Raw genomic sequence first — 238,978 nt, 5'->3', positions numbered from 1 at the left:
TATTTGACAATTGACCATAACAAATCTCCTGGCCAGATCGATGATAGTACCCCCCACCTTCACTGGCAAATTCTTCCCTATCAATACTGCCCCACTCCTCTGGCTATAGGATTAAAGGAGGACGCTATTACTTGACTAACCCATCGTCTCTTTAATTTGTTATGTTCTGTCACTGTAAAATCAGTTTCTTGAAGAAAAGTAATATCAATATGATTTTTTAAAGATATGCCAGGGCCTTTTTCCTTTTTTATCGGTCCATTTATCCCGTTAACATTAAGACTTAAAAATTTAATTGTCTATTCATAGTTATCAGATTTTATTGTGTGATAAAATCCCGCCCACAAAAAAAAGTATAAAGTAATCCCACTTCTTTCAGTGACTTTGAGATATTTGGTGCCATTCTCAATAGTGTATAAAAATAGAAAGGAAACCAAAGAGGAAAGAAAATAAAAGAAAAAAAAGAAAATAAGAAAAAAAAGAAAAAGTGAGAAAAACCCTCCCAACTGGCGATCCAAGTGCACGACGCCTTAACCCCTCTTACTGTGGGGTCCGATAAACATCGCACTAAAGATGGACATTCTTTAACATATAACACAATTAATCTTCTTCTCAAAAAAAAGATGAAAAAATTATCCACTCCTCCAATAACTCCTTAATTAAATATCTGTAAAAATAAATTATATTCCACACCTACAGTTATTACTAAATATCTAACTTCTATCTATAATATGTGAAAGTACAATATCAATTTAATATAGCACAATATATCCGAAATAAAGAGATCTAGAATTCAAAGAAACTTACTTAAATATAACCCTAAATATTGTAACTTAATACATATCCAGCATAGCCAAAATTTAAACATATCAAAAGATGACATCTATATAACCAAAAAATTTCATACTAGTTGTGACAAAATTACATGAACTATATAGTTCCTAACTAGTATAATTCAAAAAGACCATCCATAATCAATATTTTAAATCATAATAGTCTTCATCCATAATAATATAGATTTGAAGTTCAAGATTATAATGTTGTTAAAATTAATAAAGAAAATCAAATAATTTTCTTCATATATTTTGTCCAAGATACATCTTTTTATCCTCTTGTTCCAGAAGAATATTCTGAGTCACGAGGTCTCAGATATTTTTTGAATAAAGTTTATCGCCTCCTGGGGGTTAGTAAAATATTTCCTCCCACCATCCGACAGGGTAATTCTCAGCTTTGCTGGATATAATAAAGAATATTGAAGACCTTTATTCTTTAGTAACCTCCTTGTTAAGTCAAAGTCTTTCCTTTTTCCTTTCCCCCTTCAAACTCTAGTAGGCCATTTCTCTATCTGGCCTCTATTGCTGCAGTTCGTAATACTTTTTGTTTATCTTGATACTTCAAAAAGCGTAAAAGTATAGAGCGTGGCCTTTGCTCTGGAGGTGGTTGGGGGATTAAAGTCTTGTGGAGCTCTTTCTATAATTAATTCTTTGTCAAAATGATTTTTCCCCAGAACTTTGGGTGTCCATTCTTGAAAGAAAGTTACTGCGTCTCTTCCTTCCAATCCCTCTTTTTTAAACCCACTATTTTGATATTATTTCTTCTGCTATAGTTTTCAAGGGAGTGCAGTTTATTCATTATTTTTACTTTCTCAGTCCTCCAGGAATCTTTTTCTTTTTCGAGGCTTTGTAACCTATTCACATACATCCTTCGTATTATTTTCTAAATCCTGGGTTCGCAAATTTGGAAATATTTCCAAATTCTGCTTCATTTCCTTGGAAATCTTGCATGATAAAGTCTAAATGACTCTCGAAATTGTCCATCCTACCGGTTCGAGTCCGGACTGCATCGGCTAACTCATGAATTGCGGCCGCGTTGTCACTACCCGAGCTGCTACCGCGCCACGGCCACTGCCGTCCTCGGACCTTCCACAGGCTCAGAGGAACCATCCGACGAACAGGCCTTATCACCATTGCTCCCGCGTCCCTCAACTCCAGACGCTTCCCCGGAGTGCAAGGCCGGCAGCGATAGTGTCAGTAGGATTTTCACGATTGTTCCTTTTAACCGTTGTTTTTATTACATTTATATGAGATCCTTATAAACAGGCTGTAAAGAAGTTTTTGTAGGAGATATTCAGGGAAGCACACGATCAATGGCACGACATCACGTGACCTCTCCAGGATACCCCGACTTAAACACGTGTGTTGGTGTGCATTTGCGTTGTATGTATGTATGTCTGTGTGTATAGGTGTGTCTGTGCATGTTTGCTTGCGTGTGTGTGTGTGTGTGTGTGTGTGTGTGTGTTGGGGGGGGTGCGTGGTGTGACTGTAGCTTTGAAGGATTCAGCAATGGAGGGGTCCTTCAGTCTGACAAGTTGAATTTCATTCTGATGTTCTTGGGCTTCCTTCACCCTGATTCCAAAATTCATTATCATCAGGTCGTGGTCATTTCCAACATCAGCAGCTGGGAATGTCCTTGTTGTGGCTCTCTTGATCCCAGACTGAAACCGTTCTGCACCAGTATGTAATCAATCTGGATGTCATGTATTCCATTGGACACATGCCAGGTCCAGCGTTGTGATGCCTTGTGCTTTCCAAGAGTGTTCGCAATCACCGTGTTGTTGTAGCTGGCGAATGCAAGTTGGCGTAATTCTCACTCATTGGTTACAGCATTACAGGAGGGGCTACAGATTTCCTTCCAGCCTTTCAGTGTGTCTGCACCCACCTTGGTATTCCAGTCTCCCTGGATGATTACAATGTCCTTTTGTCAACCTTGTCAATAATGCCCTAGAGTTGGGTGTAGATTGCTCCATATACGGTCATCTCCATGGTCAGTTGTTGGTGTGTGGACCTGTATTACTGTGATGGTGAAAGATGCTGCTCTAAGGCGGATGGAAATAAGCTGACTGGATATTGGATGGCACCCGAGTACTGAGTTCCTGATTCTCTTGTTGACAAGAAATCCTATGCCATTGGCATGTTTGTCAAATTCTCCACTGTACTATAGTAGATGGCCTTCAGTAAGATGTTCACTGAGGTTTTTCCACCTGATTACGGAGACCCACGATGTGCCAGGTTTACCTCACTAGCTCATATACGAGCTTCTGCAGTTTCCCTGCTTGGGCAAGTGTTCTCACGTTCCGTGTGGCAAATGAGATGTAGTATCTCCCATGGATCTTCTGTGGTGAGCTTACACCAGTAGCAAACTTATCACCTTCACCCTGGTGTGCAGTGGATGGTGTGGTCCGTCGTAACCCAGGCAGCAACCGTTCCGGTATGGGGTCTGTTTCTGTGTCCATCATGTCACGTGTCTACGTGTCTTGGGTTCACGAGGCCCATCCCTCTCCAGGCCAGACCACAGCCAGTGTCCTCCAACACGGTGCCTCACACTCGTCTCGAACACGTGGCCATTGTATTTCTTCGGGGAACTTACCTGTCCTGGCTGGTGACTTCACCGACGAGGTCCTTTGCCTAGTGATGCCCTGTTAACACCACCCCCTCACATCACTTAGCCCGCCAGCTGACGTGGTGTACTGGGGTGTGCCACTTGGAGGCAGACGGGAGAGATTTAGGAGATGGATGGGGACTAGTGAGGCCCGTCCACCCTACGAGGTAGAGTGCAGCTGCCAGACATCGAAGATACTACCTCTGTTTCAAGCCCCCTACACCCATCATAAGCAGAATCAAAAAGGAAAGGGAGTCCACTTCATTGTATATAGCTGAATTGAAGAGATTGTCTGAGCATTGTCAGTTTGGGCTCATTATGGGTTTAATGAAACATTAAGAGATCATTTGGTTTGGGGAATCTTAAAAGAAAATATTGAAAAACAGCTCCTAACTGAAGCACTGTTCTACATTCAAATGAACAGTGGAAATCACTGTTTTGATGGAATATGCAGACAGAGGCACAATTGAGTTGCAGTCAGGAATGAAAGTGAGTGTGAACAAAATTGCAGCGAATAAACAGAAACTGTCCTGGCCATACCAATGGTTACAGTTGTGACAGGGGCTCAAATACACCAAACAAATGCAGGTTTAAAGCTGAAATTTACAGGAAATGCAGTAAACCATGAGACATACCACGAGCATGTCAGGCAGACAAAAGTAAATGGACTCCACAGAGAAGAGAACGAGATGAAAGTTCAAGTTGCAGTTTCAAATAGAACACTAATCTAAATGCTGTTGATGAAAAATCTGAAAATGATGAGAATGATACAGGATTTTGTAGCCTTCAGATTTAAATCGTGAAAACTACCAAGTAGACCAGCAAATTAATTAGTAAGGTATTGGACCCTGGTTCAGCTGTTTTAGTTATGACGTAAAATAAGTTTGAATGGCATTTCAAAGATACTAAACGGAAACCTGCAGATATCCAGATAACTGAGGGCTATTACCAGAGAAAAGATAACGAAATGAAATATCTTTATTGTCACTGAATAGTACAATTTGTCATGCACCAATACAGCAAAAATCAGTTTGCAACTCTCATACTCAATGATATAAAACAACAAATTAAATAAATATACAACAACAAATAAATCAAGTAACCAGCCAGTACAAGCAATGTCCAGCAGTACAAAAGCACAACTCAGATGCATGACAGCCATAAATCCAGTATTAAAGTAGCAAAATAACAAGTATATGAATGATTCTTGATCGATTGGTTCAGAGCAATTATAGCTCTGTGGAAAATGCTATTTTTCCGTCTGGAAGTGCGGGCATAGAAAATCTTATAACGTCTGCCAGATGGAAGAAGTTCAAATAGATGATTACATGGGTGTGTGTCGTCCTTACAGATGCTTGTAGCTTTCCTTAGGCAGCGAGAGCTGTAGGTGTCCTCCAGGGCTGGGAGCTGTGTCCCGATGATCTTCTGTGGGCTAGAGACGACCCACTGAAGTGCTTTCCTTATCAGCATCTGTACAACTGAGATACCACACAGAGATGCAGTATGTTAAGATGCTCTCTATGGTGCAGCGGTAAAAGGTCACCAGCATCTGTTCAGGTAGACCAGCTTTCTTCAGCGTCCTGAGGAAAAACAAGCGTTACTGTGCTTTCTTAACTATCGTAGTGGTATTAGTGGACCATATAAGGTAGCCTTCTGAGATATGTATTTCCCAGAAACCTGAAACTGGACACTCCCTCCACTATGTCCCAGTTAATGTAGACCAGAGTATACAGCTTTCCCCCGTTATCCGAAGGTAGAGTGTTCCTATGAAATGGTTCATAAGCCGGAATGTCGTAAAGTGAATAAGCAATTACCATTTATTAATATGGGAAAATTTGTTTAGCGTTCCCAAACCCAAAAAATAACCTACAAAATCATGCCAAATAACATATAAGACCTAACATAACAGTAACATATAGTAAAAGCAGGAAGGATATGATAAATACACAGCCTATATAAAGCAGAAATACTTTTCTGCAATCATTGAAGCATTTTCTAGCGCAGCGAAAATCTCACACAAGTGCTCTCAGCAGAAACACTCTCTCCAGTAACAGGAGCAGAGAGGTACTACTGCAGTTGTACAAGGCCTTGGTGAGACCACACCTGGAGTATTGTGTGCAGTTTTGGTCCCCTAATCTGAGGAAAGACATTCTTGCCATAGAGGGAGTACAAAGAAGGTTCACCAGATTGATTCCTGGGATGGCAGGACTTTCATATGATGAAAGATTGGATCGACTAGGCTTATACTCGCTGGAATTTAGAAGATTGAGGGAGGACCTTGATTGAAATGTATAAAATCCTAAAGGGATTGGACAGGTTAGATGCAGGAAGATTGTTCCCAGGATGTTGGGCAAGTTCAGAACGAGGGGTCACAGTTTAAGGATAAAGGGGAAGCATTTTAGGACCGAGATGAGGAAAAACTTCTTCACACAGAGAGTGGTGAATCTGTGGAATTCTCTGCCACAGGAAACAGTTGAGGCCAGTTCATTGGCTATATTTAAGAGGGAGTTAGATATGGCCCTTGTGGCTAAAGGGATCGGGGGTATGGAGAGAGGCAGGTACAGGGTTCTGAGTTGGATGATCAGCCATGATCATATTGAATGGCGGTGCAGCATCGAAGGGCCGAATGGCCTACTCCACCTATTTTCTATGTTTCTATGTTTCTAAGATCGATTCTTGACGTCATCATCTACCTGATTATCTGCTATCATTTACCTTCAGTGCAATTCCTCTGTAGCTGGTAACACTGTACTTTGCACTGTTATTGCTCAATGCTGCTAAAGCTGCCAAATCATACCAAATAACACATAAAAATACACAGCCAATATAAAGTAGAAATAATGTATGTACAATGTAGTATCACCTACCGGAAAAATCGGGAAGACAGCGAGCACACTGATGATGGTGTCCTAGACTGAGTTGTCGGAGGTTGGGGTGGTGGGACACTGGGGTGTCATCTCATCGTCATCTGTTTCCATCAGGGCAGGCAGATCATCTTCTTCTATGTCTGCCTGCCTCGATGTCGAAGGTTGAGGTTCATCGTCTGCTGTGGCTGATGTACCTCTACTCTGTACGCTGATTCGTCTCTGTTGGGGATCAACCCGATCACTGTTGAGTCGTCTGCGAATTTGACGATGGTATTGGTGTTAAATGCAGGTACACAGTCGTTAAGTGAAGATGGAGTAGACTATGGGACTCAATACACAACCTTGTGGTGTACCAGTGTTCAGGACAGTAGTGGAGGACAGGTGAGGGCCCAGTCTCACCGCCTGTGAACGCTCTGACAAGAAATTCAGGACCCAGTTGCAGAGTGATGAGCTGAGGCCTAGCTGGTGGAGTTTGGAGATGAGCTTGCTGGGGATGACAGTATTAAAAGCAGAGCTATAATCAACAAACAACATTCTCGTGTATGTGCCCTTTCCCTCCAGGTGTGTCAGGACAGTGTGAAGAGCTAATGAGATGGCATCCTCTCTCACGGACCTGTTTGCTTTATAGGCAAACTGGAGTTAGTCCAGTGTAGCAGGAATAGTGACTTTAATGTGGGAGAGGACCAATCCCTCAAAGCACTTCATTATTACTGGTGTGAGGGCAACCGGACGATAGTCATTCAAATTGTTGGAGTTTGTTTTCTTTCTGGACAGGCACTATGATGGCTGAATTCAGGCACTTGGGGACCGTTGCCTGAGATCGAGACAGATTGAAAATTCTGGTAAATCCATCAGCCAGTTATTCAGCACAGTCTTTAATTACCCGTCCTGGAACTCCATCTGGGCCTGCAGCTCCTGTGGGAATGAGATTAGTAACAGTAAAATACAACAACCAAAAGCCAGATTGAGCTTGTCTGTGGTAAAAACAGTGAGGACCAGCATTATGGGGACTTTAGATTAGATTATGAGGACACTCAGTCCTCGTTTATTGTCATTTAGAAATGCATGCATTAAAAAATGATACAATGTGCCTCTGGTATGATATCACAGAAACGCAAGACAGACCAAGACTAAAACTGACAAAACCACATAATTATAACATATAGTTACAACAGTGCAAAGCAATACTGTAATTTGGTAAGAGCAGACCATGGGCACGGTTAAAAAAAAAGTCTGCAAAGTCCCGATAGCCCCAACATCTCACGCAGACGGTTGAAGGGAGAAACTCTCCCTGCCATGAGCTTCCAGTGCCGCAAACTTGCTGATGCAGCATCCTGGAAGCACCCGACCACAGTCCGACTCTGAGTCCGTCCAAAAACTTTGAGCCTCCGACACTGAGCACCCAGCACCTTCTCTGCCGAGCACTTCGACCCCGGCCCCGGCTGCCAAGCAACAGGCAAATTCGAGGATTCGGGGCCTTCCCCTCCGGAGATTTCGGATCACACAGTAGCAGCGGCAGTGAAGCAGGCATTTCAGAAATTTTACCAGATGTTCCTCCGTGCTCTCATGTCTGTCTCCATCAAGTCAGAATTGTGCACAGCCTCCTACTTGACAGATTAACAGGAGTATTTCATCACCGAAGAGGCCGCAATGGCGCTGCGTCGCACCATCATCTTCTCCTCCTCCTGACATGAGTGCCTGATTGGCAACTACAACTTGGTTGGAGATCGATCTGCATGCCACATCCCCTGCAATGAAGCCATCTGAAAGCAAATGAATAAAGGTACTGGATGATGCCACAATAGTCACCGCACCAAATACCATGAACCATTGCCCAACAGAGGACAAACAGGTGTTGGTGCCAACATCTGTGCCTCTGGCAGGAAAGTATATTGGACCAAGGAGGACCATGCTGCTCGGAGGAAGCATGAAAGTGTGTTCCCTTGACTTCCCATTCCTCAAGTCCACAATCAATTCCCTGGTCTTACAGATGTTCAGTGCAAGATTGTTGTTGCAACATCACACAACCAGCTGATCCATCTCCTCTATACTTCCTTGTCACCATCTCAAATTCCGCCAATAATAGTTGTGTTGTCGGCAAATTTATAGATGCTATTTGAGCTGTTCCTAGCCGCACAGTCGTGTGTGTACACGAGTACAGCAGTAAGTCAAGCAGCCATCATTGAGGTGCACCAGTACTGATTGTCAGTGAGGAAGAGATGCTATTTCCAATCCAGACTGGCTGTGGTCTCCTGATGAGGAAGTCAAGGATCCAGTAGCAGAGGATGGTACAGAGGTCCAGGTTTTGGAGCTTAGAACTGAGTGTCTGATTGGGTTGACATTTAGCTGTAATCAATAAACAGCAACCTAACAGTGAGGTATTAGTATTCTCCCGATGATCCAAGGCCAAGTGGAGAACTGGTGAGATTACATTCATTGTAGACCTATGTGGCGATTGGCAAATTGTGTTGGGTCCAAGTCCTTGCTTAATCAGAGGAACTGATTCTATCGTGCATGCCCAACCTCTCAAAGCACTTCATCAGAGTGGATCTGAGTGCCATTGGCGACAGAGGTTGAAGGCAGCTCACCCTGGCATTCATGGCAATTGATATGATTGTCACTCTTCTGAAGCAGGTGGGAACATCTCAATGTGGCAGTGAGAGATTGAAGATGTCTTTCTGAACCCTCCCACCTGTTGGCTGACAGGTATTTCCAGAGCCCTACCTACTTCACCACCGAGATCAGAAGTCTTGCGAAAGTTCACCACCTTGAAGATATTCCAATATCGGCCTCCATGTTTGTGTTCACAAGTCACCGAGATGCTGTGGGGATTCACACAGGCGTAGTTATATTCTCCTTTTGTAAGCGTGCTTAAAATATGTTGAGTTCATCTGGGAGTGAAGCATATCTGCAGAATTCCTCGTGTCAGCCATTCATGATGTTAGGTTTTGCTTTATAGAAAGTAATGGCAAAGCAGACAAGCATCCCAGGTACCATCTCGAACTTCAACTGTAATTGTTCATTTGTCTCTTAAAATAATCTTCTCTTAGTTGTACCCAGATTTCTTGTGTAGTTCTGGATCACTGGTCTTGAATGCCACAGATCTAGCCTTCAGCAAACTACAAATTTCCTGGTTCATCCATGGCTTTTAGCTTGGGGATGTGCAGGACTGTATGTTCTCAAAGGCACACACTCATACACACAGGTCTTGATGAAGTTGGTGACACTGTGGTGTATTCATTCAGACTCAAAGATGAATTGCTGAATATTGTCCAGTACACTGACTGACAGCAGTCCTGTAAGCACTCCTCTACCTCCATTGATCATTATGTCTTGGTCCTCACCACTGGCTTAGATCTCAAATATATACTCATGTCCATCCTGTTTTTTATTTTGGACTCCTCTCCCTCTCCTTCTCCATCTCTTTCTCCTCCTTCACTTTATATTTGTTTCCTTTCATAATGACAGCTACAATTCTCAACGTGTACTGTTTGTTTTGGAATGTTTACATAGTATTTGTAACACCAGCACTGTTTCCCCAGCCAGTCACACATCATCCAGACTCAGAAATCAAACACTATTGGATATTCATGACTTTCTTCCGTGGTCTTCAATCCTCACCTACCAGATTCACCCTTCTCCAGCCCTTTATCTCTTTCACCAATTGACTTCCCAGCTCTCTACTTCACCCCTCCCTCTCTCCCAGTTTCACCTATCACTTACCACCTTGTGTTTTTTCCTCTCCCCTCCTTCACCTTCTCACTCTAAACTTCTCACCTTTTTTCTCCAGTCCTGCTGAAGGCTCTCACCCCAAAACATTGACTGTTTACTCTTTTCCACAGATGTTGCCTAGTCTGCTGAGTTCCTCCAGCATTTTCTGTGTTGCAGGGATGGGCATTATATGTTGGGCTGGTTATGACAGAATGAAGTGGGTGTGGTTGTGACCATCTATACCAGTGAAATTCAGTTGTCGAGTTTCACAAGTATCTCTCTTTCCTCAACTAACAGTGAGCTAAGTTGAAAATATTTACAGATTCATTTTCCTCAATCTGCTGCCAGTCCATAAGATTTCAGATAAATGCCTACAGGCATAAATACGTCTCTGCTGGCAGCATTTGACCACATGACAGGTGGGCGACCTGGGACCACGTTGAACCATGCTGAATAGCATCTGATGGGAGCAGGGCAGGTTGGAGAAAATGAGAAGCATATTCTTCTTGGTGGAGTTTCAAAGTTGACCAGGATGAGGTAAAGAGAGAAAGATACAATGCCTGAGAGATAATAAATTACAAAGCTCAATGTTGCCGTGGTTTTACAAAGGACAAGGAGACGCCGAAAATTCTCCAAGAAACGTTTAAACTTTAATTTGCAAACCAAACCTGAGACAGTCAGTGGGCGAGCCTCTGAATGCCTGTCTGCCTATTGCACACAGCATTCTTTATAGCCCCCCTTCTCGCTTAACTGCATTAGCATATCGCTGCAAGTTTTACTCTAGCTTATAAATCAATCGCCTTATGTCTCTTTACTTGGTTACATCTTTTTTTCTCGAGGGGAGAAAAGTATACAGGTTTCATTCTAGCTAATAAATCAATGGTTACATAGTGAAGTACCATAGGAATCCCCTGCACACTCAATAACAGACACTTAATGCATATGTTACGAGAATACACATAAAATTAAGATGTTTGCTGGCCTAGGTTAGCATCAGTGGCATCAGCAAGTGGTCTGCCACCTGCCCTCAGGGGAAGGAGAGATAAGGAACAATGGAGCAGCGTCTGGAGATGTGTAATGAAGGAACGGGGGAGAGAGAGCTGTCTGGAGCGGCTCCCCTCTTTGAACCTTGAACTGTTTGAAGTGATGGACAGGCGATACCCCAGCAGGGTAATAAAAAGGGACCGGTTTGCTAAGGAGACACACACACGCCACCCGAGGTAACGAGACCCTGGAAGCGGTGCGCCTCTCACGAGTGGGTGAGAAGTATCAGACAACGACCAGGGTGGAAAGGTACGATCAGCGGGAACCCGGTGTGTGTCCGCCCTTGCCTGGGTGCCGGGTTCACTGCAGAGGATCGACCGCATCTGGAGGAGGGGTCACAGTCGGTGACCTCAGGTGACATCACCAAGGACCCGCCCAAAAAGTTGCTCGTGAGCAATCTCGCCGGTCTGTGAGTGAAGCAGTGTTCTGAATGATCAGTTGTTCCTGTTCTATCTCTCTCTTCTCCCACGTTGTCCATCGCCATGGCAACGATTACTGCGAACTGAACTGGACTGAACTTTCAGTCATTTTGAAATTTGGTCATTTACCCCTAGACAACGATAGAGCTTGATTGATGCTGTTATCTTAATTCTGTGCACATGTGTGTTTATCATCGCTGAACAGTTGCATTTATTATCCTTTCGATTACTGTGTTGCTTGTTTCTTTAATAAAACTTTCTTAGTTCTAGTACTCCAGACTCCAACTGAGTGATCCATTTCTGCTGGTTTGGCAACCCAGTTACGGGGTACGTAACACATAGCAAAGGCATAGTAAACACCTGAATAAACACTTGATGCACAATAAAAGCACACTCAAGTAAACAGTTAAAAAATAGAGTGTTACAATGTTTTCCAATATAATCCACCATTGTATTTATGTACCTGTGCAAATATCAGAATCAGGTTTATTATCATTTGTGTATGTTGTGAAATATATGACAGTATGATGCAATACCTGATAATGTAGAAAGAAAAAATAAACAAGTAAATCAATTACAGTAAGTATATGTACATTTATATCGAATGGATTAAATATACTGCAAAAACAGAAATAATATGTATTAAAAAATGGAAAAGTAATGTTCATGGGTTCAATGTCCATTTTGGAATCGTATGGCAGAAGGGAAGAAGCTATTCCTCAATTGCTGAGTGTGAGCCTTCAGTACCTCCTTCCTGATGGTAACGATGATAAGAAGGCATACCCTGGGTGATGTGGGTCCATTTCTTTCTGGACACCAGCCCCAAACAGTTCCCCTCCACCACCACACACCTCTATCTGGCAGAACTTGTCCTCACTCTTAATAATTTCTCCTTTGGCTCCTCCCTCTTCCTACAAACAAAAGATGTAGCCATGGGCACTCACATCGGTCCCAGCTATACCTGCCTGACCATTGGCAACGTTGAACAGTCTACATTCCAAGCCTACACTGGTATCACTCCCCAATTTTCTACACCTATTCAGAGCTCAACGACTTCATCAACTTTGCCTCCAACTTCCACCCTGCCCTAAAATTTACCTGGTCCATTTCTGACACCTCCTTCACCTTTCTCGATCTCTCTGTCTCCATCTCTGGAAACAGCTTATCTACTGATGTCTATTATAAACCAACTGACACTCATTGCTACCTGGACTATACCTCTTCCAACCCTGTTACTTGTAAAATGCTATCTCCTTTACTCAATTCCTCTGTGTCCACCACATCTGCTCCCAGGATGAGGCTTTTCATTTCAGAACTAGATAGATGTCCTCCTTATTAAAAGAAAGGGGCTTCCTTCGTCCACCATCAATGTTGCCCTTAACCTTATCTCTTCCATTTCACATGTCTGCCCTCATCCCATCCTTCCGCCACAACTCACTAATTAACTTCCAAGCTCTTTACCTCACCCCTCCTCCTCCCTGGTTCACATCTCACCCTGTGGTTTTTGATCCTTTTCCCCCATTTCTTCCTCTGTCTCCTTACTTTTTTCCCAGTTCTGATAAAGGGTCTTGCTCTGAAATGGCAACTGTACTCTTTTCCATAGATGCTGCCTGGCCTGCTGAGTTCCTCCAGCATTTTCTGTGTGTGTGTGTGTGTCTGTGTGTGTGTGTGTGTGTGTGTGTGTGTGTGTGTGTTCAGATTTCCAGCATCTGCAAATTTTCTCTTTTCTGCAGCTAATGTCTTGACTATTTTGTAGCTACATATATATGTTCTGACCATATGTTTGAATATCACCTGTGTTCAGTGGAAGGAAGCCAGGGATCACATATTGCTCTTGATCGCCATTCCAAAATCTCCGGCATGAGCTGCCTTTTGCAACCAACCAGTCAGTGTCTCCACTGGCAGGAGGAATGTGAGCAACATGCAAGATGATAAGAGACATAGATCAAGAGGACAGCCAGAGACTTATTCCCATGGCAGAAACAGCTAATATAAGGGGACATAATTTTAAGGTGATTGGGAGAAGGTTTAGAGGAGATACAGAGGCAAGATTTTTACATAGAGTGGTGGGTGCGTGGAATGTGCTGTCAGGGGTGCTGTGATGGGGCAGAGACACTAAGAACATTTAAGAAACTGAGTTAGGCACATGGATGATAGATAAAACTAGTGGGCTATGTAGGTAGGAAGGGTTATTTCTGAGTTATAATCTATTGCACCTACCCTCTGGAGCCTCTTCCAGTCACAGCAAGGTGGTACACTGTTCAGAGTTCAAAGGAAGTGTATTATCAAAGTGCATATATGCTATCATATACAACCCTGAGATTTGTTTTCTTGTGGGCATACTCAATAAATCTACAATAGAACAATGACCAAAAGAGAATCAATGAAAGACCTCACCAATTTGGGCATTCAACCATTTAAGGCAATGTGTTGTCGTTCGTTTCAAAAGACAACAAATGGCAAATTGAAAGAGAAAGAAATAATAAGAATAAATAAATAAGCAAAGAAAATTGGGAACGTGAGTCCTTGAAAGGGAGTTCATAGATGTGGGAACATTTATAATGCAGCAAGTGAAGTTGAGTGAAGTTATCCCCATTGGTTCAAGAGCCTGATGGTTGAGGAGTAATGACTGTTCCTGAGCCTGGTGGTGTGAGTCCTGAGTGTCCCGTAACTTCTTCCTGATGGCATCAGTGATAAGAGAGCACATCCTGGATGGAGGGGGTCCTGATGATGGATGTTGCCTTTCCTGCAACAAGGCGTGGTGTAGACGTGCTCAATGGTGTGGAGGGCTTTACCCGTGATGGACTGTGCCGTATCCACTACTTTATGTAGGATTTTCAGTGCAAGGGCATTGGTGTTTCCGTACCAGGTGTGATGCAGCCGGTCATATGCTCTCCACTAGACATCTATAGAAGTCTGAGAAAGTTTTAGGTGTCACGCTGGATCTCTGCAGGCTGTCAAGGAAGTAGCGGCGCCCCCATGCTTTCTTCTGCATTGCACTTACATGCGGGGTCCAGCACAAGCCCAAAGAATTATTAACATGGTGGAATTTTAAAATTTGAGGGGACGATGGTATTGCATGCTGTACTGTGGGCAATAACGAGCATCCCGATGTATGCACCTTCGCTGTCCAGATGTTCCAGGGTGAAAAGTCAAATTATTTCGTAGATAAGGTCATGGACTTCAACAGCCTGGAAACTGGTCCTTCTGCACAGCTGATCCGGAGCCACCGAGACGTCCCATCAATCATTTCTAGTGGTGTGCTGGGTCCATTTACACCAGTGAATGTTACCTATCCGGTTTCACGGGTACGTGATGACGAGCCCACATCCTGTCAACTCATTCGTGAATCATCCAGTGAGGTGATGTCTAAAATATTTTCTGTTTCATTTCCTTCAGTCCCGCTCTTGCGCGTCTGCCTGTCTAGTTCCAGAGGAACACACACGAGTATATAGAAGTCTCTCTCAACAGCGTCGTACCACACGGCAGGTGGGCAAACAGAACCATGTTTAACCAAAGTGAATGGCACGAGACGGAATCAGGCAGGTTTGGAAAGGAATGGTTTTACCCCAGAGTTCATCTGCGCTGCGAGAATTGGGATACAAATTACCAAGCAATACCTGACTACACCTTACTGGACACCGATGAGACAGACCGACCGACCTTCCAGCCCACACAACTCTCCCATGTCACCACCTTCAACGCTGCCAAAGAAATCTTCTCCAGCGGGAGATTCAACAGCCGAAAGTGGAAGCAGATTGGAGAGAATGTGAAAGAACGTTTCTCCTGGTGGAGTTTTGAAATAGACCAGCTTGAGATAGAGAGAGAGCGAAACAAATACCAAAACACGGACATATTGCTCCATTGTTTCAGCTCTCCCGCTTTCCAGCGTGGATCCCGATATGGCAATTTCAAGTTCACCTACGATATTTCGAGTCTGATGGACATGTACCAGGGTTCCGTGTGCGCTGGGCAGCCGCCCGAGGTGCGGGTGTTGGGTACGTTCAAATACAAGCAAGAGGTGATGCATGCTGTGGTGGTCTTCCGTCCGGGAACCTCCCTGTTCGATGACTGCCCCGACATCCCCAGTGATCCCGAGGCGGTCATTTCGAAATCAGACAAGGGCTGGATGTGGAGACCCGATTCGACCGGAGTCGAATTGGATTTACCGCCGTTTTACCGCTCGTGGGATCATGTCGGGTTCGCTTTCCACCTGCCCGAAGGATGCCCGGGATTCCCGGTACCCTCTGGAGTCCCTCCCCTGACTTACTGTGAGATCATAAAACCAAATATCAGCGGGTCCTGCTCCATAGAAGAGGAAGAATTCGATCAGTGCTTGGAGGAATTGCGGGAGATCTGGGAAGCAAACTCCCCAGCTGACAATGCAGAAGGTGCCACTGGATAAACTGGGTTATTACAGCAACCAGTCTCTGCCCAGCTCTCGCCTCAGAGACTCGCACCCACTTCAAGCCTTAACTCTTTGTTCACGTCCTCTTGTCGAGTCCGGGTTGTAGCCGCCACTGGCGGGCCGTTCCTCAAGTCTCACCGAACGCGAAACCCCTCATCTACTGTTAGCAATTGTTGCAGCAACTGTGTACATTTGTAAGTATCCATAATGATTATTATTTAGACATGTTGCAACTATATCTTCATTTTAAATCACTGCTCAATTTTTCTGCCTCCTTTTGAATAATTTACGATCCATTTCTGGTGCTTCACGCAGCAATGGAGGCAGGATTTCCAATCAGCTCCCCATTCCTTTCCTATTCAACACTTTATTACTATTGGTTATTATTTCCTTAATATGTGTTGACTATGTGAGTCCTTTATTCCTCTTAAAGCTTCCATGTTATAAATTCACATTCCCACTCCCTTTCCATAACAATCCATCATCGCTCCACATTCCCACGCATTTTCCACATCAATCAATCATCCACAGGTAATGCTACTCTGATACTACTATATTAGAAAATATATGTGTAATGGCTTCTTTGTAATAATTCACTGCTAAGGCTAATGTAATGGCTTCTCTGTAACGTTCGCTGCTGAAGTAACGGTTTCTCTGTAGCAGCAATGTTTGGGTTATGGCTGGAGATAACAGGACTGTGGATTCATGTTAGCCAATCAGGATTTTGTTGCCCTGTCTTGTGATTCTGGAAGCAGTTGATTTCGCGGGCTTTTGCCAGAGAGAGAGAGAGATGAAGAGAGAAGACGTGAATGGAGAGATTTGGTAGACTGCCGGACGGGGTGGACTCGGAGCAGGGGTCCGAAGGTCGGCGACACTTGGAGGAGACTGATGGTGGAAGAAGGACTACTGACTGAGCGCCAACTTTGTGCACAGACTGTTTATTATTAAATCTTACGATTTGGGCCCTTTTTCTTTTCTATTCTGTTTCACTACTAACCATATAGCCAAAGTAAGAGTTATAAAGCTTAAACATTTAATCACATATTGTGTACTGTTTGTTATTTTCGGGTACTGATTTGTAACAGGGGATTTGTAACATTTGTAACATTGCGCAGCATCCAGCCAACCGAGATTTGTTGGGAAGGGGGTTATCACCCCCTATATTAAGCGGCCAGGCGAAGCGAGTGTTACATATGTCTATTCTTTTGAAATAATAAATTTCCAGAGGGGTTCAATTTTCCACAATTTGTTTACATGACACAGATTTCCCTTCTGGCACCATGATAGATCTACCAATTTGAATATCTTTTATCCAATTTGGCATTCAACCTCTAATTCCTAATGTATATAATTTGATAGTCAAACTTTCCTTCCGTATCATATCACATACTTTTTCCACATCAGACAAGACTGCTCCTGTGCTTTCTCTGTTCAGTTGTGCTCTCCTCACCTCATGCTCTAGATATAAAATTGGGTGATGGGTCCTCTTCCTTTTATATTTAAAAATACCGCATCTTGGTTCAATGTAATATGTCAATATCTTATTAAACATTTTACCATGATTTTACATGAATGTGAGTTTAATGCTATTACTCTATAACTTGCTGGACTGTTAGGATTTCTGCCTGGTTTATGTCTTGGAACTATAATTCCTTCTTTCCATTCCTTAGGAAGTTTTTCTTTTTTCCCATATATGGTTAAGTAACTTCCTTCCCATTCTCACTCAAATTAGATAACATAAGGTAACTTATCTGATGCTTCCCAGGGGATTGTTTGTCCTCTTTAACATTCTAAATGCTCAATTACAGCCGCAATAAGGGCTGATCAGGAGTTCGCTTTAACTAGTCACAGGATGAGGCAGCCCCGTGACAGTCAAAATAACTGTGACGAGATTATACAGAAAGCGCATGGGCTTAGCGACTCTAGTACGACAACAATTAACAAACACAGGCGCTCTGGAAACCTCAGAGCCCAAACCTTTACGGCTCACTACAGAGGCACGCAGGGTTCATGAGAGTCCTGTGGTCTGTCCGAATAGTGGTCGTAGAGCTCCAGTCACCGGGGGATCAAGTGAAGGCACAACAGTCTACAAACACTGGAATCTGCAGCAACAAGCAATGTTCCTGAGGAAGTCAGTGGGTCGAGCAACATCTGTGGGAGGAGAGGGATTGTCAACGTCCCGCACAAGGTTCATACTGAAAAAAGCGATAATTCCTTTCCCAAATGATATTGGTGTATTATTGTCACATGTACCAAGATAAAGTGAAAAGCATCTTTTGCTTACTGTTCATTCAGGTCAGATCATTACACAGTGCATTGAGCAATAACAGTGCAAAGTACAGTTTAAAAACTACAGAGGAATTGCACTGAAGGTAAATGATAACAGGTAATCAGGTAGACGATGAAGTCAAGAATCAATCTTAGAAACATAGAAACATAGAAAATAGGTGCAGGAGTAGGCCATTCGGCCCTTCGATCCTGCACCACCATTCAGTATGATCATGGCTGATCATCCAACTCAGAACCCTGTACCTGCCTTCTCTCCATACCCCCTGATCCCTTTAGCCACAAGGGCCATATCTAACTCCCTCTTAAATATAGCCAATGAACTGGCCTCAACTGTTTCCTGTGGCAGAGAATTCCACAGATTCACCACTCTCTGTGTGAAGAAGTTTTTCCTCACCTCGATCCTAAAAGGCCTCCCCTTTATCCTCAAACTGTGACCCCTGTTCTGGACTTCCCCAACATCGGGAATAATCTTCCTGCATCCAGCCTGTCCAATCACTTTAGAATTTTATACATTTCCATTGGATCCCCCCTCAATCTTCTAAATTCCAGAAAGTATAAGCCTAGTCGATCCAGTCTTTCATCATATGAAAGTCCTGCCATCCCAGGAATCAATCTAGTGAACCTTCTTTGTACTCCCTCTATGGCAAGGATGTCTTTCCTCAGACTAGGGGACCAAAACTGCACACAATACTCCGGGTGTGGTCTCACCAAGGCCTTGTACAACTGCAGTAGTACCTCCCTGCTCCTGTACTCAAATCCTCTTGCTTATCTTGCTTGTGAGAATCTTATCTCACAAGAGGTCCATTCAGGAGTCTAATGACAGTGGGATGGAAGCTGTCTGTGAGCCTGGGGGGATCTGCTTTCTGGCTTTTGTATTCTCTGCCTGATGGGAGAGGAGAGAAGAGTGGAAGAAGTGGAGGAAGGGGGTCTTTGATTATGCTGGCTGTTTACAGAGGCAATGGCAAGTATTATCAGACTCCATAGAGAGGAGGATGGTTCCTGATATATATGTTATAGACATAGAGCATTACAGCAATGAGATGGGTCCTTCGGCCCATCTAGTCCATGCTGAACTGTTATTCTACTGTGCCATTGACCCACACCTGCACCATAGCCCTCCAAAGAGACCATGGTAGCACAGTGGTTACCGTGGCACTATGACAGTTCGGGCGATCTGGACTCATATCCAGCCAAGTCTGTAAGGAGTTTCACAAACAAGAGAAAATCTGCAGATGCTGGAAATCAAAAGCAACACATACAAAATGCTGGAGGAACTCAGCAGGCCAGGCAGCATCTCTGGAAAAGAGTAAATGATTTGGGCTGAGACGCCTCATCAGGACTTGAAACGAAGAAGAGAAGTCAGAGTAAGAAGGTGGGAGGATTGGAGCTTCTAAGGAATTTTTACATTTTCTCTGTCAACTGTGTCTCTTTCCTCCGAGTGCTCTGGTGTCCTCCCACAGTCACAAGACATACTGCTGAGGAGATGAATTAGTCATTGTAGATTGTCTTGCGATTAGTTCAGTATAAGACCATCACACCGACTGGGACATGGGCCGACACAGCTCACCAGTGTTGGAGTGGAACTCCCTCTACACTTTCCCATCACACACTCCCAGGACAGGGACAGCACGGGTTAGATACAGAGTGAATCTCCCTCTACACTGTCCCATCACACACTCCCAGGGCAGGGACAGCACGGGTTAGATACAGAGTGATTGTCCCATCACACATTCCCAGGGCAGGGACAAATGATAAATAAAAGAAGAAGAGAGAAAGAGAAAAAAAGTTTACTTCTTGTTTAACCATTGGCTCTGCTATTCTGTGACCCTGTCAGCAGAGGGAGCTGAGAGACTGAGAAGAAATTTTTATCTACTCATCAGAGGTAAATTGAAGGGATTAAAGGCAGATAAATCCCCAGGGCCGGATGGTCTGCATCCCAGAGTGCTTAAGGAAGTAGCCCAAGAAATAGTGGATGCATTAGTGATAATTTTTCAAAACTCGTTAGATACTGGACTACTAGTTCCTGAGGATTGGAGGGTGGATAAAGTAACCCCACTTTTTAAAAAAGGAGGGAGAGAGAAACCGGGGAATTATAGGCCGGTTAGCCTAACGTCGGTGGTGGGGAAACTGCTGGAGTCAGTTGTCAAAGATGTGATAACAGCACATTTGGAAAGCGGTGAAATCATCGGACAAAGTCAGCATGGATTTGTGAAAGGAAAATCATGTCTGACGAATCTCATAGAATTTTTTGAGGATGTAACTAGTAGAGTGGATAGGGGAGAACCAGTGGATGTGGTATATTTGGATTTTCAAAAGGCTTTTGACAAGGTCCCACACAGGAGATTAGTGTGCAAACTTAAAGCACACGGTATTGGGGGTAAGGTATTGATGTGGATAGAGAATTGGTTAGCAGACAGGAAGCAAAGAGTGAGAATAAATGGGACCTTTTCAGAATGGCAGGCAGTGACTAGTGGGGTACCGCAAGGCTCAGTGCTGGGACCCCAGTTGTTTACAATATATATTAATGACTTGGTTGAGGGAATTAAATGCAGTATCTCCAAGTTTGCGGATGACACAAATCTGGGCGGCAGTGTTAGCTGTGAGGAGGATGCAGTGTGACTTGGATAGGTTGGGTGAGTGGGAAAATTCCTGGCAGATGCAATTTAATGTGGATAAATGTGAAGTTATCCACTTTGGTGGCAAAAATAGGAAAACAGAATATTATCTGAATGGTGGCCGATTAGGAAAAGGGGAGGTGTAACGAGACCTGGGTGTCATTATACACCAGTCATTGAAAGTGGGCATGCAGGTACAGCAGGCGGTGAAAAAGGCGAATGGTATGCTGGCATTTATAGCGAGAGGATTCGAGTACAGGAGCAGGGAGGTACTACTACAGTTGTACAAGGCCTTGGTGAGACCACACCTGGAGTATTGTGTGCAGTTTTGGTCACCTAATCTGAGGAAAGACATCCTTGCCATAGAGGGAGTACAAAGAAGGTTCACCAGATTGATTCTGGGATGACAGGACTTTCATATGAAGAAAGATTGGATGAACTAGGCTTGTACTCGTTGGAATTTAGAAGATTGAGGGGGGATCTGATTGAAACGTATAAAATCCTAAAGGGATTGGACAGGCTAGATGCAGGAAGATTGTTCCCGATGTTGGGGAAGTCCAGAACAAGGGGTCACAGATTGAGGATAAAGGCAAAGCCTTTTAGGACTGAGATTAGGAAAAATTTCTTCACACAGAGTGGTGAATCTGTGGAATTCTCTGCCACAGGAAACAGTTGAGGCCAGTTCATTGGCTATATTTAAGAGGGAGTTAGATATGGCCCTTGTGGCTAGGGGGATCAGAGGGTATGGAGGGAAGGCTGGTGCAGGGTTCTGAGTTGGATGATCAGCCATGATCATAATAAATGGCGGTGCAGGCTCGAAGACCCGAATGGCCTACTCCTGCACCTATTTTCTATGTTTCTATGTTTCTATCTACCTGATGAAACTCACTAAATCCACGGGTATCGTCATTTACAAACTTGCTGCTCTTTTCATCCAGGCATCAGGAGTCTGGGACTGTACTCGAACATTGCAAAGTCCCAATCTTTCATTGTCCTGTATCTGGCTTGTCCAGACTAGGGCAAAGGAGCAATGGGACAGACAGACAAAAGCAATGAAAGACTGACAACTATGGAGAGCCGGTAACACAGAAATATGAAGAGATGTGCAAATGCACAGGACCCGTCCTTAAACACGTACGTGTGTGTGTGTGTGTGTGTGTGTGTGTGTCTGTGAGAGAGATTGTGTGTTTATGTGTGTGTCTCTGTGTGTGTGCGTGTTGGTGTGTGTGTTGTGTGTATGTCTGTGTGTATACGTGTGCGACTCTGTCTATTTGTGTATGTCTGTCTTGTGTGTAGGTGTGTGTGTGTGTGTAGATGTGTGTGTGTGTGTATGTGTGTGTGTGTGTGTGTGTGTGTGTGTGTGTGTGTGTGTGTGTGTGTGTGTGTGTGTGTGTGTGTGCATGTGTGTGGAAGAGAGAGAGTGTCTGCTTGTGTCAATATGCATACACAGTGATACACAGTGATGAAATGTTTTGAGAGGTTGGTAATGAAACACATCAACTCCTGCTTCAGAACTGACTTGGAAACACTCCAATTTGCCTCCCCTCAAAGAAATTAAAATGCACTTAGGCCTTATCCTCAATACAGTTGGATCCTCGATTTCCTCAGTTGCAGACGTCAGTTCAGATTGGCAACAATATCTTCTCCGCACACTCCATCAGCACAGGGGCGCCCCAAGGCTTAACGCCCTGCTCTACTCACTCTACACTTATGGCTGTGTGGCTAAGCACAGCTCCAATGTCATATTCTAGTTCTAGGCTGAATCGAAGGTGGTGATGAATCATCACACGGGGGAGACTGAAAATCTGTCTGAGTGATGTCATAACAACAACCTCTTACACAACGTCAGCAAGACAAAGGAGCTGATTATTGACTTCCGGAGAGGGAAACTATGAGTCAGTCGTCATTGCAGGATCAGAGGTGGACAGGGTCAGCAACTTTAAATTCTTCGGTGTTATTATTTCACAGGACCTGTCCTGCGCCCAGTGCGTAACTGCAATTATGAAGAAAACACAGCAGCACCTGTACTTCCTGAGGAGTTTATGGAGATTTTCCATGACCTAAAACTTTGACAAACTTCTATAGATGTGTGAGAAGAAGAAGAACGCCCTTATTTCCAAGTGGAGTCATCGGGACGCCGTCATTGACGGCCCTTTTTTTAAGCAGGCAGGTTTACTTATTTTTACGCGGTCGAGTTGCTAGCTTGACGCTGAACCCAGCACGGATGGAAAGCGTGCAAGGGAGCCGACTGGATTCGAACTCGAGAGCCTTCACTCTGAAGTCTGGTGCTGATGCCACTACGAACACCCGCCAGCGACTATAGATGTGTATATGGACTGGTTGCATCATAGCGTGGTATGGAAACACCAATGCTCTGAATAGAAAATCCCACAAAAAGTAAAGAATATGGCCAAGTCCATCACAGGTAAAGCACTCTCCTCCACTGAGCACATATATATGAAACTCTGACACAGGAAAGTAGCATCCATCATCAGGGACCCCCGGCACTCAAGACATGATCTCTTCTTGCTGCTGCCATTAGAAAGAAGGTCCAGGAGCCTCAGGACTCACGCCTCCAGGTTCAGGAACAGTTATTATCCCTCAGCCATCAGGCTCTTGAGCCAAAGGAGTAACTTCACTCAATTTCACTTACCCCATCATTGAAGTGTTCCCACAACCAAGGAATTTATTTTCAAGGATTCTTCTTTTCATGTTCTCGATATCTACTAGTTATTTATTTATTATTATTATTTCTTTCTTTCTGTATTTGCACAGTTTGTTGTCTTCTGCACTCTGATTCAAAGTTCAAAAGTACACTTATTATCAAAGTATGTCTATGTTATACAATCTTGAGATTTGTCTGATAATAGGCAGCCACAAAACAAAGAAAGCCAAAAAGAACATAGAAAGTCCACCAAACACCGAATACGCTCTGGAACCTGGACTCTGCCACCTCAATTTGGCCTGAACCCAATCTTCCCAATTCGGCCCGGTCCTTAGATCAGTGGTAGGTCTTTCATTGATTCTGTTATGGTTAATATTCAATAGATTTATTAATAATGCCTGCACAAAAATGAATCACGATTGCATATGGTGGCATATATATACTTTGATAAATTTACTTTGAACTTTGGAGATGCTTTATTATTTTTTTATTTCCACATTGGTTATCTGAAAGCCTTAGTTTATGTATAGTTTTTAATATATTATTGTATAGTATTTCTTTACTTTCCTGTAAATGTCCACAAGACAATGAATCTCAGAGTAGTATATGGTAACATGTAGCTACTTTGATACGTTTACTTTGACTTTGATTTATTCTATACCTAACACTCTACAGTAGGTGGCAGTAGGGAGCAAGCTTACACATGGCTTCACCGTGTTTGATGGGATCATTTGGGACAATTTTTGGAAGCTTTACTAACTAACCCGTTTTTTTCTGTGTTTTGTTCTGTATCTAACCGAGGCTGGAACTCCTCCATCCTCTGGCAGTGTCTGATGGGGCAGTGCAGTGGACGTTTACACTACAGCTGTGCCCTGGGCAATCAAGAAGGAGTGTTACTCTGCATCTGGCCTGCCCTGTCTCTACCTGAAATGTTTCATGAGACAGTGTCGAAGGAGCTTTATTCAGCATCTAACGTTTGTTAAAAATATTTATTTACATATTTACATTATGCATATTTCCATTTGGTGCTTATTATAGCCAGGGTTTGGGTAAGCTCCCCACAGCCTATTAAATGCTCCCAATGACGTGCATGTCAATTAGACTCCGACAATCACGTCTAACTTCTAGCCTTCAGGTGTGGCTTCGGCAGAGAAGGTGCAAAGGTGGGTTACCGGCTACGGGCAGAGGGGCCTCATCAGCTGTGGTTGGCAGCTCATCCAGGAGAAGAAAAACTCTGCTGCCTTGCGCCTGTACCCACTGATGGGATTGAAATGCAATCTCTATCACCTTCCGTGCCTGATGGCTCAGTTATTCCCAGTGGCAATAAATGAAGGTAAACCACCATTCAGGAAACTCCAGAGGGAGCAGGTCATCCTTTGAGCCGGGGTTACAGCGAGGGGTGCTCTCCCAACATGGGTCTGAGACGCGGACCCAGTCACTAACTCAGTGCAGCAAACCACTCTGTCTTAAAAAGCAGGAAGAGATGAGACCCTGAGATACAGGCAGAGATTCAGGCCATCTGGCCCATTGAGTCTACTCCACCATTTCAACATGGTTGATTTATTTTCCCATTCTGCACAACCCACATAACCCCTAATGCCCTTACTAATCAAAAACCTATCAACGTCCATTTTAAATACACTGAATGACTCGGCAGTCTGTGGCAATGAATTCCACAGATTCACCACCCTTCTGGCTGAAGAAATGTCTCCTCATCTCTGTGCCCTCTGTTCCAAAACTCACCCACTGCTGGAAACATGGTCTCCACATGCACTCCGTCCTGGCCTTTGTTGTTGATGTGGTAATAAATGGGAATGATGCGGAAAAACCTCTGTGAGCTGCTGGTTATTGTACAGAACAAGCACTCGTTTTCCACACACATGTTGGGTTCAGTGAGGAATCGCCGGGAAAGTTCTTGGACAAATATCCAGCTGTTGGTGTTTCAGCCCACTCACAGACACCACAAGCAAAGGCATCGTGACTGTTAGAACCTTCCAGTGTGAATTTTGAGATCAATTAACTTCTGAATGGCTTCATTTATTGGAGCCAGCAATCAAAAGTTGTTTGGTCTTTTGGCGTTCAACCTATCACAGATATCTCCACCGCTCCCTCTTCCCTGCAATTTGGCACGTTTTCAAACTTCTCTTTGTTCTGAGGAAAGATGATTGACCTGAAACATTATCTGTTTTCTCTCCCCGCCTGATGTTCCCTGATTTGCTGAATTCTGCCACCATTTTCTGTGTATACTCCTTGGGTCACATACTCCCACCAGAGCTCGGTATACGACACGAGGGCAGACTATTGCTAGGTATTTCAGAATCAGGTTTAATATGGTCTTAAGATCCCTTGTTTTGTGGCAGGAGTAAATGAAAAAAAAACATAATAATAACTATAAAAATTAGTGAGGCAGTGTTCATGGTTGATTCATTATCCATTCAAAAATTTAATAGTGAGGGGAAGAAGCTGTTCCTGAATTGTTGAGTGTGTGTCTTCAGGCTCCTGTATCTCCTCCCTGATGGTAGCAATGAGAAGAGGGCACGTTCTCGCAGATGGGGGTCCTTAATGATGAATGTCACTTTTTGGAGGCATCGTCTTTCATAGGTGTCCCTGACGATGGGGAGGTTAGTACCCATGATGGAGCTGGCTGAGTTTACAACTTTCTGCAGATTTGCTCTCCCCCGTGCAGTGACCCCTCCATACCAGACGGTGATTTAGCTATCATTGGTACACGTGTAGAAATTTGTGTGTGTCCTTGCTGATATATCCATTCTCCTGAAACTCCTAATGAAAGATACCTTCTGTCATTCCTTCTTTGTATTTGCATCAATACGTTGGGCCCAGGATACATCCTCAGAGATGTTGACACCTAGGAACTTGAATCTGCTCACCCTTTCCATTACTGATCCCTCGATAAGAGCTGGTGTGTGTTTCCTCAACTTCCCCTTCCTGAAGTCCACAATCAGTTCCTTTGCTGTAAGTGACAGGTTGTTGTTGCAACACCACGCAACAGAATGATCTACCTCACTGAGGTACACGTCCTCGTCACTGTCTGAAACTCTGCCAACAATAGCTGTCTTGTCAGCAAATTTATAGATGCTGTTTGAGCTGTGCCTAGTCACAATCATGGTGTAGAGAGAGTAGACACACGTCCTTGAGGTGTGCCAGTGTTGATTGTCAGCGAGGAGGAGATGTTATTTCCAATTTGCAGAGACTGTGTTCTCCCAGTGAGGAAATCAAAGAGTGATTTGCAGAGGGAGGTACAGAGGCCTAGGTTTTGAGCTTGTTGATTAGAACTGAGGGTATGATTGTGTTGAATGCTGAGCTGTAGTCAATTAACAGTGACCTGACATAAATATTACTGACGTCCAGCTGATCCAAGGCCGAGTGGAAAGCCGGTGAGATTGCATCTGCTGTAGACCAATGGTGGAGATAGACAAATTGCAGTGGGGCCATGTCCTTGCTTTGGAGTTGATTCTAGCCATAACCAGGCTTGTCAAGCACTTCATCACAGTAGGTGTGAGTGCCACTGGTGAAAGTCATTAAGACAGCTCACCCTACTCTCCTTGGGCACTGGTATGATTGTTGCCCTTTTGAAGCAGGTGGGACTGCAGCAGTGAGAGACTGAAGACGTCCTTGAACACTCCCACAGGCTGGTTGGCACGGGTTTTCAGAGTCCTACCAGGTTCACCATCAAGGCCTGAAGTCTTGTGAGAGTTCACCCTCTTCGAACATGTTCTGACACCAGCCTCCGAGACAGAGACCACAGGGTCACCAGATGCTGCAGGGGTTCACACAAGTGTAGTTTTATTCTCCTTTTCGAAGCGTGCGTAAAAGATGTCGAGTTCATCTGGGAGTGAAGCATCTCAGCTATTCATGGTGTTAGGTTTCGCTTTGTAGGAAGTGATGGCCTGCAAACCCTGCCAGAGATGATGTGCATCTTAAGATAGCTTTCCATAAATCGTACCTAGATATTTTTCTGTATAATTCTGGATCACTGTCTTGAATGCCACAGATCTAGCCCTCAGCAGACTATGAATCTCCTGGTTCATGGCTTTTGGTTTGGGTATGTCTTGATGTATGTTTTGAAGGCACACACTCATCCACACAGGTCTTGATAAAGTTGATGACAACTTAAGTGTATTCATTGAAATTCAAAGATGAATCCCTGAATAATGTCCTATCCACTGACTGAAAGCAGTCCTGTAAGCACTCCTCTGCCTCCCTTGACCATACCTCCTTGATCCTCACCACTGGTTTATACCGCAGATATAAACTTGGGTCCTTCCTGTTTTTATCTTGTACTTCTGACATCTGCAGAATATTACTTTTGGAAGACCTGCAGAATGACTGGTACCTGGCCACAGTCAGCAATAGTTCCCTCTCACATTATCTTAACCCTGCTATAACTTTGCTGGGCATCATCGCCATCATTATATGCCGTGTCATATAACATAGGTGATTTTGGTTTCATGACCATGATTGTTCTTAGTAAATTTTAACAGGAGTGATTTGCCATTGCCTTCTTCTGGGCAATGTCTTTACAGGATGGGTGACATCCAGCCATTATCAATGCTCTTCAGAGATGGTCTGCCTGGTGTCAGTGGTCACATAACCAGGACTTGTGATATGCACCGATTGATTATAAGACCATCCACCACCTGCTCCCATGATTTCAAGTGACACTGATCAGGGGGCTAAGCAGGTGCTACACCTTGCCCAAGGGCGACCTGCATGCTAGCAGAAGGAAGGAGTGCCTTACACCTCCTTCGATAGATACATGTCTCCACCCTGCCGTCCAATTTGCTGTGCAGCACACACAAAATACTGGAGGAACTCAGCATTTAGGCGGCATCCGTGGAGGCAATAAACAGTCGAGGCCCTAATGTGTTCAACATATGTTCCTCCAGTATTTTGTCTGTGTTGCCCAACATTTCCAGCATCTGCAGAAGTTATTGTGTTTATAAGTAACCGTGCTGGGCAAGGCAGCCAGCCCGCCCTGTCAGATTGGCTGCGATCTCTCAACCTAAATCTGTTGATCAGGCTAAACCACTGTGCCAAAACACAATATCTGGGCAGGAATTACAAAAGGCAGGACGTAGAACATATAATAACCATGTGGCAGCAACTCAGTGTATCAAAGAATGCAGACGTGGTCAAGGGGTTGGTGCGATAAACAAAAAAACATCCAGTGAGCAGCTATTCTGTGGGTGAGAACAGCTTGTTAATGAGAGAGGTCAGAGGAGAATAGCCAGATAGGTTCAGGTTGATAGAAAGGAGACAGTAATTCAAATAACCACACATTACAACAGTGGTATGGAGAAGAACATCTCTGAATTTTGATCCTTGAAGTGGGTGGGTTACAGCAGCAGAAGACTACAGCGGGCTGTACTCCTGCAGGTAATTTATTAGGTACACTCCTTTACCTAATAAAGTGGCCACTGAGTGTACATGGTCAGCAAGAATAGTCTTGCTAGTCCCAAAGCGCGTGTAAAAGTTAAGTAATACATTCTTTCGAACTTTAAGACTTTTCCATGATTTGATCATCCTGTCATTAAGTCTCGGTTGCATTTCTGGAATTCCTGCTACATTCCCAGAGCCACAACAATGTTGAATTCTGTCGTCTTGTGAATATTTCTGGGATTGCAATCAGCTAAGCCCGACTTTTTATACATTCCTTCCCTTGTCTGGTTTCCCAGCTCTCTGTGACACTCTGTTTTTGCTACACTTGTCTCCTTTACCAGCTTCCCTTTCCTGGCTTACATTACCCTTGGCCAAGGACACTGCGGGCAAAACGGGTTACTGTCTTATTCTGATAAGTCCTAAGGAAGGGTCCTAGCCCAAAACGTCAACTCTTAACTTTCTTTCCATAGATGTTGCTGACTTTCAACACTGCTCCCTGCTCATCGACTGCTTGTCCCACTCCTATCAGGGAGGAGGCTATGTAGCATCCACACCAGGACCGCCAGACTCAAAAACAGTTACTTTCCCCAAGCAATGAGGCTGATTAACTCCTCCTTCCACTAACTCCACCGCTACTTTATTATTTCCTGTTAGTCACCTTCTGTACAGCCTGGCCTCACTCTATGGACATAGAAACAATCTATGTATGTAAGCTATCTTATGGATTTTATATTTATCGTGGTTTTTTTAATCCTGTGTTCTTTATCTTATTGTGTTTTTTTGTGCTGCATTGGACCCGGAGTAACAATTATTTTGTATTCCTTTACACTTGTGTACTGGAAATGACATTAGACGATCTTGAACTTGCTGAGTTCCTGCTGTATTTTGTGTGTGTGATTTCCACTTGCTGTATCCAAACTTATGTTGTATGAAATTACCAGCATTCTAAGTATACAGGTATATGTTCACAGATATCCAACCAGGAAGTAATACAGAGGGAACACAAGGAACTCATGGAACAGGGAGACTCAGGAGTTCAAGTACATAATTCATTGAAAGCAGTGGCAGAGGTAGACAGAGTGGTGAAAAAGGCATTTAACACACTGGCCTTCATCATTCGGGAATTGAATTTAGAAGACAGAACATTATCTTGCAGTCATTGGTAGGCAGCACCTGGAGTACTATATACAGTTTTAGAGATCCTTCTATAGGAAAGATGTATTTAAACCGGAAAGAGTGTTGAAAGTATTTGCAAAGATATTACCAGGACTAGAGGGCCTGAGTTATAGGGAGGGGATGGACAGGCTAGGTATTTATTCTGAGGAATATAGGAGGATGAGGGACAACCTTAGAGAAATCTTTAAAATTATGAGACGTACATGACAATGAGGAGCAGAATTAAGCCATTTGGCCCATTGAGTCTGCTCCACCATTCAATCATGGCTGACTTTTCCACTCCTCAACCCTATTCCCTGTAAACCTTGATGCCATGTCCCGTCAAGAACCTATCAAGCTCTGCCTTAAATAGACCTGGCCTCCAGAGCTGCATGTCGTAACAAATTCCACAAACTCACCACCCTCTGGCTAAAGCGGTTTCTCCACATCTCTGTTTTGAATGGGTGCTCCTCTATCCTGAGTTTCTACCCTCTTGTCCTAGACTCCCCCACCATGGGAAACATCCTTTCCACATTTACTCTGGCCTTTGCACAGATAAGATGGAGTCTTTTCTTCAAGGTAGGGTCATAGGTTTAGAGTGAAAGATAAAAGAATGAGCTACCAGGGAAGTAGTTGAGGTGGATACAATAGTACCATTTGAGAATCACTTCAATAGGTAAATGGATCGGTGGGACTTGGAGGGATATGGACCAAATGTAGGAAATCGGGACGAGCTGGACGTGGTCAGCGTGGACTGGTTGGGCTGATCAACCTGTATGCTTGCTCAATGAGTCTACGAATCTAAGTGGCAGCGAAAGGGTTAAAGAGTGCTGATGTTAAGAGAAAAAGCAGAGAGAGTCTCTGGTTTTCTTTTAAAAATATTCATGCAGTTATATCTCATGTAGATAGAAACACTAGTTGAAGCGGTGTTGGTGAGGGAAATGATCTACTAACTAGGAGGGGGAGGGAGGGAACGTCGACTCAGACCATGAGAGGCCTGCGTCAGGTATTTTCATGCCTTACAAGGCGCAGATTGGAAGTCTGTGTGGGGCGCCACTCCTCACATAGAGACTAGAGCAATGTGTGGTTAAGTGCCTTGCTCAGGGACACAAACACACTGCCACGGCTGAGGCTCGAACTAGCGACCTTCAGATCACTAGACGAATGCCTTAACCACTTGGCCACGTGCCCAACCCAACTAACTAACACACACAAAATGCAGAAGGACCTCAGCAGGTCAGGCGGTATCCATGGAAATGAACAAACAGTCGACATTTGAGGCCGAGGCGCTTCTTCAGAACTGGAAAGGAAGGGGGAAGATGCCAGAATAAAAAGACTGGGGGAAGGGAGGAAGGTGACGTGTGGAGCCAGGTGAGTGGGAGAGGTAAAGAGCTGGAGAAGAAGGAATTTGACAGGAGAGGAGAGTGGACCATAGGAGAAAAGGAAGGAGGAGGAGCACCGGGGGGAGATGGTAGGCAGGAGAGAAGAGGTGAGAGGCAAATTGGCAGGTGTACTACTTTGGCCACTTGCATGGATAAGTGCTAGGAGGGAGATAGAGCCTGCAAACAGCTGAAGTGCTACACCTGCCAATTCACCTCCACTCAGCGTCCCAAACAGTCTTTCCAGGTGAGGAAACACTTCACCCGCGAATCGGCAAGGGTCTACTAGTGTATCCAGTGCCCCCAAAACGGTCTCCTCTACATTGGTGAAACCCGTCGGAAAATGGGGGAGTGCTTTGTCGAGCACCTCCATTCCATCCGCCAAAAGCAGAACTAGCCGGAGGCCCAACACTTTAATTCCCATTCCCATTCTCACTCCGACATGTCAATCCCTGTCCTCCTCTTGTGCCACAAAGAGGCCAGCCTCAGGGTGGAGGAACAACACCTTATATTCTGTCTGGATAGCTTCCAACCTGATGGCATGTATATCGATTTCTTTTTACTATAAAATACTTCCCCCCCCCACCCCCACTTATTCTGTTTCCCACTGTGGCAGCTGACCTCTTCTCAGTTGCCTATCACCTCCCCCTGGTGCCCCTCCTCCTTCAAAGATAACACCAAAATCAGCCTGAAGAAATTCAATGTAACAGCTAAAAAGTGAGAAGACATTGCACTCGACAGATGCACCTGGAGGAAATCTGCTGAAGAGAGAACCGCTTTGTATAAGAGTGACCTCCGCAGGGCTGCAGGGAACAGGGAGTGACTACGAAAGGAGTCTGAACAGCCAGAAGATCCAAATGCTAACCACAGCCACCACTTACTCTCCCCCACACGGCACTAGAAAATGTGGATCCCAGCTCGGCCTCCACAGCCTCCTGAGGACCCACCACCAGACAACCCCTTAGGAGAACATCACCCTTGACTTGAGTGATTGCAGTGTATACACGAACAGCATTTAAAGGGTCCTTAGAAAGTACATGGATAGGAAAGGTTTAGAGGGATATGGGCCAGACAGAGGCACATACTTAGATGGGAATTGTGGTTGGAATGGAGCAGCTGGGTTGAAGGACTGGTTTCTGTGTTGTGTGACTCTTTGACCCCATGAGTCCCTCCTGTCAACCAAGGGCCTTCAAGCTGAAAACATTAGTTGTTTCTTTCCCCAGAGGTGCAGCTTGACCTGCAGAGTTTTTCCCACATTTTCTGTTTTTACACCAAAACATCCCTGAATTGTGATTGTCATTCGAATATTGACCTCAACTTAAATAAAAACATGTGAGGACGTGTGACCAAGACTGCAATGGTTACAAACTCTGGTAGGGCAGAACCTGGATGGGGAGAATTAGAATTAAAGACACAGATCAATAACTTTCAGAGGAGTTCATGGCAGGTTTCAAAGTTCAAAGTCAATTTTATTATCAAAGTACACATATGTCGCCATATACAACCCTGAGATTCTTTTCTCAGTTTTGTTGACAGTAATGATTAATCCAAAGATGGGGTGCTGTGTTGCTCTGTAGTGGAAGGGCATTGACTGGACATCAAGTGTCCCACACAGAAACAGCAAAGTTCAAAGTAAACTTAATATCAAAGTACATATGTGTCACCACTTACAGCTCTGAGATCCATTTCCTTGTGGGCATTCACAACAAGTACAAAGTACAATAGAATTAATGAAAGAGCACATCCAGCAGGACAAGCAACCAATGTGCAAAAAGACAACAATAATAAATAAATAAACAATAAATATTTGGAATATGAGATGAAGAGGCCTTGAAGGAGGTCCATAGGTTGTGGGGACAGTTCAAGTTATCCTCACTGGTTCAAGAGCCTGATTGTTGAGGGGTAATAACTGTTTCTGAACCTTGAAGTGTGGATCCTGAGGAACTTGTACTTCCTTCCTGGTGGCAGCAGCGAGAAGAGGTATTGTCCTGGATGGTGGGAACTCTTGGCGATGGATGCTGCTCTCCTGCGACAGCTCTCCGTGTAGACGTGCTCCATGGTGGGGGGGGGGGTGCGTTATATGCGATGGACTGAAGAACAACACAGATGGAGGCTGAGGCTGAGGAACTGAAACCACACGTGCCTTCAGGAATAGCTAAGGAAAGATTTGAGTGAACCTGAGGGAGCTGGGGAATTAGTGAGAAGGGATTTCAAAATGTACACCTGGAGGATAGAAAGGAACAGGCTGATTTTTAGGGAAAAGGGAAGATGCCAAGGATGAGGGCAAGATAAGGGAATGGGATTTGCTGCTGGATGAGGTGGTGAAATGAGGCAAGGAGACACCAAATCAAATTCCTTTGGTTCTTTGTGTCATGGAGTCATGTAGTTACTGTTTCCACATGACAAGGGCTTAGGAATGAATATTGGCTCAGGCTTAGTGTTATGTCAATGCACATCCATTCTTCAATTCCCCTTTACTACAATCACCCATTTTGTCTTCTCTCACTATCCACTCCTCAGAATGGAATTATTCTTACTCAGATTTATTTATTGAAATTTACAGTCAAATGCATCAACCAACAAACACACATGAGGATGTGCTGAGAGCAACCCAGAAGTGTCGCGACGCACTCCAGCACTAACGTGCCCACCATGCTCAGAACAACACAGAACACAGCAAGCAACAAAACAACAACAGCAAAACAAACTCCTTTCCTCCCTTCCACACGGTCAGTCCCCCAACCCCAGGACCGACTTCTGGGCCCCCAGTCCCCAGGCCATTGGGCTTCGACCTCTGCACTTCCCATTGACCTCCAGACCGGGCAATGACTGGATCCCAAACTCCAGGTGAGGCAACTCACCAGCTTTTCTGCCTTCCTGCTTGCTTGGACAGCTGGTCATGGGACCCACTGACCTGGGACATCCTGACATCCATGGATGTTCTTTGTCACCCATCCACGTCGCTGGTCTTTGAACACAGAGCAGAGGCCTAGAATCCAGATGTCCTTCAGCACCCGCCCATGTCACTGGCCTTCAAATGTGGAGTGAGAAGAGGAAGCTTGGACTTAAGGACCAACATCAGTAAAAAGTTCTAAAGCTCAAGGTCAAAGTACATATATGTCATGTCATGTGTGATGCCAAGCAGAGCTACCGGACGGATGATGCTAATGAGAGAGATAATGGAAGACAATGGAGAAACATTCAAAATGCTAATAAGAGAGAAGAGAGAGATTAACGAGAAAGAAACACAATTCAGATATTGACAGACCGTTTGCTTTGAACCTGAACTGTTTGAAGTTTGATGGACAGGTGATACCCCAGCAGGGGGATAAAAAGAGCAGGTTTGCTAAGGCACAAAATGCCACGAGACCCTGGAAAGAGCAGTGTGCCCCCACAAGTTGGTAGAGTTTGGAGGACCGGTTCGTGGGAATCGGTCAGAGGCTCACAGGGTGTAAAGGTACGATCAGTGGGAACCTGGGATGTGTGTCCGCCCTTGCCTGGGTGCCGGGTTCACCGTGGAAGAACGATCGTATCCGGAACGGAGGGGTGACCACAGCGGGATCAGAAGACATCAAAAGGTCTGCCCGAAACCAACTGCATCTCTTACTCTCTCTCTCTCTCTCTCTCACTCTCTCTCTCTCCCTCTCTCACTCTCTCTCTCTCCAACGGTACAACAACAGCGATTACTTCGAATTGTATTAAACTGAACTGAACTCTGCTTCACTTAAGACTGATCATTTTACCCCTACGCTGCGATAGAGCTTGGTTGATTCCTATTACCCTATTTCTGTGTGTATGTGTATACTATCATTGCTAACCTGTTACATTTATATCCTTGCGATTAGTGTACTGTATTACTTATTTCTTTAATATAACTTTATTAGTTCCTAGTAATCACAAACTCCAACGAGCGTTCCATTTCTGCTGGTTTGGCAACCCAGTTATGGGGTACATAACAGTCACCATATACAACCTTGACATTCATTTTCTTGTGGGTATACTCAATAAATCTATAGAATAATAACTATAACAAAATCAATGAAATACCACCCAGTAGCCTTGTGGTGCACCTGTGCTGATGGAGATTGTGGAGGAGATGTTGTTGCCAATCTGAACTGACTGGGGTCTGCCAGTGAGGAAATCCAGGACCAATTGCACATGGAGGTATTGAGGCCAAGGTCTTGGAGCTTATTGATTAGTCTTAAGGGGATGATGTATTGAATGCCGAGCTGTAGTTGATAAACAACATCCTGATGTATGCATCTTTGCTGTCCAGATGTTTCAGGGTTGAGTGAAGAGCCAACGAGATAGCATCTGCTGTGGACCTGTTGATCTGGTAGGCACATTGGAATGCATGTAAATTGCATCTCAGACAGGAGTTGATATGTTTCATCACCAGCCTCTTTAAAACACTTCTTTGGTGTGGATGTAGGGGCTACTGGGCAGTAATCATTGAGACAGGTCCACACACTCAGTAATGGTATCCATAAAATGACTTTAAAAATGCTAAGTGGCCCGCCATTGTCCTTCAGGGAAGGGAATTCACCCTCCTTCCTCAATCCAGTCGGGTGTGAATCTGGACCCTTCCATGCAGTGGTCTCTTAGCTGGGGATAGGGGGAAGGGTGTGGTTGAGGTGTGGAGAATAAACAGAGAACTTGCCAGTGACATTCACACCTTGTGAACAAAGAAATAAAAGTAGCATTCCTCACAGTCTGTCTGTCCTGTTCGTATGATCCCAGTCCACCTCACTTTCCTGTCTCTTTTGTACCCTGCTGATCTCTGATCTTCTGCTACATCACTGGACAACTGGAGTTCTTGCATTTAAACCCCACAGCCTCGAGAAGAGTTTCCACCTGTTGCAATTCCACAATGTTATGGAACTGCATGGTTAAGGCAACATATTTTGATTTTAAACAGTGGTATAACTGACTCCAACTGGCCAGCACCAGATAATGTAAAGCACAGACGAATCTCTGCAGTGCTGCTGTGGTGTGGCTTTAGTTCTGAGGCAAATAACAATGTTCATAAGCAGAGAGAATCTGCACAAAATTATTCATAATTCCACCCACTCGCATTTTCATTTGGGAAACATAGAACATTACAGCACAGTACAGGCCCTTCAGCCCACAATGTTGTACCGACCTCTTAACCTACCCCAAGTACAATCTAAAGCAGAGGTTCCCAACCTCAGTAAATATATTTAAGACAAGGTTGGATAGATTTTTACATCAGTAAATATATTTTTGCATAGTAGGAGGATTAAGGGTTATGGGGAAAACCCTACTCCTGCTCCTATTTCTTCTGTTCTGAACCTTCTTTATCATTAAGCCAGGGATCCATCGACCCCAAGTTGGAAGCCCCTGATCTAAAGGTTTCCATGCGCGTAGCCCCCTAGTTTTCTTTCATCCCTGTGCTTATCTAAGATTCTCTTAAATGTCCCTAAAGTATCCCCCTTTCCACCATCCCTGGCAGGGTGTTCCACACACCCACCACTCACTGTGTAAAAACCTACACCTGACATCCCCCCTCCCCCAATATTTTCCTCAATCACTTTAAAGTTAATGCCTCCTCATATTAGCCATTTCTGCCTAGAGAAAACATCTCTAGCTGTCCACTCTCACCATCTGGCACACTTCTTTTATTTCAATGTTGATCTGTTTTTTTTGCTTTAAGCAGACAGGAGACCTGCAGTGGGACGGGCTGCCAGGCAGTGGGATTACCAGAACGATCGAGCCTGCCCTGGCCAGACTCCTCTCTGCAACACAAACCCAGTACATTCCTGCCTGGTGCAGCCCAGACTTGGAGCTGAGCGTCCCAGCCTCTGCCTGCTTCTTCTCCGCGTTTGCTCTTGTGGTTCGGGTGAGCTGTAGGTTGTTCCGTGGGCGCTGTGGAGAAATGTACACAGTTCATGTACACAGAGTCGGGTCTGGGGCCTAGAACAAGTCCAGTAACCGTGGAGACTAAAGTGCTCAGAATCCAGCAAAAATTGTTTGTAAATACTGACGGTGCAGCATCTGGCTCACTCACCTATCTACCTGGCTACACCTCTCTAATTCCCTCCTTCATTCCCTTCCTGTCTCCATCTCTCCTCTTCCTCCTCCATCTCCTAGCTCCATCTGTCTGCTTTATGGTTCCACCTACCACCTATCAGCCTCTCTTTTAACAATCCTCTTCCCTCCTCTCCTACCTCACTCCCTCAGCTGATTTCCTGAAATGCCTGTTTGCACTATTTATTAACTTTTTATAATATATTCTTATTGCAACTTTTAGTAATTTTGATATATTTTATGCATTATTTTAACATTAGTTATTTTTATGACCTGAACTGTACTGTTGCAAAACAACAAATTTCATGACATATGTCAGTGATAATAAACCTGTTTCTGATTCATCCTCATCTCCCCTCTCCCCTCTCCCCCCTGGCTCCATCGCCTCTTTAGCTCCTATGCATCCAGTTCCACCTATCACCTCCCAGCCCTCGTCTCATCCCTCCTATCTATCTCCCCTTTCCATTGTCAGACCTGACACAGGCTCCCCAACTGAAACATTCACCATCCTTTTACTTCCACAGTTGCTTCCTGACTCGTTGAGTTATTCCAGTAGCTTGTCCTTTGGCTCATTTATTTATCTGGAAATGAAGGTGAGATCCACAGGGCACAGGGGCAGATCCAGAGGGCTAGGAGTGTGGCTGGGCGGCAGGGAACGCCAGGGGTCACGAATGTGGCTGGGTTTTTAACCAGAATCCGGATCCAGAGTGCACGTGCATACCTTGCTCCCTTTAAACTCACCAGGTTCACTGGAACATTTTCTTGTGTTGTTCTGGCCCCCTTATATTACAGGAGGGATGGGGACAGTTTGGAGAAAGTGCCAAAGTTCACCAGGATACTGCCTGGATTAGAGAGTATTAGCTGTTGTGTACTTAATATTTCAATAATATTTGAGTAATATTGTAAATACATTGTTGGATTAGGCACTCCAGTTCATTTAAATAATTCATTATGGGTTATGTGTAAAAGTACATAAATGTCATACAGTATGTCATCACGCCACCAAGTTATACACGTGTGCCTGGTTTAAAGTGAAAACGAATGTACATGAGTTATCCCCCGGCTCCCTCGTTTTCCTTTCAATTAGTTTTTATGTTTTGGAGATACAAAACATAACATTAGCCCCAGGGAGAGGTTAGACAAATGTAGGCTGTTTCCTCTGGAACGTCGGAAATTGAGGGGAGACCTGATAGGGGTTTTATAAGCAACACACATCAAAGTTGCTGGTGAACGCAGCAGGCCAGGCAGCATCTCTAGGAAGAGGCGCAGTCGACGTTTCGGGCCGAGACCCTTCGTCAGGACTAACTGAAGGAAGAGTGAGTAAGGGATTTGAAAGTGGAGGGGGAGGGGGAGATGCAAGATGATAGGAGAAGACAGGAGGGGGAGGGATGGAGCCAAGAGCTGGACAGGTGATAGGCAAAAGGGATACGAGAGGCTCATGGGACAGGAGGTCCGGGAAGAAACACGGGGGGGGGGGACCCAGAGGATGGGTAAGGGGTATATTCAGAGGGACAGAGGGAGAAAAAGGAGAGTGAGACAAAGAATGTGTGTATAAAAATAAATAACAGATGGGGTACAAGGGGGAGGTGGGGCATTAGCGGAAGTTAGAGAAGTCGATGTTCATGCCATCAGGTTGGAGGCTACCCAGACGGAATATAAGGAACACACATCAAAGTTGCTGGTGAACGCAGCAGGCCAAGCAGCATCTATAGGAAGAGGCGCAGTCGACGTTTCAGGCCGAGACCCTTCGTCAGGACTAACTGAAGGAAGAGTGAGTAAGGGATTTGAAAGCTGGAGGGGGAGGGGGAGATGCAAAATGACAGGAGAAGACAGGAGGGGGAGGGATAGAGCCGAGAGCTGGACAGGTGATAGGCAAAAGGGGATACGAGAGGATCATGGGATAGGAGGTCCGGGAAGAAAGACGGGGGTGGGGGGTTGACCCAGAGGATGGGCAAGAGGTATATTCAGAGGGACAGAGGGAGAAAAAGGAGAGTGAGAGAAAGAATGTGTGCATAAAAATGAGTAACAGATGGGGTACGAGGGAGAGGTGGGGCCTAGCGGAAGTTAGAGAAGTCAATGTTCATGCCATCAGGTTGGAGGCTACCCAGACAGAATATAAGGTGTTGTTCCTCCAACCTGAGTGTGGCTTCATCTTTACAGTAGAGGAGGCCGTGGATAGACATGTCAGAATGGGAATGGGATGTGGAATTAAAATGTGTGGCCACTGGGAGATCCTGCTTTCTCTGGCGGACAGAGCGTAGATGTTCAGCAAAGCGGTCTCCCAGTCTGCGTCGGGTCTCACCAATATATAAAAGGCCACATCGGGAGCACCGGACGCAGTACATCACCCCAGTCGACTCACAGGTGAAGTGATGCCTCATCTGGAAGGACTGTTTGGGGCCCTGAATGGTGGTAAGGGAGGAAGTGTAAGGGCATGTGTAGCACTTGTTCTGCTTACACGGATAAGTGCCAGGAGGGAGATCAGTGGGGAGGGATGGGGGGGACGAATGGACAAGGGAGTTGTGTAGGGAGCGATCCCTGCGGAATGCAGAGAGAGGGGGGGAGGGAAAGATGTGCTTAGTGGTGGGATCCCGTTGGAGGTGGCGGAAGTTACGGAGAATAATATGTTGGACCCAGAGGCTGGTGGGGTGGTAGGTGAGGACCAGGGGAACCCTATTCCTAGTGGGGTGGTGGGAGGATGGAGTGAGAGCAGATGTACGTGAAATGGGGGAGATGCATTTGAGAGCAGAGTTGATAGTGGAGGAAGGGAAGCCCCTTTCTTTAAAAAAGGAGGACATCTCCCTTGTCCCAGAATGAAAAGCCTCATCCTGAGAGCAGATGCGGCAGAGATGGAGGAATTGCGAGAAAGGGATGGCGTTTTCTCCGCCGCATCTGCAAAAAACGCCATCCCCTTCTTGCAATTCCTCCGTCTCCGCCGCATCTTCTCTCAGGATGAGGCTTTTCATTGTAGGACGAGGGAGATGTCCTCCTTTTTTAAAGAAAGGGGCTTCCCCTCCTCCACTATCAACTCTGCTCTCAAACGCATCTCCCCCATTTCACGTACATCTGCTCTCACTCCATCCTCCCGCCACCCCACTAGGAATAGGGTTCCCCTGGTCCTCACCTACCACCCCACCAGCCTCTGGGTCCAACATATTATTCTCCGTAACTTCCGCCACCTCCAACAGGATCCCACCACTAAGCACATCTTTCCCTCCCCCCCTCTCTCTGCATTCCGCAGGGATCGCTCCCTACGCAACTCCCTTGTCCATTTGTCCCCCCCATCCCTCCCCACTGATCTCCCTCCTGGCACTTATCCGTGTAAGCGGAACAAGTGCTACACATGCCCTTACACTTCCTCCCTTACCACCATTCAGGGCCCCAAACAGTCCTTCCAGGTGAGGCGACACTTCACCTGTGAGTCGGCTGGGGTGATATACTGCATCCGGTGCTCCCAATGTGGCCTTCTATATATTGGCGAGACCCGACGCAGACTGGAAGACCGCTTTGCTGAACACCTATGCACTGTCTGCCAGAGAAAGCAGGATCTCCCAGTGGCCACACATTTTAATTCCACATCCCATTCCCATTTTGACATGTCTATCCACGGCCTCCTCTACTGTAAAGATGAAGCCACACTCAGGTTGGAGGAACAACACCTTATATTCCGTCTGGGTAGCCTCCAACCTGATGGCATGAACATCGACTTCTCTAACTTCCGCTAATGCCCCACCTCTCCCTCGTACCCCATCTGTTATTTATTTTTATACACACGTTCTTTCTCTCACACTCCTTTTTGTCCCTCTGAATATACCCCTTGCCCATTCTCTGGGTTCCCCACCCCCCCATTGTCTTTCTTCCCGGACCTCCTGTCCCATGATCCTCTCGTATCCCTTTTGCCAATCACCTGTCCAGTTCTTGGCTCCATCCCTCCCCCTCCTGTCTTCTCCTATCATTTTGGATCTCCCCCTCCCCCTCCCACTTTCAAATCTCTTACTAGCTCTTCCTTCAGTTAGTCCTGACGAAGGGTCTCGGCCTGAAACGTCGACTGTACCTCTTCCTAGAGATGCTGCCTGGCCTGCTGCGTTCACCAGCAACTTTTATGTGTGTTGCTTGAATTTCCAGCATCTGCAGAGTTTCTGTTGTAGGGGTTTTATAAAATTAAGAGAGGCAGTGGGAGAATCCAGAGCAAGGAGAGGTACACAAAACTCTGATAATCCATTCCGCAATGGTTCAGAGCCAGCACAGATTGATACCTCGGTTGGCGTGGATGAGTGGGCCTAAAGAACCTATTTCTGTGACTATGAGAAATCCTGATACTTTGGCATCTGGCTCAGCTAACACACTGCCTTTAAACTCCTTATGGTTTTATAAGCCAGAGGATGGTGAACCTGTGGGATTAATTGCACAGATGGCTGAGAAGGCCGAGTCATTGGATATATTTAAAGCAGGGTTGATAGGTTCTTGGTTATTACAGGTTGAAAGGAATAATAAATCAGCCTTGATGGAATAGCGGAACAGACTTGACAGGCCAAATGACCTAATTATGCTCCTATATCTTATGGTTTAAACTTGCTAGTGCCCACTTTCCCACATACCCATTAACCTGACCAATGTTCTTTCATGTTGCCGACACCGTACTGGGTTTGACGCTTGGCAGATAATTCATATGTTTCACCAACACTTTAAGGTGAACTTTGTGGCTTTTGGTTAAACCATGTGAGGGAGCAACTTACCATTTTTAACTGTACTGTGGTTTATTACAATATGTGCTGAAACCCTTGAAAGAGAGTCTTTTTATAAGCTTGAGAAAGAGTGCAGAGAAGATGTAAAAGGATGTTTTCAGAACTTGAGCTGGTAAGTTAAAGGCAATTAGGACTTTATCCCCTAGAGCACTGGAGAACAAGGGAATAACAAAATTACAAGGGGGGTAAAGATAGACTGAATGATTACTGGCTTTTTCCCCTCACATGGGGAGAGATTAGAACTGGAGGTCATAGTTTTAGGTGAAAGGTGAAATATTTCGGGGGAATCTGAAGGGCAACTTCTTCACTGAGAAGGTGTTGCAAGTGTGGAATGAGCTGCCAGTGTGAGTGGTCGATACGAGTTCAGTTGTAACACTTAAGAAAAGTTTGGATAGGTACATGGAAGAGAGTTCCATGACGGTCTATAGTCTGTGTTTAGGTAGATAGGACTAGGTGGAGAAATGGGCCAGCATGGACTAGATGGGCTGAAGAGCCTGTTTCTATGCTGTAGTGCCCTCTCACTCTATGACCCATTATAAGCAACAAGGAGGTGGCTGCTAATTAATAGAGGACTCTAAGAAATATGTAATAAAACCGTTTGCTCAATATCAAAATACCCTTGTTGCTCTTGTCTGAAGAAGAAGAGCTTTAACCAGTTGTATTCCAGTAAGCTGCTTAAACCAGAGTACTCAAATTATAGAAATGTTTTTAAGACTCTGCAGATACAATAACTTAATCACTCGTTCTATCCACCCTGGTTTCCTAACCCTGCAAACTTTGACCAAGTTCAGGTTTATAATTTCTAACTGATGCCTCCCTCATCAGCTTTTTAGGAAAGGCTGTTCTGGATTTGTTCTCTTTGTATGGCATCATAATATTTCCCAAAAGACTTACCTCTAGTTTTAAGTCTGATAATCTGGCATGCCAGGGATTTTCATGTTGATGAACTGACAGCTTTTCTGGTTCATTGATTATTACCTCGACACACTTTTAATTCACTTTCCTTTAGATGTTATGCAATAGTTCATACATTTTCCAGTGGCCCTAGTGAACTGAAAGGGAACACAGGAAATGTAGCGCTGGTTAAGTTAATGGGAATGTGGGAACGTGGGCGCCAGTGAGTTTGATAGCAGTGTGTCTGGTGAGCTAGGACTTTTCATAGCCACGGAGGCTTACAACATGGAAATAAGTTCTTCAGGCCAACTCATCTATATTTATGTTGCACGTAGAATATTGCATGTGTCCAATGTGGTGACGTTTTGAAGTGATTTGTATGGATGGAATGCAAAGGGTAGTTTTCCGCTATCCCTCATTACATGTGACAATAATAAACCATTTAGCAATTAGTTTCCTTTTATCAAAACAATTCCTTTTCAATGTCTCAAAGTCAAACTCGAAGTTACCATACACTTGCAGGCATTTACAGGAAAGTAAAAACATACCATAGAATTTATGAAAAACTATATAAACGAAGTTGAACATTGTGCAAAATATTGTGCAAATTTAAAAAAAACAGAGAGCATGAGTTGTAAAGAGTTCTTGAATGTGATTCTCCAGGTCGTAGAATCAGTTCAGAGTAATGGTGATTGGAGCCTGACAGTTGAAGCGTTGTTCTTGAACCTGGTGGTGTGGGACCTAAGGCTTTTATATATCCTGCCCAATGGCAGTAGCAAGAAGAGTGTATGGTCTGACTGGTGGGTGTCCTTGATGATGGACGTTCCTTTCTTTTGGCAGTGCTCCATGTCAGTGTGCTTAATGTGGGGGACTGTGATGGACTGTGATGGACTGTGCTGTGTCCACCACTTTCTTTACAGTTCCTGGCCATCGGTGTTTCCATTCCAGGTCATGATAGCATCAGTTAGGATACTCCCCACTGTGCATCTATAGAAGTTCGTCAAAGTTTCAGAAGACATACAAACTGAGATCACACTTTATGTATTCGCTTTCATTGTGTGAGCTTGATTGTGAGACTGACATCAGTGAAGAGCATTAACGAAGGCATGTGAAACAAGAGGTGGGAACTTGTGTACTCAGTTCTCCACACATTAAAGGTTGATGAGACCAAATTTGGAGTATTCTATGCAGTTCTCATCACCTATCTACAGTAAAGATATCAATAAGGTTGAAAGAGTGCAGAGAAAATTTACAAGGTTGTTGCTGGGGCTTGAAGACCTGAGAAACAGGGAAAGGTTGAATAGGTTAGGATTTATTTCCCGGAGCGAGGAGAATGAAGGGAGGTGTACAAAATTATGAGGGGTATAGACAGAGTAAATGCAAGCAGTTTTTTTTCCCACTGAGGTTGGGTAAAATTAGAAACAGAGGGCATAAGTTTAGGGTGAAAGGTGAAATATTTAAGTGGAGCCTGAGGGGAAACTTCTTCACTCAGAGGGTGGTGAGATCATGGAACGAGCTGCCAGAGAAAGTGGTGTATGTGAGAAGTTTGCATAAGTACATCGATGTGAGCGGCGTAGAAGACTATGTGTCTAGGCAGAATAACATTTCGGCATGTACTAGGTAGGCTATAGTTCTCCATGACTCGGTGACTCTATGACCTTTGTGGTCAGGGACCTGCACTGGGTTTCACTTTAACAGCCCAATGTACATGAATATCTCACCCCCTTGGTTTGAACCACTTTGCCGTTTCACAGCCTTCCTCCCTCACCTCCCCTGTCCTGCATGCCTCCAGCACCAGCATCTTGGTTCATCCCTCATCTTCGCTCTAACTCTAACTAGGCCTTTAACCACGTGCTAGTTAAAAACAAAATCAACCAACTTGTTGATTGGTTACCTTTTAACCTGCTCCTAAAATCTACTTCTCTGACCAAACGTCTTCTTTGGTTCAGCATAAAATTACATTTGATTACACTTCTCTAAAATGCCTTGCGATGTTTTACTGATGCTTGAGGAATTAAATCTATTTTCTTTGTACTGAATTGATCTGCATTTGCATTGAGTTGCAGAAGGAGCTATTGAGATCTGGGCACTGTTCAAGTAGGAACATCACTGATAAGAAAACATACCCTCTTCTTGTTACTGCCAACAGGGAGGAAGTACAGGAGGGTGAAGATGCACTCTCAACAGTTCCAGCTTCTTCCTCTCCACTATCATATTTCTGTATAGTCCATGAACCTGTGTATGTTACCTCACCATTCCTCTTTTGACTATACATTTTTTGTAACTTCTTGTCCCTATACTGGGGCCACAAAATGACAAATTTCACAATAAACCTGATTCTGAACACAAGCGATCCTGCAGGTGCTTTGCCATTTTGGGTCAAGACTGTCTATTCCACGCTGCCTGACTGCTGAGTTCCTCCAGCATTCTGGGTGTTAAACTTAATTTTGATTCTGATTCATATCCTTTATCTTACCTTCTTGTTATCTTCCAATTGTTATTCAGTAGATTAAAATAATGAATATACTGTTTGTCTATGACCTTAGCAATGGACTGAAATAAAGTCTTTATTTGACATGGTGATGAATAGGGAGCAAAGGCTTCTGTTTAGATTCCGCTGGCTGTTGACTCTGCATTGCTGTATAAAATACTATTTAATAGATCACTTATTAGACTACATACCTTCTTCCACATAGTTTATTGGAATTTCCATAGAGCCCAAGTCCATCCCAGGTTTGTACATTGCTCTTGCACCAGTTGGGCCCTTGCTCACAAGATACAGTGAGAAAAGTTGTTGTCCGACAGGGACATTGAATATACTTAGAAAACCTTGGATGATGTCTGTCCGAAGCAAGTGATGGTTACTCCAAGTGGGGTTACTGACCACCACACATTCCAGCGGCAGCATAGCAAGCCCATTGTCTTCAGCAGAACAGCACAAGTAACAAGAAGAAGACAAAACAGCAGGAAAACAAGCCCCTTTCCCAAGCTACTCGACACACAGACAGGCCTCCAACGCCAGGACTGGCCACCTACCCTCCAGTCCCTGGCCCAGACATGCAGAGTCATAGACATCGGGCCTCCAACCTCCAGAAATGCCAATCCGGGGGCATCAACCTTTGAGCCTCAACCGCCAGACTTGCCAACTTCAGTCTTGAACTTTTAGGCTTTGACCTTGGGACTCGCTGACCTCTGAACTTCAAATGGCCTAATTCTACTGCTATATATTATGGTCTTGAGGTCTTTGGAAACATACAGGCTAAAAATTAATGGGAGATCATGGGGAGGTCTCTGGCTGAAGAAATTCCTCATCATCTCAGTTTTAATGTCCCTTTATTCTGAAGCTGTGCTCTCAGATCCTGGACTCTCTTACTAATGGAAACCTCCTCTCCACGTACATTCTATCTAGGCCTTTCCATATCTGGTAGGTTTCAATAAGTTTCTAACTTGTTATGGAGCCATTCATCTGAACCGATCTCTGCTAGCTAATCTGACCCCAGAGACACTTTAGCAGTTTGTATTTTTTTCAGATCTTTCCATGGTTTTCCATCCTCCCTACGTCCAGAATCACCTGAAAGACCAGAAATATATGACACAGAATAAGATCTTTTGCCCTATCTCGTGCAAACCTTTGAGGACTGTGGAATGGTCTAACTCAGGTCCATGTTCCAGGTCTTACTTCTTTTGTGCTTCTGATTCCCAGGCACTGAAATTCTTTTTCTCAATCTCAGCACCACTCCCTCCTCTCACTTAAACTGTAACCATAAAATCAACCTCTTTTCACAGGCTTTTGGGTAGCTAAGTCGTGTCTCCTTCCTTGACTGGCTGTGTTCCTGTGAGTTCATTCTGCCAGTCAACATATGTAGGTCCTGAAATAGTCATAGTCATAGTCATACTTTATTGATCCCAAGGGAAATTGGTTTTCGTTACAGTTGCACCATAAATAATAAATAGTAATAGAACCATAAATAGTTAAATAGTAATATGTAAATTATGCTAGTAAATTATGAAATAAGTCCAGGACCAGCCTATTGGCTCGGGGTGTCTGACCCTCCAAGGGAGGAGTTGTAAAGTTTGATGGCCACAGGTGGGAATGACTTCTTATGATGCTCTGTGTTGCATCTTGGTGGAATGAGTCTCTGGCTGAATGTACTCCTGTGCCCACCCAGTACATTATGTAGTGGATGGGAGACATTCAGACACCGCCATCAGAGAGTCCAGTTCCATCCCCACAACATCACTGGCCTTACGAATGAGTTTGTTGATTCTGTTGGTGTCTGCCACCCTCAGCCTGCTGCCCCAGCACACAACAGCAAACATGATAGCACTGGCCACCACAGACTCGTAGAACATCCTCAGCATCGTCCGGCAGATGTTAAAGGACCTCAGTCTCCTCAGGAAATAGAGATGGCTCTGTCCCTTCTTGTAGACAGCCTCAGTGTTCTTTGACCAGTCCAGTTTATTGTCAATTCATATCCCCAGGTATTTGTAATCCTCCACCATGTCCACAATGACCCCCTGGATGGAAACAGGGGTCACCGGTACCTTAGCACTCCTCAGGTCTACCACCAGCTCCTTAGTCTTTTTCACATTAAGCTGCGGATAATTCTGCTCACACCATGTGACAAAGTTTCCTACCGTAGCCCTGTACTCAGCCTCATCTCCCTTGCTGATGCATCCAACTAAGGCAGAGTCAGCCGAAAACTTCTGAAGATGACAAGACTCTGTGCAGTAGTTGAAGTCCGATGTGTAAATGGTGAAGAGAAAGGGAGACAAGACAGTCCCCTGTGGAGCCCCAGTGCTGCTGATCACTCTGTCGGACACACAGTGTTGCAAGCACACGTACTGTGGTCTGCCAGTCAGGTAATCAAGAATCCATGATACCAGGGAAGCATCCACCTGCATCGCTGTCAGCTTCTCCCCCAGCAGAGCAGGGGAGAACCTTTTGAAATAAAAAAAGAAAAGCTTTGCTTTATTTGTCACATGTCCATTGAAACATCAAAACATACAGTGAAATGCATTGTTTGCATCAAATCAAGTCAGCAAGGATTGTGATAGGGGGCCTGGAAATGTCACCATGCTTCTGGTGCCAATATAGCATGCCCACAACTAACCCTAACCTGCGTGTCTTGGGAAACCGGAGCACCTGGAGAAAACACCCACAGGCACAGAGAGAACATACAAGCTCCGTAACAGACAGCGGTGGAATTTAACTTGAGTTGTTAGTGTTTTGCTAACTGCTATGGTGTACTCACATATTCTCCGAGTAGTCAAAAGCCTGTTTATGCATGCCATATGAGTGAAAATTTGAAGTGCTAGAGACATTGCTCAGGCTGAAAGCATTTGGAAAACAAAACGGAAAGAGAGTCTATAATCCATATAAACAGTAGCTATTTTGGAAAAAAACAACACTGTTTATGTTTTGTCAGAACCTCCTGTGTTGTGGTGTCTGCATGCCATAATGTGGCAGCTGCATTCTGCATGTGTTTTCCTGAAAACAAAACATGTTCTATAGCACAGTGACCTAAAACCAAATAAAGAAAAAGTTTAAGAGTAGGATTAATAAAATAAATACCTGAAAACCTTCAACATCCATGGCTTTGACCAGCTCTTGCAATGGTCAGTCTCGTCTGAGGTGCCAGTTGTCTGAGTACTCAAAGACTACTTTCGACCTTGAAGTGATTAAGAGCATCTCTATGCCCCTGTTTTTAAAAGAGGAATATTCTCTTTAGACACAATAAAAAAAATAACAAGTTCACATCAATGCCTGGAATAAACAACAGCTTTATGAAGAATACAGAGTTCAAATTCCCATTTTGCTTTCAAAGATTTATGGGAGATTTTCCAAGGATGCACCAAAGTCTTGCCTGATGGCTCTGCGCACGGGTCAACTATAGGTAATGGACTGTGTTCAAACCTCACAATTTGTAAAATCGTCCCTATGGGTTTGACACGACAGTTTTGAAACCTTAGGAGGGGTCTATCTGTAAAAGATATCTCATGCATGGGTGCATCAGACTACAAATGTCTCCTCCTCTGAAGGATAAAGTTATAATGGTTCATCTCAGTAGCAGAGATGGTTGCTGCATCTACAGCAGATATTCAAGATAAATTTATAACACTTTAAAAGGCATTTATATAGAACCTAACACCCTTCCTTAGGTATTTCATCCGCAATGCAAGGATTTACAAGGATGTTCCTGGGACTTGAGGAGTTGAATTATAGGGTAAGGTCGAATAGATAGGACTTTGTACCCTGGCGTGCAGGAGAATGAGGGAAGAGTTGATAAAAGGATACAAAATTATGAGGGGTCTAGATGAGGTAAATGCTCGCAGGCATTTTCCTCAGAGGTTGATCCCAAGAACTAGAGGTCATAGGTTAAGGGTGAAAGGTGATATATGTGAGGGGAACCTGAGAGGGGATTTGTTCACTCAGAGGGTGGAGCGCGTGTGGAACAACCTGCTAGTGAAAGTGGTGGAAGCAGGGTCGATTGCAACATTTAAGAGAAATTTCGAGGGGGGAGGGGGGGGATTGTTGCTTGCTGCCGCTTATGAGCAGGAGGGGGGACCTGAGGGGGGACTTTGGGGTTAACTGTCGTTCATTCTTTGGGGCACTTCTCTGTTTTCATGGATGTTTGTGAAGAAAAAGCATTTCAGGATGTATATTGTATAAATTTCTCTGACCTTTGAACTTTTGATAAATACATGGGCGGGAGGGTTATAGAAGGGCAGGTCAATGGGACTACGTAGAAGAATGGCTGGTATGGACTAGATGGGCCAAGTATCTACCTTTGAAATATCATGAATTTTGTAAAATAGGCTGTCAATGTTTGTACAACATACTCCCACAAACAACAACGTGATATGTTGTTCCTCTCTGTGCCTTGTGGATCATTGGGTGGCAGCCTTTAGCGTTTGTCTCTTTTTCTTTTACAAGGCTGAGTTGCAGGACCTAGCACGGATGGATTCAAACCTGGGACCACTTGCCTCGAAGTCCGACGCGGGCGCCACTACACCGGCGGTCGGCAGCAATGCGGTAAGGATCGGGTAAACAAACAGAGTTGATTGAGGGATGAATGTTTGCCAAGATTCTGGGAAGAATTCGTCTGTCCTGTTACAAAGTGGCATCTTTGATGACCAGATGAGGGGCAGTCAGTACCTGGGTTAGGGAGTAGTGTTTCCAACACTGCAGCATCCCCTCTGTACTTGTCGGAATAGGGTGTGTATTTTGAAAATGAAATGGACCTTATACATTGCACCGAACATAGAACATGGAGTAGCACTCACAAAATGCTGGAGGAACTCAGCAGGTCGGGCAGCATCCGTGGAAACGATCAGTCAACGTTTCGGGCCGGAACCCTTCATCAGGACTGTAGAGGGAAGGGGCAGAGGCCCTATAAAGAAGGTGGGGGGAGGGTGGGGAGAAGAAGGCTGGTAGGTTCCAGGTGAAAAACCAGTAAGGGGAAAGATAAAGGGGTGGGGGAGGGAAAGCAGGGAGGGGATAGGCAGGAAAGGTGAAGAAGGAATAGGGGAAAGCACAATAGGTAGTAGAAGGAGGCGGAACCATGAGGGAGGTGATAGGCAGCTGGGGGAGGGGGCAAAGTGACATAGGGATAGGGGAAGGGAGGGGGAGGGAATTACCAGAAGTTGGAGAATTCTATGTTCATCCCAAGGGGCTGGAGACTACCTAAACGGTATATGAGGTGTTGCTCCTCCAACCTGAGTTTAGCCTCATCATGGCAGTAGAGGAGGCCATGTATGGACATATGTGAATGGGAATGTGAAGCAGAGTTGAAGTGGGTGGCAACCGGGAGATCCTGTCTGTTGTGGCAGACGGAGCAGAGGTGCTCGACGAAGCAATCCCCCAATCTGCGTCGGGTTTCAGCAGTATAGGTCTTTTGGCCCACCATGTTGCGCTAACCAATATAAACCCACTCCACGACTGAAGTATCTGGAGCTCCCAGTGCACGTTCCTCTACATCAGGAGACCCGAAGCAAATTGTGGGACTGTTATGTTGAGCACCTTCACTCTGTCCACCGCAAAAGGTAGGGTCTCCCAGCGGCCACCCACTTCAAAGTTCAAAGTAAAATTTATGTACATACATGTCACCACATAATAACCTTGTGATTCTTTTTCTGTGGGTATACGTAACAAATCTATAGAACAGTAACCATAAACAGGATCAATGGACAATAATCTGCAAATGCAAATATAAATAAATAACAATAAATTTCGAGCATGAAATAACAAGATAAAAAGTCTTTAAAGTGAGACCATTGGTTGTGCGAACACCAAAAATAGAATGAGTGTAGTTATCACCTTCTGTTCAACAGCCTGATGGTTGATGGGTAGTAACTGTACTTGAATCTGGTGGTGTGAGTCCTGAAGCTCCTGTACCTTCTACCTGATGGCAGCAGTGAGAAAAGAGCATTCCCTGGGTGGTGAGGATCTCTGATGATTTCAATTCAACTTCCTATTCCCAATCCAACATGTCAATCAATGGCCTCCTCTACTGCCACAATGAGGCCATACTCTGGCTGGAGGAGTAATACTTCATATTCCATCTTGGTAGCCTCCAACATAATGGGATGAACATCAACTTCTCAAACTTTCATAATTTCTTGCCCTTCCCCTTCTCTCTGTTTCCATTTCCCATTCTGGTTGTTCTCTCTTGCTTTCTCCTCTCCTGCCCATCACCTCCCTCTTGCCCTCCTCCTTCCCTTGTCTCTCCTTTGCTATCAGATTCCTTCCTCTTCAGTCCTTTACCTCTTCCACCTATCACAGCTAAGCTTCTTACTCATTCCCCCTACCCCATCTAGCCACCTTAACCCTCACCTGGTCTCATTATCACCTGCCTGCTTGTACTCCTCCCCGTCCTCTCACCTTCTCATTCTAGCCCTGATGAAGGGTCTCGGTCCAAAAGGTCAACTGTTTATTCCCCTCCCATGGATGTTGCCTGACCTGCTGAGTTCCTCCAGCATTTTGTGTGTGTTGCCTATGATCAATCTAATGCTTCTCACCTGCACAGACACAGTACATTGGAGTTTCTACCCCAATTTTGCAGATGGACAAAGTTTTATATGGTGGCAATTTAAAATTAGTTACCCCCCCCCGCTGCTTATGCGTGGGAGGGGGGATCTGGGGTGTGCTTTGGGGTTCTAACATTTAACTGTCATCCATTCTTTGGGGCACTCCTCTGTTTTCGTGGATGTTTGTGACGAAAAAGAATTTCAGGATATATATTGTATACATTTCCCTCACATTAAATGCACCTTTGAAACCTTTGATGGTTTCACAGATCTATTCTCTCTACTCAGTCCTTCCCTTTCTTTGATCAATACAATATGCCACTGATTTACATAACACATAAAATTGTGTTTTAAAATTTTTCTGTTCTGTTGCGCACCACTAGAATCTGGAGAAGATGATGGATTGCTATTGTTCTTGAGTAATGGTGAGAAACTCTTTGCAAAGAAGAAAGAAAGCTGGGAGTGATGGAGATGGAGATAAAGTCGGGAAGAAAATGAAATGGAAATCAAAATAACCCTGGTGAGTGGCTGTGATGCATCCTGCAAATCATCATTGTGCAGACACAATGCACAGGTAACGGATGGGTGAACACTGAGAATGGTGTCAGGAATGTCAACCATGTGAACCCATTTAACCTGGATGATGTTCAGCTTCTTGAACCTTGTTGTGGCTGCAACCATCCAGGTAAACAGTAAGTACTCCAACCCTGAGGAATCGTGGCAGAGGACCCCACCATGGTAGCCAAAGTCCAGTTAAGCTAAACAAGGAACATAGAACACGACAGCATATACAGGTCCTTCAGCCCACAATGTTGTGTTGCCATTTTATCCTACTCTAAGATCAATCTAGCCCTTCCCTCCTACATAGTTCCCCATTTTTCTCTATTGCTTATGCTTATAAAAGAGTTTCTTGAATGTCCCTAATGTTTCCGCCTCTACCATCACCCCTGGCAGTGTGCTCCATGTGTAAAGTAGAGCTACTAGGACTTGATGTTTCAATCCCTATGGTGAGTTGGCACTCTCGATGTTGGCAGAGGGTTTGGAGTGGTGACAAGGAAGGAGGGTAGGTACATCATTGGGGTCATCAAGTGGGCACCCTCCTTCTTTGACATTTCGTTGATAAGCCCATGATGTCTCCAGAGGGCTCCACGGTGCTACCTGGCATCCCAGATACACCCCCTCAGTTCCATATCCTCCTGTCTTCATCTTGCAGCCCAGTTGTTGTCTTTCCTTTTAATCCAGATACAATTGCTGCTTTCTTCTGCTGCATTTGACAAGGGCTTGATTGCTTGTTGGAGGGAGTGACCCCTCACCCCCATCTTTTTCAATTGACTGGCCGTAGATGTAGCAACGAATCCCCTGCATCCCACTTCTACAGGGAAAATCTTGGTCTTCCAGCCATTTTGGGCAGCTTCAGTTGCCAGTTCAGAGTACTTGGTCTTTTTCCTCTCATAAGCTTCTTCAACACCGTCTTCCCATGGTATATGCCAGCTTGGCTGTTGTGGACCACAGGACCATGTCTGGCCAGAGTGTTGTAGCCGCAGTGTCTGGGGGAAACACAAGCTTTTTTTCCAAGACCACGTCCATTTTCCAATCCTGAGCAACCTGCAGAATGCTTACATCTTTCGATGTTATATGGTGCTCTGGAGGTTGGCCTGCTGGTACAAATCGTGTAATGTGGACATTTCCTGCCAATGTTTGTGGGAGAGCATTTGTGGTGATTTGCCTCTGTTCCAAGATTGATGCCAGCTGTCTGAAAACTTGGTTATGCCGCCAAGTGTACTGCCCCGGGTGAGGCTCGTGGTGCATCCTGTTAAAATGTGCCTTAGTGATCCAGGTGCTTGACAAAGAGAGCAAATGGGGTCTTCTCCCCACCACTGGCTCAGGTTCTGGGGTGTGGGTAGGAGGTCATAAGTGGCTCTGATGACAAAACTTAGCCGAGATCCCTCCATCTCCCAGATGTCACGCCAGCTAAGTTTCCTCTTTTCCAGGCCCTTCCAATTAGTCCAGTGGCCCTGCTTGGCCATTGAGACGGCCCTAGCGTGTCGCTTTGTCTCCTCCTGTCCTCTCACCTCCTCCACCACGAGCCGTCTCTTCTGCACTGACGTTGCCTTGTGTCATTGAGGAGCCTTTGGGACAAGCCCCGAGCCCGGCTCTCCCATGTTGGACTTGGCCAACCACATCCCTGAAGCGAAGAGCAGACTTAGCACTCTGAACAGCTTCAGATGGACTCCACTTCCTCCCCGTTGCCACACGGGGAAGCCGCTGTTCGAATAACAGCATTCTCAGATTCAGTGAGGGTCATGACCAACCTTGCTTTGGTGCATTTGAATTCTTCCACAAGACTTGCAATTGGTAATTCCAATTTGCCGTTCCCGTACAGTCCAACAGGACTTAAGCATCGTGGAAACCCAAGCCACTGTTTTACATATGTGCTGATCATTCTTTCGAGCTTTTCAACATTGCTGATGGGGATTTCACACACTGTTAAAGGGCACATGAGTCTTGGGAATATGCCGAACTGGAAGCACCACAGCTTGAGTTTTCCTGGCAGAATTTACCCCTGACATCCCTCTTGCCTCCAATCACCTTAAAATTATGCCTCCCCGTATCCTTTCCGGTTGTGACCTGCTGTAAACCAGATTTTAAGATTAAAGATTAGGTTTAATTATCACATTAAAACATACAGTGAAAATGTGCTGTTTTATGTCAATGACCGACAAGATCTAAGGATTGTGTTAAGGGCAGCCCGCAAGTGTTGTCATGTTCCCATTGCCAGCATAGTATGCCCACAACTCACTAACTCTAACCAGGACATCTTTGGAATGTGGGAGGATATCCACACAGACACGGGGAGAAGATCCAAACTCTCTTACAGACAGCAGTGGGAATCGAAGCCCAATCGGTAATTGCTGATCCTGGAAGGTAATTGTGCTAACCCTTTCACCACTGTGCCACCTGATCCCAGACTGGATTTTCCATGGATGCCACTGATGTCACAAGTTTGTCCGCGGACTTGGTGCGCTCGATAACCACAGGCAGTGGACTCGTGAGGAAGGCTCACCAGCTCATCTGGAAAACTATTCCAATCAGTTCGACTTCCACAGTTCTGGAACTAAAATGAGAACCAGTGATAAAGGGGTCTGATAATTAGTCATTGCTTTATTATTGTCATGTCTACTGAGACACTGTGAAAAAAAATACTTGTTGTATTCCATCTGTACAGATCATTTCAAAACATCGGTACATGGAAGTAGTACAAAGTATGCAGAGTATAGTGTTACAGTTGCAGAAAAGGAGATGTGCAGGCAGGTAATAAGCTGCAAGAGTCAGAAAAGTGAGGTCAAATGTTCATCTTTATTGTGCAAGATATCTGAGCGTGAGTCTCATGACAGTGGGATAGAAACTTTCCGAAAGTCTGTGAATGCACACTTCCAAGCTTTTTTTTATCTCCTCCTCAATGGAAGAACAGAGAATGTCTGGGGTTGGAGGGATTTTAGACCATAAGACGTAACAGCAGAATCGAGTCGGCACCGCCACTTCATCATGACTGATTTATTCCCACTCCCAACCCCATTCTCCTGCCTTCTCTCCATAACCACTGATGTCCTTACTAATCAAGAACCTGTCAAACTCTGCTTTAAATATACCTAATAACTTGGCCTCCACAGCCATCTGTGGCAACAAATTTCACAGATTCAACACCCTCCAGATGAAGAAATTCCTCCTCATTTCTGTTCTAAGGGGACGTTTTTGTATTTGGAGGCTGTGCTCTCTGGTTCTTGATCCTCCCCACTATAGGAAAGATTCTCTCCACATCCACTCTATCTTGGCGTTTCAATATTCAATAGGTTTCAATGAGATTATACCCCCATCCTCTATATAACCTCCAGCAAATTCAGGCCAAGACCATAAAACGCTCCTCATATGTTAACCCTTTCACTCCTCTAGACCCTCTCCAATGCCAGCACATCCTCTCCTAAGAGGCCCAAAACAGCTCACAATACTCCAAGTGCAGTCTGACCAATACCTAATTAAGCCCCAGTATTACATCCTTGTTTTTATATTCTACTCCTCTCAAAATGAACGCTAGCATTTCATTTGCCTTCCTTACTACTGACTCAACCTGAAAGTTAACTTTTAAGGAATCCAGCACAAGGACTTCCAAGTCCCCTTTCTGAATTTGCTCTTAACGAGAAAATAGTTATGCCTTTATTTCTTCTACCAATGTGCATAACCATACATGGTATTCCATTTGCCTCTTCTTTGTCCAGTCTCCTAATCCGTCTAAGTCTTTGCTTCCTCAACACTACCTGCCCCTCCAACTATTTTTGAATCATCTGGAAATGGCCACAAAGCCATCAACTCCGTCATCCAAAGCACTGACATATAGCATGAAAAAGAGTGGTCCCAACACTGACCTCTGCAGAACACCACTAGTCTCCAGCAGGCAACCAAAAAAGGCCCCTTTACTCCCGCTCTTTTCCTCCTGCAAATCTTCTATCAACCCTAATATATTTCCTGTAATACCATTGATTCTTACCTTAGGCAGCCTCACGCGCAGCACTTTGACAAAGACCTTCTGACAATCCAAGTAAACAACATCCACTGACTCTTTTTTGTCTATCCTGCTTGGTATTTCCTTAAAGAATTTCAACAGATTTGTCATACAAGAATTCCCCTTAAGGAAATCATGTTAACTTTGGCCGATTTTATCATGTGCCTTCAAGTACCCCAAAACCTCCTCCTTTATAATGGACTCCATCCAAAATCTTGCCAGTCACTGAAGTCAGGCTAACTGGCCTATAATTTCCTGATCTTGCCTCCTTTCCTTCTTAAAGAGCAGAGTGATACTTGTGATTTTCCAGGTCCCCAAAACCATTCCAGAATCTAGTGATTGTTGAAGTCTGAGTCTGGCTTTGCGGCTCAGAGGGAAAGTGGGAGAAATGGTGAGCTGTAATGATAGGGGATTGGTTAGGGGAACAGAAATAGGTTATGTGGATGAGAATGAGATTCCAAGATGGTATATTAACTCCCGGGTGTCAGGGTCCAGGATATCTCAGAATCAAGTACACAGAGAGAGTGAGCAGCCAGAGGTAGTGATCCCGCTGGTACCAATGACATGGGTAGGACAGGTGACAAGGTCCTGCAAAATGAGTTCAGGGAGCTAAGCTAGGTCAAAGGACAGGGCGTTCAGCGCCGTGATCTCAGGATTGCTACCTATGCCACATGCTAGTGAGGCCAGAAAAAGGAAGGGCATACAGTTTAGCCAGTGGCTAAGAAGTCAGTGCAGGAGGGATTTTGGGATCATTGAGCTCTCTTTCAGGGAAGGTGCACCCTCTACAGAAACAACGGGCTGCACCTGAAGTGGAGGAAGACTGATATCCCAGTGGGAAGGTTTGCCAGTGCTGCTTGAGAATGGGGGGCGGGGGGTGCGGGGAATGGGAATCAGAGCACCAGAAAGGATAGTGGAGTGGTTATGGAGAAAGGTGCTGCTAAGCCTACGAACAAAGTCAGCAATCAAAAGATTGAGCAAGGTGGGACTAAGGTTCTGAGCTACATATATTTCATTCCAGGAGCATTGTATGAAAAGTGAAAGAACTCAGGGCATGGACCAGCTTTGGAATTACAATATTGTAGCCAATAGTGAGACTTGGTTGCAGGCAGGGCAGGACTGGCAGCAAATGTTCCAGGGTTCCATTGTTTTAGATGTGACACAGCGGGAGAGATTAAAGGGCATGGCATTGCTAGTCAGGGAAATGTCACAACAACGCTCAGTCAGAACAGGATGGAGAACTCAACTAGTGAGCCTTTATGGGTAGAAACGAGAAATAAAAAAGCTATGACCACTTTAATATAATTATATTATAGACCACCCAACTGTCCATGAGATTTAGAGGAGCAAATTTATAGAGAGATCTTAGACTGTTGCAGGAAACATAAGGTTGTGATAGTAGGTGATTTTAACTTTCCACATATTGATTGGGACTCCCATACTGTAAAAGGGCTGGATGGGAAAGAGTTTGTCAAATATATTCAGGAAAGTTTCTTTAATAAGTAATAGAAGCGCCAACTAGAATGGGTACGATACTTCACCTCCTATTAGGGAATGAGACACGGCAGGTGACCAAATTTGTGTAGGGAGCCATTGTGTATTTAATTTGTCAGTAATACTGGAGTGATATTGTAAATATATTGTTTGATTAAGAATTCTATGCTTACATAATTCATTACAGGTTACATGTAAAAGTATGTGAATGGCACACATCATTATAGCGCCACATTATACGTGCGTGCCTCACTAAAAGTAGGAACGAAACACACATGTTTATTCCTGGGTTCCTCTTGTTTTTCTTCCAATTAGTTTTATGTTTTTGAATTACAAAACATAACAGGAACACTTTGCATCGAGTGATCATAATGTTGTTAGTTTCAAGGTAATTATAGAAAAGGATAGGTCTGGTTCTTGAGTTAAGACTAAAGTTGGAGAAAGGTCAATTTTGATCGTATCAGAAAGAATCTGGCAAGTGTGGATTGGGATAAGTTGTTTCCTGGCAAACGTGTACTCGGGAAGCTGGAGGCCTTACAAAGTAAAATTTTAAGAATGCAGAGTTTGTATTTTCCTGTCAGAATGAAAGGCAAGGAGAGTGGTTTAGGGAGCCATGGTTTTCGAGAGATATTGAGGCCCTGGCTAAGAACAAGAAGGAAGTAAACAGCAGCTATAGGAAGGTAGAAAAAAATGAGGTACTTGAGGATTTAAGAAGTGCAAAAGAACACTTAAGAAGGAAATCAGGAGGGCTTAAAGAAGGCACAGGCTTGTTCTAACATACAAAGTGAAGGAGAATACTAAGAAATTCTACAGATATATAAAGAAGAGAAGAACATCAAGGGTCAAAATTGGTCATCTGGAAGGTGAGAGTAGAAATCTGTGCATGGAGCAGAAAGAGATGGAAAAGATCCTAAATGGATTTTTTGTATCCCTATTTACTCGGGAGCCGGACACAGTCTGTAGAAGTGAGGCAAAGCAGCAGTGGATATGGACCGTGTACCAATTACAGAGGAGGAGGTGTTTGCTGCCTTGAGGCAGACTAGGGTGGATAAATTCCCAGCACTTGACAAAAGTGTTCCCTCGGACACTTTGGGAGGCTATGCAGAAACTGCAGGGGGCTTGGAAGAGATATTTAAAACATCTTTAACCACGAGTGGAGTGCCAGAGTAGTGGAGGATAGCTGATGTTCTGTTGTTTAAGAAAGCTCTTAGAATAAGCCAGGTGAGCCTGACATCAGCAGTGGGTAAGTTATTGGAAGATATTCTAAGGAATAATATAGATAAATATTTGAATAGACAGAGACTGGTTAGGGATAGTCAGTATGGTTTTATGTTTGATAAGATCACATCTACCCAATCTTATAGAGACCTTTTCGAGGAAGTTACCAGAAAAACTAATGAAGCCAAGGCAGTGAATGTTGTCTACGTGGACTTTAGCAAGGCTTTGACAGGGTCCTGCAAGGGAGGTTGGTCAAGAATGTTCAGTCACTCAGCATTCAAGATGAGGTAGTAAATGGGATTAGACATTGGTTTCACGAGAAAAGCCAAAGAGTGGTAGTAGATAGTTGCCTCTCTAACTGGAGGCCTGTAACTAATGGTGTGCCACAGGGATTGGTGTTGGGTCTGTTGTTGTTTGTCATCTATATCAATGATCTGGATGATAATTTGGTAAACTGGATCAGTAAATTTGCAGATGATGATTGGGGGTGATAGGCAGTGTAGTGGACAGTGAGGTAGTCCATCGAAGTTTGCAGCAAGATCTGGACCAACCTGAAAAATGGGCTGAAAAATGGCCAATAGTGCAGACTAATGCAGACAATAATGCAGACAAGTGTGAGGTGTTGCACATTGGGAGGACTAACCAGGGTAGATCTTACACAGGGTACTGAGGTGTGCAGTAGAACAGAGGAATCTGGGAATACAGATCCATAATTCCTTGAAAGTGGTAGCACAGGTAGATAGAGTCATAAAGAAAGCTTTTTGAACATTGGCCTTCGTAGATCAACGCATTGATGTACAGGAGATGGGATGTTATGTTGAAATTGTGTAAAAAATTGGTGAGACCTAATGTGGAGTATTGTGTCCAGTTTTGGTCACCCACCTACAGGAAAGACATAAATAAGTTTGAAAAAGCCCAGAGAAATTTTACAAGGATGTTGCCAGCACACGATGACTGAGTTACAGGTAAAGGTTGAATGGGTTATGTCTTTATTCCCTGGAACGTAGAAGTTTGAGAGGAGATTTGATAGAGGTATACAAAATCATGAGGGTATAGATAGGGTAAATGCAAGCAAGCTTTTTCCAACGAGGTTGGATAAGACTACAACTGGAGGTCAGAGGGGTCATAAGTTAAGGGTGAAAGGTTAAATGTTTAAGGGGAACTTTTTCAATCAGAGCGAGGTGAGAGTGTGGATTGAGCTGCCAGCGCCAGTGGTGGATGCACGGTTGATTACAACCTTTAAGAGAAATTTAAGTGAGAGGGTTATGGAGGGCTATGGTCCAGGTGCAGGTCGACAAGACCAGGCAGATTAATGGTTTGGCACAGACCAGATAGGCCAAAAGGCTTGTTTCTTTGCTCTAGTGCCCTATGACTCTATGACTACTAATGCCTCCACATTATCTTGAGCTATCTCTTTCATAACTCTATGGTGTAGACCATCCGGTCCAGGTGACCTACTACTTTCAGACCTTTCAACGTTCCAAGCACCTTCTCCGTAGTAATAGCAACTACATTCACTTCTGCTCCTTGACATTCTCGAATTTCTGGCATTCCGTTTGTGTCTTCCACAGTGAAGACTGATGGTTTATGATTGTGCTGGCTTCTTTTCCAAGGCAGCAGGAAGTGTAGATAGAGTCTGTGGAGGGGAGGCTGATTCCTGTGCTGAGTTGAGTCCACAACTTTCTGCAATGATTAATGGTCTTGGTCAGACCACTTGCCCCACCAAGCCGTGATGGGTCCAGATAGGATGCTTCCTGTAGAGCTTTTATAGAAGGGATGTCTGAGGAACAGCCTTGAGCTTTCTCTTTTTTCAGATGGTCATAAATAACAATCAGAATCACATATATAATAAGAAACAGAATTATACATAAAATAGTTGAATAAAATAAAATAAAATAAATTAGATAAGTAAAGCAAAAATAGGAATTTTTAAAAATTAGTGAGGTCGTGCTCATGGGTTCAATGTCCATTCAGAAATCATATGACAGACAGGAAGAAGCTATTCCTGAATCATTGACTGTGTGCTTCAGGCATCTGTACCTCCTTCCTGATGGTAACAATGAGAACAAAGTATGACCTGGGTGATGGGGGTCCTTAATGATGGACACTGACTTTTTGAGGCATCACTCCTTGAAGGTGCCCTGGCTACTACGGAGGCCAGTGCCCATGATGGAGTTTACAACCCTCTGCAGCTTATTTCGATCCTGTGCAGTAGCACCCATCCACCGCCTACCAGATAGTGATGCATCCAGTTAGAATGCTCTCCACAGTGCTCCTGTAGAAATTTGCAAGTGTCTTTGATGACATACCAAATCATCTCCTCAACCTCCTAATGAAATATAGCCACTGTCATGCCTTCTTTGTAGGTGCATTAATATGTTGGGTCCAGGATAGATCTTCAGAGATGTTGAACCCAGGAACTTAAAGTTGCTCACTCTTTCCACTTCTGATCCCTCTCTGAGGACAGGTGTGTGTTCCCTTGTCTTACCCTTTCTGAAGTCCACAGTCAGCTCTTTGGTCTTACTGACATTGAGTGCAAGGCTGTTACTGTGACACCACTCAAATAGCTGATATATCTCATTCCTGTATGCCCTCCCATCACCATCTGAAATTCCGCCAAGAATAGTCGTACCATCAGCAAATTTATAGCCAGCCACACAGTCATGGGTGTAGATAGAGTAGAGCAGCGGGTTAAGCACACACTACTGAGGTGCGGCATTGTTGATCGTTAGCAAGGTGGAGACATTATTTCCGATCCCCACATACTGTGGTCTTCTGGTTAGGAAGTCAAGGATCCATTTTCAGGGGGAAGTACAGAGGCCCAGGTTCTGGAGAACAAATATAGCCTACTGGTTTTCCACTCTGTTCTCCAGGACTGTATGACTCTATGACTGGGTCTTAGCCATCAACCCCCCATCTAGATCCAGAGTCTAACACCTCACAGCCTATGTCTCTCAGCCAAGATGACTCAGGGGCAAGCACTGGAAAATCTGGACTTAACAAATTAAGTTTGGCTTTGAAGAGGGATCTCCAAGAAAAAAAAACAGAATAACAGTGACCACAGAAAAATGGAGGTCAGGTGGCCAGTTCCGGCTGTATAGTAGGATTAGAATTGGATGGCATGGTAACAAGCCATTTGTCCTACTGGGCCCATGCTGATTATGCAGACCCATATCTATTAGCTGCATTTTATCCGCCCCAGCTTCAACCATCCATCAACTCACTAAAGTTTAGCTTTATTTACCACATATACAACAGAGCATTGAAACATACAGTGAAATGCATCGTGTTGCGTCAACAACCAACAAACGTAGTCTTAGGATGGGCTGGAGCAGCCTGCAAGTGTCGCCATGTTCCTGGTGCCAACGTGGCATGCCGACAACTTTCCAACCCTAATCCTAACCCGTACGTCTCTTGTCACTGGGGGCAACTTGCAGTGGCCAATTAACTAACCAATCTACTTGTCTTTGGGATGCTGGAGGAAATTGGAGCAGAAAACTGCACATTAAGAGAATACACAAACTGTGCTGAAGACCAGAATCAAACGCAGGTCGCCAGGGGCTCATCTGACTGTGCCATGAGAGTCTGTGTAGGAAAGTCTGCTGCCTTTTGTTCTCAAAGTCAAAATTAAAGTAAAAATTATTATCAAAGTACATATTTGTTATCATACCATGAGATTCATTTCTTGCAGGCATTTATGGAAAATAAAGAAATATTATAGATATTTTGAAAGAAAAATGTTGGTGCATTGTTCTATGAAGGTGTAGATGCTTGCTAGGTTTTCCGTGATACACCAGTTTCTTTGGCACTGCCAACCCATGCAGTACTAAGTAACCAAGCTCCTTTTCAGAGATTAGATAGTGGATGACGCAGTCTTGATCTGAAATGTGTTTTTGCCTCCACAGATGCTGTTTGTCCTGCCCAGTTCCTCCAGTAGATTGTTCCTCGCTCCAGATCCCATCTTCAATCTGTTGTGTGTCCATTAGTTGGCGGATATTGGTCTTGGCATCACCCACTGTGGAATTCCTCTGCATTATCTTCACCAGAGCGACCACAGCAGTTTAGGAAGACAGAATAATAGCAACTGCTGAACAGGGATAGACATAATTGCACATCGTAACACTGTAACCACTTTGCACTAAAATGGATTTTCTTTTATTTTGTTCTAATTGTGTGCTTTTGTGAAAAAATGTGAATAATTTATATTTTTCCTATGATGCTGCTTATATAATGCAATATACCTATGACGCTGCTGCAAGACAGATTTTCATTGCACCTGTGCACACATGTACTTGTGCATAGGACAACAGACTTGACTTTGACAATAAATGCTGTTGGGTTTTCAGTTAGATAGTGTACACTTCCCTGTTTATTCCTTCGTTTCCCCGATTCCCCTAAAGTCCAAATATCTAACATTGTCTCAAATAAACTCAATGGATGAACATTCAGAACTCACCCAGCAAGAAGATTTCAGAGATATGCAAACCTCTGAATGAATGAAATTTTCACCTCAGTCCAAAATAAATTTGTTTATTGTCATGTATACAGCTAAACGAAACAATATTCCACAGGCACAAAACAGAGTGCATACTGTCTATCACATACAGACCATAAAATATTAATATTGTAATACTGAAAGATAAAAAAGTATTCTTTAGATTTACAAATCAACATAAAGTACATATATGAGATATAGTTAAATATACTTGGGTATTACTGCTGCTGGCATTGTTGTAAATAATGTGTACTGGGTGATAGCAGGGTGTTCAGAAGTCTCTTAGACGAGGGGAAGAAGCTGTTGTCCAGCCTAGCAGTCCTTGTTCTTATATTGCAGTCCTTCTGCCAGATGGTAGGAGATCAGAAAGATTGTGGGATAGATGGGAGGGGTACGTGGCAATAACTGGTCCCCTACTCTAACGCTACACCTGCTAGATCTGAACTCTTCTGCTGGAAAAACACATTCTCGGTGTCTCTACTTTCCCAGACCCCCTCTCACATGTCTAAATTCCGGGACAATTTCTCCTCATAAAGTAGCTCAATCATTGTGAATCCACATTGCACAGCTTCTAATGCTAATTTGGTATGAAGACTCACAGAGTATAGCTCTTTAAAAGTATTTTGTAGTTGTGAGGTTGATGGAGAGACATCCCTTGTACCACTGATCACAATTAATAGCCAAGTCAGCAACAAAGTTTTAATGCTGTTACAGGTCTATACACTCTGGTTACACCACACTGAACTCTATTCATTTCTGCTCACCTCATTATAGGAAGGATGTGGAAGCTTTAGGGAGGGTGCCGAGGAGATTTGCCGGGATACTGCCTGGATAAGACAGCATGACTTATGCAGATAAGTTGAATGAGTTATGGGTTTTTTCTTAGGAGTGAAGGAGGATGAGAGACGACTTGGTAGAGGCGTACAAGAGGATAAGAGGCACAGATAGAATGGACAGCCAGAGACTTTTCTCCCCAGGGTGAAACTGGCTAGTAAAAGGGGGCATAACTTTAAGGTGTTTGGAGGAAAATATAGAGGCAAAGTTTCTGAGGTTGATTTTTCTTACACAGAGAATGGTAAATGCGTAAAACTCTGCCGGGATGTTGGTAGAAGCAGATTCATTAGGGACATTTAAGTGACTCTTAGATAAGCACGTGGATGAAAGAAAAATGGAGGGCCAAATGTGAGGGAAGGGTTAGATTGATTTAGGAGTAGGTTAAAAGGTCAGCACAACATTGTGGCCCAAAGGAACTGTACTGTGCTGTGATGTTCGATGTGCTACAATCTGAACTGCAGGCAATATTCCAGTTTCAATTATCTGCTCCACCATGATGTCAGCAGTAACCTTTGAGATAAAAAGATAAAATACAAATCTGAAATCTTAAAGAAAAGCATAACATTTTGGAAATAGATAACCCATGAATCAGAAAGAGAAAAGACAAGTTAAGAATTTAAGTGAAATATTAACTCATCTTTCTCTTTCAGACATTGAATGACCTACCAGATCTTGCAAATATGTTCTATTTTCAACAAACGTGTGTTCAACATTACAAGCCATTTCAACAATAGAATTACTGTGTTAACACATGTTTAAGAACTTGCAGATTTGGAAAAGAAGCTCATCAAAAACTCAAATTTCCAGTATCATACTGGTGATAGTAATGCAGGCAGGCTTTTTCCAATGAGCGTGGGTGAGACTAAAACTAGAGGTCATCGGTTTAAGGTAAAAGGTGAAATGTTTCAGGGAACTTCTTCACCCAGGGGATGGTGGGAGTGTGGAATGAGTTGCCAGTGGAAGCGGCGGATGTGGGTTCGATTTCAACATTTGAGAGGAATTTGGACAGGTACATGGATGAGAGGGGTATGGAGGGCTATGGTCTGGGTGCAGGCCGATGGGACTAGGCAGAATAATTGTTTGGCACAGACTAGATGGGCTGAAGGGTCTGATTCTGTTCTGTAGTGTTCCATAACTATATGACCGTATAACACAGGCTTTTAGGAGTCTGAAATACTTTGCACAACAAACTGAAATATCTTTTGTTTGGCCTACAATGTAATTTAAAGCTTTGAGTACTTTGGTGCTTGAACTTGGGTGTTTGCTTTTCATTTATCTGTATATTAATTTCTACTGCCTTCCTCAAGGTGTTGCCTCTGTGGCATGTGACAAATCCTCAATCACTTCTGTTATCCCACTCTGGTAAGCGTATTCAGGTACAAGTCTGGGCAGACTTTTCCATCAGGAAGAGGATCAGAGAAGGGCTAGATCCTGTCGCTAACTAATTAGCTAGATACAAACACCGAGGGGGGAGCGTTCGTTGCAATAAACATGAAAGAGAACATTGTTTTGTTTTCCCTTCCTATAAACAAGAGTATGAGACAATTAGAACATAGAACAGTACAGTTCAAACCCTTCGGCCCAGGATGTTGTACTGACCTTTTAACCTAGTCCAAGATTAATCTAACACTTCCCTTCCACATAGACCTCCATGTTTCTTTCATCCACGTGCCTATGTAAGATTCTCTTGAATATCCTATGTATCTGTCTCTACCACCACACCCGGCAGAATGTTCCACACACTTGCCACTCCCTGTGTAAAAAAACTTACTTCTGACATCCCCCTCCACTATGATTTCCTCTCAACACTTTAAAGTTATGCCCCCTTGTATTAATCATTTAAGCAGAGTTAGAAACACAGAAAACCTACAGTACAATACAGGCCCTTCAGCCGACAAAGCTGTGCCGAACACGTCCCGACCTTAGAACTACCTAGGCTTACCCTTAGCCCTCTATTTTTCTAAGCTCCGGGTACCCATCCAGGAGTCTCTTAAAAGACCCTATCGTATCTGCCTTCATCACCGCCGCCGGCAGCCCTTTCCACGCACTCACCACTCTCTGCATAAAAACACTTACGCCTGACATCTCCTCTGTACCTACTTCCAAGTTTTAAGCAGAGTTGTGAGATGACAAATCAACAGAGAGGGGGGTAGGTAAAAAGAGCTACCTTTTCAATTAAGTCCCCGATCAAGGTTTAAGAGGCAGAGCTTCACGGCAGTTTCTCTGAGTTGTACGGCGACCAATCAACAGAGAGGGATTCACTAGAAAGGGCGAATAATAGTAACGCAGATGCAAGTGGAGCGGGTATTCTTTTGAGTGTGCCAGTCTTTAGAGTGGCTTTGGCTCATCAGAATTAGGTGAGATCAGGGTTGGGCAAGGTAAAGTATATGGCAACTTTCTCTTTTTGTTCTTACTTCTTTATTCTTCATCTATTAGGGCATAGTAGTTTAGTGAGAATGGCTCCAGGGCAGTGTTCTGTACTCTGTGTGTGTGATGCGGACATGTTGGGAGACCTCCAGTCTCCCAGATAAACACATCTGCACCAGGTGCACCGAGCTGCAGCTTCTGAGAGAACGTATTAAGGAACTGGAGCTGCAGCTTGATGACCTTCGACTTAGACAGGAATATCAGGAGGTGATAGACAGGAGCTACAGGGAGGTAGTCAGCCCTAGACTGCAGGAGACAGGTAACTGGGTGACTGTCAGGAGAAGGAGGGGAAATACACAGCCTGTGCAGAGTACACCCGGTGCCGTTTCCCTCAATAATAAGTATAAAACTTCAGATACTATTGACAGAGGCGACCTACCAAGGGGGAGTCACAGTGACCGGGTCTCTGGCACTGGGTCTGGTGCTGTGGCTCAGAAGAGCAGAGCGGTGAAGAGGACGGCAGTGTTGATAGGAGATTCCACGGTCAGGGGAACAAATATGAGATTGTGTGGGCGCAATAGAGACACCTGGATGGTACGTTGCCTCCCTGGTGCCAGGGTCAGGGATGTCTCGGATTGTGCCCATGGCATTCTCAAGGGTGAGGGTGAGCAGCTGGAAGTTTTGATGCACATTAGCACCAGTGACATAGGTAGAAAGCTGAAAATCAGGATCTCCAGGGTAGTAATCTCTGAATTGCTGAATGTGCCACGTGCTAGTGAGGGTAAGAATAGGATCAGTTGGCAGGTGAATGTGTAGTGAGGAACTGGTGCAGCAGGCAATGCTTCAGATTTATGGATCATTGGGATCTCTTTTGGGGAAGGTACGACCTGTACAAAAGGGACAGGTTACGCTTGAACCCAAGGGGGTCCAATATCCTTGTGGGCAGGTTTGATATAGATGTTCAGGAGGGTTTAAACTAATTTGGCAGAGGGATGGGAACTGGAGTGATAGAGCTGAGGATGAGGTAGTCAGTTTACAAACAGAGGCAATATGTAATGTGACTCCTAGCAAGGAGAGGTTAATGATAGGGCAGAATTGCAGTCAGCAGGATATGTTGCAATATAAAAGGCAGACAAAATCATAAAGGTTGTATACAGGAATGAAGGTGTTATATTTGAATGTGCGCAGAAATTGAATAAGGTAGATAAACTTGTAGCACAGTTACAGATTGGCATGTATGATGTTGTAGGCATCACTAAGTCATGCCTGAAAGAACTGTAACGTGCTGTAAGGTTTCACTGCTAATGTAATGGCCTCTCTGTAATGTTCCACTGCTAAGGTAGTGGTTTCTCTGTAGCAGCAATGTTTGGGTTACGACTAGAGATAACATGTTAGCCAATGAGTGGGATGTTGTTCTTTCTTGTGAGTCTGGGAGAGAGATTTCGTGCTGGGGAGAGATGAGGAAAGAAGACGTGAATGGAAAGAGTTGGTAAACCACCAGACGGAGAGGACTTGAGTGAGGATCCGAAGGTCAGTGACGATCGGAGGAGGTCGATGGTGGACGAACAGCTCATCTGTGAGCTCCAACGTTGCACATTAGACTGTTTCATTAGAACGGGCCCTTTTCTTTGTTTTTGTTTCTTTACTAACCATATAGTCAAATTAAGAATTATAAAGCTCAATTATTTAATTGCATATTGTGTACTGTTTGTTATTTCATGGTACTGATTTGTAACAGGGGACACATCGTGCAGCATCTACCCAAACGAAATTTCTTAAGTTTGGCCGGGCCAGGGGCTAACATCCCCTATATTAAGCCACCAGCCAAACCGAGAGTTAAAGAAGGTTGTAGCTGAGTGCTTAATGTCAGATGATACACATTGTATTGAAACGACAGGCAGGTAGGCAGAGGGAGTGGCATGGCTGTTTAGTAAAAATTGAAATCAAATCATTACAAAGAGGTGACATAGGGTCAGAAGGTGTTGAATTGCTGAGGGTAGAGCTAAGGAACTGCAAGGGCAAAAAGACACTATATACAGAACCCCAAACAGTGAGGATGTAGTCTACGAATTACAACGGGAAATGGAAATGCATGCCAAAAGGATGCAGGATTTCAATATGCAGGTAGATTGGAAAAATAAGGTTGGTGCTCGATCCCACAAGGGGGAATTTCTAGAATACCTACGAGATGGCTTTTTAGAGAGCTCATGGTTGAACCCCTAGGGGACCAGCTATTCTGGATTGGGTGTTGTGGAATGAACCAGAATTGATTAAGGTAAAAGAACTGGAAGAGCTTAAGGTAAAAGAACCCTTAGGTGAAAGAGATCATAATATGATTGATTTCACCCTGAAATTTGAGGAGAAGCTTAAGTCAGATGTATCAGTATTACAGTGGAGTAAAGGGAATTACACGGGCATGAGAAAAGGGTTGGCTCAAATTGACACTGGCAGGGATGAAGGCAGAGCAGCAATGGCTGAAATTTCTGGAAGCAATTCAGAAGGCACAGGATATATACTGCATATGTCAAATACTTGGATGATGGAATTGATGGCTTTGTTGCTAAGTTTGCGGATGATGCCAAGATAGGTGGAGGGGCAAGTAGTTTTGACGAGGTAAAGGGGCCACGGAAGGACTTAGACAGATTAGAAGAATGGGCAAAGAAGTGAAAGATGGAATAGTGTCAGGAAGTGTATGGCCGTGCATCTTGGTAGAAGAAATTAAAGGGTAGCCTACATCCTAAATGGGAAGAAAATTCAAAAATCTGAGGTGCAAAGGAACTTAGGAGTCCTTGTGCAGGGTTCCCTAAAGGTTAATTTGCAGGTTGATTCTGTAGTGAGGAAGGCAAAGGTGATGTTAGTATTAATTTCAAGAGGACTATAAAAGCAAGGATATAATGTTGAGGCATTAGGCTGATAAACCACTGGTGAGGATTGGAGTATTGTGAACAGTTTTGAGCCCCGTATCTTAGAAAGGATGTACTGACACTGGAGAGGGTTTAAACGAGGTTCTGAAAAATGATGCCAGAATTGAACAGCTTGCCATTTGAAGAGCATTTGATGGCTCTGGACCTGTATTCACAAGAATTCAGAAGAATGAATTCGAATTGAAACGTTTTGAATGGTGAAAGGCCTTGATAGAGTGGATGTAGAGAGGATGTTTCCTATGGTGTGAGAGTCTAGGACCAGAGGACACAGCCTCAGAATAGAAGGGCGTCCTTTTAGAATGGAGATGAGGAGGAATTTCTTTAGCCAGAGAGTGGTGAATCTGTGGGATTCATTGCCACAGGCAGCTGTGGAGGCCAAGTCTTTATGTATATTTAAAGCCTAGGTTGATAGATTCTTGATTGGTCAGGGCATGGGCAGGGGGGTGGGTGTAAGGGTGTAAGACAGGATATTGGGGCTGAAAGGGAAATTGGATCAGCCATGGTGAAATGCCAGAACAGACTTGATGGGCCCAATCTACTCCTATACCTTCTGGACTTATAGGAGACCTGCAGTGGGAGGGGGGGGGGGAGGAATGCTGCCGGGCAGACAGATTTCCAGAAGGATGGAGACTGCCCTGGCAACATCAACCTATCCTTATAAAACATGCGCTCTCATCCAGGCAGTGTCCTAAATCTCCTCTGCACTCTCTCTAAAGCTTCTACATCCTTCAGATAAATAGGCGACCAGAAATGAGGCCACCCTTGAGCACATCTACAAGGAGTGATGCCACATGAAAGCAGCAGCCATCATCAAAGACCCCTACCACCCAGGCGTTGCTCTCTTCTCGCTGCTGCCATTGGGGAGGAGGTACAGAAGCCTTAGGTCCCACACCACCAGGTTCAGGAATCCTTCAACCATCAGGCTCCTGAACCAGTGTGGAGAACCTTGCTTGTTCAATACTGAACTGATTCCACAACCTATGGACTCACTTTCAAGGAGTTTACAACTGATGTTCTCAGTATTATTTATTTTTCATATTTATTGATTATTATTTGAGTTTTTTGTATGGATATTTTCAGTTTGTCTTCTTTTTGCACATTGATTGTCAGATTTTGTGTGTAGTTTTTCACTGATCTGTTGTACTTCTTTGTTTTGATGTGAATGCCTGCAAGAAAATGAATCTCTAGGTAGCATATGGTGGCATATATGTACTTCAAAAATAAATTGCCTTTGAACTTCCGAACTTTGAACTTGAACACAATACTCCAAGTGTGGTCGAACCAGAGTTTTATAGAGCTGCAACATTACCTCACGGCTCTCGAGCTCAGTCCCCTAACTAATGAAGGCCAGCGCACGAAGTGCTTTCTGAACCAGCCAAGGTACTTTGACTGACTTCAACCCTCATAGCACAACAGGGCAGTAAAAGAGAAAGAAACAGAGAGCAAGGGATATAATGCTACAGGGAACGTGTGGAACAAGTGGGCAAATGAGGTGCAAGGGTCATGACAAGGGCTCTCAGAGATTAAGAATTTATCTCTATTGTATAAGAAGTGTGTTCAAGAGTCTGACAGAAGAGTGGATATAAGCGTACTTGAGTCTGCTGGTACTTGCTTTCAATTATTCTTATCTTTTGTCCATTGGGAGAGGGAAGAAGAGTGAATGACCAAGGCAGGAGGGGTGCTTGATTACGTTGGTTACTTTCTCAAGACAGCAGTAAGTGTTGATGGAGTCAATGGAGGGGAGACTGGCTTGTAGGATGGACTGGGCTGTGAGCACAACTCTGCAATTTCTTGCAGTCTTGGGCTCAGCAGTTGCTGTATTAACCTGCGATGCATCCAGAAAGCTTTGCAAAGACTTATCGGGGACACGCAGAAATATAGTCAGTGAGGAAAATCTTATGGGGCTATGGAGAAGGGTTGCAGATGAGGGAGTCTGATAGAAAATATGTGCAGACACCATGTGCCAGATGGCCTCCTGTTGTGCAATTATTGCATGATTCTAAAGCAAATTAAAACAAGAATTTGAATCTAAAATCCCACATATGCTATAAACTGAAATAAACTGAAACTGCTGCATTAGCGGTTCCAAGATATTCTGCAGTAATTAATTTAAAGGGAATATTTTTTACAACCTGGTAATTTTGTTAAAATAATGTGGTATTCTCCGTTGTTTAATTTTCAGTCATTTAAAGCATTAGGAACAGATTGGTGCTAATACCTCCTCCTTGCTGACAATCAATACAGGTACATCTCATGGAAAGGTGCTTAGTCCACTGCTCTGCTGCCTTAACACTCATGACTGTGTGGTGAGTCTTAGCTCAAACAACCACTATATACTTGCTGATGACACCACTGTTGTTGGCAGAATCTCAGATGGTGTCAGGGAGGCAAATAGGAGCAAGATCGGCTGCCCGGTTGAGTGGAATCGCAACACCAACCTCGCACTTAACATCAGCAAGGCCAAAGAATTGATTGTGGACTTCAGGAAGAGAAAACTAAGAGAATGCCACTCACAACATGCTGGAGGAACTCAGCAGGTCGGGCAGCATCCGTGGAAACGATCAGTCAATGTTTTGGGCCGAGACCCTTCGTCAGGACTGTAGAGGGAAGGGGCAGAGGCCTATAAAGAAGGTGGGGGGAGGGTGGGAAGGAGAAGGCTGGTAGGTTCCAGGTGAAAAACCAGTAAGGGGAAAGATAAAGGGGTGCAGGAGGGGAAGCAGGGAGGGGATAGGCAGGAAAGGTGAAGAAGGAATAGGGGAAAGCACAATGGGTAGTAGAAGGAGGCGGAACCATGAGGGAGGTGATAGGCAGCTGGAGGAGGGGGCAGAGTGAAACTGGGATGGGGGAAGGGAGGGGGGAAGGAATTACCGGAAGTTGGAGAATTCAATGTTCATACCAAGGGGCTGGAGACTACCTAGACGGTATATGAGGTGTTGTTCCTCCAACCTGAGTTTAGCCTCATCATGGCAGTAGAGGAGGCCATGTATGGACATATCCGAATGGGAATGTGAAGCAGAGTTGAAGTGGGTGGCTACCGGGAGATCCTGTCTGTTGTGGCGGATGGAGTGGAGGTGCTCGACGAAGCGGTCCCCCAATCTGCGTCGGGTTTCACCGATGTAGAGGAGGTCGCACCGGGAGCACTGGATGCGAACGCCAACTGTTCTATTTCAGTAAAAGTTTGAGGAGATATGGTATGTCAGCACAGACTATTGCAGAGGTGTACAGAGGAGTGCATTCTGCCTAGTTGCATCACTGCCTGCTACGGAGGCTCCAGTGCATAGGGGGGCTATAGACTCAGCTAGCTCCTTCATGGCACAACCTTCCCTACCACTGAGAGCACCGTCTTGAGGTAGTGCCTCAAGAGAAAGAACCAGCCACTAAGCACCGTTACCATTTAGGACATACCCTCTTCTCCATACCACCATATGGAGGAGGTCCAGGAGCCTGAAGCCCCACACACAACAATTCAAGAACAACTTCTTCCACTCTGCCATCAGATTTCTGAATGGTCAGTGAACTCTATCTCAATATTCACCTTTTACACTATTTTTATATTTCTGTAACTTAGATTAAGTTTTACGTTTTGCACTGAACTGCTGCCACAAGACACCAAATTACGTGACCTGAATGTTACTGAGGGGGGATCTGATTGAAACATATAAGATCCTAAAGGGATTGGACAGGCTAGATGCAGGAAGATTGTTCCCGATGTTGGGGAAGTCCAGAACGAGGGGTCACAGTTTGAGGATAGAGGGGAAGCCTTTTAGGACCGAGATTAGGAAAAACTTCTTCACACAGAGAGTGGTGAATCTGTGGAATTCTCTGCCACAGGAAACTGTTGAGGCCAGTTCATTGGCTATATTTAAGAGGGAGTTAGATATGGCCCTTGTGGCTACGGGGGACAGGGGGTATGGAGGGAAGGCTGGGGCGGGGTTCTGAGTTGGATGATCAGCCATGATCATAACAAATGGTGGTGCAGGCTCGAAGGGCCGAATGGCCTACTCCTGCACCTATTTTCTATGTTTCTATGTTTCTATGAATGTTGAGTCCGTCTATGTAGAGATCGGAAATAATCAAGGGAATAAATTACTGGTAGGATTTGTCTCTAGGTCACCGAATAATAACCTTATTATTATTCCCACCCTCCCCCCACCTTCTTTACAGGACCTCTGCCCCTTCCCTTTACAGTCCTGACGAAGGGTTCCGGCCAGAAACGTCGACCGATCGTTTCCACGGATGCTGCCCGACCTGCTGAGTTCCTCTAGCGTGTTGTGAGTGTTGCTTTGACCCCAGCATCTGCAGATTATTGTGTGCTGAGTTCACAGGCTATATGGTGAGAAAGTTAAGGAACAGTGGAAGGCTTTCAAAGAGATATTTCAAGGTGCTCAACAAAACTATATCCCAGATAACAGCAAGGACAGTAAGGATGGAAAGAGCAAGGAAAGCAACTGAAATAAAGGAAGGCATCAAATTAAAAGCTCATGCGTATAAAGTCACCAAGAATAGTGGGAAACTGGAAGACGTGGAAAACCTTAAAAAGCAACAAAGAAGCACAAAGCAAGCAATAAGGAAAGGGAGGATGGATTCTGAAAGTAAATTAGCCCAAAATATAAAAATGTAGAAGTTCCCGTAAAATGTAGAAATGTAAGTGGATAAGGGTGGCTGAAGTGAATGTAGGTCCCTTGGAAAATGAGGAAGAGGAATTAATAACGGGTAATGAGGAAATCGCTGAGGTGTTGAACAATTGTTTTGTGTTGGTCTTCATGGTGGGGGACAGATCTAACATACCAAAGAGAGATGTTATGGATATGATGGGAAGTAAGGACCTTAAGACAATCACTGTCACTGAAGAGGTTGTGATGAGCAAAATCATGGGCCTAAAGGTAGACAAGTTCCCTGGTCCAGATGGGATGTATCCCAAAATACTGAAAGAAATGGAGAAGTTATAATCGATGTGTCTGTGATCATTTACTGTATGTTTTTGGGACCAGTCCAGAGTCCAATAGGTTGTCATACCACAGAAGTCCTGGTGGCCATCCATTTTAATTCCAACCCCACCATCCCCATTCTGACAGGTTGGTTAAGGGCCTACTCTATGGCCACGATGAGGCCACTACTCCTTTACCTGTGATCCTACCAAGAGTTGAAGCACAAGGCTCTGACTCCAGCCAACAAAGTTCTCCGGGTCATTGTGGCACGTAATCCTCCAAACCCAATGACACAGTTTTGGTGCTCCTGGAGAATTTGTCTCCACTATTATGAGCAAGATTGGCTGTCGGAGGGCTCTGCACTAGGTAATTGATCGATTGATCTCTCTCTCTCTCGATGGTGAGAGAGTGCCTGTGGGATGTTGAAAATGTTGGAGTAAACAGTTAGTTTTTGATGTACTATAGATCATGGTCTCTGTTTGGAGGCTTTGCTGTTGCTGGATGGTGGCAGGTGGGAATAGAACATGGAACATAAAACACAGAAAATCCACAGCACATTACAGGCCCTTCGGCCCACAATGTTGTGCCAACCATGTAACCCACTCTAAAAGCTGCCTAGAATTTCCCTACCGCATAGCCCTCTATTTTTCTAAGCTCCTATCAAGAAAACATTTTTCTAAGCTCCTATCTATACCTAACTAAGAGTCTACATGTACCTATCTAAAGACCCTATTGTGTCAGCCTCTACCACATTCGCTGGCAGTGCATTCCATGCACCCACCACTCTCTGTGTGAAAAACTTAGCTCTGCTATCCCCCTTGTACCTATTTCCAAGCACCTTAAAACTATTCCCCCCCCATCCCCGTGTTAGCCATTTTGGCCCTGGTAAAAAGCCTCTGGCTATCCACACAATCAATGCCTCTCAACATCTTATGCATCTCTATCAGGTCACCTCTCATCCTCCGTCGCTCCAAGGAGAAAAGCCAAGTTCACTCAACCTATTCTTATAAGATACGCTCTCCAATCCAGGCAACATCCTTGTAAATCTCTTCTGCACTCTCTCTATAGCGTCCACATCCTTCCTGTAATGAGGTGACCAGAGGTGAACACAGTACTCCAAGTAGGGTCTACCCAAGGTCTTATATAGCTGTAACATTACCTCATTGCTCTTGAACTCAATCTTATGGTTGATGAAGGCCAACACAGCATACACCTTCTTAACAATACTCAGCCTGTGCAGCAGCTTTGAGTGTCCTATGGACATGGATCCCCAGATCTTTCTGACCCTCCACACTGCCAAGAGTCTTACGATTAATATTACATTCTGTCATCAAATTTGACTTACCGAAATGAACCACTTCACACTTATCCGGGTTGAACTCCATCTGCCACTTCTCAGCCCTGTTCTGTATCCTATCGATGCCCCACTGTAACCTCTGACAACCTTCCAGACTATCTTCAACACCCCCAACTTCTGTATCATCAGCAAATTTACTAATCCACCCTTCTACTTCCTCATCCAGGTCATTTATAAGAATCACAAAGAGGAGGGGTTCCAGAACAGATCCCTGTGGAACACCATCCTTCGTGCAGAATACAAATCTCCACAACCACTCTTTGCCTTCTGTGGTCAAGCCATTTCTGGATCCACAAAGCAAGGTCTCCTTGGATCCCATGCCTCATTACTTTCTCAATAAGCCTTGTATTGGGTATGTTATTAAATGCCCTGCTGAAATCCATATACGCTATCCACATCCACTGCTCTGCCTTCATCAATTCTGATACTATCTGCGAGAATGAGGGGGAGAGGGAGGGTTGATGCTGCTTGCTGACTGGCGGTGGGGGCAGGGGACTTATGCTTTTTTCTGCCATTCATTCTGTTTTTTTCAGTCATAAGAATGCCTGCGGACAGTGAGGCTTTCAGGTTGTATATTGTATACATTCACTGATATTAAATGGAACTATTGAACTAAAGGGTGCTCTAGTTTTGATAAGATGGACTCTTGACCTCACAATCTCGTTATGATCTTGCTTCTTATTGTTTACCTGCAGTGCACATTCTCTGCAGCCGTTTACTCTGCATTGTTATTAGTTTACCTTATTCCACTTCAATGCACTCTGTAATGATTTGCTCTGCATTTTAAAAAAAATGGTATGCGAAACAAGCTTTTCACAGTATCTCGGTGCATGAGACATTAATAAACCCATTCCAATTCCCGCTGACTTGACAGGTACGTACCCACGTGTTTCCTGACGTTCATGGATACAAACACCAGACCTGTGTAAGCGGACTGCGCGTCGAGAAGGAAAACACGCGCCGATTGGGTCCAGTCTCCTGAAATCCGAATTTCGGATTGGCTGCCCCGTATTTGGGTGGGATGGACTCTACATCACGTGCCTGGAAAAATAGGCCAATCAGAACAAGAGGGGCGGCGGGAGGCGGTAGGTGGTTAATAGAATCAAACCTAGCCTTTTGATGGGCGGGGACTCCACGTGCGGCACACCTTCTGATTGACCGCTATCCAGGAATCGCCCACCTTTCGCCTTCCTTCCCATTGGCCGAGCCTGCCGCCGTCTCTCCAACCGCGCGCCCCGCCAGACCGTCCATCAAAGCAGGAGGTGGGCGGGGCAATGACGGTTGGCTGGAGGCTCGCGGCAGAGCTGGGTCCGAATTTCCAGTCAAAGCGCGAGGTGGCTGGCGGCGGCGGACCGATGGTCCGGCCAAGAAAATAGCCATTCACACCAGAAAAGGCGTGTTATGCCGACGCAAAGAGAAGGAGAAATGTTAAAAGAGGAATGAAAGACACTGATTATTAGATGCGATCCCCCCTACCCTCCCCACAACTATCATTTAACACTCGCTGAGGGGGGGCAGCGCCTCCATTTCCATGCCAAACATGGCGGCTGGCAGCCGCGGCGGCCGAGTCGGCTTCTTCCTGGGCGCCTGCTGCTGCTGCCTGCTGCTGCGGGGCTGCGAGGCGACGGCGGAGGGGGAGGAGGCGGGCACGGTCATCATCGGTCTGCGGCTGGAGGACACGGACGACGTGACGAGCATGGGGGGAGGCGTGGTGCGGGTGAGCGAGCGCACCCGGGTCCGGCTGCGGCTCTACGGCCGCCACATCGACAACAGCACCTGGAGCCGCATCGGCTTCACAGAGCACCGGCGCACGGCGGCCGACCGCGCCTTCGACCCGTGCGGCGTGCGCACCTCCGACATCGTAGTGCTGCCCGGCGTGGCGGTGAGCCGCCGCAGCACCGGGGTCATCGAGATGGAGATCAAGCCGCTGCGCAAGACGGAGAAGACCAAAGCCTATTACCTGTGCACGGCGGCGGGCCGGGCGCCCGAGCCGGCCGACTGGCTCTACCACGACGCTGAAGACACCATGGTAGTGGTGGTGGAGGAGAGGAAGTTTCTGCTGCCCTTCTGGCTGCAGGTCATCTTCATCTCGGTGCTACTCTGCCTGTCGGGCATGTTCAGCGGCCTCAACCTGGGCTTGATGGCTCTCGACCCCATGGAGCTGCGCATCGTGCAGAACTGCGGCACCGACAAGGAGAAGAACTACGCCAAGCGTATCGAGCCGGTGCGGCGCCAGGGCAACTACCTGCTGTGCTCGCTCCTGCTGGGCAACGTGCTGGTCAACACGACCCTCACCATCCTGCTGGACGACATCGCCGGCTCGGGCGTGGTGGCCGTGGCCGTCTCCACCGTAGGCATCGTTATCTTCGGCGAGATCGTGCCCCAGGCGATCTGCTCCCGGCACGGCTTGGCCGTGGGCGCCAACACCATCGCTCTCACCAAGTTCTTCATGCTGCTCACCTTCCCTGCCTCGTACCCGGTTAGCCGGCTGCTCGACGTAATCCTGGGTCAGGAGATCGGCACCGTGTACAACCGCGAGAAGCTGCTGGAGATGCTGCGGGTCACCGACCCTTATAACGACCTGGTCAAGGAGGAACTCAACATCATCCAGGGCGCTTTGGAGCTCAGGACTAAGACGGTGGAGGACGTGATGACCCCGCTGCGAGACTGCTTCATGATCGCCTGCGAGGCGATCTTGGATTTCAACACTATGTCCGAGATCATGGAAAGCGGTTACACCAGGATCCCCGTCTACGAGGGCGAGCGGTCAAACATCGTCGACTTGCTCTTTGTCAAGGACCTGGCCTTCGTGGACCCCGATGACTGCACACCTTTGAAGACCATCACCAAATTTTACAACCACCCCTTGCATTTCGTTTTTAACGACACTAAGTTGGATGCGATGCTGGAAGAATTTAAAAAAGGTGGGATAATACCGACCATGGTTTATTTTCGATCAAATCGTAACTCTTGTACACTTTTCTTTCAGGTCTATTGTCAGCCCTGCGCGACATATGCGCTGTTCTTCAAGTCGATGAAATATTTAGGTTATCTCGGTGGTTTTGTCAGCTGCATATGGCAACGCAGGATGTTACCTGCAATGTTTTGTGCACACACTTTCTTTTTCCCAGGTGCGCAGCGAAATGGTGCCAAAAGATGTATAAAGGTGCTGAGATTGTTTTGAAGATCTGGAAAGGATTGAGTCTGAAGCTTCCAGAATGTTTTTCCATTTTCAAATTTCTGTAGTTTTAAAGTCAGGTTTCCAGAATGTGCACCACTACAATCCATTAAAATGTGTAACCTGCTTTTAAAATCTGAAGTCATTATAGAAATGTATAGCTGTATTTTAATTTAATAATCCTATAGCTGTCAGTGTGCACATGGAATTATAAGGACATGACTGAAATCTATCACTGGCAGCTGGCCACTGTCAACATTTTATGAACCAAGACTATTTTATCATTCATTCTGTAGAAGTAGTGAGAATATGTGGCTCAGTTTGTTGGATTGGTTAGGTTTGTTCAAAACCGGAGTTGCATTTACCAAGTAGTCTTTACAAGATTTCAAAATATTAGTGATCTGTAACAAAATATTATGAATGATGGATGTGTCAGCAGATCTTTTTTGCTGATTGCAGATCATGTATTGTAGAAAAGACCAGGCTGTAGTTAAATTCCATTTCCAGATGCAGACAATTGACTTTAGGGTGGGAGAAACGAAGCTTACAGATGTAATTTAATTGCTGAGTGTCATTGCATTGAAATGTTTATCTATCACCTCTCTGGTAATCAAAATTGGAAGTATGTTAGGGCTAGCATTTTGGTGACTTGAGCTGGTGTAGCAGTGAAAGGGAAGTGAATTGAAATGTAAGTCTCTCCCTTGCTGAAATGCATGGGAGAAAATTTTTTAAAAAGCACTTTGATTGCCAGCTTGTCTTTGTGAGGGGCTTATTACTGATTTCTTTTAATTGCTTGTAAGTAGTGTCCTAAATATACTCTGGATACAACTTGAGACTTTACAGCAAGAATCAGCGACCAGTTTTAATCAATGGCTAACGCCAAAAATGCAGTTTTGCAGCATTCTTTAGAAGAAGGTGCATGAATATCTCCTTGTAATTTTGTGACATTTAACCCATTTCTTTGCAATCTTTTTTCTATTTCTGCGTGGTATAGAGGCTTTCCAGCTTTCCACCTATATTTTAAGGCTTCTTATATAAACCTTTGAGTGATATTATTGATCCCCACCTCCACAGCTCGGAGGTCCTCAAATAATCCATATTATTAAAGATCACTATGCATATTCAGGGTCAGGGATTTTTCTTGCTTAGGTCAACTGTAGGGCAGTGGGTGGAATTTGGTTTCTAGTAATGTTTTGGGTTTGAACTGTTGGGACCTCCTTGCCTATTGGCTCCTGACCGGCAAGGGGTGGGGAAATTTAGTGGAGGGAGAAATGCCAGCAGTTCTAACCTCGGAAGGATGCCCAGTGCCTCTCCAACTGTGGGCAGAGGTCAAATTTCGCTAGCTTTGACTGGTATTTGACCCATACTGTAAGTACTGTATGTTATGGGGTTGGACTGATGGTGACACAGCAGATGATCATCTTGCTGCTAGCATACTTGTGAGTTGAGCTAGATTGTACTATCTGTTAACTGCGCCAGTATTTGATGTGACTGCATCAGCCCAATGTTCTTTGCAAGTATGTAGTGAGATGTAGGAAATGTTCCCAGTCTTTGACCAAAGGAATAAACTACTGTAGCATAGTGGTTAGCATGATGCTTTTACAGCTTGGGTGCGGAGGTCAGATCCATCGTCCTCTGTAAGAAAGTTCATACGTTCTTCCTGTGTGCATGTGGGTTTCCTGCAGGTGCTCCAGTCTCCTCCCACAGTCCAAAGATGTACTGGTTAGTAGGTTAACTGGTACATTGTACATTGTCCTGTGATTAGGCTAGTGTTAAATAGGTCGCTTGCTTATTGGTGTGGCTTGTTGGGCTGGAAGGGCCTGTTGCATGATGTATCTCTAAAAATAAATTATGATTTGGGATTTGAGGAGTGAACAAACATACATCAGTTTTGTCAAGCTCATTGCAAAACATGCTATGTCAATTTTTGAATTAGTAACACTTCACTGCTGGAGCAAGGGACACACCATATTCCATTGCTTAACTATCTAAATGTCTAAATCCAACCCTTATAGGAACATATGTGGTCTACTGACTCAGAATGTCAGTAGTAAGTTTGTTCCTGCTGCATAAAATAACTATTCCTCTGGGTTGCTCTGTATGCACATAGATACAGGAATTTAGAATTTGAGTTGAGGGATAAAATATTAATATTGGACTGATTGGAAGGCGGCTTTTGTAAAAGCATTACCATTGATAATGGGTCTCGGCCCGAAACGTCGACTGTATCTCTTCCTAGACTTGATGCCTGGCTTGTTGTGTTCACCAGCAACTTTGATGTGTGTTGCTTGAATGACCAAAAATCTTGTTTTTCCTTATTTTATTTGAGGAGTAACATATTAAAAAGCATTTTGGTAGGAACTCTTGCTACATTCAACTGAAAGAGTAGTTTGTGCCGTGCTTTGACATTAAAGGTTGTCACCTCAGAGCAGTTCAACATCCCTTCCATTCTGTTCTGAAGTGTCAGCCAAGACTGTGTCCAAGTCCCCAGACTAGCTTGATTTCGAGGCATGAGTCCACCATGTACCAACATCCTTTTAAGAATGAGGCATACATTTTAATTAGGTAGATTTCTTCAGTGTCCAGGGATTAGTATGTCATTAAGTATGTTTGCTGTAGCAAATCATCCATTCTTAAGTAGTTGTCTAATACTTATTGACATATTTCCCGACTTCTAGAAACTAAATTGGTGAGTTTTTTTTGGATTTTCTCTGTACGATACTTGTTAATTTTGTGGTTACAGGTCTTTGAGACTATTTTAATTGTACTTTTAATTTATTTTTTTCTGTTAATTTGTCTGCCAGATCATTCCGGAAATTCAAGATTCATATTGCCTCTAAACAGGCTTGTACTCTAAGTACAAAGCTTGCATATGTCTGTCAGAATAAAAAGTAAAGATAAGAGCTATAGGGAACCTTGATTTTCGAGAGATATTGAGGCCCTGGTTAAAAGAAGAGGTGCATAGGAGGTAGGAACAAATGAAGTGCTTATGGAGTATAAGAAATGCAAGACTTCATTCCTTGGAACATAGAAAATTGAGAGATTTGATGGAGGTATACAAAATTATGAGGGTATAGATAGGGTAAAGATAGCTTTTTACACTGTAGTTGGGTGGGACTACAATGAGAGGTTATGGGTTAAGGGTGAAAGGTGTGAAGTTTAAGGAGCCACGAGGGGAGCTACTTCACTCAGTCGTAAAAGTGAAATGAGCTGCTGACACAAATGGTGCATGCGAGCTTGATTTCAGTGAAGTTTGGATAGATATATGGATGGCAGAGATATGGAGGGCTATGGTCCCAGTGAGTAAGTTCAACATGGATAAGATGGGCTAAAAAGCCTGTTTCTGTGCTGTGCATATAGAAATTCTATGAAAGTTTTAGAAATGCAGTACTCTATGACTTTTTTAGAGAGGCATTTTTTCCTCAGGTGATTCTGTTGAATTCGAGGCTAAGTCATGAATGTGGTAATGTGGACCAGAGTTTAATCCACCATTTTTAAACATGCAGTAGTTGCCACGTGACCCATGTATCATCAGAGATCCTGTTTAAAACTGTCCATGTTCATTAATGCTTTGAAACCCTGAAGAAGATGCCTTTATGTCAGTCAGTGTTGTCAAATCCAGGCGTTATTCCTTTCAGTTGTGCTGTTGAAATTCTGAGGCGCAGGTACTTCCTTAAATTTCTGGAAGAAGATGGAGCCAGCGAACATCACAACCTCCAGACGGTTCATGAAACTACTTCTTTCATTCTTTTATGTGTTCTTTTTTCTATCAACCATGGTTTGCTACTGTTGGAGCCTGTGATCTACATTTTGGTAGTGTGTTTTCGGGCTGATTCAACCGATCTGGTGCTTTGCAGTCTCCGAGAGGGTTTCGTGAGGTTTCGAGCGAAGCGTGCGTCTTTGAGGCAAAGAAGCCTGGAGACACATGAGCCCATGATTGACTCCATTTCTCACTGATCTCGCTAATTGAAGCATCAGGGAAGATTGAAACCATTGAACCAAGTGCGGAAGGCGGGTGGATGTTCAGCACCATCTACCAGCCTTTCGCTTGCAGGTACTGGAAGAAGGTACCTGCACTCAGCTGGTCTGTCTGTCCCTCAATGCTGTCAGAAGATGGTGCTGGAGTCCTGGGTCCTGGGCAAGTTTTAATTGGTCCATTTTGTGGATTGGATTCTGTGGTTCACGTTATGATATGTTTCTGATTTCTGGTTGCTCCTTTTTTAGTTGCTATTTTGCTTGGGGCAGTATACAGATAAGGAATGACACAGCGCTAGCTTTAACTGAAATACATATACTTGGACTCTTTCGATATTTGTGTTTTATATTCTGCTTTATCACTCTTTTTGCCATTTACATAGTTTGTTTTTTTTGCATGTTGGAGGAAGGGGGGATTTTATGTTTTTCTTTGAATAAGTTCCATAATTTTGTTTTGTGGCTGCCTACGGAAAGACAAATTTCAGGGTTGTATATTGCATACATACTTTGATAGCAAATGTACTTTGAACTTTGAGTAGCAACTAATGGGTAAAGAACTGGCTGATATCACAGAGAAGACAAAAAGAATATAAATAGAAGCTGGAACAAAACCAGAACACTGGAATAACAAAGCAGGTCAGGCAGCATTTTCAGAGTCAAAAAGTGTAAATTTGACTTTTTGTGATGAGACCCTATATCAGGAATCAGAGGAGCAGGAATGATTGGTGGTATGGAGGACAATGAGATAGAGGCTGGTGGGTGATAGGTAGAGCTAGAGGAGGAGTGGATGAAGGCAGTAGAAAGCAAATGGTGGGACAATATTGGAGAGATGAAGCAAATGAGACAAGTGGGTGTATACGGGAGGAGACCAATAGGGTCGTGGGTTACCTGAAATTAGAAAATTGAATAATCATGGAATGGCTTTGAAAGCTGTTCAAGCAGAATGAGATGTTATTCTTATAATTTTTATTTGGTCTCTATAGCAATGATCCGTGTGCACCACTTTCAACTTGGTCATCCATATTTGGTGCTCACAGTGTGGCCTTTTCTGTGTTGGTGAAACCAATTGTAAAACTTTTTACAAGTTTTATTACTGTCATTTTAACTTTCCTTCCCACTCCCACATTGACCTCTCTGTCCTCTGCCTTCTCCATTGCTATGAGGCCAAACACAAAATGTGAGACATCTCATGTTTTGAGTGGTTAGTTTACAACACAATGGTAGAAATATTTCACACTCAGGTAATCCACAATCTGTTCTGCTCCCACACCCACTAATTTGTGAGTCTAGTATTCCTCTCCCTTTGTTCATACATTTCCCTGCAAACATCCCCCCCCTTACACTACTCCACACAGCCTCTCCTCCCCTTGCCCCCCCCACTGAAAATCAGATTCCATTTTCCCATTCCCTCCTGATCTGGTTCCATTTACCATACTCTACCCTTTTATACTGCATATATTGGTAATCTTTTCTGTTTTCTTTTTCTCTCAGTTCTGCAATAGGGTTTTGACATGATATGTTGACCTATTGCCTCCCTAGTTTCTGATTTGACTTACTGATTTCTTCGTATTTCGTTTTTTAGTTTGGTGTGAGATGATCTCAATAAGTAGATTATAGATGGTTTATGCAGTTTGTCTCAGCACCTTGACATTTATATCATTCAAAATTAAGTTCTTATTGCCATTTTAAATTGGCCTTTGATTAAAATTCTTTATTTTCCAGTACTTTTTGCAGTTAACTTATTTTACCATAACTGTAGTAGGCTGGTCTGATTGCATGTTCCCTGTCATTGTTTCAGTATTCTGTATTTAACCTGTGCTTCTCTTGTATCATTTTACAATGTCACAAGAATCAATCATAGTATTCTGATAGTGGCCTGATTGGTACATAATGATTCCATCAAACACTCTTTGGTTGCGGAAAACACTTATTTCAGTACGAAAAAATGCACATAACTTCAATTAATTTTCATTTGTTTTCCCTTTTTGGACTGGTGTTTACATGTGTACCTCTGGAAAATAAGAGTTTCCATTCATTAGTGTTATATATAAATTGTTTTTCTTTCATGATTGCTACACAAGAAGTTTGTTAATGATAACAAAATTAGTGATGTAGTTCATTGGAAGAAAGTTCCTAAATTGTGGAATGATAATGATCTCAGGCGACTTGCTAGATGGGTATAAAAAAGGCAAATGGAATTCAGTTCCAAGGAATGTGATGTAATGTATTTGGAGGGCAGACTACTCAAGGGAATGGTGGGAATCTGAGAAATGTCGAAGAACAAAGGGATCTTGGAATGCATGTTAATAGATCCTTGGGGGAAAAATAGCAAGTCAGGTAGATAAGGTAATGAGGAAAATGTCTGGATACTTTTATTAACCATGACTAAAGTACTGAAGCAGGTAGGTCACATTTGTACTTCATAAAGTGGCTCATAGCTGGAGCATTGCTTACGGATTATGTACATCAGGGCATTTAATGGCACTGGAAAGGGTTTAGAGTAGACTAAAAGATTAAGAATAGATTGACAGGAGATTTTAATTGCCATCTGTTAAATATTGACAGATCCAGGAAGGCTAACAGGACCTATTTTACTTAGTACAAAAGTGAGCAAAAATTTAAGTTATTATGTAGTGCCAATTAAAAAAAACACTGAGTGACGTATTAAATTTGAAAGATAAAATTAAGTGTCATGTAATTTTTTTTTGTCTGTTCCAGTTGATTTGGCTATCTTATCTTTGTTAATGATGTGAACCTTGTTTACAAATCTAGCCAGAAATGTTAGGAAAGGTTCATACTTATTGCTGGGTACTGTAATCTGTTTCTTTTCAATTTTTAATGTCTTAACACTGGAAAGAAAGCCATTACTTCTGGTATTTGCATTTTAAGGTGAAACATTTAAATGAAAAGATGTTAGGAATTTGTTACTGTAAGTACCATAGTATATTAAAGGATTACTTGCCTGCCACTCTAAAGATGATCATATTTATTAATTGACTCTGCCAACATCTCCAGTTAAACTGGTTTTAGTTCAGTGTTTCTCATCGATAATTATAGTTTAAATTATTCAGTAAATACAAGTTGGAATGAGGAGATCTGGTAGTCCAAGTAAGGTCTTTATCTATTTTTCAGGTGGTGACTTGTTTTTTAAAAAATATGTAGGTTTATAATGTTCATTGCAAAACCACAGTAAAGGAAGACATCAGGAAATATTTCAGCCCAATAACTGAATTGTTCTTTAAGTGGTGTCAAACATGCTTGGGGATGTTCAAAAATTGTAAATAAAAGATAGATACAAAGCAGTCATATGAATAACTGGGTCACTTGAAATAGTGATACTTATAACTGGTACAATTCCTGCATCTAATGAAGATGAATTGAAGCTGTGTCCCAGTTATGTCATTTATGAGGATACATGTACAAAAAAGTACTTTAAGGGGTGAGGTGCAGGGAGAGAGGAGGAAGTGTTTAGAGAGATGGAAATAATGCTAATTAGGGATTTTAAACATAAGGGCAAGAAGTTTTGGTGGCTTTGGGTTTGGCACTTTGCAAGAAAGTGAAGATTGAAGTTAAGGATAAAAGGCAATGGTACAGGATAGAACAAGCAACATTATTACCTTTGGGTTGGTTTTTTTTTGTAAAAGGTGCAGACTGGAAGCTGTAGAAGGTAAATATTAGCATATTGATTGTGTAAGTGGCAATGTATTTCAGGGGTTCAAAGCAAGGAGGTGGAAAGTTGCGTCATATTACAAGGGTAGATATGGGTAATCAATGTAATGGAGAAGATATGAAATTTGGAGTCTTCTCTCCAAATGAAATAGAATTAAGAGGTTGTAAAATAAAAAATTGGGTTTATCCTGAGGCTGCAGCTACAGGAAGTGTTCTCGGCAAGCAAACAACAGGGTCTTCAAGATGATGGTTTAAGTCTTTCCTCATGTTTAGAAGCCGTTGGCTTATCAGAAGTTAGTTGAAAGTTTACCATATTTACCACATTTCCTTGTGACACAAAAGGAGGCCATTTTGGTCCATTGTGAATATGTCAGCACAGACCAATTTCATTTCCCACTAATTGTCCCTACATTCCCATCAACTCCCCCAATTCTCCATTCTTCATTTTAGTGGTAAATGGAGGTTCTTGTGGATTAGATCTATTTCATTGCTTTGGGAGTGACATAGGCCTAACTGAAGCTTTTCAAAAACAGGAGAAAGATAGGGACATACTGAAAACTGGCAATACATTGAGATGTCAAGGCAATTGATATGAGGTGGTTGGTGTTGGTTTTAGAGGGATGAGTGTTCTGAGGAGTGATGGTTTTGAAAGAAATTATCTTGAGCAACTTCAGACGGCATGAGCAATGGTTTAAAAATACTAGTTTTACTCTAGTAATTGATATATTTGTCAGTTAATAGTAACAAATATATTTGTGTGCATGTAGGAAATGATAACTAACTAGAAACAATAAACTTACATTGGCTAATTTATGTGATGTTTACTTTTGATATGTATACCAATTTCTTCTGTTGTAGATTAAAGTCTGATCCATATAATAGCATGATTGTTTCAGTCTACTTTTCTCTTACGTATTTCTAATCAATAATTAATTTTACATTGGTTTTTGAAGTAGTTGACTGCTATGCAAAATTGAATTACCCCCTCATGTCAATGTAAAGCATAGACCTTGATTTTATATGCAACATAGCAGGTCAGGCAGCATCTATGTAAATGAGTAAACAGTGGACATTTTGGGCCGAGACTCTTTAGGACTTGATTTTATACTTCTGAGGTGCCATTTCACTCCAATCTGCATTATTTTCAAGTTGTGTGCAAGTTGGGGAAGTCCTTGCTATTATTTGAATTGTGCATGTGGTTGGCCTTTTCCAGCTAAACAAACAAATAGACTTAATGTGAATTGTCTAATCCAACAGCAGTTAATTGTAAGGCCAGTAATGGGTTAAAGTATGAGCTTAATGGTACTCATGTATTTGGAGTGGCTCGTGCATGTAGACAATTTTGCTTGGAAGTGAGTGTGGTACTGATTAAGCGTGGCTAGGAAGCGAAATGCTGTATTGGATTAAGGCAAAATAAGAACTGAAATTCTCACCCTGTCTCTTGCAAAAACGCCATCCCCTTCTCGCAATTCCTCCGTCTCCGCCGCATCTGCTCTCAGGATGAGGCTTTTCATTCTAGGACGAGGGAGATGTCTTCATTTTTTAAAGAAAGGGGCTTCCCTTCCTCCACTATCAACTCTGCTCTTAAACGCATCTCCCCCATTTCACGTACATCTGCTCTCACTCCATCCTCCCACCACCCCACTAGGAATAGGGTTCCCCTGGTCCTCACCTACCACCCCACCAGCCTCCGGGTCCAACATATTATTCTCCGTAACTTCCGCCACCTCCAACGGGATCCCACCACTAAGCACATCTTTCCCTCCCCCCCCCTGCATTCCGCAGGGATCGCTCCCTACACAACTCCCTTGTCCATTCGTCACCCCCATCCCTCCCCACTGATCTCCCTCCTGGCACTTATCCGTGTAAGCGGAACAAGTGCTACACATGCCCTTACACTTCCTCCCTTACCACCATTCAGGGCCCCAAACAGTCCTTCCAGGTGAGGCATCACTTCACCTGTGAGTCGACTGGGGTGATATACTGCGTCCGGTGCTCCCGATGTGGCCTTTTATATATTGGTGAGACCCAACGCAGACTGGGAGACCGCTTTGCTGAACATCTACGCTCTGTCCGCCAGAGAAAGCAGGATCTCCCAGTGGCCACACATTTTAATTCCACATCCCATTCCCATTCTGACATGTCTATCCACGGCCTCCTCTACTGTAAAGATGAAGCCACACTCAGGTTGGAGGAACAACACCTTATATTCCGTCTGGGTAGCCTCCAACCTGATGGCATGAACATTGACTTCTCTAACTTCCGCTAGGCCCCACCTCCCCCTCGTACCCCATCTGTTACTCATTTTTATGCACACATTCTTTCTCTCACTCTCCTTTTTCTCCCTCTGTCCCTCTGAATATACCTCTTGCCCATCCTCTGGGTCACCCCCCCCCCCGTCTTTCTTCCCGGACCTCCTGTCCCATGATCCTCTCGTATCCCCTTTTGCCTATCACCTGTCCAGCTCTCGGCTCCATCCCTCGCCCTCCTGTCTTCTCCTATCATTTTGCATCTCCCCCTCCCCCTCCAGCTTTCAAATCCCTTACTCACTCTTCCTTCAGTTAGTCCTGACGAAGGGTCTCGGCCTGAAACGTCGACTGCGCCTCTTCCTATAGATGCTGCTTGGCCTGCTGCGTTCACCAGCAACTTTGATGTGTGTTGCTTGGATTTATATACTATTGCAAGCTCAGGACATTCCATTGAAAGACTTTGCAATGTGAACATTTGTAATGTGAAAAATTCATCAAACTAAATTGATAAATCAAATTGACTTGTTATTGTCACACACACTGAGGTAATATTTTTTTAAAAACTTGTTTTACATGGCATCCATGCAGGTCATTTCATTACAACAGTGCATTGAGGGGAAAAGCAATAACACAATGCAGAATATAGTTTTACAGTTAAAGAGGAAGTGCAGTCAGGAATAAGTGTGCAAGGCCATAAGGAGGATGACTATGAGTCCATCTTATTGTACTAGGAGATTGTTCAATGGTCTTATTACAGTAGAACAGAAGCTGTCTTTGAGCCTGGTGTTCATGGTTTCCAGGCTTTTACATCTGCCTGATGGGAGAGGGGAGAAGAAATGTCCAGGGTGGGTGGAGTCTTTGATCATGTTGGCTTCTTTACCAAAACAGCAAGAAATGTAGACAGATTCCATGGAGGGGAGGCTCTTTTCTGTGATATACTGAGCTATGTCCATAGCTCAGTGTAATTTCTTGTGGTCACGGGTCGAGCAGTTGCTATACCAATCTGTGGAACATCTGGATAGGATGATTTATATGGTGCATGGATTAAAAAGTGGTGAGGGTAAAAGGAGGCATGCTAGATTTATTTAGCCTCCTGAGGGTGTAGAGACACCAGTGAGTTTTCTTGGCTGTAGCTTCTTTTTGGTTGTACCAGGACAGGTCCTTGGTAATTTTGCCCCCTAACATCTTGAAACTTTCAACCCTCTCAACCTCAGCACTATTGATGTAAACAGGAGCATGTGCACCACCCCTTCATCTAGAGGTTAATGATAGCCTTCTCCCATTGGTGAGACACATTATAAATTGGGGACCACTTTGTTGAGTACCACTGTTCCATCTACCAAAAGTGGAACTTCCCAGTCGCCCAGAATTTTAATTCTGATTCTCGTTCCTGTGGGTGTGTGGTCTTTTGTGCCATGATGAGGCTGCCCTTGGGATGGAAGAGCAGCACCTTATGTTCTGTCTGGATGGCCTCCAACCTGATGGCATGAATATCAATTTCTCCTCCAGTTTAAAAAAATCCTTCCCTCTCCCCGCTTCTTCTGTTCTCCTCTGGCCTCTTGCCTATTCTCACCTGTTCATCACCTTCCCCTGTTGCCCCCCTTCCCTTTCTCCAGTGGTTCACTCTCCTCTTCTATCAGATTCTTTCATCTCCAGTCCTTTACCTTTTCCACCCACCTGGCTTCACCTTATCACCTTCTAGCTATTCTTGTTCCCTCTTCCTCCCCCCACCCCCACCTTTTTTCTATTGTCTTTCCCCTTCCTTTTAAGTCCTGAAGAAAGATCTTACCCTGAAACACAACGGTTTGTTCATTTCTTGGATGCAGTCTGACCCGCTGAGTTCTCCAGGGTTTTGTGTGTGTTGCTTTGGATTCCCAGTGTTTGCAGAATTTCTCGTGTTAATAACCAGTTTCTTTTTGTTTTGCTGATATTGAGGGAAAGGTTATTGTCTAGCTTCCTTGTTACCTTCCTGTACTCCAACTCATCATTATTTGAGAATTGGCTCACTATGGTGATGCCATCTGCAAACCTCTTGGAGTTAGTGCAGAATCTGACCATGCAGTCATGAGTAGAGCAGCAAGCTGACATGGTCCCTTATGGGGCATCAAGTAATCTACAGTTGCAAGTACCATAGCAAGTACAATTGTATTTGGGATTGGTGTCATCTCAGATACAATGGTTTAATTATGAAGTTGACAGCAATACAAACAGGCACAACTTCCACTAATGCTACGGTTGAAATGGATTAATCTGTTACACGAAATGTTTTGATTTTGTAGATTGGCAAGGTTGTGCAAAGAGTTCAATGAGCAGTACAGAGTGCAACAGCTGGGTTGTCTATTCACAAACAGAAATTTAAATTACACTCTGACCTACATAAAGATAAGTATACCGTATGCATAATTGCAGTTTGCTTCTCCACTTTAATCTGATCATTTTTCAAATTCTATTATAAGCCACGGGATTCAAGTAAAATCTCGAGTGTTTTTCCTACTTGTAGGATTTCTAATATCTTGGGGCTATCTGGGTATACAGTTTAGCATCTGAAGTTACTCATGAAGAGCATGATAATTTGAAGTACAAAGAAACATTAGAAATGGGAATTTTAAAAAGTGTTTTAGCATAATGCTCAATCCAGCTATATGATCGACTTGATAAATTTGATGTTTCATTCGTCCTTTTGTGTTTCTGCAGTTGTGCATTTGTGTGTACATTAGATCTTCTGGTTTAGCACGTCAAGAAGAAGCACATCTGAAAAGTGTTGAACATATAAAGTTTCCAACTTATAACTTTCTGTGAGTTTCATTAATCAGATTTCCACCTTCTGATTCGCTCAGGAAATTTGTTATCTTAATTCCTAGTTTTATTGTGTTGATTATCTTAGTGGACAGAGATAAGGGAATCAGATAGTTCCAATTGTAAATTTGCTGCTACATAAGGTATTGATGGTGGTTTTTAATTCCTTTGTTTTCTTTTAATCTTTTTTATCTACCTTGTGCTGCAGGAATGATTCTAGTGATCTACAATAGAATTTGCTCCATAAAAGCCTTTTACAATTCCTTTATATTCAACATCTTCCTTTATCCTTCAGTGTTTTCCCAGCTTCACATTAAATGTACTTAACAGCTTGTCATATCCTTTCTGTGGAGCTTGAGTCCCATTGAGTCACTGATTTAAATAGTTCTCCATGAATTTATAGTCGAGTACGTGTTTTGTATTGGTCTTTAATGAAGAAAGAATGTGTCACTAGAAACTTAGCAAAGGAGGAAGTAGTTGAGTTCATGGTGAATTTAAAAATTCACTTACTAAAAATTTTCTTACTAGAAAGCCAAGCTATCTTTAAAAAAAGATAAATTACCTGATCTGCATTCTTGGTTGTTGAGGGAATTGAGAGTGGAAATTACAGTCGTTGGTCATAATCTTCCAAACATCTGTTACTTCCTTTGTTTTTCAACAAGAAGCATAAAATTTAGCAACAACTGGGGATAAAATATATTGCTTGGCTAAGTGTGTACAGTATAGACTATTGAAAGCTGACATGGATTGTTAAAGATTTTATTTAACTCGGAGCTTTGTGATGAAGTAAGAGCATCAGTGGGACTTCTTTAAAAACTGCAGATCTGAATATCTGAAATAAAAACAAAATGTAGGTATTGCTGGTTAGTTCAGTAGAAGCAATGTAATGAGAAATGGAATTGATGTTTCAGGCAAACAACTTTCTGATGAAGGATTCTTGTAACTCTTCCCCCTTCATAAGTGTTGTTTGACCAGTTGAGCATTTTCACAACTTCCTGTTTGTCATTCAAAGAAATGTATTTGATGTGAACTTTATGAATGGCCTGTTGGCCAGGTTAAAGCCAATGACATTGAAACGACTGTAGAATGTTGGTTAAATGGTAGGACACTGGGATTGACAGTGTGGAGTTAGTGGGAAGTCTACAGCGGTATTCTCCACATATCATTTTCATAACTACTTTTCCTGATGTATACTAAGTACACTTATTATCAAAGTATGTAGACAGTATACAGCCTTGAGACGTGACTTCATGCAGGCAGCCGTAAAACAAAGAGTCTGAATCAGGTTTAATATCATCGGCATATATTATGAAATTTGTTAACTTTGTGGCAGCAGAACAATGCAATACCTGATAATAGAAAAAAGAAAACTGAATTGCAGTTAATAGTTTAATAAGTAGTTTAAAAATGGAAATTTAAAGAAAGTGAGGTAGTGTTCATGGGTTCAATGTCCAGTCAGAAATTGGATGGCAGAGAAGAAAAAGCTGTTCATGAATTGTTGACTGTGTGCCTTCAGACTTCTGTACCTCCTTCCTGATGGTAGCAATGAGAAGAGGGCATGTCCTGGGTGGTGGACGTCCTTACTGATTGACCCCGCTTTTCTGAGGCACTGCTCCATCAGGATACTGTGGAGCCTAGTGCCCATGGTAGAGTTGGCTACTTTTACTAGTTTCTGCAGCTTACTTCGATCATGTGCAACCCCCCCGCCCCGCCCAATACCAGACAGTGATGCAGCCAGTTAGAATGCTCTCCATGGTAAATCTGTAGAAACTTAAGTGTTTTTGGTGACGGTACCAAATCTCCTCAAACTCCTAATGAAATATAGCTACTGTTCAATGGTTCTTTTTAACATCAGAGAACGTGTACAGTATACATCTGAAATGCACACTCTTTGCAGACATCCACAAAACTGAAGAAAAACCAAATGAATAACAGAAAAATGTTAAAATCCCAAAAACCATCCCGCCCCTCAAGCAGTAGCTCCCACCCTCCTCCCACACTTGTTCCAGTCTCGGCGGACTCTTTCCTCCCCACTCCAATCGAGAAAGAGAGAGAAAGAGTGATTGCCTGAGTGCAGGGGCCTCCAATAGCCACACCCCATGTCCCAATCTCTGCAACGTTCCAGTTGGCAACACTGGCAAGGAATCAAATCATCCACAGTGGCTGCCTGAGGCCGCACCCTGAAGGTGACGTCTTCCAGGCTGCTCCTGGAGATGTTGAAAAATGCTAGGCCACTCAGCAAGCTCCAGAAGCAGGAACCCCACTGCAGTGTGGACTGCAGTTTGAGTGCAGTTGTAGATCACGGACTCCGACAAGACCCTAACCACCTTGAAAAGTGAAAAAGAAACATTAAAGAGAAGAATTTCGGATAAGCTTGAAGAAGACGCCCACTGCCTTTGCTTTCTTTTTAGCTGTGTTGATATGTTGGGTCCAGGTTACGTCTCAGAGATATTAGCACTCATGAACTTGAAATTGCTCACTCCTGATCCCTCTTTGAGGATTGGTTTGTGTTTCCTTGTTTTACCCTTTCTGAAATCCACAGTCAGTTCTTTGTTCTTATTGACATTGAGTGTAAGGTTGTTGCTATGTCAACACTCAACTAGCTGGTATCCTGTATGCCCTCTCGTCACCATCAGAGATTCAGCTAATAAAGGTTGTATTGTCAGCAAATTTATAGATGGCATTTGGGCTGTTCCTTGCTACGCAGTCATGGGTGTAGAGGGAGTAGAGCAGTGCGCTAAGCACACATCCCTGAAGTGCACCAGTGTTGATTATCAGCGAGGTGGAGATATTATTTCCAATCCACATCGATTGTGGTCTTCCAGTTAGGAAGTTGAAGGTCCAGTTGCAGAGGTAGGTACAGAGGCCCAGGTTCTGGAGCTTTTTTGGTCAAAATTGTAGGAATGATGGTATTAAATGCTGAGCTGCAGTCAGTAAACAGCATCCTGACATAAGTATTTGTGCTGTTCAGGTGATCCAAGGCCGCATGGAGAGTCAGTGAGATCGCATCCGTCATAGACGTATTATAGTAGTAGGTCCAGGTCCTTGCTGAGGCACAAGTTGATTCTAGCCATAACCAACCTCTCAAAGCATGTTGTCACCGTAGATGTGTGTGCTACTGGATTGAAGTCATTAAGGCAGCCTACCCTGCTATTGGTGACGTACCAAATCTCCTCAGACCCCTAATGAAATATAGCCACTGTCAATGGTTCTTTTTAATATCAGAGAAAGTATACACCTGAAATTTTTTACTCTTTGCAGACATCCACAAAACAGAATTGTTACACTTTTGAAGCAGGTGAGAACTTCTGACTGTAGCAAAGAGAGATTGAAAATGTCTTTGAACACCCACACCAGTTGGTTGGCAGAGGTTTTCAGAGCTCTTCTGGGAGTGAACCATCACTGCTATTCATGCTGTTGGGTTTTGCTTTGTAGGAAGTAATGCCTGCATTCCCTGCCAGGGTTGGCCATACATTCTGTGTCACCTCCAGCCTTGCTCAGAATTGTTCCTTACTCTTGAAATACCAGATTTCGACTTGAAACACCATAGATACTGTTTAAAGAAAAACCCTACACAGCAAATCATCAAACGTGCGAAATAAAAGAACAATTCATGTAAACAACAAAAAACAAACAAATAATACACTGAACATTAAACATCAAACACCAATCTGCAGAATCCCCAAAAGTGAGTCTACAGCTACAAACTGCCAGGACAGGTGAAGCTGGTTTGGGAGCCAATGGTTGTGGCCACAACCGCTGTGTCATTCAGTGTAGCACCGTGTTGATGGCTGCAGACCACATCGCAGGTCCATTTTCACGCCAAAGTGCCTTGATCAAGTTGCATCAATAGTAAAGTGAGTTCAACACTGAGGATATTAAACACTAAACTGCAGCTGAGGCACTCGAACCTTGCAGCATGGGACCCAAGACTCCTGCACCTTCTGCTGGCAGCAGTGAGAGGGAGATAGAAGAAACACAGGGAGATAGATGAAACACAGACAGATGGCACTGAACATTCATTGGTTTTCCGCTCTCTCCCTCGTTGATTTTAATTTTACTCAACGCTTAATCAGTGTGGAGTAATGGAGCTGACCATGGGTTCACGTTCTGCCATTAGGAATTGATGCAGCCACCCCAGGGACAGCCGTAGTTTCACTCTATGCCAAATCCTCCAGGAAATCGCAGATGTATGAGATTAGTCAGCCAAAAATACATTCTTAAAAGGGAAATTAAAGGCTGCAGTTGATTGCAGTTCAGAAGTATATCTTGAAGGAGAGTATCCAGTAGTTTTGTAAGCTGTCTTCAAGATGCCGCAGTTGATCACTGGTGCCATCTTGCTGGAAGACATGATGACTGGACTTGGAATTTGGAAATTATGCTCTGTACATCCAAGTAACTTGAACCGTTTGCTAGTCGGAATGCAGTTGTGAACCAAGTTTGTAAACAGCAGAAGATCAGTAGTTCAGTAGTTCCATTTACTATCAGAGAATATATACAATATACAACCTGAAATTTAAGACAGAAAAAAATCCCCAAAGAATGAGTGACAGGAAAAACATAAGAACCCCCAGCTTCCTGACGCCCCCCCCGCGCGCACAAGCAGCATCACTCCTCCCTCTCCCCCCACTTAATTCTAGCATAAAGTATCAGTATTCCCACCACCCACCATGCAAGCAACAGCAAAGCTCCCAAAGAGAAACCATGATCTACAGTACATCACAAACTAACTGTTCACTCCAACATTTTGACATCCCACAGGCAGAGCGCCTTCTCACTAACAAGGAAGAGGCAGATATCGCAACTTCCACAAATAGTCACTATATAGATGCTACAGTCAGTATGAAGCTTTTTATTTTGAGTTCCCTATCTCGAGAATTAGCAGCAAACGCTCCCTCACCATCGAGAGAGAGAGAGAGCGGTTGATCCCGAGTTCAGAGTCCTCTGACAGCTGCTGTCACTGTCTTTGATGCTGCAGCTCCCACTATGCTTCAGTTTGCAACACCAGAGAAAATTCGTGCCCACAAAAGGGCCACTCAAGGCCCTGAAGTCAACTGACTTCAGGCCCCCACCAGACATACCAAAACACAACTGACTGGCGAGTTCCAAGAATGGGAACACGCTGTCCTTATAGAACCACAGTTTTCGGGTGCTGCTGTAGAGCAAAGATCCCGATAGGACGCTAGGCACCCTGAAAAGGAAAGTAAAGACTTTAGAATGGGAAGAATTTAACTGTTTTGCTGATGAGCTGGGAGAAGTCTCCCTCTGCTACCATCTTTAGCTCGGCCTCCCAATATGAATAAAAAGATGCCTGCAACTCCACAGCAGCCAGTAAATCCACCCAAATGCTTGGTTATATGTACAGGCAGTACGCAAGTCAGATGTTTATAAGTTGAGGATGACCCAAATTATTAAACTGTCTTGTTTTAGGTATTGAAATTCATCTGCAAAGACTTGGAGATTTTTAAGATTATTTTAAGAATGTACCATGCATTTCCATGATGGAAGTTAAATATACTTTCATAGAACAGTTTTTCATGACCATATGGATATTTACTGGTGACAGCTAGAACTACTAGTTACTGAACCAAACAATGTCTAAGAATGGTGATCTGCTGTTCAAGACCAATTTAATGTTGTGCAAAGTGGCAGTTTGTGTATTCTGTTAAGAACATAAAATTAATAAGTTGAAGCAATAAATGTTCCTGACCAAAGGGAAGTGACGGTTTAATTATTTTTGAATCTAGGTCACATTTGGATCTTTGCCTGTAAGGTAGAGTTTTGCATACTTTAAAACTGCATTCATTTCTCGGGACAAATGTACTTAGAATAGTCTTCATAATATAGCGGAATGTGTTGGTTGTCCGTCGTTTTTAACAATGACTTTTGTCTGTGCAGCTCATCAATTTGGGTAAAGAGCTTTATAGTAAAAGCCATTGTACTGGTGAAGTTCTACTCTCTCGACCTCAAGGTCCAGGGTATGAAAAATCATCATTACTGGTTGCAGTTGATAGCCATCATAGCTTCTTTGTCTTGTTGTGCCTTTCACTCTCCACAAAGTGTTGTAGCACCACCTTCTTGGCCATTGGATCTTGTAGTTGATCTCATCCACCTATTCTGCTGGAACTGGCTTTGCATGCTGGGGTAGGCATATCCCTGTCTCACCAGGATTGGAGGATCCTGGCTACCCTCAACTGGTTTAGCCAGCCTATTGGAGCGGTATACTGGGGTGTGGTCACTGTCGCATGCAAACAGTTACTTGGAGCCACAGGTGAGAGCTGGATGGCAGGTGGGGACCAAAGGTGGACAAAATGTCCCTGGGCAGAGAATGACAAGCCTGCCACCAGAGGTGCTACCCCTCCATGGACATCTCATACACTCCACATAGCAGAATAGTTTAACTCATAGGAATACAGGTCCAAGGAAGTTTTGACCTTGGCAGGATGTCTTTCAGTTGATTTGTTTTCATCCAGTGTGGTAAGTGGATTTTCTGAACATTCAAGCAGTGTCCACGTTTTCTCTGGGAGCTGGGAGAATTAAGATTAGTAAAAAAAAAAATGCTTTTTAGGAATCAAGATGCAATGGCTTAGCTATTCAAGGTCTCCAAGTCTCTGATGTGGGTGAATGCAGCTTTTTGTAAGATACTTGCATTGGTCTGGTGGTCATTCCATCTGATCCCCAGCATTTGAGTGAAGCACGATTGGTGAAACCCTCCAGAATTAATTTGCCGTGCATTGTTGGTTCAGGTTTTACTGTAGTAGGTAAATGATCAGGGATTTCATTAATTTATTTAAGTCTGTTGCCACTTGAAGAAAGCACTGATGCTGTGCTGGATTTCACTGTTGATACTGCGAGAGATGACAACCAAGGTACAGAAAGTGTTCAGTATTTTCCAGAGTGCAAGGAAATTTTAACCTGAGGGAAGTTGATGGAGGGCCTTATCATTGGCAATCAAGAAGAACCGATCAAGTTCTTCCTAAAGCAACAGTAGAGCTACTAGGACTTGATGTTTCAATCCCTATGGTAAGTCGGCACTCTCGATGTTGGCAGTGGGCTTGGAGTGGTGACAAGGAGGGAGGGTAGCTACATCATCGGGGTCATCAGGTAGGCACCCTCCTTCTTTGACGTTTCGTTGATAAGCCCACGATGTCTCCAGAGGGCTCAACGGTGCTACCTGGCATCCCAGATATACCCCCTCAGTTCCATATCCTCCTGTCTTCATCTTGCAGTCCAGTTGTTGCCTTTCCTTTTAATCCAAATCCAATTGCTGCTTTCTTCTGCTGCAAAGAGATCTAGCATCATTTACAGGCCCTGAGCAGAGGGAGTTACAATGCAGCTTTAGCTGGCAAACTGCAAGGCGCAGACATCCTTGGTGATGAATTTTGGTTCAGCACTGTAGTAACCAACAGTGAAAAGGTTCCTGCCATATTGGAGGTTGATGCCTAAGTTATTGTCTCAAATGAAGTAGGTGATAATAATCTGGTAGAATGTAAACAAGAAGGGAAAATCACTCAACTTTGTACCTGGTTGATGTGTGCATAAATCATGGTGCAGTGATAGCAGGTAAGCAAGGGACTGGAGACAGAGCAACACTCACAACACGCTGGAGGAATTTAGCAGGTCGGGCAGCATCCGTGGTAACAATCAGTCGACGTTTCGGGCCAGAACCCTTCGTCAGGTCTGTAGAGGGAAGGGGCAGAGGCCCTATAAAGAAGGTCGGGGGAGGGTGGGAAGGAGAAAGCTGGTAGGTTCCAGGTGAAAAACCAGTAAGGGGAAAGATAAAGGGATGGGGGAGGGGAAGCAGGGAGGGGATAGGCAGGAAAGGTGAAGAAGGAATAGGGGAAAGCACAATGGGTAGTAGAAGGAGGCGGCTCATGCATCTGCAGATTATTTTGTGTTTAGGACTGGAGACAGTCTCATGTTGCTATTGTATTTTTCATGGGCTTGCAAAGGTGGTTCAGGATGTAGTCTGGAAGGAAATTGCCCTCTAGTTCTCTCAGTCACATTTGTCCGCCTGATGCTTTTTAAATCACTGGATGAATTGGTGGAGCAGTGGATGAATTGTTGGATCATTGAATTAACTTTATTTCTTACATCCTTCACATACATGAGTAAAAAATCTGTATGTTACATCTCCATCTAAATGTGCAATCTGCAATTTATAGTAATTTGTAATAATTAGTATGCACAACAGGACCGTCAATATGGCATAGAAATACAGTTGTATCAGTGTGAATTAATCAGTCTGATGGCCTGGTGGAAGAAGCTGTCCCGGAGCCTGTTGGTCCTGGCTTTTATGATGCGGTACCATTTCCCAGGCAGATGGGGCTCGTTAACCATGGATTGTAGCTCATCTAGGAGAGGGAAAACTCTGATTTCAAACCTCCACTGCCTTGCGGCTATACCTGCTCACGGGAAAGGCTTTGGGAGTAAACCCCAAGGAAAAATCCGGAGTCAGGGTCCCGAAGGTGGCTGACTGCTGTACCCAGCACCGGCATGGCAACTCTGGCACCAAACTGTATTGACTTAAGTCATTCCTTTGGACCTGTGATCAGCATGGAGAGGGGGTGTCCCACTGCATGGGCATCTCCATATCGACTCTGCCCTGGCTTGCACCCTGGAGAGGCCACGCTCGGTGACTACCAGAGGTGCAGTACCCATGGTCAACTATGACCGACAGAGGCCACACACCATTTCCCTGATGGTAGCAGCTAGAACAATTTGTGGTTGGAGTGACTCAGGTCCCCAGTGATCATTCGGGCACTTTTTACAGACCTGTCTCTGTAAATATCCTGTATAGTTCACATCTATAGATGCACTGGGCTATCCACACCACACTCTGCAGTCATGACGTGAGTCAGAAGCTGCAGGCATGATTGACATGGTTCACCATCTGGCTTACTGACTTTTAGATTTGATCTCTGGGATCACCAAATAAATCTCAGAATCATGGAACCATCATTCACAGAAATGGGGCTCTTTCAGTCTATCTCATCAGTGCTGACTGTGGTGTCTATCCATTCTAATCCCATTAATTTGCGAAGGCCCATTTCCCTGTATTGCTTTTCCAAGTGCTGTCTAAATGTTCAAAGTAAATTTACAGTCAAGGTACATATGTCACCTCAAGATTCATTTTCTTGCAGTTTTTTTACAGCAAAGTAAAAAAGTGCAATAGAATTTATGAAAAAAACACATAAACAAGGACTGACAAATAACTAATGTGTGAAAAAAGACATCATGCCAATAATAAAAAAGTACATAAATAGAAACGAACGAGTTTTGGAGTTCTTGATAGTGAGTCAATAGGTTGTGGAGTCAGTTCTGTGTTGAGATGAGTGAGTTACCTATACTGGTTCAGGAGCTGTTGGTTGTGCCTGACAGTATAGAACATAAGGCTTCCTTTAGCCTTCAGAACTGTTCAACATCGTTTTCAGTATGCAAGTGTAAAGGAGGATGGAATGATTGTTACTTCAGTTCTGATGCAGCACAAGAATACAATATTATTTAAAAACACAACAAATATAAATATGTAGGATAGCTTATATACATTGATGACTTATGAAAACCGGTTGAGTGAACTCTTGACAAAATGCTGGTCGAATGCAGCAGGCCAGACAGCATCCATAGGAAGAAGCACAGTCGACTTTTCGTGCTGAGACCCTTCGTCAGGACTAACTAAAAGAAGAGATAGTAAGAGATTTGAAAGTGGGAGGAGGAGGGGGAGATCTGAAATGGTAGCAGAAGACAGGAGGGGGAGGGATAGAGCTAAGAGCTGGACAGTTGATTGGCAAAAGGGATACAAGGCTGGAGAAGGGAGTGGATCATGGGACGGGAGGGCTAGGGAGAAAGAAAGGGGGAGGGGAGCACCAGAGGAAGATGGAGAGCAGACAAGGAGTTATTGTGAGAGGGACAGAGGGAAAAAAAGAGAGAGAGAGAGATAAAGGAAAAAATTAAAAAAATTTAAAAAAAGGATAGGGTAAGAACAGGAGGAGGGGCATTAACGAAGTTAGAGAAGCCAATGTTCATGCCATCAGGTTGGATGCTACGCAGATGGAATATAAGATGTTGTTCCTCCAACCTGAATGGGGCTTCATCTTGACAGTAGAGGGGGCCATGGATAGACATATCAGAATGGGAATGGGACATGGAATTAAACTGGGAGATCCTGCTTTCTCTGTCGGACAGATTGTAGATGTTCAGCGAAATGTTCTCCCAGTCTGTGGGAGATTGTTTCGCTGAACACCTACTCTCTTTCCGCCAGAGATGACATGTGAATCTGCATAATCCTCTAAGAAAGTAGAGGCGCTGTTGTGCCTTCTATGTGATAGCACTTAACCTACTGGTCACAGGTCAGATCCTCTAATATGGTAATAGGAAGAAATTTTAAGAAACTGACCTCCATTTCCAATCCCCTAATGAGGACTGGCTCATGGACCTCAGGTTTTTAAAAAACATTTACAAATATATTTAACATTTAAATGTATGTATTTATGTGTGTGTGTGTGTGTAGATTAAGTAGTGTAAAAAGTAGTGAGGTAGTGTTCATGGGTTCAATATCCATTAAGAAATCTGATGGCAGAGAAGAGGCTATTCCTGAGTTGTTAAGTGCAAGCCTTCAGGCTCCTATACCTCCTCCCTAATGATAGCAATGAGAAGAGGACATGTCCTAGGTGATGGGGTCCTTAATGATGAATGCCACCCTCAATGAGGAAAAACTGTACCCTCCAGATTTCCTTTAGATTTCAACCCCACCACTTTAAACGTGCCCTTTAGCTCTAGACTCCTCTGTCCTTGGATGATCTATCTATCCTATTTATGTTCATATTTTATAAACCTCTAATGTCATCCTCAGCTTCCATGTTCAGTAAAAATAACCTCTGCCTATCCAATCTCTTCTAAGAAAGGCCCTTTTTTCTTGTCAGCATCCTGTACTGTTTAATCTGCCTTTATGAATTGGCTTAAGGATCTCTTCAATATGGTTGACATGCTTGATAAGGAGTTCAGAATGTTGCTTCCAGGGCAGGTGAATGGTGTTGTTTTCCCTGAAGAACAGGGAGCTATCCTGTTGTTGCCAATTCAACGTTGGTTGTCCATCAATTTTGACGATAGAACTGCACAAAGGAACCTGTGCGGGAAAGCTTTTAAAGTGGAAAAGGCATTGCAGTGGGGCATTTCCATTCTCTCGGCCTCAAACTCTATTCTGGTGACACAAATGGAGACCTACTTGGTTGCACTGGATAGCCACGATGTCTTTTGTACCTTACCATGCTCTTCTCTGTCCGCAGGGTACTGCAGAGCTGCTTTCATGGCCGTTTGATCTCACTGGTGATGTCATCCACTCAGTCAACCGGACATGACTTTGCATGCTAGGATAAGCATAACCCTAAATCACTGCATTTGAGGCAAATCAACTACCCTCACCTGCTGCCGGTCATCTCGTGAGGCAACTTTTATACATTTCTCCATATATTTCCCAAACATTGCTTGGTTCTTCATTGCCTTTACACGGCCTTAATTCCAATCCTATCCATACATTCATGAGTTTTCTTTTGTTCGTTGGTTGTGTGCCATGGGCAATCATGGTCTCTCCATGATCTGATTGTTCTTGGCTGATTTTACTATAGAAGTGGTTTGCCATTGCCTCCTTCTGGGCAGTGTCTTTGCACGACAAGTGACCCTCACCATTGTTAATACTTTTTCAGAGATTGTTTGCCTGGCATCAGTGGTCACATAACCAGGACTTGTGATGCGTTCTGATATGCTCCAGCTGCTCATGTGACCATCCACCACCTGCTTCCATGGCTTCCTTTGACCCTGATTTTGGGGGGGGGGTGGTGGGCTAAGTAGGTACTACACCTTACAGAAGGGTGATCTGAAGACTAGCAGAGGGAAGGAATGCCTTTCACCTTTTTTGGTGGAGACATATCTCCACCTTCCACTCGTGTGTTTCCTTAACTATTTCAAATTACTTCTAGTGTCATCGTACAATTAATGTAATCATTTGGTTCATATGTTATGAGTGTTTATTTGAAGTTTGTAATCCATTAAATAGTACTTATCCACAAGGCATTATGTCCCAGACACCTCCAATTTTCCAGATGGTGCACAGGGGGAAGTTTGCAATGACATGGTTCACAAGGTTGTAATACTTGACATCTGGCTGCTACACTGAACATCCAAGATGCAGAAAAGAAAGTGTGCATTATTTTTTGGGGTGTGCAAGGAGTATTTAACAGCGCTGAGAGAGGTTGATGGATGAACTTGGCAATGTTCAAGCATAGGTCAAATAATTTATTAATTTTTTTTAGTAATAGTATTTTTTTTTGTTAGGTCTGCAGGCCGTATTGGTGGCTGAAAAGAGTTATGCTTGTCTTCATAACCCGTGATCTGTATGCACCAGTTATTCATATTGACAGTCTTCAGTTTCAGCTGCAAGATCAGATTTGTTATTGACATATGTTGTGAAATTTATTTTGTGGCAGCAATACAGTGGAAGACATTATTGGTTACAAAATAATGCAAAAGACAAATAATTAGGTAGTGTTCATGGACTTTTTAGAAATTTGATGGCAGAGGGAAGAAGTTAAAATGTTGAATGTGGTCTTGAGGCTCCTGTAGCTACACCCTGATGATGAGGCATGAATGGGATGGTGAGGGTCTTTAAGCTACCTCCTGAAGATGTCCTTGACAGCAGGAGGTTTGTGCTCCTATGGATTGATCTGGCTGCAGTGTCTTGGACTTAATTTGCTTTCAGTGTTCCTATATGGAGTTGTCATTAGTAAAACAAAGTCACTCTAATCAGCTATGGATCTGATTTCAAGCTTTTCCTGGTGTTATAAATCCTTTAGTGCTGAACTGACACTGGGCAGTGTCCTGGATCTTCTGGCAAATTGGAACAAGCATACAAGTGTACAAGGTGATCTGTTCAGCATTCTTTGGACTTTATTACTGTTATATTAAGTATGTCACACATTTATGCCATTGATCATAATGTAGTCTACGAGGTTCAAGCACCTGACCTCCCTTGTCTCCACATAGTCTTAAGACAGTCTTTGTGGCCGCCATTAGAAGATATTTCCTGTTGACATTCTTATCAATAGCTCCATTTTGGAAATGATGGCCATATCCAGTCCAGGTACTCTTGTCGTCCTTTGGAATGAAGTTGAGGGTATTTGAGATGTAGAATTTATCCCTTGCCTCTGTTAGAACTTGGTGATAGGTTGTATGCACAGTGAGATAGTGGCTTCATTTGAATTGATTTTGGAGAATGATCAGCCTTTTATTGACATCAGAAGAAGATTCAGGGACTACAACAGTGATTTTGCAGCTGATTTTGTATCTGACTGCATGAGAAGCTCAGCACTAATTTATCCTGCATGACCTCTAAATGCTGCCTGTCACAGGCATATTTGATTTTGCAGCGAGTTGTGGTCAGTACATTAGCTTACCAGCCCTTGTGCCACAATGACAGTTGATCTTTCTTGCAATATATTTTGGGTTAATGAGTATCTTCACGTTCCAGTTTCTGATGTTTTACTAATGATGAACCTCCTGACGAGATTTACTTTCTTTCCTTGTGCCCCCCTCCCCTTTCCACAGCTAGGAAAGTTGGCATCTTTTTGCATTGAGACTAATGACATAACTCTTATTAAAGAGACAGTGCAGGAATGGACCTGTATTGTGCTGCAAGTTTTCTGTGTTTCTATGTTTCTAACTGAATTCACAAAATTGTCATTTATTTCTTCATATGCTTTTGGTTCAGAAAATGCTTGAATATACTTCAGTTAATTAAAGGTGTATCCATTGATTGGAAAATTATTTCTATGCACTATGTAGAGCTAATCTGCTGAAATCCATGAACTGTTTTCTGAGGCCAGTTAATGCCAGTTGAGCTGGGTTTCAGTTAAATTGTATAAATGAACCATTAGAGTGACTTATGCTTATTTCTGAAACTATAGTGTGGAGGGTTTGAAGTTCACTAAATGTACTACATTACTGGATCTTCATTAGCCTCATTCTTCATTACCATGCATTTTAATATTGTGTTCTTTGCCAATTATAAAAGAGAACTATGTTTAGTGAGAATTAAATTGATTAATCCATCCTTTTAACAATTGTTACTAAGCTTTTTGTTTGTTTCGTTTCACTATTTTGTGGTCATGTATTTTGATTTGGTAGTCTCAAACTGGCAAATGAATTGATAATGTAGATGAACAAAATCTAAGGTTTAGTTTTGTATAGACAATCATATGAGTCCAGATTGAACTTACACCATACAGTGAATCAAAATAACTAAAAGGAGTTAATATAAATTGGTGAATGTTGTGTTACATAGCATCTACGTATTTTATTTGTTATTTCTTGGCTTTTCTTTCAAATAGCAGGAAAGTAGAATGTGCTTTATATGGTCACCTAAGAATATAAAGTCATAGCAGATGGATAATTCGGAAGAGCTGTCTTACTAGACACTTTTTACATGGATCTGAAATTCCTCAATTTGTAGTACTTGTATCGCCAGTCTGTACATACCAGCTGTGTGGTGAAAAAGCACAGCATTGCCTCTTTCAAATTACAGATGGTTGAAGAGGTTTGGCATGAGTCCCCAGATCCTAAGGACTTTATACAGGGGCGCAATTGAGAACATCCTGACTGGCTGTGTCACTGCCTGCTATGGTAACTGTACCTCCCTTAATCGCAGGACTCTGCAGAGAATGGTGTGGACAACCCAGCACATCTGTAGATGTGAACTTCCGACTATTCAGGACATTTACAGAGATAGGCGTGTAAAAAGGGCCCAAAGGTCACCCAACCACAAACTGTTCCAGCTGCTACCATCCAGGAAATGGTACCGCAGCATAAAAGCCAAGACCACAGGCTCCCGGACAGCTACTTTCACCAAACCATTGGACTGATTAATTCACGCTGATACTATTGTGTTTTCTATGATATATTGACTGTCCTGTTGTACATACTATTTATTACAAATTACTATAAATTGCAGATTGCACATTTAGACAGAGATGTAATACAAAGATTTTTACTCCTCATGTATGTGAAGGATGTAAGAAATAAAGTCAATTCAATTCAAATTACTATATTATACCTTTTAATACTTGGGATGCCTGCTTCTGTTATTCATCAAATGGTCAGATACTTATTTGTGTAACTGGGTTTATGTCTGAATTGCAATTGGTCTAATATCACATAAAAGCAAAGTAATGGTAACAACTGAGACCAATGTAAGTGAAGAATGGTAATTACAAGCTTATGAAATATAATTTGGATATTCTAAACATGATAGTGTAACTTTATTTTACTAAAGGTGTTGTCCTTCCCATGTAAATTTTGGATTAAAGCAGTGGTTTCTTGTGGCCCCTTTAAGGCAAGGATGATTTGATTTTTTTTTTCCTTTAGTATTCCATTTTATCATATTGTGATAGAGGAAGAGGTGAAATTCCAACTTGTTAAGACCAGGTAAATTCAGACCGCGTGTCAAAGTATGGCAACTCATGAGTTCCAATACTATTGTTATCTGCCACCTCCTAACGCGGGAGGAGAAGATGGCGGCGCAGCTCTCCAGTGAAAATGATATCGTATCTGTTAAACAGGGGCCGTGGACAATTCTGATTTGATGGAGATAGACCTGAAAGCACAGAGGAACATCTGGAGAAATTTCTGAAATGCCCGTTCGCTGCTGTCATTACTGTGTGGTCGTGAATCTTTTGGAGGGTAGGCCTCAAAATCCCCGGCCTTGCCTGCTTTTGGCAACCGAGAAGGAGGTCGAATCATTTGGACAGAGATGGCGCTCAGTACTCGGTGTCAGAGAGCTGATCAGAGCTCGAAGTTTTTGGATGACTCAAGAGTCGGATTGTGGTTGGCATGGCAGGGAGAGTTTTTCTTCCTTCTCCCGTCTGCGTGAGATGTGGGACATTTAAGAAACTTTGAACTTTACTGTGTTCACGGACTTCTTCGTCAAGTTATGGTATTGTTACACTGTTTGTAACTATATGTTATAATTATGTGGTTTTGTCAGTTTTTTCAGTCTTGGTTTGTCCTGTGTTTTGTGATATCACACCGGAGGAAATAATGTATCATTTCTTAATGCATGCATTACTAAATGACAATAAAAGAGGACTACGTGTCTTCATAATCATATCATAACCAACATTCTCCTGGGTGGGTGCAGTTCACACTGGATCTCTAGTGAGTCATTCTTTGGATGACTGGATGCCTCCAGTACTACCATTGACTCCTTTATGAATTTTATCACAAAGATGAGCAGGTTTGTTCATTATGCTGCAACTATTTGACCATCAACAGGATAATAAAATTCAACATTATTTCCTTCCAGGCTGAAGCAGAAGATGATATCTCACAAATGATGTGAGCACTTGGAATATCTGAATTTGTGCACTCTGTGTTAACTGCAGGCAATGGAAACATAGCTTAACACTGTCATGTGACATGAAGATTCCGATTAAATGGCTACTGATGTACAGTATGTGAAGGTCCAGCCTGTTTGCTATACAAGCAGATCTTGCCATTTGGTAATGCAGGATGCTTCATAGGGTAGATTCTGGGTGATGTCTTAATTGATAAATAACCTCAATAGCAGCATGGCACCCCAGACTATTTTTGAAGGCCAGGTCATGAATCTAAGGCATCTTTGACTTGCATATCAAAAATTTTCTTCATTATAGAGAAGTCCTAATCTTCCAAGGTCTTTGACTCTAACTGTTCCAGGTGCTCTGATTTCCTACCACAGTCCAATGACCTACCATTAATAGGTCAATTGGTCTTTGTAAATTATCCTGTGATTAGGCTAGGGTTAAGCAGGTTGGTAGCCATCCATTTCAAAGGTTAACATGTTATGCGTTCAGAGATGCTCTTCTGCAGACCACTGTTGTAGTTACTGTTAGCTTGCACCAGTCACCCATTCTCATTTGAACTCTCATTAACAAGGTGGTTCACCCACAGAACTGAATGTTTTTTTTTTGTTTTTCTGCACCATTTTCTTAAACTCTAGAGCAGGGGTTCCCAACCTGGGGTTCACAGACCCTTTGCTTCATAGCATTGGTCCATGGCATAAGGGTTGGGAACCCCTGCTCTAGAGACTTCTGCATGGAAAATCTCAGGAGATCAGCAGTTTGAGATACTCAAACCACTCTGTCTGGCGCCAGCACTCATTCCATAGTCAAAGTCACTTAAATTACATTTCTTCCTTATTCTGTTGCTTGGTCTAAACTATAACTGAACCTGCTGACCATGTTTGCATGCTTTTATGGATTGACTTGCTGCATATGATTGGCTGAGGGGGGTGGAATTGACTGTATTGAATTCACTGCCTTGGCAGATGGCCGAAATTGGAGCACAGAAATATTTAAAGTGGAGATGGATAAATATTTAATCAAGGAATAAAGAGATATGGAGCAATGGTACAGAAGAGGAGTTGAGTCGATCATAGATTATCCTTGATCGTTGAAAAGTGGAGCAAGCTTGAAGAGCCTGATGATTGATTGCTTTTTTAATATGTTCTTATGAATTTTTAGTCATGGGCTTGTTACAATCGCTGGTTCAGGGCTAGCAACTTTACATTCAAGTTACTGTAAAGTTGCACTGAAATAAGCTGATCGGAACTTTGTTAATCCCGTATACAGTGAATAGTGTATCTTTGACACAATTATGGCTTAAGTGCAGTTAACTGATTTAAGTGGAAATTTTGAGATTTTTTTTTAAAGATGCGAATTAGTGCAATTTTATTGGGAAATAAATTCTTTAGACTTATTTCAAAATTGTTGGATTTTTATGAAAACTATGAACTAGTAGGGTTGCTTTTGAGGAGTATCATTGGGTGTTCATAGTGTACTCTATTTTGGAATACATTTTGTGATTATCCATAAATTTATAAAATTCTGACTTAGTATTGTGAACATAGGTTTACAAGCTACACTGAACAGTACTGATTTTTAATATAAGGTAAATAAATACTTTATAGAAAATTACATGCAAAATCTAACACTGAATTGTTTACCTTTTAAAACAAAAATATCTATTGGAAAATTGATTTCTCCTTGGAAACTCTTGCTAGGTAAGATTGTTTTAAATAGAACGCTCCATATTTTTTCAGTGTGTCAAGTTTTGTGAAACAATGTAAGTAATTTTGCTTATTTAAACGTGCATAATGTAGAATAATTAATGTAACATTTAATGCAGTGGCTTTTGAAAATGCACGTTTTTTTGTTGAATGCAGTTTCAGCCTTAAAACCGTATTTACGAATATTCTCTGGTTCAAGAGCTTTCACTTCTGTAGCTCATTGTGGCATTAAAGCTTTTTGAGGATTTGTTTATGAAGTGGAATTATGATTAGCAGGCTAAAAGCAGAGCCAAGTATGCACATACTCACAGATATTAGTGTGTGTTATTTCTGAGTGCCATATGTACAGTGAAGTTATTGCAGTGCACAGTTTGATATTAATCACATAATCACCCAGTTGATTATTTTGGTCATGACTGTACTTGTGTGGAAAAGAGGCAAACTACAGTCTGAAATTCTGATATTAATAAAAAATGAAGGGGAGTTGCTGCACAGATCTGTGCATCTGAGTTTCTCTGTATATGGTGTAAATAAATAGTCTGTAAAAAAACTTCTGTTTTGTGCATTTAAAATGTAGCCCTTGGATATCATTGCTTTAAAGAAAGAAGTCCTGTAACACTATTAGAGCAGTATTTCACTCTTTCTCTGCATGGTCTCTTGATTCATTCACGAAACTCCATTTACGGCGGCTGCCAGTAATTTATTCATGCTTTCAATAAATAGTGAATTGATATTTATCCACATTTCTAGGCAATGCTATCAGAAGTATTCAGATAGTATAATGACTGTAAGCTACCTGATAATACAAGACAGTACAATTTAAATTCTGCTCTTACCATCCCTTACCAACAGTTGTCTGAGCATGCAGATCTGGCACTGGTAGAGTCCTGTTGGATTAAAAAATTAATCATACTTGTATGCTTATGTAGAGGCACCAAAATGTATTGGTTTATTATTGTCACATGTACTAAGATATGTGGAAAGCTTGTCTTGCAGATTGTTCATACAGATCAAATGATTACACAGTGCATTGAGATAGAACAAAATAGAACAATAACAATGAAGAATAAAGTATAAAAGCTACAGAAAAGGCACCGTTTAGGTAAACAATAAAGTACACGATCGCAACATCTTAGATCATGTAGCCAATAGTCCATCTTATTGTACATGAAGCTTATTCACGTGTCTGATAACAATGGGATAGTAGCTATCTTTTAAGCGCGGTGGTGTGCTTTTAGGCTTTTGTATCTTCTGTCCAATGGGAAAAGGGAGAATAGAGAATGTACAGTTGAATGAATTTCAAAGTTTAGGGAAGTGGTTTAGAGGTTAAGCATGTCTGTATGTTTAAAGGTTGATTGATTTTTACAAAAACTATTTCATCAACTGTTAGCTTTGTCTTATTTGATAGTTCATGTTAATAGCTAGTTTTTTCTTAAAGTGTCCTGATAGGAACTGTTGGCTTTGGTTTAATTGTAATACAAGATGTCGATTCTGTTTTGTGGAGATAAATAGTACTAATTGTAATTAGCCCCTCCAAAAGCCATTTCTAAAAGCAATATCATTAACCACTAATTACTAGGTGTTTTTTTTCCCACAAGCACATGTTGAAATATTCTTTTTAAGTCCATCATCCCTACTGGGAGATAGAATATTTACCAGAGTCCTGTGTCCAGGCCAGTTTTGACACTTTCAAGGTGTAGCCCATTGAAGATCCCTCCTTTCTCAGGAATGAAGTCTTTGGAGCTTCATTGGAGTTTCTGTTGCACTGGGTTTTTACGGGATAGAGTGGAAGGAGTGGATGAAGAATCAGTAGTTGTACCAAACAACATTGGTAGTAGGAGGAATAAGGTCGAGAGGTTAGAACACTGCGAAGGAGAATAAGTGGCATGTCTTTTGATTATTCTCAGTAGTATGTGCTAACCAAGTATAGAAATAGGATGGAGAAAATACATGCACCATCCACAATGATATGGATGAATTAAAGCATGAGACATTAATGGGGGTAATTGAATTGACTTCATTTCTTACATACTTCATATACATGAGTAAAAATCTTTGTTACATCTCCATCTAAATGTGCCATGTGCAATCATAGTAATTTATAATAAATAGAGCAGTCAATGTAATATAGAGTACAGTCAACTCAGTGCAAGTTCATCATTCTGATGGCCTGGTGGAAGAAGCTGTCTGGGAGCCTGTTGGTCCTGGCTTTTATGCTGCGGTACTGCTTCCCAGATGGTAACAGCTGGAATAGATTGTTGTTGGGATGACTTGGGTCCCCAATGATCCTACATGCCCTTTTTATACACCTGTCCTTGTAAATGTCCTGAATCATGGGAAGTTCACAACTACAGGTACGTTGAGCTGTCGGCACCACTCTCTGCAGAGTCCTGTGATTAAGGGAGGTACAGCTCCCATACCGGGCAGTAATGCAGATGTCAGGATGCTCTCAATTGTGCCCCTGTAGAAAGTTCTTAGGAATTTGGGGCCCATACCAAACTTCCTCAACCATCTGAGGTGAAGGAGGTGCTGTTCTGCCTTTTTCACCACACAGCTGGTGTGTACAGACCACGTGAGGTCCTCGGTGATGTGGGTGCCGAGGAACTTGAAGCTGTTTACCCTCTCAACCCCAGATCCATTGATGTCAATAGGGCTTAGCCCGTCTCCATTCCTCCTGTAATCCACAACCAGTCCCTTTGTTTTTGCGACATTGAAGGAGAGGTTGTTTTCTTGACACCACTGTGTCAGAGAGATGACTACTTCCCTGTAGGCCACCTCATTATTGTTTGAGATAAGGCCAATCAATGTAGTGTCGTTGGCAAATTTAATTAGCAGATTGGAGCTGTGCGTGGCAATACAGTCATGGATATATAGGGAGTAAAGGAGGAGACTCTGTATGTAGCCCTAAGGGGCTCCTGTATTGAGTGTCAGAGGGTTGGAGGTGAGGGAGCCCACTCCTACAACCTGCTGGCGATTTGACAGGAAGTCCATGATCCAGCTGCACGAGGCAGGGTCAAAGCCAAGGTCTTTGAGCTTCTTGTTGAGCCTGGATGGAACTATGGTGTCATTACACAGCCATGGCTGCTAGATGATTGGAGCTAGGAAATAATAATAATCTACAATCTCTGACCCCATACCATCAGACAGGAGGTACTGTAACATTAGGAGAAGGACTGTTAGGATAGCAAACAGTTTCTTCCTCCAGGCTGTGAGACTGCTGAAGTTCTTGCCACCACCCAAGGTCTCATCATGTATGAAGCATCAATTGAGTATGTTACTTTTTAATGTGTTGTAAATGCAACTTATTTGTTAATTTATTTGTGGTAATATTATTTTGTGTTGTGTGAGTTATATGTACTGTGTTGTGCATTAATGTCCAGAGGAACATTGTTTCATTTGGCACGAAAACTGTAATTTCATACGGTTGAAATTACAATAAACTTGAACTTGAAACTTGATTATGCCAGAGTGTTTAACGTACAGGGCATCTGTTAGTCTTGTGAGACCATGGATCTGTGCCTGGAAAGTCTTCACTCTCTAGGGCGCAGGCCTGGGCAAGGTTGTATGGAAGACCAGCAGTTGCCCATGCTGCAAGTCTCTCCTCTCCACAACACCAATGTTGTCCAAGGGAAGGGCATTAGGACCCATACAGCTTGGCACCAGTGTCATCACAGAGTTAAGTGTGGTTAAGTGCCTTGTTCAAGGACACACACACTGCCTCAGCCAAGGCTCGAACTAGCGACCTTCAAATCACTAGACGAGTGCCTTAACCACTTGGCCACGTGCCCACACAGGTACAGTAAGGAGATGAAATAAGGAAAAGGAGATGAAGTTGTGCTTTATTTAAAGACTGGTATTGGTCCATTGGAGAAAAGAGATTTTGGCTCAGCAGACCAACATAAAGAAATAGATTTGATTTGAATGGATCTAAGAATCAACAGGGGGCAGAAAACAATGGTGGAAGGGTTTAGTGATAGTGATGTAGGGCATGATATAAGCGAGCAGTAATCTTGGGGAATGTGAATGTACATAGTGTGGAAAAAAATCAAGTTACTTTCAATAATATAGGGGTGAACATTTGGAGTGAATGTGATATGGACTATTTAATTCAAATTGTTGAGGAACAGATTAGGAAACTAGATGGAATTTGAGACATTATGCTGCTTAATTGGGTAGGAGATTGTTGACAAACATTTTCCAAGTACTGTCAGTCGTGTGCACATGCATTCCCATTAGACACTACACCTTGCTTAGAGCGAACAGTTTTTAAATATCATCAGTTCCATGTGATTATGTTCAAAAAACACTGATAGATGGTGAAAAATAAGTGGTAAGACAATTTAGAACTGTTTTGCTCACTGAGGTTTCAAGCATTTAGGCTTGAAGATGCCAGGAACGGCCAGGAGTGAAAATGAAACTATTTCACTACTTCAAGTTAAAAACTATGCAGAGTTTGAAGGTATTGATAATCATATGGAATGTTACAATGAAAATGAAGATTTGGAGTCATAAAGTCATAGGAAAATACAGCACAGAAACTGATCCTTCGGACTATCTGATCCGAGCCTACTCCCATTGACCTGCACCTGGACTATAGCTCTCCATACTGCTGCCGTCCAACTACCTATCCAAACTTCCTATTCACATGGATGCAGTAGATGCAGTGTATATGGATTTTAGCAAGGCATTTGAAAAGGTACCCCATGCAAGGCTTATTGAGAAAGTAAGGAGGCATGGGATCCAAGGGGACATTGCTTTGTGGATCCAGAACTGGCTTGCCCACTGAAGGCAAAGAGTGGTTGTAGACGGATCATATTCTGCATGGAGGCTGGTGACCAGTGATATGCCTCAGGGATCTGTTCTGGGACCCCTACTCTTTGTGAATTTTATAAATGACCTGGATGAGGAAGTGGAGGGATGGGTTAGTAAATTTGCTGCTGACACAAAGGTTGGGCGTGTTGTGGATAGTGTGGAGGGCTGTCAGAGACATTGAAAGGATGGAAAACTGGGCTGAGAAGTGGCAGATGGAGTTCAACCCAGCTAAGTGTGAGGTGGTTCATTTTGGTAGGTCAAATATAATGGTAGGATATAGCATTAATGGTAAGACTCTTGGCAGTGTGGAGGATCAGAAGGATTTTGGGGTCTAAGTCCATAGGACACTCAAAGCTGCTGTGCATGTTGACTCTGTGGTTAAGAAGGCATACGGCGCATTGGCCTTCATCAGTCGTGGGATTGAGTTTAAGAGCCGAGAGGTAATGTTGCAGCTATATAAGACCCTGGTCAGACTCCATTTGGAGCACTGTGCTCAATTCTGGTTGCCTCACTACAGGAAGGGTGTGGAAACCATAGAAAGGGTGCAGAGGAGATTTACAAGGATGTTGCCTGGATTGGGGAGCATACCTTATGAGAAATAGGTTGAGTGAACTCGGCCTTTTTTCCTTGGAGCGAGGGAGGATGAGAGGTGACCTGATAGAGGTGTACAATATAATGAGAGACATTGATCGTGTGGATAGTCAGAGGCTTTTCCCCAGGGCTGAAATGGCTAGCACGAGAGGGTATATTTTTAAGGTGCTTGGAAGTAGGTACAGAGGAGATGTCAGGGGTAAGTTTTTTACGCAGAGAGTGGTGAGTGCGTGGAATGGGCTGCCGGTGGTGGAGGTGGAAATGATAGGGTCTTTTAAGAGACTCCTGGATGGCTACATGGAGCTTAGAAAAACAGAGGGCTATGGGTAAAGCCTAGGTAGTTCTAAGGTAAGGACATGTTCGGCACAGCTCTGTGAGCCAAAGGGCCTGTATTGTGCTGTAGGTTTTCTATGTTTTTTTTTCCTATTTTTTTTTCTCTTAAGCATTGAAATTGAACTTGCACCACTTGCACTGGCAGCTCTTTTCACACTCTTACAACCCTCTGAGTGAAGAAGCTTCCCCTCATGTTCCCCTTCAACTTTTACCATTCACCTTAACCCATTACCTCTAGTTACAGTTTCTCCCAACCTCAGTGGAAAAAGTCTGCTTGCATTTACTTATCTATACCCCTCATAATTTTGTATACCTCTATCATATCTTACTTCAATTTTCTCCATTCTAAGGAAAAAAGTCCTACCTATTTGATCTTTCCTTATTACACAGGTCCTCCAGTCCCGGCATCATCCTTGTAAATTTCTGTCTACTCTTTCAACCTTATTTACAGCTATCTTTTAGGTAGGTGACCAAAACTGCACACAATCCTCCAAATTAAGCCTCACCAATGTCTTGTACAACTTCAATAAAGCACCCCATCTTCTGTACTCAGTACTTTGGCCTTCATAAATGAATGTACCAAAAGCTTTATTTACGACTCTATCTACCTGTACTGCCACTTTCAATGGATTATGGACCTGAATGCCCAGATCCCTTTGCTCTACCATTCATTGTGTAAGATATACCCTAGTTGGTCCTACTGAAGGGCAACAGCTCACACATGTCTGCATTAAATTCCATATGCCATTTTCAGCCCATTTTTCCAGCTGGTCCACTAGTCACAGGTCTTCAGCTAGAGAGGCAAACATCTACTACTCTCTAATTTCTTCCAGAAAGCCAGTGTCTAATCCAATTTACTACTTCATCTTGAATGCTGAGTGACTGAGCCTTCTTAACTAACCTTCCATGCGGGACCTTGTCAATGCCTTGTTAAGTCCATGTTGTCAACATCCACTGGCTTACCTTCATCAAGTTTCCTGGTAACTTCCTCGAAGAACTATAAGATTGTTTAGATATGACCTACCACGCACAGAGCTATGCTGACTGTCCCTAATCAGTCCATGTCTATCCAAATACTCATATGGCTGCTTCCTTAGAATATCTTCCAAAAACTTAGAATACCTTTCAGTAATCTTCCCACTGCTGATGTTAGGTTCACCAGCCTATAATTTCCTGGTTTATTTTAGAGCCTTTCTTAAGCAGCAGAAAAATATTAGCAATCCTCCAATCCTTTCATGCCTCACCTGTCGCTAAGGATGATTTAAATATCTCTGCTAGGAGACCTGCAATTTCTGCATTTGCCTCCCATAGGGTCTGAGGGAACAACTTTGTCAGGCCCTGAGGAGTTAAATCACTCTAAATTGTCTCAAGACAGCAAACACCACATCCTCTAATTTGTAAAGTGTACATGACCTCGCTGCTGCTTTGCCTCACTTCTATAGACTCTGTGTCCATCTTCCGAGTACATATAGATACAAAAAAATCCATTTAAGATCTCCCCCGTCTCTTTTAGCTCCACACACAGATTACAGTTCTGATCTTCCAGAGGACCAATTTTGCTCCTTGAAATCCTTTTGTTCTTAACAAATCTATAGAATTTCTTAGGATTTTCCTTCACCTTGTCTGCTAGGGCAACATCATGCCTTCTTTTAACTCTCCTAGTTTCTTTCGTAAGTGCTCTCTTGAACAACTTATACTCCTCAAGTACCTTATTTGTTTCCTCCTGCTGTACACCCCCTTTTTTTTCTTAACCAAGGCCTCAATATCTCTTGAAAGCCAAGGTTCCCTAAACCCTGACAGACACATACAAGCTTTGTACTCTCAAAATTTCACCTTTGAAGACCTCCCACTTACCAAGTACACCTTTGCCGAAAACAGCCTGCCCCAATCTACACTTCCCAGATCCTTTCTGATACCATCAAAACTGGCCTTTCTCCAATTTATAATCTCAACCTGCGGACCAGAGCTATCTTTTTTCTCATTAACTTTGAAACTAATAGCATTATGATTACTAGATGCAAAGTGTTCCCCTACACAAACTTCTGTCACTTGCCCTGTCTGATAACCTATTAGCAGATCAAGTATCGCACACTCTCTCATTGGGACTTTATGTACTGATTAAGAAAACTTCCCTGAATAGGTTTGTCATACTTTATTCCCTCTAATCCTTTACAGTATGGGAGTCCCAGTCAATAATATGGAAAATTAAAATCTCCTACTATAGCAAACTTGTGTTTCCTGCAACAGCCTGTGATCTTTCAACAAGTTTGTTCCTCTAAATCCCTTAAACTGTTGGGTGGTCTTTAATGTAGCCCTATTAGCATGGTCATACATTTTGTATTCTTTATTTCCCCCCCCCCCATAAGCCCTCACTAGACTAGGACTTTTCTGTCCTAACTGAGCACTGCCGTGACATTTTCTTTGACTAGCAATGCCACCCCTCCCCCTCTAATCCCTCCTGTTCTTTCATGTTTTAACCAGCAGAACCCCGGAATATTGAGCTGCCAGACCTGCCCTTCCTGCAACCAAATCTACCTAATGGCTACAATATCATAATTGCATTGTGTTATTGCATGCCCTGAGCTCATCTACCTTTCTTACAATACTTAACATATACAGTACAGTATACACTTCAGGGCATTGGTCGCACCAGTTCAACCTGTTGATTTCTGAGTTTGTCTGCGGTCTTAACAACATCTGTCTCCACAAGCTCTCCACTATCTCTTCTAGCACTCTGCTTCCCATCTTAACCCCCCACCCCTCGTGTAGTACTAGGATATTAGTCCCCCTCCAGTTCAGGTGGAGGATGCAATTGTTGAAAGCAGTCCATTATCTGCACTCAATGTCTGCACTGATTTTGTTTACAGTCAATCAAAAGAACATAGCCATGTACACTGGACAAATTCCTCCATTGTTATCTATTGGGAATTAATACACTTTTATAGGACTGTAGTAGTATTCATAGTGTTCTGATTTGTTCTGTATTTCATTTAAATACATAATACATAACTTGTTTCTCAGTTAAACAGTAGTTGGTCTTTTTTATACCAGAAGACCAAAAGACACAGGAGCAGAATGCCAAATCATCCTGTTTCTACCCTCACTGGCACGTTGCACAGGCAGCAATCCAGAAATTACTGCCTGGGAGGTCCTGCTTCTCAGGTATAAAAGGTATAAAAATATACCTTTTTAACAAATTCAAAAGTGCTAGTTAGTCAAATGGATATCTTTTCATATTTCTGTGTTATTGGATTAAGGATCACATCCTCAAGAAACTTAGACTAATTGGGGTAGCTGCTTAATTGGGCCAAAATGTATTGGTCCTGATGTTCTCCAATTAACCAGGATCCACTGAAGTTATCATAATTAACTTACTTCAGTTTGTGTACTGCAATTATTTATTTTCATTTTCTCTCCTATGTTTTAAGTTTCTTCATATCTCCTTGGAAAAATTATTATGTCCTGTTCCAGGGAGGATTTGAATTGTGTGTGTGTGTGTGTGTGTGTGTGTGTGTGTGTGTGATGTGTATATATGAACAGTGGCATGCAAAAGTTTGGGCACCCCGGTCAAAATTTTTGTTACTGTAAATAGCTAAGTGAGTAAAAGATGAACTGATTTCCAAAAAGCATAAAGTTAAAGATGACACATTTCTTAAATATTTTAAGCAAGAAAACTTTTTTATTTCCATCTTTTACAGTTTCAAAATAACAAAAAAGGAGAAGGGCCCGAAGCAAAAGTTTCGGCACCCTGCATGGTCAGTACTTAGTAACGCCCCCTTTGGCAAGTATCACAGCTTGTAATTGCTTTCTGTAGCCAGCTAAGAGTCTTTCAATTCTTGTTTGGGGGATTTTTGCCCATTCTTTCTTGCAAAAGGCTTCTAGTTCTGTGAGATTCTTGGGCTGTCTTGCATGCACTGCTCTTTTGAGGTCTATCCACAGATTCTCGATGATGTTTAGGTCAGGGGACTGTGAGGGCCATGGCAAAACCTTCAGCTTGCACCTCTTGAGGTAGTCCATTGTGGATTTTGAGGTGTGTTTAGGATTGTTGTCCTATTGTAGAAGCCATCCGCTTTTCACCTTCGGCTTTTTTACAGACTGTGTGATGTTTGCTTCCAGAACTTGCCGGTATTTAATTGAACTCATTCTTCCCTCTACCAGTAAATGTTCCCCGTGCCACTGGCTGCAACACAAGCCCAAAGCATGATTGATCCACCCCCCGTGCTTAACAGTAAGAGAGGTGTTCTTTTCATGAAATTCTGCACCCTTTTTTCTCCAAACATACCTTTGCTCATTGCGGCCAAAAAGTTCTATTCAAAAAGTTCAAAGGAACATCTAAACAAGCCTGATGCATTTTGGAAACAAGTCCTGTGGACTGATGAAGTCAAAATAGAACTTCTTGGCTCTACTTTATATAGGCTGTGTATTTATCATATAATTCCTGCTTTTACTATATGTTAGTGTTATTTTAGGTTTTATGTGTTATTTGGTATGATTTGTTATGTTATTTTTTGGGTCTGGGAACGCTCAAAAGTTTTTCCCATATAAATTAATGGTAATTGCTTCTTCGCTTCACACCATTTCGGCACGGAAGGTTTCACAGGAACGCTGTACCTTAGCGGGGGAAATACGGGACAAGGGCAGTCCCGTATGGGACAAACCAATTTAGCCCAATATACAGGATGTCCTGGCAAATACTGGACAGTTGGCAGCCCTATGTTCAAGTTCAACAGTGCGTGTCAGGGAATGAGGAAAGGTGCAGCTGACTCATATCGTTTCCTCATGGCCCGGTAGCGCATGCTTTGCATGGTTGGGGACCGCTGATGTATGAAACGTATGTGAACAATGTGCTCCAATAAATAGTTACCTGTGTTTATTTAGTAATGTTGCCTGAAGAGTAAATATTGGTTTGGATACTACGCTTGATTTGAAAGGGAGAATAAAATCACAGCTTTGAGGATCTCTGCAGCACCTGGTGACCCTGTGATTTCTGTCTTGGAGGCTGACATCAGGCTGTCTTTCAGGAGGGTGAATCCTCGCAAGACAGCCGGCTGTGATGGGGTACCTGGTAAGGCTCTGAAAACTTGTGCCAACCAACTGGCAGTAATCTTCAAAGACAGTTTCAATCTTTCTCTGTGACAGTCGGAAGTCCCCACCTGCTTCAAAAGGGCAACAATTATACCAGTGCCCAAGAAGAGCAGTGTGAACTGCCTTAACAGCTATCCAATAGCACTCACATATAGGGTGATAAAGTCCTTTGAGAGGTTGGTCGTGGCTAAAATCAACTTCTGCCTCAGCAAGAACCTGGACCTGCTGCAGACACAATCTCATTGGTTCTCTGCATGACCGTGGATCACCTGGACAATACAAAACTGATGCCAGGATGCTGTTTATGGACTACAGCACAGCATTTAACACCATCATTCCTAGTCCTGATCGAAAAGCTACATAACCTGAGACTTTGTACCTCCCCCTACAATTCGACTTCCTGTGTGGATTGGAAATAACATCTCCACCTCACTGGCAATCAACACTGGTGCATCTGTGACTGTGTGGCTAGACACAGCTCAAATAGCATCTATAAATTTGCTGACAATACAAATTGTTGGCAGAATTTCAGATGGTGACAAGAGGGCATATAGGAGTGAGGTGTGCCAGCAAGTTCAGTTGGTGTCACAGCAACAACCTTGCACTCAACATCAATAAGACCAAAGAGCTGATTATGGACTTCAGAAAGGGTAAGACAATGGAACCCAAACCAATCCTCATAGAAGAATCAGAAATGTCGAGATCTCAGAGGATCTAACCTGGACCCAACATATCGATCCAGCCATAAAGAAGGCAAGACAGTGACTGCATTTCATTAGGAATTTGGGGAGATTTGGTATGTCACCTAAAACACTCGCAAATTTCTACAGACATACCATGGAGAACATTCTGACTGGCTGCATCACTGTCTGGTGTGGGGGTGGGGTGGGGCTGCAGCAAACACAATCAATGTAAGCTGCAGAGAGTTGTAAAATGAGTCAGCTCCATCATGGGCACCAGCCTCTGCAGTATCCAAGACATCTTCAAGAACTGATGCCTCAGAAAGGACCCCAAACACCCAGGAAGTGCCCTCTTCTCATTGTTACGATCAGGAAGGAGGTACAGAAGCTTGAAGGCACACACACCAATGATTCTTTCCCTCTGCCATCTGATTTCTGAATGGGCATTGAATCCATGAGTACTACCTCATTACTTTATTTCTGTTTTTGCACTACTTATTTAACAATTTTAGATATCTATTTACTGTAATTCAGTTTTTCCATATTATCATGTATTGCAGTTACTGCTGCCACAAAATTAACAAATTTCACAACATGTGTCAGTGATATTAAATCAGATTCTGATAACTTGTTTTATTATAACTACTACTGAAACAACCTTCTGATGTAAATCTTGAGCTTAGCTTTTACTGATTTGTATTGCAGTCTTCCTTCCCTACAGGCATCATAATTTAGCTGTAACATTAGTTTTGTTCTTTCTGAATCCTGAAATTGTATTGATAATGCAGATGATGAAAATTGGATAGTAAGAGTTATAGAATTGTGACTTTAGCACCAGTGTATAGAAAGTTAACACCACTAAACTTTGAAGACTCCAAATTGCAGATGACTTCTGATTACAATCATATGTATAGTGGATTCCGGTTGTTTGGGAGACATTGGGACAGGTACATTTTGACCCAATTAAGTGGCTGCCCCTATTAGCCAAAGTTTCATGGAAATGGTGAAAAAGGTATTAAAAAAAGTGAGTAACAAATTATGTATTTAAATACAGAACAAATTGGAACACTACCAATAGTACTACAGTATGAAAAACTGTATTAGTTCCTAATACTAAACCAGATGAATTCCTAAGTCGATGTGTTCTTTTGACTGTAAATAAAATCAGCATAGACATCTAGTACAGATATTGGACTGTCTTCATACAATGCTATTAACAATTACATCCCTCAAATTCTCTGTAGTTTCTAATTTTTTGAAGTAGTGAAATTGTTTCATTTTCACTCATAGCTGTTTCTGGCATCTCCAAGCCTGAATGCTTGAAACCACAGTGAGGAAAACAGTTCTGAAGTATCTTACTACTTATTTCTCGCCAACTATCAAAGAATCAAGTACATTTATTATGTAAGTATGTATATAGTATACAACAGTGTCAAAAATCGCTGCTCACAAACACACACAACTGATACTATTTTAAAAACTGTTTGCTCAAAACCTGGTGTACTATCTAACTGCCACACAAGCAGATGCATCTGATGCTAGTTGGAAACTGTTCGGTAACAGTCTCCTGCCCCAATTAAGGGGCATATAGTTGCAAGAAAAAGTTTGTGAACCCTTTGCAATTACCTGTTTTTTTTTGCATTAATTACTCCTAAAATATGGTGTGATCTTCATCTAAGTTAAAATAATAAACGAACACAACCTGCCTAAACAAACAACACGCAACCCATGGAGTACATACACCATTTAAACAGTCAGTCTAGGTTCAGAAAAGTATGTGAACCTCTGGGGTAATGCCTTCCACAGAAGTTATTTGGAGTCAGGTGTTCCAATCAATGAGATGAGATGAGGGTTGTAGAGGTGCCCTGCTCTATATAAAAAAAAGACGAAGTCACATTACTGACAGAGCCTGTTCTTCTCAAGAAAGATCTGTTGGTGTGCACCATGCCTTGATCAAATCAACTTTCAGAGGACCTTAGAAGAATAGTAGAGATATATGAAGCTGGAAAAGGCTACAAAAACATTTCTAAAGAACTGAGTGTTCATCAGTCCACAGTAAGAAAAATTGACTACAAGTGGAGGAAATTCAGTACTATTGCTGCTCTCCCTAGGAATAGGTGTCCTGCAAAGATCATACCAAGAGCATAAAATACAATGCTGAAGGAGGTGAAAAAGGATCTAAGGGTAATAGCAAAAGACTTGCAGAAATCTCTGGAACTTGCTAAAGTCTTGTTCATCTGTCGACAATGAGAAAAACACTGAACAAGAATGTTGTTCCTGGAATTCACCACGGAGGAAACCACTGCTCTTCAAAAAAAAAACAGATTAGTCCACATTTTATGAGTAATTAATGCAGAAAACCGGGTAATTGCAAAGAGTTCTCAAACATTTTTCCACTGATGGCCCACTTAACGAGAACCCACTGTATTTAGAAGTTTTCAAGTTTGTAGATCTTTCAAAAGCTTCTCAACAAATAAATCTGCTGTCAGTAGACGTGACAATTAGTTTGTATCTTGCTGGTAAATATGTAGCAAGGTGACATTCTGAAGGAGACGAATATTGGAGCATTGAATGTTTGAAAGTAAGTGACTGTTGAGCTAGTGCGATAACATGGAAAATAATATAGAAAGATGACTTGGACAGATTAATTGAAAAATATTCACTAGAGCGAGGTGGTTAGATTTTTTGTAAATTTTAATATTGTGATCACAAGGGTTTAACTCTCAGTTTGTTTCACTAGTGAATGAAAAAACTTTCATTTTAGGAATGTTTAAAATTAGATAAGCCATTTTTGAATTGTCTCAAGATAAATTACTGCACTGGGCCTTTAGTACATTCTCTTGCATTGTAAAATCTGTTGCATTATCTTCCATTTAGAAGATTTCCTTTTGTAGCATGGTACTATTCTAGTGTAATTATTTGTTCACTATCTGTTGATACAAGATCTCTGCTGATAAAATTAAAACCTGCACAAACATTTGCCTGCAGTTGGCTCTGCTTCAGTGTTCAGCAGAGAAAAAAACTTATCTTAACAGCTAGTTTGTAGATTTTGTTCAACTGTTTATGGTTTGGAAAGAGTACTCAATTTCTGAGCAAATTACCAAAGTTTGGATTTTGGTTTGCTGTTTATTTCCTATGTCAGCCATGATTCTACTCTTGCTGAAAACTGTTATCATCTATGTCATCACAGTTCAGTATTGAAGCATATGGCAGCAGGTGAATTGGGTTAGAGCTAAAGCGATAAAGCTCCATATTTTGACAGAATTTTAAGTGATACATAATAGTTTTGTTTTCCCTTACATGGGTCACTATCAATTTATAAAATTTTATTCTATAATACAGAATTCAGGTGACAATAACTTGTGACAATTGGAACTAGTGTCCAGAGCGAACTTCTATTTTCCTAACAAATATCATTGAAATATTCTGATCTGGCCCAAAATGCCGACTGTTCATAGTTATACCTCTCCATAGTTGCTTGACCTGTTGAGTTCCTCCAGTATTTTGTATGTGCTGTTACTGAGATGATGTTACAACAAATGAAGGTTATCAACCTTTTGGATTAGTTATAGATGTTGCGTACTTTCAAATACAGTCAATTTTAAAATATGGAGGTAAAAGCTCTTGATAAAACTAGAGACTAAAGTGATTTTTGTTTGAAACAAGTGCACCAAATTATTGCAAAGAAATATGTAAATAGAATAACAGTTTACGACAGATATTTTGGGCTCTAATTAGTTCAATTGGATTCAAAACTTTTAGGGTTAGATTTGCCTTCCTTTTTTATTCCTACAAATCCATGTGAGTTTCATTAACCGTTTAGAGCTGAGGATTTGTTTGCTGAGTTTGTAGTTTGTTAGTTGTACAGTATAATAAGTGCAATAGCAGGTGTATTTTTCAGCTTATGAAGTTTTCAGTGTGACCCATCTTGGCACCTACCAATTGCTGAAAGTGCCAGATGTTTGAAAGGTACTTTTTAATATTTTAGTTCAAAATTATTACAAGTACACACTTGAAGAAAAAAATAGGAGCAGTTGGATGAGATCAACTTATGCAATATAACAAAAGGGTAGGGTAGGTCAAGAAATCCCGTGTTGAATCGTGGAATTGCAAATAAAAATGTCTGACATTTTGACCTGGAGTTATCTCTTTATTCTCCAATGGATATGCATACAATTTGGGTGCAGATCCCCTTGAAGCATGGGGATTTTTTTGACTAAAAGTACAGTTATCATATTTTTTGGCTTTTTCACATTGAATCATCAAACTTTCATCTGAATGAATCTTCGCGTTATTCCTCCCCTCCCTGGTTCAAAGATAAGAATTTTCAAGTTCTGTTTGTTCACTCAAATTTATTAGCTGTTGCAAAGCTCTGTGGCCTTCAGTTCCAATTTTTTCGGTGATCTTGCTAAAATACTCTGAGACATATTCTGTAAAGTAAACAACAGGAATTCTGCAGATGCTGGAAATTCAAGCAACATACATCAAAGTTGCCACCAACTTTGATGTATGTTTCTGTAAAGTAAGTTTATTTTAAAGCAGTTATGTGAAAAAGTATATGTCATATTAAAGCTAATCCTGTCTGCAGCATGATATAAGCATGGATAAAGGCCAAATGAGTTTCTGATTCAAGTAATAAGCATCGGTTTAGCATTTGCTTGGGATCAGATTGTTTTGTTGAATTATGACAAATTGCACATAATTTATGTATTTTATTCATTTTTATTGATGTATTATATTCATAATTTATTCATTTTTAATGAAATTATGTGGATGCCTCTGAGTGTGTGCAAATTTTAGAAAAAGTAGATTTCTTTGAATTAATGTTATGTGCAACTTATCCTATATTCCGAGTTAATTGGAAACTGTCATGTTTTAAAGCAGTTACAACATTGTGACTTGTTTTACCTATTAAACCAGTAAATGAGTAGTCCAGTACATTGGGGCTTCATATTATTTCTTAAATGATGTGAGTTGAAAAGATTTATAACACTAAATAGATCTTTTACATAGCATAGTAAGAATTAACAGGTAATATTGTATATATTCATTTGTTATTAACCTGAATTGACTTTGCTGTTTAGTCCAAGCTCTCAGGCAGCCATTCATATTTAAAACTGCCTAATGGAGTTTTAACATGATTAAGATATCAAAATAAATCTCGGTATGAAGCAGAGGAAGAAGCAGACATTTAAAGGTGCACAAAGGCATGTCATACACCAGAGAGGATGTGGGGCCAAAAGCTGGTGTTGAGTTCTGTCTGCAAAAGGTGACAATATAATCCTGGTGGAGCAGGTGTATCTAGGATGGCACTGAACACTTGGAATTGAAGGTGGAGGAAATGGGATAGGCTTGTTGCTTTAGTCACCATTCATCAATTTAATTAGTTGCTGTTTGCTTCAGGCTTTGATGCTTCCGTGGAAGGGACAGGAGGATTTGAGGAATACCATAAGAAATGAGTAACATTATGTCTCTTACTTCAGTTGCTGCTGATGTCACCAGAATACAGTCCTCCAACCTGATTGGAGCCCTGTATCCGTTGTTTGAATTGACTGATAAAAATTGCAAGTCCTTTTTGTGGCAGATCCAGCTATCTTGGCCATAACAACTAAACATGCTAATGCTCTGGACTACTTTAAAATAAATTCACTACCATCAACTAAATACATCATCATATTGGTGGGAGTTGTACTCTGTACTTTGAGCTGCAGTGGTTGTTAAGCAATTGTTAGGTATCAGCACAGAAGTATATACACCAGCTTTGATATATTGTGTTATGATAAACAAGATTCTTTGAGCATAAGGCATGTAATGCTATTGCTAAGCAGTAGAAGTAGTTTAGAATATACCATGTTATTTACCTATTACAAGGTATCAGTTAAGATTAAAGCACTTTCACAATTCTGTAATTAATATGTTTATATATTTTAAAACTTATAACTTACAGTACAAGAATATGTGTAAACAGAACAGTGTTTTCTTTAATACATTATCAAATTTGTTACCACAGATGTCTCAATAGTTTGTTGATATTGTACATAGGGAAACTATACTATATGCACTAACAACAGGCAAAATAGTTAAATATGATTACATTTTTTAATGCTTATGTAGGGACTTGGAGACTTAGAGTACTTCTGAGCATAAATTAGTATAATTTTGGAATGTTTATGATGACTGCTATAATATTATTGTGGTTAAGTAATAGAAATGTGTTACCCAAGAACTTATGGCTCTTTGGATGTATCAGCCATGGTGCTTTTTTAAGCTAAGGTGCCAATTTGTTAATTAAGCATAGTGACAATCAATCTACTAATACAGTGTTAGGATGAACACGAAGTAAAAAATAACAAGTATATGTAGTGCAATAGAATGTGGGTAGTTATAGAAAACCTGTAAAAATCAGATTGTGGACAACTCTTTCAAATGGATCCTGTATAATACAGGCACTACCTGCGGCTCCAGAGACTCTAGACATAGTATAGGTTATAAATGGTTTCTAAGGGAATTTATAGCAGATACTAATATGAACATTCTCTTTGTCATATGTGCTCAATTATGAAAGTAGTCTAAGACTTAGAACTGAGCTGTTCTCTATGGAGCACAGGAGGTTGAGATAACTTGATTGACGTATGATTAGTTTAGATAGAGTAGCTACAGGGAACTTGTTCTTATGAATGAATGATTTAAGGACCAAGAGAGACACTTAAAAAAGATGGTCTTCCGTTTGAGTCAGTTGTTCTGCATTCATACCCAGGTGGTGACTCTACACCATTAAAATATGCAGAGGTATCTCAGGTGGATCAACTCCCAGATGCCATCCACAGGAGACGAAGTTCATCCCCCAGAGATACTGGCCCAAGGATGATTCAAAGCTCCCAGTGTCAAACATCAGCTGCACTGCTCTGCATGTGATTCCTGTCTTTTACTGCAATATTTTGAGAGTTTGAGACACTGTTGCCTCTGCTGCTAGGGAGAACCACCAAACAAAATATAGGAGGAACCAACTGTTTAGCACTGAGCCACACTGCAAAAGCCTCTGGCATTCCTGTCACAGTGGTTCCGGAATATGTGAACATCGAGCTAACCACTGCTAAACTGGATTGTTCATTGGATCCACACCCTAAAACCTTCCTTGGGATCCAGTTCCACACAACATAAGCCATGTCTTGTAGATACTCTCCGTGCCTTACATAGGCATTTCTTATATGAATTACTCCCGCACACTTTTAATTTCATCACCCTTATCTGTATCTGGACACAACATGCTGATCCATTCCGAAATCTGGCAGTGAGAGAAGTCTTTAATTTTTTTAAAACATAGAGATGCATTGTGGAACAGGCCCTTCTAGCCTAACGAACCACACCACCCAGCAATCCAGCTATTTAACCCTAGCCTAATCACAGGACAACTTCCAATGACCAATTAACTTACTAACTAGTATGAATTTGGACTGTGGGAGGAAATCAGAGCTCCTGGAAGATACTATACTACCATAGGCCCCAAATGGTGCTCTTGGATGTGAGGCTCATGTCCCTTTTACACCAGAGAATTAAGGTGCAGGATACTGCACAGAACATTTTCATGCAACAGATTTTAACTTGGTTGACTGATTTTCTAACCACTTGCCACTTCTATAACCTAGAAGAATCTGTGTTTCATGTTTATATGGAAGATGAAAGGCTTCAGTACCCTTTTTTATATTTGAAGGAGCTGCACTTTGACTTGTGACCTGTTTGCACCTGATGTAGGAAGAAAGAAGGATCATTCAGGTGTCTCTTTGATCTGTTCCTTGACCAGATGAGGATGATCCCTGAGGGATCAGTTCAGATCAACTGCTTGTACCTCTTCCAGTAAGATATCAGTGCCTGGATGCCTGTAGAGAGGGAGCACGCAGTACCCTTTGGCTTACTTGAGATTTTCTGGACCCATTGACACCACAGGAGCTGGAATGTGTCCTGGATAGTGGGGACCATAACAAAAATTACCTCTGGAAGAATTATTGACCATGTTAAACTATGCACTTGCAGAAATCCCAAAGTTGTCCTCAGTTTGACAGGTAAAAGTAATGAAATGTGAAAGTTTCACTGACAGGTGTGAGAATTCAGGATACCTGACGGTTTTCCTGATGACTACATCTGTGGGAAGTGCATCCAACTTCAGCTCTTAGTCGACTGGTCAGATCATCTAGGAGGCTAAATGACTTATAAATGAACCTGATAAGGTGGTCACACCCAGAGTACAGGCTTTCAAGACAGTAGATGTGTGACCACCAAGAGAGATGAGGGGATAAGTCAGTCAGTGTAGTGTTTCCCTGTGGCCATTCCCTTCAGCAAAAATTACACCTCTTTGGATTCTGCTTTTGGGGGGGGGCGGGGGGGGGGAGAAGTGAGCAGCAGCCAGGCTAGTGGCCCTGTGGCCTGCTCTGAGGCTCAGAAGGGAAGGGTAAAGCCAGGCAGTGCACTAGTGATAGGGCACTCAATAGTTAGAAGATTCTGTGTCTGCAAAAGCCACATCGGGATGATCTGATTCCCATTCTGATATGTCTATCCATAGCCTCCTCTACTGTCGAGATGAAGCCACACTGAGGTTGGAGGAACAACACCTTATATTCCGTCTGGGTAGCCTCCAACCTGATGGCATGAATATTGACTTCTCAAACTTCCACTAATGTCCCACCTCCCCCTTGTACCCCATCCGTTATTTATTTATATACACACATTCTTTTCCTCTCTCTCCTTTTTCTCCCTCTGTCTCCCTCACTATTCCCCTTGCCCATCCTCTGGTTCCCCCCCCTCCCCCTTTCTCCCTAGGCCTCGTGTCTCATGATCTTCTCATATCCCTGTTGCCAATCACCTGTCCAGCTCTTGGCTCCATCCCTCCCCTTCTCACTTTCAAATCTCTGACTAGCTCTTCTTTCAGTTAGGCCTGGCGAAGGGTCTTGGCCCAAAACGTCGACTGTACCTCTTCCTAGAGATGCCGCCTGGTCTGCTGCATTCACCAGCAACTTTTGTGTGTGTGTTCCATCGGGATGATCTGTTGCCTCGCGGGTGCTAGGATCTGGGATGTATTGGAGCAACTGCAGAATATTCTCAAGGGGGAGGATGACCACCTAGAGGTCATGGTGCATACTGGCACAAATGACATAAGCAGGAAAGGGGAAGAGGTCCTACGCAATAAGTATAGGGAGTTAGGAAAGAAGCTGAAGAGAGGACCTCCAAGAGAGTAATTTCTGGATTACTCATGGTGCCATGGGCTAGTACAGGTAGGAATGGGATAATTGCACAGATGACTGAGGGGCTGAGGAAATGGTGCAGGGGGGAGTGTTTCAAGTTCTCGGATCATTAGTACTTTTTCTGGGGAAGGGTGGTCTGTACCAGAGAGACGGGTTGCATCTGAATTGGAGGGGAACCAATATCCTGGCCAGAAGGTTTGCTAATGTTTCTCAAGAGGTTTTAAACTAGTCTTGCAGGGTGTTGGTAACCGGAGCACCAGGTCAGTAAGTAAAGGATCGGACAAAAAGGTAGTTGTCAGGGAAGGTATTGATAGGGCAAAATTGAAATATGATGGGATGGATAGTTTGAAGTGTGTGTACTTTAATGATGAACTTGGAGCATGGATCAGTTCATAGAGCTATGATGTGGCCATTACAGAGACTTGGTTGAGAGAGGGACAGGAATGGGTGTTTGAAATGCCAGGTCTTGAAGTTTTAGAAAAGATAGAGGGGGAGGTAAAAGGGGGGGGGGGTGGAGTTGCACTACTAATCAGGGACAATATAACAGCTGCACTCGGGGAGACATAATGGAGGGTTCAGACACTGAGTCCATTTGGGTAGAACTCAGGAATAGGAAAAGTGCAATCACACTGATGAGATGGTACTATAGACCCCACAACAATCACTGGGACATTGAGGAACAGATGTGTAAACAGATTTAGGAAAAATATTAAGGTTGTGGTCATTGGGGAATTTCAACTCCCCTAATATAAACTGGGATCTTTGTGCAAGTGGTTTAGATGGAGCAGAATTTGTTATGTGTATCCAGGAGGGGTTCTTAAATTAATATGTAGACAGTACAAGAGAGGAGGGGCTGTACTGGACTTGGTGTTGGGTAATGAGCCTGGCCAGGTGACTGACCTTTCAGTAGGTGAAAGTTAGGAACAGTCACCACAACTCCTTAACTTCCAGAATAGCTATAGATAAGGATAGGTACGGTCCTAACGAGAGAGTCTTAAGTTGGAGTAGGGCAAATTATGAGGGCATTAGGCAGGAACTGAGGAGAGTTAATTGGCAGCACCTTTTTTATGGCAAGTCCACATCAGACACAGAGGATGTTTAAAGATCAATTGCACAGAGTGTAGGGAAAGGTATCTTCCTCATAGAGGGAAGGATGTGGATGGAAAGATAAGAGAAGAAAAATTAAAAGCATTTAAAGCTTTGGAAGTTAGGATCAAATGGAGCACATAAGGATGTTAAAGCAATCTATACATCAAGAGCAAGAGAATATCTAGGAAGAGGGTAGGACCACTCAAGGATAAAAAGTGGAATATTTGCTTGGATGCAGAGAATATGACTGAAGCCCTTAAAGAGTATTTTACTTAAATATTTACCAAGGAAAAGGACACGGAGAATCAGGAAATCAGTGCTGTATACTTAGGGCATTTAGATGTCAGGGTGGAGGAAGTGTTGGGTCTCCTAATGAGTATTAAGGTGGACAAGTCTCTAGTAGCTGATGGAGAAAATACTTAGGGATAGGATATGAGCATTTGGAGACCCATGGCCTAATTAGGGAGAGCCAGCATGTGGGGCAAGCTGTGGCTTACCAATTTGAATAAGTCTTTTGACAAGGTGTTGAGATAGATTGATGAGGGTAGGGCAGTGGATGTTGTCTACATAGATTTTAGAAGGCTTTTGTCAAAGTCCCTCTTGGGATTCTAATCCAGAAGATTAGGATGGATAGGGTCTGCAGCAAATTGGTTGTTTGGATTCAAAACTGGCTTGTGCATGGAAGTCAGAGGGTAGTGGTTGAAGGGGCTTATTCAAGCTGGAGAAATGTAATTAGTAGTGTACTGCAGGGATTTGTGCTGGGACCTTTGCTGTTTGTGATGTACATAAATGACCTGGATGAAAATGTAGATGGATGGCTTAATAAGTTTGTGGATGATACCAAGTTTGGTGGAATTGTGGATAGTGTAGAAGACTGGCAAAGAATACAGCATGACATAGATCAGTTGCAGATACTGTATGTGCAGAAAAAAACATTATATACAAAATTAATTTTAATCCAGATAAAAGTGAGGTGTTGCATCTTGGTAGGGCAAATGCAAGGAGACAATACATTGTTATGGGAAATACCCTTAACAGTGTGCCAAGCAGAGAGGTCTCGGGGTCCAAGTTCATAGCTGCTTGAAATTGGCTACACAGGTTGATAGGATGGTTCAGAAGGCTTATTGAATGCTTATTTTTATTAGTCAAGGCATTGAGTTCAAAACTCAAGAGGATATGTTGCAACTTTATAGAACTGTAATCAGGCCACATCTGGAGTATTGCCTACAGTTCTAGTTGCCCCACTATAAGAATGATGAGGGTGCAGAAGAGGTTAATCAGGATGCTGCCTGGTTTAAACAGCATGTGCTATCATGAGAGGTTAGACAAACTTGGGTTGTTGTCTTTGGAGTGGCAGAGGCTGAGGAGAGATCTGATAGAGATTTACAAAATTATAATAGGCATAGATAGGGTAGACAGGGAGTATCTTTTGCCCAGTATAGGAATACCTAATACCAGAGGTCATACGTTGAAGGTTCAAGGGGGTAGGTGCAAAGGGGATGTGAGGTGTAAGTTTTTTACTCAGAGCGGTGGATGGCCTGGAATGTGCTGCGTGGTATGGTGGTAGAGGCAAATGCATAAGAGGCTTTTAACAGATACTTAGATAGGCACATGAATATGAGGAAGATGGAGAAATATGGACATTGTTTAGGTAGGAGGGATTAGTTTTTGGGGGTTTTGATTTACTTTTTAACTGGTTTGGCACAACATTGTGGGCCAAGGGATGCTTTCCTATGCTGTACTGTTCTGTGCTCCATTATAGCAGCTAGATTTGTGTAAATGTGTGATTGATTGTTTTTGAGATGGAATAAAAACAACATTCATAAATATGTAACGAATAGAAAGCTTGGGATGGACAACCTTGCTGTTGAATTACCAAAATTATGTTTGACTCTAAATGCTTGTCTCTTGTAAAAGGCAATATCTGCATCAATAAGAAATTGCTCCAAGACTTGTTTGTATGACAACCCTTCTAATGACTAACCCAGTTAATCTTTCATTAAGCTGGACCTTCCTTGCTCACTATCATATCTGTCCTGAATTGCAAATCATCTTCATGGTTTGCCATACTAAATGATTTTAATCATTTAAGGTAAGGTGTTGGGGGTTGTGAAATGTTCAAAGATGGATGTGTAAGGCAGGTTTTTTACAGTGGTAGGTGCCTGTAAAGCACTGCCAGGAACAGTAGTGGAGGTAAATACAATAGAAGTATTTAAAAATCTCTTAGGTAGCCATATTAATATGAAGAGAATGGAAGAATATAGATATTGCATAGGCAGAAAGGACTAGTTTAATAGGCTTTAATTACTAGTTTAATCAGTTCAGCACAACATCGTGAGCTGAAGGACCTGACCTTGTGCGTATTGTTCTACATTCTTGGTTAACCCTGATCACAGGAAAAAAAGTACTGCTTATTGTCAAACTATAAGTTACATTTTGTTCACTTTCATGCATGTGTTGTCCATCAGGATTTTGGCAGTGTGAAGTTCAAATACTTCAATGGGCTTGTCATGTAATTGGGCAACAACAGAAAGAGCACCAGTTTTATTTCAAATAGTTTAAATTTTGAAGCATACGCAGATCAGTGAATAGCTGTTTGACATTTTAGAATTGCTGATGGTAGACATGACCATCACCTTTAGACCAAGAACTGTAAATAATGTTAAATTAATCTATTGTAAAGTTGCTTGAATCACTTGACATTCTTAACTGCAAGTATCTGGAATTGTTCAGAATCTTTCTCTTGCACTTCAAAAATACTATAACATTGCCATACTGGAGAAGGAATTGATGTAGTTTAGGAATAAAATATGTGCCTTGATCGATGACCATTTACATGTATTTGACAACTTGCACCACTGTTTTATTGTTATAGAAGTGAAAATTAGTTTGAGTGAGTACAGTATTATTGTTCATGCAATAACCTTAAATTTAGAATTGTCCCTTAATTTAAAAGAGCACCAACTTTACCTTTATAGACAAACTTATTGGCAGCTGTGTGTCTTTGCATTCATAATCATACCTTTTCAACCACTGCCACTCGGGAAGATTAGGCTATAACTGCGTTGTTAACACATCAGTCATGGATAGACAATGCCAACCTTATGCATAAATTCAATATGGAAATTATTTTCAATTACATAAGCAAATGGCTATGAAAGAGGAGTTTTAAAAAAAAGCAGCTTGTGCATGATGCATTAATGCTTTGTATGATGTAATGTAATGCAGTGTGCATTCTGCAAGATTCTAGTTCACGATTGACTGCTATTGTATGGGAATCTTGATGAAAATGTATTTGCATATGAGTCCACGTGTGGCATTGCTTGTGTATCACACTGCATCTTGCATTACGTATAGAAAGTTTCAGATTAATAGGATGTATCATATTGACAGCGAAGTCCATAGGTGCATGTAATGCCTTAATTTTTGATAGAGGAAATTTTTGCATTTTTCATTTTTGTTGAGTGGGCCAGTGTAGGAGTAGCTTTGGTTTATCAGGCTTAGGTGAGGCAAATATCTGGTCATTTTGTATTCTTTATTCTTTATTACTCATCTGTTAGGGCACAGTTAGTGCAGTGAGATTGGCTCAGAGGGGCAGTGTTTTCTGTGTTTTCTCCAGCCTCCCAGATAACCACATCTGCAGCAGGTGCTCCAAGTGGCAGTTCGATGACCTTGGGCTCATATGAGAGACTGAAAAAGTGATAGATAAGAGCAGCAGGGAGCTAGTCCCTGTGGAAGGCATGTAATTAAGTTACTGTCAGGAGAAGAGAGGAAAATAGGTATCCAGTGCAGAGTACCTCTGTAGCTGTTCTCCTCAATAATAAGTATACCGCTTAGGATACTGTTGAAGGGGCAGAGCTGCAGCAACAGAGTGCCTGCCACTGTGGCTCAGAAGAGAAGAGAGGTGAAGAGGACTGCAGTAGTTATAGGAGATTCCACAGTTAGAGGAATGAAGACAAGATTCTGTGGACACAATAGAGACACCCGAGTGGTATGTTGCCTCCCAGGTGCCAGGGTCAGGGATGTCTTGGATTGGGTCCACAACATTCTAAAAGGGGAGGGTGAGCAGCCAGAAGTCTTGGTATATATCCACACCAATAACATGGGTAGAAAAGTTAAGGAGGTCCTGAAGAGAGACTTTAGGGAGCTAAGTAGAAGCTGAAAAGCAGGTTAGTAATCCTGGATTACTGTCTGTGCCACGAGGGTAAGAATAACATGATTTGGTAGGTAAACGCGTGGCTGAGGAACTGATGAAGGGGACCAGAGTTCAGGTTTCTGGATCATTGGGATCTCTCTGGGTAAGGTACGACCTGTACAAAAGGGATGGGTTACACCTGAACCTGGTGGGGACTAATATCCCTGTGGAAAGGTTTGCTAGACCTGTATAGGAAGGCTGAAAATATTTTGGCAGAGGGATGGGAATTGGAGTGACAGGGCTGAGGGTGAGGTAGTTGGTTTACAAACAGGCATTAGTGGCGGACCAATCAATTTGCAGAGAGAGAGAGAGAGAGAGAGAGCTTCGTACAGGTTGGGGAGAAGAGCTTAAAAAAGGAACGTTTTACGGGGCTTGGCACATTAGCAGCGGACCATTCGATTCACAGAGAGGGAGAGAGCTTTGCACAGGTCGGGGAGAAGAGTTTAAAAAAGGAATGTTTTGTGGGGCTTGGCACATTAACGGTGGACGAATTGATTTGCAATTCATTCGCAGCAGCAAATAAAAGTAAAGCAGGGTCAAAGTGGAGTGGCCATTGTATGAGTGGATCAGTATAGGACTGGGAACTTGAGGCTTTGGCTCAAGAGGCTTCGGTGAGAAGTGACAGGTAGGTAGTGGGTAGGGCTTTTATAGAGGTTGAATAAAAAGTCACTAAATTACAGCTAATTAAATAAAGTAGGGATGATCAGGTGATGTGCTGTAGCTGCATGATGTGGGAGCTGGTGGACCTCATTCTGGTGTTCCCGGTAACCACATCTGTAGCAAGTGTTGGCCGCTCGAGGAACTCGGGCTCAAAGTTGATGGCCTGGAATCTGAGCTTCAAACACTGCAGCACATCAGGGAGGGGAAGAGTTACCTGGGTTCTCTGTTTCAGAAGGTAGTCACATCCATTAGATTAGCTGCCTCAAATTCGGACTGTGGTCGGCGACAAGAGGATGTGACTGCGAGTGAGGCAAGTAGTGGGATCCAAGAGACAGTACTGGAGGAGTCTCAGAACTTGATCCTGTCCAACAGGTCTGAGATTCTTGCTCCCTGTATGGATGAGAGTGGGGGCTGTAGGAAGAATGAGCAACCTAACTGTTACACCGTAGTTCAGGGAGCCATTAAAAAGAGAGGAAAGAAGAGAAATGTAGTGGCAATTGGGGATAGTATAGTCGGGGCAATAGACAATTCTCTGTCGCAAGGATAGAGCATCCCGAAGGCTTTGTTGTCTGCCTGGTGCCCAGGTTCGGGACATCTTATCTGACCTGTAGAGGAATTTGCAATGGGAGGGGAAAGATCCAGTTGTCATGGTCCATGTGGGTACCAACGACATGGGCAGAGCGAGGAAAGAGGTCCTGCTGAGGGAATTTGAGCAGCTAGGGACTAAACTAAAATGCGGAACCAAAAAGGTGGTAATCTCTAGATTACTATCTGAGCCATCTGCAAATTGGCATAGGGTCAAGAAGATTAGAGAGTTAAATGCGTGACTCAAGGATTGGTGTGGGAGAAGTGAGTTTGAATTCATGGGAAATTGCGACCAGTATTGGGGAATGAGGGAGCTGTACCATTGGGATGGGCTACACCTGAACTGTGATGGGACCTGGATCCCAGCAAATTATATAACTCGGGCTGTGGATGGGGCTTTAAACTAAATAGTAGAGGGGTGGGTTCAACAGATTGGAGAAGTATGGATAAAGTGAAAGAGAGAAGTGTGGATAAAGATAAAGAAAAAGCAAAAAATAAAAAAGAGAAAAGTAAGAGTGGAGTGAAGAGAAGTCAAGTGCAAAAGAAAGAAGATTACAATATTTTAAAAGCACAATGAGTGTAAGGGCATTTTGTCTGAATGCCTGTAGTATTCGAAATAAGGTCAGTGAACTTGTGGCACAAATCAGTATAAAAGGGTATAAGTTAGTGGCCATTATAGAAACATGGTTGCAAGGTGGAGTGGATTCAGAATTAAATATCCAAGGATATCAGGTAATATGAAAGGATAGGCAGGAAGGTAGGGAGATGGGGTAGCGCTCTTAATTAAGGATAAGATCTATGTGATAGAGACGATATAAGATCTAAGGAGCAGAATATTGAATCCATCTGGGTAGAGATTCACTGGTGGGAGTTGTCTATCGGTCGTTGAATAATAACATTACAGTGGCACAGGCAATAAACAGAAATATCTAAGGCATTAAGAATGGAACAGCAGTTATTGTGGGGGACTTTAACTTGCACGTATATTGGGTGAATCAAGTTGGTGGAGGTAGTCTTGAGGATGATTTCATGGAATGCATCCATGATGGCTTTCTTGAATAGCATGTTAATGAACCTACAAGGGAAGGTGCTAGCTGAGATCTGGTCCTGTTGAAGAAGACAGGTAAAAATAGTGATCTGGTAGTTAGGGATCCTCTTGGAACGAGTGATCACATTATGTTTGAGTGCAGTAGTTCGATCTAAAACCAGTGTATTATGCCTAAACAATGGAGACTACAATGGGATGAGGAAAGATTTGGATGGCGTAGACTGGGAACACAGGCTATATGGTGGGACAGTTGAGGAAGAGTGAAAGACTTCCAAAGAGATTTTTCACAGTGCTCAGCAAAACTATATTCCAGTTAAAAGCAAGGGTGTGGAGAGCCAGTCTTGGATAACCAAGGAAATAAAAGAAGGCATCAAACTAAAAACTCATGCATACTAGGTCACCAAGAGTAGTGGGAACTGGAAGATTGGGAAAACTTTAAAAAGCAACAAAGAACCACTAAGCGAGCAATAAATAAAGAAGATAGATTATGAAAATAAACTAGCGCATAATTTAAAAATGGATAGTAGAAGTTTTTCTAATTATAGGAAGTAGAAAAGGATGGCCAAAGTGACCATAGATCCCTTGGAGGACGAGAAGAGGGAATTGATACTGAGTAATGAGGAAGTGACAGGGACTTCGAATGACTATTTTGTGTCGGTCTTCAAGGTGGAGGACATGTTTAACATGCCAAAGAAAGATGTTATGGATGTGATGGGAGGTGAGGACCTCGATATAATTTTTTTGTGTGCCATACTCTGCCAGAGCCTCGGCAACCACTTTTGTTTCAAGTGGTTGTCTTGGAGGAAAGATTCTGTGAGGTCCCCCACGTCCTTCTCACAACGCAGTCTTTTTTTTTACGAGGCCGAGTTGCTCGACACTCAACCCGGCACGGACTGGGTTCGAACTTGGGAGCCTTCACTCTGGAGTCCGGCACTGATGTCACTGCGCCACCAGCAGGCCTCTCGATATAATAACTATTACTAAAGAGGTGGTGCTGAACAAAATTGTGAGCCTGAAGACAGACAAGTCCCCTGGTCCTGATTGTATGCATCCCAGGATATTGAAAGAAATGGCAGAAGTTATAGTAGAGGCTTTGGTGATAATTTACCAAAATTCTCTGAATTCTGGACAGGTCCTGGCAGATTAGAATAAGGCCACTGTCACGACACTGTTCAAAAAAGGAAGTAGGCAAAAGGCAGTTAACTACAGGCGAGTTAGTTTAACATTTGTAGTTGGGGAAAATGCTTGAAGCTATCATTAAAGAAGAAATAGTGAGGCATCTGGAAAGAAGTGGATCCATCAGGCAGTCCCAGCATGGATTCAGCAAAGGCGGGTCCTGTTTGATGAACTTACTGGAGTTCTTTGAGGATATAACAAGCACAGTGGATGGGGGGGAACAGATGGACGTTATTTACTTGGATTTCCAGAAGGCGTTTGATAAGGTGCCACAAAAAAGACATCCATAAGATAAGGATGCATAGAGTTGGGGGTGATGTATTAGTATGGAAAGAGGATTGGTTAACTAATAGAAAGCAGAGAGTTGGGCTACATGGGTGTTATCTGTTTGGTCATCAGTGGTGAGCGTTGTGCTACAGGGGTTCGTACTGGACCCGCAACTGTTTACGATATACATTAACGATCTGGAAGAGGGGACCAAACGTAGTGTTCCTAAGTTTGTTGATGATACTAAATTGAGTGGAAAAGCAAATTGTGCAGAAGATACGGAGAGTGTGCAGAGAGATATAGATAGGTTAAGTGAGTGGTCAAGGGTCTGGCAGATGGATTACAATGTTGGTAAATGCGAGGTCACCCACTTTGGGAGGAAAAATGGAAGAGCAGATTATTATTTAAATAATAAAAAATTGCAACATTCTGCTGTGTAGAGGGACTTGGGCGTGCTTGTGCATGAATTACAAAAGGTTGTTTGCAGGTGCAGCAGGGTATCAAGAAGGCAAATGGGAATGTTGGCCCTCATTGCTGGAGGGATTGAATTTAAGAGCAGGGGGTTATGCTGCAACTGTACAGGGTATTAGTGGGACTGCACCTGGAGTACTGCATGTAGTTCTGGTCTCCTTACTTGATGAAAGATACTTTGTACTGGCTTTGTAGGCAGTGCAGAGGAGGTGACCAGATTGATTCCAGAGATGAGGGGGTTAGACAATGAGCAGAGATAGAGTCGCCTGGACTGTACACACTGGAGTTCAGAAGAATGAGAGGAGATCTTACAGAAACATAGAATTATGAAAGGGATAAACAAGATAGAGGCAGCAAAGTTGTTTCCACTGATAGGTGAGACTGGAACTAGGGGATATAGCCTCAAGATTTAGGACAGATGAGGAGGGACTGCTTTTCCCAGAAGGTGGTGAATCTCTGGAATTCTCTGCCCAATGAAGCAATAGAGGCTACCATATAACAATTACAGCACGGAAACAGGCCATCTTGGCCCTTCTAGTCCGTGCCGAATGCTTACTCTCACCTAGTCCCACCGGCCTGCACTCAGCCCATAACCCTCCATTCCTTTCCTGTCCATATAGCTATCCAATTTTACTTTAAATGACAGTATCGAGCCTGCCTCTACCACTTCTACTGGAAGCTCGTTCCACACAGCTACCACTCTCTGAGTAAAGAAGTTCCCCCTCATGTTACCGCTAAGCTTTTGCCCCCTAACTCTCAACTCATGTCCTCTTGTTTGAATCTCCCGTGTTCTCAATGGAAAAAGCCTATCCACATCAACTCTGTCTATCCCCCTCATAATTTTAAATACCTCTATTCAGTCCCCCCCTCAACCTTCTACGCTCCAAAGAATAAAGACCCAACTTGTTCAACCTTTCTCTGTAACTTAGGTGCTGAAACCAAGGTAACATTCTAGTAAACCTTCTCTGTACTCTCTCTATTTTGTTGACATCTTTCCTATAATTCGGTGACCAGAACTGTACATAATACTCCAAATTTGGCCTCACCATTGCCTTGTACAATTTTAACATTACATCCCAACTCCTATACTCTATGCTCTGATTTATAAAGGCCAGCATACCAAAAGCTTTCTTCACCACCCTATCCACATGAGATTCCACCTTCAGGGAACTATGCACCATTATTCCTAGATCCCTCTGTTCTACTGCATTCTTCAATGCCCTACCATTTACCATGTATGTCCTATTTTGATTAGTCCTACCAAAATGTAGCACCTCACACTTACCAGCATTAAACTCCATCTGCCATCTTTCAGCCCACTCTTCTAACTGGCCTAAATCTCTCTGCAAGCTTTGAAAGCCTACTTCATTATCCACAACGCCACCTACCTTAGTATCATCTACATACTTACTAATCCAATTTACCACCCCATCATCCAGATCATTAATGTGTATGACAAACAACATTGGACCCAGTACAGATCCCTGAGGCACACCACTGGTCACCGGCCTCCAACCTGACAAACAGTTATCCACCACTACTCCCTGGCATCTCCCATTCAGCCACTGCTGAATCCATTTTACTACTTCCATATTAATACCTAACGATTGAACCTTCCTAACTAACCTGCCATACCACCTTAGTAAATATATTTAAGACAAGATTTTTGCATAGTACTGTAGGGGAAATAACTGTTATGGGAAAAAGGCAGGTAGGTGGAGATGAATACAGGACTAAATGTATTATATTTTGAATGCATGCAGTAAACAAAATAAAGTAGATGAACATGCAGCACAGTTACAGATCAGCATGTATGACATGGTGGGCATCACTGAATTGTGGCTGATGGATTGTAGTTGGGAGTTTGACGTCCAAGGATACACATTGTATCAAAAGGACGAGGTTGAGGGAGCTGTTGGTAAAAATGAAATCAGATGATTAGAAAGGTGTAATTGGATTGTAAGGTGCAAAATCGTTGTGGGTAGACCTAAGATACTGCAAGGGTAAAAGACGCTGATGGGAGTTGTATACAGACTCCCAAACAGCAGTAAAGACGTGGTCCACAAACTACCAAGAGAGATAGAAAATGCATATCAAAAGAGCAATGTTATGATAGTCATGGAGGCTTTCAGTATGCTGGTTGATTGGGAAATCAGGTTGGTGCTGGATTCCAAGGGGGAAATTTGTAGAATGCCTACAAGATTTCTTTTTAGAGCAGCTTATGGAATGGGAGTTGTGTAGTGAACCGTAATTGATTAGTGAGCTTAAGGTAAAGAAACCCTGATTGGTCAGGGCATCAAAGGTTATAGCGAAAAGGCAAGTGTATGTGGTTGAGTGGGATCCAGGATCAGCCATGATGGAGTGGCAGAGCAGACTCAATAGGCTGGATGGGTCTAATTCTGCTTATGGAACCCTTGGAGGTCAGTGATCTTAATATGATAAAAATCGCCCTGTAATTTGAGGAGGGGAAGCTAAAGTTAAATGTATCATTATTGTTGTGAAGTAAAGGAAATTACAGAGATATGAGAGGAGCTGGCCAAACTTGATTGGAAGGAAGCTCTAGCAGGGATGATGTTAGATCTGCAGTATTTTTATGAGTGCACAAGTGAGCGCAGAAACTGGAATCTGGACCATCAAATAGTTCACCAATGGAACTCAGCAGACTGTGCAGCATTGAGCGACTGGTCCTAATATGGGGATTTGACTTGAAACATCAACAATTTTTTGTTCACCACTGATATTTTCTATGAATGTTTCTTGTAGAAATTTTGAAACGTTTTAAAGAATTTTTATTCTCTTGGATGGAAAGATCTATAACATATAAGATGTATTTAGATTATAAACCATTATTGTAATACATGGAAACATAAGAGTATGAAGGCTTTATGATAATAAGCAGATAATCTTGAAAATCTAGATTATTTTGTATATTGCCCTGGGAATTCCAGACATGCACTTGTGTAGTACATAAAGATAAAACTCTGGTATTCCTTAATCATACTATTAGGTTCAATTTCAAGAAGTTGGGTAATTTCTGACCTGAACAGAAATGTCAAATTCTTCAAGTATTGAATTGCAGCCTCTGACTCCTGACTGAGTATTTGGTCAATGAGCACACTTGATACTGAGGGGATACAATTTCTATATCGTTTATTGTTTTAATTTTGGCAATTAACTACAATGCTGAAGTAACAAATACAGGTTTCTGTACTTCAATTTTGAACGTGTTCTTTTTGATCTCCTTCATAATCGTTAATGCATTAGCCCATTTTTTAAAAAATCTAGCACCTTTATGAATGTTTTGAGAATCCAAATATACCGTGTCTTCTAGTTCGTCTTTTATCCACCATGCTCTTTATTTTTTTAAATATCTTCCATTACTTTACTTTCCTAAAGCCATGTTGACCTAGAAAATCATAAAGATATCCAGTTTTGTCTCCTTAATTATGAATGCAAGCGTTTTTCTACTGATGATTGTTCAGCAACTGGCCAATAGTTCTTGCATTCTGCCACAATCCCTTGAATAGTGGTGTTATATTTACCACTTTTACAGTCTTCTGTGACTTCAAAATGAAAGGAAGTTCTTTCGGCTGCAAACAGTGCATTCACTGTCAGCCTGTAATCTCTTGATTTACTCATCATCATTCAATGAGGATTGATAGCAACACTGACCAACTTCCTACACTGCCTACCAAAACAGGGGCACCTCAAAGCTGTGTGCTTAGCTCTTTGTTATACTCCCTATACATATGTGACTGACAAAGTATAGCTCCAATGCCATGTACAAATTTACTGATTTGTTGGATGAACCACAGGTGGTGATGAGTCAGTGCACAGGAGTGCTGAGTGCCTCAAAAACAAACTCACTCTCAACAATAGTGAAACTAAAGAACCAATTATTGACTTCAGGAAGGGGAAGGAGAGTGAACGTGAACAGTCTGCATTGATGGATCTACTATGGAAAGAGTAAGTAGCTTTAAATTCCTGTGTGTTATCTGATGACCTATCTTGGGCTCAGCGCATGATGTAATGACATGGAAGACTCACTAGTGTCTTTACTTCCTTAGAAAGTTAGGGATGTACTTCTTGCCACCAAACACACTTAACAAATTTCTACAGTTGTACTGTTGGAAGTGTCCTAATTGGTTGCATCATGGTCCAGTACAGTAATCGGAAGCTCAGGGATGGAAGACACTAGTTGCAGAGAGTAGTGGTCTTAGCTTGATACATCATGGGTACCTCCCTTGCCAGCATTGATGGTATCTACAGTACATGAGATGCTGCCTCAGGAAGGTAGTATCTATGATCAAAGATCCCCATCGTCTGGGCCATGTCATTTTCTTGCAGCAACCTTTGGGCAAAAGGTACAGGAAGCTGAAGTTCCACTCCACCAGGTTCAAGTACAGTTACTTCCCTCTTAAAAATTTGGTTCTTGAACCAGCAAGCACAAGCTACAACAACACTATGGCCACTGCACTACAATGAACTTTGTTCCCTTGTTTTATTTTGTTGATGTAAAAGCCTGTATACCATTTGTTTCTCTTTTGAATGTTGACTGTCTGATACCGTGTCTTATAATGCTGTTGTTTGTATGTATTTCGTTGTACTTATACAATGAATTTCGGGTACTAATGTGTATATCAAAGTCGTCAATCTGAGAAACTACATGAAAACTAGCAAAATCTTCAATGAATATTCAACAATCTACAAAATGATTATCATCTAATTTTTTTTTACAATAGTTGAACCAAATTACATTTCAGTTATCAGACTCTTGAGACATGTCCTTGTATGGTGATGCCATATGCTCTCTGCCAAATTTTGTTGGTGTCAGTAAAAGAGTAAGACACATTCTCCACTAAACATAGTTTCACAGCCTAAACAGGACAGCTTATTTATCACGGTGCATTCTAGAGAATATCAGGGATTGTTGGCAAAACAGTATTACATGTACAGTGGAACATATGTACCAGTAATGTTCTTGATAAGTGCTGAGCTGAAATTGATTTAAAATTGGTAGCAATTTCCAATCCTGAGACTGCATATGGACACTAGCATGCTCACACACATCCTGACTTGCAAACATCTTGGAGTTTCCTACATCCAAAAGTGCAATGGGAGGTTTATTACCATTATATTTGCAGTGGTGTAAGGTAACTTGTTACTGTCTTCTCAAGAGCAATGAAGAAGAACAGTAAATACTGGCTTTGCCAACAATGGCATCATCCCGTTAAAAAAGACCCAGGCAAAATTTCTTAAATTACATGAAGATCTGGTCAAAGCTCTAAACATCAGGCCTACCATTGATGGGAGAGACTGAATGCAGATTAGTCTTGTCAACAGAAATGAAAAAAAGCTGCAGTGAGCCAAGTTGACCTATATTCCAAGAAATCATGTCAAATGAAAAATATTGGTGTTAATCAAGAACAGCAAGCTGCATTGTTTCCAATAATGAAAGCAGCTTTCAACATCCAGAGGGATTTTAACTATTTAGCTACTTTGAAGCTAATCTCAGATTATAGGACTATAGCTGAATATGATCACCCATGTTATTACAGCTGATTTAATATAAGGTTAGAGGAGTTGTAAATGCTAAACCTATCCCAAGTATTCGATAGCCTTTGTTAAGAAATCTCAAAAATCCACAGAATATTAAAGCACATAACAATATCAAAACGTACCACCCTTAGTGGAAAAAATGGTGTTCCTGCCTTGACATTACTTTAGATTTTAGTTTACGTCCAGAACAAAATCCTCATATAGTTTTCATTTTCTTGTTGGCAAACAGCACAGAAACGGGCCCTTTAACCCTCTGTCTGTGCTGACCATCAAACGCCCACTTACTCCAACATTTACTGTTCCCACTTTCTGATCAGTTCCTCCTCCAGACGTGATTGGTCACAAGGGGTAATATACAGAGGACAAGTAACCTACCAGTCTGTCCGTCTTTGGAATATGAGAGGAAGCTCAGAGAGAGAACATACAAAGTCCAGGCAGGTCGCTGGAACAGAGGTAGCAGCTCTGGTAGCTGCGCCATTGTGTTGCCCCCATGGTGCTGTAAACAATTTGGTAAAGGAGAAAATACATCACTGATGAAGTATCCTGCTTCATTAATGATTATTCTGCATGCATAATTCATACTTAAATAATTTACACACACGCTCTCGCTCTCCCTATCGCACTCTCCCTTTCACTCACACTCATTGCTCCGATATCTGCGAGATATCTCCAATATCTGACCAGAGGTCAGAGACCTGATAGTGACCTGTCCTGAGTAGAATCTATCTGTGTGTATGGGAGAGGGACTTGTTTTGCTGTTTTTGTTTCAGTGGTGTTATTACTTGTGTTTTGCTGAACATTGTGGGCATGCTGTGTTGGTGCCAGAATGTGTGGTGACACTTGCAGGCTGTCCCCAGCATACCCCTAAGTTGTGCTGGTTATTAACACAAATGGCACATTTTATTGTTTTGTCATAGTCATACTTTATTGATACCAGGGGAAATTGTTTTTTGTTACAGTTGCACCATAAATAATAAATAGTAATAGAACCATAAATAGTTAAATAGTAATATGTAAATTATGCCAGTAAATTATGAAGTAAGTCCAGGACCAGCCTATCGACTCAGGGTGTCTGACCCTCCAAGGGAGGAGTTGTAAAGTTTGATGGCCACTAGCAGGAATGACTTCCTATGACGCTCTGTGCTGTATCTCGGAGGAATGAGTCTTTGGCTGAATGTACTCCTGTGCCCACCCAGTACATTATGTAGTGGATGGGAGACATTGACCAAGATGGTATACAACTTAGACAGCATCCTCTTTTCAGACACCACCGTGAGAGAGTCCAGTTCCATCCCCACAACATCACTGGCCTTACGAATAGTTTGTTGATTCTGTTGGTGTCTGCTACCCTCAGCCTGCTGCCCCAGTACACAACAGCAAACATGATAGCACTGGCCACCACAGACTCGTAGAACATCCTCAGCATCGTCCGGCAGAGGTTAAAGGACCTCAGTCTCCTCAGGAAATAGAGACAGCTCTGATCCTTCTTGTAGACAGCCTCAGTGTTCTTTGACCAGTACAGTTTATTGTCAATTCATATCCCCAGGTATTTGTAATCCTCCACCATGTCCACACTGACCCCCTCGATGGAAACAGGGGTCACCGGTACCTTAGCTCTCCTCCGGTCTACCACCAGCTTCTTAGTCTTTTTCACATTAAGCTGCAGATAATTCTGCTCACACCATGTGACAAAGTTTCCTACTGCAGCTCCGTACTCAGCCTCATCTTCCTTGCTGATGCATCCAACTATGGCAGAGCCATCCAAAAACTTCTGAAGATGGCAAGACTCTGTGCAGTAGTTGAAGTCCGAGGTGTAGATGGTGAAGAGAAACGGAGACAAGACAGTCCCCTGTGGAGCCCCAGTGCTGCTGATCACTCTGTCCGACACAGTGTTGCAAGCACACGTACTGTGGTCTGCCATACATACATACATGTGACATACGTATGATATCTGAATCTGAGATTTGGAGGACTGAGGCTCACCTTTGACTATTGCATAGTTGATGCACATGGTATTTCCATATGCTCATGGATTTGTCGAATTTGAAGCAAGTTTACATTGTCATACTCCAATCTGAGGCATCTGAATTCCTTTTTCTTCTCCCTTTCGTGCTCCATCATTCTTTCTAACATAATCCAAGCTTATCATAACAGTAAATTTATGAAATACTCTTCTGTGCTTCTTTGACATGGCCATTTTATGCCAATGTGGTACCAAGATATTTGGAGTTAAACTCATTAATAATTTATTTAACAATTTTATGCAGGGCTGATTAAAGCTAGACAATAAATCTTCTACACATTTCCAATATGAAAGTCAGTGTGCTATATACTGGGTAGCCATTAATGTTTTTATCCCCTGTTCTCCCCCATTGTTTGAATGAATTTCTCCCTCTCATTCAGGTTTGTGCAGAATATACAGGTGGGCACAGTGAATTTAACAAGGAGAGAGTATACATTGACCAGAGAGAATGAAAGCTGGATGGCCAGACACGGGGGCAGATGATGCTAACTCCTATGCTTCTCTTTATTTTAACACTCCTGTAACACGGTACTACATAGTTAGTATGGATATCCCCCATTGTTTCTTTAAGGTGTAAATTCATTCTAGTCAGCCAGGAGATTAATCTGACATGTGGCAGCACCCCTGCTCCATCTGCAAAAAGCAGAGTTTCCCAGTGACCAACCATTTAAATTCCTATCCCCATTCCTGTTCTGACATGTTGATCTATGGCCTCCTCTTTCACCATGACGAGGCCGCTGTCATGCTGGAGGAGCAACACTTCATATTCCTTCTAGGTAGCCTCCAACCTAATGGCATGACCATGAATTCTCCTTCCAGTAATTTTTTACCCTCCTCTTCTATTCCTCACACTAGCCTCTTGCCTCTTCTCACCTACCTGTTACCTCCCCCTGGTGCCCCTCCTGCCCTTTCTCCCATGGTCCTCTCTCACCTATCAGATGTCTTATTCTCCAGCCCTTTACCTTTACACTCACTTGGCTTTGCCTACCACCTTCCAGCTTGCATTCCTTCCCCCCCCCCCACCCCCACGAACATTTTAATTCTTCCGACTTCCTTTCCAGTCCTGAAGAAGGATCTCGGTCTAAAACATTGACTCTTTATTCATTTCCATAGATGCTGCCTGACCTACTGAGTTCCTCCAGTGTTTTGTGTGTGTTCCTCTGGATTTCCAGCATCTGTAAAGTCTCATGTCCATTTTGAGAGAAGTGTTAAGAAAGCCTGGCAAGCCAGTAAGCTCAAAGTTGAACTGTCATCAATCTCCAGATATTTCTTTTTTTCTGCAGCTCCTTTAATATCTCTTTTTAGTTTTTAGTAATATTTTAGTGATATTGTTGATTAAGCATTCCGTACGACCATAAGATATCATTTACACTATCTGTACATAAAGGCATCACCATTTCTATACAATTCTGGTAATCCTAAACTTCATCATCAAGACTGGAAATTCAGACAAACACAACCTGCCTAAACTAATAACACACAAACAATTGTACTTCTTGTCAATATTGAGTGCACTATTTAAACAGTCACAGTCTAGGTTCAAAAAAAGTATGTAAAGTGTTCACAAACTTTTTCTTGCAACTGTGTATATGTGAGTGTGTCTGTATGTAAACTTGCGATGCAATTTGTATTGAGTTGGAGTTTATAGCTAAACAGGGAGGAGTGTGTATTTAATATTTAGTAATATTTGAGTAATATTGTAAATATATTGTTTGGTTAGGCATTCTTTATTTATGTAATGTGCTGCAGATTATATGTAAAAGCAAGTAAATGGCATGCAGCATTTTGCCACCCCATTATATGTGTATACTTTGCTTAAAGTAAAAAACAAAGTTAGACATGCATCATGGACTCTCAACTTTCCTTTCAATTAGTTTTATGTTTTGGCATTATAAAACCTAACTATCTATAATAAATTAAACTCCAATTTAAGACTAACGTGAACTGGCTGCTAATGTTGCTTGAATCCGATAGAAAATTTGTGGGCAGAACTGAAGAAGCTTGTGTGAGTAAGGAGGCCTACAAACCTGACTCAGTTACACCAGTTCTGTCTGGAGAAATGAAACAAAATTGCAACAACTTACTGGGAGAAGCTTGTGGAAGGCTGCCCAAAACGTTTGACCCAAGATAAACAATTTAAAGGCAATGCTACCAAATACTAACAAACTGTATGTAAACTTCTGACCCAATGGGAAAGTGATGAAAGAAATAAAAGCTGAAATAAATCATTCTCTACTATTATTCTGACATTTCACATTCTTAAAATAGTGATCCTAACTGACCTAAGACAGTGAATATTTTCTAGGATTAAATGTCAAGAATTATGAAAAACCAAGTTTAAATGTATTTTGCTAAGGTGTATGTAAATTTCTGACTTCAACTGTATAGCACAAAAAAATAGTTCAAGACCCTGAGTTCATAAATGTTGAAGCAGTTTGCAGTTGAGCACAATATGACTTGTCTCCTGCCGGGCAAGCATTGGGAGGGGGGTAGGGGGCAGCACCGACTCCAGCTTGGATGCTGTACCACACAGACCTAAGCTCTGGTGGAGTGCACTGACTCCAGTACTCTCCTGGATGGCTGTAATCAGGCAAAACCATGGCTTGAAGCTCTGTCTTCACTATGCCTGAAGCCATGCAGCTCCCCCACTGCCTGTCCCTGCCGTCCGCCAGTAAATCTGTGGATCAAACTTGTTGCATCCTACATTAACAACAGGGTCTTGTGATCACAAGAAAAGCGACTAAGAGGAACACTCGCTGTTAGAATACTCACTGACTTCTCTGACACAGGCAGCAGCACAATCATATAGTACAGGATACTGAGTCCATGAATATTGCAGCAGTCTGCAGTCAAACACAATATTGTTTGTGTTTTGCTGAGTGGACAATGGGGGCAGCATTGACTCCAACTAGGATGCTGCACTACACTGCCCCAGCATAAAGACTCCCAACACCAAGCGTGGTGATTTTGTGTGAGACACTCGTGTTTGTATCGTATATAGCCCCACACTGATCCATGCCACCAGTAATGTTATCATTGTCACTTTGTCAAGTGGCTGAAGATTTGAGTAAGTTTATAGAGGGTGGAAAAGAGCACAGCCTATACACCCCAAAAAGCAACAATGATCGCAAAGGTCATTCTAGCACGTGGCTGCATCGGGGGGGGGGGGCGGGGTGCGGGGTAGAACACAAGAATGAAGACAGAGCAAGTATTACTGTTGTTCTATCTACTCCCATACAGTAAAGGTTGTGCATGGCTACAGTGGATGATTAGACAAAAGATGTTTCAGATGGATGAATTCAGGTTGATAAAACCAGCTGACCACAAAGCCTGCAACGTGCCTGGATCCTGATTGAACTGTGGAGTTGTGATCATTTTGGTTACTCACCCTGCCTTCACCACTAATCAGTCAGCATCGTTTGGGGAAACATCATTGCTCCAAATCAGTAACAGGCATCAATATGTAGCTTGGATCTTGGTAGGTTGATGTGTTTCAATGTGTTCAGAACATCAATGATATGGCAGGATAAGCTAGGCATCTAACTCTTAATTAAATGCCCCCTTTTTTTTTTACAAAGGACATGAAGGAGATGCATCTCCCTTGGTTAATTTCTAACTGCCTGATACTGCACGATTCTGCCTCCTATCATTTGTCCCATAGAACACTCTACAAAACAGATATAATCTCCAACTGGTAAACCAATTATTCAAAAAAAACTGTCCAAAAACTTATCTTCTAATTAAAGGAACTGTTTACAACTGGTTATTATAAGTGAGGGCTCTCCAAAGCCAAGGAGTACATGCAGCAGGATGCTCCTAAGTGTAACTGACAAAATGTATCAATATTAAAAGGCTGTCATGTAAATTCACATTCATTTTTTAAAAAACTAGAACATCTAGTCAATCTTTTTTGTGTATTTAGAGAACTTTTGTACCGTTTGACTAGAAATGTATATAATGATTGAAGCTTACCGTATCTTCACACACTTCTGTATCCCTCTGTAATATACAGTTCAACCTTGATATAACCCAGTTATCAGAGGACAGCTTTATAAGTCACTTGCGTTATAAATAAAACCAACATTTATCTAAGTTTGAAAACACTGTTTTCCTCTAAAAGAAGGATACAGTACATAAATAGTTTGAACAAATTTTTTCCAGCGTACATTCGGTTCTCCCCCCCCCATTAATTTCCAGAACAGATCCCCAGCATCTCATTACAGATCCTCCCTAGTTTACAAACTCCTGATTTATATACAACCCATACATATGAACAAGTATTTGGGAGACTGGTGGGGTGGATTTGACAGCTGCTGTTCTGCAGTGTTGGTTGGGAGCCATATTTCTGATTATGAACAGCTTTCTGGAATGAAACGCTGCAGTAACCTGAGGAGGACCTATTGTCATACACCACAGAAATGGCCCTTTAACCCATCGCAATCTATTTTGCCCATTTACCTCAACCTATTTGCCTACACTGGATCTGTGTCCTTCAATGCCTTGCCTATTTAAGTGTCAGTGTAAATGTCTCTCAGATATATTGGTTGTATCTGATTTCATCTTATAACTTTATATATCTTTACAAGTTAACCCTATCCTTCACTCCAAAGAAAACAAGCCAGTTTATCCAATCTCACTTGATAACTGAAGTCCTCCATCTATCTCCTCTGCGTTCTCCCAGCACAACCACATCCTTCTTGCACTGCGGTGGCCATAATGGCAGTTCTCTATGTGTGGTCTAACCAGCATTTTATATAACTACAAAATATTCGAAATTTTTTGTATTCTATCACCTGACCAAGGATAACGAGCATGCCATGCGCTCTTTTACTCTGATTAACTATAGCGTTTTACATCAGATCAAATCAGCAAGGATAAGCTAGGGACAGCTCACACTGTCACCCATAACTTACTAACCCTAACCATATGTCTTTGGAATGTGGAAGGAAACCGCAGCACCTAGAGGAAACCCTTGCAGTTGTGTGGAGAACCTACAAACTCTTTACAGATAGTGGCAGCACTTTGTGTGTCTCCTCTGCACCACCTCTTATGCTAACACATTTTTCCTGCTGTAGGGTGACAAAGTTACACATGAAACTCCAGATTTGTATTTTATATACTGACCTCTGAACAAGCAGTTCTTTTAACATTTTGTGGATTTCGGTTGTTGGTACAATTCATGCATTTTTATAGACACACAAAATAGCACCTGTAGTGTCTACAACTAAGGATGAATTCACTGATATTTTGGTTGGGATGATTAGACTATAGTTTTCAAGGTATTTGCAGAACTAATAAGGTCAAAGAACATAGCACATGGAATAGTTTATCAAAGAAACAGATCCTTCAGCCTATGTCTACAGTAACCATAACAACATTCTGAACTAATCCCTCCTGCCTGCATATGGTACATATCCCATTATTCCCTTCCTGTGTGTGTCCAAATGCCCCTTAAAAGTTACCATCATACCTGCTTCTACCAGTTCTCCTAATAACATGCTCCGGGCACTTAAACAACATTCTGTGAGGGAAGAAAAAACAGTTAAATTTTTGTTTCATCAGACCGGAGGACATTTCTCCAAAAAGTGAGATCTTTGTCCCCATGTGCACTTGCAAACAGTAGTCTGGATTTCTTATGGTGGTTTTGGAGCAGTGGCTTCTTCCTTGCTGAGCAGCCTTTCAGGTTATGTCAATACAGGACTCGTTTTACTGTGGATATAGATACTTGTCTACCTGTTTCCTCCAGCATCTTCACAAGGTCCTTTGCTGTTGTTCTGAGATTGATTTGCACTTTTCGCGCCAAAATACGTTCATCTCTAGGAGACAGAATGCGTCTCCTTCCTGAGCGGTATGACGGCTGCGTAGTCTCATGGTGTTTATACTTGCGTACTATTGTTTGTACAGATGAACGTGGTACCTTCAGCTGTTTGGAAATTGCTCCCAAGGATGAACCAGATTTGACATCATTTTCTGACCTCAATCCAATAGAAAATTTCTGGGCAAAACTGAAAAAGCGTGTGTGAGCATGGAGGCCTACAAACCTGAGTCAGTTACACCAGTTCTGTCCAGAGAAATGGAACAAAATTCCAGCAACGTACTGTGAGAAGCTTGTGGAAGGCAATCCAAAATGTTTGACCCAAGTTAAACAATTTAAAGGCAATGCTACCAAATACTAATAAAGTGTATGTAAACTTCTGACCCACTGGGAAAGTGATGAAAGAAATAAAAGCTGAAATAAATCATTCTCTCTACTATTATTCTGACATTTCACATTCTTAAAATAGTGATCCTAACTGACCTAAGACAGTGAATGTTTTCTAGGATTAAATGTCAGGAATTGTGAAAAACTGAGTTTAAGTGTATTTGGCTAAGGTGTATGTAAACTTCTGACTTCAGTTGTATGTGGCTTGTGCTGTGTATGACTGTTGGTATGATGTTTTGTACCAGAGTAACACTGTTCTTTTTTTGCTGTATTCATGGATGGTTGAATGACAATGAGGCTCGAACATTTTTCAGATTTTGTTTTTGTAACTTGAACAGCATATAATCTTTGAAGGGAAATTAAAAGCAAACAATAAATATTTGCATTGAAAGGATCACTTTATTAACGGGTGAAATGCCATATTAATGCATCCAATTTAATTATTATTAAGAAATTCTCAATTCTGAATGTGTTCAGAATCAGATGCTTACACATTTATTCATGACTTATGTAACAAAGTGCCGATGAATGAAATTAGCACCTACTGTTGTGAAATATGTTGTCCATTATTACCATGTGTTTGTGAAGAAATGCCATCAATTATGTTGTTGGAGGCCTGGTACTCTAAAAGTACACTTGTGGATAATTTTCCCACAACAAGGGCTGGAAAACCTGGGAAAAGACGGGGGGAGGGTCACTTTTGTTATTCCTTGTAGCATTTGGTTGAGACAGAGAGGCTAATGAAGGGGCTATTTGTAGAACTATAATCCAAAAAAAACTAGAAAAATTGCAAACATGCATGTTTTAGATGTATTTAGTGCATGTGTTGATTCTTTTTGAATGTGGAAAAGAATTCTTAATGGAAAAATGCTGCTTTAGCCAGGGAAGACCCACAGGCATTAGCTCAATATGACCAATAGTTGAAATAATTTCAAATTCCATTTTGGGAAACATTTCAACAATCATGTTTTACACTTCCCTTAATCAAAAAAAAACATGTATTAGCTTCCTGCCATGATGTTTACTTCTTGCTATTTGTATCAGTTAAATAATTTGAAGTTTGCTTTGTTGTGATTAGAAATGGCTTACTTTATGCTTTGCACTTTAAGTTTTTATTACTTACAGTAGATGCACCTGAGGAGAGAAATAGATGTCTTTTTCTGTGTAATGAAAAAAATTGACTGGATTATTTGGTCTGCAAGGAGAACTGATTTTGCAGACAGCTGCTTGAAGACCTTTAGTGAGCATATCACCACAGATTTCCTTCCTTCCAGGGTCTGATTAAATTTGATACCATATTGAAGGGAAAGCTGTTTAGCCGATTACACTGACTCCTTCGAATGCAAAGCAGAAAGTTTAAGAAAGGAAAATGAATTACATCAGAATTAACGTGCAAGTATATGATGGTCATAAGTGAGTGTGCACAAAACTATGTTAATTATTAAAAATAAATCTACAACCTATATTTCTTGGTAAAGACTCACTGCAGCAGTAAAACTTTCAGAGCTGGACAGTGTTCAGCAGTAATTATGACTTATTAAGAAATCAAAAATTTCCTGGTAGATCAAGATTATCTTTTAAAGTCTTCTGAATTACAAAAGCAGGAAGTTAATATTGCAAAACAATGATGTTTAGATTTTAAATATTTGATTTATGTAGATTTCATCAAGGAAACATACAGCAGGTTACCATGTGTAAGAAGTACAGTTACAACAAATTGCTTATCAATGTATCTGTAAATGTGAGAAAGTGAACATTAATGTTCTATTTATTACATTTATTGAACTTATTTAAATCTTACATCCGTTCCACTACATGAGGGAGTAAAATCTTTGTTATGACTCCGTCACAATGTAGACATGTGAATTTAATGGCTTCTGAAAGAAGCTGTCCTGGCTTTAATGCTGCGGTACCGTTTGCCAGACGGAAGAGGCTGAAACAGTTTATGGTTGAGGTGACTGGTGTCCCTGATGATCTACCAGGACCTCTGCTGCTGTTAATGTCCTCAACAGAGGGAAGTTCACATCCACAGATGCACTGGGCTGTCCGTACCACTCTCTGCAGGTCCCAGCGATCAAAGTTAGTGCAATTCCTGTATCAGGCAGTAATACAGCTGGTCAGTATACTCTCAATGGTGCCCCTGTGGAAGGTATTGCAGATTTGGGTCTTATGTCGAACTTTTTCAGTTGCCTGAGGTGGATAAGGTGCTGTTGTCCTTTTTTTGCTACACAGCTGGTGTGTACAGTCCAGGTGAGATCTTCGGTGATGTGTACACCGAGGAACTTGAAATTACTCACTCTCTCAACTGCAGTCTCATTGATGTTGATTGGGGTGAGCCCGTTTCCATTCCTCCTGTAATACATGATCAGCTCTTTAGTTTTTTGGACATTGAGGGAGTGGTTGTTATCTGGGCACCACTGTATCAGGGTGTTAACCTCTCCTCTGTAGGCCGTCTCATCACAGCTAGAAATAAGGTCGATCTAATGTCGTATCATCTGCAAATCTGATCAGCAGATTGGAACTGTGTGTGGCAGCACAGTCGTGGCTGTAAAGGGAGTAGAGGAGGGGACTCAGGACACAACTCTGGTGGGCACCTGTGTTGAGGGTCAGAGGGACAGGTGAGGGAACCCATCCTTACCACCTGTTGGCGATCCGATAGGAAGTCTAGGATCCAGATGCACAAGGTTGGGTGCAGGTCGAGGTCTCTGAGCTTCCTGTCAAGTCTGGAGGGAATTATGGGGTTGAATGCTGAACTGTAGTCCAGGAACAGCATTCTATTGTATACATCCCTCTTCTCCAAGTGAGTGAGGATGGTGTGTAGTGCTGTGGCTGTGACGTCATTGGCAGACCGGTTCTGGCAGTAGGCGAATGTAGAGGGTCCAGTGTGGTTGGTTGTATTCTGCAGATATGGTATTTAACCAGCATCTCAAAGCATCTGCTTATAATTGAGGTGAGTGCAACAGGGCACAAATCATTCAGGCATGCTACATTAGTTTTCTTAGGTATAGGGATAATGATGGAGAATTTGAATCAGGAGGGCACTACAAACAAGGAGAGGGAGAGATTAAAAGTGCACCTTATAATCTGTTTTTTTAAGGGCTTGGATGGATGAACATGCTTGATGTATTCAAAATAACATGTGAGGAATCCAGCTAAGCTCATTGTAGGCTAAATTGTCATCATTGCCAGCTTTTGTTGTGTTCAGTCTTCTGTTCATTGGTTCTAGAAAAATGACCCATGACTGAAAAGTTGCTTTCATTGTGTCCTTTTACCTGTAATGATTAGTGCTTTTTCTTTAAGGTAAATGAATAAGTAGTAGTGTTGGCACGTGGCCAAGTGGTTAAGGCAATCGTCTAGTGATTTGAAGGTCGCTAGTTCGAGCCGTGGCTGAGGCAGTGTGTGTGTCCTTGAGCAAGGCACTTAACCACACATTGCTTTGCGACGACACTGGTACCAAGCTGTATGGGTCCTAATTCCCTTTCCTTCGACAACATCGGTGGCATGGAGAGGGGAGACTTGCAGCATGGGCAACTGCTGGTCTTCCATACAACCTTGCCTAGGCCTGCGCCCTGGAAACCTTCCAAGGTGCAAATCCATGTTCTCATGAGACTATGGATGCCTATTATTAAATAGATAGATAGATAGATAAATAAATAAATAAATAACAGTCTTGTTTGTTTTATGGTGTGTAGATTTTATTTTTGGATTTACCTTATCCCTGTTACAGATTAACTACCTTGATTTAGAGTGGTAGAGGGAGGATTATTTTGCGGAGTTATAGTGTGGGTCTTGATGTCTCATGTAGGTCTTGATGTCTTGTGTAGGTTTAGGTGTTATATGACAGATTTTTTTGAAAAAGCCTTTTCTTTGCATATTTAGTAGGGGTTACCAAAATGTTTTTTGTTTGGCTGTTTTATTAAGGTGATTTATTTAGAATATGAACATACAATTCATAGTAAAGGAGGAGGAGAAGATGGCGCAATGCAGCTTCCGCGGCCACTCCCATGAATGATATCTGTTATCTGTCAAGTAGGGTGCCGTACACAATCCTGATTTGATGGAGACAGATGTGAGAGAACAGAGGAACATCTGGAGATACTTCTGGAATGCCTTTTTCGCTGCCGCTGTTACTGTGTGATCCAGAATCTCCGGAGGGGAAGGCCCCGAATCCTCGGCTTTGCTTGTTGCTCAGCAGCCGGGATGGGGTCAAAACACTCAGCAGAGATGGTGCTCGGTATCAAAGGGCTGGTCAGAGGCTCGAAGTTTTCAGACAGACTCAGAGTCGGCTGTGGTCAGGTGCTTCCAATGCATCGACAGTTGTCGGTGCCTGGAGGTTTATGGCAGAGAGAGTTTCTCCCTTTTGCCGTCTGCTATCGGGGACTATCGGGAGTCGATCGGAACTTTGAGACTTTTTTTTACCGTTCCGATGGTCTGCTCTTTATCAAATTATGGTATTGCTTCGCACTGCTGTACCTATATGTTATAATTATGTGGTCTTGTCAGTGTTAGTCTTTGGTTTGTCTTGTTTTTTTTGTGATCTCTCTCTGGAGGGACAATGTATCATTTCTTAATGCATGCATGCATTTCTAAATGACAAACGAGGACTGAGTGTCCTCATAATCTAAAAAAGAAACATTATTTTATTTGCTGGGATATATTGAGTAACTGGTGTCAGAAGGATTTATGGAATTTGCCAGTAAGATTGTAAAAATAAGCGAAGCGGTATTTTGCATTCTTTTAATGATATTGTAATAGTGCAAAAAGCAATCATCTTTTTCCATTTGCAGAGCACATTTAAAAACACTTTTTTCAACATTAGTGTTGAAAGAATTCAGCTGTCATTAAGATACTGTTGTGTAACAATGTCCCATTTCATTCAATATTTTGACTGGTAAAGTTAACAAATCATGCAGCTGTGGCATTTCCAAAATTGTAACTCAAGCATTTACAGGATTTTTGCAGTTTCAGTGTATGTCCAGCTCTCTCATAGCAAGGGTTCCTTAATGTTGTTGGTTCCCTACAGTTGTTATAGCCGGGTGTGGTTGTGGGGATAAGCTCCCGCTGCCTATTAAATGCTTCCAATAGTGTGCGTCTCAAACAGCCTCTGACAAACAAGTCCAGCTCCTGGCCTTCATGTGTACCTTAGCTGCCAAACCTGGCAGAACAGTTTCTACTGACAAGAGAAGGGGTAAAGGTGGGTTACTGGTACCTTAAAACCTGTCGCATTGGGCAGATGGGTCTTGTCAGCTCATCTAGAAGGAAAACTCTGATCTCAAACCTCCACTACCTGCTGCTATACCCACTCATGGGGAAGGCTTTGGGAGTAAGCCCTGAAGAAAATCCCGAGCTCGAGTCCTTAAGGCAGTCCTACGTTGAGTTCAACACTGAGTTCAACTCTTGCAATGCCCCTAGTGTCAAACTGTATCTGTCTCTGCTGTTCTTTTGGATTCATCAGCTGCGTAGAGAGGGAGAGCCCACTACATGGGCAACAGTTTGCTCTTCATATCGTACCGCCTTGGTTTGCATATCATGTGGACAGATGGGACGCAACATCCATGGTTGACCCCAACCAAAGGAGGGCTTCACCTTCGTGACAAGATTCTGAATGTTAATGCATTAATTTTCTTTAAATAATTTGTAATTTAATTGGGTATGTGTAAGATGATGCCAGTGAACCATGGCAGCGTTCTGCGGGCTGCAGACAATAGTTCTAAATATACTTTTAAATATACCTCTTTCAAATTACTGTCGCTGCAATCTGCAGCATGTAATTTTCCTCAAAGCAATGTACTTTTAAATCAACTCAATGATCTTCAGATTTCACAGTCGTCTTAAGAACTCAGCAGACCAGGCCAGTATGATACCCATAAGTGGACAAAGATTCATCACCATTGCCAGAAACGAGGCGAGGTGAGGTGGAGGACTTCCAAGCTCAGTTGATAGGCATCTTGTTGTCAAATTTGCAAGTCACTGGAGAACAAACTGAAGACCTGAGGGCAAGGTTGATGTATTGGAGGGAAATCAGAGGTTGTTGTATTTTATGTTTGATCAAGGTGTACCTTTCTCCCAGTATGCCAGATACAGCTATCAAACAAGAAGGCTTCTTGATTTATTGAATGGACCAAACTGATGATTCAAACAAGGCAACAGGTGGAGCTTTGTTTCACGATAAACTCTCGGTGGTGCTCCAATGTGGCAGTTTTGTCGAATTTGTGTTGCCCCAACCTGGAACACCTAATGGTCAAATGCCATCCAGTCTCATCCATGATCCCGGCCATAGTTTACACACCAACAGCAGCCAAATAAAGTCAAGTGCTCACAATATTGCATGATGCTGTCTCTAAACAAGAAACAGTCCCATCCTGATGCACTTCAAATCATAGTCGGGGATTTCATCTAGGCTTGTTTGGAAAAAAAACCCTGTCCAATTATCATCAGCATATAACCTGTAGCACCAGAGGTCCCAACACACTAGCCCGCTGCTACACTAATATAAGGAATGCCTACTGTTCCACGCCCAGACCACATTTCGGAGCGGCTATGGGATTGCTTTAAGTCGGTGGACTGGGCCTTGTTCAAAGACTCATCTTTGAATCTGAATTATTACAGCATGGTTGTAACACACCTTATTGAAACAGCTGTAGGCTAGTTTGTCCCAACAAAATCATTTTCTTCCCCAGTCAAAAACCCTGTATGAACCATAAGATTTGCAATCTTCTGAGACCCAGATTGGAAGCATTCAAGTCTGGTGACCAAGAAAGTTATAAAAGGTCTAGGTATGATCTTCAGAAAGCCACCTCATGGGTGAAGTGGTAATTCCAGACCAAACTGTAATCAACAAAGGATGCTCAACAGTTGTGGTAGGGCTTAAATGTTATCACAACATCTGGACAACAAGGATGCATACATCAAGATGCTCCTTATCAACTACAGTTCATCATTCAATACCATGACCCCATCAGAACTGATCAATAATCTCCAAGACCTTGGCCTTAATACACCTCGTATAATTGGATGCTGGATTTCTTCACTTGCAGACCCCAGTCAGTTTGGATTGATGTTATCATCTCCATAATTTCCATCAGCACAGGTGCACCACAAGGATCTGTGCTTAGTCCCCTGTTCTACTCGCTTTACACTTGTGACTGTGGCTAAACATAGCTTCAGTGCCATATTCAAATTTGCTGATGATTCCACTGTCGGAGGCCAAATCAAATGTGGTGAATCAGCATATAGGAAATTGAAACAGCAGCCTCTTATTCAATGTCAGCAAGACCAAGGAGCTGATTATAGACTTCAGGAGAAGGAAACCAGAGTCTTAGTCTTCCAAAAGTCCACCACCCTCTCCTTTGTCTTATTAATGTTGTGCTGCGGATAATTTAGCTTGCACCATTTAGCAAAGTTTTCCACCAAGGTCCTGTATTCATTCTCCCATCCTCCCTTTATACACCCAACTATCACTGAGTCATCAGAGAACTTCTGCAGATGATATGACTATGTTGTATCCAAACTCCGAGGTGTACAGGGTAATCAAGATGGGGGCCAATATAGTCCTCTGTGAGGTCCCAGTGCTGCTTATAGCCATGCCTGACACACATTTCTGAAGCCACACAGACTGTGGTCTGCCAATCAGGTGGTCCATTATCCAGGATACAATGGAAGTGCCAACATGCATTGAATGGAGCTTCTCCCCCAGCAATGAGGGCTGTATGGTTGAAAGCACTTGAGAAATCAAAAAAACATGTTCCTCTGAATGTTGCTCTGCTTATCCAAATGGGAGAAGGCTCTGTTCAGCAGGTAGATGACAGCATCATTGACTCCAATGTGCAGCTGGTAGGTAAACTGCAAGGGGTCGAACGCTGATCTGACCAGGGTTCAGAGGTTTTGATAAGTGTACCGTATAGCCTACATTATAATAAGGGACTACTTTATGTTTTAGTAATACGTTGTTGCATGTGCTATTAGGTGCGTATTGATCTGTACATGTGTGCCGAGTTCGGATTCTGCCAGTAAAGAACCATGAAATTTAGCTCCCGTCTCCAGCGTTTTTATTAATAACATTGTTGTGTAAACAGGCCACATACACAACAAATTGGTGACAAGGTTAATGAAACCTACATCTTATCGGAACACCGGGTTTTAGTTGATAGCGACACTTGGAGGAAGAGCACTAGGAGTGGGAGAAGGAGGCAGAGCGAGTCCGAAAGGAAGCGGGAGCACAGCCGGGATCGAAAATGTTGGGAGACGAAGAGACACAGTCAGAGCTGCAGCACATCCAGGCGAGACCACAGCTGGCGCTGACCCCCAGTGGCTGAGGGTCTGCCTGCCCCAGAAGGGAAACAAAAAGGAGTGACACACGCATCTAGACGGAGTGCAGTCATGGCGCTAGCAAAAAGGACACAAGTCAAAAAGAAAACAAGGGGAAAATGGGGCTAAATTAACATATCAAAGATGGCGATGATTGGAACCATTAGAGCATTTGATAGTGGCATTGAAGACTGGGCAACTTACATTGAGAGAGTGGGGTTATAATGTAGGCTATACGGTACACTGGAAAGAAATGTTACCGTTGTGGGAACATGTCACATGACCCTGAGGACTGTTGGTTTAAAGACAAAGAATGCAGAAACTGTGGCAAACAGGGCCACATTGGCAGAGTATGCAAAGCTAGTAAACAGCAGAAAAATATAGAGAAACAAGAAACCCCAGAAAGGAAAACACAACAATTTACACAAAATGGAATAAAGTAGTTCCGATGAAAACGACTCAGACGAAAGTGAATTGTCTTGTCTGCAACTTCACAGCGTGAAAGAGTCAGATGATCGAAGAGTAATATGGATCACCCCACAACTGGCAGGCGTGAGACTGAAAATGGAGTCAGATACAGGCTCAGCTATAACAGTGATCTCTGTACATGACTGTAAACGACTGTTTTCCCACATACCTCTGAAACTAACTAAACTACTGCTAAAGACTTACACAGGACAGAACGTGCATCCCAAAGGCAAAATTAAAGTGACAATGACCTACGGAGACAAAACACAGCAGCTGAACCTCTATGAACTGAAAAATGGAGGACCACCGTTGCTGGGACAGGAATGGCTCAGGAAAATCCAGTTGTATTGGCACACCATCAAGGCACTAGGTGTGTCAACAAAGGAGGGCAACTCGGCAGGGAAGATGTCCGCAGCTGTCCTCTCACCCATTGTCGACTATTACAACAACGAGGAGGAGCTAGACAGCGTCGACAATGAGGACAAACGCAGTATCCATGGCCGCAACTCGGATGAAGATACAGAGGATGCAAGTGAGACAGATATTGCCAATAAGCAGGATGATGAAGACTACCTGGAAGTAAAAGAGCAGATGTACCAGGAGAAATTGACTTCTCTCAAAAGACAGCTACAGCAGTTACAGGAAGGCACTTTGCAGGAGAATCAGAAAAAGGATGAGGAAACTAGATCAACAATACAAGGAAAGAATACAAAATGCAGAACTTTTTCTGCAACTGGAGACAGAACAAGTGGAAAGGAATTATATTAAAGAGAAGAAAGCAGCAGTGAAAGAATTTGAAGATAAAAAGATTGCGTTAGAAGAAAAGAAGAAGATGATTGAGAATGAGAGGCTAACAATGGAACTCACAGGAGGTAAAGTCAATAATGATTAGGAAACTAAGAAGGAGATCTAATGACCCTGCTCCAATTACAGACAAAAGATGAAAGCCTGCACCTGTGCAGTTAAATTACTTGTTAACAGATGAACAGATAATGGAAGATCTGTGAACTCTCAATAAGCTTAAATCTCCGAAAAGACCATCATCTCCGTCTTCTCCTGAGCATCTTCCCAGCACTCCTGCTGAATCACCAGCACAAAGATAAGAAGCATGAATAGAAGATGGAAAGTTATATTACGATAAGAGGTGGTATCATAAAGGTCAGGCTATCTATTTGGAATCTAAGGAGAATACGAAGATTGGCTGTGTAATTAGCTCAGTTGGAACAAATGAGATATGGGTAAGGAAGACAAGTGATAGCGCAAAGATGCGTATATACCTAGGACAGCTGCACAGAGGAATCTTCATTATACGGAGGTGATCTGCTGCCTAGAACTCTTAGCAAGTTGGAGGCGCACTTCTTAACTCCCTATGCTCAGAGGTCAACTGTTCATGACTTTTATATGAAATCTGTATTAAAACAAATAGTTTATTGACAGACTGAAGAACACACTATTTGAAGACACTGTCCAATGACATCTCAGTTTTGATGATTGTACATATTTTTAAGAATAACATTCACCTTTTCACAGATTCCACTTGCTTTCGTCATCTTTGCAAGATGGAGGTGACTACTCTTTATGGCTGGAACCTGCCAATTTGTGGATTGTTCAATTTATTCCAGATAATAGAGTGAAGACCTATTTGCTTCAGTGCTGGACAATCTAGAGAAGACCCCCCCCCCCCCCCCAGAGACTTGAGTTATAAATGGATCTTAGACCAAAAGTAAAAAACAGGTCTTGTTATAATCTGATATTATTACATTACTTTATTATAATTTGATATTAGTAAGTTGCTAAGTAAGCAAATGGTAGGTATTTGTATGTTAAGGGTCAACATTTTTGTTTAGCATAATGCCCCAGTAAAAAAAAAGTTGATACACTATTAAGTAAAAGGGGAGAAGTGTACCGTATAGCCTGCATTATAATAAGGGACTACTTTATGTTTTAGTAACACATCATTGCATGCGCTATTAGGCACGTATTGATTTGTACGTGTGTGCTGAGTTCGGATTCTGTCAATAAAGAACCATGAAACTCAGCTCCCGTCTCCGGCGTTTTTATTAATAATATTGTTATGTAAACAGGCCACATACACAACAATAAGTTTTCTAGTTTTAAATGTTTAAATATTTTTATTTTATGTTAATAACTTTTGAATGCTTTTAAAGAATTGAATGTCAGATATTCACTAACATTCAAACTGATAGTTTTGACAGTGCCAAGTCAGGAGTTGCAGCTTAGCCAAATAGCAATGTGGTTCTGTGAATGGGTCTTGCTATTTGCATTTGGAAGGTTGGAAAACTCTGTCTGTGGCCTCATTTATCAGATCAGAGCTGGCTTTCTGAAGGAAGTTTGTGCCAGGAAACGCTCTCACTACAGGCAGAAGTCATATGGGGTAAGCAATCAGGTTGGAGCAGATTCCTGAAGGAAGCTTGTGGTAGACCTGCTCCAGGTAAGAGTGGATTCAGTGGAACTGCAAGCTCCCTGAGCAGCTACGTGCTTGACAAAAATTTCATTCCCTCAAATTTGTTTTGCCAGTGCCTTATTATTTAGTGAAAATGGTGATTGACTACCTTCAATCTTTGGTCTTTCTTATCTCCAATAGCACTCTATACATTCCTTGTATTTTACATGATTCTGCAAGAGAATAATTTCTTCCTTTTATAAATTGTGTTTAGAAACAATTAAAGTAGAGGGAATCGTCTATGGTTTTCTAAAAATGAAATGTCGTATTTGCAATCTTTTTGTCTGGAAGAAAATACTGTTAATGCCTATAGAATTTTGTGGTTTTGGTTTTCTAAATTTTTCGTAGCTTTCTCCATAATCTTCATACAAAAGCCAAATAATCCTCATATTTTGTCTTATTTTTACTACCGTTTTTCTAGAATGAAATGGATATAGTTGTGGGTATGATTTGCATGCGTGATCATCTTAAATATTAATACAGTAGATAATGGTGCTTAACTGCTTTAAATGGAAATGTATGTTTTGAGATGGAACATGGAAATTAAGTGATGCTTTATTTGGTAAAGCATAGAATAATATACAGGTGTCCCCCGCTTTTCGAATGTTCGCTTTACGAAACCTCGCTGTTACGAAAGACCTACATTAGTTACCTGTTTTCTCTAACAGAAGGTGTTTTCACTGTTACGAAAAAAGGCAGCGCGTGCCCCGAGCAGCCAAGCTCCTCTCCCGGAACTGCATTCTAACTGGCATTGCTTAAACACATGCCTGTGAGCATCTGTGCTTTATGTCGATTTATTTTGAGCGTCCGTTTGCAAGATGAGTTCTAAGGTATCGGAAAAGCCTAAGAGAGCTCGTAAGGGTGTTACACTTAGTGTAAAGCTAGACATAATTAAGCGTTTCAATCGTGGTAAACGAAGTAAGGACAAAGTGAGCTTGGCTTGTGGAAATTGACGAAGATGATGTTGAAGAGGTTTTGGCATCCCATGACCAAGAACTGATAAATGAAGAGCTGATGCAATTGGAAGAGGAAAGGATAACAATCGAAACCGAATGCAGTAGCGAATAGACCGAAAGTGAAGTCGTCCAGCAACTGCATGAGATGATAGAAAAATGCGCGAGGCTAAGCAGTCAAGCATACTGTCATTTTTCAAGCCTTCCACATCAGCCACAGCAGATGACGAATCTCAACCTTCGACATCGAGGTAGGCAGACATAGAAGAAGATGACCTGCCTGCCCTGATCGACGATGAGATGACACTCCAGTGTCCCACCACCCCAACCCCCGGGCTGTGGACTGATACATTGCCGCTGAGAATACAGTGGTAGCCGGGACACACTCAACACATTTTTCAGAAAAAAGCCGAAATAAGCAAGCTAATTAATTAGGTGCCGCCCAGCACGTAAATGTTGGCCTAGGTCAGAGGCGATTGCCGATTGCGTCGCCTCTGATCTGGGCCGACATTTACGTGCCGGGTGGCATTTAATTAATTAGCTTGTTTATTTCGGCTTTTTTCTTAATGATGTGCTGGGTACGTCTCAGCTACCGCTGCACCACTACATGCTTCGCGGATCGGTATCGGTCGTCGGCCTGGAGGTTGGGGACTGCTGCACCACCCCAACCTCCGACGACTCAGCCTAACACACCATCATCAGTGTGCTCGGCGCTGATTTCCCAATTCCGGTAAGTGATACTACACTGTACATACATTATTTCTACTTTATATAGGCTGTGTATTTTTAAGTGTTATTTGGTATGATTTGGCAGCTTCATAGCTTAAAGGTTCCTGGAGAGAGTTTCTGCCGAGAACGCTTGCATGAGATTTTCCCTACGGAGAACAGTGCTGGCAATGATTGTGGAAAAGTACTTCTACTTTATATAGGCTGTGTATTTATCATATCATTCCTGCTTTTACTATATGTTACTGTTATTTTAGGTTTTATATGTTATTTGGCATAATTTGGTAAGTTGTTTTTTGGGTCTGCGAACGCTCACAAATTTTTCCCATATAAATAAATGGTAATTGCTTCTTCACTTTACGACATTCCGGCTAATGAACCATTTCATTGGAACGCTGTACCTTCGGATGGCGGGGGAATCCTGTATGTAGTCAAGAACAAAATTAAAGAAGACAGAAAAAGAAAGGAATTGGAGTGCTATAGAAATTATGTCTCTAAATGTGTACTATGAAGCAACATTCAAAGGGTGCTTAATACTAAGACAAGGCATGCTATTTTGTTCTTCTATTTGACCCTGGGCTGGTGTCATTTGGATTAACTGTATCCGGTTTTGGTCTCCTCAAAGGGACGAATGATGAAGGTTTCAAAAGGATGAGAAGGAACTCTTTGTGGTTAAATCCCAATTTGAACCGTCGTAATTATCCAAATAATCGCAAAGAGCACACATAAATTTGAGGGTAATCAATGAAGAAATGGATCATGTACCAATTAGGTTTTATCAATTAAAATGATAGAAAGAACCAGGATATACAATTTCAATTTGTGTAGAGTGTAAATTGGAAGTTGGATGATAGAGGGCAGTGTATCTTTATTCCACCACTATCTTATGGTGAAAACTGATTTACTGAACTTGAAACTAAAGTTGATCTTGATCTCTTAAAAGTTGGTGTTTGAATAAATTAAGTTGATCTCCTGGACTTAGTTTGATATCAGAAAGTTCTCAGTATTTTTTCCCAAATTGTTTTGCTCCTTAATTGAATGTTAGCTTTCCAATCACATCAAACCCGCCAGGCTGGGATGGGTGTATGTGGTTTGGTGCATGGTGTTTGCTAATTTTTTGGTACAGACTATATAGTCCAGGAAATCGTTATCTCATTTGAGTTCCAAAATAGTATCTATTTGTAATGCCGTGATTCATATTTAGATTAGATTAGATTATGAGGACACGCAGTCCTCTTTTATTGTCATTTAGTAATGCATGCATTCAGAAATGATACAATGTTCCTCCAGTGTGATATCACAGAAACACAAGACAAACCAAGACTGAAAAACTGACAAAAGCCACATAATTATAACATCTAGTTACAATAGTGCAAAGCAATACCGTAATTTGATAAAGAACAGACCATGGGCACGGTAAAAAAAAAGACTCAAGGTCTCTTGAAAGTCCCATCATCTCACGCAGACGGTAGAAGGAAGAAAACTCTCCCTGCCATGAACCTCCAGCACCGCAAAGTTGCCGATGCAGCACCCTGGAAGCACCCAACCACAGCCAACTCTTGAGTCCGTCCAAAAACTTCAAGCCTCCGACCATCCCTCTGACACCGAGCACCATCTCTGCCAACCCCGGTCCCGACTGCCAAGCAATAGGCAAAGCTGAGGATTTGGGGCCTTCCCCTCCAGAGATTCTCGATCGCACAGTAGCAGCAGCAGCAAAGTAGGCATTTCAGAAGTTTCTCCAGATGTTCCTCCGTGCTTCTCACGCTTGTCTCCATCAAATCAGGATTGTGCACGGCCCCTACTTAACAAATACCGATATCATTTCGGAGTGGCTGCACGTGCTGCGTCGCGCCGCCATCTTCTCCTCCCCTCCTGAGTATTTTTACTGTTATGCTGTATGTATTTCACTTAGCAGTTCTGTAAGAGCAGTCTGTTCCATTTTCAGCTTGTTTGGGTTATTGTTGAAGATGAGAGATGAGGAGAAATCTGTGCCATCCAATTAGGATGGTCGAATTAAGGGGAGTTTCCTCTGGTGAGGGACACTAAGGTTGGTCTTGGGCTTGTGTTCGGCGGGAGATGGAGAGACGATGCTGGAGGGAATTGGTCATAGTATACAATCCAGTAGGGGACCCATTTGTTTGAGATGGATTGCGAGCGACGTTTAGAAGGTGGTGTGTGCTTTCACGTTGACCGAGGGTCTAGTGTGTGAATGACAAAGAAGTTCAAGATGAGCTCCAACTTGTGCACATTTGGCTGTTGAATTAGAATGGACCCTTTTCTTTTTGCTATTCTTTACTAACCTTTTAGTTAAGTTCAGATTCACAAATATAATTCATTGAGTCATATGCAGTGTACTGTCTGTTATTTCGTGGCACTAATTTGTAACAGGGAAGCAAATTACACAGCATCCGCACAAACCGGCGTTTGGGATGGGGTGAGCTGTCTCAGTCTCACGAGATTGGCGGGACTTAAGATTGTCTTCCCTCGATTTGCGCAGCCTGGGAAATCAGGGTGTTGCATTGTGGGGGAATTGTCAGGGATCAATTTCGTTGGATGCTGTGTGATTGTCCTGAGCATTGATCCAGTGGGTTGTGTGTTTAACTCTGTGTTAAACTATTGTCTGGTGAAGTGGTTACGGATGCTGCAGGGGTTGAGTGGAAGTTTGATAAAGTGGCAGGCAAAGACTTTGTTCTAGTTCAGACTAGTGCTGACATAATGGCAGTGGACCTCCCTGGTACTATTGGGGCCCCGGGAGAGGGGGGAGGCCATGGGCTGTCCATACTTTCCGAAGGAGAGGAATGTAGGTGATTGTGCCGAATTGCGAGCAGAGTCTCCAGTAGCTGGGGACGGAGTCTTCAAAAACAGGTTGTTCTCGTTTCTGTGGAGCGAGGGAAAGGAGTGGTCTGATTTGAAATGTCTAATGAGTCCCCCAGTAAGGAGTGAGAATTTTGAGTTAGAATCAGCCCTTACCTCTCCAGCGAATTAATGGCCCAGTGCACAGGCTGAGGGTCCTAGCTGTCGAAAGTTAAGACTGATTTCAGGGGTGAAGCCCACCCCCGAGGGGGAAGAGGAGTATGAGACTTGGGCAGAGCAGACTTCTCAGATGCTGAATGAGCGGCAGTGCTTTGAATCCATAAAATGATAGCGATTGGTTGAAAGTTTGAGGGGCTGGCTGCTGATGTAGTGAGATCCGTAGAGACAGAACCCCTCTGCTACCTCCTGCGGGCTACATGCAAGTGCTAGAAAATGTGTTTGGCGCAATGGGAAGTCACTGTATTTCATTTAGCAGTCTGTTCTATTTTCAACTTGTTTGGGTTATTGTTGAAGATGAGAGATGAGAAATCTGTGCCATCCAATTAGGATTGTTGAATTAAGGGGAGGTTTCTCTGATGGAGGACATTAAAGTTGGTCTTGGGCTTACGTTCGGCAGAAGATGGAGAGAGAAGACACTGGGGAGAACCAGTCATAGTATGTGATCCCGTGGGAGACCTGTTTGTTTGAGATGGATTGCGAGCAACCTCTGGAAGGTGGTGTGTGCTTTCACGTTGACCAAGGGCCCAGCGCGTGAATGACAGAGAAGTTCAAGATGAGCTCCAACTTGTTCACATTTGACTGTTTAATTAGAATGGGCCCTTTTCTTCTTGTTATTCTTTACTAACCCTTCAGTTAAGATTCATAAATATAATTCCTGTAATCATATGCAGTGTACTGTCTGTTATTTCGGGGCATTAATTTGTAACAGGGAAGCAAATTACACAGCATCCGCACAAACCGGGGTTTGTAATGGGGTGAGCTGTCTCAATCTCATGAGTTTGGCGAGACTTGAGATTGTCTTCCCTCGACTTACGCAGCCAAGGAAACCAGGATGTTTCATATTCCTAATTGTTCCTCAATCTTCCTAAAGCTTAATACCTACACTTGAGGTTTATTTAGTGCTTCTATCATTTCTTTACTCAGTACTTTTAATTTTCTTTTGGCTCTGTCTTTGTTGCTAATATAATGTTTTATATGAATATGAGTTATACTAACTATGAATTATAAACTTTATAGATGTCCAAAATATTTTGTTCCTTTTGGGTTTCATTTTTATCCTTTTTTATTTCAAGTGTCCTATCTGATAGCAACACACACAAAATGCTGGAGGAGCTCAACAAATCAAGCAGTATCTACAGAAAAGAGTGAATGGTCAACGTTTTGGGCCTCGGCCCTTCTTAAAGACTGAGGGAGGGGGCAAAATGTCTGAATTAGAAGTTGGGGGAGGGGAAGGAGGCTAGCTGGAATGTGATGGGTAAAGCCAGGTGGGTTGGAAGGTCAAGGGCTGGAGAAAAAACAATCTAATGCAAGTGGAGAGTGTAAATCAGGAGAAAAGGAAGGTGGAGGGAGAGACCTAGGGGGATGTAATATGCAGATAAGAAGAAGCAAAAGGTCAGTGGAGAATAAAAGAAGGTGGGGGAATTTTTGTTCACCAGAAGGAGAAATCATTATGCATGCCGTCAACTTGAAGGGTACCCAGATGGAAGCTGTTGTTGTTCTATCCTGAGGGTGGCCTCATCTTGGCCCAAGGGAATGACATGGGTTGACACATCAGAAGGGGAATGGGAATCGGAATTAAAATGATCGGCCTCTGGGAAGTCCCACTTCTGGCAGGTGGTGCGGAGGTGCTCACCAAAACAGATCCCCAGTTTATGATGGGTCTCACCAGTGTAGAGGAGGCCCCATTGGAGCACTGGACACAATAGACGACCCAGCAGATTCGCAGGTGAAGTGTTGCCACACATGGAAGGACTCTTTGAGGAGGTCTGTGGGCAAGGAGTAGCACTTAGGCTGCTTGCATGGATATGTGCCTGGAGGGAGATTAGTGGGGAGAGACAAATGCTCAAGGGAATTGCAGAGGGAATGATCCCAGTGGAAGGGGGTGGAGGTAAAGATGCATTTAGTGGTGGGCTGTTTTGGAGACAGCAGTAGGTAAGGACAAGAGGGACATAATCACTTATGATAGTGGGAAGATGGGGTGAGCACAGATATATGGGAAATGGAGGAGGTGCAAATGAGGGCAGCATCAACAGCAGAGGGAAGGAAACCCTGTCCTTTAACGGATGAAGGCATCTCGGATGTCCTGGAATGAAAAGAAGCATCCTGAGAACAAATGCAGTGGAGGCGAAGAAACAGAGAGAAGAGAATAGCATTTTTACAGGGTGGGAAGAGGTATAGTCGAGATAACTATGGGAATCAGTAGGTTTATAAAAGATGTTGGTTAACAAATTCTTTCTAGAGATGGAGACAAAGAAATCAAGAAAGGGGGTGGAGGTTTCAGAGATGGCCCAAGTGAACTTAAGGGCAGGGTGGGTTTGGGGCCAAAATTGATGAAGTTGTTGAGCTCAGCATGGGTGCATGACACAGCGCCAATGTAGTCGTCGATCTAGTGGAGAAAGAGTTAAGGAGTATGACTGGGGAAGGCTTTGAACATATTAGGCTTCTGCCAAAGAGGCAGGCATAGCTTGGGCCCATTTGAATGCCCATGGTTACCCAAAGCTTTCTATCTGTTAGATGCATCCTTTGTGATGCATTTTTTTCCACCTGAGTAAATTTCCTATCCCAATATATCCAGTCATTTGGTTTTGTTTGACAATCCTTTCTTCCTTTCTAGTATAAGTATTTTTGCTTTAATCATATAAAAATTTATTTCTTCAATCAAGGTTACTCAATCTTAACTTGGTTTCTTTCCCCGTAGAGCCTAATTGTGCTGTCATTTTCAAAGAAGTATCTCCAAAGAAAGCAATGAGAGAATGTACACAGTATTGCCCTTATTTTGATGCACACCTTTGTGTGTGTGTCAAGCTCCGACTCAGTCTTGGGTATCCATACATCCATATTTCATCATCACTGTGCTGAAGTCTGTCTGTCCTGGTGTTGCAAAGGATGGTTCTAGTAATGTTGAAATTGGATGCTCCATTCTGTCAGGCCATTCCATAACACTTGTCACTTGAAGAAAACATTGTGCAGAAGAATGCCTTTGACTACAAGTCAATCAGATAGTGATCTGCATAGAATAATTTCAAGTCAGTTCCAGGCAAACAGACATGCAGTATGTCGGCTGGTTCTTAATACGTTTGTTAGAATGCATAATCAGTATAACTTTCAGGGAAGCTTCAAAACCTTGTTTGGCTGATGGTGAGAATGGCCTTCACTGTCAGATCCTTCATTCTCAGTAAGATTCTTAATACCAGCATGAATTGCTAAGAAGGTTTGGAATGAGATACACTTGTCTTTGTTAAGGTGCGAGGAGTATATCTGTGCACTTGCTTTTCTGGTAACAGTTGATCAGCTGTAAAAGACACATTTTGATATGCTCAAGGCTTGTTTTTCTTCTGGTATAGGGAGCTACTCACAAGCAAATGTGCAGATTGGTTCTAGTTCTGTGTGTTGAGGAAGATGTTGAAACTTGATGAACAACTGTAAATAGGGAACGTCACAGTTTAACAAACTGGTATGGAAACCTTTGAGCCATTGCTCATAGAACATCCATGAAAAAACTGGAAGTCAACTGAATAAAATGTAAATCTTGTTAGTAAATAGAATATGCTTTGTATTGTGTATGATAACATATTGACATTCTATGCCATATATTTGCATATCTTACAAGTGGTTAATTTTTTGGTGTGTGAGTGGGGGTGAGAAATAGATCAAATCCAACCATCCTTTAGCCTCTTAGATTGCTTTTTGTACAAACTTTCAGTGACTATTCACATGGAATACTGAAGTCATCTTGTTTTTCCATGGCTCGTAGTCTCTCGCCATTAGCAATTTATTGAAGTTTCTCTCTGTCTCCCACACTAATCCTACATTAATCACATTCTTCCTACGTTCTCATTAACTCGCCAACATATTGTGTCAATTTATCCATCAATCTGCAAATCTTTGTTGGACGAAACCCAGCCAAGTGCAGAGAGAGAATGTAAACCCACAAAAATATCGTCCAATGTCAAGATTGAAACTAAGTTTCTGGTGCTGTGGAGCAATGGATTACTAACCACACTACTGTGTGACCCATTGATCTGATTTGAGAAACCTAACGCTTGGAACTCTTGCCATTATGACAAAGGGTCTCCACTGAAAAATTAGTAATATCAAATGCTGACAGCAGCAACTCACTTCAGCACCAGCAAGAATAGATCATTTATATTCTTGTGCTTTATTTTTAGTAATGATTTATCAACTGCAGTTTTGTATGTAGTAATATAAGTATAAATCTAGTGTGAGATGTATTCTGAAGTGCTCAAAAGTTGATCTTGTATTTAGTTCAGTCAGAATAAAGGTGCAGCTTTATTTCCTTTGGTCAAGCAGTATTTCCTAAACTTACCTTCACAGAATTGAGTAGATGTAATTAATTTTGATCAGATTTTTAAACAGTAGGTGGAATATATAGAATTGCTTGTTGTGGTTCATACTGTGTTCAGAGGTCATAAAATTGGAAATGAATAGATAATACTGAAATTAACCTTGGTTCAGGCACTTCAGTGTAACATACTTGCAATCATGAAAAATTCTCTAATAATTTCTATAAATAATAAAAATTCATGAACTGAAAATCATTTCAAACGTTCAAGACATGTTTGTCTGATTATCTCATTACTCTGAATCAGTGTCAAAATGATAGAATAAGAGTATTTAAATAGTGACCATGTAAAATAGGTCTCTCTCTGGCTATCCATCCCATAGGATGATGATGGGTTCTTTCAGTCAGTTAGTGGGGTTTATACCCCACTCCTCAGAAAGGAACAGCGTGTGCGTGAATGGATTTTAGGTGAGTAGGGGGTTGCACAGGTCCAGACCCACCCTCTCAACATCCCCTCCCGGATCCAGCGGCATGGTGGAGTCCAAGACGGCTAGGGGAAGTTCTGTTGCAGTGAATGTCCAGACCAAGCTTCGATGCAAGAGATGCCCTTTCCGCGCTTCATGGCACGTGTTTGCTAGATGGTCATTGACCCTACGAGAGGGTTCATCCGCCCTTTGACAGGTCTTGTTTTTTGTCCTGCAGGGTGTCTAGCCACCCTCCTCACCAGATAAGCCTGGTGGAGAAGCCGGTTTAGTCACCAACCACCCGACCACGCGACAGGTAGTACTGGGTTACATGGTACCAGTAGCACTCAGACGAGTGACCTGACCTAATGTAAAATATTTAAGTTGTGGACAAATTGAATGTCTCCTTTATATCACATGCTTTCATGTAGTCCGTAATCTGGATGAGCATTGCTGAGACAGTTAAGCAGTTGTCAATAGTTAGTACCCTGAAGTGCTAAGCTATACCAATCAAATAAGAATGGAAAAATCTTAATACATCTGAAAGAAAGATAAATATAAATAACTTGAAATTTCAAATACTTCAGTTTTGCTTAGGATGTCATAGGCCTGTATTAAAATTGCAATATTGTTCCATCCAAAGAGATTTAGCTAGACAAAATTATTATAGAATATTATATCTATATACTACTAAAACTCTCATGCTCTGTTTGTCTGTTTGTGACCTGCAATTAGCGCAAACGGTGCATTACAGCGGCATTTTTTTGGCTAAATCGAACTAAAATGCGCTAACTTACAGAATGCAGGCAAAGTTCAGGGTTATATATTCATATAAAATTGCTCATTTGCAAAAATCAACGGGCTCTCTTTTAACCCAAGAGCCGATCCGCCATCATGGAAATCGGGACGCATGCACACAAGCCAGCCTCAGCAGCGACACCAACTGGAGCAAAAGGGCAGGGCAGCTCTATTTCGAGGGGTCACATTCTGCTAATCACCATCAGCATGTGCAGGATTGGGACAGATCTAACTGCCACCCATCAATAAGAGATAATTAAATCTTATTGTAATGACGTACTTCGAGACTCCCATAAAACCCTTTGCTGTAGTCAAAGGACAGCGGTGACGATATCACATCCATTTAGGAGAGCGCCAACCACATCATCAAGAATAATCAACGCAAACACGAGAAAATTTGCAGATGCTGGAAATTCAAGCAACACACGTAAAAGTTGCTGGTGAACGCAGCAGGTCAGGCAGCATCTCTAGGAAGAGGTACAGTCGACGTTTCGGGCCGAGACCCTCCGTCAGGACTAACTGAAGGAAGAGCTAGTCAGAGATTTGAAATTGGGAGGGGGAGGGGGAGATCCAAAATGATAGGAGAAGACAGGAGGGGGACCTGCAACTTTTATATAAAGAATAATCAGCATCCTTTGGTGTTAGTGCTTCGTATCTTCTACCCAGCATTAGGGTAAAAAAAAATGGTCAGCGTAATTATGCGGCGTGGAGAGGGATGGGGGACATTATGGTCAAGAGATGACACTAAACGTTGTCGAGAAGTGGCAAGGAGCGGGAGAGAACAAGAATCGGATGAGGCCAGGGCCGCACGACTCCAGGATCAAAGAGTCAGGATAAAAAAATGATGAGAGAAGGAGAAGCATGCTTGTCTCCAGGATGACAACAAACAGCAGAAGTGATGAAGAGACGAGGGATGAAAGGACTGCACATCTCCAGAATGACGAGAGGCACAAGGATGGCACATAAACCAGAAATGATGCCATCAAAAGTGTCCTTCGTTAAACGAGGAGGAACTATATTTGCTTTGCTATGTGTCGTTCTTCTTTAATAAACTGAGGTTTTCTACTTCAGTTTCCAAAGCAAAGCGATACCAATAGCATTTAGGAAAATTTAATGTTCACTCTGGTCACATCAGACTGCACTACCCTTCTCTCAAAGGGTGCACCCAACGGGTCACCCCGTTGTCTAGTCTTGTTATATCTCTTCATTCTTATCTTTGTTCCTATTTGAATAAATTTGCTTGAAAATTAAAAATTGAAATCTATGTGGTTACCTTACTATCTCGTGAAAATGAGCTGCGAATGTATTTTTACCTACATCATGTGTACAGGCGACATCCCCCCCCCCGAACTCCCAATGGGGGAAAAGGCATGCATGTCTAGAAAATGGTCTATATCACTACATCATTAGTACGTGTATCAAGAAATGTGGAAAAATATTTCTGTACTGTTTACATATTCTGTAAGAAATTTTATTCCATAGCTCAAGTTTTCAGGTAGTGATTTGTGAATTCTATAAGGACAAATTTCTGTTTACCATGACAACAGGAATATGGGGGTGGTTGCCTCCTGATATAAAAGTTTAAATCTCTGTCATTATTAACTATAACAACATTTTCATTAGTTTCTTTAAGAAACTCTTCAATTCCAGAATTCTTAAATCACTGACCTGCCAGTTGAGACTGTTAATGTTTACCCACCTCTCTCACACTAGCTTGATTCTGGTAAACCTGATGTACATCTTCAAAGCGGGCTTGACTATTTGAGGCATTCTAGACTATACTTGGTGACGTTTTACTTGTGGGTTTTGATGGAGTTAAATTCCTTGCCATTTTCATTTTTTTTGTTTCTTCCCCAACAAACAAAATCATTTGATTCTATTTGTAGCGATAAATCAAGATGCCTCTTGAAGATTTCAAAATTTACAGTTTATTTTTAAAAATTTGAAATATTGACCTTCTTGGCTTTCTCCTTCATATTCCTCACTTTTATGTACAAGTGATGTATATTCTGATTGTGTTTGTTTCTTAACCTACTTTTTGCCAAATTAGCTGCATTTATAGTGACAAATTGACATGTTTCCCAAATTATAAAGCGGTGAGAAGAATAAAAGGGGATTGTTGTGGATTGATATCAATATCTACTCGACCTTGTTAAGTTCTGTTTCTGTACTTTGAGTTCTGTATTAATTGGAAGTTGCTGAAACTGTTGTCTCCTAGTGTCCAACATTGGCAAATATATAACTATCACATTAGTTGTTTTTAAGAAGTATGTTATTTTTATTGTATTATTAAGAAATGAACAATTTTTTTTTCATTCTGTATTTCTCTGTGCATTCACCTGACCCATCTATTGGAGTAATGATTCCTTAAGTTTTGTATACTGAGCACAGTATTGACACCAAATGTGTTAAAGTGACTAAGATTTAGGAGGTAATTTGGTACCAATTTCACATCATTATTCCATTAAAAATACTTTATTGTTTTATATTATGAGTTATACCTTTTTGTACCTTCTCAAAGCAATTCAAAGACCTTTGTTGTAAAGGAATATTGTGTCTACAGTGTATAATTTGAAAATTACAGCATGCAAAAATCTTAGGCACATGTATATAGCTAGGTGTGTAAGACTTTTGCACAATACTGTATTAATTGCAAGTATTTCACTGTGCTGCTGCAGAGAAAAAAGCATGACATATGTGAGTGATGATGAACCTGACTCTGATATGGATCTCTATTGTGGACTGAGAGTGGGAAGGAAGCAGGGAGAGAGTAATCAAGGTTGGGGAAAAGAGTAGTTGAAAGGGGAGATATTCTGTAATGACCAATAAACCAATTGTTTGGAATTAAATTACCTTTCCTGATGTCTCAGGGCTTGGTATATCTACACCACACCCCACCACCCCCCTCTCCCCACGGCTCCCCACTGCCGCCTGTCTGACACTCCTCCCACAGTGCTTCACCTTCGCCATTCCCAGCATCCTTCGCTTCCGCCAGATTTACAAACTTGCTCTTTGCTCCACGTTGACAAATGCAGCACTGTATAAAAGTCTTAGACACCCTAGCTCAAAAGTCTATATATAGACTTTTGCACAGTACTGTATGTTATGCTTATGATTTCCTTCTAGAAATGCAGCTGATTAAGTAGTGATATTAGAATGTATTTAACCCCAGGCACTGCTTTTTATGATGTGCTTACGTTGTAAATGTATTTAGATACATTTTATTCCACATCCATCCTTTAACCTCTAACTTTATTTATGTCTTTATTCTTTACAATTGCTGAATGTTGTTTTTTGTTGCATGTTGCCAACACACCTGCAACTGCAGATGTTACAGGATTTTATATGGGAATCAGGAAAAGATGCTTGATAAGCATTCAGTATTGGCAGATAGCTAAAAACACAACACTAGTGCAAAACATCAGTTTGGAAAGAGGGTGTAGAATAGCCCTCAAGATGAGAATGGAAACCAATGACTGTATTTATAGTTTGTCTGTTTTTATTAGACATTCCTTAAACGTTGAGAAATGTAGATTGAATAGCTTCTGATTTAAATTATGGGAAAGTAACTTCTTTAAAAACAATATTTTGCTGTTATAGATAACTAAATTTGGTGTAGATCTAGCAAGTCTGTTTTTGATGCATTCATCAGTGCAGACAGACTGGTATTTAAACTATGCTGATGTACATTTCAATTACTTGTTCTTTAAAAAAATCAGATTAAGCAGTAACCACTTTTGTGAGCATCACTGTAATGGAATGGAAAGTTCATTTGAACTTTAATATTAGCCTCTGTGGTCTTAAAGTTACTTTGGAAAATTCCTTACAAATGATCACAAGCTGTGAATGGGAAAGATTTATTTTACTTCAACCTTATTTACAGAAATGTTTAAATACTAATAATTTTCCTGAGAAACCAGATGTTAAACTTTTTTGATAAGTTTTATTTTTGTGTGTTTTGGTCACAGATTTGGACATGGTGAGCTAATTTAAAATGTGCAGCTTCAAACATCAGAATCATGATTATCTGCATCTGTGGGAAACCACATAAACAACACCATTCATTATAAAAGTCAAGTATCATTCTCAAGTGATGTATAACATTATTGAATCAATTGAAGAGATTATTTCTATGACTGATCAGTCTTTTTATAAAGATTAGTTTTATTTGTCACATGTTCATCGAAACATCCAGTGAAAAAAACAATTTATGACAACAGCCAGTGCAGTTCAAGGATGTGCTTGGGGGTAGCCTGTAAGTTTCACCATGCTTCCAGCATTAACAATTTATTGAACATTACTAGCCCATATGCCTTTGGAATGTGTAAAGAAACCAAAGCACCTAAACCCATGTGGACAACGTGCAGCTCCTTATAGACAGCAGCAGAAATTGAGCCCCAATCGCTAGCATTCTAATTCATCGCCGAAAATGTCAAGGAAGCTCCTTACTAATAATAAAAAGAATCTAGTCTTTAAAAAAAATGCACCTTTGAAATATTAATTTGTTTTCCAGAAAACTCTGTTGAAGGATTCTATGAGAAAAATGCAACAAATCATTTGCGGTGTCTTCCAATGTAGTGTTCATGGGTTCAATGTCCAGTCAGAAATCTGATGGCAGAGGGGAAGAAGCTGTTCCTGAAATGTTGTATGTACATCTTCAGGGTCCTGTACTGCTCCCTTGATGTAGCTATGAGGAGAGGACATGTCCTGGGTTATGAAGGTCCTTAATGGATCAGGATTGAAGGGTCTCATCCCAAAACCTCTGCTCTTTATTACTCTCCATAGATGCTGCTTGACCTGCTGTGTTCCTTCAGCATCTGGTGTGTGTTGCTCTGGATGTGATCTCCTATACGTCAGAGAAACCAGATCCAGATTGCATTATAGTTTCGTGGAGCACCTGCATTCAGTCTGCAGGCACAATCGTGAGCTTTCCTCTTGCCTGCCACTTTAATTCTCCATCCTACTCTCACTCCCGTCTAGCAGTCTATAGCCTCCTGCAGTTTACACGAGCCCCAATGAATGCTTGATGAACTGCACGTCATCTTCCATCAGGGCATATTGCAGCCTTCTGAACTTAATACTGAATTCTGCGATTTAAGTAACTTGATTTCTAGCTTTATCAGTTGTCTATCGTATTTACTCAGCTTTTGTTTTTACCTTTTGTTTCCCCTACTGGAAGTTTAGAGCTTTATTTCCATGGTCACTCTGGCCTTTCAGAGACATCTTCCTCTCTCATTCTCCCTCCACCATAATGAGCTGCTTTTGTCTCCTTCCCAGTTCTGAGAACTGGTCTTCAGCCTGAAACATTAATTCTGCTTCTCTTCCCACAGAAAGGCTGACTTGCTCATGTCGTCAAACTTGAAAGTACATTTATTATCAGGCTTTGTACACTATATGCAACCTTGAGATTCATCTTCTTGTAGGCAACCATAAAACAAAGAAACCAAATAGAATCCATTAACAACGAAGACCGTCAAATGTCCAATGTGTAGAATAAAAAACAAATAACATTCAAAACTGAAGTTCACAAAAGTGAGTCCACAGTCACGAAGCGAGTCATCTCTGTAGACGGTTCATTCGTCATGTCAGTAGCTTGCTTTTGGTTTTCATTACAGTCAGTCATGCAGGTCCCCAGTGGAGACTCAAGAATCCCATCAAACTCAGATATAGAAGAATTCTTCTTTGCTGTTTCCATAATAAATTTTGTTTTATCGGTCAGGGTTGTTAACCCTGACCTTAACCCCTGAGCCTGGAAAGCCAGTGGACCACATTTAGTCTGCACTCTACCCTTTGACCTGTTTGGCATGGGTGACCCTACCAAAAGCCAAAGCATAAAGCCCTGATTCCAGCTAACATAGCTCTTTGGGTCATTGAGGCATACAAGCTTCCAAACCACGACAATGTCGTGGTCCTCTTGGAGGTTATTTACAGCATGTTCTGTTTCTATTTCTTAATGTTCACCTAACACTTCTGTATTTCGGATGAGTAATTGCTTAGTTAATTTCAGCTCCTCTAATGAGATTGAATTGTCAAATAAAATCACCTGTTTAACCACTTTCATCCTGTGTATTGGAGCATCATGATACAGGTTAAGTACAGTTTCATACAATAAATCTCCAGCTTACTCATTGTTAATATTTCCTAATACTGGTTTTCAAGTCTTGAGATTACTAAGTGCATCTTGTCAAATCTTATAGGCCCTTAGTCAACAATGCAACAACACCAGAGTTTGTGGAGTAAGGACCACAGAGTTCTAATTGAAGTAACACATAAAATTCTGGAGGAACTCAGCAGGTCTGACAGCATCTGTAGAGAGGAATAAAGAGGCAATATTTCGGGCTGAAACTCTTCATCAGAATCAGGTTTAATATCACTGGCATATATTGTGAAATTTGTTGTTTTGTGGCAGCAGGACATTGCAGTACACAATGAAAACTATAAATTGCAATAAGAAATATAAAAAATTAAATTAAATAGGTAGTGCAAAAAGAGAGGAAAAAGTAGTGACAGTTCTTGGCCCGAAACATCGACTGTACCTCTTCCTATAGATGCTGCTTGGCCTGCTGCGTTCACCAGCATTTTTTGTGTGTGTTGCTTGAATTTCCAGCACCTGCAGATTTCCTCGTGCTTGCGTTTGAAAAAGTAGTGAGGTAGTGTTCATGGGTTCAGTGTCCAGCCAGAAATCTGATGGCAGAGGGGAAGAAGCTGTTCCTGAAATGTTGTATGTACGTCTTCAGGGTCCTGTACTGCTCCCTTGATTGTAGCTATGAGAAGAGGACATGTCCTGGGTTATGAAGATCCGTAATGGATCAGGATTGAAGGGTCTCATCCCAAAACCTCTGCTCTTCATTACCCTCCGTAGATGCTGCTTGACCTGCTGTGTTCCTTCAGCATCTGGTGTGTGTTACTCTGGATTTCCAGCATCTGCAGAATCTCATGTTTATGATCTTTAATTGGAATTGGCTTATGATTGTCACATGTATCAAGATACAGTGAAAAGCTGGTCTTGCATAGTGTTCATACAAGTCGAAACGTTACACAGTGTATTGAGATGAACAATAAAAGAATGCAGAATAAAGAGGTAACAGTTACAGAGCAAATGCAGTGCAGGTAAACAATGAGGTGCAAGATCATAATGAGGTAAATTGTGAGATTAAGAGTGAATATTCAACAGTAGAGTATAAACTGTATTTTAGCCTTCAGGCTTTTGTATCTTCTATCCAATGGAAGAGAGGAAACAAGAGAATGTCTGTGTTAAATGGAGGTCTTTGATGATGAGCATGTTTATTAAAGGTGCTTCCAACACTAAGTGCAATGATAAGAACACAATTATTATTGCAACTGTAGCATTATCTTTAGATTTATAGATTATGTGTCAGTCATATGCAAAGCAAATTATTGTACAAAATTGTTCTGACAGGGGCTCAGAAATGTAATTGAAGCCAGGTAGCTATTTTAAATTCAAGTCTGTCATTGTGAAAATGTATCTACGCAAAACTACTTATATTTTTGTTAGCTATTCTTAGCTGTTTGATTCAAAAGACATAAGAATACAAAAATTTAAGTTTTAGAATGTAGGTGAATGCAATCGTTCTAGAAATCTTATTATATTTCTGTGCTTTGTGTATTAACTTGATGCATTGCATGATAAGATGACAAGTCAGTAGAAGGCCAATTTCAGGTGGCTTGGCTGTGGAATTTTAGGATAGCAATAAAGTGGTATTCATTCGTGAACCTGCATAACATTGCAATATTTAATTTTGGGGATTCTGTATAATGAAAAGTAATATATATTCCTCATATTTCCAATGGAGAACTGGGTGAAAAAGTCAATTATGGCTGAGATAGGTACCACAATTCCTAAAGTTTTTTCATTGCAGATTTCTCAGGTCCAAATAAACTTAAATAGAGGTTGTATTCGTTTGAGAGGCTAATTGTGCAGTAATTATGTTTTGTTTTAATACAATATGGTATTGTTGTTTGTATACATATCTTTAATACCTAAGTTTTGATATTTGTGTTTGTTAGTGAAAGATCCCAAAAGGAGAGTGATATCATTTTTCAAGCTGGTTTTGATCATAACAGGATGCTTTTTGCATTTGTTCATCTTACTACTTCCACTAAAAATAACTTGAAATAAAAATGGCAGAGAAGTTGTCATTTAAAAGGTAATGAACAACTAAAAGAAACAATGCTCAGACATGAGTGTGGTGCTTTATGTGAACCTAACCAAAGCTCTTCCATTCTGTAATCCACCCACCTGAGGGTTAACTTTAACCAAAGTCCAAAGAATAACTTAAAAGTTAATTTATCATAGTCTGAACTATCACTGGTTGCACGAGATACGAATGTAATCGATTGGTGTATTTACGTATTAGATCATTTCCTTTATTTAGAAGAATTGGATGGATTTTTAGATTGAAAAAATATCTTAAAGTCTATCACATCCTGTAAAAGGTGAGCTTGAGTAGTCTTTTCCAGGATGTTGAAAATGATTATCTACTGTAACTGAATATAAAATATGGGAATTGCTAAGAACTTTGCTACAAAACAGGTTATCGTTAGGCAGCAACTTGGAATTAAAACTAATTGATAACCAGTGAATGGAGTTTAAAAATGCACAAGCTTTACACTTTTCCATTCTATCAGCTTGTAAATTGCGGGCTGATACAGTCAACTGCTAACTTTTGCATGAATGACTGAAATAATGTATTCACAGAAGCTTTAAAGAAGGCTGTGCTTGTTTCAGATAAAAAATATCCATTGTTCAGGGAAAAAAAATCTCTTCTAGTTTCCTCAGTTAAGGATTCTTAAATGAATTTCTGAGATTTTATTTTAATACAACTAGTTTGGTTTTTATGAATATGTAAAACACCATTAGTGACAATCCTTTCCCTCTTTCAAAATGATGATGATGTAGGGGGCTGTCACAGCACATTTTATTTTTTAGCTGTTTATTAATGTTTAATCCTTATCTGGTAATGTAATGTTGAGAATATCTCGTGTAGATTACAAAATCATTTTCATTAATTAAGAATTTTAAAGTATTGTATTTGATTCTGCATGCGTGAATGAGTATTGTGCTATAAAACTGATTTCTAATTGCAAAATATTTACAAGATGCATGAATCTATCTTAAATTTAGTTTGAAATGGTTTGTTTGTGGGTTAAAATGTGTGGCAATGAGCTCTATTAACATAGCAACAACTGAGTCTCTGTTAATTTGAGGCGTCGGTCTCAATTCATCCAGTAATCTCCTCAGTTCAGTGGAAACCATTTGAATCGTTCTTTGTAATTTAGTTTCATTTACAGTAGGAAGCAACCCACTGAAATTCTTTCACAAATGAGAAACTCTGCAAATGTGGGAAATCTGAGCAACATGCACAAAATGCTGGAGGAATTCAGCAGGCCAGGCAGCATCTAGGAAAAGAGTACAGTTGACGTTTCGAACCAAGATCCTTTGGCAGGACTGGAGAAAAAAACTGAGGAATAGATTTAAAAGGTGGGAGAAGGGGAGAGAGAAACACAAGGTGATAGGTGAAACCTGAAGGGGGCAGGGATGAAGTAAAGAGCTGGGAAGTTGATTGGTGAAAGGGACAGAAGGCCAAGGAAGAAAGAAAAGGGGGGGAGGAGCACCAGAGGGAGGCGATGGGCAGGCAAGGAGATAAGGTGAGAGAGGAAAAAGGGGATGGGAAATGGTGAAGGAGGGGTGGGGGAAGTTTGAGAAGTCAATGTTCATCCCATCAGGTTGGAGGCTACCCAAGCGGAATATAAGGTGTTGTTTCTCCAACCTAAGTGTGTCCTCATCCCTTTGGAGGTGGCGAAAGGATAAGTGCCATGAGGGAGATCAGTGGGGAGGGACTTGCAGGGATAAGTGCCAGGAGGGAAATTAGTGTGGAGGGAGATCAGTGGCGCTACCTCCAACCAGATCCCACCACCAAGCACATCTCCCCCCCCCCCAACTTTCTGTTTTCTGCAGGGATCGCTCTCTATACGACGCCCTTGTTCATTCATCTTTTCCCCCCCCCCCCCCCACAGATCTCCTTCCTGGCACATAACCTTGCATGCGGAACAAGTGCTACACCTGCCCCTACATCACCTCCCTCACTACAATTCAGGGTCCTAAACAGTCCTTCCAGGTGAAGCAACATTTCACCTGTGAGTCTGTTGGAGGTCATATACTATGTTCGGTGCTCCTTTTGTGGCCTCCTGTATATCGGTGAGACTCAAAGTAAATTGGGAGACCACTTCGCCGAGCACCTATGCTCTGTCTGCCAGAAAAAGCGGGATCTCCCAGTAGACACCCATTTTAATTCCACTTCCCATTCTCATTCCGATATGTCCATCTGTGTCCTTCTCCACTGTCGTGATGAGGCCACACTCAGGTTGGAGGAACAACACCTTATATTTCGTTTGGGTAGCCTCCAACCTGATGGAATGAAGATTGATTTCTCAAATTTCAGATAATGCTCCTCCCCCCACTATTTCCTATCCCCTTTTGCCTCTCTTACCCTATCTCCTTGCCCACCCATCACTTCCCTCTGGTGCTCCTCCCCACTTGCTTTCTTCCTTGACCTTCTGTCTCTTTCACTAATCAACTTCCCAGCTCTTTACTCCATCTCTCCCTCCTCAGGTTTCACCTATCACCTTGTGTTTCTCTCTCCCCTTCCCACTACCTTTTAAATCTATTCCTCAGCCTTTTTCTCCAGTCCTGCAGAAGGGTTTTCGCCCGAAACATCAACTGTTCTCTTTTCTTTCATGCTGGCTGGCCTGCTGAGTTCCTCCAGCATTTTAACTGTGTTCCACTGAAATCTTTGTTACACTGTGGAATGCAAAATAAGATCAGACTCCAATTACTACTTTGTTAAGGTTGAATTTAAGTTCTCAGGTACATCATGCTGTTCATATATTGTGGTAATTGCCCAAAAACCCAGTACTCCTTTTTTTTTAAGAAACTATCCATTTGAAGTGTTGTGTAAATCTTAATCCTAAAATCACTTTGCTCCACTATGATACGTAGACTTCAGTCATACTCCATTTATGAAATGTACTACCTTGCACTTATTCACATTGAAATCTACTTTTGCCTTACTTTTTTAGTTCTAGGAGTTTGAGGAAATTCAGTACATCACCAAAGACATCCTTAAATTTCTACAGATGTACCATGAAGTGCATTCTAACTGGCTGCATCACTGTCCAGTATGGGTGTGGGCACTGCACAGGATCAAAGTAAGCTGTAGAAAGTTGAAAACATCATGGGAGCTAGCCTCACCAGCATCCAAGACATCTTAGAAGAGCAATGGCTCAAAAAGGTGGCGACAATCCTTAAGGACCCCCATCATCCAATCCAGGACATGCACTCTTCTTATTGCTACCATTAGGGCGGAGGTACAGGAGCTTGCAGGCACACACACGATTCAGAAATAGCTTCTTCCCCCCTGCCATCAGATTTCTGAGTGGGCATTGAATCCATGAATACTACCTTACTACTTCTTAAAAAATCTTTTTACACTACCCGTTCAGATTAACTTTTTTAAGGCCAAGCCCTGCTAAAGGATCCCGGCCCGAAACATCGACTATACTCTTTTCCATAGATGCCTGGCCTGCTGAGTTCCTCCAGCATTTTGTGTGTGTTGTTAACGTTTTAAAATGCGTGTTTTGTCTTTCAGCTGCTTTTATTCTCTAGTTTTAATCGTTTACAATTTTAAACACAACTTCCTTTAATTCTGATTCTGAGTCATTGATGAAAGTACTGGTCCCTATGAGCTGACTGGTGTGAGATACTGCTACAAACACAACCCTGGAAACAGTAGAACTGGGAAGCATGCATGTCCATAGCCCATCAGAAAAATCTTAGACCCCTTCTTCGGGATCAAAGACTTGACTAGTTCCTCTCCACTAACACTCTCATCTGCCTGGCAAAACTTCTGTCTTGATTCCTCACACTTTCTACAAAATCAAGGTGTAGCTATGGGCACTCGCATGGACCCCAGCTATGCCTGCGTTTTCTTTCGTCACATGGAGTTTCCTGTTCGCGTGCATTTATTAAAACAACATTCATCTTGCTTATAGCTAATTCTGAATTTAATTCTATTATCTTGCTAATGAGTTGAGCTGTACTTAGGTGAATTTATATCTAGATCATGTTTATACAGGCATATGTGAATATCATTAACACTTGTAGGAAGACATATTTGTACCTCATTTTTTAATCATGCTTTCAAGCATTTATATGTATATAAAGAATTATATTTTAAGTATTGTTCACAATTTATGCAGTTTTAACACATTTTAAATCTAATGATTATTCCTCTGGTTAATGGCCTATATTTCTGTTACAGACTTATTTTGTTAATAGTTAAGTTTGGAGATGCTACCTTTGTACTAGGGCATGCTTCTTTTTTATATTTAAGTAAACACAGCCCGTCAGATTTGCATGTGTTATATTGATTTATGTTGTTATTTCCCCTTTCGTCCTTTGTAGGTAAATCTCATCTGGCAATAGTACAGAGAGTGAACAATGAAGGAGAAGGGGATCCATTTTACGAGGTGCTTGGAATTGTCACACTAGAGGATGTAATTGAAGAAATTATCAAATCAGAGATCCTGGATGAGACTGATTTATATAGTGAGTGTTCTTGGTCTTATCCTCAGTCTATACTGTGACATGCAAACATTTCTTATTTCTTTATAATTTAACTATATTTTAGACTATAAGAAATAATTTGCATTTATCCTCAGAGTAAGTACGTACACACGCGAGTGCGTGCATGCGCACACACAAAAACACACGCACACTCCTCCAAGTATAGTGGAAGGATAAGCAAACAAAGTAATGTCTCTGCCCTTAACAGGCCATTAGTTGTCTTTGAGAACTTGCTGTTTTTGAAATGCAGGTCCTGCAGGATCTTAGTGATTTGTTTTCACTTTGACACAAAAAAATCTTTTTCTGTTAATCAGTGTCAAAAAGAACCAAATTAAATTCACTGTGATTCAAGGTTGTTAATCAATAAAACATGAAAACTTACAAGGAGGTTGTATACTTTTTATAGGCACTGTATCTAATTTGTAAGACTTAGACCCACACATTCTGAATTACAGTATGCCTTCCACTAACATCCATACTGGCTTAGTGATTTTTCTGTGTTCACTTTGTTTAATTTAACATCTTTTTCTCATGATGTTCCTTAATTTCCTCCTGTCCCAGATTTCCTAACAAAATTTGCTTGCCATTCAATTAATAGTCATCTCATCATTTCATGCGCTGCAACACCAGTCAAGGGAGAACATCCGTTGCACTATTTTGAAACTTTACTAGCTGCTTACAGCATCCGGCATGAGATAGCTTCAGTGAATGAAAGTTCAGCATTTAAATATTCCTGTTGAATAAATTAATCTTCAATTTGATTGGACAGCAAGGTTCTGTCATGGCAGAGAAAGGAAGGAAATAATTGACCTGGTTAAATAATTAAATCAACAAAATGCTGTAAACTACCTTGAAATAAAACAGAAAATGTTGGAAGCACCCATCAAGTCAAGCATAATCGATGAACAAGAAATAGGTTCAGACCCTAGACCCTTTGTCAGAATTGGTTAAGAAAGAAAAGTAGTTAGCTCTTTCTCTTTTGACTCTTTATGTGTGACTGATTGCAAGGTGGTGGGATGAGCTAGACTGTACTCATGGAGAGAGTAAACCATAAACTGCCTTGGTTCTTTTAGAAGACAAGTAGAAAACAAGTTAATTTTATTATATTCCATACTGTGTGCACTCCTCCCTTACAGCACCTGAAACCCATTTTCCTGAGGGAGGTAAAACCAGATTTAAAAACTGTAACAGTGAGTTGATGGAAATTTCATACCATTTTCAGATTGGAGCACACCTTACAAAGCCGTTTCTGTTTGTTTTTAACACTTTGAATGAGCAATGCAGCTTTGCATTGGTAAAAAGCAAATAATAATGTAAAACACAATGCTCTGAAATAGGGGTGAAAACTTCAGTAGCTACAAATACTTCTAATATTAGCAATTCTAGTTATTTTGTAGCATGCCTCCAGGTGAAAATTACATCTTTATATTGGAGTGTAAGATATAAAATGGGAATATACTTTCTATTTGAGGAAATGCAATCTTTTAAGTTTTATTCCTTAAGCTGCAGAACTATGCTTTTTTCCGATTTAATTATAAACTCAAGTGAGTTCATATAGGTTGTGTCACAGTAACTGAAAGCTTGCATCTCTGCTGGTTAAATAAAGAAAATTAATTAAATTTTGGTTAATTTAAGAAAAAATTGCTTGTTTTTAGAACCTGATTCACTTGCCAGTCATCATGTCCTGTAAACATGTTTTTATGAACTCCAATCACTTCCTCTCTTTCAACTGTCTTCCACATCTGCAGCGGATAACAGAACCAAAAAGAAAATTACACATCGTGAAAGAAAACAAGATTTCTCTGCCTTCAAACCAACAGACAGTGAAATGAAGGTCAAAATCTCACCACAGCTACTATTAGCAACACATCGTTTTCTAGCAACAGGCAAGTTTTTTGTTACGTAAAAAAAGATATATTGAAGTGAATACCGGAACTGATTATAGTAGTTATCTTGATCATAAATTCTCTATCCTGCTTCTATAATAATTGTATTGGACTTCTTGTTCCTAAGGCCCATTCCTTATACCATTATCCTCTGCAACTTTAATAGGTTTTGTTATTCTGCTCTGGGCTTCTATGTACTCCCTACATCCCTGATGATAACTTGGATCATACACTGTGCAATTTCCTCAAATTTCTGTACCCTTTTTAAACTAATATCTTTAACCTAATACTCCCAATCACCCGCTTTTACTCTAAGTACTTTTAAGTATAACCTTAGACATATCTTATGTTTAAAACCAACTTGCAGTGAAAGTGTTTATTGTTTGAGGACAAAAGTGGCAACATAATAGAACTGTTAGATCATAGTCATAACAAGGCTTAATGCAATTATTTTGTGATATTTTATTGCCCATTAATTTATGTGCTTAGGATATTGTGGTTTCATTTGAAATTTGATTTTGTTATTGGTTCCTAGGAGCTGTGATTGTTTATTTCCCGAATTGTAAAGTTCATTACAGCAGATGTGTAAAATACACAGTTCGGGGTGTGAATTTTTGTACCTCATCAGGGTGTGGATTATCTTTGGGAAAATAAAATACTGCTGTTTATCTTATATTTATCATTGAAAGCTTTCCTATCCAACAAATAGCACAAGCTTTCCGGCAACTTTTAAACAAAAAATGGCCAAATGCTATTGCAGGGATTAACAAATCAGACCGTTTGATTTCTGATGGTCATCCAAAAAATAAATGTAATATTGGTTCCAGGGGCATTTGAGGTTGAAGTGCACGAGAATTACATGCACAGTAAAAAAGAAAGCTTGTGTTAAAAAAACCACCCCCTTCCCCACCTTGCTGGTTTGAGAATATGAATTCTGTTTTGAAGAATCAGAGAATTAAACTCTGCTGCTGGCAAAGCAATCAATAATCAGTCAAGTGGTGATAAACATCCTCTGATTAACTGCTCATTCACCTAGTTTGACCTATTTGATTGTATCTCACATTACAGACAACTTGCCAGTTCATTTCAAAGGCAGTTAAACCCTTCCATTTTTAAATCCTGACCTCCTTACCTAGCCACATTGGAATCACCTTCATCATACTTGCAATAATAGTTCAAGCTTTCTACTTCCAAAAAACTTTTGGCATTTTAACAACTATCCTCATCATTGACTGCATGGTCTTCCCCTGGACTGAACTTACAGTTATTGCCTAACAATCTTTTCAAAACTTGGTATCCAACTGCCCAGATACCTATACAGCATGTTAAAAAAATAGCATGTTATTTAGTAATATTCAACAATCAGGGAAAATAGACCAACAATTTTGAAGTAAAATATAATAAGAAAACAAGTTGTAAAATGAAACTCTGCTGTAATAGTATGGGTTAACACAGTAATGTTGCAGTCTATGCTCATACAGCAGCTCTGCCACTGACATTCATGGTGGTTTTAAGCTGCCAAATTTAAGCCTAATTTGAATAGATTGCGTGGAGACTGCCCAATCCATACTGCAAGGTTAATTAATGCCAACTCCCACATACTAAAGGTGATCTATTCCCAATAGCCACTCATTTTATGTTTGTATATCGCAGGATTCATTGATGTGGTTAAAATTTTATTAGTTGAAAAATGATGCTCAAGGTAGTCTTTGGAAAATGCACTTACAGTAATGGCTACATCTGTAATGAAATGATGGAAAAATGAATTTTCCAGTATTTTTCTAACAAATAGCATAAATCAGAAAAATGTTTGCCCTTCAGAGTAATGTGTTTCTTTATTTGTTTTACCGTACTTCAATATAAGATTTACCTTGTGTTTTCAAGTATATGTACAGGTCCTATAGTGCATAGTATGCTAAGCTTCTGGGAAACTGCATAAATAATACAATTTTATATATTTTAAGCTAATTGAGTTAAATTGCTATGTACTGTGGTTTTCTTACAATGGAACAGTTGTGGCTTGGTATTGTAGCGGTTTATGTAATGCTTTACAGTGCCAGTGACCTGGGTTCAATTCCCATCGCTATGTGAAGGAGTATGTACGTTCTGCCCATGACCGTGTGGGTTTCCTCTGGGTGTTTTGGCTTCCTTCCATATTTCAAAGACATATTGGTCAGTAGACTAATTAATTACATGGGTATAATTGGGTGGGCTTATTGGGTTGGAAGGGCCTGTATCTCTATATAAAAAGTAAGTGTAGAATTATAATTTGCCAGTGTACATTTATTTGAAATCTGGGAACTTTCTCTATCATCTGGGCTATTTAGTTGGTTTTTTGACTCTTCATTTTCGTACATTTTTTTAAAAAAACTAGCAATTTTTAAAATAAAACTGGCTACCCAATTTAAGACCAAGGTCAGCTGAGAAAAATCATTGTGGAAAAACATTAAATATAGAACAATACAGCGCAGGAACAGGCCCTTAGGCCAACAATGTCTGTGCCAACCTAGATTCGAAGTGAGCTGCAGAGTGTTGTAAATTAAGTCAGTTCCATCATGGCCACTAGCCTCCATAGTATTCAAGATACCTTCAAGGAGTGGTGTCTCAGAAAGGCACAGCATCCATTATTAATGACCCCCGCCACCCAGGACATGCCCTCTTCTCATTGTTACCATCAGGAAGGAGGTATAGAAGCAACGATTCAGGAACAGCTTCTTCCCTTCTGCGATCCAATTTCTAAATGGACATTGAACCCATGATCACTGCCTCTTTACTTTTTACTTATTTTTTGCACAACTTATTTAGTTCAAATGTATATATTTTTATATATTATTTGTTTTTATTGGGGGTATGTAGAGAGTAAGCATAGCTTGTTTAGTTATTAGCTAGTCCTATTCATTACAGTAGCAGAATTATTTTAATTTGATTCTGTAGGGAAACAAGAACCTTCGAACTTTAATAACTTATTTCCTGCTGGGAAGTGTACCTCAAAGAAAGAGAGAATTTGGTTTGTTGAGTCTGTGCTAGCTATTTAGAAGAGAAATCTGGTCAATCCACTTATCTACCCTTCATTCCTTTGTTTGTTCGTTATGTGCCATGTCATATTCCTATATATTCATTCCTATATGTTTTATAAATATTGTGACATTCTGAGGTGGGGCGTGGTCGACAGCCCACCCCTACATTTCTAATGATCAGTACTGTTTATTGTTCTTGTATTAAAATGCTTTTGTGGGATTATGGTGGGAAGTTCCAGTTCATTTATTGTTACTTTTTAGCTTAGGTGTTACAGTTATTTGCTTGTGTATTGGTGGGTCACCCTAACTGTAACCGGGGTGTGTGATGGTCACCTCTTCCGTTTGTATGAGACTAGTTGGGTTCACTCTCCAGGTCATGGTGCCCGGTCTGTTTTATGGTTATCACAATAAAACGATTGTTGAGTTAACGAGCTTCCTCGTCCATCATTATGGACCAAGTGCCCACCACAATATATTAATTTAATTTTCTTTTGCAGGTTACTGTTTAATCTTTATACATTACCCAGACTAGGAGTTTAATCCAAATTCTAAACATGCATTTCCTAATACAAAGCAACACACAAAAAACTGGAGGAATTCAGCAGACCAGGCAACATCTAGGAAAAAAGTACAGTTGATGTTTCAGCCCAAAACGTCGACTGTACTCTTTTCCTAGATGTTGCCTGGCGTGCTGAGTTCCTCCAGTATTTTGTGTGTGTTGCTTGAAGTTCCAGCATCTGCAGATTTTCTCTAGTTTGTGATCGGCTTACAAATAAAAATTTTATTTCACAATGGCTTTCATGTTTTGGCCATTAACCATTAATCTGTGGCTTTTATTTTTGACTTTTCAGCTGTTAGAAGAATTTCCTTTGTTTAAATCCCTCATGATTTTTAATACTTTTCCTCACTTCCTCCTCAGTTCAAAGAACAACTGCCTTAGGTTTCTCCAGTCAACTTATGTAACTATTTCTTGAAATCATTCTCTTAAAACTTAATTGCTACCCCAGTAGAGCTTTTACAACCTTCCTAAAAGGAACTCAACTTTCCAGCTGAGGGGAGACACATCTCCTATAAAGAATGTTTGATTTAATCCTCGTTTTTCCACTATTTATAAAATTCTATGTCATATTACTCAGTACTTTATTCATTTGTCCTGATATTGTCTAAATGTTTGTGCAGAACACACACAAAATGCTGAAGGAACTCAGCAGGTCAGACAGCATCTGTGAAAATAAATAAAGAGTTAACACTTTGGGCTGAGATCATTTGTGCAGAAGAGAGATTTCTGTAATCTTTCACTCACTTGAAGTTATTCATGACGAAGTTCTTTGAGGTGTTGGTCATGAAGTGTATCAACTGTTGCCTGGATCATCACCTGGTATGAAAACACTAGTGCTCAAGAATGGAATAGAGGTACAGAAAGTGATGGATACAGCCCAGTCTGTCAAAGGCAAGGCTTTCCCTACTATTGAGTATATCTCCATGGAGTTTTGCCACAAGAAACTTCCAGTTTAAGGTGGTGCTAGTGAACCTCAGTGACTCCTGTCTAGTGGCTAGCAAAACAAGGATAGCAACTAAATACTTCGTTAACCACACTTTTTCTGGCAAGCAATCATCGCAAGTAAGTCTGGACTTGGAGCAGTTTGATGTGGCAGACTCGAGGTGAGGTGGCGGGCCCATCGCTGAGAACAGTGGGGAAAGGTTGGGCAAAGGCTGAATTGAAGCCACAGGGTCCAGCACCCAGAGCATATCAATGCGACTAAACACAATATGCGGACAGAAATTTACAGGCTGAATCGAGACAGCGAAGTCTGGCGTATCCATGCAGCAGAACCCATGGTTCTTACAGAGATTTGAGCGCTGGGCCAGATTGAAAAGGTCAGAGTGTTGAGGCCCAATGCCAGTTACGGGTCGGTTCAAATCACTGCTAGAAGCAGCAGAACCCATTGTTTGGATGGAGAGTTAAGTGCAGGCCAGATTGAAAAGGTCAGGGTTTCGGGACTGAGCTGAGGTGTGGGCTGGTTCGGATCACTGCTCCATGACATTTACTCAGCTCTGTGCTGAACTATGGACTCTCTTTACAGACTTTAGTTGAGAAACGCTATTTGCTTGTGGTTGCTGTTTGCATGATGTTTTTTTTATTGCACATTGGTCTTTTTTATGGGTTATTTTATTTTGATTTTGTTTTTGTTATGGGCATAATCTGTTTTTTATTCTCTGTACGTTAGGTGTTAGACAGTCTAACACAATATATAGTTTGTTTTTGGGTTTCTTTGTTTCGCGGCTGCCTGTTAGGAGATAAATCTCAAGGTTGTATAATGTATACATACTTTGATTATAAATATACTTTGAACTTTAAAAATAGGATCCATTATCAAACCCCCCACTATCCAGGCCATGCTTTCTTCTAGCTGTGAGACAGAAGCCTTAGATTTTCACACCAGGTTAATATCAGTTATTATTGTGCACTATCAGGCTCCTGAACCAGTGTGGATAACTCCATTCACCACTACTCTGAACTAATTCTACAACCCACAGAGTCGTTTTCAAGGACTTTTCATAAAATTCTAATGTATGTCTTGTTTTCCTATAAATGCCTGCCAGAAAATGAATCTCAAGGTAGCATATGGTAACATACAGGTGACCCCCATTTTCCGAACGTGTGCTTTACAACACCTCGCTGTTACAAAAAAAGGCAGCGCGCCCAAACAGCCAAGCTCCTCCCCCGGAACTGCATTCTAGCCGGCATTGCTTAAACATGTGCTTTATCTCGATTTATTTTGTGCATCCGTTAGCAAGATGAGGTCTAAGGTATCGGAAAAGCCTAAAAGAGCTCGTAAGGCTGTTACACTTAGCGTAAAACTAGACATAATTAAGCGTTTCGATCGTGGTGAATGAAGTAAGGACATTGTCCGCGCGTTGAACTTGCCTGCGTCCACCATTCGCACTATTTATATGCAGGGAGAAAGAATTCTGAAAGCTGCCGATGTAATGGATAAAATGTAAAGTCTGTTGCTTGAGTGGATTGGTGGATGTACAAAGCGTGGTGTTCTATTAAGTTTTCTTATACTTAAGGAGAAGTCAGTCTTTTTAATAAGCTGAAACAGAAAGCACTGGACAATGGTGATGAAAGTGTTGCGAAAGTGGAATTTAAAGGTAGTCATGTGTGGTTTGATTGGTTTCTGAGGCGAGGGCAACTTCATAGTTTAAGCAGTGGTGGTCCCCAACCTCCGGGCCGTGGACTGATAGATTGCCGCGAAGAATGCAGTGGTGCAGCAGTAGTCGGAACGCACGCAGCACATCTTTAAGAAAAAAGCCGAAATAAACAAGCTAATTAATTAAGTGCCGCCCAGCATGTAAATGTTGGCCCAGATCAGAGGCGATTGCCGATTGCATCAGGTGGTTATTCGTATAAGCAAGTGTTTAACTATGACGAAACTGCAATTTATTGGAGTCTTCCCAATTCCGGTAAGTGAAACTACACTGTACATACATTATTTTGACTTTATATAGGCTGTGTATTTTTATGTGTTATTTGGTATGATTTGGCAGCTTCACAGCTTAAAGGTTACTGGAGAGAGAGTGTTTCTGCTGAGAGCGCTTGTGCGAGATTTTCGCTGTGCTAGACAGTACTGCAGAAAAGTATTTTCTTTATATAGGTTGTGTATTTATCAAATCATTCCTGCCTTTACTATATGTTACTGTTACTTTAGGTTTTGTGTGTTACTTGGCATGATTTTGTAGGTTTTTTTTGGGTCTGGGAACACTCAAAAAATTTTCCCATATTAATAAATGGTAATTGCTTATTCACTTTACGACATTCCGGCTTACGAACCATTTCATAGGAACACCATACCTTCAGATAGCGGGGGAAACCTGTATATGTACTTGGATTATAAATTTACCTTGAACACTGGACTCACCTGAAAAATTGTACCATTTATCTTAGATTATGAGGACACGCAGTCCTCTTTTATTGTCACTTAGTAATGCATGCATTAAGAAATGATACAATGTTTCTCCAGAATGATATCACAGAAACACATGACAAACCGACTGAAAAACTGACAAAAACCACATTATTATAACATATAGTTACAACAGTGCAAAGCAATGCCGTAATTTGATAAAGAACAGACCATGGCACGATAAAAAGTCTCAAAGTCTCTCGAAAGTCCCATCATCTCACACAGACGGTGAACCTCCAGCGCCGCAAACTTGCCGATGAAGCATCCGACTCCGAGTCCGTCCGAAAACTCTGAGCCTCCGACCAGCTCTCCGACACTGAGCACCATTTCGGCCGAGGGCTTTGATCCCGGCCCTGGCAACAGGCAATAGGCAAAGCCGAGGATTTGGGGCCTTCCCCTCCGGAGATTCTCGATCGCACAGTAGCAGTGGCAGCGAAGCGGGCATTTCAGAAGTTTCTCCAGGTGTTCCTCCGTGCTTCTCACGGCTGTCTGCATCAAATCAGGGTTGTTCACTGCCCCTAGTTAACACATTACGATATCATTCGGAACGGCCGCGTACACTGCGTCGCACCGCCATCTTCTCCTCCTTCCTCTTCCCTCCTTGAGGCTTCTTCTTGTTCTTCATTACCTCATATTTCTTTGCCACGGTTGCTCATTCTGCCAGTCTTTCTATTTCTGTTGTAAGTTTCTTATGAACTTGTGTATTTTTACTCTAATTCTAAAATTTGTTTTATCAACGTAGTATGCCACTGTATCTCAAATGTAACAGGGATTCTTTCATGGAACCTTGGAGGTACAAAACTGTATAGGTCTCTCCATTCCAAAAGTAAAATTCACTGCAACTCCTTTTTTATATCCCTCTTGTCAATTTTGTATCATCATTTTCAATTTTTATTCTGGCATCTTCCCCCTTTCCATTCCTGAAAAAAAGGTCTCAGCCTGAAACATCAACTGTTTATTCATTTGCATAGATGGTGCCTGACCCCCTGAGTTCCTCTAGCATTTTGGGTGTGCATCTTTTTCAAATCCACTCATTTCCATTTTGCTGTTAAACTTAACAATTATCAGATTTGTAGCAATCTGATAATTATTAAGTTCATCGGAGAAATAATTATCAAACTGTAGCAATTATCAGATGCATTCAGAAATGAATCTGACAAAATTAAAAATGAATGGGAAAGGGAACTTCAACTTTCCCTACCTACAGAGAAATGGGATAAAATTTTTCAATTAGTTAGTACTTCTTCTATATGTGCTAAACATACTTTAATACAATTTAAAGTAGTACACAGAGCTCATATGTCCAAAGATAAACTAGCTTGTTTTTATTCCATATAAACCCTACCTGTGATAGATGTCACTCTGAAGTGGCTTCTTTAACTCATATGTTTTGGTCCTGTCCTCTTTTGGAAAAATATTGGAAAGACATTTTTGATATTATTTCAACAGTTCTATGTTTCAATTTAAAACCCCATCCTATTATGGCAATCTTTGGACTGCCAATGGTAGAACATAGATCTTTGTCTTCTTCAGCCTGTCGAATGATAGCTTTTATTACTTTAATAGTGAGAAGATCTATTTTGTTGAATTGGAAGGAAACTAATCCTCCAACTACATTCCAATGGTTTTCTCAAACCATATTAAGTTTAAATTTAGAAAAAATTAGAAGTGATATTTTTGACCCTTTGGTTAAATTTGAAGAAACTTGGAAACCTTTTATGCAACATTTTCATATGATGTAATCTGACCTTTCCGAATCTCTTTTCTAAATTTAAATTATATGATGAGAGGAGCGGAGTTAACGACATTATTGAACATGTCCGATATAAGCTGTTGGTCTAGCCCTGTTTTGTTTTGTTTTTCTTGGGTTTTTTTTTCTTTTTTTCTTTTGGCTTTTTTTTTGTTTATATATCTTTTTTGCTTTTTATTTCTTTTTAAATGTTTAATCTCATTATGAGTTTGGAAGTCTTTTATATCCATGCTACTTAAAATTCATTTTATGTATGTTGATGAACATTTTTCCAATCTCTTTGTACCAACTTTGTTATTGAGTTTGTAATTTTGAAAAATTAATAAAAAGATTTAAAAAGAAAGAAAGAAATGAATGTACACAACCTCTACTAAAATGCGGAGCGGGAGGTTGCGGAGTGAGTTGGAGACAGTTCCTTGCGGACTTAACACGCAAGCTTTAGAAAGCGAGCGGAGCGGGAGATTGCTTGGATTAATAGTAACTAGGCTTAATTTGCAAGGGCCAATTAAAAGAAGCGGAGTTTGAGTGGAAATGGTCATTGTGTGAATGGACAGTGTTAAAGTGTTCAGGCTTGGGCAGGCTGGAACTTAAGTTTGAGAAGTTAGAAGCATAACAAGTGTATGCAGGAAAGTAGTTCAGGCAGTGGAATACTCCTCTGTGATGTGGGATTTCAAGGTACCTAATTGTCTCCCTGATGACTACATCTGCAGGAAGCGCATCCAACTTCAGTTCCTGACTGACAAAGTATATGAGCTGGAGCTGGAAGCGCTCAGGAATTCACATCACAGATGACCTCACTCACCTGGTCTCTTAATATCACCTCTCTGAACAAGAAGGCACAAGGCAGAGCAGCGCCTCCACTTCCTAAGGAGACTGAGGGAAGCGAGCCTCCCCACCCCCAACGCCTTAACTGAACTTTATAGGAGCACCGTTAAGAGCATCCTGGTGAGCTGCATCTCCACCTCTTATAGGAGCAGCTGAACATTGGACCGGAAGTCCCTTCAAAGGACTGTGAGGGTGGCTGAGAGGGTCAAAGGGGTCTCCCTACCACCAATTAGGGATGTTTATCAGGAGTGTTATGTATACAGGGCCCTTAGTATTATCAAGGATCCCACTCATCCATCCTGCATCCTCTTTGAATTTCTACCATTCAGGAAGGAGACTGATGCATAAAAACAAGAACAGTCAGGATGGGAAACAGTTTCTTCCTTCAGGCCATTAGGCTTCTGAACTCCCCGCTGCATTGCATTCGAAGTGTCACCGGTTAATGTGTTCTGTAGGTTACAATATTTAATTTATGCACTTTATTTATGTATGATTCATCTATAGATTTTATCCTTACTTTCCCAAGTTATTATGTGTTATATGTGTGTAATGTGCACTGTTGTGCTTTGCCCCCTGCTCTGGAGAAACATCTTGTTTGACGGTATACATGTGTATAGTTAAATGTCAATAAACTTGACATGACTTGACCATCTGAGAGGCTGTAAAGTTAATAGATGAGTCTTTTACTGAGATGGTCACACACAGTGTGCAGGCTTTAAGTAGTATCTGGGTGACCACCAGGAGAAGTAAGGGGAGTAAGTAGTCAGTGCAGGGCTCCCCTCAGCAACAAGTATAGCCCTTTGGATACTGCTAAGGGAGATGACCTATCAGAGCACAGCAGCAGCAGACAGGTCAGTGGCACTCTGGCTGGCTCTGAAGCTGGGCAGAGAAGGGTAAAATCAGGCAGAATGGTAGTGATAAGGCAATAGTTAGGGATGGACAGGAGATTCTGTGGCCATGAAAAGGAAGCCAGGATTATGTTTCCTCTCATTTGCTAGGGTCCAGGATGTCTCAGAGTGCTTCGGAAGATTCTCGGGCGGGGGGTGGTAAGCAGTAAGTATAGGGAGTTGGGGAAGAGGTTGAAGAGCAAGACCTCCAAGATAGTCATCACTGGATTACTCCCAGCTCCATGTGCTAGTCTGGGCAGGGATATGATGAATAAATGGCTGAGGAAGTGGTGCAGGGGGCAGGGATTCAGATTTCTGGATAACTGGGATCTTTTCTGGGAAAGGTATGGCATGTATTAAAAGGGGAAATCAGATTGGTGCTGGATCCCAATAGAGGGAATTTGTAGAATGCCTGTGAGGTGGCTTTTTGGAGCAACGTAGTTGAGCCCACTAGGTGAAAGATAATTTTGGATTGGGTGTTGTGTAATGAAGCAGATTTGAAAGGGAGCTTAAGCAAAAGGAACCCTTGGGAGACAGTGATCATAATATGATAGAATTACCCCTGCAGCTTGAGAGGTAGAGATAAAGTCAGATGTATTAGTATTACAGTGGAAGAAAGGGAATTTCAGAGGCATGAGAGAGGAGCTGACCAAAATTGATCATAAGGGGTCACTAGAAGTAGCTGAAGTTTCTGGGGGCAATTTGGAAGGTGGGATAAGCCCCAAAGATGAAGATATATTCTAAAGAGGGAATGAAGCAACCATGGGTGACAAGGAAAGCCAAAACCAGTATAAAAGCAAAAGAGAGGGCATATAATATAGCAAAAAAAAATTAGCAAGTAGTTAGACAATTGGGAAACTTTTAAAAACCAGTAGAAGGCATCTAAAAAATCATAAGGAAAGAAAAGATGTAATATGAAGGTAAGCTAGTTGAAACTATCGGAGGATACCAAAAGCTCTTTCAAATACTGTATATCAAGAGTCAAAGAGAGGTGTGTGTAGATATTGCACCATTGGAAAATGATGCTGAAGAGGTAGCAATGGGGTCAAAGAAATGGTGGACGAACTGAATAAGTATTTTGTGTCAGTCTTCACTGTGGAAGCCCCTAGAAGTATGCCAGAAATTGTAGAGTGTCGGGGGCAGAAGTGAGTATAGTTGCCATCACTAAGGAGAAGGTGCTTGGGAAGCTGAAAGGTCTGAAGGTAGATACGTCACCTGAACCAGATGACTATACCCCAGGGTACCAAAAGAGTTAGCTGAAGAGATTGTGGAGGCATTAGTAGTGTTCTTTCAAAAATCAGTAGACTCTGGAATAGTTCTGGAGAACTAGAGGACTGGAAAATTACAAAATCATTCCAATCTTGAGGGAGAGAGAAGTAAGGAAATTATAGGCCCGTTAGCTTGACTTCAGTGATTAGGAAGATGTTGGAGTCCATTATTAAGAATAAAGTTTCAGGGTACTTGGAAGACCATGATAAAGTAAAGACAAGTCAACATGGTTTCCTGAAGGGAAATCTTGCCTGACAAATCTGTATGAATTCTTTGAAGAAATAACGGGTAGGATAGACAAAGGAGAGTAGGTGGATGTTGTTTACTTGGATACTTAGATGGCCTTTAACAAGATGCTGCACATGTCTGCTTAACAAGAGTCGATGGTATTACAAGAAAGATGCTAGCATGGATAAGGGATTGGCTGATAGGTAGGAGGGAGAGTGTAGGAAGAAAGGGGGCCTATTCTGGTTGGCTGCCAGTGAGAAGTGGTGTTCCACAGGGATCACTATTGGGACCACTTCTCTTCACGTTATATGTCAAAGATTTGGATGATGAAATTGATGACTTTATGGCCAAGTTTGCAGATGATAGAAAGGTAGGTGGAGTAGGTAGGTAGTGTTGAGGAAGCAGGGAGGCTACAGAAGGAACAGGAAGTGTATGGTCATACATTTTGGTAGAAGGAATATAGGGGTAGACTATTTTCTGAACAGGGAGAGAATTCAAAAATCAGAAGTACAAAGGGACTTGGGAGTCCTTGTGCAGGATCCCCTAAAGATTAATTTATAGGTTGAGTCTGTGGTAAGGAAGGGAAATACAATGTTAGCATTAATTTTGAGAGGACTAGAATATACATAAGAGCAAGGATGTGATGCTGAGGTTTTATATGGTATTGGTCAGACCGCACTTGGAGTATTGTGCGGTTTTCGGCTCCATATTTACGAAAAGATGTGCTCAGACTGATTCCAGGATTGAAAGGGTTAACACATGAGTGATTGATAGCTCTAGGCCTGTGGCCACTGGAGTTTAGAAGAATGAGGGTAATATCACTGAAACTTACTGAATATTGAAAGGCCTAGACAGAGTGGATATGGCGAGGATGTTTCCTATAGTGGATGAGCCTAAGATCAGAGGACACAGCCTCAGAATAGAGGGACGTCTATTGAGAACAGAGATGAAGAGGAATTTCTTTCACCAGAGGGTGATGAATGTGGAATTCAGATGGCTGTGGAAGCCAAGTCATTGAGTATAGTTAAAGCAGAGGTTGATAAGTTCTTGGTTAGTCATGGCGTCAAATGTTAGAGGGAAAAGTCAGGAGAATGGCGTTGAGATCGATAATAAATCAGCCATGGTGGAATGCAGAGTAGACTCGGTGCTGAGTGACCTAATTCTGCTCCTGTGTCTTATGACCTTATGTCTTGTGGTTTAAACTGACTTCAGATCTCTTCGCAGAAAATGTAGTCAAGTTAGTCAGATGTGATTTATATTTAGCAGATATTTACTGGTTCCCTTCACTCAGGTTATGCTTGTCATGCAATGACAATGTTTTTCTTCATTGTTTTTAAAGCCCTGTTCATTACTGGCATTAAACTTGGGGACTGTACTTGGAGGTTTATCTTCTCCTCTTCCTTTGAAAATGAATTTGGCATTTGTAGTCTTACTGTCTTTGGTGCCATTGCTGTGTTGAAAGAGGATTCATAAATTGTGAAAGCAGTAGTGCAAATTCTCCCCTTAATTCCCTCAACAACCCCTGGATAAGCCTCATATGGATGAGGTGATACTTTCCAGTAGATCATACTTGTCAGTTTTTATCTCTTCCCATATATAAACATACTCATTTATAAAAGCTTTAGCCAAGTCTTTTTCCTTGGCAATCACTAATGCAAAGCTCCTGAATTGTGCCTTCCATCTAATCCAGAACCTCTCTGCAGACTGTCAACCAATCCTTTGGCAAAGCTGCTTTTGTTAGTCTGCCTATTGAAGCCTTTGGCTTCTCTTTTATGTTAACCACATTGAGAGAATGCTGTTAATAGTTGGATGACTTCCATTTTCCACTCCTGTGCAAGTTCTTAAATAAGTAAGTTGTAAAAAAAAAGGTATTTTTGTTGGAACTTCTATTTATTTAACTGCTGCAGAACATCTTTCTTTTTCCTCAGTGAAATATTATGACATCGGTACATGGTGGCTAATTTAGACCAATTTATCTAATGATTATTCATTGCAATAGAAAGCTTGAAATTACACTGTAATATGTTTTCTGTTAATTATTTCAGAAGTGGAGCCATTCAGTCCAACGCAGATGTCAGAGAAGATCTTGCTGAGGCTGCTCAAGCATCCTAATGTCATTCAGGAAATGAAATTTGATGAGAGAAACAAAAAAGCCCCGGAACATTATCTCTTCCATCGGAACAAACCTGTAGACTATTTTATTCTAGTTTTGCAGGTTAGTAGGGTTAACTTGAGAGGAATTCTAAAGGAATTATATGTAGAATAGCTTTTATATAGATTGAGATGATCACATTTGACTGTACAGTACTGTGCAAAAGTCTCTCTCGCTTATAAAAAATATAAAAAAGACACAGATGTACAAGTATTGGAGGTTACTGTTGGAAGACCGTATTTTTAATGCATATTTTCCTTGTTTCTGCAAGACATTGTTACATTGAGATGAGCAGAGCTCTTAGATTGAATCTTGCAATTTTATTGTTGGGACCAATGTCTATATATGCCAAGGAATGCGATGAAATGTGAATGTAAGAGCAGAATCAGGCAACTTGGCCTACTGAGTGTGCTCCATGGCTGATTAATTTTCCCTCTCAACCCCACTTCCCCTGCCTGCTCCCCATAAATTTAGATTTCTCCTCCTCATCTCTGTTCTAGAGGGACGTCCTTGTAATGTGAGGCTGTGCCCTCTGGTCCTAGACTCTCCCACTATTGAAAACATGTTCTCCATATCTGTCTAGGCCTTTCAATATTTGGTATTGAATGAGATTCTCCCCTCATTCTTCTAAACTCCACGAGTATAGACTTAGAACATTCAAAGGCTCTATATACCCTTTCATTCCTGGACTCATCTCATAAACCTTGTCTGGATGGCAGAACCTTTACTTCCTTAGGAGTTTGCAAAGATTTGGTATGACATCTAAAACTCTGACAGACTTTTATAAATTTGTAGTGGAGAGTATAGTGACTGGCTGTATTATGGCCTGGTATGAAACCGCCAATGCCCTTGAACAGAAAATCCTATAACAATTAGTGGATACAGCCGAGTCCATCACGGATAAAGCCCTCCCCACCATTGAGCACGTCTACGCAGAGCGTTATCACAGGAAAGCAGCATCCATCATCAAGGACCTCCTGTACCCAGTACATGCTCTCTTCTTGTTGATGCCACCAGGAAGGAGGTACAGGAGCCTCAGGACTTGCATCACGAGGTTCAGAAACAGTTACTACCCTTCAACCATTATGCTGTTCAACCAAAGGGGGTAACTTTGCTCATGTCCCATCATTGAAATGTTCACACAACCTATGGACTCACTTTCAAGGACTCTTCATCTCATGTTCTCAATATTTGTTGCTTATTTATTATTATTACTTCTTTCTTTTTGTATTTGCACATTTTGTTGTCTTTTGCATACTGGTTGAACCCCCAAGTTGGTTTGGAAGTTTCATTGATATGGTTATTATTCTATGGATTTATTGAGTATGCCCGCACGAAAATGAATCTCAGAGTTGTAATGGTGACGTATATGTACTTTGATAATGAACTTACTTTACTTTGAACTTCCAGTTACTTTGCAGCAATTTGTGTAGATTTATAAATTATTCCTCAGCAAACCCTTCTACTTAATAGAGGTGAAAAAAACTTTGTAGAAAATGCAGTTGTATTGTTACAGCATCATAAAGTTTATGGAATAAGGTTTCTTAGATTGGTTGAATTTAATCAGTCAGTATATTTTAGTTTAATGAATATTCATGATGTGAGGAAATAGGCTTTTGTTTATTGAATGTAGTTTAATAATGCCAATTGCTCCTTTGTGGCCAGGGAAAAGTGGAGGTGGAAGCTGGGAAAGAAGTAATGAAGTTCGAAGCAGGCGCCTTCTCCTACTATGGCATGATGGCTCTCACATCCTCTCCAGGTACTAATCTTAGTAGAACAACTATAGAACTTAGAGGGATCAATGTTTTCTATGAAATAAAATAAAATAATGGGAAGATGTTTTGGGTCCAAATTATTAGGATTTAATCAGTATTCAGAAGCTTGGAGTTTAATTGCAAATAATCCTCTCACAATGCTTAGTTCTAATGGGTACCAAATTATTGATTAGGCAAAACTTGGCGACGGAGTACTTTTTTTTCCATTCTACAAGTATGTACATGTTTATCTGAAGATAGACCAATTAGTTCCTGGGACACGCCACACTTTTTGACAGCTTATGCCTAGCATTCTGAAACAGTGCATTCCTTGGCAATGCAGTTGCGAACTAAATCTGTGGTGCTGCCTTAGCACATATGGCTCGCTGTGGTTGTGACCCACAGTTGATGCAAAGGAACTCTAATAATCTTGTGAACAACCTATTTGGTATGTATGTTGTGCATTCCTGAGTTAGACATCACTCATACAGCTGCACTCTGCTGCCACCAGACGGAGATTTCCAAACACTTAGAGGATGCACATCTTAATCTTTTGAGAATTCAGCTTTGTCCTAAATTTCTGCTGGAGTTCTTCCTATGAGGTGAGAATTCTGTCTGAGCAGTTTCAAATAGATAAACACTTCATCCATTTAATGTTCATTAGAATGAAAGATGCCAGATGTCAAAATGTCGACCAAGGTGTCAAATAGGCTGATTGGGAAAGGAATAATAACTGAAACTAATCAACTGAAGAATTGAAAGAGGGTCAGATCATTTATAAAGTACAAAATTATTTGAAAATTAAAATTAGTAAACGAAGATGAGTAACTAATGTTGTAGTTCCTAAAAAATGTGATAAATTGAAAGGCTTTGTCTAAATATTAGCCAATGTGAAGTCTTCATTTTTGTTTCTTTGTGGATTTGAATTCAGCTTTATATGACAATGATAATTTGTGACTAAATGCATTGGACTTCTGTATTTTGAAGCACTTTCATAGACCCATTCAGTTTTTAAGGACTTTAGAAAGCAAGTAATTAATGTAAATTGTGGATAGGTACTTTCAACATTAAACACAGTGATGCCAATCAGTTTTTCCCTCTTGAGCATTGGCACAACATCATTAACCAGCACCCATTGATTTCCTCCTCTAATTCAATTCTGATCCATGCTCAGTTTTCTTGTTAATTCCCACAACTTTGATTTTTATTAATTTTTTTTGTGAAGCATTTCATAAAGTTCCACAATGTCCAGGAAACTGCATCATACCAATAAGGTATTCTCCTGTGTTTAAAATCTTGCCATTCAAATCTTGCACTAGGTTTATAGAAACTCCACAGATTTTACTCCTGCACTATATTGAAGGAAGATCTCAAACCTCCACTGCCTTGCAGCTATAATGACTCACGGGGAAGGCTTTGGGAGTAAAACCCAAGGAAAAATCTGGAGTTGGAGTCCCTAAGGCAATCCTATGTTGAGTTCAATGCTGACTGGCAGCTCCTACAACACCTCTGCCATTTCTTTGGATTCAGCAGCTGAGTAGAGGGGGAGGGAAGCCTGCTACATGGGCAACAGTTTGCTCTCTATATCATACTGCCCTGGTTTGCGTATTGACTTCGACAGCTAGGACACAAAGTCCGTGGTTAACCCTGACCAATTGAGGGTCATCAATTTGTTTGCAATCAATTTATTAGACACTCTTACGCTAATCAATATATGTAAAATCTGACGTTTCTCTTTTATTCCATTTCCACCGTAGTTCCCTTGTCTCTGTCTCGTACTTTTGCTGTCAGCAGAACAGAATCATTGGCTGGCTCACCAGGTAAATTTACACAAGTTAATTTAGGCTTTGTCTTTTAAGGTTGCAGTTTAGCAAATAAATGGGAGATGTTCATCTTACATCAAATTAAAATCTTCACGGTAAATACTTTACACAGAGAGTGCTGGGTGCATGGAAAGCGCTGCCACAGTGGTGATAGAGGGAGACACATTAGGGGCATTTAAGAAACTCTTAGGTAAGCACTTGGATGAAAGTAAAATGGGGGGTGATTTGGGAGGGAGAGGTTAGATTGCTCTTAGAGTAGGTTAAAACAGTGGTTTCCAACCACCGTTTTGTAGCAAAGCATGTGCTACCGGGCCGCGAGGAAATGATATGATTTGGCAATATGAAATGATATGAGTCAGCTGCACCTTTCCTCGTTCCCTGTCATGCACTGTTGAACTTGAACACCCCCCACCCCCCCCCCCCACCGGTTGGCCGGTCCGCAAGAATATTGTCAATATTAAACTGGTCCACGGCGCAAAAAGGGTGGGGACCCCTGGGTTAAAAGGTTGGCATAACATAATGGGCTGAAGGGCCTGTATGTGCTGTAAAGTCCTGTTCTGTATGTAAGATGCAGCTGTCATTTTGTTGGAGCACTTTTCTAGCATACAGAATTCTAAAGCCCATTCAATCCTGTATGGAATTCCTGGTTATGGGTGAAATTTTCAGTTCTCAAAACTACAACACTACATAATTTGCCCATCTTTCATTTTATTAATGCATGTAAAGTAGATTTGGAATAATGGTTACATGGGGGAAGAAATGGCAGCCATAAAACCAAGGGATCCCTAAAAATGTTCTAAATCATATCTGTGCAAATAGGTCTCGGGACGAAAGGAATTGGCAGAACCAAGCCATTTACATCACAGCATATACATCGCAAAGCACTAATTTAGAATCAAATGTACTCTTGTCGGTGTGCTATCTATGTGGTAACACAATGGTCAGATAGAATTGACTCGGTATATTTCATGATTATAATGTTAAACTAAGTTTATGGTGAAAATATATCCCCAATGTAACTGTTTTATATGTCATAACATGGTTCTCCTCAAGGTTTACCTAACCTGTTGAAACCTAGGTGCTCTTTAAACTCTGTTATCTTGCTCATTACCAATATCTGTTTTCAGTTATATATTCTCAAGTTATTGTTAGGAACCCTGCATATTACTGCTGTATTCAGTTCCTTTCCTTTCTATATAAACTTCCAAAATATCAAATAACTTTGAAAATTCAGTTCCTTAGTCACCTTTAATCACATTACTGTCAGGTTATATTTCTAAATGCAGTGTCAATTCATCTACCTTTTTACAAGTACAGGTTTCCCCCGCCATCCGAAGGTAGAGCGTTCCTATGAAACGGTTTGTAAGCCAGAATGTCGTAAAGTGGAGTAGCAATTACCATTTATTTATATTGGGAAATTTTGTGAGCATTCGCAGACTCAAAAATAACCTACCAAATCATGCCAAATAACACATAAAACCTAAAATAACAGTAACATATAGTAAAAGCAGGAATGATATGATAAATACACAGCCTATATAAAGTAGAAATACTTTTCCACAATCACTGCCGGCACTGTTCTCCGTAGCGAAAATCTCACGCAAGCACTATTGGCAAAAACACTCTCTCCAGTAACCTTTAAGCTATGAAGCTGCCAAATCATACCAAATAACACATAAAAATACACAGCTTATATAAAGTAGAAATAATGTATGTACAGTGTAGTATCACTTACCAGAATCAGGGAGACAGCTTGCCGAGCACACTGATGATAGTGTGTTAGACTGAGTCGTCAGAGTTTGGGTGGTGCAGTGGCCCCCACCCTCCGGGCCACCGACTGATACCGATCCACAAAGCATGCAGGGGTGCAGCGGTAGCCGGGAGGCACACAGCACATCTTTAAGAAAAAAGCCGAAATAAGCAAGCTAATTAATTAGGTGCCACTCGGCATGTAATTATCGACCCAGATCAGAGGCAGACGCAATCGGCAATCACCTCTGATCTGGGCCAACATTTACGTGCTGGGCTGCACCTAATTAATTAGGATGTTTATTTCGGCTTTCTTCTTAAAGATGTGCTGTGTGCCACCCAGCTACCGCTACATTCTCCGCGAATCTGTATCTGTCTGCGGCTTGGGGGTTGGGGTGGTGGGACACTGGGGTGACATCTCATCGTCGATCAGGGCAGGCAGGTCATCTTCTCCTGTGTCTGCCTGCCTCGATGTCGAAGGTCAAGGTTCGTCGTCTGCTGTGGCTGATGTGGAAGGCTTGCTTGACTGCTGAGCCTTGTGCATTTTTCTATCATCCAGTTCTTTGTAAGCAAACCATCAAATATGCCCTAAACCGACGTACCCTTTCAAAATTAAAGTCGTACTTTATCATTGCAGCGAAAATCTCACGTAGTTGCTTCATGTTCAGTTCCTGGATGACTTCACTTTCGCTACTGAATTCGATTTCAATTGTTATCCTTTCCTCTTCCAATTGCATCATCTCTTCATCTATCAGTTCTTGATCATGGGATGCCAAAATCTCTTCAACATCATCTTCATCAACTTGCACAAGCCAAACTCACTTTGTCCTTGCTTCATTCACCACGATCGAAATGCTTAATTATGTCTAGTTTTACGCTAAGTGTAACACCCTTACGAGCTCTTTTAGGCTTTTCCGATACCTTAGAACTCATCTTGCTAACGGCTGCTCACAGGCACGTGTTTAAGCAATGCTGGCGAGAATGCTGTTCCGAATCCAGAGGAGAGTGGTTGCTTGGGGCACGCGCTGATTTTTTTCGCGTGCTGCCTTTCTTCTTAACAGTGAAAGCACCTTCTGTTAGCGAAAACAGGGAACTAATGAAGGTCTTTCATAACAGTGAGGTTTCGTAAAGTGAACGTTCGAAAAGCGGGGTCACCTGTACAGTACTGTGCAAAAGGCAGTATATGTAAGTAATGATAAGCATGATTCTGATATGGGTCTCTATTGTGGACTGATTGTGGGAGGGGAGGGAATGGAAAGCACCAGAGAGACATTCTGCAGTGGTCAATAAAGCAATTGTTTGGAATCAAATGATCTTGCTTGATGTCTCAGGGCTGGGTGTGTCCGCACCTGCTCCACAACCTTCCCACCCCCCCAACCTCTGGCACTCCTTCTCTGCCATCTGTCACACACCCCACCCACAGCATTCCACCCTTGCCATTCCCAATATCCTTTGCTTCTGCAGGATTTACAAACTCGTTCTGCACTCCAGATTTATAAATACAGTACTGTGCAAAAGTCTTGAGGCACTCCAGCTATGCATAAGTGCCTAGGGTTCTGTACTATCTGCATTCAGATACATTGCCTTTAACTTTACTTTTCCTTTTTCTCTGATTCTGAATCTATTTGCTGGTGCAATCCTCTACTTACAGTCTCGGTACCTTCTTGATATGCTCTTGCACTTCATATTTGTTGTAGGGAGCCATTTGGCCCATCTTTATCAGTTTTGCACAGAATGAATGGTTCAGGGAAACTAAATTCCCTCACTTACTCCCTCTACTGAAAAAGCACTGTCACTGAAGAGATAGTGATGAGCAAACTAGAGGGCCTGATGGGATGCATCCCAGGGTGCTGAGGGAATTGGCAGAGGTTATAGTAGACACGCTGGTAATCACTTACCAAAATTCTCTAGACTCTGGGCAGGTCCCAGCGGATTGGAAGACAGCAAATGTCATGCCACTTTTTAAAAAAGGATGTAGGCAAAAGACGGGCAACTGTAGGCCAGTTAGCTTAACATCTGTAGTCAGAAAAATGCTTGAAGCTGTCATTAAGGAAGAAATAGCAAAACATTTAGGAAGGAGTGGTTCCATTAGACAGACGCAGCATGGATTCAGAAAGGGCAGGTCATGTTAATTGAATTCATTCTTCCCTCTACCAGTAAATGTTCCCCGTGCCACTGGCTGCAGAATTTCATGAAAAAAACACCTCTCCAACTTTAAGCACAAGGGTGGATCGATCATGCTGTGGGCTTGTGTTGCAGCCAGTGGCACGGGGAACATTTACTGGTAGAGGGAAGAATGAGTTCAATTAAATACCAGCAAACTCTGGAAGCAAACATCACACCGAAAGTAAAAGAGCCGAAGATGAAAAGAGGATGGCTTCTACACCAGGATAATGATCCCAAACACACCTCAAAATCCACGATGGACTACCTCAGGAGGCACAAGCTGAAGGTTTTGCCATGGCCCTCATAGTCCCCCAACCTAAACACCATCGAGAATCTGTGGATAGATCTCAAAAGGGCAGTGCATGCAAGACAGCCCAAGAATCTCACAGAACTAGAAGCCTTTTGCAAGGAAGAATGGGAAAAGATTCCCCAAACAAGAACTAAAAGACTCTTAGCTGGCTACAGAAAGCGTTTACAAGCTGTGACACTTGCCAAAGGGGGTGTTACTAAGTACTGCCATGCGGGGTGCCCAAACTTTTGCTTCGGGCCCTTTTCTTTTTTTGTTATTTTGAAACTGTAAAAGATGGAAATAAAAAGTTTTCTTGCTTAAGGTATTAAAGAAATGTGTCATCTTTAACTTTATGCCTTTTGGAAATCAGTTCATCTTTTACTTGCTTAGCTATTCACAGTAACAGAAATTTTGACCAGGGGTGCCCAAACTTTTGCATGCCGCTGTAGGTTAAGTGAGTGGGCCGAGTTCTGGTAGATGGAATACAATGTTGGTAAATGCGAGATTATGCACTTTGGAAGGATTGATAGAAGAGCAGATTATTATTTAAATGGTGAAAGATTGCAGTATGCTGTTGTGCAAAGGGACTTGGGAGTGCTTGTGCATTGAATCGCAAAAAGTTGGCTTGCAGGTACAACAGGTTAAGAAGGCAAACGGAATGTTGGCCTTCATTGCTGGAGGAATTGAATTCAAGAGCAGGGAATTCATGCTGCAACTATACAGGGTACTGGTGAGGCTACACCTGGAGTACTGTGTGCAGTTCTGGTCTCCATACTTGAGGAAGGATATACAGATGTCCCCCGCTTTTTGAGTGTTCGCTTTACAAAACCTCACTGTTACGAAAGACCTACATTAGTACCCTGTTTTCACTTTCAGAAGGTGTTTTCACTGTTACGAGAAAAAGCAGCGCGCGAGGAAAATCAGCACGCAATAAAAGGCAGCGCGCGCCCCGAGCAGCCGCTCTCCCCTGGATTCGGAACTGCATTCCAGCCGGCAATTGCTTAAACACGTTGCCTGTGAGCAGCCGTTAGCAAGATGAGTTCTAAGGTATCGGAAAAGCCTAAAAGAGCTCGTAAGGGTGTTGCCTCAAGATTCAGAGGAGAAGATTTAGGATGGAGATGAGGAGAAACTGTTTTTCCCAGAAAGTGGTGAATCTGTGGAATTCTTTGCCCAGGGAAGCAGTTGAGGCTTCTTCACTAAATATATTTAAGATACAGTTAGATAGATATTAACATAGTAAGGGAATTAAGGGTTATGGGGAAAAGGCAGGTAGATGGAGCTGAGTTTACGGACAGATCAGCCATGATCTTATTGAATGGTGGGGCAGGCTCGATGGGCCGATGCATGCTCCTGCTTTGAAACACTAGAGAAAGCACACATGATAACACAAAATGTGTGTACCCCTAACAGTACCAGGGGCCAAAATCCAACAGTTGTGCCAGCTAAAGGGGCATTGTGCCACTAGTTGTTACCTCAGTTATTGCTCTACATTATTGTTTTCTCTTTCTCTTTCTCTTTGTCTCTCTAAATCAGTGGTCTGCAACCATTGGGCTGCGGACCGGTACCGGGCCGCAAAGCATGTGCTACCGGGCCACGGGGAAATGATATGATTTGGCAATATGAAACGATAGGAGTCAGCTGCACCTTTCCTCATACCCTGTCACACACTGTTGAACTTGAACCCCCCCCACCGGTCAGCCGGTCCACAAGAATATTGTTAATATTAAACCAGTCTGCGGTGCAAACAAGGTTGGGGACCCCTGCTCTAAATAACCCATTCACCTGAACAGTTATTTCCCATTTCCAGCTTAGCTTTCCTCCCTTCTTATTTTACCTTTAGATTCCCATGACACAGAAATGGGCTCCATTGATTCCATTCCAAGCATAACATATTCATCTAAGCATCTCATCTTCCAGCACTTGCTCCCTAGCCTCCATACTAACTCATAAACATGGTGAGAATTATTGCCTCCACTTAAACCCCGGGTTGTGCTTTACAAAATCCAATTACCCTCTATATAAAAAAAAAGTTCTTCTTCAAATCCCCTCTAAATCTCCTACCATTTGCCTGTACTTACAGGCAGCTTTGCTATGGTGAAATTTCTCACTCCCTCCCCTGTCAGTGATCCTCATAACAGCCTCTTCTGCTCAAGAAAATTAAATCCAACTGATCCTGATTTTCCTCATAATTGAAATTCCTGCTCTAGGTAACATCCTAGTGAATCCCCTCTGCACCCTGTCGAATGCAAACGTGCCTTCTGTGCAGACCAGAACTGCATGCAGTACATTCAATATTTTATGAAGTTATCTCATAACCTCAGTGCAGTTAAATTCTTTGCAGGATTTTGACCAGAAATTTTAACAATTCCTCCCTCTCCCCCCGACCGTTTCCATACCATTAACCCACAAATGTAGCTTAACTCCACTGGCTCCTTCAGCAGGATTGTTGCTGCAGATTCTGGCATCTGCAGTCTCACGAGTCTCTACTTAAATGTGCCCTGGTTAATGTCTCTTGTGCCTTCTTCACCACCATATCTACATGTGCTGCCACCTTCTGGGAACCTTGGACCTCTACTCCATAGGGCGTTACTATTCAGTGTGTGCCATACCTACTAAGTGTTCAATAAAAATATCGAGAGTTTACCTCTTTTGCATTTTAGTAGTTGAGCAATAACTTTATCCATAATTTTTTAAATATGAGGAACTTCCTTACATAATATTTTGCTGCAAAGATCCTAATTGCTGTGGCTGATTCCATAAAAAATGGCATCCATACACTATTATGTTTCTGTCTAATCTGTTTATGTCTGCTTTCTTAGGAAAGTATTTTATCAATTGATTTTTAGTGATTACTTCACTGTATTCAGTGTAAAATTTGTATTACATACTGTTCATGGGAAGAATTGACTGAAGCTGGTTGGTTCTCTATTTCTTGGGAACATAGTGGCAGCTATAGGCTTGGATGGATCCTAATGTTATTTGTCAGTGATTTGGATGATGGAATTGATGGCTTTATGGCCAAGTTTGCAGACAAGATGAAGATAGGTGGAGGGGTAAGTGGTGTAGAGGAAGCAGAGAGACTACAAAAGTCTCAGACAGATTAGGAGAATGGTCAAAAAAGTGGCAGATGGGATACAGTGTCGGGTATGGTCATGCACTTAGGTAGAAGAAATAAAAGGGTAGACTATTTTCTAAATGGAGAGAAAATTCAAAAACCAGAGGTGCAAAGGAGCTTGGGAGTTCTTGTGCAAGATTCCCTAAAGTTTAATTTGCAGGTTGAGTCAGTGTTGAGGAAGGCAAATGCAATGTTAGCATTCATTTCGAGAGGACTAGAATATAAAAGCAAAAATGTAATATTGAGGTTTTATAAGGCACCAGAGATGCCTCAATTGGAGTATTGTGAGCAGTTTTGGGCCCCTTATCTAAGAAAGGATGTGCTGAAACTGGAGAGGGTTCAATGGAGGTTCATGAAAATAATATCAAATTGAAAGGCTCCTTAGGTGAGGAGCGTTTGACAGCTCTGAGCCTCAGTGGAACTGAGAAAAATGAGGAGAGATCTCATCGAAACATATGAAATGTTGAAAGGCCTCAATAGAGAGGATGTTTGCTATTATGGGGTAGTTTTAAAACCAGAGGACACAGCTTCATAATAGAGGACATCTGTTTAGAACAGAGATGAGGAGAAATTTCTTTAGCCAGAGGGTGGTGAATCTGTGGATTTTGTTGCCACAGGTGGCTGTGAAGGCCAGGTTATTGGGTATATTTAGACAAGGTTAATAGATTCTTGATTCTTCATGGTATGGTATGAAGAGATACAAGGAGAAGGCAGGAGATTATAGCTGAGAGGGAAATGGATCAGCCATAATGAAATGGCGGAGCAGATGCGATGGGCCAAATGGCCTGATTCTGGCTCCTATATCTTATGGTCTGACAGAATTCAAGTCATGCTAATCTTCATTTTCTCTTCATTCCTGTAGTTCGGAAATGGAAGGAAATCCACTAGCTTTGCTATGGAAATAGTAGAAATGCCTGAAATTGTTATGACAAGTCCCCTGTCTGAGAATTTTAACATAATGTATACATTTTAAGTTTACTCATGGAAAATTAAATTGTGCATTTCCAGAGTATTTTGGAAGATGGTCACTGGAATTTGACATAGAATGACATGTGGAAAAGTTGGACCATATATGGGATGGAAAGACTTTGTTTTGCATCCCATAACGGTATTTGTGTTCACATCACCATATTCAGACTCTTCATTGTATTAACCCTTGGAATGTCAGCAGTTTCAAAAAATACTTTCTACCACCATAAAATTTCAGAAAGCACTTCTTTAAAAATGTTAATAATGCTTTTTTAGCAATCTCCTTCATTGGTTTACATCTATTCTTGCTCTTACCCCTGCCTTTAACTTTTATATTTAAAGACGTAGATGGTGTGGATGTGGAGAGGATGTTCCCTGTAGTGGGCGAATCTAGGACCAGAGGGCAAGCCTCAGAATAGAAGGATGTCCACTTAGAACAGAGATGTGAAGGTATTTCTTTAGCCAGAGGATAGTATAATTCATTGCCACCTGCAGCTCTGGATGCCAAGTCATTTAGTGTATTTAAAGGGGAGATTGATAGCCAGAGCATCAAGATTACAGGGTGAAGGCAGGAGAATAGGACTGAGAGGGATAATAAATCAACCATGATAGAATGGTGGAGCAGACTTGATGAGCCAAATGGCCTAATTTGCTCCTATGTTTTTATGGCCTTAAGGGCTTTTCTTTTGTATTAAAGACATCATAGTGATATCCTCAAACATTCTTGAAATAATGGCTGGCACAGCATTTGGCCAGCATCTTACTTGTACCACCAGTAAATCTTCATGCATTTCATGAAAGAGCACCCAGTATGTATTAGTTTCTCAAGGTTTAAAGAGCTGAAGTAGTTTAGAGTCCATGCCAATTTTTAAAAATACATTATCAGCAAAGACCATTTGGCATATAAAATGTCTTGGGTGGGGGGGAGTTGATTATACTCAGCAGTTCAAAATGTCTTGTATATCTATAGGCTGTTATTGGAGGTGGACCAACTGGAGGTGTAAGATGAAAAAATAGTTCTGGGGACAATTATGTTATCCAGCTTAAACAAAATGGGCTGTAGAATTGTTCAGTACAATAAACCTGTGCTTCAAGATTACAAATCCAGATAAAGTGATGAAAATCATGCATTAAACAGTTTTTCAAAACAATTGTGGGATGACGTTTTGTTTCTGAAATTTACAGATGGCATTAATGTATGTTTAACTCAAAACAGCTTCCTTAACTGGATCCAACTATAAAAACAGGGAAAGATTTTTTAGTGTTTTGGGTGGTGTATTATACTCTCTATACTCTTACAGGATGCTGTGCTTTGTGATAACACTCAAGAGTTTAAGGTTCACATGATATGTTTCACATGACCTCATACACAAGTAACTATGGAACCTCTTAAATTTACTGAGTCCTGGATTGTTATGATCCACATTCCTGAAATTTTCAAAATTCCTGACTTAACTTAAGAATATGAGGTGACCTTCATTTGTTGTATCATTTACTCACTAGAATATCCAGTAATGAATTTCAGATACCTTTCTTCACTACTTAAATAGACGACAGTGAAATATATTCAACATTGAATCCGCAGAAATTGTTTTCTTTATATTTCATTCCAAAGAACCAATTAAAATGATGTATATAAATCCATGAAAGTAATAAACTGATTAAGCTAATTAATTTCATATAACATGATACCTGATTTGTTAAGCAGAAAAAATTCGATGTATAAGGTCATGATATCAGTGATTATGGACTACATTCTGTCTGAACGTTGATAACTAGTGGTGTTTCGCAGGGATCCCTGTTCTTTGATTTTTATACATGAATGTGGAAGTGGAAGGGTGGATTCATAAGTTTGCAGGTGAAGTGAAGATTGGAGGTGTTGTGGAGAGAGTAGGAGGCTATTATAGGTTACAACCTGGTATGAACTGATTAAATACAAGACCTGGGCTGAGAAGTAGAAGATGGAGTTTTGTCTGGTAGAGTGTGAAGTGTTCACTTTGTAAGGTTAATTTTGAAGGCAGAATACAGGATTACTGTGGAGGAGCAGAGGGTTCTTGGGGTTTAAGTCTATAGATCCCTTAAAGTTTCTGCGCAAGTTGGAGGAGTTAAAGTATATGATTTGTTGGCCTTCACTAGTCAGGAAATTGAGTTCATGAGCCACAAGGTAATGTTACAGCTCTGTAAAACTCCGATAAGACCACACCTGGAGTATTGCGTTCAATTCCTTTCACCACATTATAGGAAGAATGTGGAAACTTTAGAGAAGATGCAAAGGAGATTTACCAAGATGCTGCCTGGATTAGAGAACATGTCTTGTGAGGAAAGGTTGACCGAGATGGGGCTTTCCTCTTTGGAGTGAAGGAGGATGAGAGGTGACTTGATAAAGGCATATGAATATGAGAGCATTGACTGAGTGGGCTGCTAGCATTTTCCCAGGTTATAATGGTAAAAGCAGAAGACATCCTTTTAAGGTGAATGGAGAAAAGTTTAGGGGAGGTGTCAGAAGTAGTTTTCTTTTGCACAGTGTGGTGAGAGCATTGGATATGCTGCCTGGAATGGGGGTAGAGTTTGATACATTAGGGGCATTTAGAGACTGATAGGCACATGGATGAAAAAAAAAGTGGAGGTTTATGTGTTATGTTGGAGCGATGGGTAGATCGATCGTGGACTAGGTTAAAATGTTGGCACAACATTGTGGGCTGAAGAGACCATATTATGCTGTACTGTTCTACTTGGGTAAAAATATGGGCAGATTAGCAAATATTTCAAACCTTTTTCCAAGGACTTGGTATTTTTTTACCAACAGAGCCACACCACCACCCTGTCATTTCAATACAATGTGTATCCTTGGATGTTAAGCTCCCAGCTATCATCTTTTTTCAGCATGACTCAGTAATCAGAATCGGGTTAAGTATCACCAGCATTTGTCTTGAAACTGGTTATTATTATGTAACAGCAGTACATTGCAATACATAATAAAAACTGAATTACAGTAATATATATAATGTTAATTTAAATAAGTAGTGCAAAAAAGTAATGAGATAGTATTCGTAGGTTCAATGTCCATTCAGAAATCTGATGGCAGAGAGGAAGAAGCTGTTCCAAGATTGTTGGGTGTGTGCCTTCAGGACCTTGTACCTCCTCCCTGATGGTAGCAATGAGAAGAGGGCATGTACTGTGATGGGGGTCTTTAATGATGAAGACTGGCTTTTTAAGCCATCGCTCCTTGAAAGTGTCCTGGATGCAACAGAAGATTGTGTTCATGATGGAGCTGACTGAGTTTACAACTTTTGGCAGCTTACTTCAGTGCTCCCCAGCCCCATACTAGATGGTGATGCAGCCAGTTTGGCATTGGCGTTGTGCAACACTGGTTGAAACAATTACATCAACTGTCAGTCCAATCATTTACTTTTGATTGCCCATCTTTATGAATGCACATCCCTTTACAATCTACAATTATACCCATGGCATGGCTGTACCTGCAAATATATCAAGAACTGCTGAAAGTTCTATACCAAACACAGAAATATGATCTTAAAGGGTTGTTAATACACTTAAATGGTATTTATAATTCATTTACTCAGCATAATTAATTTATTACTTATTATAGTTAGAATGCTCTCCTGTAGAAATTAGTGAGTATCTTTGCTGACGTATCAAATTTTCTCAAAATTGTAATGACGTATAGCCAGTATTGTGCCATCAACTACAATAATATGTTGGGCCCAAGATAGATCCTCAGAGATGTTGATCCCAGGAACTTTGATCACTCTTTCCATTTCTGATCCGTCTATAAAGACTGGTGTGTGTTCCCTTGTCTTACCATTTCTGAAGTTCACAATCAGCTCTTTGGTCCAACTGACGTTGAGTGCAAGCCAGCAAGTTTGTAAATTACATTTGAGCTATGCCTCCAGAGAGTAAAGCACGTTCTTGTGCTGTGCCTGTATCAATTATCAGTGAGATGGAGATGTTATTTCCAATCTGCACAGACTGCAGTCTTCCGGTGAGGAAGTTGAGGATTGAGTTGCAGAGGGAGGTATAGAGGCCCAGGTTTTAGAACTTTTTGATCAGATCGGTAGGAATAATTGTTAAATGCTGAACTGTAGTCAATAAACAGCAGCCCGACGTAGGTGTTAGTATTGTCTAGTTCAGCCAATGAGATCACATCTGTAGACCTATTATGGCAGTAGGCAAATTGCAGTTGAGTCTAGGTCCTTGCTGAGGCAGGAGTTGATTCTAGCCTCAATCAATCTCTCAAAGCACTTCATCACCATAGACGTGAGTGCCACTGGACGATGGTCGTTAAGGTAGCTCACCCAGCTCTTGGTTGATTGTTGCTCTTTTGAATCAGATGGGAACTTGCAGCTGTAGGAACAAGAGATGGTTGGCAGTTAGATGGCAAGGTTTTCAGAGCCCTACCCGGTACCCCATCGAGGTCTGTTGTCTGCAAGGATTCACTCTTGAAAAATTATCTGAAGTCCACAACATGATACCTGCCAATTTCTAACTGCGCTACAAGATTATCTACATTATTCCATATAGTACTTGCATTCAAATATAATAACTTCAGTCCTATATTCATCATCCTTTTTGACTTTGTCCCCATATTACAATGATTAGAGAGTATTAGCTCCATCGAAAGGATAGACAAACTTGGATTTTGTTTTCTGGAACTTAGGAAGTTGAGCGGTGTCCTGATAGAAATGTATATAATTATGAGAGCAAACATAGAGTGGGTCGAATCTTTTTTCCAGAGTGGAAGGGACAAATACTGCTCAGCTTAGGATGAATGTGAGAGAGGAAAGGTATTTATGAGGGATATTTTTTACACAGTGGTAGTGGCTAGAGAATTGCCTAGTGGGGCAGTACAGTAATATAGAAACATAGAAAATAGGTGCAGGAGTAGGCCATTCGGCCCTTCGAGCCTGCACCGCCATTTATTATGATCATGGCTGATCATCCAACTCAGAACCCAGCCTTCCCTCCATACCCCCTGACCCCTGTAGCCACAAGGGCCATATCTAACTTCCTTTTAAACATAGCTAATGAACTGGCTATAACCACTACACTATTACAGCGCCAGTGACTGGGGTTCAATTCCACTGCTGCTTGTAATGAGTTTGTACCCTGTGGGTTTCCTCTCACATTTTCAAAGGTGTACGGGTTAATTGGTCATGGGTGTAATTGGACAGTGTGGTCTTGTTGTTACTTTGCTCTGTCTCTAAAATAACAGGCAACATTTAAGAAGCATTTGGTCGTTAGATCCTGTTATTAAAGGAAAGACTGACAGTAAATTCCTAAAGACTTCACTCATAAGGTCGGAAATGCTGAAGTCAAGATCCCACAAAAGCTGAATCACTGTATACGTCAAAAATGTGCTAGACATTTCAATTTTTCAGTCTTGTTTTCTCTTTGCGTAGATAATCGTTCTCCACCTCGAACATGTGGCTTAAACCATTCTGATTCACTGAACCGGGGCGATCGGATTGATTCAATAGCATCGCAGATAGGGAGTAACAACAGTCAACTAAACTCATTGCTACAAATGTATGTTCCAGACTATTCAGTGCGTGCTCTGACTGACTTACAGTTTGTAAAGGTGAGGCGCATACTTTCATTGTTTTATTGTCATTTATGAAAACAAAATCAAATGGTCATCTTGCATCTTACAATTCAAGTTCCTCTTTTTTTTTGCAAAAATCAGTTGTGCTTCCCTCAACACACAAAATGCTAGAGGCCAGGCAGCATCTATCGAAAAATAAAGTACAGTCGACGTTTCAGGTCGGAACCCTTCATACCTGGTGTCCCTATCCCTGTCATTTTCACAACTCCGGGATTCTCTCTCCACCACCTGAAATGAACCTGTATGCTTCTTTATCCTCCGCCAGATCCATGCTTTCAATTGCCGGTTCTTTGACTTTCTCATGTCTTGCAAGGATCAGAAGATTACCTATTTACGGACCACAGTACCTGCTGACTCCAACGCTGGCAGGCCTGGATGTCTCCAGACCATTATCCCTGCTGCTGACCTCAATGGTTCTAACAATCCAGAACAGATTATGAACCCAGACGCCACCGCTATCAATGTGGGTTCCAATAACCTCGGACACCTCCAAAGTGCCAATTGCGCAACCTCCAACTCCGACCTTGACCTCCAGGCCAGGTCTTCATGCATCGCCACTGAAACCTCCATCTCCCCTCCCCCCACTGCCACTCAGCAATCCTGTATCCCTTAAGTCCCACCACCAACTCTCGGAGACTCCATCTTTCTCTTGCCCCACCATCCGTGAACCCCCCCCCCCCAAACCTCCCTTCCTTTAGGCAATACCAACCCCCTTCCCCGCTCCGATCCCAGACTTATCTGTGCCGGGTTTTCACCGTTTCCTTCAACCTTCCCCTCTCTGAGGCAGAATGTTCTGTCCTCAGTAAGAGCCTCACCTTTGTCCCCCTGCACCCACACCTCAGTGAGTTCTGCGCCCACCATGACACTGAGCTCTTCTTCTGCAACCTCCATTTCCAAGCCTGTTTCTTTGGAAAGGACTCCCCACCCCACATTGATGACCCCTTTCTCCCATCTTCAAACCTCCTCCTCTTTCTGGATACCCTGCCCTGGTCTTCTCCCTGCTCTGGAGCTTTTCATTGCCAACTGCCGATGAGACATTAACCTAGACCTTAACACTCCTCCCTCCTATTCCAACCTCACTCCTTCCGAACGCTCAGCTCTCCACTCCTTCCGGACCAATCCTATTCTCATCATCAAACCCACAGATAGGGAGGAAGGGGGGTGCTATAGTAGTCTGGCGAACAGACCTCGACCTTGCTGAGGCCAGCGCCAACTTTCAGACACCTCCTCTTACTTCCCCCTTGAACAGGACCACACTAAGGAACACCAGGCCATTGTCACCCACAGCATCACCAACCTTATTGACTCTGGGGATCTCCCATCCACCCGCCATCAACTTCCTAGTTCCCACACAGCTTACCTTCCATTTCTACCTCCTACCCAAGATCCATAAACCCGTTTGTCCAGGTAAGACCCATTGTTTCAGCTTGTTCCTGCCCCACCGAACTCATATCAGCATACCTCAACTCTGCTTTACCCCCTAGTTCAGTCCTTTCCTACCTACATCCATGACACCTCACACACTCTTGATCTTTTCAAGGACTTCAAGTTTCCTGGCCCCCATTATCTCATTTTTACTATTGATGTCTAGTCCCTATAAATTTCCATCTCCCACCAGGAAGGCCTCAAAGCTCTTCATTTTTTGTTCTGGGCACCAATCCTAACCAGTTCCCCTCCTCCACCTAGTGAAATTTGTCCTCACTCTAATTTCTCCTTTGGCGCCTCCCACTTCCTTACAAAAGAGGTAACCATGGGCACTTGCATGGGTGCCTGTTTGCCTGCTTGCCTGTTTGTTGGCTACGTGGAACAGTTTATGCTCCAGCCAACGCTGGTGACCGACCTGCACTTTTCCTACGCTGCATTGGTGCTGCTTCCTGAACCTGTGCTGAACTCATCGACTTCATTCACTTTGCCTCCAACGTCCACCCTGCCCTCAAGTTCACCAGGTCCATTTCCGACTCCTCCCTTCACTTTCTCGATCTCACTGTCTCTATCTCCGGAGACAGCTTATCCACCAATGTCTATTACAAACCAACAGACTCTCACAGCTACCTGGACTACACCTTGTACCCCTCTGCTACCTGTAAAAATACCATCCCCTTCTCTCAATTCCTCAGTCTCCGCTGCATCTGCTCTCAGGATGAGGCTTTTCATTCTAGGACGAAGGAGATGTCCTCCCTTTTCAAAGAAAGGGGCTTCCCTTCCTCCACCCTCAATGCTACCTTCAACCGCATCTCTTCCATTCCATGCACTTCTGCTCTTACCCCATTCTCCCGCCACCCTCCCAGGGATAGGGATCCTCTTGTCCTCACCTACCACCCCACCAGCTTCCGTGTTCAGCACACAATGCTCCAAAACTTCTGCCATCTCCACCTGGATCCCACCACCGAGCACATCTTCTCTCTTCCCCCACCCACCCCTCACTTTCTGCTTTCCACAGGGATCACTCCCTATGCAACTCCCTGGTCCGTTCATCACCCCCTACTGATCTTCCTCCTGGCACTTCCCCATTGCAAGCGGAACGAGTGCTACACCATCTCCCTCACTCACAATCAGGGTCCAAAATAGTCCTTCCAAGTGAGGTGACACTTCACCTGTGAGTCTATTGGGGTTGTTTACTGTGTTTGGTGCTCCCGGTAGCCTTCTGTATATCGGTGAAACCCAACGTAGATTGGGAGACCATTTCGCCAAGCATCTATGGTCCGTCTGCCAGAACAAGTGGAATCTCTCAGTGGCCACCCATTTTAATTTCACTTCCCATTCCCATTCCCATACGTCCATCCATGACCTCCTCCACTGTCCTGATAAGGCCACACTTAGCTTGGAGAATCAACACCTTAGATCCTGTTTGGGTAGCCTCCAACCTGTTGGCATGAACATCGATTTCTCAAACTTCTGGTAATGCCTCTCATTCCCCCTTACTATTTCCCTTCCCTTTTCCCTCTCTTGCCTTATCTCCTTGCCCACCCATCGCCTCCCTCTGGTGCTCCTGCCCCCTTTTTCTTCCTTCTGTCTTTCACCAATCAACTTCCCAGCTCTTTGCTTCATCCCTCCCCATCCAGGTTTCACCTATTACCTGGTGTTTCTCTCTCCCCTCCACTTCCGTTTAAATCCACTCCTCAGGTTTTTCCCTCCAGTCCTGCTGAAGCATCTCGGCCTGAAACATCGACTATACTTTTTTCCATAGATGCTGCCTGGCTTGCTGTGTTCCTCCAGTATTTTGTAGGTGTTGCACCTGCAGATTTTCTCTTGTTTGTGCTTTCCTCAAACTAGTTGCTTGGTTCATTACTATTTATCTAGTAAAGTGAACAGTCTGTTTGAACTTGGAGCTTTACTAGGTTTGCGCCTCTGTTACACAGGTCTTTTGCTGATCAGATCCAACATCTACTTTTAGAGACCAAAACTGTTGTAGCCTTCATTGAATTCTTAAATCAGTTATCCTACAGATTTACAAAATCTAATTCACAAAAATAAGGCACCAAAGGTTAATGCTTTTTCACCATTCAAATCAATTTCGGAAGCATTTAAGGAGAGGCTGTTTTTCTGGAGTTTCTCAAACAATGAACTGCTGCAGCATTTTTTTAAAAAGATGGTCTTCAGACATTTTGAGGGTTAAATGCCTTAATCCCTTTATCTCTGTTCCAACACACACAAAATGCTGGACAGCAGTCCAGGCAGCATCTATGGAAAAGAGTGAACTATCAGCTCTTTAGGCTCATCAGGACTGTAAGGGAAGGGGAGAAGGTGCAGAATAAGAAGGTGAGGGAGGGAGGGAAGGGAGAAGTACAAAGTGGCAGGTGATAGGTGAAACGGGGGGGGGAGTTGAAGTAAAGAGCTGAGTTGTTGATTGGTGCAAGAGGTAAAGGCTGGAGATAGGGGAATCTGATAGGAGAGAGTGGAAGACCATGGAAGAAGGGGAAGGGGGAGGAGCATCAGAGGGAGGTGATGGGCAGGTAAAAAGAGAAGGTGTAAGAGGGAAGCAAGAATGGGGAATGGTGAAGGAGAGGGTGGGGGAGTAATTACTAGAAATTGGAGAAATCAGTGTTCATGCCATCAGGTTGGAGGCTTCCCTGATGGAATATAAGATGTTGCTTCTCCAACCTGAGTGTGTCTTCATCCATGTATTGACATGTCGGAATGGGAAGTAGAATTGAAATAGATGGCCACCGGGAAATCCCTCCATCTTCTCTTCTGTGTGTTGCTTTGGATTTCCAGCATCTGCAGATTATCTGGTGTCTATGACCCTTTATCTCCGTGACTGTTAATTTTAATGTCTTAAGCAACTTTTCAAATTCAAAACAGAATGTCGTGTGAGTTTAGGCTTTCAATTGCTGCAATCAACTTTTATGAAATGTTGGTACTCATACCATTGTAATTTTGATCAAAGCTGCAAGGGAAAAGAAAGTACTTTAAAATAAGCGAAAATGTAGATTACTGTCTCTTTTAATCTTTCCCTGCGATTGGAATAATCCCTATTCACATAATAAGTTCTTCAAGCCCTGAGTGATATTATAATTGTCTCCTGTGTAACTTAAATGTGCATTTTGATTTTTTTTCTTAACACCTGGTTTATACTTTGTATTGTTTAAGCCTGTTCATGCACATTTTTAACCTCTAGGGCATTCATTTTTAACCTCTAGGGCATTCATTTTTAACCTCTAGGGCATTCATTTTTAAACAAGACTCAACGGATGGAAGTTATAATTTTGCTGACAATTATCCTCGGGCATATTTTTAAGTGAGGAAAAGTTGTATCTTTAAAATATAAATAGATTGTATGTTTTTAAACACATATTCAGATCTATTTTGCTTTTTTTCCATTTTATAGATTACAAGACAGCATTATCAGAATGCCCTGATGGCATCCATCATGGATAAAACTCCACAGTCGTCAGACAGTGAAAACACTAAGATTGAATTGACTTTAAATGAGATGCATGATCACTTACCTGATGAAACAGCAAATCTACTCAATGAGCAGAATTGTGTGACTCACAAGTCAAATCATAGCATGCACAATGAAGGCAAAATATAGCATAGCGACAGAGCTGCTCACTAGCTTACTGTTCTGAGAACTGCTGTGTTGTGTATGCAGGCACATGCAAGCACACATGTCCACTGTCATGAGACCAAAGAGATGTGCCTCGGCACAAGAAGGTGAACGAAGAATGACAGAGGTGGTTGAGTTGAACACTATAAACAACTGCCAAGATTCAGACAGATCCTCTGCACACTGGTGGCTTGTTATCCTTCTTTATGTTCATGTTTTCTTTTGATTTTCCTTGCACAAAAGGAGAATGGTAAATGTTGGAAAGTAGTATAAAGCACCACATTCTGGCTGGGAAGAGAAATGTGTATTTTTTTAAATGACGACCCATTGAGATTAAGTGTGAGACTGTAAAATTTGTTTTAAATTATGGCGTGTGATTTATGATGGTCATTGAAGGTGAATGTTCGGAATTTTGAAAATGCTTCCATTTCTCCAGCTTAATTTAGTAGGTGTTTGACATTTTAAACATCCATTGTATTAAATGGGATGTTACTGCATATTCTATCCCAAAAGAGTTGGGGTTGCTGGGCATTTAAATTGTAACTTGAAAATGGAAACTTGATTCCACATTTGCACAAAACATCATTGACTTAATTGATTTCAACACTTGTATGCAAACTGTGAATAACACTCCAATATATATGGACTCTAGAACTCCTTTGGAAGATATAGTCATGTCTACATAGCAGGTAAATATGCCAAATCCACCAATGGACGAATGTAAAAAAGGGTTTTTCACAATTGAGAAACAAGGCTGTAACTGTAAGTGTTCTTATGGCAGATAGACTATCATTACATATTGTTTAATCAATCAAATTTGCAAGTAAATTGCAGTTTGTATTATATTGTACAAAACTGACTCTGAGGTGAAGTATTCTGACTACAGTATTCATAACTATGTATATATTAAGCACAAAAAATCTATGGATGAAGTGTAAGTTTCATAAAATTGTCAGTTAAATGACATTTATAATTAACAATGGTAAAGACTTTGTAGATTACAGACTATTTATTTTGTATATGATTTATTTGTATATTTTGTGATTTCATTGTTTTGTTTATTCTGATTCTATCATTCCATTTGGTTAAAATGGTTTTATTCTAAATGATTTTTCATTCCACTTTGTCCTTCGTGTTATTTCTCAGTTCAGTATGCATTACGGTTTTGTTCTTTCATATTGAGTGCCTCTTCACTCTCTCTGTCTCGGTTTCCTTAGAGCAGGTACGACCTGTGCAATCATTAATGGGGCTAATTATGGAAATGGAAAACGATTAACTTGGCCTGGAGTTGGTTAATGGAGCTTCTCATTTTATACTTCGAAAGTGAATAACTTTAATAAAGAAATGATTCATAATTAAATGGGCACTGAATTATTATCAGGATATGCTTAGGACAAGCAGTTTTTCATCCAGGATAGCAGGTAAACAAAGGAATATTGACGCTTCTTTATATCCAGTCTGCCAGTATTCTTCACCCCTCATTTCCTTAACCGTACATAACCAAAGCCAACCAACACTGGAAAACTTGTAAGTGGATGAAAATGGACCAAAGACTCTGTTCATTGGGGTTGCTTGAAAATGGGACCTTTGGTGTATTGTATACAACTCACAGGTAAAGACACCTATATAGATGAGTGAGGTGTGCTAGGTGCAACTAATTCTTTTCTTAAATTTCAGATGCATTCTGTTTCTTTTCTCCAGGAGCTACCCAGTTTGTCTGGAACACCATTCAACTGTCGATGGCAATCTTCCCTTGCTACAAGCGGTAGATAGGAGGTGCAGAATGGTCATGGAATGTACGCATAGGAAGAGAGTCAAAATAAAGGAGTTATAGGAAGTAGTGTGAAGTTAGTGATCAGATGTGATCACACTGCAATCCAGAGAATGCAGAAGAGGTTGAATGGCTTAGACAACAAGACGTAGGAACAGAATTAAGCCATGTGGCCAATTGTGTCTGCTATTCCAACTCTGAACCCCATTCTCCTGCCTTCTCCCTGTGACATTTAACACCCGTACTAGTCAAGGACCTGTCAACCTCTGCTTTAAATATACCCATTGACTTGGCCTCCACAGATGTCTGTAGTAATGAATTCCATAAGCACAGTCCTGTATTTCTTAAGCGTGTGTGGGTGTGTGATGTGTTGCAGCAGACTGCAGTTGAAAGGTGGAGTAGCCACAGCTATGACATGGCCCCACCCCTGCCAGTGCTCTCTCTCTCTTCCTGTCCCCCATGGGTTCCTGACCCTATGTTGCAAGTCCTGTAACCAAAGTATGGCTTCTGATCCAGTAGAATCATCATTATCAGAAGTATTGCTGTGTGCAAGACACAGATCTGAGACCTCTGCTTTTCTCCACTTCCCCGTCTCCTCCTCAGCCCTCTCTGTCCTGTGTTTGGACTTGACAACCACTGTGAAATATTTCAATGCTATTGATCTGAATGATGGAAAGTTCAAGAGATTTAGAATCAAAGTGATTTTCAGTCAGATTTCTGTTGTGGGATTGAGTATTGTCTTCACAGAGTGGTTAAATGAAAATGTGTAGCAGGAGAAGTGCCCCATGACTATAACAGATGGTAATTGTATGCAGTATTGATTGAACAATGATTTTTAAATCTTCATTGCCAAGAAAGATGAAGGGTAAAGTCTGTACGAAATATCAAGCTCCCCAACCTACACCCATCCTCCCCACGGGGTGCAGCAGAAAGGGGACATGATCCCTCATTGTGGTCACACATATAATGTTTTTACTGCATAATCACTGTGGAATGATTGAAAACCTGTGCTAATCTCCAGAGTGTAAAATCACAAATCAAACCCTGCACTTTTGTAAATTTTTAAACATACCCAGAACAAGAGAAAACATTGTAGCATTTTGCATTGGACTGTGATACAAAATAGTCGAGAGTTAGACTCTTTCACAGTCAGCAGGATGAATCGCAGTGTAAAAGGTGGGCAAAATCGAAAAGGGTGAATACAGGACTTGAAGGTGCTATATTTGAGTGTGTGCAGTATATGGAGTAAGGTAGATGAACTTGTAAGACAGTTACAGATTGGCATGGGGATCACCGAATTGTGGCTGAAGGAAGATTATAGCTGGGAGCTTAACGTCCAAGGATACACATTGTATCAAAAGGACAGACAGGAAGGGTTTCATCTCCTAAGTTACAGAGAAAGGTTGAACAAAGTTAGGTCTTTATTCTTTGGAGGGTAGAAGGTTCAGCAGGGACTTCATAGAGGTATTTAAAATTATGAGGGGGATAGACAGAGTTGACGTGGATAGGCTATTTCCATTGAGAGTGGAGGAGATTCAAACAAGAGGACATGAGTTGAGAGTTAAAGGGCAAAAGTTTAGGGGTAATATGAGGGGGGGGAACTTATTTACTCAGAGAGTGGTAGCTGTGTGGAACGAGCTTCCAGCAGAAGTGGTTGAGGCAGGTTCGATGTTGTCATTTAAAGTTAAATTGGATAGCTATATGGCCAGGAAAGGAATGGAGGGTTATGGGCTGAGTGCGAGTCGGTGGGACTAGGTGAGAGTAAGAGTTCAGCATGGACTAGAAGGGCCGAGATGGCCTGTTTCCATGCTGTAATTGTTAAATAGTTATAAGGCAGGGTGGCGTGGCTCTGTAGGTAAAAAAAATTAAATCATTAGAAAGAGGAGCCATAGGTGTTGAATCATTGTGGGAAGAGCTAAGGAACTACAAGGGTAAGAAGACCCTGATGAGAATTACATACAGACCCCCAAGCAGTAGTAGAGGTGTGGTCTACAAGTTACAATGGGAGATAGAAAAGTATGCCATAAGGGAAATGTTACAATAGTCATGGGGGATGTCAATATGCAGGTAGATAGGAAAAATCAGGGCGGTGCTGGATCCCAAGAGGGAAAATTCCTGAATACCTAAAGAGTTGGCTTTTTAGAGCAGCTTGTTGCTATTCTGGAATGGGCGTTGTGCAATGAACCAGAGTTCAAGAGCTTAAGATAAAGGAACGCTTAGGGGGAAGAGTGATCATAATATGACAGAATTCATCCTGCAATTTGAGAAGGAGAAGCTAAGTCAGATGTATCAGTGTTACAGTGGACTTCCAGACCGTCGAACACTACCATCTAGAAGGACGAGAACAGCAGAAACCTGGGAACACCACCACTTGGAAATCCCCCTCCAAGCCACTCACCATCCTGACTTGGAAACATTTTGCTGTTCCTTCATTGGCAATAGTTTAAAATCATGGTATTTCTTCCCTAACGGCACTATGAGTGTCCCTACACCTCAGGGACAGCAGCGGTTCAAGAAGGCAGCACATCATCACCTTCTCAAGAGCAACTAGGAATGGGGCAATAAATGCTGGCTAAGCTGGAGATGCCCACATCCTGTAAATGAATAAGTAGATAGGAAATTACAGAAGAATGAGAGAGGAGCTGGCTAAAATTGGTTGGGAAAGAACTCTGGCAGGGATGATGGCAGAGCAACAATGGCTGGAATTTCCAGAAGCAATTTGGAAGGTGCAGAATATATATATATATATATATCCCAAAGAGGAAGAAGTATGCTAAAGGCAAAATGAATCAATCGTGGCCAACGAGAAATCAAAGCCAAAGAGCGGGCATGTAATAGAACAAAAATTAGTGGAAAGTTAGAAGATTGAGACTAAAAAATGTCATGAAGAAAAGGTGAAATATGAAGACAAGCTAGACAATAGCATTAAAGAAGGATATCAAAGTTTTCTTCAAATACATAAAAGGTAAAAGAGAAGCGAGAGTAGATATTGGACTGCTGAATATGTAGTAATGCAGGACAAGGAAATGGTGGACAAGCTGAATTGCATCAGTCTTTACTGCGGAAGAAACTAACCGTATGCCAGAAGTTTGAGAGTGTCAGGGGGAAGAATTGTGTGAAGTTGCATTAATATGGAGAAAGTTCTTGGGAGATTGAAAAGTCTGAAGTGGATGTTGAACCACCGCGGATGTGGCTGAAGAGATTATGGAGGCATTAGTAATGATCTTTCAAGAATCACTAGATTCTGGCATGGGTCTGGAGGACTGGAAAATTGCAATTATCACTTCACTCTTCAAGAAAGGAAGAGAGGTTGAAGAAAGGATATTGTAGGCCAATTAGTCTGACCTCAATAGTTGGGAAGATGTTTGAGTTGATTGTTAGGGATGTGGTTTTGGGTTACTTAGAGGCACATAATAAACTAGGCTATAGTCAGCATGGTTTCCTCAAGGGAAAAATATTGCCTGACAAATCTGGTGGATTTCCTTAAAGAAATAAGAAGCAAGATAGACAAAGGAGAACCGGTGAATGTTGTGTTCTTGGATTTTCAGAAGGCCTATGACAAGGTGCCACACATGAGACTGCTTAACAAGTTATGAGCTTGTGGTATTGCAGGAAAGATTCTAGCATGGATAAAATAGTGGCTGATTAGCAGGAGGCAAAGTGTGGGAATAAAGGGAACGGTTTCTGTTTGGCTGCTGGTGAGTAGTGTCCCACAAGGGTCTATGTTGAGACTGCTTCTTTTTCCAAGTCAATGACTTGGATGATGGAATTGGTGGCTTTGTGACCAAGTTTATAGACAATAGGTGGAGTAGCAGGCAGTTCTGAGGAAGTAGAGTCTACAGAAAGTCTTAGACATATTAGGAAAATGGGCAAAGAATTGGCAGATGGAATATGGTGTTGGGAAAGTCGTGAAGAAAATATGGAATACAAAGGTAAGCTAGCCAATAGCATTAAAGAAAGATATCAAAAGTTTCTTCAAATATATAAAGTGTTAAAAAGATGTGAGAGTAGATATCAGACCGCTGGAGAGGTAGTAATGGAAATGGTGGACAAGCTGAATAAGTATTCCGCATTTGCAAAATCATGCACTTGTATGCTCATAGAAGTATGCACTTTGGTAGAAGATATAAAAGCATTGATTTTTCTAAATGAAGAGAAAATTCAAAATTCTGAGGTGCAAAGAGTCTTAGGATTCCTTATGCAGGATTCCCTAAAGTTTAATTTACAGGTTGAGTCAGTGGTGAATAAGGCAAATGTGATGTTAGTATTCATTTGAAGAGGACTAGAAAAGCAAGGATATAATGTTGAGGCTTTATAAAGCACTGGTGAGGCCTCACCTGGAGTATTTTGAACAGTCTTAGAAAGGATGTCTGACATTGGAAAGGGTTCAAAGGAGGTTCATGAAAATGATTCGTGATTGAAAGGCTTGTGATGTGGTTATATTTAAAGGCTTGTTTTCATGGTTCTGGGCCTCTACTCACTGGAATTCAGAAGAATGATGGGTGACCTCATTGAAACCTAACAAATGTTTTAAAATCCTCAATATAGTGGATATGAAGAGGATTTTTCCTAGGGCGAGGGTTTTTAAGACCAGCAGACACAGCCTCAGAATAGAGGGGTGTCCTCTTAGAATGGAGATGAGGAGGAATTTCTTTAGCCGGGGTGTAGTGAGTCGGTGGAATTTGTTGCCACAGGTGGCTGTGGAGGCGAAGTCATTGAGTATATTTAAGGCAGAGGTAGATAGATTCTTGATTAGTCAGGGCATGGAAAGGATGCAGGGAGAAGGCAGGAGATTGGTACTGATAGATCAGCCATGATGAAATTAGAGAGCGGACTCGACAGCCAAATGGCCTAATTCTGTTCATGTATCTTATGGTCTAATATTCTAGTAGTGTGTTAACACAAAAGAACAAGTATGGAATTGCACTACATGGTATATGTTCCTTTGCCAGTTTGTACCATTATGGAATCAATTAGTGCAATGAATATCACTGTATTCCCTAGTAAGGTAAAAATCAGGCTGTAATAAATATCCCTACCAGGGGTTCCCAACCTGACAGACACGGACCCTTTGCTTAGTGGTATTGATCCATGGCATAAAAAAGGTTGTGCACCCCTGCACAATGTTTCTCAAAAGTGTAGAGTCAATACAGTAAATGCCACTGTTTGCACAATGAGTCTACCATGTGGAGCAAGACTGCAGAATAAACTTCGCACAGTACTGCTCAGTGTGAAATCAGACTGAATCTTAATACCAAATCATTACAGTAATGGAGTGGAGAGAATGGAGGAGTTCTTTGAGGATATATTTAGTGAAGTGGATGAGGGAGAACTGATGAATGTGTTGTATTTAGATTTTCAGTAAAGCATCAAACGGCAGGTGAACATTAGTGCATGTGGAACTGGGGTAGCAAAATGGTGCTGTCTTTTGATCAGATAACAGAAAATAGAATGAAACAGGTGAAGATGGAGGCACTCAAATCCCTCCATTGAAGTCATTAGAACTGTGCCATTTCTCTCTGTTCTCTGTTTCCATCTTTTAACAGTGAGCTCATTTTGCACTTACCTACTCAGTCACTTGCTGCCTCTCTTACAGATTATTATTGTATTCAGTTCTGGTCGCTTCATTATAGGAAAGATGTGGAAGTTTTAGAGAGAATGCAGTGATTTACTAGGATGCTGCCTGGATTGGAGAGCATGAATCTGATGTCTTATGAGGATAAATTGAGCTTGGGTGAAAGAGGATAAGAGGGTACTCGATAGATCGGGAGAAATGGCTAATACGAGGGGAGAATAATTTTAAGGATTTAAATATAGGGGGATGTCAAAGGTAGTTTTTTTTTACAAAGAGAGCGGTGGGATGAATGGAATGTGTTACCAGAGGTGGTGGTAGAGGAGGATATGTTAGCGTATTTAAGAGACTTAGATAGGCACATTGATGATAGAACAATGAAAGGTTATGTGGGAGGTAAGTTATATTGAGCTTAGAGCAGATTAAAAGGTCAGCACATTGTGGGCTGAAAGACCTGTACTGCATTTTTGTGTGTCCTCGAGTGTTTTATCACATGCATAAAGTTTCTGCCTTTAGCTTGACGACTTGTCCATACTATTTTAATGGTCAATAGGCTATATTCTTTACCTAACTGTTGTTGGACCTCCCATGCAGGTGTTTTATGGGAGTCTCACAAGAGCTTTTTGTATTTTCTTCCTGCCCTGATATTCGATGGGACATTGTAAAGGGAGCTCAACTGGTTTCTTCTCTAGCAGTAGGTATTAAAAATACAAAAAAATTGGCCTGGACATTGATGTTCGTCTGGGAAGGGCACTGGATTACCCAATGCACCAGTGGATTTTGCAGAGACAGATGTTAGTAATATCTCTTCAGTGCTTTAGGGCATTTGCTACAGATAATCCAAACCTAGAGGGGAGAGAAGAGCATTGCTGCCTTGTAAACCATAAATGGTCTTGATCTTCAACCACCCTTTTGTCAGATGATTTTATATTTATCACATACAGTGAAATGCATCTTTTGTGTTAACGAACAATACAACCCAAGGATGTGTTGGGGACAGGCCATAAGTGTTGCCGCACATTCTGGCACCAACATAGCATACCCACAATGTTCAACAAAACAACACAAGCATCAACAGTAATAGAACAAGGCCCTTTCTTCCCTACTACACACCCACCTTTACACTTACACACACAAAACACTCCACCCCTCCAGCACCTGGCCAGATTGCCTCCACCTGCCTCACAAGCATCGGGCCTTTGACTTCACCATTGGACTCACAAAATTGCAGACCCAGGGCTATGACCATCAGGCTTCTGTTACCCAACTTGCTGACTTTGTCATCGACTTTCAGTATCAACCACAGGACTTGCCAATGGCAGGCCCTGAATTATACGCCTCAGACTCTGGACTGGCTGACATAATGATTAATCAGCTGTTGTGCCTCCCCCTGCAAAGGCCTGCAGCTTGGGACCTGCTGGTTTGAGGAGGGTGGTCACCAGCCCGTAGCCTCACTGGTTTTGTCATCCTGCCATCCATCCATGGTGATCACTAGCCTTTGACCCACGGAGTGCCCGGAGCTGGACTCCCCCACATTTCTGACCCTTAAATTCTAATCTAACTTCTAACTTCCCACGTTGTTCCCTAAAACAATTAAGTGTGAGCTGAAACCTTGACAGAGATAGCCAATGATTATATACACACACAGTCATTTACTCAATTGTGTTTATTGTATGGGAAAAGCATCAGGAATTTCCATAGTGAATCTTTATCTCCTGCTTCAGGTTTGATTTGAAGAAGGAAGTCTGAGAGTTGGAGCGGGAGTGCGGAGGAAGACATTTTTGAAATTTTCTGGTTTTTTCTCCAATGGCGTTCAGAGAGGCGGGACTGCACAGGCGTATGACGTCGGGCAGTGCAGCGCGGCAGATTTAAAATGAACAGAGCCTCATACAGCCGGCAGCATAGTGAGCCGGGAGCAGAGTGAAGACTTAAGGGCTTCGGCTCAACGGGCTTAGGCGGAAACGGGCGAGGCGAGGAAGGTTTGGTATTCATTTTTTGTTGTCATTTGAGGAGAGGGGCAGTATGAGTGTGAGGGCAGTTTGTTGTTCTCGGTGTCGGATGTGGGAGGCCCTGGAGTCTCCAAGCCTCCCGGACGTCTACATCTGCGCCAAGTGCGTCGATATGCAGCTCCTAAGGGACCGCGTTACGGAACTGGAGCTGCAGCTCGATGACCTTCGTCTGGTCAGGGAGAGTGAGGAGTTGATAAGAGCGTTACAGGCAGGTGGTCACACCGGGGCCACGGGAGGCAGACAAGTGGGTCACGGTTAGGAGGGGGAAGGGGAAGAGTCAGGTAATACAGAGTACCCCGGTGGCTGTGCCCCTTGACAATAGGTACTCCTGTTTGAGTACTGTTGGGGGGGACAGCTTACCCAGGGGAAGCGACAGTGGCCGTGCCTCCGGCACAGAGTCCGGCCCTGTAGCTCAGAAGGGTAGGGAAAGGAAGAGGAGGGCAGTTGTGATAGGGGACTCGATAGTAAGGGGGTCAGATAGGCGATTCTGTGGATGCAGTCCAGAGACCCGGATGGTAGTTTGCCTCCCTGGTGCCAGGGTCCGGGATATTTCTGATCGTGTTCAAGATATCCTGAACTGGGAGGGTGAGGAGCCAGAGGTCGTGGTACATATAGGTACCAATGACATAGGTAGGAAAAGGGAAGAGGTCCTGAAAGGAGAATATAGGAAGCTAGGAAGGGAGTTGAGAAAAAGGACTGCAAAGGTAGTAATCTCGGGATTACTGCCTGTGCCACGCGACAGTGAGAGTAGGAATGCGATGAGGTGGAGGATAAATGCGTGGCTGAGGGATTGGAGCAGGAGGCAGGGATTCAAGTTTTTGGATCTTGGGACCTCTTTTGGTGCAGGTGTGACCTGTACAAAAAGGACGGGTTACACTTGAATCCTAGGGGGACCAATATCCTGGCAGGGAGATTAGCAAGGGCTACTGAGGTGACTTTAAACTAGAATGGTTGGGGGGTGGGAATCAAATTAAAGAGGCTAGGCGTGAGGAGGTTAGTTCACAACAGGGGGATGGGAACCAGTGCAGAGAGACAGAGGGGTGTAAAGTGAGGGTAGAAGCAAAAAGTAGTAAGGAGAAAAGCAAAAGTGGCAGGCTGACAAATCCAGGGCAAGCATCAAAAAGGGCCACTTTTCAACATAATTGTATAAGGGCTAAGAGAGTTGTAAAAGAGCGCCTGAAGGCTTTGTGTGTCAATGCAAGGAGCATTCGTAACAAGGTGGATGAATTGAAAGTGCAGATTGTTATTAATGATTATGAGATAGTTGGGATCACAGAGACATGGCTCCAGGGTGACCAAGGATGGAAGCTCAACGGTCAGGGATATTCAATATTCAGGAGGGATAGACATGAAAGAAAAGGAGGTGGGGTGGCGTTGCTGGTTAAAGAAGAGATTAACGCAATAGAAAGGAAGGACATAAGCCGGGAAGATGTGGAATCGATATGGGTAGAGCTGCGTAACACTAAGGGGCAGAAAACACTGGTGGGAGTTGTGTACAGGCCACCTAACAGTAGTAGTGAGGTCGGAGATGGTATTAAACAGGAAATTAGAAATGTGTGCAATAAAGGAACAGCAGTTATAATGGGTGACTTCAATCTACATGTAGATTGGGTGAACCAAATTGGTAAAGGTGCTGAGGAAGAGGATTTCTCGGAATGTATGCGGGATGGTTTTTTGAACCAACATGTCGAGGAACCAACTAGAGCGCAGGCTATTCTAGACTGGGTTTTGAGCAATGAGGAAGGGTTAATTAGCAATCTTGTTGTGAGAGGCCCCTTGGGTAAGAGTGACCATAATATGGAATTCTTCATTAAGATGGAGAGTGACATAGTTAATTCAGAAACAAAGGTTCTGAACTTAAAGAGGGGTAACTTTGAAGGTATGAGACGTGAATTAGCTAAGATAGACTGGCAAATGACACTTAAAGGATTGACGGTGGATATGCAATAGCAAGCATTTAAAGATTGCATGGATGAACTACAACAATTGTTCATCCCAGTTTGGCAAAAGAATAAATCAAGGAAGGTAGTGCACCCATGGCTGACAAGAGAAATTAGGGACAGTATCAATTCCAAAGAAGAAGCATACAAATTAGCCAGAGAAAGTGGCTCACCTGAGGACTGGGAGAAATTCAGAGTTCAGCAGAGGAGGACAAAAGGCTTAATTAGGAAAGGGAAAAAAGATTATGAGAGAAAACTGGCAGGGAACATAAAAACTGACAGTAAAAGCTTTTATAGATATGTAAAAAGGAAAAGACTGGTAAAGACAAATGTAGGTCCCCTACAGACAGAAACAGGTGAATTGATTATGGGGAGCAAGGACTTGGCAGACCAATTGAATAATTACTTTGGTTCTGTCTTCACTAAGGAGGACATAAATAATCTTCCAGAAATAGTAGGGGACAGAGGGTCCAGTGAGATGGAGGAACTGAGCGAAATATGTGTTAGTAGGGAAGTGGTGTTAGGTAAATTGAAGGGATTAAAGGTAGATAAATCCCCAGGGCCAGATGGTCTGCATCCCAGAGTGCTTAAGGAAGTAGCCCAAGAAATAGTGGATGCATTAGTGATAATTTTTCAAAACTCGTTAGATTCTGGACTAGTTCCTGAAGATTGGAGGGTGGCTAATGTAACCCCACTTTTTAAAAAAGGAGGGAGACAGAATCGGGGGAATTATAGACCGGTTAGCCTAACGTCGG

General features: G+C 42.0%; 1 protein-coding gene and 2 long non-coding RNA genes across 3 annotated transcripts; 2 read left to right on the top strand and 1 right to left on the bottom strand.

Annotated features, from left to right (window-relative positions):
* The first annotated feature begins 50,012 nt into the window (after positions 1-50,012).
* On the top strand, positions 50,013-63,476 carry LOC134358656 (uncharacterized). The gene is made up of 3 exons (XR_010020916.1): positions 50,013-50,110; positions 52,488-52,624; positions 63,277-63,476. It is a non-coding gene; the product is annotated as an uncharacterized LOC134358656 (long non-coding RNA).
* Positions 63,477-77,564: 14,088 nt separating this feature from the next.
* Positions 77,565-235,719, top strand: LOC134358796 (metal transporter CNNM2-like). The gene is made up of 8 exons (XM_063071294.1): positions 77,565-79,200; positions 188,250-188,393; positions 190,160-190,297; positions 204,287-204,456; positions 206,059-206,152; positions 207,905-207,967; positions 221,679-221,857; positions 226,710-235,719. The coding sequence occupies exons 1-8, from the start codon at positions 77,808-77,810 to the stop codon at positions 226,914-226,916; spliced, it is 2,388 nt and encodes a 795-aa protein (XP_062927364.1). The 5' UTR covers positions 77,565-77,807; the 3' UTR covers positions 226,917-235,719.
* LOC134358800 (uncharacterized) lies at positions 219,663-226,701 on the bottom strand. The gene is made up of 2 exons (XR_010020950.1): positions 225,983-226,701; positions 219,663-220,623 (listed from the first exon to the last, which is right to left on the bottom strand). It is a non-coding gene; the product is annotated as an uncharacterized LOC134358800 (long non-coding RNA).
* Positions 235,720-238,978: the final 3,259 nt, after the last annotated feature.

The sequence above is a fragment of the Mobula hypostoma genome, chromosome 19 (genome assembly GCF_963921235.1).
Source record: "Mobula hypostoma chromosome 19, sMobHyp1.1, whole genome shotgun sequence".
NCBI lineage: Eukaryota > Metazoa > Chordata > Chondrichthyes > Myliobatiformes > Myliobatidae > Mobula > Mobula hypostoma.
The sequence above is the reverse complement of the archived record's forward strand: the minus strand, read 5'-3'. Positions and strand labels throughout refer to the sequence as shown.

What these genes read in the sequence shown, in the direction of transcription:
- LOC134358796 (XM_063071294.1), top strand. Translation starts at nt 77,808, where the DNA reads ATGCCAAACATGGCGGCTGGCAGCCGCGGCGGCCGAGTCGGCTTCTTC. An exon ending in GCTGGAAGAATTTAAAAAAG is followed by an intron (nt 79,201 to 188,249) that starts GTGGGATAATAC and finishes CGTCCTTTGTAG; the next exon opens with GTAAATCTCATCTGGCAATA. An exon ending in ACATCGTTTTCTAGCAACAG is followed by an intron (nt 190,298 to 204,286) that starts GCAAGTTTTTTG and finishes TAATTATTTCAG; the next exon opens with AAGTGGAGCCATTCAGTCCA.